Below are 253966 nucleotides of genomic sequence, written 5' to 3' on the forward strand. Positions count from 1 at the left end.
AATTCTCACGACGCAGCCATCGGCTGCTTGCGTTGTGGCCGAAACGTCGTGAGAATTTTATTATGTATCATGTCTATTATTTTATTATTTCCCTTCTACGTGACTTTACCGAAAGATCCAAAGAGTATGAGGCTGCAGCCGCCCGTAATTAAACCGTGATTTTTTTTTCCCGGCACAGAGAGTCGATGGTCTCAGTTTCGTCAACAATGAATGGACCGAAACACCAAAAAAATACATTCACATTTCAATTTGTGTCGATATCTCAGCCCCGAGTGCGACAATTTTTTTTGTTATACTATCAGTTTCACCGTCATACTGCCAAACAGTCTCACAGCAGAGTGTGTGGGGAAATCCACCTCGCCCTGTGCAAATGACAGCGAGGCCACAAATCAAGGAATGTTCTCCGACATCTGGACCAATATCGCTCCCGTGGGCCGTTCTCCAACACGCTCCGTGAGATTTCCGAACGACTTCCTCCATCTCCAGACACCACGTTGGTGATGTGCCCAATAACACGATTTGGGAGGAGGGGGGAGCGGGAGAGTGGGGGTGGGTAAAGTCCTAAACCATTTGTAGGGACAATGTGACGCTGCCCTTCCAGTGACATGGTGCAGAGTGCCTCTCCGAAGACCAACCACCCCCCCCCCCCCAATGTCATCTTTGTCATTTACATCAATCGTCATCATCAGCATTATCCCCCGCCGTAATTCTGTCCAAGGCATCGTGGAAACCGCATGAGTCCATTTTCAAAAGGCTGTGAGCGCATTTGAATTGATGCTCTTCGAAGAGGAATTCACGTCCTTGTGTGCATCCTCCAAGCGTTACAACCACACGCATGCCACTGGTAAAAGAGGTCTCATAGTGTAAATGCTTACCCCGAGCTCTCAATACTCTGATAGTGCGCTGTTTTTAAGTTGTACGCCTTTTGGCGTCATCTGGTCCAACACCAATGGAGACTAGGCTCTAAGAAAAGCTGTCTCGGGTGTGGACCAATCAACTTCAAGGACAGTGCATATCATTATCATTATCAGAGTTGTTTCTTTTTGTTTGCATTTTGACTGCTTGTGTTGTGGTTATTGCAAACATGATGCCTTGTATAAAGGTGTCAGTTTTTGTACCAGTTTAAAGGGCAAAAACCTATTACTAGATAGGGTGCTTAAAAATGTTTTAACACTTATATGGGACTATCGTTTTTAATGGTAAAAGAACGTATAATAATTTACACTGTGACATGATAACAAATGTAACGTTAATAGCTTCAAAAAGTCAAAGAGTCTCCACTCTGATGGTGCATTGCCTTTGAGTTGTGCGCCTTTTGGCGTCATCTGGTCCAACCCATGTGAGACTAGGTTCTAAGGAAAGCTGTCTCGGGTGTGGACCAATCAACTTCAAGGACAGTGCCTATATTATCAGAGTTATGTTTTTTTGTTTGCATTATGACTGCAGGTCTTGTGGTCTATGCAAACATGACTCCTTGTAAAACAAAGGTGTCAGTTTTGTTTCCAGATAGAAGGGTAAAAAAACAATTATCAGTCTCCACTTGTTCGCCATCATTGTCAACACGTGGCCTGGAATCTTCTCCAGGTGGTCTCCAGAGCCCGGAGTCACGTGTCTCGTGGTGTTGTTGCAAATTCTCAGAAGTGTTAACATTTTTTGAAGCACCCTGTAGACACAATCGGGTGGCCCTTGTAAACCGTGGTCCTTATTTAAATAATGACGCTTAAATAAGGGCCACTGTAGCGACCCCTAAGTATCCTTCGATTTGGGTAAAAGGTCACGGTTGTGCATAATTATACGGCAAGAAACAAACGAAAACCATGAAGCGTATTTTAGAAAAATAACAATCGCCAGAAATGTATTTGTACAGTCTTTTGGTCTCAATGCTTTGCATACGTCAATGCCCATAATAGCGAATTGTTTGTGTGCACACGTTGTGCTCACCGCGGTGCGTGAAACATTGCGAGACACGCAGGCAGATGAAGCTGGGGGGGGGGGGGGTTAGAACGTCTCAGGAACATTGCCGGGTGACTCAACAACTTTGGCCTCCCCTGACCAAATGCTCCCAAGTCGACGCCACGTGCTCGCGCACCCCAACACCTGCTCGCACAAAGCTCCGTGAGCCCCAACACCTGGGCATCTGTCACGCATGCATCTTTCAAAGCCCGGGGCACGCGTCCGCGCTTGGCATGTGCTAGTGATGGATACTCTCAGTGCAAGAAAATGGGGGGATGCATTTGTATAATTTAATGACCCACACACTCCTACACCACCGTGACACACGACCCAGACACTTGTTTTCGAACCTACCTCTGACCCCCAATCACTCATACCCTCTCTCACAAACCAGGCATTACCATTAGCCATGATCAAGCCACTGCTGCATGAAGACCTCCCCTTTCTCCCCAAACCGATAGAAATCTCGCGTGGTCCTGCGATGCAACAAAAACCGGTACCAAAGTAATCATGCTGGGGCCGTGCTTCTTAAAAGCTTCGCCGATGAACAGATCGTGACTTGTACATTGTTATCTTCTTGGTTCTTTCGGTAAAGTCACGTAGAATTGAAATAATAAAATAATAAAAAGAACACATTTTTTTTTATTATTTCCATTCTACGTGACCGAAAGAACCAAGAAGATGAATGCCTGCAGTCACGAAAGCTTTAAATCGACATTTGTACATTGTTACTTTGTCGTCTGCGAGCGCTGGCTCATCATCGTCCTCCCTCTATTACCCACGGAAGCTGCCAGGAGCTGTCACTTCTCTTTTCAAAAGATCATACCCAGTAGCGTGTCAGTCCACCTCTGTGATGTTCAGCCGCTGGTATTTTAGGCGATTCAACCGGGAAGCTTGAACCATTTTTTTCTTTTGCAGACGTCACATAATGCTTTTCCAGCCAAAGGCATCGAACAGACGGAACGTGTTTCATGAAAGTGACCCTGGCAGATGCTGAGGCTGCAAACGGCTCAGAGAGAGCTACGCCACCTTTTTTTTTCGTTCCCAATTTCAAGCACATTGCAGAAGGCAGCGAAACCCCGTTCCTTCAGGGGCCTCGATGCGGCTCGGCGTTCCATGCCGGCGGAGCTTTTCCACTTGTGCTCGGGCTACGCGGTCCACGTGAAACAGCTGCCGGCACGCTTGGGGAAGGACGGTGAGCGCTCGGACCTCGGCACGCCAAGTGTCACATGCCTCGAATGTCCATCAAGCACACGAGGAGGGGCTCGTTCCGAATTTTCAACGTGAATGGCAAACACAAAGCGGACGGAATCTTCTCCCCACCCCACCCACCCACGAACAGCTGTGTTATATGGTACCCATGTCATGTTAATTAAATGATTTATAGGTTCTCATACCTTTCACATTAATTGGACACAGCTGACAAGGGCTCTCTCTCTCCAAGCACCCCGGGCTGCGTAACATCTCCGACTGGACGAGAAGATGAAACTGCCCTTCTACCGGCCGACTGCTGGGTGAGAGCCTCTCCACACATCGATGGCCGTGTGGGGGTTATTTGACCACATTTCACCGCGCTGGTGGGATGCAGGATGCTTCAAGGCAGCGAGCATAGACTTGGGTTCAAAGAAACTACAGTGAGACCATGGATTTGGATGTAATGCCCTCTGCTCCCCGCCGCACAGCAGCCTATAACAACCTGCTGTTCACAGCGGTCACCCATTCAAGCACCAGCCATGCTCAACACTGCTTATCTTCTGAGATCTTATGAGATCGTGCGCATTCCGTGTGACCTGGACGTAGGCAAAGGAAACGATATTCATCTCATTCAAACAAGCGTTCAGATTATTTCGATTATGTTGGTGCTATAAATGTCCAAATGATGGGCCACTTTGTTGAGATGTCATTTGTGACCAAGTTGCTTCTGAAAAATAAGCGAAGACCTACAGTGGGCTTTGCTTGGTAGGATGGGGATGGTTTAATGTTGGATTTGTTTGTGTTTGGGTGATTTGTTTACCTTTGCACTACTGTCGTGTTTTTGTACAGTTTGTTGTTGTAACGTTCTTACCCGCCTCTACTGAACACCAATGAATACAAGCTTTATAGCTCATCGGATTGCTCCAGTGCAAATACATATTCTGATTGTGATTCTGATTCTGCTCAACTGCATTATTCAGACCATTTATGCAAGCACGGCAGGCAACGGCTCTGCGTTGATATTAATCCATGGGAAACAGCTTGCAGCTCAGCCAGACTTTTGAGTTCGTTCTCGATTAAAAGTACAACAGCCTTTAGTGTTCCGAGTGTGCGAATGTGTGGAATTGTCTCTTTGGGAACCCTGCTGTCATATTCCTGGCTACGTTGTGGATTTTTCTCGCTACGTGCGGAACGTGTGGAATAGGACATGCCCTGCCGGTGCATTTTAATGAGACGCTGCCAACGCAGAATTTCCCCGGTGTTTTAACCTGAGTGCACATCACAAACAGCAACACAATTCCCACCTCGTACATTCCACTCGCACATTGCTTTCCGCGAGAATCGTCTGAGAGTTGCCGCTCTTACCGCGGTGTGAAAAGTGACAAGGGGATGTACGAAAGGTCACGTGAAAATGTCCAATATGTTCCAATTGAACAAATGGTGCTGGGCTTATTTTGTTTACTTTTTAAGGATTCCAATATACCCAAGGCAATGTTGACACCCAGCATCATGCACTACAACGTGCGATGATGGTTCCGCTGTACTGATAAGTCCCAACAAGGTTAGAAAAATTGCATCGATGACACGCCGCGCAGTTTTAGTTCGTGGTGCGGGAAACCATAAACCCAGGGAGATGGCAGCCAGAGCCAGCGGCAGCATTTGCCAAAGCTCTGCAAGTCCTCTACATATATATAAATACATTTTCAGTCGATTAACCAGTGTGATACATCTCAGAGGAAACCGGAGCACGAGTGACTACTCTATGAAATTTGGTTTTAAATTGAGCAAAACATAAGCTGGTATTTGAAAGGGAAAAAAAAACATTTCGCTTGCATGCTCAAATACATTAAAATATTTACCTGCCTCTTCCGAATACCTGAGTAGCTTCTTTTCTATCTTGGTTGCATACTGGCATTTTCTGAAAATGTCGGTATGTGCCAAGGACATCAAACCTGTAGTCGCAACTATGTGAGAGTCCATTGAGACACAAGGTTCCCTTAGCAAAGGGAAACCCGAAAAAATATATACAAGTAAACAAGATACAACCTTTGTACAAAAATGACAAAGTGGCTCAAAATGTCACGTCTCCTTTTACAAATGAAAAGCATGCCTTCCTTTACACTACTTACAGAAGCCAATCTCAGGATTCATCCATCTATTAATGTATTCAGAACAGTGTTTGTAACACCTATGGTTAGCACGTTGGCTACGTACGGTGCGAAAGAAGTTCAAATGCATACATTGCGTTTAATTGAAGTATAAAGAATTACACATATACACAACATACTTTACAGCCCTTTGTCAATCCAATACTGGATGATGGCCTCCTTGTGCGGTTTGCTTTACCAAACTTCAAGTTGGTGAAAATAAATGGGTGGGGGGGGGGTTTACCCAACATAGGGTTCAAGATATTATGAGTCACGGCCGATGTTATCTGTAGCCGGGAATTGAACTCAGGTCGCCGGTTTGCAGCAGAGTGTGCTAGCCCACTTGCACCAACACTCCACCACGGTATGACACTTGTGTCAAAAAGAGAACGTGCAGCATCTGCTCACTGGGGGGGGAGGGGGAAGAACTTTTATATTTTCTTTAGTTGTTTTGTTGATTTTTCTGGCATCCTGCGATCTGCATCAGCATTTTCTTATTTCCCTCGCAGCTACTGAAAAGTGCACTTTTTAGTTTCTCAGCCCCGTCTCTCCACCCCCTACCTCACGCCCATTAAAATATCTATCCGGTGCGACGCTTCACCACTCCGTCAGGCAGGCACAAAGCGTTCCGATATCGCACTCAACACGGCGGAAAATCCCTGCGTCGGCGCATTCACTTGCTTAGTTATTTACTTGCTGAACTCCGCGGTCGTCTTGTTTTCCTCTCCCCCCCCCCCCCCCCCCCCCGTTTCAAACTCAACGCCACAACCAGTGAATTCAATTCGAAGCCGCCAAAAGCTGATTAAATAACTCTATTCGCTGGTCCGGGGCATCCATCAGATGTCCCCGGCGCATACACTCACAGCAGCCGTGGCATACCCCGCAGGGTCGGTCCGGAGCATCTCTTGATTGCATTTATTACCTTGCGTGTCGCGAACATTGTTTCCTCGCTTGCAAATGAGCCAATTGCTCTGCGAGCGTAGCGTCAACAGCCTTGAGAATGAATGGGAGAAAAGGTGAATCAATTGCCAATTGCGCGGATATTAAGACGAAAGATTACACCCTTCCCAGCCTGCCGGGCTACGCACAGCCTCGTGTGTCGTTCGAGTGACGGCGGTGACACGAAGCGTAATTGGGTACCAGTTTTATGCCCAGTCGACTTAGAGGTGTTTCAGGCGGTGTTCAGCTGCCATTCACCGCTGCGCTATTGTGCACACCAGCGTTCACCACGCATGTACGGATACTACACACTATTGTACAGTCAATTCGAAGACAGTATTTGCATAGGCAAGCCATTGACCATGCGGTTCAGGTCCTCTGAAGCTAAGCAGGCTAGAGCCAAAATAGTAGTCGGATGTTGGGACCACGAATGCACCAACGGTTGGAATCGTCTGCCGGGCGACATGGCAGTGCAGATTAATCCATTGTTGTAACGTACTTTGTATGTTCCCGCATCCTATATACACCGACCACCTCATACCCGCACTGACCAGCGTGGTGAAGTATGGTCAAATAGCCCCCATGACGCCATCGTCCGGCAGATGATTTGGTGATACTGCATTGGCATTGGTTCAGGAGCACGAATAACAAACAAATACCAACAACAACAACAACAAAAACTCAACACATTCGCCAATAACGCTGTGACCTTGAAATGTAAAAAAAAAACATAATAGGCGACGTTTTGGGAAATGGTCCTTCTTCATAGCAGAGACGTAAGATTGGGTAAGAGTTTCAGACAGCACAATACAGAGTACATCCATGGAGCCTGATAATAAATACATTTTAAACATATTTTCTGATGAACAGTTTAAACACAAAAAAAAATTGGCATACGAACAATTCCCTATTGGTAGCTATTAAGCGCCCACCGCTCGTAGTACACGGAGCGGGCGATGATTGGTGCGCGTCACGACGAGGCGAGCGGGGAAACCACAGCAAGCGGATGCCGTTGGTTGTGAGCGGGCGAGAGGTTTCAGCACCACGGACAGCGATCAGCAGCACCACGGACAGCGCCCAGCAGCCGCGGCAACGAAAACAAAGCTCGAGATGACACGAATCTCGTTATTTCAGCCACTGGGCTTCCCATTGAGATATTCTGCTCCGATAGATGATGTTCATTTGATCATTTAAATATATATGGCAGATTTGTAAAAAAAAAAAATCGATTGGATATTTAATTTTTTTTTAAATACCTGTTTAAAGAAATAACGCATCCCATTTAATAGCAGGCCCTGTACACGTGTTTTTAATTCTTTACATATCTATATATCTTTAAATCAGCATAAATTCCGTGACTTGTGTGTGGTCACCTCCAATCTAAATGCCTCCCCTCTCCCCGCCTCCTGTCCCATACGGCGTCGAGGCCCTTATGCAGCCTCTTCCTCCCCATCCCTCATCTTTCCTGACCCTTTGGTCCCGTTTTTGCGATCCTTTCTCCCTTGTGTCCCACTCTTTATCTTCGCTCGTCCCCTCATCCATTTATTTTTCCACACATTATATTATTCGAATGTTCTCCCCTTCCTGTCACATCCCATTGATAAAGAGTTGCTCGTTTAATTATAATAAATGCATGTATTATACAATAAATTAGATTACATTTATTTTATATTCGAATGAGTACAGGACAGTTTTTCAAACTCCATTCCTTAGCGATGCATCACTGTACACATTTTCGAGTTTACCAATTTGGCTCCTTTGAAATATCGTACGAATTAAAACATACACACTGCGCATGCCAGACGATCGCTAAACATGTCTCAGGTACCGTACAGAGAGCCGATGCACATTTTAAATCCCAAGTCACATTTAAGAATAGCTGTTATCTTTTCCGGCAACAAAACAGGTGTTAAGATGTTAAAACACCAAACTGAAATCTTTTGCAAAGGAATCCTGTCTGCATTAACAACACGTACTTGTGGTGAACATGCCAAGAAAAAAAACATGCTCTGGTAATATATGCATTTTCTTTGAAATTGATTGGTCCACACCAGAGACATTTATTTACTAGTCTCGAACAGTGTTAGACCAGAGGACGCCAAAAGGCGAACAGCATTTTGGCATGTTTTTTGTTTGCATGTTCACCACAAGTATATGTAGTTAATGCAGACATGATTCCTTGGCAAAAGGTTTCAGTTTGGTGTTTTAACATCTTAACACCTGTTTTGTTGCCAGAAAGGGTAAAACCTATTCTTATATTTTGATACTGGCAAAGGAGGTCCCATGACCCAAGTCACATGCTTAAAAATAATAAGACACGTGCGGTGTGTCGTGACTTGATTTCAAATCGAGAAGATTGCTGAACATTAATCGACGAACTGTGGTGGGGTCGCGATGAATTTGGGAAACCGCCACGGATCTTGCAATTCGGAGGTGAGCTTTGGAGGCTAGCACATCTGTGAAACTCCAAAATCAGATGGGGATGCGAGGTGTTCACACGTGGTTTCAATACAGCGAGCGTGTTGAATCCATATGTGCGGAGTGTTATCTCTCGCTATGCGTCGTGGGCTTTCTCCACGAACTCAGGTTTCCTCCCACACGAAGCCAAACGCTTGTTCATGGTATTTGGCCAAGCATCTGTCAGTGCAGGGGCGCGTCAGTAAAAATAATAACAGTCTGGAGACTCGGCGAGGCCTTTCTGGGTCTTTAAAGGGCATTGCTGTTACAGTTCAAGGACACAGCATGTCCCGCACGGCGAGAGAGAGAGAGAGAAAGAACTGCAGGAGGTAATTTAATGTGGCCATCGACGCGTCTTGTGGAGTTTACTGCAGAAAACAAAATATATGACCACAGTTCGCGTTTTGCTTCCATTTTTCGCAGCCTAGCAATATATTATCTCAGGTGGGGGTGTTTTTTCTTCGCACGTACGTAATGGACAAAGCCTCTGATTGTGTTGAAAAATGGTATATCGTCTGCGGGGTGTCTGTCAAATCTCGCAGACGGGCCCGTTGCATATTGTATTACATGCAATGCAAAGGTTTATTGTGGCAGATATATTCACGACATTTAGATTGCAGCTCACTCCCGATATGGTTACTCTTAAACCTCTCCCGTGATTTCAAGCCATAAAACGGCAAACGCAGGCTGCTGTCTGAGAGCAAATTCCCAAGGCCTTCGGTGCGAGATGTTAACAACCTCGCCTCGTATACAGGATGTCGTGGGTTCGAGCCCCACCCTGACGCCTGCTACTGTATATTTTGAGTTTACATGTTCTCCGCGCGAACCTGTGGATTTTTCTACGGGTCCTCAGGATTTTCTCTCCACATTTAGAATCAATATGCGTTTAAAGTATTTGGCTGCTATACATTTCCACATGATAAGCTATCATTTGTGGCCAGTTCGCTTCTGAATAAGAACTACACAGTTCAGTGGGCCTTGCCTGGTGAAATAAAAATATATAGTTTCAGTTTTTAAAACGAACAATGGCATGAGTCACATGTAGTCGGTAGTGGCGTAGTTCGCGAGTGTACAGGCGGTGCAACTGCATCGGGGCTCCACGAGATGGGTGACCCAGGCGCCGGGATATGGAGAATGTGAGGAATGAGACAGGGGGCCTCATTTCATTATTTGCACCACCGTCAAATCCACCCACGGTATGCCACTGGGACAGGCTTCACGAGGGCCGATAGTGGTTCCAGCTGTTCATTAGGTCATTCCGATGCGGGCTGTGCTTGTTATTGAAGTTTTGCGTGACTGATGAGTGGCTTAAATCAATATTGAGTGCAACTAGAATAACAATATATATATATTTTTATCAATGTCTGTCTCTCCACATAAAATCAAATATTGTTTTAGTTCATCGGTCTATATTGAACTTCTGCACCAATATTATACAACAACAGTAGCAGCAGCATTTGTATAAGCGAGCAATCACAGGCTGGTTTAAACCTTTTTGTTCTCACCACCATTCAGGGCCTGTTAAACCAACATTAGACAAATACACAAAATATATTTCAAAGCTGACATTCTCCATTATCCATGACAAGTGTCCCCCTGGTGTGGTTGTTAGACCACATGCTCGAACCACCCACATGAATAAGGAAGCGGCACAGCAAGTAGGTTTCTGACCTATCTGTACGGGGGGTTTGAGTGTTTCTCACCCCCATCTAAGTGCGTTATCTCCGCGTGCGTTTCCTCCGACGCTTTACGAAATGCCCGTGGGAGAATTGGCTAACCATGCCAATTAAACCCTAACCCTGAGAAGAATTAAATAAGACATCAGTTGCCCAACGATAATGGGATTGGCGGAAGTGCTGCCTCTTCACGACGAGTAAAATCGTCCTGAATGCGCCCGTCCTGTCGAACGCTGAGCGGGGTTGAGTCTTGTTAAGTTGCCTACTGGGTGTGGATTTAAAAAAAAAAGTGATATTCGTATCACGGCACTTAGAACCTGGGTTCGAATCCAGGCTTCAACCGCACACGATTACGTTGGATTCTCAAGTATTGCGAGTCGATGATCTCAGTTCGCTGACGAATGATTGCACAACAGACAAACATGGGCTACACTGTCACGTGACGACATTTACGGGCAACCGGTCCTGGTGGGAAAGTCGTAGCGCCCTCTGGTGTGTCGATAAAAACAATCGAAGGGATCTCAGAATTAGTTCGGTTATATCTGCTTCCGCAGGTCATGGATTCCCTAATGAGGCAACGCACTCGCTCTGCGAGAGGTCCGAATGGGGCGCTGTGTCTAATTCCATGACGTCAATGGCGCAATTGAAATAAAATTGGAAGAGGGGTGAGAGAGGGGGGGGAGGGGAATAGGGGGGGGGGGGTGAGCAGGGGCTGGGGGGAAGCGGGAGGGAGGGAAGAGTGAAAAGAAGACTGCTCTCTCTCTCTGGTCTAGGCCAATCGGTGTCACAGACAACGCAAGTAAATCATGTCAGAGCGCGTTAGTTTGCATGTTCACCACGTGTCCCGTGTGTGGTTAATGCGGATGTGATTCCTCGCAAAAGGTATCCATTTGGTGTTTGCACATCCTAACAACCTGTGTTATTGCCAGAAAGGGTAAAAAACCCCTATTCTTATTTTCCCATAAGAGTGAAGAGCAAATCGACAACAGGACGAAATCAAAGCCGCTCGTTGTGTATGTGTGTGTATGTGTGTGTGTGTATGTGTGTGTATGTGTGTGTATGTGTGTGTGTGTATGTGTGTGTGTGTATGTGTATGTGTGTTTGTGTGTGTGTGTATGTGTGTATGTGTGTGTATGTATGTGTGTGTATGTGTGTGTGTGTATGTGTGTGTATGTGTGTGTATGTGTGTGTATGTATGTGTATGTGTGTTTGTGTGTGTGTGTATGTGTGTATGTGTGTGTGTGTATGTGTGTGTATGTGTGTGTGTGTATGTGTGTGTATGTGTGTGTATTTGTGTGTATGTGTGTGTATGTATGTGTGTGTATGTGTATGTGTGTATGTGTGTGTATGGTTGGGCGGTGAACACAAAGCGACTGTTCGTCGCGTGTCTCGAACAAATACAATCCCCTTCGTGAAGCGAACGCTCCGGTGGCTGATGAAAGGGGGGCCCCCTCCAGCGAGACAAAGGCGGCGGATGGAGGCGGCAGTCGATTCGCTGCGGTGATCAACACGGAACCAGACGCCGGGAGACGCAGAGCGCGCGTTCTCGCCACGCCAGCGCCGCCTCTAGAACGCGGCCACGGAGAAAGCTGACATCGCCCCTGTTCATAACATTGTCCCGTCAATAAGAGATGTGTATATGTGCGTGTGTGGGTGTGTAAACAAATACCGTATGCCCTAGATTATAAGACGCACTTTCGCCCCTTAGGGGCGTATCATGATCCGGTAGGTGTGTGTGTAAAAGTGTGATCAGATTTGGCCGTGCCTACGATTTGCGCGGTTGGTCACGTACGGTTCGAAAGAAGTTCAACATACGCGTACATACATTGGGATAACGACGCTGACACTCCCACGCAGCTCTGGGACGCGTCTTACTTTCCGGAGCGTCGAATTATCCGGAGACTCCGCCGAGCGTGCCTCATCGGCGTGTGTCGGCTACCCCCAGCGGAGCAGAGGAAACCCGGCAAGTGTCGTTGTTTTCGTTCGGAACCGAGGAATGATCAGAGCAGGACGCTGGCCCCAAGAGGTCGTGCACCGCGCTTTGCTGGGGAGGTTCAATGAGCTCCTGTGCGTCTTCTCGATACCGATTGCCAACATCGGAAGAGGACGAGGGAGGGTTTGATGATGCTAGATTTGAAGCTTTTTGCGTGACTGCAAGGATCCATACTCTTAGTTTTTTCGGTAAAGTCACGTAGGTAAAAAATGAAATTAAAAGTAATAAATAAATAAATAAAATCACGACATTTCGGAGGCAACACAAGTCTCCGTCATCATTACCTCATTACCTGATGACGGAGACTTGTGTTGCCTCCGAAACGTCGTGATTTTTTATTATATTATTTTTATTAATTTTTATTTAGTTTTTTACCTACGTGACTTTACCGAAAAAACTAAGAGTATGGTTTGATAATGGTGGCGATGGTAATGATGCTGCTGGGGACACCTTCATCCAGCAATGGATTTGTCACAGCTGATGATGATGATGATGATCCAGGCCAGGATCCGCGTCTCCTGTTAAACGTGGTCGGGAATTGAGCTCAGATTTTTGGGTTCCTAGCCCAGGGCTCTAACCAGTGTGCCACCACTCCTCGATCAAGACTCTTCCTATTGCGTTAATTAATCGTGTCTATCGGTAACACATTGCAACCTGCATCTCATCACTGAACAGCGCCGTCAGCACTGAACAACAAGAACCTGATGTGATCGTCGCTTGCAGTCACTCGTCGCTGCTTACATAATCTGAGCTGTTGTGTTGCCAGATCGACAAGATCACTCCCGTCTATGACGAGGAAACGATCGGACAGGAGAGGGAGTGCGCAGGCTGGACACAAGTTCGAGTCACGATACACTCTGCGGGCTGAATAACAGCCACGATGTCGCCTTGAGTAAGTGGTCTAAAACAGGGCTGTGCGTGTTACCCATCTCAGGACGGTGATGTCAAGTGACAATGCCAGGCACGATGGTGGGAGGCCCCCGATCCTCCGGTCACAATGAAACAAATTATTTGGTGATGCTGCTGCTGCTGCTGCTGTGTTGGCAGTTGCGCACACAGACGCAGTGAACAACAACAACAACAACACTCACATTCGTCAATAATACTGCCTTAAATGGAAAGAAAAAAACAATGTTTGACGTTTCGGGCAATAGCCCTTCTTCACAGCGCAGGGCAGCATCACCACAGCCACACGGATGTGAAAGCGCACCATGTTGTTGATTATCCAAGGGTCCTCGCGATGCGCACATCTAATGTATACTCCAATAAATAATTACTCTCGGCGCATTTGATACTTTGAACATGCTCCGCTAACGACGGCGGATTATAATTAATTCTCAAAATCCATCGTGTCGGGCCCAAGTCAAACACTTTGGACTTTAATTTGTGCACAACTCGCATCGCGTGCACGAGCACCCCACTCGCACTTCAGTCGTGGCCATTTCTCGAGACGGTCCAGTCGACGTAAGTTCGTTTGTTTGGTGAACACCAATCCGGATGTTGGTGGTGGTGGTGATGGTGGTATTGCTGCTACTGCTGCTTTTGATTCAATCGCGGACCAAGAGCGGTGGTGTAGCAGTCAGCGCGCTGCCCAACGAGCCTGGCGACCCGGGTTCAAATTCCCGCTCACGGCCAACACCCTGTGACGATTATTTCAACCGGTCCTGGGCCTCTTCTAGGTCGACTCAGCCTCCAATGAGCACCTGGTGCGATGTGTAAACATCGCCACTGGAGAGACAAAGGCGGCCGGGCGTGGTGCTGGCCACCCCCACCCCCTTCGTGTGCTGTGACGGCCTTCATAGGTGCTCGCTAACAGCACTTGCCTCTACAGTCTGTGTAGGCTATACGGGGGATCTTTGTCTTTTATTGCTGCTACTGCTACTTTTGATTCAATTGCGGACCACGAGCTCAGATGCTGACTCGCAAAAGCCATGGGCAGGAATGGTCAATTTGCTGATGTACACTTTACCGCATCCTACTCTATCCTACTCCGTAAAATCCTCCAAACATTGGCCAATAATACCGCCTTATATATAAATAAAAAAAAGTTATCAATCTATACAAGGCGACGCTTTGGGCAATGGCCCTTCAAACAAAAATTGCTCTTCGCCTTAACTTCTTGTGTGCGTTAAGCCTCGTGGTGAAACCTATGTATATTTTTTCCAATTCTAACATGCAGAGCATTTACTCAGTCTCGGAGAGAGAGAGAGAGGGGTAGGAACCACAGACAAGCAGGAACGCAGCCCAGGCGATAACAGGAGCAAACAATTTACCCAAGTATTATTCTTTGGGTCTTTCGGTCACAAAAAAACTACGACGTTTCGATCGCAACACAAGCGGTCGTCATCAGGAAGAGCCTCTTGTGCTGCGATCGAAACGTCGTCGTTTTTTGCTATTTTATTTGAGCCTATCTACGTGACTTTACCGAAAGACCCGAAGAATATGAATTCCTGCAGTCACGAAAGCTTTAAGTCAAAATGTACCCAAGCTCTGCGCTCCTCTACATATCAATGTGTCCTCGGCCAATTCTAATGAGCCCTTTACACGTGGGAGTGAAACCGGAGCCCCCAGAGAAAACCCACGCGCGCGAGGAGGAAGCTCTCCCTCTCTGGGACGGACGGAGAGCGGGTGGAGGCCACGTGTTTGCTGTACTGCATCCTGCTGGTGAGCCAGCGGTATGGCTACTCGCTGACATGTTCGCTACCACCACAGCAGCTTGGGTCAGAGGCGTGCGCCAACACCACCACCACCCCCAGCAGCAGCATCGCCCGCCGGTTAAGACACTGCGAAATGCCCGGACCTGATCTCCCACCCACCAGTTAGTCAATAACTTCGCCTTCCGCAGACTGTGACGCTGTAAGTCAGCGGAAAGATACCAACGCCACTTGCCATCGTATACAGCTCTATGAAGCAACTTCTGCAATGGATTTACATTGCAGAAGATTGCGGCGTGACGCTCATTGTATATTTGCACACGTTATACGTTATGGGTATTCAAATGTTTGCATGCAGGTGTCAATCATTACGTGGGTGCCACGCGCGCGCGCGTGTGTGTGTCACTTGAGATCTTGGACGACCATTCAGTCATAATTTGTTTTCACTCGAAATGCGAGCGAGCTCCTGTGAACAACTTGAGGATGCTGGGACGTCGTTTCCAGCGAAACGTCGTCACTACAACACCGGTGGTGCTACTGAAGCGGAAATACATTGAGCCACGTTTGATTCACGTAACACTTCTATCCCTTGATTTGTAACGCAGTGCGCTAACCACTGCACCACGGCACCTTCGTGCATGTATTTGTGTGATATAAACAGCCACACAAACGCAGCGTGCAGAAAACGCGTACACACGAAAAATACAAACACACGCAAAGACAAATATCACATGTAAAGCCTTAACGGACTGGGAGGACAAGTGCTATTAGCGATGATCTATGAAGGTCGGAACGCCACGCAAGGGGGTGTGTAGCCAGCACCACACTCGGCCGCCTTTGTCTCCCCAGTGGCGATGTTTACACATCGTACCAGATACTCATTTGAGGCTGAGTCGACCTAGAGGAGACCCAGGACCGGTTCAGATAATCGTCACTGGTGTTGGCCGTGAGCGAAAATCGAACTCGGGACGCCGGGTTCCTAGCGCAGTGCGCGTTAAGGCTACAAAACCGCATCCCCACACAAAAAGACAAAGATCCCCCGTGTAGCCTCAACAGACTGTTGGGACAAGTGCTGTTAGCAAGCACCTATGAAGGCCGGCACGGCACACAAGGGGGTGGGTGGCCAGCACCACGCCCGGCCGCCTTTGTCTCCCTCGTGGCGACATTTACGCATCGCACCAGGTACTTATTTGGGGCTGAGTTGACCTAGGGGAGGCCCAGGACCGGTTCAGACATTCGTCACCGGTGTTGGCCATGAGCAGGAATCTAACTCGGGTCGCAGGGTTCATAGTGCAGCGCGCTAACCGCCACACTACCGCTCCCCACGCACACACACACACACAAGACACGCTTAGTAGAGATCACACGGGCACACGAGGCGTAAGCTTGGCTGCGTTAAATGTCATCAGGAGTTACATTTGAAGGGGGGGGGGGGCGACCTCGCAGCATCGAAGCTCGTCAAGTTGGCCCTTGAAACACACATCCGGAGCGGCCGGAGATGAGCAAGCCACGCGCATCTTTTTTGTTGTTATCGGTGTCGGGATTGTGTGGGGATTACCGCTGACACTTGTCTGGGCTAAAGCGGCGCAGCAACAACAACAACAAACCCCAAACGCTATCGCTGTGAACGCCTTCGTGTAGAGTATCGAGAGAAATTCATCATAACCCCAGACCCAGGTCCCTACATCCCTTTAGCCCAGCCGAAACCTCAAGCCACATTAGCCCCTGACGCCTAACTAGACCCCTCACGGGATTCGTGCGGGTATTACCCCTTAACCAGAGTCGCGTTTAACCTCCTCCTCCTCCTCCTGCGGTACAACACGCCGTGCCTTGCGCTCTCCGCCGACCGCGGACGAGCCGAGGTGACGCCGCTCAAGAGGAGCGCCGCGCTTGGAGCGCACCGAGCGCTGACGGCTGTCTGCGGGGTGACATTTGGGTGGCTGGCGGGCACCAAAGTGACGCCTACGCGCAACGGGCACGCGCGTTTGACCAGCCGCGAATGCGCGCGGCTCGCGCTCGGCCGTCTGTCGTCTCCCCGGCGCTGAGATTCACACAGCAAACAAACGAGCAAAAAAACACCGTCGCGGGTTTTTTGTTGTTGTTTCGCTGAGTTGGCTTACAAGAGATGGTCGCGGGAGGTGTGGGGGTTAATTCGGATGTGACTTGCCCACGGGTGATGATGATGATGATGTTGTTGTATCGAGTCCGCGAGGTTTTGCCGATGGTGGGTAAGCGCAGTGAGCGAACCGCAAGGGTACACACACGATGCACACACACACGATACACACACACGATATACACACACACACGATGCACACACACACACGATGCACACACACACACGATGCACACACACACACAATGCACACACACACACACGATACACACACATACACGATGCACACACACACACATGATGCACACACACACGATGCACACACACACACACGATACACATACACGCGCGCGGGCGCAGGACAAACGGGTAAGCTCATGCCACAAAATGTGTATTTTAAAAAAAATGTGTTCGCATATTTAGCCAATTAAACAGCCCGACGTTTAGCGGAATATTTTGGCGGGCGAGTTGCAAAGTCCCCTTTAATCGCGACACGCTAATTGCGGGGTTTTTTTCCGAGTAGTTGGCTTGAAAAAAATGTCAGTTTAAAATCCACAAATGCCATTTCGAGATGTCGCGTCGGCATTGATTACGTTGGCACAGCACGGTAGCATTGACGCCACCCAAAGCAGATGCAATGATGCTGGCTGCAATGATCATTGTTACGGATGAGTTGTTTTTTTCGTTACGTATAAAACAAAGGGGGTGACAAAGGAGATGACAAATATGATTAAGGATGGGTGGGTGGCGGGGGGGGGTTAGTTTATGGCAGCTGCTACTCATCAAGATCTCTCACTAACAACGCCAGCGCCACAATCCACCCGTTCACCGTATCCACGATCGTTCGCTCGCTCTCTCACCCACTCGTCCACTCGCTCGCTCGCTCGCTCACCCACTCGTCGACTCACTCTCACGCACTCACTCTTGGCTCTGATGCGACCCGGCCAGTTTCCCGATGGCACCGCTGGGCGTGAGAGGGCACGGTGGCCCCTGCAGGAGCCGTTGCTGCTGCTCCCGGAGCGCCGCGTTCTCCTTGTTCAGCTGAGCCACCTGTCCCTCCAGCTCTTCGATGCGTCTCCTCTGCCTCTCGATCAGCTCTTGCTGGGTCTCGATGATGCGGTTCAGCTCTTTGAGGTACGCTACGGCTTTGGCTGGCTCTTCGGGGCTGCGGGCCATGCTGCTGCTGCTGTTGCTGCTGCTACTGATGATGCTGCTGCTGCTGCTGATGATGATGATGCTGCTGCTGCAGGGAGCGATTCGGCGAGAATTGGTTTCGGACGATAGAACGGAGCCGATGCGGCCATCACCGGAGCAAAGGAATTGTGCGCTCGCTTGCGAGAGGCGCCCGCCCCTTGCCCGCCCCTCCCCGGCACCCCCTCCTCTTCAACCCCATCCCTACCACACCAACCACCACCACCTCCTCCTCCCTACCATCTCCTCCCCCTCTGGCTCTCCCTCCCTCCCTCCCTCTCTCTCGCTCTCTTTCTCTCTCGCTCTCATCCAAATTGCAAACCGCACCCCCTCCCATCCCCTCCCCCCCTACATCTATCTCTCTTCCTCCATCCTCTCGCTCGCTCTCTCTCTCTCTCGATCCCTCCCCGCCTCCTCTCTGCCCGCATCATCTCTGCCCGCCCACCCCTCCCGCATTGCTTTTGCCCACAGACCGCGTGCACACGCGCGCACGTCCACACACAATGGGAGAGGGGGGGGGGCTATAGCGTCGTCGTGTTTTGAGTAGTCCAAAGTCGCCTCCAGGCGGTGGTACACGTGCGAGTACTGTGTACATATACTGAGAGCTGGTGGCTGGCGCCGCGGTGGCTAGGAGATGTCAACTACCTCGCCTGGTATACAGGAGGTTCGTGGGTTCGATCCCGATCCCGACCCTGACGCCTGCTGCTGTATATTTGGAGTTCGCGTGTCTCTACGGGTCCTCCGGGGTTTCTCTCCACATTTAGAAACATGTGTTTAGAAAATTTGGTTGCTATAAGTTTACACATGATAAGCCACTTCGTTGAGCTATCATTTGTGGCCAGGTCGCTTCTGAAAAATAGCTACATATCCCAAACAAAAAACGTACTCTGATAATATATGCATTGTCTTTTACACTGATTGGTCCACACCAGAGACAGCTTTCTTTTGAGCCTCGTCTCAAAACGGTGTTAGACCAGAGGACGCCTTTTGGTAAATGCAGACATGATTCCTTATAAAAGGTTTCAGTTTGGTGTTTTAACATCTTAACACAGCTGTTTTGTTGCCATAAAAAAGGGGAAACCCTATTCTCATATTTTGGCACTGGCAGAGGAGGTCCCATGATGAAACAATGACGTAGTTGTAGTTTAGTTTCATACAGCCATGTAGACATATATTTTAAACCACCTACGAGTGCCTTGAGACCAGAACATCTATCGGCTTTAGAGTTGCATACCGCGGGAGAAAAATTACATGGTTCACTTACAATGAGCGTCATTTTGTCTTTAAATCGTGACTCTGGGTTGACAGTGGTGAAATATATCACGTGCGACGCTTCAGGAAAATGTCCTTAGAATGTTTTTTAAGCAATTGGCATGATGGTGAGACTTGGAGCAATGGAGTATTTTAGAGACTCACCCTTTGTCAACCCTATGCTAATCCACTGCTGGATGATGGCCCACCCAAGCCACGTCGGTCGTGGGGGTTGTTTGGCCATAAGTCGCCACCTAATTCCGTGCGAGTTGGTGGAGGACGCAGGCCCAAGAGGACCGAGTGTCACTCGCGGCCGATGTGAATCGTCCCCAGGAATCGAATTCGGGTGGAGTGAAGTTCACAGCGCTTAATCTAAGTTGTCTTGTGGTTGTTGTTGGTTGTTTGACTTGCATCCCATTGGGATTTTTGCGCACAGCGTTGGTGTACGGTGATTTCTTTCCTGCAATATTTTGCTGTCTTTTCTTGGATCTTCTGTTTGCGCTTAGTCACATATTCACTTTAACATGTTTTTTGTTCATGTTTTTGTTTTTTGTTTGTTGCGGTTGCACCCGATTCAAGAACTGAATGGCTCACAGGGCTATACCTAATAAATGAACTTGAACTTGAACAGCGCTGCACTAACGCGCACTGGATTTACTGAATTAGTAACAGAACGGAATAATATTGACAATTGCCCACGCCTAACCGCGATTAACTCACTGACGAATCGCATAGGGCCTCCTTATAGAAAGTGAAATTATTAATCTCGATGGGTTATCTCCAGCAACCAATATTTACCGACAATCCCCTCCATGCCCCCGAGCTATTTTATAATCTACCACTCCTGAGTCCAAATCTACACATGGTTATCATTACGCTTGTGTTTGAAGAGTGGCCGATGTGGCAGAGAGATGCACTGCGTGTTCGAGCCTTTAAACCCCGCAGGGAAGCGCTGAGAAGAACTCCTGGTGCATCCATCTATCGATCAATATCGATTGCTCAGGCTCACGATGCGTGCGCTGAATGGGTCACGTGGTTGCCGACCCCCCCCCCCCCTGGCCAGGGAAGTCCAGTTTACCATGGAAATCCAGTTCACCATGGGAGTCCAGTTTACCATAGGAGTCCAGTTTACCATAGGAGTCTATTTGAACATGGGGTTCAAGTGTACCATGGAATTCTAGTTTACCATGGGATTCCAGTGTACCATGGAATTCTAGTGGTTCCAGTTTACCATGGAATTCTAGTTTACCATGGGAGTGCAGTTTCAGCACGGGCAGAGGTCGGCAACCTACGGCTCCGTAACAGCAAGCGGCTCATCAAGGACTGCTTCGTGGCCGTCATTTATTAGGACCATCATCTCGTATTCACATTGCATTGCGATTCTTGAAAGATCGAGTCTTTTTTTTATACCGAATTCGAAATAAATGTCTCTTCTTGTTGTTTTGGTTGCCGACCCCTGCTGTAGGTTAATGGAGCAGACAAAAGAGGATACACGACAAAATAAGAAACAATACAAACGAGACGGGAAAATTAGATACTACAAACTCGATTGTCATTTTTATTTCGCAGACCTTAATCCGCAAATGGTCGTGGTGGGGTGGATAAATCGTTCCACCTCCAATGTTTTGAGTCATCATCGTGAGCCATGATCAATCCACTGCTGGATAAAGACCTCCCCAACCCATCGCCATCTCTCGCAGTCCTGTAATGTAACAATAATAGACCAAGCACCTGCACATGAGCTGATTTCATTACAAAAATTGCTTGCTACAAATTGACCACCATGCCTCGCTGATCTCGTCAAGAAGCATAAACCATCACGCGACACTCCGCTCATCCTCGCAGCAGCAGCTTTTGGCTGGTCATCGAACAAAAACGGTCGCTACATCGCGTGCTTTCAGATGTGTTTCTGCGGCCGTCTGGAATGCTCTTCATTCCGATGTTAGGTAGCCACTGGATCTATGCACTTTTAAACCGAGATTGAACCCTAATCTATAACTGATTTTTGTGTTTAGTTTGTTGTCCTATCGCACCTCCAATTAGCACGGTGGGCTACGTACGGTGCAAAAGAAGTTCAACATAATACATTGCCCTATATCTGTGGTGAACGTGCTTTCGGGCGTTTCCGTGCTTTGGCTGCCACTCCGTTGTTATTCTCATCGTCCCTCCTAGCCACACCGCGTCGCGTTCAAGTCATCAGATGAAGTGTTGCTGATGAAATATCAAAGAGCAATTTGTTCCGGTGCTAGCGTAGACTCGACCAGCCGGGATGAATTGACCCTTACTGAACAATTTAACCCAAAACCCATTTATATTTTTCCCCACTTTTGTATACCATCTGCTTGCTAAGCGCTCCAAAAAAAAATCACATAGCCCGTGCATACAGGAGCGTGGACGCGATGTGACACCTAATCAATTGAGCCCGGCACTGGATTTTAAATGGCACTGTAGCAATCCCAGCATCGCTTTCTACATTCTAAAACGGCATCGACTCAACAACGCACCGCCCTTTGGCAATCCACCGCTGGATGAAGGCCTCGCAATGAAATGGTGGATGTTTGACCATACTTCGTCACGATGGTCAGTGGCGGTTTGGTGAAGGGGGCAGCTGCTGGCAGCCAGAAAGAGGTTTCAGATATCAGTTGGCACCGATGGTAGCCACGGCGAGGAATCTGTGAATTGCACTCAGGACGTGGGTTTCAGAGCGAGGTGTGCGCCAACGACTGCGCCACCGCTCCCCCCAGCATCGTCCTCTACATTGTAAAGCGGCATTTCCATCTCAAGCCGATCTTCTCTATCACCGCCGCAGTGTGTGTTCACGTAGCTGTCTGCTGTGATACCAAATAATAGGATTCATTGGTCGAGCGCATAGCATATAATCCCAGCTAGCAATAATAGTATCTGTCTATCGACGCAATCTCACATATATATATAAATGCCGCCTTACATTACGGACGGGAATCTTTGTATCGCCACTGTCTGGCATAGAATGTCAGAGCAGTCACGGTGAGTCTTGGCAAGGGGTCGTGGCATTCACACTGAGCAAAGCGGATCAACGTATCTCAGATTGGCAGGCAATTAAACTATTGCACCGCTAACAATAATAACGTGGAGTGCGCTGTCGAAGCGGTTAGCGCACCGCACTATGAACCCAACGAGACGAGTTCGATTCCTGGTGTTCATCCAACTCTGGAGAGTACGTGCAAATCGTAGTAGGGGAGTGGTGGCGCGGTGGTTAACGTACTGCCCTATGAAGCCAACAATATGAGTTTAATTCCCGGTCTTCATCCAGCAGTTGATATAACATGATGATAATGTAGGTGAGCGGTGACACTGTAGTTAATGCTTTGTGCTAAGAAGCCAACAACATGAGTTCGATTCCCGGCCTTCATCCAGCAATAGAGGGAGCATGGCTGATAATGATGATTGATGATCACCAAATCACGATGGATTTGCCCATTCATGCCAGCTCTCGGTCACTAAGCGGGGTTTAATTTGGCTGTTGCTTGAATGGGTGACCACCGGGGCTTGTCAGGTGTTGTAGGTATGGGGCAGCAGCGAGGTGTCCAGGAGATGGCAGGGCTGGGCTTTCTCTCTTGTCCAACATTTGTGGCATTTTGCCAACTTTCTCAACACGGGTCTTTTTTTCTGAGCAAGGGTCTTGACATTAGGCGAGGTTTCCCTGAGTAACACATTCCTGCCGAGGGAGCTGGTAGAAACGTTGGGTTGCTCGGTCAATGGTCAGGGTCAATGGCGGCGTGGTGTATTATGCAAATATGCCCGACTGTGAGGGCGGGTACAAGCCGGCGTGAGTAGGTTAAACGTTGAGTTTTATAAGGGCACCACGGGGTGACCAGCCCCTCGCCACCCAGCGCCACCCCTCCCACCCCCCACCCAGCCCCACCCTCCCCACCCAGCCCCTCCCCACCCAGCCCCTTCCTCCCCACCCTGCCCCTCCCTGCACGACGGGCACAATAATCCCCTGTGGGTTGGTGTAACCAGGAGGTTCCTACCAGTATAATATGAACTATTGTCATTACTAAGTTACGTTGAATATTATACGACGATAGTTCTTCTTACGGAATGCAGAGTTCTGCAATACTGTCAGAGATAATGGCAACTTGGGGGGAGGCCTTCAACCAACAGTGGATTGACCATGGCCGATGATGTTGATGATGATGATAGGGAGTCTATAAGATTAGAGTTCCTTCATCAGCACCCATCAGGACACGCTCACTGTGACGCGCACACGCCTCGAACCCCACGCTCCCCAACACGGACACGCACAGCACGGCGAGGATAATTCAGCGAGACAGGTGCCCACGTGATCACACTTTGATGATGATGATGATGTCACATCCAACACAAACTTTGTTATAGGAGAGGGGGGAGGGCGAGGTTCTTGTCTGCTTTGTTTCAAGCAATTCTACTCGGGCTGACATTTCAATGGATAAACCGCACATTGGAGATGGCCGGGCAACCCGGGGCAAACGCTGTACTAAAGTGGCGATTCTGAAATCCCGGACGCGAATTCAGGTTTTGGGCACACGTGATCACACCGGTGTCGCTGGCGAATAATTGGTTTCTCGGCCCAATAGGCTCGTTCATTTGAATTGGCCAACCATCTCAACGGAGGACATGCCTGAAATAATAGTATCGAGACTCAACGTGACTGTCACATGACCGACTCAGATCTCAGGAGCTAAGCAGGCTGGAGCCTGGATTAGCAGTTGCATGGATGTCAACCACGCATTAAAGAAGCGATGGAGGTTGCTGCACGGCTCTGTTGTTTTCAGCGCTGAAAAAAATGCATTGTTGTACTGTAGTATGCAGCAAACGTCTACGCTCCTTGCCTTCACCAACTTGCACTTGACCAGCTTGGCGAAGTATGTGTCGAATAGCCTCCACGACCTGCAAGGCATTAGGAGTGGATTGACGTAAGGCATGTACATTTATAGCACACGCAAATATATATTACTGTACTAGTATGAGATGTGTTGTATGTAGTGGTTAGCGCGCTGCACTACGGACCTTGCGACCCGGGTTCGATTCCCGCTCACTGCAAACACCAGTGACGATTATTTGAACCGGTCCTGGGCCTCCCCTAGGTCGACTCAGCCTCAAATGAGTACTTGTTGCGGTGTGCCAACATCGCCACTAGGGAGACAAAGGCGGTCGGGCGTGGTGCTGGCCACCTACCCCCTCGTGTGCCGTTCCGGCCTTCATAGGTGCTCGCTAACAGCACTTGCCCCTACAGTCTGTCAAGGCTATACGGGGGATCTTTATCTTTATATACACCCCCGCAGTAGACCGGGCGCTGGGTTTGCAGTAAGCGAGGGGTTATGCATATGACTGATATTGAGGGAGCTCCACGGCACGGCGATTTGTTGGGGGTCGTGTGGGTGGGATAACGACCATTATACATCGAACATACAACGGCTCATAAACTTGCCAAGTGCACCGATAGATCTTACTCAATCGTACGATTTGATTTTTTTTTTGCAATGGCCGTCGTTTCGCTAAGCCTATTCATTTCCCGTCGACGAGTCTGCTTTGGCATAGCGCATGTTTGACAGTCGAACGTTCGACGCTCAGTGTTTGGGAGTTTGCGTTACATTTGCTTTTTGCATGCGTGGCTTTGTGTAGTTCTTACTAAATGGTGTCGGTTTTGTTAACGCGTATTTTTGTAGTTGGGTTTTTTTCCCCCACTGTGTGTTTTCGTGTGGGCTGTCTTTGCGTTCTGCTGTGATATTTGCAATGTACGAACGTTTGTATTTCTGTGGGATCTCATTTTGGGGCAGATATTTTTTAACAAAATTGTTTCTCCAATTCTATCTGGATAGTGCTACTGACGTCCTATTGCGAGATTAAGTATCCCCCATTCAGACCTCTCACAGATCTGTGCAACCGTTCATGTTAGAGAACAGACAACTCTAAGATTCCTTCAAGTGACATCTTTTCTGCTCAGTATGGTTCAGCACTTTCCCACCCCACTGCACCAACGAGAGTATTGTATCAAATATTTGTAAATCTTAGAGTTTGGAATTTAGCCAAATTAAATGGAGAACTACATTTTAGGCGATTGTTTTTCTTTTGTCCAGTCACTGGCTGAGGTCATAAAACTCATTGGACTTGAGAAGTCGGTGTTATCAAAGGATGCTGCCTGGATTCGAACCAATCTTTTCAGCAGTGTCAGCTTAGCACTCTGAATCTGCGCAGATTATAATAAAGCAACGACGATGATGATGATGCTAACGATGACACCGCACCTTGCTATGATCAGTGATTAAATAAACATAAACTGGCCACTTACCTACCACGTGTGATTGTAAGAACGCATTTTGCAAGAATGTATTGAAAAGCGTGAAACTCTGTTGATTTTTATTTATTATAAAGTATCAAATTAAATTGTTCTACAAAAACCTCTTCATAAGGTCAAACCTTGCACAGTGACATTCCCAAGAAACTTTAGGAGCCATATTCGCACGTCGACGGAACGGCCCAAAACACATCGCACTGGCGATTTGCCCAACGACTGGTAACAACAAAAATGGTCGAAAGGTCACATTAGCGAGCACGCAAACCGGGCCCTGAAACTTCAAAGGTCCATGTTTGAACATGTATAATAGATCTAAGAACACGGGCTACAAGCCACTACAACGTATTCGAAGCTGGCAGGCTGATCCAGACAGGCAATATCATGTGCATTATGTACATTTAATGTGTATGTTATGACGCCGTACAACTTGGGCAAAAAAGAGTTTCGCAAGCGAGACTGGTTGAAGGCCGCATTCAAAAACACTTTTGCCGCTCGCTCGCGGCGTGCTTACAATGGAGTCGGCGCAGCACAAAAAGGAGCTCAGAATATTATTCGCGCCATCCGTCCGTCCATTCATTCGTGAGAAATGTTGATGGAAAGAGGTGGCGTTGTTGCCAGAGGAGGCGGTGTTTGGGACAGAAAAAAAAGCCCCACCGTAGCTTTAAAAATTTGCCACGCGTTTTGCCTTTGCCGCACGGACTTACGATACGAGGCCAGCACAGCCCAGGAACAGCCGCGGATTGGACCCGCCGCGCATTTTTATACATTTCGAATCCGTGCAATGGGTGAGCTTTGATACGGTTTGTATAATTCAGGCAACGCTCCCAACGTGCCTTTGCAGTCATAAATAATGGATGACATCCCACGGGGACCACGGCACGCGTTGTTCGACTCCATCCTCTGAAGCCAGCGGCTTCGCTTCCACTACAGCCAGGCAACCCGTGTCCCCCCTTCGTACCCGTGCGCACTGATACCCCGTAAAGCATTCACGTTGATATCGTCGCTTTTGTTTTTAGATTCTGGCGCGACCGTAACTTAATTCTGTGCCGAGCAGAAGCGTTGCGGCGACAGTCAATGCGGGAACACCCCGTGCTCCGGGTCTGTCATTACGCAGATGAAAACTGCCGTGTCGGCACGAGCTGTATCGCAATATTTTCAGAACGCGACTTGGCCACAATTGATAGCTCAGCGAGGTTGGCTTATCACGTGGGAATTTATAGCGGCAGTACGTTGATTCTAAATGTGGAGGGGAAAACCGGAAGCCCCGGGACAAAAATCCACGCGACCACGAGGAAAACATGCAAAATCCAAACATAAAGCAGGCGTCAGGGTCGGCATCGAACCCACGGCTCCCTGTATACCTGGCGAGGGAGTTAACATCTCCTCTCCACCGCGGCACCCTGCGTGGGCGAACATTCGGTCCCCCCCCCCCATCCAGGGCGACGCCACATCAAGGCCTCATTTCAAGTCGCTCTGAGAACGGCCCCCGATTCGTAGGAATTGGTGGAAATGCCTAGAAAAGCTCCAGGGGCCAACCTAAGGCAGTTAGCAGAAGGAATAAAAGGTTTAACCAGGAGAGCCTCAATGGGGTGTAAGGAATATTTGATTGTATTGAGAGTCACGTTCCTTAACGCCACCCTTTTTTTGTTACTGAAATAAACCCAAAGCAAACGATTCTGTTGAAAAGGACCTGAGAAAATAATTGAGGATTTTATTTACCAAATGAAAAAGAGTTAAATGTGTAAGGGCTCACACTTGTAAAAAAAAGGCATCACATCAGGTGTGTAACGTTTAATAATTTGTAGGTTTCGGAATAAATGGCGTCGGTAATCGTCTGGAAAAATTATTAAACAAATACAGGAGTCCAACCTTAGCGTCTGAGCAAGCTAGCTCAGAAGTGGAATGATGATAAAGATGGTGGGAGTAGTAGTGGTGATGGTGGCAGAATTTATTAAACAGATGCAGGAGTCCAACTTTAGCGTCTGAGCAAGCTAGCTCAGAAGTGGAATGATGATAAAGATGGTGGGAGTAGTAGTGGTGATGGTGGCAGAATAATTTTTATATAGCTATTGACCCTTAAATGAAATCGTCACTTGCTTGCACCTGTACGTGTGGCTTTTCTTTTTTTAAATCACAGTTGTTGAGCCCAGGAATGATGGCCTCTATAACCCAACGCACCCAAAAACAGGGAAAACTAATGGCAGCAACAGCAGATAAGAATATTATTTCGTGACTTGTGCAAGGTTATACAGTTTGAACTTTGGGGAAAGGGGCACAAATGCGATGGGGAGGGGGGGGGGGGTGTTCAAAGCCACCAACAAAAGAGAACGAGTGATGGTGCGCCAGATAAGGACTCACGACATTTCCAAGAACCGAGCAAGGTTATAGGAACTTTGGTAAAAAAATATATAATTCATTTATATTTAAAAAACTCAACTACAGAGAGTTCCACAGTCGAAGAGTTCGCTGATAGCAGGAGGAAGACATATTTCGGCATGCACCTTGGTAGTTGAACGCAGTGTGGACGAGAGGTAACGTTCAATCTGGCACAATATAATTACGCATGCAGGAATCGCACACAACGTGATGTTGTGCAAGCAGCATTACGGTGCCTCACTTATTTCTCGAGCGAGAGAGAGAGCAGTCGATCACCACTGACGAGATGAGTTGCACGTCCGGATTGATTGATTAAGTCTTTAATGCATCCGCAAGTGTGCCCCCTGCAAGCGTAACATCAGCACAAGATGTCACGTTAATTGCTCCATTTCATTTTGCGGTAACCCCGAGAATTATTGTAATTATGTTTTTTTTCTCTCTCTCTCCCTAAGCGTGATAATGAACCGCCATCAACGCGGCACGGTATAATTTGACTCAGGAAATGGCAGTCATGGTATACGGTGATTGAGTCCTGTAACCTACCTACGTTCTGTTCTCTGCCGCCTTCACGGACGCTGCCGAGCAAGCGCAGTCATCGTCATTATCGTGTCGACGCACGTTCCTCCCCCCCCCCTTTTCCGTACGGCATCTTGAGATGTCGTTTCAAATGCGTCGACAATCCAAATTGAATTGCATCATCGTCAGAATGTAACACGTGTTGCAATCCAGCGCTTCAGAAGCAACGGTTGGCAGATCGTGCAGAATTTTTTTTTAAACTACCGACTAGGAGACTTTAACGCGTACGCTTTCGCGACACCATAATAAAGGTTTAAGATTAGATCGCGAAAATATAAATGTGTCGTTAACTCACCACGCGCCGACGCAGCCAATTTAGTAAGGTTTGTCACGTGAACAAAACGTGGCAATTAGCTGTTACTTCACACACATCGGTGTGATGGCGAGTAAACCCACAACATCTACAATTGACACATTTATATTTACGCGATCTAACCCCCCTCAAAATAAAAACTTTATTACGAACGACTGGGAGACGACAGTACCGTCAATAGATTATTGAATGCATCTGTGCAGAGCTAAGAATGCCATGCCATCACGTGCATGGCTATTCTCCATGTACTCCGGTTTCCGTCCACGTGGAATTGGTCAACATCGTCCCTCCTGAAGAACAGCCCTGAGATTTTCCTGGATATACAAAAGCCATTCTTGTTATTATTATTACTACCCTGCCCTGGGGCGATGCGGCCTCGGCAATTCATCACGTGGTCACTGCAGCTGCCCGTCCACTGATGTGCAATCCGCCAAGAAGCGAAACGCTCTGAAACCTGATTAGATATCCAGCCTGAAAGGAAACCCATCAGCCGTTTCATAAGAACATAAAACATACAACCCCCCCCACTCCCTGTAGAGTTAAATACTAACGTCAGTTGCGTCACGTGAGTGATATTTCTGTATTGCATCGCCCAGCGTTGTGTGCTACAGTCTCCATCCACCGTGTATTTTGGACGCGCATTGTACAATCCACTGATCATATCGTCCCGTTGGAGCGTCCCTGCCAGGTGGTTCAGCAGCACAGCGAGCGGCTCGCAATCGAAACGTAAGTTGTGATGCCCTGTTGTTGGTTGACTCAGCCCATCATTCCTTTCTGAGATCGATAAAACGAGTACAACTTCGTCGGCAAGACAGCAATGGTTCAACACGAAGCGCCTCGTCATAGTAATGTGGAACTTTCACCACTGACTCAAGGCTGTAAACAGGACGTGGGTGCCACCTCAATGCTCATATGGGCCGGAAAGCACTTTGACTTGACTATAGCATCGAAGACTTGTAGCAGGAAAAGACTCCATAATAAAGGTTTTTGGGTTAGATCGCGTAAAAATAGATGTGTCGTTAAACCTGCCACCACCCGACACAGCCAATTAGTAAGGTTTGTCACGTAAACAGAACGTGCCAATTCGTTACTAGTGTTTTGGAGAGCAAACCCACAATATTTACAATTCGAGTACGACGTTTCGCTGGTAATTAAAACCAGCATCATCAGGCGACAGCCAGAGTTGTGGAGAAATCCTCCTGCTATTTGTGTTACTGTCATTAAAATAGCACGGGCGTCAAGTAGACACATTACATCATAGAGGAACATAGGATGTCGTTATTCTGACAATGCACGCATGAGGCCGTACTTGAAAAGTGTCTCATGATGCACATTCTGAGCAGGACAATCGATAATGGGCCATCCCTTTTCTTTGGTAAATTACAAAATCTATGTCGTTGACCTAGTATGTGCATTTATAGGAGTCGGCTATAACAGAATTACAATCGCTTTCAGATGCGCTTCTGCGGGCGTCTGGAACGTTCTTCCTTCCTATACTAGGAAACCACTGGAGCTATGCACTTTGAAACCATCTAGAGTGAAAACTAATTTCTCTAGAAAGGCTTTTTGTGTTTAGTTTGTTGTCCTTTACCCCCCCCCCCCCCGCACCTCCGATTAGCGAGGTTGGCTACGTACAGTGCAAAATAAGTTCACCATACACACATAATTATTAAAACAACAATAAATAATTTTAAAAACTATGTCAGTCCGCTGCTGGAGGGGAGGGGGGGGCACCCAGGACCGGTTCAGATATCTGATGCTAAGCGAGGCTCATCAGAAACCTCGGTTCTCCTTTTTTTATTTAAAAAAATAAAACTCGGTTCTCCGCATTCATACCTCGGTGCGACATCGCTTAACCCCCCACCCCCCCTCAATTTCTTTCGAACTGCTTATTTGTTTAGTTTATTCTATCTGGATTTGAAGCTTTCGTGACTGCGGGAATCCATACTCTTTGGTTCTTTCGGTAAAGTTACGTAGGTAGAACATAAAATAAATCACGACGTTTAGATTGCAACAAAAGCAATCATCATCAGGTGGGAAAATCACGCCAAGAAAAAAAAAATGCTGAATATTATTTTTTTCAGAGAGTATGTTTAGTTTATTGTTTTTCAACCCCGCGCCTCCAATTAGCACGGGTAGCTATCTATGTACGGGGTGAAAGACGATCAACAAACAAACAAACATCAGATGAGGGCCCTCGGGCACTGGATCCCAGAGCATCGTCGCTTGAGTGGCTTTTAAAAATACGGAGACATTTCGACAACCGCGCAACGCAGCGCGAGTGAAATTGACAAACCCTGGGCTGGAGACCACTTCGTGGCGGTGCTGCGGGTGTGAAAAAAAATAGAGTGCGTTGAGGATGAGGATATTATTTTCAGTTGAATCGTAGCGTGGGCTTTTCTTTACACCGTGGCCAACAGAACGTCAAGAGCGCGTAATTGGGTTTACACCCAATCGGATTGGGGAACTTTTTCCAGTGAGCCATTGCCTCTTTAACAACATTTTTGTTGTTAAATCATCGATCAAATTGTGCTGACGGGAACGGCGAATGCAACTCGTCCTCGTTTTAAACAAAACAAAAAAATGGTGGCAACGATCACAGCCCTTAATTTGGAGCTTTCGTGGCCTTAAATAGAGAGAGGGCCTCGTCACAGAGACGATCTCTCTCTTTGTGCCAATACGTGTTCTCTCTCTGTGTATCTTTGTGATATCTGTCTGCTTATATGTCTGTCTATAGTTTTCTGGTTAGATTTTTGTTGCTATTTATTTTATACCTGATGACGATTGCTTGTGTTGCAATCGAAACGTCGTAGTATGCTATTATTTAATTTATTATTTTATCTTTATACGTGACTTTACCGAAAGAACCAAAGAGTGATCACAGCACTGCCACGTGCGCCACGCCGGCTTTAATGGGAGCTGGCTCACAGCCCTGGCTCGTTTGCTGCGCCGCGTAGCGTGCGCTGCGTCGTGCCCCCATGCACGTCTCGTCCCTTGTCTACGTCGTCCCGCGAACACGTCGTCACGTGATGATTAACCACCTCTGCCCGGTGTGCGTCGCCCCAACCCCGCACTCACGTCGCTGGGAAAGCGGCGTCGTCGTCGTCATCGTCGTCCGTTCTTTCTCGTTGTCCGTCGCCTCTCAGACTTCGCCTCCAACCCGCCCACCGCTCTAAATCGCTTCGACTTACGTCGTTTCGATATCCGTCGTCGCAACTTTCAGGAGCTCGTTTCCGACGTAATCCGAGGTATTGCTGTATACAGGGTTAGTTCACAATAAAAATAAAACGTACGTTCATTTTCAAAATAAAACGTACTTTTATTTTTAAGAACAATTTAGGCTCTTGTTTTGGATTTCTGCACAGTTTACGTTGTGCAAATTAAAAAAATATCTTCGTGCTAACAATAGTGACATCACTTACGGTGGGACAAGCACGAAAGTGACGTCATATTAGTGACGTGACTATCTTTAATTCTAGATTTGAAGCTTTCGTGACTGCAAGGATTCATACTCTTAGGATTTTTTCGGTGAAGTCACGTGGGTAAAAAAAGAATGAAAATAACATAATAATAAATGAAAACAAATCAATTAAATTACGACGTTTTGGAGGCACTTAGCTGTGACGGTCCCACCTGAAGACGGAGACTTGTGTTGCTCCCGAAACGTCGTGATTTCATTGATTTCTTTTCATTTATTATTATTTTATTTTATTATTTTTTACCAACGTGACTTTACCGAAAAAACCTAAGAGTATTGTATGACTATTTTTAGTTCTTTTTAGATAAATTCAAAACTCAAAATGAGTTTTTAGCCTATCTGAAATATTGTATCTGGGCCTGATTTTCCGATTAATCCAAAAATTGGAGCACGTCCCTTGAGTGTGTGTGTGTGCGCCCCACGTTCGTGTAATGGCCCGACTTTAAATGTAAAAAAAGGCAACCTACCCCAAAAAAATCCACTCAACCCTTCTTGCTGCGCGGATGCCCCACCACCACGTCGGCTTTGTCTGTGCCCTGAGCTGTCCCGCCACGAGTTGGATGCTCCATCAATGAGAGAGACCTTGAAATGGCCATCGAGCGTGCTCCGTCGTTGCGCTCCGGTGACCTCGCTGCGTCGATGGTTGTTCTAACAGGCAGGAGGGACGATGTCCGGAAATGCGAGGACAATGTCCACGAAGACGCATTTGGCCTTAATATTAAAAGGATTTTTTGTTTGTTTGTTTGTTCCTCATTAACGAAGCATCAAGCCCATGTCAGACCATTCCGGCTCAAAGAGCTTACGGGCGTGAAGCTACAAGGGGACACTGTATTTGCTTTTACGGATTGCCTTCTAATGGACGCTCACTCACAGCTCTTGTCCCAAGTCTGCAACAGACTAAAGCAACTGACGTATATCGATGTGTTTTTTTCCCCTATTCTGTTCTCCTACCACGCGGAAGTAGCGTTCCTGAAGAACACAACGCTGGTGAAAAATAGCGTTTAAATAAATTAAATAGAATACAGGGTAAAGCACAGCCCGCGATAATAACACGTGGGGTGCGTACGCAGGCCGAACAAACACTGAGGCGCGTGGATAGCATCTAGAAGCATCCAGCAGTATCCCAGTGCCGTGTGTAACGACGCTACGCCGAGGCAGCCGTACGAGCGCTTAGTTCCGACTCGCGCGACGCAGTTCTGTTCGCTCGATCGCGTTATATCAGAACAGACCGCGTTTGTTACGTGGATTGTCTTGTTTTAATTGGCGCTCTCGAACAACACCTGCCAGAGAGTCTACACCAAACTTGTGCATGTGTGCATTTAATGGTGTGGGGAGCGGTGGTGCAGCGGTTAGCACGTTGTGCTACAAACCACGCCACCCGAGTTCGATTCCCGCTCACGGCCAACGCCAATGACGATTATCTGAACCGGTCCTGGGTCTCCCGTAAGTCCACTCAACCTCAAATGAGTACCTCGTGCGGTGTGCAAACATCACCACATGGTGTTGGCCACCCACCCCCTTGCGTGCGGTGCCTGCCTTCGTAGGTGTTCGCTCCCAGCACTTGCCCCAAGAGGCTGCTGAGGCTATACGGGGAACCTTTGCCTTTGTCTGTATTTAGTGAAGCTATAATGCGAGTACGCCCGCAAAAAATAAAATAAAGTATCTGGTACGCCTTTTATCGACGCGTTTACATTTAATAGCGCATCGATCGGTGGTGTGCCAGTGTTTTCTATTCATTATTCTCACTCGTAGTCTCCTTTTACGAGATGACCGCCGCAGAGAGCTGATTTCATTCAACACCAGCAGCGCCTTGTCCGGGAATGCGCCCGCGCATCCTTAGCATGGGACGCGCTTCATAAATAATGCAGCATTCATTCGCCTCCGAACGTCTCACGTGGGATAAAGACCTTTTTTTTCAGGCTGGTCCTGCGTGACGATGTCCGTCGGACAGTCGCTCTTTCTACCTCCGGAATTCGTGAACGCGTGGAGAGGGTAGAAGACCCGGAGAAACAAAATTCAAGACTCGTCGATGCAAGGGACAGTTGTTTATTCAAGGAATTGTCCAAAAATCCACAAGCAGAAAATCATCTTAAACAATAACTTGAAACACAATAACTTATTTACCGGGTGGTTAGCACTGGATTCACATTTTTTCCATGAGAGAGGAGTAATGATGGCCAATGGAACATTCATCCTCCAAATGAAGTATTGGCTCTGCATATAAGCGGAGACATGGCCGGGAGGAATCGACTTCGCCGAGGACATTCATTCCAGCCGCCACCCTGGTTAATACTGACGGGTAAATTGACCATAACATGTGCCGCCTCTATGTATGTGTGTTGAACTTCTTTCGCACCGTACGTAACCAACTCTGCTCATCGGAGATGCTGGCAAAGGACAACACACTAACCACAATACGAAGTTTCATTACAAATGAGTTTTCAATCTAGACTTAAAAGTGCATAGCTCCCGTAGCTTCCCAATATCGGATGGAAGAGTGTTCCAGGCGGTCGCAGAAACGCATCTGAAAGTGCGCATTGCAGTGGCCGTCTTTACATGCTCGAGGCTTTTTAACACCTTGCAACTAAGGTTGGAAACATGTATGCATTAGCTCTGCCCATCTGTCTGTTCGTCTATCCATCCATCTGTCCATCCATCGGCAATCGTGGCAGCGTTGCACATCTGCACGTGAGAAGAGCAGCGAGCTGCTGTCGTGTCCTTTGAGATTATTCACTTTAAAAACGTATATATTTACTGAAGGGTGAAGTTTAAATGCAATGACAACCGCATGCATCACGGCAATGTGTATACATTGGTGGAATGTCAACATTCAGGACATCGGCCGGTTTGTGATGTTGACAAAAGCGGTGGGCCAAATGTACTGCATGCTTCACTTCTAGCCAAGGGCATTTGTGTTTGAGACGTTGCCTTTTTTGGGTGACAAGTGAACAGGAATTAAGGACAAAGCAGTGATCAAAGGGACACGTGTTGGACACAGTTTCTCTGAATAATTCATGGCAAACAGAATTTCTGAAAAGTGTGCTCAATTCGGTGCCAAAAATGTTCACGGAAGACCATACAACATACACGATGCATTTGTGTACCACGCCTTATTGGCGAGATCCCAACATGAATAATGCAAAGAATTGCATTCTCGTCTCAATGCAGCCTTTCGGCTCATTTGTAAATGAGGCCGCAATTCATGTAAAAGGTAAAAATGAAATCCTGCAATTTCCTGCTCACAGAAAAACGGCCTCCACTGCAGTAAGCTCCAGAGGGCATTTTGGCCTACTCTTCCCCACTTGGTGGAGGTGGGACTAGTCACACTTTACCCCACCACACGTGACCTGCTGTTCGAGTAACTCTGGTGAAGCCTAATCACACCACTGGGTGGAGAGACGCGCGAGTATTTAACTTGCACCGCTCTTCCAAATGCCGTGCCAGGAGATCAAACCCCAGTGACTCTCTGGATTGCAAGTCCAGTGTGCTAACCATCACACCGTGGCAACTTCCGTACAATTAATATAGAGTCCGTGAGCCCAGACCATATATTTTCAGCTATTGATATCGCCTTTAGGTGGCGTAACTTTAATGGTTCCAATGTCTGTATGTGGCCAATAATGATGCGATAACAAATTCAAATGAGCGGGTCATATCACGTGGTTGGCTCTTATTAGCCACAAAATGAAATGTGTACGACTAAAGACGTGGTACCAATTTCTTCTCTGGACTAAAACAGTTGTCACCAATATCGTGGCCTCATTCCGCGACAAATTTCATTTGTCTCTATAACCCCAGAGGCCAAAACTATAAACAATATCTCCCGCTCCTCGTCTAATGTGGAGGTGTCCTTGAGTGTTGCCATGTTTTATAACACGAAACGTCTGCCACCTCGCAGCAAACATCTCAAAGAAGTAAAAAAAAAAAGTCACGAGCATCATGCCTTATTCACCGAGCGCCGCGTACCAATCTCGCACTGGCACGTCAACAGAATAATAAAAAATTACTTTACATATTTAACCACCCGTCTATTAAATGTCAATGAGGGGGTGGGGGGGACGTTCAGTCACGCTGCAGTGGTGATGAAGTGCACGCACCGCTCTCCCGTGTGATTTCAGGGTTGTACCGCGTGTGACAAAGGACGCTTCATAGCTTATTGGATTCCTCCAGCAGTTAATACTCATTCTGCTTCTGTCCGGCACGATGTACGACGTTTCGCTCCGCGTGTTTCAGGCGCTTCTTCAATTCTGTACGGAGCTCCGAGCGAACTGCAGAGGCCCTTCGGGAACAACTGAACGACTGAAGATGCTCCCAGCACGTGGAGCAAAACGTCGGACACCGTGCCGAACAACGCGCGGCGTGACCCGAAAAAACACCCAGCGGAGAGCCCCGCAGCGCGCTAACCGCCTACGAGGCCCTGTGAGATTTGGTGCAATTTTGACCACCTGCTGTGGACAAAATGTCGTGGCACCCCATCCCCCGTGCGAGCACTGCAAGTACAGTGCCAGACACCCACGCTGGTGCATCGTAGACGTCTGGGTCTACCCCAGAACCCTCCCCCCCCCCCAGGCTCCCCCCCCCCCCTCAGTTTAACGATTACCATGATCACATGTTAAATGGAAAGTAGGCAATGTGCTCTGGGGTAGTATCGGCTTTCTCAAGACTCGAACAGACCAAGTGCCCCTGAAGCTGCATAAATATGCCTGGTGTTGAGGGAATTTTCATAATCATAATCAGCATCCTCGTCATTTACATGGCATAGCAATGCTTGTTTCAGCAAGAGAGCCGTGTACATTATCATTGCCATCATCTGCATAATCATAATCATCATTCTCATCATAGAAATGCCTGCTTCAGCAAGAGAGCCGTATACATTATGATTGCCATCATCCGCATAAATAATCATAATCATCATCATTCTCATCATTTACATGGCATAGAAATGCCTGCTTCAGCAGCTGAGCCGTTTCATTGCCATCATCAGCGTAATAAGAATAATAATCATCGTCGTCATCCAAATGACCAGACAGTTATCGCGATAGGCACTCGTCGTTCGAGGCAGTCTTCCAAGAACAAAATGAGTGCGAGCGTCCCCCGTGTTGTGTGGCCTCCGTCTCCCTCCTGGGTGCCGACCTCTGACCCGGTCTGGCGACGCTCCGATTCTAGATTTGAAGCTTTCGTGACTGCAAGGATTCATATTCTTAGGTTTTTTCGGTAAAGTCACGTAGGTAAAAAAATTTAATTAATAAAAATAAAATAAAAATCACGACGTTTCGGAGACAACACAAGCTTCCGTCTTCAAATGGAACTGTCACAGCACGATAGCTGTATCACTTGATATCATTTGATACAGATATCGTGATGTGACGGTTCCACCTGAAGACGGAAGCTTGTGTTGCCTCCGAAACGTCGTGATTTTTATTTTATTTTTATTTTACTTTTATTAATTAAATTTTTTTCCCTACGTGACTTTACCGAAAAAACTTAAGAATACGACGCTCCGATGTCTGCCCGTGGCCCTGTTCTCGGCGCCCGTGGGGACAGCAGCAGCGATCGACTTCGACGACTTCATGTTTCGTGCGGCGGGGTGTTGATGGGCAACGTCGTTTTCTGTGCTCATGTCGAGGTTTGGTGGGAGGAGGGGGGGCAGTTGACGGCTTCAGGAGTAACTTGGTGAACGGCGCGGATTAAACTATTAAAAAAGTTTTATTCATATTCTTGGTTCTTTCTCACGACGTTTCGAGAATTTGTATTGTTTTATATTTATATTATTTTATTATCTCCCTTCTACGTGACTTTACCGAAAGAACCAAGAATATGAAAACAACTTTTGTAATAGTTTAATATAAAACAATAAAAATTCTCGAAACGTCGTGAGAATTTTTATTGTTTTATATTTTTATTATTTTATTATCTCCCTTCTACGTGACTTTACCGAAAGAACCAAGAATATGAAAACAACTTTTGTAATAGCTTAATATAAAACAATAAAAATTCTCGAAACGTCGTGAGAATTTTTATTTTTTTATATTTATATTATTTTATTATCTCCCTTCTACGTGACTTTACCGAAAGAACCAAGAATATGAATCCCTGCAGTCACGAAAGCTTTAAATCAAAAAGTAGTTTTATTATTTTACCAGATAATTGCCCACTGAGCTATGCAGCTCTTTTTCAGAAGTGACCTGGTCACAAATGACAGCTCAACGAAGTGGCTTATCGCGTGTAAATGTTATAGTTGCAGCCAAACACTATAAACGCGTGTTTCTAAATGCGGAGGGAACCCCCGGACCACGTGGAGAACACGCAAGCTCCAAATATATAACGGGCGTCCTCGGGGTCGGGATCGATCCCACGACCCTCCTGCACACCAGACGAGGTAATTAACATCTCGCCACCGTGACTCAATTGTCTTTGCGTTTTATTTTAGCCTGCGATGTTTTGATAGCCCCCATCGAGTGGCGGTGATATTGCATTTAAAATAAATACGGCGTAATGTTGGGTTCGTCAGCAAGTCCACCCTTAAGTCTTCAACTTACTTACCGCCTCAGCCGTTGACGAGTTATTTCCCTCGACCCAGAGTAATCTCCCCCAATGTCTTCATCACCGCCCTTTTCACTACGCGTCCAAATTGTCACCCTCCCCCTCTTCCCGTGACTATTGGTTGCAGTCTCGAACTATGACCGTCTCCTCTGGTCTACAAGACCGCCGTACAGTTCTGTACCTAAAGTAAAATGTTATCGAGGAGGTGCGTCTAATAATGTCGTCTGGTGGGGCGTCTCATTAGTCCGCAGAACGCGCTCGTGCACATTGCAAGGGCAGCCAGTGCGTTCATCGTGAGCGTGTGTGGGGGGGGGGGTTGCGACGTTTTAAGGTTGTGGCAGCGTTGTCAGGCCGTGGGCTCCATCTGCCAAAACAACTCACGTTCTTTGCTATTCGCCGTATTAATGCCGCCCGTGCAGTTGCTTAATGTTTGCTGCTGTTCACGTCTCCTGTTTCCTTTTATGCGGGTGCCTTGCACAGCGTGCCGTTGTCGAGAGGCACTTGTGTTCAGATGTTCTATACGTTCATAATAACACATTCCTCCTGCGGAGGGAGCTGGTAGGAACGTTGGGTTGCTCGGTCAATGGCCAGGGTCAACGGCGGCGTGGTGTATTCCGCAAATATGCCCGACTGTGAGGGCGGGCACAAGCCGGCGTGAGTAGGTTAAACGTTGAGTTTTATAAGGGCACCACGGGGTGAACAGCCCCTCCCCACCCAGCCCTACCACTCCCACCCCCACCCTCCCCACCCAGCCCCTCCCCACCCATCCCCTCCCCACCCAGCTCCACCCTGCCCACCCTCCCCTCCCCACCCAGCCCCTCCCTCTTCACCCAGCCCCTCCCTGCACGACGGACACAATAATCCCCTGTGGGCTGGTGTAACCAGGAGGTTCCTACCAATATCATCATCATATGGTAGCATCAGCGTGAGCTCATTTCAGCCACTTTCGCTTCAGTTTGACGATTGCACGCGGACACACAGGTCCACCCGAACCATGTGCATTATCACGTTGCAGACAACAACCCAAGCCCCCCCGGATAACAAAAGACGATTGATTATCAGGAATCGATGCCCGAGTACATTCCTCGCTTGCCGTGTTTACTAATCGGCGCGTTATGAATCTCAACGTCTCGGGCGATGTGCAAAAAAAGCTGCGTTGGGAGCCGCAACGCTCACGACGCATGCTTGTGGTGTCAATGGGGTGGGGCGGGGGGGTGATGTTGTCGTTTGCTCGGTCATAAACAGCAAGTTGTGATTGATTGATAGAACGGACACGCGTAATGCGCGCTATCTTATCCGATAGACAGGCGCGGGACAGGGGAGAATTTGTCGCAATCCGAAGACCGACCGCTCGCTCGCTCGCCGTGGTGCTGTTTCGTAGGAATGTTGATGATTTAAAAGCCACACGCTTTAAACGTCCGTGCTGCTACCGTGAGTGTTTTGGAGGAATGGGACAGAATTGTAAAATGTTAACGGGCAATGTCTATCGAAGCTGATTTATTTTTAAAGTAAACGCAAAAATGATATCTGTGCTCGTGAGATGACACTGAGCACTAGGGATGTAACGACGCGTCACGTCATTGATCGATCTTGATTCTTCAGTTCATCGAACATGCATCAAATCAGTAAGAATCAAATGCGTAAGAATCAATGCGTTTCGAGTCGTGTGTATACGCTGCATGCAATGGATTCACGTGACCCCTCCACTCTTCACCAACATGTTAAATGAGATTCCATACTTTCATCGAATCGTGATTTCTAAACCAAAATTGATTAACATTTTTAGAGAAGCGAATTGTTGCATCCCTACAAACCACATCGAATCCCAGCCATCACGTCCCACTCGCGCCGGTATCGATAAAAAACAAACGAAAAGCAGCTCGTGACAATTTGCCATCAGGAAAAAGAAGACTAAATTTGGCAATCAAGCCATCTTATCTGCCATGAGGCATGGATCAGACACACAGACAGTGACGATGAAAACGAAACATTCTAAAAAGTGCCCAAGGAAACGTGGAGAGTTACATGCACAAGATTAATCTAAGAGACCGGAAGGGAAACACGTGGATCAGGGAACAAAATGCAAGTCAGATAAATCGCATTTGAATAATAAGTGGTCTTGGGAAGGGCATGTGAACTAAACTAGTATTTATGTTACCAGGTAAGGTCCACTGAGCTATAAAGCTATGTTATAGAAGCCACTTGGCCACAAATGACAGCCCAATGAAGTTGCTTATATCATGTACAAATGTATAGCAGCCAAATTCTCTGAACGCGTGTTTCTAAACGTGGAGGGGAAAACCGGAGGTCCCAGAGAAAAATTCACGCGACCACGGGGAGAGAGAACACGCTAACTCCAAATATACTAGGCATCAAGAGGGTCGGGATCGAACCCACGACCTCCTGTATACCAGGACCAGGGAGTTGACATTTCGCCACCACGGCGCTAGCAGAGCGCCGGTGGTCGAGGCTAATGATAGAGCGGCAGCCAAGAGGGCATCCACTGGGTGAGATGGAGCGATAAAATCATCTCACACGCAGGCGCTGGGTACATTGTTACATCGCACGACCATAGGAGATGGCTACAGCTTGGGGAGGGAGGCCTTCATCCAGCAGTGGATGTATCATGGCTGATAATAACGATAATAAAGCATTCAACGATAATCCCACGAGCATTTTCATCACCAGCGATACTCAAGGTCGCATCACCTAAACTCGGGCAGCTATCTTTATCCAGGAGATCAGTGTGCTGCTGTTACTTTGAAGCATCTTGAGGTGCTGCTGCGTCTAGACACTCTACGAATACAACCGTATAACCCATGTGCAGACCTATACTGGTGCGGCGTGGTGACATCCTCGCGTGCGTACGCATGCACCGTCAGGATCGGAAGTATTGGCGTTTGCTTCAAAGTGCTACTCAAAGCATCACCTGGACGTCACACGTCTCTACTTAAACCATTCCAATTCCCTTGCCGCCAGAGTCTCCAAGGGCACCCCCAGAGGCAAGCTGCCCCCCACGTCGTAAGCACGCGAAGGTGCGCGCATCAAAGCACCGATCAACCCCTTTGTAAACGCGTCTGTTGGAGCCGCTCCCACGAGCAAGCCCTGTTCAATTGCGTCCGCTCGCTTTGAGCGCTTTGAATTATTAACGCTTTGAGACCCGCCCGGCAGACCCCCCCCCCCCCCCGATTCGAGACAAAAGGGGGAGGTTTCTAAATGTACCAAGGCGCTAGCAGATGGCACAGCAGTGAATAATGCAGTACATGCGAGCGGACAAAAGGCAGTCTGCGAAGGACTGACTAAGGGTGCCTCTGGGGCAGTGTGCTGAACCGTTACCGTTGAGTTCTTGGATTTGAATTTGGTCACCCACCTGTGATTAAACCGGCTTCTGAAGTCGACGATGATAGCAAGAACGGAGCGGCAGTGAAAGGTCTCGTTCTGGTCACCGGTCATTGGCGAAAACTCACCGTCGCATGAAATTTGCTTCCGCCCTCAATTCGACTAAATTCCAACGCTGAGAATTAAAAATGTTGGTTGTGAAAGTGTCAACTTTTTGGGTCTCATCAGCAAGAGTTTGGCCTGTTAAACAAATAATAATTTACATACTCTTTGTTTGTTTTTTCGGTAAAGTCACGTAGGTAAAAAAGAAAATACAAATGTTTTTTTTTTTACCTACGTGACTTTACCGAAAAAACCAAAGAGTATGGACCCTTGCAGTCACGAAAACTTCAAATCTAGAAATATTTTACATGTACAAGGGGCAATTCATCCAGGGGTGTCAGTTGCCGAGTTCGCGAATGCTACTGGTTGGAACTCAATGCAAACACCGCGGGATTCAATGAATCCAGTGGCGCAACATTGTGCAAGTCAAATGATCTGTCATAGTCGATTGTTTATTATAACACAATAATAAACAAACCACCGTCTGCTTTACCGCGCATACATGAAATAACAATGCGGTCCCGTATGCCCGAGCGTCCTGTGAACAAAATGTTCCCCAACTAATAAGCTACCTTATGTACGAGCCGACAATACCAATAATGCTACCCCGCGCAATAAATATAACCAACTAGAGGTTGCCCTCTTTGTGTGTGTTGTTTGTTTGCTTTGTTTCAACGCGGCATGAAAAGCATGCTGTCGCCCGTGCAACTTTCTCGACTCGCTGCCATGCGGGGGGGAGGGGGGGGGGCTTTGATGTCACCTGGAGCACGGGAAACGCAGCGTTCGCATTGCAGGTGACACACTGGGCGCGTTTAAAGCAAAGGTGCAGACGAACGGTAAAGAACATAGCTCTTAAATTTCGATTTAAAGCCGCAGTGCAGCAAACAAGCAACAGACACAAAAAGGGCAATCTCCAGTTGTTTGTTAATATTTTTATTATTTTATTATTTCCCTTCTACGTGACTTTACCGAAAAAACCAAGAATACAAATATCTCTTGTTAGTGGTGTACCGATGTCCTCCCTCTCTTCCTTTGGCCATTCCACTGTCGCAAGGCACTGCGTGTGTGTGTGTGATATCGTCGTCTTCGTTTGGTTTCTGGAAAAAAAAAATCTATTTTTTAAAACCGCAGTGCAGCAAACAAAGACAGAGGGAGAGAAAAAAACTTCAACTCTGCATACAAAGCATCGCATCCATTTGGAGGCCAAATACATCAAGACAACTGGCCCACAACTCACCGCTTTTGTGAACACGTGTAATAAATATATGACATCATTTGTGACGTCACATATGTTACATGCTCTTTTCTTTTTTAAACCAGTATCCACGAGTCCCAGTTACAATGGGTACATTTCTTAACATCCCCCACATTTTTTTTAAAACCTTTGGCAAAATAAAACTTTAAATCTGGAGGTTTTAATCCAAACGTAAACGAACGTTTTCGATCATTATGTCGTTCGCCTTTTTTTAAAGCCCATAGAAAACGGGCAAATTCACATGAGCGGTCAGGAGGTACAGGGGCAAGCCCTGCAACGTCTCGCTTACACCACTGCTCGATGGATGAAAGGGCCTTCATCATAGGGAACTCTACAGAGCTCCTCTCGAGGGGCAGGTGAATGCAACGCCCCGCATAAACTGGAAACCTTTATTAACCTTTATTTTCATTATCCATAAGATAGGTATTTTTGGGTTAGATTGTGTAAATATAAATATTGTGTCGTTAAACCCGCCGCCACCCGACACATGCCAATTCGTCACAAATCTGACTGTCGCCTGATGATGCTAGTTACAATTACAGGCGAAACGTCGTACTCGAGTTGTAAATATTGTGGCTTTACTCTCCAACACACAAGCGGTGTGCTGTACTAGTCACGAATTGGCATGTTTTGTTTCCGTGACAAACCTTACTAATTTGCTATGTCGGGTGGTGGCGGGTTTAACGGCACAATATTTATATTTACACAATCTAACCCAAAAATACCTATCTTATGGATAATGAAAATAAAGGTTAAAAAAAAGTTTCCAGTTTATGCGGGTTCGTTGCATTCACCTGCCCCTCGAGAGGAGCTCTGTAGAGTTCCCCATGATGAAGGCCCTTTCATCCATCGAGCAGTGGTGTAAGCGAGACGTTGCAGGGCTTGCCCCTGTACCTCCTGACCGCTCATGTGAATTTGCCCGTTTTCTATGGGGCTTTAAAAAAACGCGAACGACATAATGATCGAAAATGTTCGTTTACGTTTGGATTAAAACCTCCATATTTAAAGTTTTATTTTGCCAAAGGTTATAAAAATTTTTTTTAACAAACAAACATTTGGAGCGGACTAAATTATGTATATATTTTAAAATGTTTAATTTTTAACTCAGATGTACATTTTGGATGCAGCACCTCTTCAAATCGCTCCAGCCACAGATATACAAATAAAAGTAAACTATACAGAAACTTTACTTTTATTTTAGGATTATTGTAATAGTGAAAAGCATACACTCGGCTATTTCACCCAATCTCATCTCCTTGGCTATTCTCGGAACTTAATTGGAATTCACATTAGTCCACTCAGGCGCAATGTCCTACACGTTTGAGATGTGTAATCACATGTATTAGATGGCACTCGCCATCTGGGAAACTGCAATCTCCAGGTTAGTTGCTGTGCTCTCACCACTGTTCCATCGTGTCTGGAGTTACGATGGTGATTCGATTATGCGTGTAAACAGCACTTTACGTAAACAAGGGACATCCAGTCATGTATGCTGACATTTTCAGAACACGGGTGTTTTTTTCTCTTAATTGTCGAACCTTATAGTTTGAAACGAGTTTCCTTGCGATTAATCCCGCAATTACGATTACTGTCATTGCGCAATTAGATTTGCGATGCTAATTGCTTCGTCATTTGAATTACGCGTGCAAAAAAACATTGCTTGGTCGAGCAGAAGCTCTCATAATTTCTAGTTTGTGTGTGTGTCTGTCTTTGTGTCTGTGTGTCTTTGTGTGTGTGTGTGTCTTTGTGTGTGTGTGTCTTTGTGTGTGTGTGTGTCTTTGTGTGTGTGTGTGTCTTTGTGTGTGTGTCTTTGTGTGTGTGTCTTTGTGTGTGTGTGTATTTGTGTGTGTGTGTCTTTGTGTGTGTGTGTCTTTGTGTGTGTGTGTCTTTGTGTGTGGGTGTCTTTGTGTGTGTGTGTCTTTGTGTGTGTGTTCGATTCCCGCTCACGGCCAACACCAGTGACGATTATCTGAATCGGTCCTGGGCCTCCCCTAGGTCGACTCAGCCTCAAATGAGTACCTGGTGCGATGTGTAAACATCGCCTCTAGGGAGACAAAGGCGGCCGGGCGCGGTGTTGGCCACCCACCCCCTCGTGTGCCGTGCCGGCCTTTATAGGTGCTCGCTAACAGCACTTGCCCCTACAGTCTGTGAAGGCTATACGGGGGGATCTTTATCTTTGTCTTTGTGTGTGTCTTTGTCTTTGTGGGCAGCTGCAGTAGTGCGCCACGAACCCGGCGACCCGAATTGAATTCCCGCCCACGGCCAACACCAGTGGCGAATTATCATCTACACCGGTCATGGGCCTCCCCTAGGTCGACTCAGCCTCAAGTGAGTGCTTGGTGCGGCGCGTACACATCGTCACCGGGGAGACAAAGGCGGTGGGATGTGTTGCTGGTCACACACCCCCCCCCCTCGTGTACTTGAAAGGTGCTCGCTAATAGAACCTGGCCAAACAAGACTGTTAAAGCCAGACGGGGGATCTTTGTCTTTGTGTGCAGAGTGTACAGCATAATCCGAGTTATTTCCACTCACCTGCATCTAACTGAATCGAATACAATGAGAGAGAGAGAGAGAGTGCACACCGATTAGAGCCTGAAGGCCCTTCGTAGGCAGACGCGTTTCCCATGCGGGACGCTGTGAATTTCCAACACCCAGATCGGAGAATGATAATGTACCAAGACGGGGGGTGTTATTAGTTTTAAATGGTAATGCGGTAATTGAATTAACCGCGTGCAATTTCTCGCACTGCACCACCGCCCCCCCCCCCCCGATGTCCTCGCCATTGGAGGTCTCACGCAGCGCAATAAATTGGGACACGTTTCTGAAACGTGGACTCACGGAGGGATAACACGTGTGTGTGCGCACACGTGTTAAGTAAATAAAAGGTACCGCTTCGTGCGTTCCAGATCACGTGCGTGTTGCACGATGCACGGTTAAAAATGTCTCATGTCATTGGGGGTTTCAAGACACTATGTGTAAACTTGACATTTGTGTGATTGTACTACTGAACGAAAAATAAAAATAATAATAATGTTATGGGGGGAGCGGTGGCGCACGCGGTTAGCACTTCCAGCACGATGAAGTCGGCGACCTGAGTTCGATACCCGGTAGCGAGGGAGTGCCACGCGATTGGGGCGTAATGCTTGAGCCGGTCCTGCCCCCCAGGAACCCAACATTTGCTGACATTCGTTTTGATCGTCACCAAAGAAAATGCTGATGTGTGTTTTTTTCTTCTCCTAGTTTTTACATATACGCATAAATAGCTGTGTACTCTTGGTGATTTTCGAAAAGTTTTTCGGTTTGGCCATGGTTGTTTGTTGTAGTACAGAGTTAGACTGATGGCCTTAATCTAAGTTGTCTTGTGGTTGTTGTTATTTGACTTGCATCCCACTGAGATTTTTGCACACAGTGTTGGTGTACGGTGCTTTTTCTGCAATATTTTGCTGTTTTTCTTGGATTTTCTGTTTGCACTTAGTCACTTTAAGATGTTTTCTTGTTCATGTTTTAGTTTTTTGGTTTGTTGCGGTTGCATCCGATTCAAGAGCAGAATGGCTCACAGGGCTATACCTAATAAATGAAACTTGAAAACTTGAAACTCGACTTTGACATCGCAACTCGCGAACTTTGCGAAGATCCGTACGTGCGCCCATCGGAGATGCACGCTCGCAGGGCGAATGGGGCATCGCTTCCCGCGGGCAATCACGGCGGACAAGCGTCTTCGGCGGCGTCCTCTTCCGCCTATTAATCAAGCTGATGGGGCTCGCGAGCGTGGGCAGGCACATGATGATGCTCCTATCCTCGACGCAACAAATTTGCACGTGGATTTATGGATTTTTTTTAGCTGTACATACACAGAGTGCTTATATAGGACTATCGTTTTTAATGGGAAGAGAACGGATAATACACTGTGTATGTAACGCGATGACAAATGTATGTTAATTCTAGACTTGAAGTTTTCGTGACTGCAAGGATCCATATTCTTTGGGTTTTTTTGCGGTTAAGTCACGTAGGTAAAAAATATAAAATAAATTAAAATGAAAAAAATAAATGTTTAATTTATTTTACATTTTTTATATAAAATTAATCAAGCTGATGGGGCTCGCGAGCGTGGGCAGGCAAAAAATATAAAATAAATTAAAATGAAAAAAAAATGCTTTTTTATTTATTTTATATTTTTTACCTACGTGACCTAACCGAAAAAAACAAAGAGAAATGTGATGTTAATAGCTTCAAAAAGCCAGTCTCCACTTGTTCGCCATCGTTGTCAACACATGTCCTGGAATCTTCTCCAGGTGGTCTCCAGAGCCCGGAGGAGGCACATTTCTCCTGGTAATGTTGCAAATTCTCAGAAGTGTTAACATTCTTTTGAAGCATCCTGTATAGAGGTGTGCTTATATCCGATGTGTGCTCGTATCAGAATGTGCCGTTAGGCTCCCCCCCCCCGACTTGTGTAATTAAATAATATGTCGCTTATATCAGAACCGTGCTTATACCCAGTATATACTGGGTATACATGATCACATAGGCAAGTGATGTGTGAAACCAGTGCAAGCAACTCTACCCACCTTCACTGACTCGTACTGACCAGGATGGTGAAGTATGTCCAAACGACACCCGTTACCGACGAGGCATAGGGGAGGCCTTCATGCAGCAGTGGATAAAACTAAGGGCTCCAAATGATCACAATTATCGTGAGTTTGTGTTTGCATTGCCTTGCGACGAAAAGTGGTAATAATATCGCAATAGATACTGGGGTCAGCGTTACGAGAGCAATATTTAATCTCAATTGCCGTTCACCCGGTTTATTAAATGGGACATTGATGCATACGCGTGCAAACCCGATCACGCGCGCCCACCACACATATAGGTTACGTATACATTTACATATAAATACGCTCCCATTTATTATCAACAGATGGTAAATTGTGCTGAGGGAGGTCATCCATTTGGACATAATGGTCCACTCGTTTGCTGTAATGGGGACCGCGTATTAATCATTCCGCACAGCACATTCGTGCGACGTAAAGTGCTGGATAGTCAAGGGAAAAAAACATTTTATATTTATTGTGCCAGCTGACTTTCAAGGTGTCACTCGCTCGCCCGCTCGCAGTGCGCGTGCAGCGAGCGGGATCCTCCGCCGCCCCGATTTATTTCAACGGCTAACCACATAAAAATACGGCTCCGGGGAATTTAAATATTGGGCGGAAATCTTCATTGGCCCAGGAAAATAACAACAAAAAATGTTGGTGGTCAAATTTGCGCTGAAATGGCCCATTTTTTTTATGTTAAACAAAGAAAACACCAGTGCTGATAATGCATTGGTGACGTTTCAGAAAATGTCCCTTATTCATAGCAGAGAGATGACGACGGACCATTGCCTGAAACGACGACGATTTTATATATTTCCTTTTACGGCCAGACAGCAGTTGACAAATGTGTTTTCATTCTGCAATAAAATGTCGCATTATTCTACACGCGCACCAAGATGTATTTCTTTTGAAACACCTTCATCCGCAACGGGAATGAAATCCACGGATATTCGAGCAGGTAGTGAGAAATAAAATGATATATTACAAATGCGAATTAAGGCCACTGGAAACCCGACACACATAGAAATGCGCCATCCACGTACCACTGGGTAGGGGCAGCACAGCGGTTAGTGCACGGCGCTATGAACCCTGGGTAACCTGCGTTTCAATCCCAGCCCGAGCCAACGTCAGCGGCGGAGGGAATGTTTGAAGCGGTATCTGGGCACACCCTTTCACCAAGCTGAACGAACTCCTTCTTTCGCGTGGCTGTCGTAGACGCAGGGTGACAATTACAATTTCACCAACACGAAGTGACCAGTGTGGAGAGGTATATGCTTCAACAACCGCCGTGACTGACATGGCTTGGGGAGGCCTTCGTCCAATTTTGAGTTGACAAAGCGACTGTAAGCTATGTTCTTGGTTCTTTCGGTAAAGTCACGTAGAAGGGAAATAATCAAATAATGAAATATTTAAAGAATATTATTTATATAATTTTATTATTTCCCTTCTACGTGACTTTACCGAACGAACCAAGAATATGAATCCCTGCAGTCACGAAAGCTTTAAAATAAAAGCATAAAAAAATCTAAACTGTACATCATCTCACCTTATTTAAATGTTTACAGCGCCTTGACTAAAGTGCTGAACAAACAAATAATTAACTGTGCAGGAGAAGAGTGTGAGGAGATGAGTTGATGCGAAGGATGGTAGTACGTGATGGGTATGACGATGTGTGAAATAAACGACGACGAGAGTGGCAATGGGTGGTTCATGATGAGCGAGTGTGATGGATGGGGTCGGGGAGTTGGGAAGAGAGATGGAATTAGCGACGGGGAAGTTTAGTTCCGCAAGGAGATGGAGCGACGAACTAGGTTCATGTGCAGGCGCTAGGTGGATCATTACATCGCATGATTAAGTGGCAAATTCGAGGGGAGGCCTTCATCTAGCAGCGGACTGACCATGGCTGATGATAATGATACATCTTAATGGGCAGTCGATTTGCTTCATGGCGAGCATGATCAACTGTGTTCCATAATCTGTGGGCTTCGCCCCAGCAGTCGCTTGACTTGAATGGAGAATCACCGGACCATGTAGGCATGACGGTCGTCGTTCTGTGATAATAAGGCACTTCAAATAACCCGCGTATGAGATTCAAATGTATTTTTAAGGGAGGGGGGGGAGCTGGCAAAAACTACTGTCACATCTCCCTCTTGAGGTTCCGTGCGTCTGCGCAGCGGTGACGATTTCTCTGACTGGGGTCCCTCCCTTGTCGTCCACTGCCCATCCAAATCCACAGCTTGCTTTCATCGCCAATAACCCCCTCCACTCTACGGTCCATCGGTTGCACGTAATCTTCCCGAAATCGGCAGACGTAAACCGGTGAATGTTGCACACCAGAGTAAATATTTATCACATTTTGACGTCGTAAACATGAGACGCTACAATAAATATATTACACTTAACATAAAATCGGTACACTGTATGTAACGAAGATGTATCAACTTTTTAGAAGATTATAAGGGCACATCAATGCCAAGCCAATAATGTTGACACCACCACACTTTTCCATCGCTGCCTACCTTATGCTAGATCCAGGAATTGTAGTAAAGTTGATAGAAGTGCCACGTGCTAAACAAGGGCACTCTTCATCAGAGTGGTAATACACTTGAAAGTCACGAGCCAGGGTTCATCAGTCTTGAATAAAACTGCCTTAGTCACTAGGCAAAGGCAGGTTGAGGTGCAGCCCTGAAATTGCTTGCTCACGCCACTGCTGGCAGAAGGGTCCCCACTCGAGCGAGCTCTATAGAGCCCCCTCGATCGAGGATTTTGGCCTACTCTTCCACGCTGGCGAGACGTCGTGTGAAGAGGCTGTCGTCGGCACACTTTACCCCACCAAAGACCACAACTGTTGTGGACACTTCCACCTTGTGGGCTCAAATCAAACGAACGAAACCCTGAATTGCAAGTCCAGTGCGCTGACGATAAAACCACGGTGCCATCCGTGGCGTGAGCCTATAGCTGCATCTCACAAGAATGTTGGTAAAATATTCTCCTGTACCCCCCACCACCACCACCCCTCCCCACCTGCCGAAGAGATAATGCATCTCAGCGGGCTTGCCACCTGGTTGCCATAACAGACGTTGATCGATTGGTTCACGTTGGATGCAAGTGTAGCGCACCTCCGGGGGTTGCACAGACGCGGAGACGGCGCTGCGATTTGTTTGCCAAGCTCCTGCTGGGGCGCGCGATGGGCCAGAACGGACGTCTGAGCAGCGTGTAGAGGGCCCACGACTCATCGTCCCCCAATCAGCATCGCGAGCCCCCCCCCCCCCCCTCTGAGGTTCTGCGATGTTGCGGCCAACATTCTCCCCCCCCACCTCCGGCCCACACCCTCTACGTATGTATGTTGAACTTGCTTGACACCGTACGTGGCCAACCGTGCTGCATGGAGGTGCGGGGGAAGGACAACAAACTAAACACAAAAAGCAGCTCGAAAGAAATGAGCTTGTCAATCGAGATGATGATTTAACAGTGCGCAGCTCCAGTGGCTTCCTAATATCGGCAGGAAGGAGCGTTCCAGACGGCCGCGGAGGCGCATCTGAACCGTCTTTGTTCGATGGCTTAGCCCAGGGGTGTCCAAACTTTTTGCAAAGAGGGCTACATTTGATAAAGTGAAGATGCCCGGGGGCCAATAGATCGTTTGACATTGTTTTAACCACTAAATTTACGTGGAAATACACACTGTTATAAAACAATTTTCATTGTCACAATTACCTTTATTTTTCAAATGACAATGTAACCAAATATAAGCCACTCAGTCAGACGGGAACAACTCTAAAAACGCAATTTTGCCTTTCATTCAGTCAGATAACATTGAACAAACTGTATAGAATACCTTAAATTTCCATAAGTTTTATGATGTATTTATTCTGACAGAGCTAGCGAGCCATAAATAACACGTAAGACCGAAGCTGCGGGCCGTATGAAATCTGACCGCGGGCCGTGATTGGCCCGCGGGCCGGACTTTGGACATGCCTGGCTTAGCCAAAAGCCACTGCGATGATGACCGCAGCTCGCGCGATGATGGTTCGTGCTCCTTGACGAGCCGAGCAAGGTATGGTGGCTCATCTGTGGCAAGCACTTTGTGTGTGCGTGCAATGAGTGCGACCTCGTAACGCATTCGTTCGGCAACCGGACGCCAATGCAGCTTGCCAAGCACTGGACGGACCACGGTCGGACCTTGCAGTGCCCCGTCGCGACACGTGCCACAGAATTGTGTCGAGCTCGAGAGCTTCAGGTCTACAAAGCAAGTTCCTCCGACACTCAAGCCTCGAATCCCCCCCCCCCTTCCTCCTCCTCCTCCTCTCCCTGGTCTACACTCCTACACTTGCAAGGGATGGACACGGAGGGGGTTAATTTTGACTACGGATTTTTGTGCTGTGAATCTGACAACCTGAGTTTGAGTCGTGGCAAAGCACATCCGAGTGGGGGAGGGGGGTGAAATATCATGGGCAATCCCCGTGATGGACCTGCACTGACCACCATTGTAATCAGTGGCAGGTTGCTCAAGGGAGGTTTTGCAGACTTGATTTTAAATATCAAGTGTTTTAAGATGGATGGACAAAGGCCCAAGACACTCCGCACCCTCAAAATGCAGGACTAATTCAAGGATGTAGTGGTGCTCCGGTATATACACTTAGTAAATGTTTAAATAAATAGCATAAAACAAAAGTTTTAAAAACATCATAAGCCAATTCTAGGAAAGCACGATGCAATGCTACATGAGTCAGTGTCTGATCGTACATTGGGACTGCCTGGCATGTGATGTTGGAGATGCAACTAACACCACAGAGGCATTGTTGTCAACGCTTTCAATTAATGGGATTTCCAGAACTAGATTCAAACAAAACGTGGATCCCAAAAAACCTCAGTGGACCATGATTATTATTCCATCTGTTGACGCGAGTAAGAAACATTCAGCCTGAAGCTGTTTTACAAGAATGACTCACGCGAGGGCCTTGGTGAGACAAAAGGAAGTTACAGCTGCGCATATATCATAACCCTGCAGACACTGAGAAGCGAACACAATCAAGGAAAACACCATTCAAGTCATGCACCATCCAAGCAGCCCTGGCAGCAGGCAGCACAAAAATGTAACAGCAACTCGCGCGGAGTGTCGCTCACCACGTGTGCAAGACAAGGGAGGTCTCAAATTAAGCGAGGACTTTAAAAGGCCAGGAAGGGAAATAGATTTGGTACATTCACTCACATCATTTTGATGACTCACTGTTATTAAACTCATCATGTAGCTGCTCACTCCGAGCTCTCATTACTCTGGTAGTGCGTTGTCTTTGAACTGTGCGCCTTTTGGCGTCATCTGGTCGAACACCATATGAGACTAGGCTCTAAAGAAAGCTGTCTCTGGTGTGGACCAATCAGTTTCAAAGACAATGCATAAATTATCAGAGTATTGTTTTTTGTTTGCATTTGACTGCAAGTATCATGGTTAATGTAAGCATGATTCCTTGCTAAAGGTGTCAGTTTTGCTGCCAAAAAAGGGGGAAACCCCTATTAGTATGTTATTAAACTGTAAAATATTTTTAAAATTGTATTTGACGAGGTAAGGCCCACTGAACTATAAGTCCTCTTTCAGAAGCGACCAGGCCACAAATAATAGCTCAACGAAGTGGCTTATCATGCGGACATGTATTGCAACCAAATACTCTAAACACATGTTTCTAAATGTGGAGGGAAAACCCGGAGGACTCGGAGAAAAATCCACTCGACCACGGGGAGAGAGGCACGCAAACTCCAAATATACATGCGTCTTGGGTTGGGATCGAACCAATGCCCTCCTGCATACAAGGTGAGGTAGTTGGCGTCTCGCCAACGTGGCACCGTGTGCGAGTGGCGATGCGGTACTTCGTGCACTGTGCTACGAACCCAGCAAACGGAGTTAAACTCCTGGCCACGGCTGACAATCCACGCACGAGCGTGAAAATATCGTGAAACAAATATCCGTGCCTGCCACAGTGTGTGGGGAGGCCTTCATCCAGCAGTCGAGTGACGAAGGGCTCTGAAAATAAATGAGTATGCTCTTCTGCAACTCTTCTGCAAATGAAAACACTGGCATGCATGAACATAGGCATCAGGAGGGAAGTAAAGGTTGGCATTGCGAAGTTTCGAGTTCATGAATTGTGGCAATGCTGAAGGTTTGCAGACCTTCGGACTTGGAATACGATGAAGAAAACATTTTTTACTCTTTGGTTTTTTCGGTAAAGTCACGTAGGTAAAAAAGAAAATAAATGAAAACAACTAAATTAAATCACGACGTTTCGGAGCCAACACAAGCTTCCGTCTTCAGGTGGAACCGTTACAGCCAATCGACTTTTGCTGTAACGGTTCCACCTGAAGACGGAAGCTTGTGTTGCCTCCGAAACGTCGTGATTGAATTTAGTTGTTTTCATTTATTTTCTTTTATTTTTTACCTACGTGACTTAAAAAAAACAAAGAGCATGAATCCTTGCAGTCACGAAAGCTTCAAATCTAAAAAAAAATTTGACTAGAGAGTTTGAAAAAAAACCAGCATCTCATTGTGACGGTGCAGAATCCTGACAGCGGCAGAAGACAACGTGGTGCAATTCAAGGCCTCCTCACGAAAGGAAACACCGCAAAGGACTCTGACTACTCACAGAATTTGCGGAGTAAATAAGCAACAACAACAAAAAACATCCTTATGTAACTTCCACGATGATAGCAGTGAACGAAACAACAACACAACTCAATCCGTCTATCCAGAAAGAAAAGCATGCGACAAATGTCAAATGCTGCCATTTCGGAGGAGCGGTGCTGTCCACCCTGACAATTTCAACCGAGAGAGGTGACTCAAAATAAAAAGGTCGCCTTTTTTCTGGCAGCCATAGCTTTTACAATCGAGTGCCGGTTGCCTCTGCTGGCTGGTCCTCTCCCGCTTGGAATAAAGAGACGGAGAGAAGACAGCGTGAGTCATCGTCACATCTCCCGGTGTTTGCCCCCCCGCCTGCCACCACCACCGCTAGTCACGGCCACACGTGGCATCCTTCTTCAGGAACGATCAGCCGGAATAGTTATTAGTCGCGCCGCTGTGAGCACCACTAAGAGGGTGCTTAAAGGAGATATAGAAAAAAATGACTTCCACCAACGAGCGAACTTAGCGGGAAGACAAACGGTGCAAATCGTCGAAGATTGCGCCCCTACGTAAAATAAAATCGCCGCCGGGTAGTTCTTAATAAACGCGCGGATAACTCAGCAACAAAGTCCGCATACTAATGCACTGTACGAAGGCAGGTGAAAGCTCATGGGGTATAATTGGAAATGCAGCCAGTGAAGTCGCGCGCGCAAATTTTTTTTAATATATCGCTGTGTTACTTGAGCCAATGATGCGGACACGATTCTAATTTTGCGTGTCTGTTTTTCTTTTTTCTTGCGGCCTCCTAATTTATAGGGCGATTCGTTTATGGCGAGGCACTCCCGTCTTGTGCGGGCAGAGGACAAGCTGGCGTCGATTCAATACAGCCTCCCACGTGACACGGCCTTCTGGACTTTTTACAATAATGAAGCCATTAAGATGGTTCAGGTGTGGTGCTGAATACAACCCACAAGTGTGTGTCCTCGTCTGACCTCAATAATAAGCTTCTGGCATCTCCATTGCAGGCCTATATTTTTACACATGTCGTTAATAACACTGTGTAACACGATTCTTGTCCCTGGCGAGTAAGTCTTATTTTTTAATTGCTCGTGCCTCAAAAGTATAGAAAATGGCTATTATTCCCCACAAACTTTGCTTTTGTGACCAGGACTTTACGTGAAGGAATGACACAAATGCACACCACGTTTTCTCATTGAAAATAAGTACATTTCAAAATATGACTGTCCTGGTCACAAAAGCAAAGTTTGTGGGGAATAATAGCCATTTTCTGTACTTTTGAGGCATAAGCAATTAGGAAATAACACTTACTACCCAGGAATTTTTTTTTTTTACAGTGTTATTAATGGAGTGGATTATTAACTGTGCTTTTGTGTCCCGGTCACAAGAGCAAAGTTTGTGGGGAATCATAGCCATTTTCTGTACTTTTGAGGCATACGCAATTAAGAAATAACACTTACTACCCAGGGACACATCCAAATTTGTTACACAGCGTAATTAGGCCACGGTCGCGTTTTTTTTAAAGGGATATAAAAGCTAGCGTTGAAATAATTATAAAGTGGCAAATGAAATGATTGAGTGAATGTTTTGTGCAGAATGAAGATAAATGGTTGCATATTTAATTTCATTGACATTTCTGGGTTTGATCGATGTTCAATCTGTGCTTAGAGATCATATGTTAATTGGAAAAAATGCGTGCTATAATGACGAACTATTATGAATGAAAATGGTATATCCTGTGAGGGGATTTCCTCCTTGTTGCTGTGAAGCTATAATCCCAAAACAATAAAGATAATTACATTTGCATAAAAAAACAACTTGGCTGTAATCAACATCTGGAAAAAGAGCACTAAATATCTGGAGACAGTGAATATACACCAGATGTGATCAGGAAAACCAGAATGGGTTTTAGGAATAAATGCTACCAATATTCCGATACACAGAGACCTTTAAAACACACACAAAAAATATATAATTAGCCATGGGGACTTCATAAGACTCGATTTCTATAAATAACGAAATCAAATGAAAGCTGACCTTTAGATGTCACTTAAACATAGGCAAACACACGCGCATGGATTTACAAAAGTGAAACATCGATTTGTAAGATGGTTTCTTTGATATTGACAAAAAAAACTCTTTTAACTGTTGCCACCACCGATCATCATCCATGATCAATCCACCGCGATGCAACAGCCCACCGAAAACCCGCATAACGAGCTGATTTTACAACTCCGTATATTTTTTGTCAAAAGAATGCAAATTTTGTCGCAGCTTCAAGGAAACGCGGGAGGACTAGGCACGTTAAACCCGTGAGCGAATCAAAAATCAAACCATCACAAACCGCAACATCAATCACGATGGGGATTTAATTCTAACCCGATACAATCAAGTGACAAAATAATTTACAAAAATGCTTCGTTTTATGAAAAGAAAAAATAGGAACATTGATTTCGATAACAGCAATAATTTGATTCTGCTCTGCACACAGAAATAAACCCACGCACTGTGCTGGGGAACTATCGTTAACCGTCTGTACCCCCCACCCTCTCTCCTCCTCCGCAACCTTTTAAAAAATAAAACCGAAGAGCAAATCGTCGGTGTGGAGAATGACGTAGAAAGCCGACAGCCCCCACCCCACCCACAAGTCACTGTTCATAATCATGCGGGATAATGCACAACCCACCCATCGCTGTTATTTTTAATTATACCCACGCATACGGAGGCAAGATTAATACAAAATGCTTTATTATGCAAAATCCGCGTGTGTAAAAAAACAAAATTACAGTTACATCTATCTTTCACCCCCACCCCTCCGAAAGTAATAAGCACAAAACGCACAACCCATGGATTTACATTTTCATTCATCCATCATTTAAAAACCCTCTTTGGTATGCAGGCACATAATCATCGGCCGCAATGGACATCGCAGTCGTGCAACTATTTCCCAGCCGATGTTAAAAGTTCGACGTTTTAAATAATGTTTCGAGCATTTAAGTGTGGAGTCCCAACGCGGTTCACAGCTGCCACACTACACCGCCCCCCCCCACCAACGTTGCTGCTTGGGCAGCATCAATGCGTTGTGCAGCATCAATGCGTTGTGCAGCAAACGTTTTAGTGTTTTTTTTTCTATTCGCCGAAAGCGGCAGGTTAGCGCAGCGGTAAGAGTTGGCTCGCAACCAGAAGTACCAGGAGTTCAAATCCCAGTCGGAGGTTGACTCGGACCCTTCATCGCTCCAGGGTCTATAAAATGGATTACCACCGAATATAGACTTAATCCTTGCAAACATTTCCCCACCCAACAACCCCTTCCAAATTGTGCAATCGGCATCATTTCACGAGACGAAGAATCTATTCGGATTTTACGCAGAGCAGTGGAGTCCTTCGTATCGGAGAAGAATGAGTGGCACTTTCTGGGGAAGTCAAATGTGTGGATGTGGAATTTCCACCACTTCCTCGGGGTTCACAACTGGAGATGAATGCCACTCGACGCCCAAGTGAGCAGGAAAACACGATGTATTCTTATGTTGTTACATACAGTAAATTCTTCTTGGTTCTTTCGGTAAAGTCACGTAGAAGGGAAGTACTTCCCTTCTACGTGACTTTACCAAAAGAACCAAGATGAATCCCTGCAGTCACGAAAGCTTTAAATCGAAATACAGTAAATTGTTTATTTAAAACCTCACCACGTGTGTATAACTAGACCTGCATGCTACCTGTTCATGCCAGCTTTGTGTACCTCACAAAGCTGGTATTTGTGTACCTCACAAAGCTGGTCTTGTGATGAGAGTGGAATCAAAAGGAGGAACACAAAGGTTGTGGATGGATTATTTCTAATTTCCCACCTTGAATTTGCCCATTACATTCACCGCCCATAAACAATGGCACAGCAACAAATAAACGTACATCTTGTGGGCCACAAACTGATGCACACTGTTTAAGACGCAGCCAAATCACTGCTCCATTCAAATTCATTTTCAGGTTAGCTCAAGCAAAACGTTTGGGAAATACAAGGAACAGCTCCGTTTAATCGAGGACATACTGAGAATTATAAGTAATGCTCTCCTCGCCATGAATTTCACACGCCCCATGATTCATCTTCACTAAACACTAAAAATGTAATTTTCCAACAGCCCAAACGGAAGACGATATGAAATATGTGGTTGTCTTATCACTCCACGCACAGAAACGTTCTGCAACTGCTGAGAAGTTCAGGTTTGAACGGGAAGAGTGGTATAAGCTCTCCGACATGTTTTTAGGTTGCACCACGTGTTGTTCAGCATGTCCGACGTTTCACTCTACACGGTGCAACCCGAAAATACGTCAGAGCTGTACAGCAAAACCGTGAAAAACCTACGCAATTGTATGGTATAGCACAATTATATATATGGCTATCAGAACTACTGCATACCACATATACATAATTATGATTAACACCACCTTAAGGATACCAATACCCGCTATTCACCACTCTGTCCCGTGACCTTCCCGCTGACGGGAAGGTCACGGGACAGACCCAGGCACCATGGGTTGAGTGAGATGACTGGCAGATACACCAACTGTGCTTCCAGCTGTGCCGACTGTGCCACTTGGCACTTCTTCGACAAAGCACCACGGTGGAAAACCAGAAATTGGCTTAAGGATACAGAGGTTATAGGGCAGCCTAACGTGACGGTTCAATTTCCTTTCTTTCGACCCCTCCGTTTGATTTAAATTTACAAAATCGACCTTTGTATATTGAGTCTGGTTAGGTTGGACAGTAAGAGGGTGACATTGTCACATTAACATGTCCCTGAGCACAAAGTTACAGCATTCCTGCCAGTTCCGCAACAATTAGATAATGGAAAAAAGACATGTAGAGGACATATCTAATTTTAAAAATTTGATTCGCTGAAACGTAATTTATAGCGTTTAACAAATTACCATGCGAGTTCGTGGTAACAAGATTTTACAGGGGTGCGGACATACGATTCAGACACAAACTGGATTATACTGCAAGCGGAAAGTCGGGACCACAAAAAGGCATACCACGTGGATAACATGCAAGCCCAAAATTAGACTGGAAGGTTTATTGACATAATCATAATTTGTTTGGTCGGCTCACTTTAAGCAGGCATTAAAACAATCTCAGTTTGAATTCCCTCAATTACTGATCTTGATTACCCTGGAAAGTAAAGTGCACATTAATGGCGGGCAATCAAAGTGAAAGACCCCTAAACACACACACGCATTTTGTTATATCAATAATGACACAATGAAAGGTCATCTTTCTGTTTTAATATAATAAAAAAAAGTTATACATCGCAACATTTTAGTAAAAAAAAAGTATTTAATCTTGAAAAGCTCAAGTTGATCTCAACAGTAATAGACCAAACTTGTTCTGCTCATTGGGCCTGTAATGATTCTGCCCCCCACAACCCCCCAAACAGCCCCCCACCCCCCACATCACAGTTTACAAAAAAAAGAATTCGTTTTGCGAGCGGTCATGAATACATTTAACTTTGTTTGTATTTAGGTGAATACAGCTGCCTCTAGTGAAAGCAGGGGGTCACGTGAATCTAATAAAAGGTATAAAGTATCAAAATATTCTTATACACGTCATTCAATGCAATTAATGTGAGCATAATAAATAATTTTTAATCAATTGATGCATGGTGACACGCTTACTAAATAGCATCCCTTTTTTTAGATCAAATCAACTGGACCATTTTTTCCAAAAAAGCGCTGATTAAAATATTAAAATCGATTAGACTATTCCTCGGTACGTACGTTAATTTGCAAGGTTTTATATAAATAAATCATGTTAAGTCTTCCCTTAGGTACATTTGCCATTAAAACAAAACGAATTTCACAAGACCTGTGAATGTTCATTCATATAAAAAGACTGAGTGCTGTAAATACATACGCAGTTGTTCCAGCTATGATGTTTGCCTATTTCACAACAAACAATTGTTAATACTGAGCAAAAATCACACCGTTCACCGTCTCTCATGGGATTCATATCCCAAGTAAAGTACCGATTTACAAATACCACGCACATTTTAGCATACATTTCGTGGTTTCTAAAACAGGCTAGAGTTCTTCCGAAGGTTCGGGCGACTTGGGGTTTGACTCCGGGTCATCGGCAGCGCACCTGAAGCCGAGGTTCGAGGCAGAACTGTCGGGTGTGTTCTGACTTCGCGCCGCACAGCGGTACCTGTGGCAGTACGACTGCAGATAGGGTGGGGGCACGTGGAGACACGCGGGGCGACGGTCAGAGTAATGCCGCCGAGCGGCAGCATGTTTGTCTTCTTGGTTCTTTCGGTAAAGTCACGTAGAATGGAAATAATAAAATAAAACATTCTAAAATTATTCTCACGACGTTTCGGCCACAACGCAAGCAGCCGTCCTCAGGTGAAGAACAGGTCTGTCGCTCGTTGCAAAGGTTCGTGGCCCGAGCCAGGTTACTACACCCGCAGCATTAACCAACAAATACAAACCACGTGCTTCTCAGTTAATGTTGAAGAGCACGCCGTGTGCGCCGGCGTTACGGACCAAATTAGAAAATTGCACGCAAATTTCTTAATGGGGTAAAACCACATAGCAATATCGCCCCCTACTGGCAGAATATATCCGTCTGAGAAACATAGCGCCTTCATGAGAGCATTGTACGATAAGAAAGTTGCAAACACCAGTCTAATGTTAATAATTAAACCAGTAAAGCCTCCTGGAGTCTCAAGGAACAAAGGTTCCTGATTTTTATAGGGAGTCCCTCCCTGATTGTCCAATTTTACGAATGTTTAACATGTGGAAGGAAAACTGTAGCAGCCGGGGAAAACACACGTGTACGAAAGCCGACACTCAGCACTGCCACCTCCTGGCCAACTTGCAGCCCCACGTCTTCTGCCCCTGGTGGTCACCCATCCAAGTGTAATGACAGCAGAGTCTACATGCGGTGTGAGTGGACTAGTGGCTACGGGAGGTAATGACACGGGAGCCAGCTTACAGTGGGAATGCATTAGTGGTCACGGGAGGTAATGGCAGCAGGGCTATCAGTTGTGAGTACAAAGGGACTGGTGGCTACGAGATGTAATGATGGGGCTATCAGTTGTGAGTACAAAGGGACTGGTGGCTACGGGAATGATTGAGAAGGGAGCGTGGTCAAGTGACGGAAGAGGACGGTAGAGTCTGCTGGTGGAGCGAGCGTCCAGTCAGCGAGATGCGCTGGAGACTCGGGGCTGTTGCAGTCTCCGCCTGTGTCAAGTGAACGTGTCTTCAATAAAGTGCCATCTCAAGATAAGTGTGTCAAGTCGTCATTACACAAAGACTAACCAAGGCTCAACCTGCACAGCTCCCAGATCTCACGAGGTCGGACACATTTTTAAATCCTTTATATTAAGTTCGCTTGCTTGCTTAGGACCGTGCAAATCTTTCGGTCGTTTTTTAACCCACTTCCCGTGATCCAATCGAGCTGACATTTTCCACAGACTTGTTGTGCGTGACAATTAATGTTCGTGAAAATTGTTTTCCAAAATTTTACACTTTTTAGGACAAAAATATTATATTTAATTACCAATTGCTTAATGTTGCCATGCAATCATCTGACCCATAGGTGGCAGCCATCTCAAGCCAGAGGACGAGAGGACTCTAGCCGCCACGCATATAAAGGATTTATAGTGAGAAACTTTGTTTTTACGGGTTATACTTATTATGGCGATTTGTTTCGAGAATGCAGCAGAGATGAGTCATCCACAGCTATCACCAGCCATCTACGGCAACTGTAGTGGCTGCACAACCCATTTACTCATGGCGCTCGGTGGCTTTTGTCTAGCCATCAAAGGCGGTCACTGCATCGCCCGCTTTCAGCCACGCTTCTGCTGCCATCTGGAACGCTCTTCCTTCCGACATTAGACAGCCACTAGAGCCATGCACTATTAAATCAATCCTGCTAGTCGGAGGTGCGGGGGACGCAAAACAAAATAAACACAAAAGGCAGATCTAAAGAAAGCTAGATTTTAAAGTAATTTCTGTAGATCTGCTTTTTGTGTTTAGTTCGTTGTGCTTCCCCTGCGCCTCCAATAAGCAGGGTTGGCTTACGTGGTGACATTGTCCTAAAAAAGCAGCACGTTTAAAGAAAATGCACACAGCTCACGAAGAAATGTCAATAACTTAGGAGCAAAGCAGTGCACTAAAACTATTTCAAGACATATTAATAACACGCATTATTTTAGGTAGTTACAATTGTTATAATAGTATTTTTTTATGTATCTGCTGATGAGTTAACTGGTACTTCTGAAGTAGTTAAATTCTACAAAAGTGGCTTCGCAAAGTCCACATTTCAAAGTTTATTCTTTTTATTCTTCTATTACATCAAAAGGGAAAGGTCTCACACGATGCAACGCGAGCATGTCATGAAAATACTTCACCGTAATGATATACGTGGGAGAAATGTAAAGAGGTTTCAGGAATTGCCCATGCTAGAAAGATAGCAGTAACCCTGCACAGCTGATATAGAACAATGATATGACAGTTCTGCTATATGGTGCAGAGATGTGCGCACTAAGAAATGAAGACAGTGGCTGAGAAGACAGAGCTGAGAATGCTACGATGGATGTTGGTAATATTTCTCGGGGAAATTAGGTACAATAACGAAGTTGAAGCCTTAGCGGAGGTTACGATGAATTTTGAGAAGGTAAGGGAGGCAAGACTTAGGACGGTTTGGTGGAGATGTGTTGAGAAGAAACAAAGAAGATATCGATTGAAATCGCTATGGAGATGCAGGGCAGCAGGAACAGGGGGAGACTGAGGGTTAGGTGGGAGAATGCCATGGAGTGAAACACGAGGACAATGGATGTGACGAGAGAAGTGGTGAGGAATAGAAATGAACGGAGAAAGCAAATCCGAGCAATAATGGAATCTTTGGATTTGGGGAAAAAAAGGGCACACTAGGCCACATGTTTTTGTAAAATATAATAAGCAATGTAAGTACAGCAATATGCTAGTGATGTGTGGCCTGTTGTTACCTTATGACACATGTAAGAACCGCCCTTCTTCACTTTGTCCGAGCCAGTTTGAGGCCCCGTCTAAAATAAAATAACACAAACACATGAGAGGCCCTCGAAGGTGACTCGTGGCTTAAAATGAATCCATAATAGGATTTTTTTCTTTAATACATTTTTTTAAATATATATACTGGTCACGAAAGCCTACGTATTAAACTGTAAATTAATCACCGGAACAAAAGATGTTTTGGTTGAGGAGTCACATAGCGTCGGAATGCAACCGCATCCCAATAAGTTCTACAAAACGGTGGACACGTGTGCACCACAGGGGAATAAATAAGGCGTATATAAAAACATTCAAGAGAAATGGAGAATCATCGGCAATGGAGAAAAGGGTCTTGAGCCTGGACTTACACAATGGGCAGGGAGTCGACAGTGTAAATGGCCAGTGGAATTAATTAAAGATGATGGGAACAGCAGTAGAGAGGGAGAGACCTCCCAGACAACCACAAGCACTTGGAAGAAATCTCTAGGTTTTCCAGCCTTTGCAGCAAGAAACTTGCTGCTTGAGGCGCTGGCAACTAAACTTAATTGAGTGCAGATTCTAAGAATTAATGCAAGCAGTACTTGTCATGTGATCGATTTAGATTATCAACAAGAGACCGCCATACATGTGGCTGCATAAAACCAAAATACGATATCTAAATGTAAGTCACATAAAATATACGGAACGCAAACACAGCCATTGCTTTCCTCGTACATAATTATACAATTAACCGTCGTTTTCAAGATGAACATAATGCTGAATTATTTAAAAACCCTCAATCGAATTTATTGTACAACTGTGCCATTTTTTTTACCCTTCAATACAATTTACATTTATCAGCCTAATGCGTGTGTGGTGGATGGCGATAATAGCGCCTGAAAGCCGTCCGATGTGCACATGAAATAATGATGAGCCACATTGATGAGTGTGACATTGTAACTCAATGATTTAAATAACCTGGGCCAAGGCAATAATTTCAAGTCGGGGGGGAAGGGGGGGAGTGCAAAAGATGCATAAAGAAGCCAAATATTTCCTGGAAATAATATCTATCTGGCAATAATGCCCTTAGCAGGAATAATATTGGACTATAGTTTGGTTCCTATTGCCAGAGGCGCAGCGGGGTTGGCATCTGGCCCTGGGAGAAGAAATGAAATGGGGACCCCCCCTGTCCAATTACCTCCCCCCCCACCCAATCTACACAGTCTCAGTGCCTGGGCCCCCCCCCCCCCCTCTGGCCCATGGGCCTCGGTGCAGTTGCACTGCCTGCACTCAATAGCTACGCCGCCTCTGTCTGCTGCTACACAACAATTTCTGCAGCAAATTTCCAGAATGTGCCATCTGTTGGACGGGGAATGCTAAATATCTTGCAGAGTAGCGCGTTACGTGCTGTTCCTAAACCAACGCTCAACATTTAAGAACAGTTTGCAACTAAGTTGTAAATATTTAGTGACTCTCCCTGCGTGCCTATGTACCAGGCCTCTTTGCCAGGTACTGCATGTGAAGTGGCTCTCGCGTAATATATACGATTTCTCTTTTTTAATCTCACAAGGCTACAAAAATGCATATATTCATTGGAATGTCAACCGTTTTCAAACAGCCTGAGATATTTAAATACTTTCCAGACAAACTCTTGCGTGGCGAGTCAGGTATAGGTAAATGTACAGCCCTTTGGTCAATGTGCAGTTTGGGTCGTGGGGCCTGGTTGACCATATTTCAACAGGCTGGGAATAAAGGAAAAGCTTCAATCGGAATTAATTTTTAGGATAGGCCTTGTAAACATCTGGTAACATTTCTGTCATAAGACCCTCCACCACCTCACATAGGCAAACAAATGTTAATTGTTACGTGGATAAGCATTTAACACACCAAATATTATTATTTCAGCTCATCGGTAAGGTCAAGAACAACCCGGCCTGTTGCCTGTCGGGTGGAGGAGGGTCTTAGGCCAGGGTTCTGGCCAAGGTCATTACGTGGCCGAACCCAAAAACCTATTCTGTCCGCGAGCGCCTAACACGCGTTAAGTGAAAGAGACGACTGGACAGGCAAGGCATACGGGGTTGCTCTGCTCCTCGGCTGTGTGATGGACCGTCCACCAGTCCGACGTCCACTCCCACACGTTCCCGACCATGTTGTGAAGGCCGTACGCATTTGGAGGAAAAGCCTTCACCTTCGGACACAAAGCGACAGCCAAAGGAATCGACACAGACAAGACGGTTATACAGAATGTGTGTCTTCGGTTTGATCAGTAACTGTTACTGTAGTAGCAAAAGAATTAAAAGCTTATACATGTTTTTTTGTAAGTATACAAGTTTTATTTTAGTTTTCGTCTCCCTATTACATTTCAATTGTGCTGTTGGCATCATGTCATGAAGCAGAAATTTCAAAAAGGAACTTTCACAGACAGTGTTGCCAATCCCTTTAAGGTTATAGGCTTTAATTAAAACTTCGGTAAAACGTTCGAAAAGCAATTTATTATTTTTCAATAAAAATTTTAAGGTCATTTTCAATTGTTTTGCTAATAACAGGCACATAGTGTGTTCGTCTTCACTACCAAATATACCTACACAGTGCATATACTGTATAAAGATAATTTTGCAGCTCTTTGTCAATCCACTGCTGGATAAAGGCCTCGTCACACTGTTTTCAGTCATGAGGGCTACTTGACCATAATTCACCATGCTGGTCAGTGCGGGTAGATGCACGTATGGAAGTATTTATATTGATGTACGAGTTCGTAGCGACTGTGCAATTGCGTGCACGTGTGCGCGCGAGGGCATGCGTGTGCGTGCATGTGCGTGCGTGTGTGCGTGCGAGGGCATGTGTGTGCGTGCGAGGGCATGCGTGTGCGTGCATGTGCGTGCGTGCGAGGGCATGTGTGTGCGTGTGCGTACGAGGGCATGTGTGTGCGTGTGCGTGCAAGGGCATGTGTGTGAGTGTGCGTGCGAGGGCATGTGCGTGCGGGGGCATGTGTGTGCGCGCACGTGTGCTGCATATACATGCGCGGTCACGCACAGGTGCCGTGCCCGGGTACCCATCCTCCCCCGTGTCGCGAGTCGGGAAGTCTCCCTGCCACACGTTCATGTAGTGCTGCCCTCGCGGAGTCATCTTGTTCCCCCAGGGGAACAGCCTGTGCAACAATAAGCCACGGGGAAATAGAGAGAGAGAAAGTAGCTTTTCATGGCAAAGAAAGGAAACACTCCCTTGAATCTCTCTCTGTCCACTTTGGCAGCAGCAGTTTCCTGCATAATAATGCAACCATCCAGGGCACAAGTGTTTTCACGTCATATCTCTACCTCGGATGACAAAAAACTCCCGGTGTCTCATGGCAACAGGTTATGTTAACGGCAGTTCATAAATACTGCAAGACCATCAAATATTGCGATAAAACAGCTGTCACTTTCCGCATACCATTGCCATGCTTAATGCCTTTATAAGCCCCCGTAAAAATAAGCCCTAAAAGATTGTCCCTAAAGGATTTTAATTCCATGAACATTTCTTGTACTGCTATGATTTTTATAACATTTATTCCATGACGACGTACACAGCTATGGATGACTCATCCCTGCTACATTCTCAGACCATAGTACATATTATGACAACGATGTTGGGATGTATTGTGCCAATTACATTTCACAATTTACCACTTTCTCCAGGCCTCAATTACTCCCCCATTCAATTCAATTCACTTAACTCGTGTTGCATCTCACGACGATTGGCATCCTCACCTGTTCTCCAAGCCGCCCCTGCACGCATACTCCCACTCGGCCTCAGTTGGCAGGCGGCTGCCAGCCCACTTGCAGAAGGTGCTGGCGTCATTCCACGACACGTGCACCACAGGGTGGTCCATCCTGCAGCAGAGACAACACAGGAAGAAGCTTCAGCAGTGGCACGGTGACAAGCGTGGCTCATATCGACGCATTCCAACATTACCGCGTACTATATTTTCGAGGTTGTGCTGGATCGCTCTCCGATGTGTTATCAGGTTGTAAAAGCATGTTGTTTTGGCATTATGTCCGACATCATGTCTAACAACACTGTGTACAACCCGACAATACATCACGGAGCAAATGCCAATTTCTTAACATGTGCTGAACATGCAACAACCACCGCGGATTTTTGCTGTCACATTTCCTCTCGTGCCATGTACGGACCACAGTAATGCTTTTTGCATTCCGAAGGTTTTTTTCCACTGGCATGGAAAAGGAAAGGTTATAACCGAAAATATAAGCGCCATATTTCCACACACATATATTACACGTGGAGGTGTGGGAGTGTTGGAGCGGTGGTGCAGTGTTCCGTACACTGAGCTATAAACTCGGTGACCAGTGTTAGATTCTCGGCCACCGCAAACTTTCTTAGGTTTTTTCGGTAAAGTCACGTAAGTAAAAATTTTATAACAAAAATAAATAATAATAAATAGAAGAAATAATAGAAATAAAATAATAAATCACGATGTTTCGGAGGCAACACAAGCTTCCGTCTTCAGGTGGAACCGTCACAGCACGATAGCTGTATCAAGTAAAGAGAAATCCCAAGAGACCCGACCTTATATATACTGGTTAAGGGGGGAGGAGCCAGGATGGGCCGCGGGAGAGGAGTTGTTGTGAGATGGTTAGTACGGCTGCTGCTGCTGGGACTGAGCCTTTGTCATGTAGATGGAAGAAGCAGAAAAGCAAGTCAGGACAAAGCAGCCCCTTGCTAACATTATTAGCGAGTGATATAACTGAACCAGTCCTGGGTGCCCCCAACATGACCAACTAGCACTGACCACCATGATGATGTATGGTCAATAAATTAAAAGACACAGATCCTCCATATAGCCTAAAAACAGACTGTTGGGGACAGTGCTGTTTGCGAGCAGCACCGATGAAGGCCAGCACGTCATGCGAGGCAATGGGTTGCCTGAACCATGCCTGGCCGCCTTCATCTCCCTCGTGACGATATTCACGCACACCACCGTTTGAGGTTGAGTCAATCGAGGGGAGGCCCAGGACCAGGTAAGATAATCGTCACTGGTGTTGGCCGTTGAGAGGGAATCGAACTCGGGCCGCTGGGTTCGTAGCGCAGCGCGCTAACCATTGCACTACCACTCCCCACGGTTAAACAACTCCCCGCCCCCCCCTCCAACACAGCCTTCATCCAGCATTGGAATGACAGATGGGTAAAAATGTGTTTTAATTCATTCTACGTAACTACTGATCCATATGCTGAGGTATACGAGCAGGCTTTGAAGTGATGAAATTATTTTCATTTGTACATCTCGTTTACAAGGTACAACGAAAAACAACGATGACAAATTGTGTGGCTCCAGTGGAATCTAAAACCCCATGACCCCAACCCCTCCCTGGTTGCAGCTCAACCCACTGCCCCATTTCACACAGTATTAAAGTTGTGCCATGTGCCGAGATGTTGGGATTGTGGCAGTGTCACAGTCTAGCCCATTGGTTTAACGCTTCAAAACATCATGAAGGTCACTAACGAGAGGGGACACATTTGGGTCCATCCAGCTCATTAGGGCAGGAAACCGAACAAGCAGGAAGGCATCCAGAAACTGGCACCGACAATTGCCCAAGAGATGTGGTCTACCAGTAGGGGGGGGGGGGGGGAAATATTTGTGATAAACCCAATTGAGCAATTTCCAGACAATATTTCAAATCAGGCACATTTGGCCCATAACGCCGGCACACAATGATGGCTTAAACTTTCTAAAGATGTCACAGGATCTTTGAACGTCCACTGTGAAGCAGACGGTGCGTATCATATACGGACGATACACCTCCGGTATTAATCAGGGTGGCAGCTGGATTAGAACCGTGAACTTCTGCAACAAGTGACCGAACGTGCCACCGCTAGGCCACGTCACTTCACCCTCGAGTTAAACAGTGGTGGAAATTGTGTTTTGGTAAAACGGGCTTAACATATGAGAACCAGAAAAAGAAGTACAATGGTAACGGTGCAGAGAAATACAAATGTAAATTGTCAGTGGTTTTTTTTCATTTTCCACTACCTGATTAATACTACTCTTTGGGTCTTTCGGTAAAGTCACGTAGATAGAAAAATAATAAATAAAAATCACGACGTTTCGATGGCAACACAAGCAAGCGTCTACAGGTGACAACATACAGCAGGAGAACTGCTGAGGCAGGAGAAATATAGCCGATTATTCATCATCATATTTAAGTAACACTGTCTATAGAGAATACTGCTTTTCCATTATACAATGTAATTGAACTCACTTAAGAGTAAAATAGCCTATCTGGGCCACTTTGGCTGAGACACATTACTTTGCAAAGTATAATTTATTTTATTAATGAGTGCGGTTAATAATTATGTAAGGCCTTCGGTAAATTAAGCTTTACAAAAGTTGCAATTTGTAAGAAATCCTGATGCTTGGCATGAACATTTCATTTCAAATATTTCAATTCTAAACAAATCCATATTTTTCTTTCCTTAATATCATTACACAAGGACATTAGACAGTGTGTTTTGTACATTAAGTACTCTTAGGGCTGCAGGTCAAAGATACTCATTAATCAGGGAGAAAACTAAGGGGAGGACATGTCAACCCTCATAAAATGTCTACACACCTTACACACACAAAACTCAAGAGGTAGCCCCGAGGGTTTCAGCTACACAATTGGAACCTCATTTGCCAGCAAAAAATATAACATTTTTTTACCCTTCTATCTGGCAACAAAACTGACACCTTTTTTACAAGGAGTCATGTTTGCATAGACCACAATACCTGCAGCCATAATGCAAACAAAAAACATAACTCTGATAATGTTTGCATTATGGCTGCAGGTATTGTGGTCTATGCAAACATGATTCCTTGTAAAAAAAAAAGGTGTCAGTTTTGTTTCCAGATAGAAGGGTAAAAAAACAATTATCATATTTTTTACTGGCAAATGAGGTTCCAATGGTGTAAATGCTTCACCCGAGCTCTCATACTCAGATGGTGCATTGTCTTTGATTTGTGCGCCTTTTGCGTCATATGGTCCAACCCATGTGAGACTAGGCTCTAAGGAAAGCTGTCTTGGGTGTGGACCAATCAACTTCAAGGACAGTGCATATATTATCAGAGTTATGTTTTTTGTTTGCATTATGGCTGCAGGTATTGTGGTCTATGCAAACATGACTCCTTGTAAAAAAAAGGTGTCAGTTTTGTTGCCAGATAGAAGGGTAAAAAAACAATTATCAGGGTTTCAGCTCTCGCGAATTTAGCGAGATACTGGATGTCCCAGCGTTGCACGGCTCATGTGCGAGATAAGATTGTTAAAGTGAGAGATGGCATTGCCGAGGGGGGGGGGGGAAGGCCTTCACTCAGCAGTGGAGAGACCACGGCTTATGAGGATGCCAGTGATGTCACGGTCGTTACCGGCCGGTGATGTTGGAGTCGGGTCCCTCTGGATGTCTCCAGTTGGCACCTTTCACTGGGAGCCACCAGGGAGCAGCAGCCACCTGAAAACATGGCAATGACTCATCACAGTGGCCCCCGTGTTGTCCCTTGTAATGTGCTGTCCCTTGTAATCGGCACCCAAACTGCCGCATCGCATACGCACAATGGTTAAATACAACGCCTATTCATCTGCTTTGTTTACGTAATGTATGAAAATTGTCTGTCTACTCAGCATTTGACAATACGTTGATTCGTCGCTTAAAATCAGTTGTAATGATCGCGATACATGCATAGATCGGTTATTTTTCATTCGTATAGCATGTAATAGATTCATGTCATCCATGCCTTCACCACAATGTGAAACAAATAATATATTCTTGAATCCATTCGTGACCTCAAATCGTGACAATTCACCAAATAGCAGAAGGGACACATATTCACATGCCTAATTTCTGTCATGTGACGATCATGAATAGAAATGGCCAAACATCCCAGCATAGGACCCTTGAGAAAAAAACTTGAGATTCCTGCATTAAAAGGGGCATTATCATCAATGGGCAGTGGCTTGTTGCAGGAAATACCTAAGGCCATGTTTCAATGTCGGCCTCCCCAAGCCGTGTTGGTCATAGGGGTAATTTGACAATACATTATCATGCTGGTTGATGAAGAGTGGATCCAGAACCGGTTGAATATCAGACATCACTTGCTACTCAAGTTAGCTTTGGCTGGGAATCGAACTCAGGTCACCGGGTTCACAGCGCTGTACTGCAGTCACCACTGCAACCCCCACTGAAACCTTCCCTTATCTTATGGTTTAAATGACCAAGGATGAATGTTGCCTTGTATTGTTTCACGCAACTTTCAAAGAATCACAGGTCAAAAGCTCGTAGCCCTAATTATCTGCATACATATTACGTAATGCATTACGTAACTGGATAAAACCTCGATGTACAACTTTTCTTCCATGTAATTTACAGCACACTCTATTACCGGAAGGGGCCTTTGGATAAGTGCGAATTCATGCATCTGGCGTACTGAGATAAGCAGAGGTTAGCTGCGTTTTGGTTATTTATTTCATTCTTATCTTTGCACTGGTTCACCGCTTTATTATACTGCTTTGCAGCCAGCTGCAAAAACTAAACCACTCCAGGTAGAGAACAAGGTTTATCAAAGACATTATAATCGTATATTTTTCCTCAATGACAAGTTCATAACAGCTTTCTGCCACAGGATAACATTGATAAAGGTGAGTGCAGTAAGCGGTAAAATAATTGACATGCACAATATATGTTTGGCAGTTTAATGCAGAATTGTTATTGTGTTATATCTGGAAAATGCAGAGCACCACAAAAATGATATACATGCAGCAGCAAGGCATTTAAAGACACGTTGATGAAAATGTATTGTTACACTCACCCCAAGTAAATCGGATTGTGCGTATGAGAACCAATTTTTTTACAGATACTTTATTTTTAAGCTGATGAGTGAATGAAAAAAGAATATGCACAAAAGACAAACGATACAGAATAAAAGCGAGCCAGACTTTACGAATGAAACAAATCATATTTACGCTATTGACAATGAGACAGAGTACACACACGCACAGTATAAACTAGACACACTGCAAACAAAACAGGCAATACCAGACAGACAGAACAAATGAGACGGATGACACGTACAAGACAACACAAACTAGACACAATACAACAAAGGACAGACAGCACAATCAAGACAGACAACATCAACAAAACAAGGATATGAGAGGAGACAGACAAAACAGTACAGGCAGTGAAAACAAGGAAATGTGATTTTAAAAACATTAAATTCTTTACTCCAAACCCGAATTGCAACAAGTCATCGAATCACCGGGGTCGTGAATCGTTACACGCGTAGGAGCAACTTACCGCTTGCGTGATTTCGTCTCGAACAGTGTCGCTCAGCTTTCCCGACAGAACAAACGAGTCGCCGAAGCTCTCTGCCTGGCCATCCACAGTCAGACGAAGCAGAAGAGGCAATAACGTAAACCATTCATCACTGGGAGCTTGCAACAGTTTCCAACAACACACACAAAACACGTGTACAAAGCTCTCCGCCTTAGTGCCTGAAGCAAAACACCACGAGTAGTGACCCGAACAAGTGCATTGTCTTAGATCACCATCAAAATGTATTGTGTGACTAACTGATAGGCAACAGTGATGCAGAGACAGACAACCGTAGACTGGTTTCAATATTATTAGGACTCAGCATTACAGCAGTCACCATAGCTTACTGCTGCAAAGAACACCTCTGGGACCCATAGAGCTGTATGTGGAGTACCCATTTATACACTCTGGTGCTCATTAGCTTGGATAAGGTCAACAATATGTATGTTGAACTTCTTTCGCACCGTACGTAGCCAACAGTGCTAATTGGAGGTGCGGAGGAAGGACAACAAACTAAAAACACGAAAAGCAATCTTATACATCCGCCGTGCAGCATGCAGCACTGTGTACAATAAAGGCCACTGCGGGCAGCAATTATGGTTGAATATAGCGAGTAAGTGTAGCATCACCATGTACAATAAAGTTCACTGAAGATTACGAGTTCCACTGTGTGTGGCCAGTATCATGGCGACTAACAACGACCGCTATGTGTAGCAGTAGCAATAGCTGTGTGCAGAGAGCAGTACCTCCGTAACGTGCCCCGTTGCGGTCACAAATCTCTCAAAGTCAGCGTTGCTGACCTCGTGTGTGTGAGCGCGGAAGGCGCCCACTCGTACACGCCGAGCAGGGCCCTCGCCGTCCGGCACGATGATGGGTTCGTCTGTGCCCATGGTGAACGTCCCGCCGGGCACAGCCTTCATCTGGCACAACGAGCGAGACGAAAGATCTTCCTTGCTTAACCTGGCCCAAAGGCATATTGCATGTGGAACTGTGACATTGCGAGGCCATATCGACCAAGCACCTCCAATGAGCACGGCTGGCTACGTACGGTGCGAAAGAATTTCAACATGCATACAAGCATCGAAAAATATATACAAGCATTGTGTTTTTCTTTTCTTGTAATTTCCCTACAATGTGATCCCAACTGTGCTATCAGCATTACGTCACAAGACAACGTATCTATTCAGGTTTCTCGCAGCGTGGTGCAACCCTTCCTGTTAGAGAATGGCCCACAGAGGATGTCACAGAGCTCCCCCTCCTCGATCCCTTTAAGTGACCTCTGGTAAAAACAGCAGAGGGCAACATTTCCTCACCCACTCTGCATATGACAGTCCTATTCATTGCATGGCAGCAATATAAAACATTTAATTCTCAGTTTTAATGTAGCCAAATTGAGAGCAGAACAAAATGAAATGTAATATCAAGTCTTGTTCAAGTAGACATCACAACACCACTGCTGTGATCGCTTCAAGTGACCTCTGCTTGACACAGCAAAGGGCAAAACTTTCCCATCCACTGAGAATAATAATTCTCATATGGCAATGAAAATGATATATTTTTGTATTCCTAAAACTGGAATATAGCCAAAATTAACGAGAGAGACAAATTTCTCGCGTTTATTTTTTGTGCAGTGAACAAGCAAAGTCCATCAACTGACAACACCGGAGAACCCAGTTTAATCAGAAGCAGCTGTCAATATTCGAACACAGGGATCTCAGAGAAGCCAACTCGGTTCTCTAACCTCTGAGCCGCCCAGCCACTTTACGGTCCAACAAGTAAAATTTCCCCAAAGTACTTTTACAATTATAAACAACGGAAAGGGACCCAAAGTGGGCAGGAAGGGCAGCAGCCTTCCCCTCCACAAACGTTTGGACACTGTGGGCAAACCGTATGCCTCACCTCCTTAGTTAATAGACTTCATGTCCTCCCATGGCTAATTGACATGGCCTCCATGGTTACTTGTCCACGAAACTCCAACATCATTCCCATGCACCTGTATTTGGGTAGGTTGACCTGGTTTCATGAATGTTTACGTAAGCTCATGATGCAAACATCTGAAGTACTATTTTCCCAGCAGATGCTAGGTATGGACAGCGGCCTCCCTTGGTCCCACCAGACACCCAAATGTATTACTCAAGCGATGTGATGATTAAGAAAATCAGTGCTCATTTAATGCAGCTCCATATTGATGACGGGCTGTAATTTATTAGGCTAATGGGTCTATAATTCTCCGAGTAATTATGTCCATTTTGAATAGAAGAATTATTGCGGCATCTTTCCGTAATTGAAGTACTGTACATTGCTGTGTTTATACTCTCTGAATAGGTAGACTCATTTTATTCCAACAATTATCGTATCACAGGACTGCGACAGACAGCAGCAGCTTCGGGAGATCCTCATCCAGCAGTAGATTATGATGGTGTTGTAGCTGGTGTACAAAATGCATCACTATCAAGCCTAATTAGGACGGTATTGTATTGTGTTATTTGGCTATAACTTTGTTTAATGAGCGTTTAGCATGTGAGAGGAAACCGGAGGACTGAAGTGAAACCAACCGTGCATGAGGATGTAACGCTCAAAAGGTGCGCAGACGTGTATCTGTATACAATAAATTAGTGGCGTGACCTCTTTTGGTCAATTTACTAATTTTATTCCAATTATGCTAAATATTATGTCACAGGATTAAACATCTACTTAGAACGGTCAGATCACCTCATGTTAGAAAATGTTAACTTCTGAGATACCTTCAAGTGAGCTATTATCCTAAAACTAGGGGGCACTACACACTCCTACATGTCCTGCAATAGAGGCACATTTGTTACCTGTTAGTGAAATATAACTTTTCCATCTCAGAACTGCAATATTTCCAATTTAAGCGATAATCCAAGATTGATGTTATGTATTTTTGTGCAGTTCTTACTCACTGGACACAGACCAAGCTCTGTAAATTATGGTATCACTATTTGTGAAGTGCCTTTTGGTATGTTTTTCTCCATTGTCGTCTCAATAGCAGGATCAATGTTAAACCACGAAATGAAGAACCATTCCGACCTTGGGCAGAGCAGCTCAACTCCCGTGTTTGAAAACTGCCCACGGAAGTGGAAATCAGTTACCTACAAGATTGTTTCAAGTGACCTGGTCAAACTGGTATTTTAATTTACATCATTAGACCTCATTTGCCAGTACCAAAATATAATAATAGGGGCTTTTCCCCTTTTTTCTAGCAACAAAACTGAAACCTTTTTACACGGAATCATGTGTGCATTAACCACACTACTTGTGGTCAAAATGCAAACAAAAACACACTGATAATACTGTATATGCATTGTCCTTGAAACTGATTGGTCCACACCAGAGATGGCTTTTTTTTGCCTCGTCTCAATTGGTGCTAGACCAGAGGACGCCAAAAGGCGTACAGCTCAAAGACAATGCCACTATCAAAGTAATGAGGGCTCGGGGTAAGCATCTACATCATTAGACCTCCTTTGCCAGTACCAAAATATAATAATAGGGGTTTTTCCCTTTTATTCTGGCAACAAAACTGAAACCTTTTTACAAGGAATCATGTCTGCATTAACCACAATACTTGTGCTTAAAATGCAAACAAAAAACACACTGATAATATATGCATTGTCCTTGAAACTGATTGATCCACACCAGCGACAGCTTTCTTTTGAGCCTTAGTTGTTTACATTTAAATTATCGGGAAGAAACCATCACCTATCTTTTAAATCTATATTAAAAAAAATCATTTATGTATAACTTATTTTTGCATGCAGCTTGTTGTCCTTCCCTCGATTAGCATGGTTGGTTACATACGGTGCGTGAAACAAAGTCAACGTACATCCATAACCATACTTGATAATCCTGTTTAAAGCATCGGCAGAAGCGTGGATTCAAACGCAGGATCTCGGCGTTGCCAGCTCAGGAATGTAACCTGTTTAGCCACTCAGCCACCTCTGTGCAGCGATTCAACATTAACCGTATGAACACAAGAGCGGGCATCTTGGTCACGTACGGCGCTCTGGTCATAAGCTGTGTTGGCGCTCTCAGAGTACTTGAACACCGCATCCTTTGCCCCATCCAGGTTGGATTCCGGGTACCCTGGGTCCCTGAGCATGGGGTCCACGGAGGACACAGGATCTGGCAAGAGACACAGGGACGAGAGAAGACGCGGGGGTCTGGGTGAGACACGGTTGTTCCAGATGAGACATTCGGTTACGAGACACGCGGTCTGGAAATGCGAGGGGGGTTATGAGAAGACACGGGGTCGTCAGGATATGAGACACTGACTGAAATGCAGGTGGGACAGTGGGGGGGGGGGGGTCTTGAAGAAGAAACGGAGTCTGGTGCACTGGGTCAGAGACACGTGGGGGTCTGAGACACGTGGGGGTCTGAGACACGTGGGGGTCTGAGACACGTGGGGGTCTGAGACACGTGGGGGTCTGAGACACGTGGGGGTCTGAGACACGTGGTGGTCTGAGACACGTGGGGGTCTGAGACACGTGGGGGTCTGAGACACGTGGGGGTCTGAGACACGTGGGGGTCTGAGACACGTGGGGGTCTGAGACACGTGGGGGTCTGAGACACGTGGGGGTCTGAGACACGTGGGGGTCTGAGACACGTGGGGGTCTGAGACACGGGGGGTCTGAGACACGGGGGGTCTGAGACACTGGGGGTCTGAGACACTGGGGGTCTGAGACACGTGGGGGTCTGAGACACGTGGGGGTCTGAGACACGGGGGGTCTGAGACACTGGGGGTCTGAGACACTGGGGGTCTGAGACACTGGGGGTCTGAGACACGTGGGGGTCTGAGACACGTGGGGGTCTGAGACACGTGGGGGTCTGAGACACGTGGGGGTCTGAGACACTGGGGGTCTGAGACACTGGGGGTCTGAGACACTGGGGGTCTGAGACACGTGGGGGTCTGAGACACGTGGGGGTCTGAGACACTGGGGGTCTGAGACACTGGGGGTCTGAGACACTGGGGGTCTGAGACACTGGGGGTCTGAGACACTGGGGGTCTGAGACACGGGGTCAGAGACACGGGGGGTCTGAGACACTGGGGGTCAGAGACACTGGGGGTCAGAGACACGGGGTCAGAGGGAGACACGCTGAGAGACGGCGTTTGGAACACTCACGGGGGTGATGGGGAGACACGGAAACTTGAGCGACGGCACTGGGCAACACATGGGGTCAGAAGGGGACACGGGTTTCAAATAACACTCAAAACTGTGAAAAGCAGTCTCTGAGCATACGCAAATAAACCTCCAGCAGTTCCAGAAGAAGTTCATGGTGGGTCCTTTCGTCTTGGGCAGGTTTTTCGGGGCCCTGCACGATTATCCTGTCGTGTTGGCTCCTGTATTTCTATAATCTTTCGCATCATTCCCCCTCCTCCCTCCCTTCACCTGCCGCACTTGCCGCTCGGCTCTGAGCTCCGCATCCGCAGCCTGGGCCCGGCTCCTCTGCCTGGGCAGTCGTCGTCCCCGTCTCTAGCAGCAGCAGCAACAGCAGCAAGCGACTGAAGCAGGAACGCCAGCGGCGGCTGCGACGACGGCCGTCGTCGTCGGAGACGCACGCCGCCATGGCTCCTGACGAAGCCCAAGAAGCCGAAACGTTGTTCGGCCGCAACCCCACGTGACCCCGGCCCCCGCCGTGGAAGCCCAAGAAACCGGCTGTGCCGAGCGCGACGCCACGTGACCCGTCAGCTGATCGGCGCACGCGCGCGCGCGCGACCGCGTGGAATGCGGAACGCGCACGCGCGCACGCCCCCATTGCAGTGGTCCGCACCGAGCGTCGAATGCGAACGCACTGTGCGTGATAGGGTTTTGTTTAAAGGGGGGCGTCCATAAATGACGTCACGCGATTTTGGACGGTTTTTGACCACCCCCCCTTCTTGTCGTCACACGGCGTCACAAAAGTCAGACCCCCCCCTCTTCAAATATGACGTCACAAAGCTCTGCCCCCCCCCCCCCCAAAACCATATTTTCATTTTTTTAATTAAACATGCTTCGAATCGCTTTAAACTATTGCCATTGTAGTGCGTATTTAATGTGGCGCTGCACTCTGATGTTGTAGGAGTGTTGTTATAACAATTAGTGCTGTTATAACAATTCTATATTTATTTAAAGTTGCGCATTTTGATGTGACGTCACATTTCTCATCCCCCCCTCCCCTCGTCACACATCGTCACAAATGTCTGACCCCCCCCCACCCCCCTAGGTGCGTGACGTCATTTATGGACGGCCCCCAAAATGTGTATGCATTGCTCATTTGTGCATTTTTGATGCATGTATGTTGCGTGTTTTTTTGTTGTTGTGATTAAAAATATATATATAATTTGCTAAACAACTGCAGTTTTGAGCAATCAGCAGATCATGAGTGATAGGTACTACAGTACTGTATTCTCTCTACGGATCTACTTTGCACTTGGAATGAAACGATGAATCGATTGTTGGGAACGTATTAACACCGAATACAGAATTATACAATAACGAATCGTTTTCATAAGCCTTCGTAAATATACTGCAGGATGAAGACATCGCCAAACCGCCTACATCTCCTGATTGTGCGATTTCATTAATCCACCTAACGTGCACATCAGCTGATTTCATCGCTCCATCTCATCTGTGAATGTACTTTCGGACACGTTCCGTTCCTCGGCAGCCACTCCGTTATTATTCTTGACCATCTATCATCCCTTCAAGTGATGTGGCTTGCCCAATCACAACAACTTCTGTATCGTCTACACATAAAAGAGAGGGAAAAAAACAAGTCGAATACATTTTTACGACCACATTGCATAGAATCTCGCGTGCAAATCACGACAATTGTATCTTCTTGTATGCAAATGTCATGCAAATCAAAAACACGTGTCACAATTAAGGCAAATGCAACAGAACAAGAAACGATACACTCATAGACTAGACGAGATATTGCAATAATCGATCATCGAATCGAATGTTGACATCGAATCGTGAATAACCGGTGGCTTGGGGGTGTGGTGCATGCCATAGCTGCTACAACATTCTTAGCACAATCAACATGTGTCTGAATTGCGTCATGTGAATCCATCACTGCAACGTTTGACATTTACAGTGTAGGGTATGACATTTCGCCTAACCTTAGGGGCCGTCCATAAATGACGTCACGCACCTGGGGGGGGGGGGGTCAGACATTTGTGACGATGTGTGACGAGGGGGGGGTGAGAAATGTGTTGTCACATCAAAATGCGGAACTTTAAATAAATATAGACAACACGTTCTACTTAATTGAATATACTTTTTAATAAATGTTTCCTCCTACAACATCAGAGTGCAGCGCCACATTAAATACGCACTACAATGACAATAGTTTAAAGCGATTTCAAGCATTTTTTATTTGTGGGGGGGGGGGGGGCAGAGCTTTGTGACGTCATATTTGAGAGGGGGGGGTCTGACTTTTTGTGACGCCGTGTGGCGAGGGGGAGGGGGTCAAAAATCGTCCAAAATCGCGTGACGTCATTTATGGACGGTCCCTTATGCTCTTAACGTGGCTGTTTTCTCCATACGGCATATTTATCATGACCAGATAATATTATTTATAGAATAGAAGCCGTAGCGAGGAATCAAACTCATATTCTTAGGTTTTTTCGGTAAAGTGTGACTTTACCGAAAAAACCTAAGAATACGATTCCTTGCAGTCACGAAAGCTTCAAATCTAGAATCAAACTCAGGTGGCCGGATTCAAAGTGCAATGAGATCACCATTGCCCACCACCGCTCACACCCTGAGGCTCGAATACTAACGCCACCGGTTTTAAATTAAAGACCGCTTTGTCTAATTCTGTTCCTTTATTATTTGGTTCTTTCGGTTAAGTCACGTCTAAAGATAAAATAATAAATGAAATTAAATAATAGAATACAACGTTTCGATTGCAACACAAGCAATCATCAGAGGTGTGGACTCGAGTCATGTGACTTGGACTCGAGTCAGACTCGAGTCATGAATTTGATGACTTGCGACTCGACTTGGACTTGCATAACAATGACTTTGTCCCACCTATGAGGTGTGGACTCGAGTCATGTGACTTGGACTCGAGTCAGACTCGAGTCATGAATTTGCTGACTTGCGACTCGACTTGGACTTGCATAACAATGACTTTGTCCCACCTCTGGCAATCATCATCAGGTATAATGAAATAGCGACATAAAATCTAACCAGAAAACTATAGACAGACATATTAGCAGACAGATATCACCAAGATACATAGCGAGAGCAACACAGGTAACAGAGAGAGGTGGTCGTCTCTGTAGGGTGGCCTTAAATAGACAGAGGGGGGGGCGGAGGCAGAGAGAGGGAGGGGGGTTAGAGAAAAAAAACCCCACAGAGACGATCACCCCTCTCTGTTACCTGTGTTGCTCTCGCTATGTATCTTGGTGATATCTGTCTGCTAATATGTCTGTCTATAGTTTTCTGGTTAGATTTTATGTCGCTATTTCATTATACCTGATGATGATTGCTTGTGTTGCAATCGAAACGTCGTATTCTATTATTTACTTTAATTTATTATTTTATCTTTAGACGTGACTTAACCGAAAGAACCAAATAATAATTCCTGCAGTCACGAAAGTTCTAAAATAAAGATTCTGTTCCTTTACTGCTATTAAATTGCACATATATAGGTGGTATGCGACATCTAGACACCCCATTATAATATAATAGAATTATACAGATTTTTTATTTTATTTTAAAGACTCCACACGTCTTCAACCTATCTAAACGTACCTATTAAACATTGTAATAATTTCCTCTGTAAAATATGAAGCCATCGTTTCCACAATATCCAGGCACCTGTTTGGGAAGACGTGGTCATTAGGAATCAGCGATGTGATTATGCAGAATAGCGATAGATTTGTGTATTTCACATACGTGTCATCTCATTACCCACACACACACACGCCGTGTTTTAATCTCAGCCACACCCGCAATACCCGGGTGCCTTCACAATCATCACACAACACAGCTGACAGCTGATTCCAAATCAGCTGATGCCCCCCCCTCCACACCTCCCCCCACCTGATCCCCATTCATTGCTTCCACAAGAACCATCCGCGCCGCTGTGAAGTGGCTCTTGGAGCGCGGAAGGACACCGGTCCAGAGTTGGAAGCGGCGCTGCGGCCCCCGTGCGTTGATATTGGGGGCAGGCTGCGCTAGGGAGGCGTGCACGTGTGGACCTATTTTTCGTAAAAAAAGGCAAACTTTCTTTCCGGCAGTATTTGATTGCGCCGGTGTATATAGATAGATAGATGGTGAACGTGGCCTTTTGTCCGTGATACGTCCGTGCATGGGCGTCTCCTGCTTCTGGCCGCGATGTGAGTGTTACTTTACCACTCGGTTTGGATGCGGGTTTCGTACGTTGCGTTTGTGTGCTTCGGCTTGACAGGCATCGCACTTGAGCGTGTGAAACGGGTAATGCGTGAACGCGGCACTGTATGTGTCGTGGTGAGTACGAGTGCAGGGGTTGAATGTGTACGTACGAGTGGTAATTAAGTGTGTGTACAATATAGTGTGACATGTGATTTAATACGCGAGTCTGTACACACGTTAATATACGGTGTGTGTGTCCTATAACGTGTACGTGTCAACTTTTAATAGGTGTAAATCATATGTGTGCCCGAGTCCGTATACAAGTTAATAACAAGGTGGGTGTTGTTGAAAGTTGTATCGTGTTCATCAGGTGCGTATGGCGGTGTTTAAAGTTGTATGGAGCGGTGGTGCAGCGGTTAGCGCGCTGCGCTACGAACCCATCAACCCGAGTTTTTAAAAAAATGCTCGCAGCCAACACCAGTGACGGATATCTGAACTTCCCCTAGGTCGACTCGGCCTTAAATGAGTACGTGCTGTGTTGTGTAAAACATCGCCTTCTCGTGTGCTGTTCCGGCCTGCATGTGTGCTCGCTGGTCTTGGGCTATACGGGGCAATCTTTGTACGAGTTGGTGTGTGTGGGTGGCTATGTGTGTGTGTGTGCTGATGAATGTACTGTCAGGATATAGGCATGTACAGTACGCGTGTGTGTGTGTGTGTAGAATATCCTCTTTGTGTGTGGGTGTCTTTGTATAGGGGTCTATGAATGTGCTAGGTATGTGTTTTTTTTTGTTTAGTGGGTTGTGCAAGTTATGGCTGTGCAGTGCAGTCGTTAACGTGGTGTGTGTGTGTGTACACGTTCTATATGTGCCAGTATTGATGAGGTTTTCTCCTCTTTTTCTAACAATAAAACAGTTGTGTTAAGATGTTAAAACACCAAACTGAAACCTTTTACAAGGAATCATGTCTGCATTAACCACAATACTTGTGGTCAGAATGCAAACAAAAAACATACTCTGATAATATATGCATTGTCCTTCAAACTGATTGGTCCACACCAGAGACAGCTTTCTTTTGAGCCTCGTCTCAATTGGTGCTAGACCAGAGGACGCTAAAAGGCGAACGGCACAAAGACAATGCACTATCAGAGTAATGAGGGCTCGGGGTGAGTATCTACATCATGGGACCTACTTTGCCAGTACCAAAAATATGATAATAGGTTTTTTCCTTTTTTTTTACAACAAAACAGGTGTTAAAATATTAAAACGCCAAACTGAAACCTTTTACAAGGCCTCATGTCTGCATTAACCATAATACTTGTGGTCAGAATGCAAACAAAAAACACTGTTTCCAGAAAAAAATGGGTAAACCTATTACTGGCAAAGGAGGTCCCATGATGTAGATGATTACTCTGATAGTGGCATTGTCTTTGGGCTGTACGCCTTTTGGCGTCCTCTGGTTTAACACCGTTTTGAGACGAGGCTCAAAAGAAAGCTGTCTCTGGTGTGGACCAATCAGTTTCAACGACGATGCATATATTATCAGAGTACGTTTTTTATTTGCATTCTGACCAATATTGTGATTAATGCAGCCATGATTCCTTGTTAAAGGTTTCAGTTTGGTGTTTTAACATCTTGACACCTGTACTCTTTGGTTCTTTAGGTAAAGTTCCCCCCCCCCCCCCCCCCTGCAGCTGATCTCTCCAATGCTACTGCGGGGTCAACTTTCTGCTCCCCCCCCCCTTTCTCCTTCCCTACTGCTGAGGCCTATATAACCTCGTGCCACGGGAGATCTCTCGTCTACTTCTACCTACGTGACTTTACCGAAAGAACCAAAAAGTATGGATTCTCGCAGTCACGAAAGCTTCAAACCAATCTCAACACCTGTTTTATTGCCAGGAAAAAAAGGGGAAAGCCTATTCTCATATTTTGGGACTTGCAAGGGAGGTCCCATGATGCCAGAATTGATGTTCATAATGTGTGCGTGCCTAAATGTGTACTTTTTTGTGGGTGTGTAATCGGGTATGTAAATGTGTCTCGTTTACTTGGCGTCCAAGTTCAACGTCTCATTGTCTTGATGCGGATCTACGTCTGTGTACTGGCAAGTGTTGTTTGTAAGTTTCACGTTGTTTCGTTGTGTCGTGAGGTTTCTCAACGGCGTGGGTTCGTCCTAAATGATGTCCTTTCATATCACCCAACACCCGAGTCTGCCCCCTCCCATCGTGCCAGCAATCACCCTTTGACACTCTACGTGGCCTCCAAAGTGCACCTAGCCTGGCACGAACTCGTCTGCCGTGTACACGTTAACAGGCGTCTCTGTGTGTGTGTGTGTGGGGAGCGGTAGTGTAGTAGCGGTTAACGCTGCGCTCGGGGCAAACGCCGGTGACGATTATCTGAAGACAAATGCGGCCGGGCGTGGTGTTGGCACCCACCCCCTCGTGTGCTGTTACCGGCCTTAATAGGTGCTCTCTAACAGCACTTGCCCCTACAGTCTGTTAAGGCTATACGGGGGGGGGGGATCTTTATCTTTGTGACTTGGGATCGGTGGCACAGTGGTTAGCGCACTTCGCTGTGAACCCGGTGACCGAAATACGATATCTGACCACGGGTAACGTCGCTGGCGAGTGCTTGGGCCTCCCCCTAGGTTGACTCGGCCGTAAACGAAATTGTTTTAATGGGAAGACAAAGGCGGCCGTGGGTGGGTAGACCACTCCTCGTGCGCCATGCACCGGCGTTAATTGGGTGCCTGCTAACAGCACTTGCCCCAACAAGCTATGTAGGTCACACGGGAGATCACCTATTGGCTGAGAATGTGTTAGGTTTTTTTATTAAGGGGGGCGTGTATGTGTACGTGTAGAGCAGATTTCTGTGCACCCTTTTGTTGGCTTTTAATAAAACTATATAAAAGAAATTCGCGCAATGTATGCAGTAAACTTACGGTACTCTAATTTACTACAAAGCGATGTGTGATGGTTCGGTGTTGGTCATTGACACCGCACGTTCGATTCCTAACCACCAGCGGCAACTTACACCTTGCACACCTGGACCGCGCCTAGGTCGACTCGGCCTAAAATGAGTTGCCACCCAGCGCCCTCTTAACGGGCATCCTCATCGGGGATATGAAAGCGTCCGTGTGTGCGACCGGTCTAAACAAGCATTCGCCAACAGCATTTGCCCCAATAGTGTATCCATGCGGCCAGTGTGGTGCTGTGTTTTTGCTGCGCTGCCTTTGACCACTTGTCTCAACACACCCCGTGAAGGGCTACACGAGGAATCCTTTAAACTTTGTCTTCTGCCCCCCCCCCCCCCCCCCCTTGTGCAGTTTCTCTCCGTGTATGCACCAAGGCGACAACGAGATGACGGCAAGCTTCCTGCACATAGGGGATGTGGTCTCCCTGTATGCAGAGGGGCCTGTGCATGGCTTCATCAGCACGCTGGGGTGAGATGGTGGTGGGGGGGGATGAAGCTTGTTATTCTAAGGTTTTCGGTAAAGTCGCGTAGGTAAAAAATTTAAATTAATAAAAGTAAAATAAATAAAAATTTCAGGGCCTGCCTTGGCTCCTCCCACCCTCAACCAGTGTATATATACAAGGACTGTTTTCTTGGAATTTCTCTTACTTGATACAGCTATCGTGCTGTGACGGTTCCACCTGAAGACGGAAGCTTGTGTTGCCTCCGAAACGTCGTGATTTTTATTTTATTTTTATTTTACTTTATTTTAATTTTTTACCTACGTGACTTTACCGAAAAAAACCTAAGAATATGAATCCTTGCAGTCACGAAAGCTTCAAATCTAGGATGAAGCTTGTGTTCATAATTACTACTACCGTTGCAGCCCTAATAATGCATCGGTTTCGTGCAAGCATGACAACTAATTTTGGTTGTTATAATAGTCGTGCAACTTGATTTAACGTGCGTTTTCATTGTGTAATTGCAGTATTGCAGACGTAATTTCCAGTTCTGTATGTTTCGCTGTCGTTGGTTTATTACAGCATAATCATAACACTTCGGTGAGAGCATTTACACTTTCATGAAACTACATTTTAAGAACGATAATTTGACTACATGTCACGTTAATGGTTACGCAGCGTTGCCTACTCTTGGTCGGCGTTTGCATGACTCTACATGAGGGCAGATTACTTGGTTCGCTAATCATACGGCTCCTATATGTATTTGTAAGCGTTTTAACATGGGGGGGGGGAAGGAATGAGTCTGAACGATACGCTGATTGTGCGCTGTGACCGAATCCTGTAAATTATCTGCCCATCATTTTTGGGGGATCCAAATTTTTAATTTTAGTCTTTTAATTTGTTTCTACGTTGTAGGCACATTGCAGTTTTATCACTTTTGAAAAGGCCAGTTAGAACATGCTTAAAATCCACATCGGTCACAATTGTCTGTTCTACGAGCCCAAGGCTGAGTCAGCTAGTGAGCCTTTGGCTGACAGGGTCTCTAAATAATCAATAACTCTGCAGGACGGGGTCGGTCTGTCACCTTTTGACCCGTAAGATTTGGATGAGTAGCTGCACAATGCAAGGCCCAAAAATAGGCTTATGTACTTTGAGATGCAAGTGCTATCTAATTAGAGGTATTGATTCTTAATCTCACGATATATGTATTGAACCGGGTGTGCAGGAATAATCTCTTTGCAATTTCGTGTGTGCAAATGAGTTTATGCGAACCTTTTTTAGCTGCTTGTCATCATTTGGATGTAGGCCTTTCAAAGCCTTCCGCCATCTCTCGAGCTTCTTCCACCTCGCCAATTTCCCTGCTCATTTCCCGTGGTGGATGTCCTCGAAGTCGGGGTGACATCTTCAACCTATCGTCACAATGTAAAAATATTCGATTCTTTAATCTGAATTGCGAAAATGTAATTGCCAACGGAGTGAATTGTAACACCCCCACCTGGTTATTGGTCCTGTGGCCTAACAATAAATGTGCGAAGGTTGAATGCAAAATAAATAGGTTCACTTTCAGTTTGAGGGCATTTCAATATCCTGTTTTGTGACAATAAACATGTGTATTGCTCAATTAAGTCATGAATTTTCTCCCATTTTAGAATTTGTAAAAATGTACACTAAAAATGTTACTTGGTGATCGTGTAATTTCCCAATCTGCTATAAATATGATTTATTCAAGGAGAGCTTCTGCTGGTGATGTACAGTGGCACCATGCCTTCCAGCGTTAGATTCCAATAAGTATCGGTCCCCCTCACCAACTGTACAAAGTGAGTAAGCAAACACGTGGGAAATTGAGCATGAAAACAAATCGTGTGGCGCCGATGCGTGGCCAAGATTGATTTGTGGCGAACAAGCTTAGTGAAAATGGCCACGATGCCTTGAAAATGCCTCATTGACACGGCGATTGGGCATATCTTGTTTGCGTTTCTAAATTGTTCACAAAAAGGCATTTATGTTCTGAAAGAATCTGCAATCTTTCTGGGTTTGCCTCGTTTTTTCATTTTTATTTATGAATGTGTGGTATATTGCACAGTGGCTGTAAAAAAATAATATTGCTGCAGCTCCACATAATGAAAACATTTTATTCAACTACATTTTGATTCCACAAGTTAAATAGCTTACCATTTTCCCCAAACTGAATTGTTTCTATTCAACATTTGCGACTTGTGTCATGCGCTGTGATTTAAGCATTGTTTTCACAGCATTTTTATTTAATTTCAAATGGATACTTATTCACTGATTCCTAAATGTATTTAAGAAAAATGTAAAGGACATGCATCTGTAATCTTTCGGTTTAACAAAGGCTTTCTACCAATATAATTCAGAAGAGTTTTTTTTGGGTTAGATCGCATAAATATAAATGTGGTGTTAAACCCGCCACCAGACACACAAGACTGAAACAGGAGGATTTCTCCACAACGCTGTCTGTCGCCTGATGATGCTTGTTGTAATTATTGGCTAAACGTCAAGGTACTGGCAGGTTTAACGTGACATTTATATTTATGTGATCGTAGCCAACAACCTGGACCTGTAATCCTGTTCAATTAGGTTTTTTTTTTGGAAGGATGCATAGATTTTGGAATAAATACCACTTGAACATCCATGTAAAAAAGAAACTAATAAAGATTTTTTTTTTCCCTAATGAATGCATAATGGGAAAATAATTTGCATAGAAAATGGATTTTGATAGGTTTGTATGACATTTTGTGGTGTACACATGAACGGGTCGATAAGCTGTGGCTTAAAGATGATGGATGAAAGCCGATGTGGTGTTTTTAAAGTAGGCTGGATGAAAGTGATGTCTCAATCGAAGAATGATACATTTATCTGTACCTTCTACATCTCCTTTGGGGAAAATGGGAACTTTGGTTGCAGTCTCCAATAACGGTTAACTTATTTACAGCTTCTTTTGCAGAATGAGGCCTACATGGCTGCCATATATGGGGAATTTTGTTGTTGTTTAATAAAACCCCGTGGCTTATCACCGTCCTCTTTGGCAAGGTGTGTGCACAGTCTGACGTGGCAAAGTCGTGCCGTGGTAGTAAAGTGTGGTGCGCCAAAACCAAAAACCAGTCCTTGCTCTGCTTTTTATGAATGTCATTAACATTTCCAGAAATGGTGCTGTTGGTTTTGCCACCGTTGTTTATAAGTAGTTGTTGGTTCATGAAGGTTTATGACCCGAGTACGTATTGCTTGGTAGGATTTGACTCGCATGCTGTTTTGTTTATTCGGTTTATTACAAAGGCCCTTCGTTCTTTATGCAACAGTCACTACTCTGTAGCTAGCACGTGCTTTGCCCCCATGTGTCTTGTCCATGCTAATGTAATACTCGTAGCTTGCAACTAAACTAACACAATTTTTTTACTTTTTGGTTCTTTCGGTAAAGTCACGTAGAAGGGAAATAATAAAATAATAAAAAGAAAGCATAATTACATTTTATATTTTTATTATTTCCCTTCTACGTGACTTTACCGAAAGAACCAAGAAGATGAATCGCTGCAGTCACGAAAGCTTTCAATTGAAATTTAACAATTTTTTTTTAATGAAATGAAATTTTCGATGATATAATTTAGCATTGCCATTTGGCGACCATGAAAAGCCACTTTGAGCTTTTATCTCTGGCCAGGTTGCCTCTTTAAAAAGAGCCAATAGCTGGTGAGCTTTACCTGGTAAATGATTAGCTCGTAAACTCTTCCCATTCGTCTAATTGTTCGAGTCAACAGGTGGGGAATAGTTTTTATATGGAATGAAGATAAATCCATGAAACGTCTGGGACAAATTGAGGCAGAGGGGTGACTCCCTTAAACTGTAAAGTTTCACAGGTTTTTTCTAGCATAAAACATGAAACGGATGTGTGCTCTTAATCGTGATATTTTTTTTAGGGCAGTGGTATTCTTGCACGCGTCTTTTATATATTTAAAAAAGTAATTCCAGCCATTCTCAATCCACATGCCATATTGTCATTTTTTTTTTTACACTGCCACACTTATCCGTACAGGCTGGCTAAGGAGTGGGGTGGCAGAAGGCCCAGACCAGTTGTGATCTCACCTTATTCTGATGTTGGTCATAATCAGAAATCAAACTCTGGTTGCTGGGTTCATAGTGCAGCGTGTTCAGCACTGTACCACCACTCCAACACCTTGTATGTGCAGCTGTAATGCTCTGTGGGGTGGTTCATCAGGATATTTGCTACTTTATTACTGCAGCTGCATTTTAATCCCACCAGTGCATTGTTGAACTTAAAATATTAACAAAGCTTAATCATCCTAGGTTGGTGTGTTCTCCAAGCCTTTTGGGGGGAAATAGGTAATGAAACTAGCTTAATGAATGGGGCACTTACTGTGATGTACAATATGGCTTTATATCTAATTGGGCTTGAGACTTATTGACCTTAAATATCACCGATTATGAAATATAAGAATAGGTTATACCCTTTTCTGACAATAAAACAGGTGTCAAGATGTTTGCCAAATGGATACATTTAGCAAGGAATCAAGTCTGCATTAACCACACTTTGTGAAGATGCAAACAAACATGTATATGCATTGTACTCTTTGGTTCTTTCGGTAAAGTCACGTAGGTTTTAAATCACGACGTTTTGATTGCAACACAAGCGACCGTCATCAAGTGGAACAGATACAGCAGGAGGACTGCTGCGATCGAAACGTCGTGATTTCATTTGTTTTATTTTCTACCTACGTGACTTAAAATAATATAAAATACAAATCATTATCATTAAATTTTAATTTCATTTTTTACCTACGTGACTTTACCGAAAGAACTAAGAGTATGAATCCTTGCAGTCACGAAAGCTTCAAATCTAGAATTTGCCGAAAGAACCAAAGAGTATGGATCCCTGCAGTCACGAACACTTCAGATCTAGATTATATGCATTGTGTTTGAAGCTGATTGGCCTACACCAGAGACGGCCATTTTAAAATCTTTTATATTAAGTTCGCTTGCTTGCTTGCGACCGTGCAAATATTTCGGTCGTTTTTTAACCCACTTCCCGTGATCCAATCGAGCTGACATTTTCCACACAGACTCGTTGTGCGTGACAATTAATGTTCGTGAAAATTTTTTTCCTAAATTTTACACTTTTTAGGACAAAAATATATTTCATTACCAATTGCTTAATGCTGCCATGCAATCATCTGACCCATAGGTGGCAGCCATCTCAAGCCAGAGGACGAGAGGACTCTAGCCGCCACGCATATAAAGGATTTATAGTGAAAAACTTTGTTTTTACGGGTTATACTTGTTGTGGCCTAGTCTCCTCAGTGTCAGACCATGGGGACTGCTCGACATCTTATCTGTGCAATTTGTGCTCTAAAACAAATACAGCATCTGGTGTTTGGGTTGTGAATTCATTTTGACCTCGTACTGCAAACGTCCGCACGTGGGATGCAATTCGTTTTCTCGTATAACCATTCTAAGTATTCAAATTGCACACCCAATTTGAATCTCGGAAGTTTTTTTTTTACTTTAAAATTGTTTCAACTAAAATATGAAATATGATTAGTATTTTATCAAATGTTTCCTAATGTATTTGCAGGGAAGTACAGACGTGGTATTTAAAGTTCAAATTGATAATGCTGCAGCACTTGTGGAAAGAAATTTACTTGCTTTGTACAATGAATCAGTTTAACAAATCGAGCCGTCCACGATGTGACACTGCAATGGTTGATGTGGCCAATATATTCCAGACGAATGGCATAGAAATCCATCCATCATTAATCTGAGGTGGACACTCTCCATTTATGGTATTTGAATGCAAGAATCTCCTTTCATTGGAAACTGTTATGCCGTTTACAGTAATAAAAAAAATAGCAGTATAGTCAAACTTCTTCTTTATCATCTTTATCGGTGGTGATTTGGGTGGCCCAATTTGACTATCTGTTTTTGCGTGTTTACTCCTGTTTTATATGTGTGGGCCATTGGCAGTTAATATGATGATATTGGTGCTTTCTTAGAGATCACCTCTGGATGACTGCTGTGGTATCTGTGGATAATCATCATTTCTATCTTTACTGCACCCCCTCACGAAGTATTATGTCTTGAGGCGCCAGAACTAAGGGCTATTTATGATATAATTGCTCGGCAAGGGAATGCTTGTACAACCAAATATGATGTTCGAAACCATAAATTATACACAATGCACACAACAAACGAGGAATAAACGGCATTGAAAAGCTAAGTTGTCGAGACTTCCTAAGATAATTGGATGAGTGTGCTTACATTTCTGGGTGACCCTTTTATTTGTGCATAAGCACAGATGATGTGAAATTCATTGCTTCTAGGAGACCTGTTTCTAAGTCACTTTGCCCATGGTTAAGTCTAGGCCAGGGGTCGGCAACCTACGGCTCCGGAGCCGCATGCGGCTCTTTACGGGCTGCTTCTTGACGATATGTACGTATGTACAGTATGTACTCAGATGCATTGCGGCTCTTGAAATACTGAATTTTGTACCGAATTGGAAAGAAATTGCTCTTCTTGTTATTTTGGTTGCTGACCCCTGGTCTAGGCGATGGTGATTTACTACCACTTTTAGGTTCCCCCTGTTATTTGTGGATTGGTATGGGGAAAATGGGAAGAATAATGCACAGATAATAGGAATTTTCATGGAATGTTCAGGAAGAACAATGTTATAAAGGCTTTTTTTTGTGCATTTCACCGTCTAAATAGTATTAATGTGCACGTCCGCCATATTGCTGTTGCAATTTCCCCTCGCCTGGTAGGATCCTGGCCTTGCCTGCTTTCAACCACAACAACAACAAAAAACTGCTCCACACACTCAAGTTGGGCATATTTCCAACATTTTCTTTCCTTTTTAATATGCGGTCAAATTTTAGTTTGGTTTTCTGAACCAAATCGATATGAATGCTTAACCCACAAGTCCGTTTTTGAAAGTTTGCTTTGAGGTAGGTAGATTAATTAAATGAGAAGCGACTGCATTAAGTTTACTTGTGGCCAACTGTGGAGATGATCTAATAGAACTATTGTGAAAGGTGCCTGTTTTATAGTTCAATGAATCTCGTGTATCTTCTTGGTTCTTTCGGTAAAGTCGCGTAGAATGGAAATAATAAAATAATAAAAATAAAACATAATAAAATAATTCTCACGACGTTTCAGCCACAACGCAAGCAGCCGCCCTCAGGTGAAGAACAGCCGTCCTCAGGTGAAGAACAGGTCTGTCGAGAAGACAGTCTGACCTGTTCTTCACCTGAGGACGGCTGCTTGCGTTGTGGCCGAAACGTCGTGAATTATTTTATTATGTTTTATTTTTATTATTTTATTATTTCCATTCTACGTGACTTTACCGAGAGAACCAAGAAGATTAATCCCTGCAGTCACGAAAGCTTTAAATCGAAATTGAAGCTCGTGTATATCCACCAAAGAAGAAGGGTGAATATATGACCCGTGTTTTTTTTTTTAAGGAAATCTCTCAAATATCATGAGTGGGATCTAATGGGGGCATGGTTAAACCTAGAGTTTCGCTGTATGAGGTTTTTGTGGATTACGCGTCCTAACAACAACGACGATGTTGTGCGTGCGCAGGCTTGTGGACGACCGCTGTGTGGTTCAGCCAGATGTTGGGGACCTCGGCAACCCACCTAAGAAATTCCGCGGTAAGAACATTTTTTGTGGCATTTGTTTAATCTTTTAAATAAAAACGTGAAATGAAAGGCGCTTCTTGACACAACCCCCGCCGGCCCCACTGCGCCACTGGCCGTGTAGAGCCAAACACAAATATGGTATATGAATAAAGGGCCCTTTTTTGCTGCACTGGTTCACTGAAGCCGCCAGTGTATATATTTCACTCCCATGCAAAAAAACAAATGATTGAAGTTTAAATGCTTCTCAGCCATGCCGCCTTGCCAGCAGAGCACGGCAGTGTCGATTCCACCTCCCTTTATTATTTTGTGAAGAATGGCCATTGGCCGAAACCTTACCGATTGTGTGTGTGTGTGTGTATATATTATTTTATTGCTTGTGCACCACTGCAAAAGCAATATCACCAAATTATGAGTTTCATTCGGCATTTATTGGTGTCAATTTGCTGTGCTTGCCATAAATGGGAGCTTTGTTTGTTTTTGTGTGGCCGATGGAAACGCCAAGCAGACTGAACGTTTTACTGCGTTGCTTCATTTTGGTTCGGTATGAAGAGAAGCCATGGTTGTAGCGAATGAGTCAATATAAAATTGATGCTTCAGCAAACTTGTTTTGAAAAATGGCTAAACTTAAAAATAAATTTTATTTGTTTTCACAGATAGTAAAATAGCCCAGCCTGACTGACCACACAATTAACCAACCCCCGCACCCATTCCCTTCCGTCTAGGACATAAAGTAATCGTGCATCATTGTGGCAATTTATAAGTAATACAACAGAAGGCAGAATTTTTGTCTTCGTGTATGTGTATATATCGGTCTATCCACACAACTCATCGCCCCTTCGGGCACATGCGAGTGCATTATTTGAATAGAATTTGTTTCGAGCTAGCCTGACTGCTGATGAGATGCTGGGTGTCAGAGCGGGGTCCAGTTGGCTTGGTATTTTAATCGATGCTGCTGAAATTATGCACTCTCAGAAGGCTGTACGGCTGATGGGTTCTGTAATGAATACCCGTTCGTATCATTAAGCCCTGAAGTAAACATAAATATTCCATCACACATTAAAACATTTCTCGGTGATAGCAAAAAAACTTGTTTGTAGTGACATAATTTCTGGTGTTTGTTTTGAAAGTTTGCTTCAAGGATACATCACGAAAATTCAGTTGGATTTTTTTTTGCATTTACATTTTCCTTGAAGTTTTGTTACATGATGTGTGAACTATTTTCCTGTGTCATTAAACTGTTATGTGCTTGTCTTTGCTATGGCACATGAATTTCATACGCTTATATTAAATTGGCGTTTTGCTTTGATAAGTTTAAGTGCCCAAGTAAATGTTCTTGCAAGTCTATGAAAGCCGCTTCTGAGAGAGTACAGTACATAGTGTGGCATTAAATGTGGTGCCTAATACACCAAGTGGCGCACGGAGAGTTTAGGTCAAAAGTTACCTTCCCATCTTAACACGGCAGCATGAAGCCCCAACAGTAAGTGGTCAAGGAATCAATGGTTTAACTCAATGTTGCTCATCCTGCCATGGTATCGCCAAAAGGTGACCTATTGTGTAAGATGCATCCATTTAAAACGTGAAGATTGCAGTGGTGCCTGTTGCCACAATTATCACAAGGCAGAGATTTAAATTGAACCAATAACCCTGAGCCTAAGGGGCTCTGACATTCTACATTGCCCAATATGTAAAACAAAGCACATCCATTTGTGCATATGCAAAAATAACCATCTGCATTTCCTAAACAAATTCACTGTGGTCCTCTCATCTTAGATCACCATTTTTAAAAAAGCTGAACAAATGTCACCAACTGACAGCAGCAGTGATGGACAACTGAACTAGTTTCATTTGTCATAAGGACTCATCGTCACAGTATATTCAACAATGCTCACTGCTGCTACGTCTGCGTCCTGAGAACCATATGTGGCGTACCCACATCTGCGTTGTTGGGCCCGTATGCATCCACACTACAGGACCCATGTACACAAGTGGCTGATTTTTGTGCTTTCTGTAGAAAAATGTGGGCAACCCTTGTCCTGTTGTGTACTTGATTTATTTAGATATTAACAGGCAGTTTTGGCCCACTGTTTATAGGGAATTGTGGTGATGCGTTATTTTAAGTCGCTTAAGGGCAACGTGGCAGTTGCTGCACTTGAGGTTGCATTACAGTAGATATTGGGGCAAGTGGTCTTTTCATTCAATCTGTGCCTGTGTTATAGGGGAACACGTTTTTACTTTGGTTTCATAGTGTGCTTTTCCAGTTATTCCATTAATGTTGTTTGTACAATTTCATGATGATGACAGTTTACATTATCACCTTTTTGTAAAGTTTGGAATGGGAAAACTACTTATGAGAGAGTTGCCTTCTGATCAAACTGAAGTGGGCACCCCACTGACAAGTGTTCATTGCAAGTCGGTCTCGCATCGGGAATGTTTCTCCTAGAGCTGTGAATTCAAAGCAGCATTAAATAAAAATCAAAGTTCTTCTTTTTTGTGCCATTTGTGTTCATGATCACTGCTGAAAATATCAACTTGCTGCACTTGAACTTCAGGTACATTAAATCCTCTTTTTAAGATTTCTCGTAACTTTACAAAAGCCCAATATGCGAACACCAATTCGCTCGGCTGCATGAAATCTTACCACAAGGCCACAACTTATGACAATGCTCTGACGTCGAAACGCGTTCCGTACTTTGGCCTTCTGGTTTAATCGTGTGATTTGTTGTTGGTCGATCTCGGTGGTGGCCACCACCACACAGAGTTCTGACAATGCCAACCTTGAGCTACTCCCCGGCCACTGTAATTATATTTTAACTGCAATGTGTAGCTGTCACTTTGTGGTGGTTCTGAAATTGAAAAATGAGCGGCCGTTTTATTCTGAGGTTTGATTACGGCTTCGTCTTGAGCCCAACATAAGATTTTGTTCCAAAATGCTGCTTCCAATCGCATTGTTGGACGCTTCTAAAATATAACATGCCAGCCAGCTGGTAATAACTTGCACCATTTGAGATATTGGAAGAGATGTAACTAATAAAGATATTGATTACAATTCTGTGCGAAAACATTTCAGTGCCAACAAGGAACATGCATTATGTATATGCATTTGAATGTAACGTTTTCAAACGTTCAGTTGTTCTACAGAATTATTTAATTTGCAACAACAATTGTGCCCTTGCCAACCAGGTATGCGAGAAACAATATGCCCATAGGCCGTTTGTACAAAATAATACATTTCAAGATTCGCGGCGAGATGGCGCATGGTGTGTGACGTCTGGACATGACATCACCGAGAGGGACTCGGAGCCACTGTCACTGCTGCTCGGCATGCTGTGATGCCGAGCCAATTTCTTTTTTAGAGCTGTCTCTGTCTCCAGTTTTTGGCCAACCACGACATTATGCAAAAGTTTGCTCCCATTGGATTATTTTTGTTGGTTATCTTGCACACCCCCCCCTCCCCCATACTGCCATTGACAAATGTACAGAGCTAATTAATGCGTTTTTAAAAAAAGAGCTATGCTGCACAAGAATCGGCGCAAGATGTAAATGTACCGCATTATTTTTTTTGAAAGTCTCCTAATGTTTTTTTTGCACAGAAACATAACTCGTACCTTTTGTTTTAGCCGCTCTAAATTTGAACGCAAATTAAACCTGTAAAATGGTGCAAAGGCCAACAACCCAAGTAGATCTCGTCACATTGCCGAGCCCCCCCCCCCCGTGAGATCTGCTCATGGGGCGGTTTAAGGGTATGGCGGGAAATGCTTTTGTCCCAAGCTCTTCCAGAGTTACCGCGCGATTATAAAAAAAATAAGGAGATTTATTTTGGGAAATGCTCCTTTTTTTATCAAAGCAGGGAGAAAGAGATTAAATGTTCTTTCTTTCGTACAGCTTCTGTAGATGCAAAACAACAACTACAATCTCGCGTTCAGGTGGTCAAGCCAGATAACTGCGTCAGGAGCAGCGTTGTGTATCGCTGGTTTTAAATAACTTTCATTTTGAGATAGTTATTTTAAACTGGGACACTAATCCCTTTGAATTGTTATCAATGACTTAAAATTAACGGTTTTGAATCGGCCTACTCTGTTTTACGTTGGGAAGATGTTAGGTATCGAAGAAGATGCTTAACAAGTATAACCCGTAAAAACTAAGTTTTTCACTATAAATCCTTTATATGCGTGGCGGCTAGAGTCCTCTCGTCCTCTGGCTTGAGATGGCTGCCACCTATGGGTCACATGATTGCCTGCCACCATTAAGCAATTGGAAATTAAATACAATTTTTTTTCTTCTAAAAAGTGTAAAATTTTGGAAACATTTTTTCACGAAAATAAATTGTCACGCACAACGAGTGTGTGGAAAATGTCAGCTCGATTGGATCACGGGAAGTGCGTTAAAAAACGACCGAAAGATTTGCACGGTCCTAAACAAGCAAGTGAACTTAATATAAAGGATTTAAAAATGAAATGTATTCATAAACTTGTTCAGGGTAACACGATCATCGTAGAAAGTGCTCCACTTTTCACGTATTTGCATTCATTGCACATTCCTTGTGAACAAAAAGTATAAAATGAGGTGGTACGTTGAGTGCTGTACGTAGTTTCCATTTCAGTCTGGACTAATCTAGCCGCCTTTTTATCAAGACCAGTACAAACCTGATGTCCAACTGAATGCTGCTGGTGCCTGCCACTGATTTAATTATCATCCCGTATAAGAGTCTGTCTCGTGTTACACACGAGACGTCTCGTGTTTCGCTAACGGTGTCGTCATGTTTGCAGCAATAGCTACATAATGCAGCGTTATTAGATAAATGTTTCTCTCAAGTCTCTAATGTGCTAATTTAATTTGGCATATCAGGCCTTGTGAGTGTTAAGAGCACTTGACACGTTTTTTTCTGCAGTAATTCGATTTTTTTTGTGTTGCTAAAGTTGCACATTTACAAATTAGCTTTTAGAAATGAGCAAACATAATTGCGTACCGAGGTGCTGTGTAATTCGGTGAGGGACACGGGATGAGCTAACGGGGAAGGGAAACGAATGTCAATTATAATGCTCGCATTTTCCAATTTTAGTTATTGGCTGATATGCGCTCAGAAACAAGTGTTGAGAATTCCATTCTTTTCTATGGCTAACGGAAAGTGGCAACAATCTGATCCTTCCCAATTCTTGTCGACTAACATGGTTAAGTATGGTCAAGCAAATATGAGCAACATTATTGTTACATTTTTATTATTTTATTATTTCCATTCTACGTGACGTTACTGAAAGAACCAATAATATGACCGACATGGCAAGAGGAGGCCTTCATTTAAGCAGTGGGATTTACAGGGCTGATTTTTTTCCCGTTGGCTTTCAGGCAGCTATCTTTGACCTCTTGCTGCGTAACACAGACCACAAGGAAAGCGTAATACTCTGCATGGCCTTCAACTCAATTTCTGCTTGGCGTGCCTCCGTTGCAAGTGCCATACGTTCCCCTGGCCAGTAACGGTCACCTCCCTTGAAGTGGCTCGCTTGCTCTCGGTGTCCGATCATCGAGCCCAGCACTTGATCCTGGGTAACAAATCTCGGTTTCTGACACTGCCCGTGATTTAAAATCGCATTCTCAAGTGTAGGTGAGTTTAACACACGGGCTTTAGAGACCAATATCATCCATAATAGAGGGGTTTTTTTTTGGGGGGGGGGGGGGGTGGATCGCCTAAATATATAAATGTGGTGTTAAATATTCTTAGGTTTTTTCGGTAAAGTCACATAGGTAAAACATCAAAATTAATAAAAATAAACCCGCCACCACCAGACACAGCCAACTCGTAAGGGTTGTCACGTAAACAGAACATGCCAATTCGTCACTAATACAGCACTAACCAGTGTGTTGAAGAGTCGCTACACGTATATTTGTGCGATCTAACCCAAAAAAACCTCTGGAAGTGTAGGTGAGTTAATGACTCCAACAAAATAAGCTCGTCGCAATTTGTGTTTATGTAATTAATTCAGATAATTCTAAGCTCTTCGAATTTGAAAACAAATTGGTTTGACATGCGGCAAAACATGCTCTGCAGGACTTATTAAAAGTATTTTTTGTCTGCCTCCTGGCTTATGTGAACAACTCACTGCTGCATGTGTTTTGTGCATTGTACATCTATTTTGTTATCCCTAATTTGAAGTTACTTCAGATGTTGTGACATTAGCTGATGTCATCCAATACAACGTGTTCCGCTGCGAGTGTGAAATTAACATTCCATCATGTGATTGGGCTAACGAGCAATAAAATACATTATTTTTTAGTTATTGCAGCCACAAAATAACATCATTGTGTAAATGGTAACCAAAACTGCCTTCACCAGTCGGGCATTGCAAACGCAGTGTTTTAAATATAACTTCGTCTGCAAATGTAGTTCTCAAATTTCAGAAAAAAAGCAGAATTTAAATTTACCGTGCGGTATTTGTGCAGTGGTTTGTATTCATGTATTCGTAGTTGCTCGTTCACTCGCCACTCCGAGACTAGTGACACAAAACAATCTACCGAGCAATGGCTCGGAACGACCGGCGAAAACAATGGAATAACATCCAGGTAGTAGTTTTGCTTCTGCAGGTGCTTTTTTGCGTAAAAACAAAGATGCCCACGAGGGGAAAATGAAAAGGCACGCTAGGAGGGCTTTTATAAGCACAATTGAAGTGACCAAAGCACGCGCCGGTGGCCTGCAGGCACATTTTATTGGGTATGTTTCTGTCACGTGGGCACATTTATGTCACGCTTGTAGTTGGTAGCTGCCCAGAGGTTCCCAACCTCTGGTCCGTGGACCGCTGGTGATCTGCAAGGCTGTGGGAAGAGGTCGACAGGGCTGATGCAGATTTAACTTTGTTCACAAAGCAAAACAAATGGTTCTTTACTGTCCTTTTGTTAAACTCCCTAGATTATTTAATGAAATGCAATTCGCAATGTTTTTATGGTTTCTGTTTCTATATTGTACAACACTTTTCAGAGTACAGTAGCTTAATTTGTTTTATATTATTTGTGCACAGTGTTGGGGGGTGATGTTTTTTGAGATTTGACGGTGGACCGCAGGGTCATAAAGGTCGGGAACCACCACCACCCATCCTCAGCCTTCTCTGATGCTCGTCATCCTGCTCCCTGTTCCCCTCTGTGCAGACTGCCTCTTTAGGATGTGCCCCATGAACAGATACTCGGCTCAGAAGCAGTTCCTGAAGGCGGCCAAGCCAGCGATCCATAGCTCGACGGACAGTCTGCTTCTCAAGAAACTTCAAGTACGGTTATTCATTTTATTTTGTCTGTCTCGTCCCATATCCCTCCTCCCCTGCCCTCGCCCTGCTCCATTCCCTGTAATAACAGTGGTTTTGCAGAAACCCTTATCTGGCCTGCAACCAGGCAGGCTGTGCTCCCCTCATATCCAACCGTGCTGAGGGCGTGGTGTGTTTTTACAAGGAATGACTTTCGATTTTCCCGTGTGTGTGCGTGTGTGGTGCGATTTTCTGCATATACACAGCGCGCCTCTTAAACACTATTAGAATTCCTTAAGAATATTAGTTCATAATTTATATTTATTTTTATAATATACTTCCGTTTAACACACAGGCTTGCGTGACCAATATTAACCATGTATGTTTTTTTGGGTTAGATCGCGTGAATATAAATGTATCCTTTTTAAAACCACCACCACTGTCAGGTGGTAGCGGTTTTAACAACACATCTATATTTTTCTTCTTGGTTCTTTTGGTAAAGTCATGTAGAAGGGAAATAATAAAATAATAAAAATAATAATAAAACATAATAAAATAATATTTTTATATTTACACGATCTTTAAGCCTCTGGATAATATACATTGCAACTCCTTTACAGTGTAGCCACACCAAACGGTTAAACAATTATAATTCTTGGCCCTTTTCAGTCCACTGCTGGATGAAGATCATGCCATGCTGGTTGTGGGGGGTGTTTTACCATACTTCACCTCGCTGAGATTAGCCATGGCTGGAACTTGAACTCTGGTCGCACGGTGAATAGAACAGCGCGCTCACCGCTGCTCTCCCGCCTTGTAAAGAAAGTGTATACAAACATAATAAATAGTAAAATAGATATAATAAACAAATATAACGCGATTTATGGCAGAATTGTTAGTGGCATGAGGTCATGCACAACCCACCTTTTGAAGAACTTTGTACCGAATAAAAAAAATTAAATGCATGCTCATGCATACCTGTTTTCACGCACATGGATGCTTGTTCGTTTATATAAATGGATATTTAAAAGTGGGAAACGCCCATAGAAGAATTGTGATATCTGGTGGAATTGTCCAGGGTGGAATCTTTTAGTCGCGTAAGAGTCATGCACAAATCTCACAGCTCGATCCGCAGGTATTTTGTTGAACGGGTGGCATGCGGCTACTACTGTAATCTGAAGTGCGCAATGCTGGCACTTAAGCCCGGCTACGTGCATAGATACTGGTGGTGGGGGCCCTGAACTCGGGGTACAATATCCCTTGACTGCAGACTTCCTCTGGTGTGTGCCACGACAGTATTTCCTGTGAGTTTATGTAGCTCTGCAAGATGGCTTGGTCAGCCCCTTTTTTTTTCTTCTTTTGGCAAAACAACAAAGGATTGTGGTGCAGCCACCAGTGACCTCGTGGTGTGTACAGTCTTTCTTGAACCGAGCCGTGCTCTCGGTTGAATCGCAGTTCAGGCACGCCAGGGCGGCTTTCGTAAAGCAACGGCACGAAGCGTCACGAGGCGTTGACCCTGAGCTCGAAAGAATAAATTGCACAATAATGGTCCATCCATGATAATGCGAACTCTTAAATTGTCTGCAATAAACCACGTGTGCTGACTAGGGTTGCCACCTATTCTGGTTTCCTCGGGATTGTCCAGTTTGTTGAAGCAGCAGTCCTGAGAAATCTACATTTTCCCAAGATATTAAATGTCCTGTTTTTATCAGTTGTGGGATGATAATAATAATAGCGGTCCACCACTCAAGACGGTGTTTTTACATGTAGTTCTCCCCTATGATGTTGTAAGATAATACTTCCCATGATGCATCCTGTTTTTTTCGTACCTTTTTTTTAAGGTTGTTGCAACCATAATGCGCGTGCAGTTGGGCCACTCGCAGAAGGGGGGGGGGGGGGGTAACGTAGGCGAGCGGTGATGGAGCAGTGTGACCTCGCTCGCCAATATTGATGAGGCTGCCGTCCTTGGCAAAGCCTTGGCCGTCTGCCTGCCCTGGGGCCTGCCGCTGAGCGTATTAGGCGCCGCCGGACATGCCCGAGGGCTGCGGCAGAAAACACCTTGGCCCATCGCTCACTGTCCGAGGGATAATGGGTCGTCGGAAATTCTCGTGAAGCCGTGCGTGACCGGACTTTCGGCCCAAGTGTTGGAGAGATGATGAGAAAAGGGGGAAGGGGGGGAATTTGCCGGTTTGTTTTACTGGGCAATGAGGGTTTTAATTGCCATTTGATTTTGGATTTATCAAGTTTTGTGGTCAAAGGTATAGGTGAAGAACTGCACTGATTTACATTGTATACGGTTAGGTGACGATGGTTGGTGCGCTGAACAGGCAACCTGAGTTCGATTCCCAGCCCTACGGCTAACATTTAGCGGCGAGCGTTGCCTAGACCGTTCACGGTTCTTCAAACCCTTTGATAACCTGTGCCGACCAGCGTGGTGAAGTGGTATGGTCCCACCTACAACTCGCCCCCCCCCCCCCCCCTTGAACTAGGCAGCACAGAGTCCTTTATCCAAAAATAGATTGATGGTGCTCAAAATGCGTTGCGTTTTAATAGTCATGAATGGAGAAGAGCTCACTCATTGGCACACGTAACAATGAACTGGTTAGCCCGGAAGTGGCTGGTTAAATTGCCACAGTGGCCAGGTAATTGGGCTGGGGGGTTCTTAAGGCAACGAGTGTCCACTCTGAACATTGTGTGTGCAAGCCATTCCTGTCCACTTTTGTAGTTTAGACCAAAAACTCAAGTCCCTTTTTAAGCTTAATTATAACCAAAAAACACAAGCGGCCTTTAAAAACAATTAAGTTTTAATTTCACCATCCTGATGTAATGGGGTATCTCAAAAACGCACTTTGCTGGATTTTTATTGCAACAAGCAACCATCATCAGGTACAAATGAATGAGAAAACAAACAGTAAACTTGGAAATCTAATGCAATACAACAGTCGGCCAATACAACAGTCAACACCCCACCTGGTTGATTACGTTCTTCCAAAGATTGCTAAATTTGAGAAAGACCAAACATAGACACGGAGACACACAGGCAGACACACAAGCAGAGAGAGACGCGCACATCCTGTGTGCCTCTCAACATCCGTGGAAATATGCAACTGCGTCAACAACAAAAAATGCTTCATCATGGGACCTCCTTTGCCAGTACCAAAATATGATAATAGGGTTTTCCCCTTTTTTCTGGCAACAAAACAGGTGTTAAGATGTTAAAACGCCAAACCGAAACCTTTTACAACCACGAAATTATGCTGCCCATAAATTCTAAATTGTGCCCTGGAATATATTTGTTTCATGTTCTGTGCAATGTGCTTTTCATTATTCATTTATATTCCAATGGGGCTATCGGCATTCTGTTATAAGATGAAGAATATCCATCCGGAAGTCTTTCGGCGAGTGGAATACCACCCTGTGGCACAACGGTGCCGGTCACGCCGGGACTACTTCCATTCACTTAGCCCTCCTATATCTCACTCGTTAGGGCATGTAAAAAGTTGTTCCACATTGTTTGCTGCATTGCAGAAGAACCCATAACACACTATTTAATTTTTCAGAGCTAGAATGTGGCAAGTAACATTTACAAAATATCCTAGAAATGTTTTTTAATATACCCTTGTTAATGATGGTGCAGAAGCAAACTCTGCTTGACCTTTGAACCCTGTTTTAATAACAGACGGCTAAACCCGGATTCAAACCCAGGCTCTGGGCGCTGTCGGCTTGCCGTTCTGACCCTTGAACCACCCGGCCATAGCAGCTCAATTGAATTGAAAGTTGCTCATTAATTAAGGGACTCGTTGGCAGGCCCAAACAACTCTCGCTAATCCCATTGCAGCTTCGACAAACCGGCAGAGCTCAGCAGCTCCCGTTTCACCTGGGGAAGCATGGCTTGTTTGAGTTGGGCTTACGAAGCAGAAGCTGCTGCTGCTGCTGCTGCCTGCTGCAGCATCGTCGCAAACATGCAGCAATGCCCGCAGGGGCGAAATACGCACCGACGAATGTCGTGTTAAGTTATGGAATGGTGCTGCTTGAGTTATCTTGTTTTCAACACGATCGCTTTACAAGTTTAAACCGCGCTTGAAAAACCTGCACGTTGTCATAATAAATGTGGGGTCTACATGCGTATGTTTATTTTTAAGCTAAAGCCTTGAACACATTGTTTGGGACACTTTTCTCCAACTTCTGTTAACGCTCTAGCTCTAAAGTTTGTGCTGTGGTGTCATGCCACTGGACGGGCGTGGTGGTGCTGGTGTTGAAGTGGCATAGCGGATCATGCACTGCGCTGTGAACCCAGCGATCCAGGTTCAATTCCCGTTCCGTCGACAGTGACGATTATTGGAAACGGTTCTGGGCCTCCCCTACGTCTACTGTGCCTCGAATGAGTACCTCATGTGGTGTGTAAAACATCAGCACAAGGGAGAAAAATGGTGGCCGGACGTGGTGCTGGCCACCCACCCAGACGTGTGTTTAGGCTATTTTGGGGATCTTTGAATGTCTAATCCAGTGTCTGACATATAGGGTTGGTGGATCGCACGCGGATGGAGCACGGTGTGTTGTGAGCTGCCCATCGGCAGGGCAACGGTGCGCTTGAGTGACTGAAGGAAGTGGGTTTCGGGTCACCTGTGTGGTAGTGTTCTCCCTTCTCCATGAGTAGATTTTTCAGTTCACTCATGTTTATTCCATCACCAAAAATAATCAAAGGCATTGGCCCACCTTCCCATACATCTTAAAGATTTGTCAATTTTAAAACAAACATTTATCCTTGTGCTCACAATATGGCCATTGAATTGTGCTTATATGATAATTTGTTTACATTCATAAAAGGTGTTTTTTTTTGTAAAGCACAGGCAAGGCAGTAACCAACGGTGTCCTCTACAAGAGGATCGATTCTTGACGTTTGATTGTGACCCCTGCTTCCATGATGATTCCTCAATTCGAGAGGGGGGCCGATTTCATTGGGAACCTAACCAAGTTGTAATGCGGTTTTTGAATCGAACAAATCTGGTACTTCATTGGCGTCAGTGCACAAGCACAAAGAATAACTCTACGCATTCATCAATAACACTACCCTAAAGAGGAGCTATCTATATATGTAGCTATGGTGGTGAGATGTTAACTGCCTCGCCTAGTATACAGGAGGTTGTGGGTTCAATCCCAACCCTGATGCCTATATATGGAGTTTGCATGTTCTCGCCGTGGTCGTGTGGATTTTTCTCCTTTTTTCCTCCACATTTATAAACGTGCTCTTTAGATGATTTGGCTGCTATAAATTTCCACATGATAAACCACTTCATTGAATTATCATTTGTGGCCAGGTCGCTTCTGAAAGAGCCATATCGCTCGGTGGGCTTTACCTGGTAAATTTTTTTTTTAAGTTTCGTTTTATATTTGGTAACGTTTCGGGCAATGGCCCATTCAGACGCTGTCTTTCCGACAGCCCTGTTCTTCACCCGAGGACGGCTGCTTGTGTTGTGGCCGAAATGTCGTGAGAAATATTTAATAATGTTTTATTTTTATTATTTTATTATTTCCCTTCTACGTGACTTTACCGAAAGAACCAAGAAAAAAAATGGCCCATTTTGTCGCATTTTCACACAGTGGAAATTCTTAAGAGCATTTGCCTTGCATGTGTGGTGGACTTTCGCACCGTACATAGCCAATCTGTGCTAATTTTCCAGCTAAAGGGCCTTCGCCCAAAATGTCACCTTGTCATATGCGCTTTGCCTTTTTCTTACAAAACTAATTAATGAATGAATGCGTGTTTATGTTGTCTGGTTGGATCGCGCTGTTAAGTCGGCGACGGTGCAGCCCTACAGTCTGAGATCTGTCACTCACGAGTCTACCACGGGGGTGGGGGTGGGGTTGGGGGTGGGGGTGGAGAAACGCTGCAGGAATCCCAGGATATGTCATTGCCTTCTCATTATGACCTTGGCTGACATGGGCGCATGCTATCACCCTTTTGACGTAAAGCAGACGAAACTCTTAGTGTACCATTTTGCGAAAGGGCAATATCGATGCTAGAGAGAACGCGAGTGTGCGAGGTTAACAGATGAACAGGGGCAGGCAAAACAAAAAAACTAAATCAATTTTTAGACCTTTTTTATATAAGAACACTCAATTATTATCACGCCCTTCCGCCAGCTGATTTTTATCGAGGCGCCAAGAAAGCCAGACCGTGGTGCGGCTCTGGGAATTCTCTCATTTGCTCGGCGGTAGATGCCGGGCGCCGCGAGTGATCGTCGCGGCATCGATCCGGCGCTCACTGTGGGCAGCGGCCAGGCGAACTCCTCTGGTGCGCGGCCGCAGGTCCGGGCAGTGGATCAGAGCGACACGACGCACGGAAACGGGGGGTGGTATCGACGCGCGGTTGATTTTGGTCACCCCGGCGTGGCGAGTTTGATGGATGTTTATTCTTGGGTTTTTTCGGTAAAGTCACGTTAGGTAAAAAATGTAAATTAATAAAAGTAAAATTAAATAAAATCACGACGTTTTGGAGGCAACACAAGCTTCCGTCTTCAGGTGGAACCATCACAACACGCTTGCTGTATCAAGTTTCCGTCTTCAGGTCCACCTGAAGACAGACGCTTGTGTTGCCTCCGAAACGTCGTGATTTTTATTTTATTTTTATTTTATTTAACTTTTATTAATTTAAATTTTTTTACCTACGTGACTTTACCGAAAAAACCCAAGAATATGAATCCTTGCAGTCACGAAAGCTTCAAATCTAGAATTGATGGATGTTGTACGTAGAGCCCCCCCCGGGGACCTGGGGAGGGGGGGAGCCCAGGTGCGCTCTGTGCACCAGCTTGTTTTGCTCGCCGTGCCAGCCTGAAACTCCGGAGCTTAATCCGTCTTAACAACAGGCGTCATGGGCCGTACCATGCCGGCATGCAGAACGGCAGTAACGCTCGCGTGACGAACCCTTAATCTACCTGTGCAGGGAGGGAGATGGTTGTGTAGCTAAATGTAGTTTGCACCGTGTTTTTTGCGCGAGTTTTTTTCTGTTTATACCTTATCTTCACACACTTGCTTACACAAATGTTTAAGGCTGTTGGTGCTTTACTGATTTTTTTTTATTGCCCTGAATCTCGGTTGCTTTGTCCATTTCTGTTGCTAAACAATGGTGTGTGCATTAGAGTATACCTATCCTGTGAGTGTCATCATTATCTTGGCTTTTATAGTTTTTTGCATGCATTCTATCAATGTTGTGAATTGTCATTCGCTTTTATTGTATTGTTATAATCTCTTGTATTGTTATAATCTCTTGTTCATCATGATGTCCTTTTTACTTATGTCTCAATAGCGTTACGGAGATCGCGTGACGTGAGGGTTCTGCCTTTGTAGTGAGGCTTGTAAGTTGACGCCGAGGAGGGGGGAGGAGGCGCCTTGCCCCCCCCCCCCCCATGTGGAGTGACGTCACCCGCTAATTATTATCAATGGTGGATTGTCCATTTGGAAGACGTCACCTGGTCGTGATTATTAATGTGGGGGGCTGGTCGACGTGGAGTGACGTCACGCGCGGGACGCACAGACATTCTTGGCTCATAGTAGTCGTAAGTGGTGTAAATGGTCGGCACACTAGAATTTCAACGCAAGGATCACCTGCTCTTTCTCCCGGCATGGCAGCTGAAACAATTGCCAAGTTTCCTAAATTCCCACCCACCCACCTCCCCCACCACCACTGTCCAACCGGCAGTATAAATCTCTTCACCTCAGTTCGGCGATCAACTGGTTTCGTGTAGTGGTGGTGTAAAGTGTGGGTATAAACCTACCTCCTTCCAAGATGGAGGCCAAATGCCCTCGAATATGTTTTCGAGAACTCCCTCCAGTAGGGCCTTTTTATCCAGCAGTGGTGTGCGCAAGGACACCACTGCAGGTTCAATTGCAGGGTTGCAATTGAACCTTTTCAGGGTTGGTTGCTCTATAATAAAAACAAGTATAACCCGTAAAAACAAAGTTTTTCACTATAAAACCTTTATGTGTGGCGGCTAGAGTCCTCTCGTCCTCTGGCTTGAGATAGATGCCACCTATGGGTCAGATGATTGCATTGCACCATTAAGCAATTGGTAATTAAATATAATATTTTTGTCCTAAAAAGTGTAAAATTTTGGAAAAAAATTTCACGAACATTAATTGTCACGCACAACGAGTCTGTGTGGAAAATGTCAGCTCGATTGGATCACGGGAAGTGGGTTCAAAAACGACCGAAAGATTTGCACGGTCGTAAGCAAGCAAGTGAACTTAATATAAAGGATTTAAAAAAATCCACCATCACACACAATCCTCCTTCCTCCTCGACCTTGCATCCGCCGTCAATCGAGCCATTACATTCGATGTGGCCGCTGTCGGCCTCCCGAGCACCAAATCGTGGCGCCGCGATGTGGCTCGTTTTGCGAGCGGCGCTGCAACGTCACCGCGGGTCGCTCGTCACAATTGGAATGGGTCCGTAAAGCAGCGCCAAATACATTTCGCGGCCCGCTTTGGGAATCGCCTAATGACCAGCGGATGGGCAGCCGGCCAATTAAACGGGCTTCTCGAATTGATGCCCGTTCTTGCGCGACATTTAGCCTTGGGAAAGAAGAGGGGGAAAAACAGTAGTGGTGCATGCGGTGCGGTTTTTTTATAGTTTTGGCAAAAAAATGATTGTTGTGGTTTTGTGGCTTGTGAGCGGAAGGAAGTTAGCGCGGTGGTTGTGTTGGTAAAATAAACGAGTCGTGGGCATCAATTATATCTGGCAACGCAGAATTTCCACTTGTAACAATGACATTGGAATGTTTATGTGCGTACACAACAGATGTGTGAATCTGCGCGTGAATTGTGCTGCACCGCGACATTGCGCGTGTACTTTTTTTACATTATTGCATTACGAGCAAGTCGCTCAAGATTTTAATCGATGCTGGTGATATGCATGCATGCATGTGCAACCAGTGCTTTAAGGTTTGCGAGTTGTAATCCCACGTGGGTCTTAAAGTTTGTAACCCTTGCAGCCGATGACTTGACCTGCCTCTGTCAACACAGCATGCTGCGGACCTTGAGAAGAAACAGAATGAGTCTGAAAACAAGAAACTGCTTGGAACTGTAATCCAGTATGGCAACGTGGTTCAGGTCAGTGCACTGCTCACAATTTATAAGCCCCTTTGCATTTGGTTAAATCGCGCTGCACGGCATATTTATACACCTAGAACAAAGTAAGTCTATGTGCACGCGCGTACCTGTGTGTGTAATCGTATTATTCTTTAAGAATTTGAAACAAATCTCGAAGGAGCTTCAAAATACTACCAAATCTCAAAGGCCCAATTCCCCACTTTTCCCTTTTTATTAATTCTGGAGGATTATTGTTCTGTGAGTGACTTCCCATTCCTTTGGGTGCTAGACTCCAAAAGACATCTCCCCCGGTGGGGTCTACTCATTAAATGGAGTACGATTTCACATCTCATGCATATGCGAGTGGGTAGAATTTTTGGAACATGATGTACAGTGGAACCGCAGGGCCTTGCAGGTTCAAAACCCCCAAGCTATTAAACACTAAACCCGTGCTATTTAAGCATTATAACCCTGTGTTCTTATATCCCATGCTATTGAACATTGTTGGAATTGTTTTTTGTTATTATTTTTGCCTTGCAAATAACAGCCAGGCCTTTTGCACACTGCGCGAGACAGATGGCAATCATACGGGGCACTTTGCCCGTCACTGTTTGAATAAACAGCGTATGGTTTACTGTGTATATTTGCATTTGACTACATTTTTTTGGTTAATTAAATCCTGTACGAATACCTAAAATATATATTATTTTAATGCACCAGGTAGTGTTTATAAGTGAATACATTTACAGCTGGTGACTTTGTAAAGTGTAGCTTTATCTTCATTTGGGAAGAAATGTTTTGCTTGGAAGATATTCCCATAAGACAAAGAAACCCACCTCATCTAAAAAGCTTTATTATTTATTGTAGTTGTAGGATAGGCTCAGCGTTACCATGTTCTTATTTTATAGGCGCACTCTCGGGTACAACCGAAAACACAGATGGTGATTTTTTTTTATCTAAAGAGAAATCCATAGTTCGAAACGCCCTTTTGACGGCGATGCTGCATTATTTCCAATGCTTTTTTTTATCGTCTTCAGATCCGCTTTCTGTGTCCTAATAATATTTTTGAAAACGGTTCGTATATCATTTTAAAGCCTCTTATCCATCCACTGCCGCATAAAGGCTTGCCCATGCTGTGTCCATCCGTAGGGATTGTTTGAACCGTACTTCATCACACCGGTCAGTACACGATGGCGAACACAAAGGAAGGCCTCGAACCATGGCCAGGAATTGAACTCTGACCACTGAGTTGTTTATAGCGCTGTGTTTTAACCACACCAGCGCCTTGAGAATGTCTGTGAAAAGTGCATTTTTTTTATAGGTACAGTACAAAATTATTAGGAGCGTCTAAATATATGAATATTAAAATGTATAATTGAATTACAAACAGGCACATGCATGTTTTTTTCCATTGTTCCTGTATAATCCCTTGACATGAAACCTCTCGTTTCCATTGGTTTTCGGGGTGTCATGTGACCCACGCCTCGGTTGACTTGTTATCCAGCAGAATTTGTTTAAACAGACAAACTCGAGACCAGTTTTGACCTTTCTGGGTTGCCTAATATAATGACGAAAAGAGCACTCCATTGTACACTATCTGCAGCTCGATAGTGGATACGAGTTTTAGTCAAATTGCAGATTTTCAGTCTGTCTTTTTGTCTGTCTGGCTGAAAGGGGGCAATCGATTTTGCCACAGTGACAAATGCATGGCATGGTTACCGAAAGTCCCGATAAGTTTAATTTGCACAAACAAAGCCTAAACTTTACTGGTTTTAATTAAGGGAGAAAAAAATAAATCGTTTTAATAAAAAAAAACTAAATTCTTAATTGGAGGAGAAAGTGATGTTGTGATGATGATGCTTATGTAGATGCGAAATGTCTTTGCTGGGATGGATAGGGTGACCAAAAAGTGGACACTTGCAAATTTCAACATTCGATTTCTCCCCAATCCTAATTAGTAATGTAACGATTCACCCCACCCTCCACTCTCCCCTTGAAGTTAAATAAATGATCATGATTTGTTAGATTCAGTTCACACGAGCTTTTCATTTATATTTTTGTACTATTTTATTAACAGTATATAATTTACATTCACTGTAATTTGCATACATTGCAAATTTTTGCACTCGCGATTCTGTGCGTGTATGGTACGATGCTATTTTTAGTCGCCAAGTCGATGAATTCTTTAATCTACTGTCAATCCTAATGGCAAATTACAAAAATATACCACGGTAACTGTTCATGCATCTAAACGTTCACAATCTTGCACGTTTCATGTGGTGCACGCCGAAAAGAGCACTGCAACTCTATCACCCCAGCTGCTCGTACTTTGGGTTGTTAACAGGTTCCCAGAAGCCTTGCAGGAGGGCGGGTGGCACAGTGTGGCGCCAGGTGTCCTAGAGTGCGGTCGTGTCACTACGCTTCTTTGCAGCGAGTAAAATATCCTGGCGAACGGGCGACCTCTTGATCGCACTTCCAGCATGCTTACCGTTGCACCTCCACACTCTCTGCTTAACGAGTGTTTCCCCTGCGTGTCTGCGCCGTTCGCTTTGCGCAGCTGCTGCACATGAAGAGCAACAAGTACATGACGGTGAACAAGCGACTGCCCGCGCTGCTGGAGAAGAACGCGATGCGCGTGGTGCTGAACGGCTCCGGCAATGAGGGATCCTGGTTCTACGTCCAGCCTTTCTACAAGCTCCGCTCCATGGGCGACAGCGTGAGTCCCATCGTGCACGCGTTCCCTGTAATCCCGAGGAGGCGTAGTCATTCATTTGTACCTTGTCAATCGTGCTGACGGTCGGCGTCGTTGACGACCGTTTTGTGGGCACAGGCCCGCGCGCGGTTTGGTTGACACTGGAGCAGAAGAGCGAGGCGCACGTCTGCACCTCGCCACAGATGCCATTTTAGTGTTTTTGGTCAGCATTTGTGTGTGTGTGTGTGTGTGAACTTCTTTAGCACCGTACATAGCCAACCGCGTTTAATCGGAGGTGCGGATGTGTACCAAATAAATGTCCATTGCATTAGTCAAATAACAAAATTGTTTTATTTGTCAGAGCGAGAATTTCTGTGAAAAAAAAGTTAATTTACTGTTAACTGAGATAAGGCCATCAACTCTACCTGAGAAACATGGCTTAGTATCAAGTGGCTGAGACATGGATTGAAACCCAGAATGTCAGTGGTGCTGGCTCTGCTCGGACTTGAGCCACCCAGCCACCTGTGTGTATATGCAAATGTGAAAAAGATTCACCCTTTTGCGTTCCAATTGTATCTTTTGAAATGCAAATAATTATCTTAATTTGTATTCGCATTTCTTACCAGGTTGTGGTTGGAGACAAGGTGGTTCTGAACCCTGTGAATGCTGGGCAGCCACTACATGCCAGCAATTATGAACTGGTAGATAATCCAGGCTGCAAGGAGGTAAGGCCCCTAACACCTCAACGAAAACGAAGGCAGCGTGTCTGTTATTCCCCCCACACTTGCGATCAGCGTGGTTGGCTACGCATGATGCTAAATAAGTTTTCTACATACGTACGTACAAACAGCTTCCTCCACTGCACCTGCTGCCCATGCTTTCGGCCATCTACATCTACCTCGCATGCAAGATGCACAGCGAACGTGAATGCATGCGTCACGATGTCCCCATCTCGAGAGATTATCCACGTCAAACATGAAAAGAATAATTTAAAAAAAATGTTCGCCGCTCAATGTTTACCTATCCAATTTCTTTAAAGTAACCGTCTCGTGCGTAGGCATGTAAGTAGCTCGGTAACTATTTGCCCCCTTTGAGATTTTTCAAGAATTCTTAAGATTCGGTACTGCCATTCAATGGAAATATCTTCTTTCTAATGTAATGGCTACAATGTTGATCAACTTTTCATTTATATGGTGCTTTTAAATGCGTTGCCAATTCAAAGGTGCTTACAGCACATCTCCTCTCAAACATTATTTTGGGGTTGGCTCACCACTAACGACTATGTAGGTATGTTGAATTTCTTTCGCACCGTACGTAGCCAACTGTGTTTAATTCGAACTAAACACAAAAAGCAGTTCTAAGGAAATTAGTTTTTAATCGATGATTTAAAAGTGCATAGCTCCTGTAGCTTCCTAATATAGGAAAGAAGAACGTTCCAGATGGCTACAAAAGCGCATCTGAAAGCGTGTGATGCAGTGACCGTCTTTATTCCATTGTTAGCCCAAAGCTGCCACTGCTGCTGTGAGGATGACCGGAGTTAGCGCGATGGTTTATGCGCCTTCACGAGATTAGCAAGGCATTGTGATTCATTTGTGGCAAGCACTTTGTGTGTTTAACGAGTGCGACCTTGTAATGCATGCCTTCAACAACCTGAAGCCAATGCAGACGATTGGCCAAACGCCCATGTTACCTGCTTGCCGTGCTCCGTTTCAGTGTTAAGTTGCCACCGATGTTAAACTTGGCCTGTAGTTGAACTTTATGTTGCAGGTTCTCATAGCGAAGTGCTTAAACCATTGCCCAAATTCTTCTACCACTTCCCCCGCCCCCTGCCAACCTTGCATAATGGTTTTGATTAACTATTCATACATCTCTGTGCATGAAAGTCTGTTGACTTGTGGCTGTTTTCCAAGGGAATATTAATCTTTTACAAATGTCATCATAAATATATTGAAGGTGTTTTTTTTTTCACCATTGCCATGACGTTGACTCTCTCTCCTGGCACTGTTGGGGGTCTGTGGTGTAGCTGACGTGCAAGACGTTTCTTTTTTAATAGACTCTCTTCAAGTTTTGCTTGTCAAACCAGATTATCTGCCTTCTCAAAATTCACTCGCAAGCCATTTCATCACAGCTACATCTGAAATATAAATACTTCAGTACTTGCATTAGTATTTCAATCATGAAAAGTTTGTGTCAGAACGTTAATGAAGTGCATTGTTTATTATTTTCTGGAGTGTGAAATTGTGTTTTTGGCCTAATAGCCCAAATCATTGTGTGAAATGTCATTCTTTCAAACCCATCCTTGATCTAGCTAATGCGTAGCAGTTGACGATCTCACGATCGTGTATATTTACCCAGTAAAGCCTCGCCGAGTGTCAGGACTCCACTTCAAGAGGTTCTGCATTTGGAGGCCTAGCATTTATTTTCTGAGCGTGTTGGCATCATGTGGGAGAAAGGCAAGGGTGTCTGGCGAAAACCAATGCCGCATACAAGAATAACACTCAAAGCCCTGCTGCATGGCTGTTTGCTGTTGTGCTGCATAGCTCTCCAAGTTTCAAGGTTGTTTTCTACACCACTTTCCAACGTTTAGCTCCACATGCCAGAAGCTTCTGGAGTTCCGTATGTTTTGTTGAACTTCTTTCGCGCTGTACGTAGCCAACCGTGCTCATCTGAGGTGCGGGGGAAGGACAACAAACCAAACGCACAAAGCGGTTCTAAAAGAAATTCGTTTTTTAAATCGAGATTTAAAAGTGCGCAGGAGAGGCACGCCGGATATTTTGCCAAACAACACGCGGTACGACCCGGAAACACCATCTGAGAGCGACTCAAAGCTCCGCTCGCATGCGTTTAGTTTTTCTGCCATCTCCTGGCCACCAAATGCAGCCTTGGCCTTACAACGCTCGGTCTCTCTCCCATCCAAGTACTCTTCAGACTCAACCCCATGTTTGGCTTCCAAGTTCTGAGTTTCCACATGTTTGAGATCTTTTGGGTCGCAAGCCTTCATGGACTGAGGAATTGTTTCGCATGACTTAGAAAAACAGATGCTTGTAAAATGACCAGCATTTTTTTGTAACATGCTTAAATTGTAGCGTTTGTTAAGACGCACTGCCGACGCACTCGGAGAACAAAGGAAAAACGGAGGTTGTTTCTGATGCCTGCTCTCTGCATCAATGGCACTAGTTTTCCATGCTCTACCAGAATGCATCCAGAATCCGACTCTCTATACTGGGAGATTAATCCGATGTGCTACAAAGCTCTTTTTTTCACAGATGTCCAGATTTAAAACCGTTACAACAAACAATACGAAAACACGATAGAGTGCAAACTATAGGAAATCACTTAAACATAAATAACACGCAACTATTTTTTATTCTACCAGGTAAAGGCCAGTGAGTGTGTTGGCTTCTTTTTCAGAAGCGACCTGGCCAGAAATGATCACTCAACGAAGTGGCGGCAATGACATTTATAGCAGCCAAATCCTCTAAACACACGATCCTAAATGTGGAGGGATAAACTGGAGGACCCGGAGGGAAAGCAAATCCACGTGACCATGGGGAGAACATGCAAACTCCAAACCAGAGGAGTAGTGGTGTAGCTCTTGAGTTGAGCTATCATCTGTAATCAGGTCGCTTCTGAAAATAATTTAATACCTCCGTGGGCTTTGCCTGTCTGGATGGATGGTTTAGTTTAATTTGTGTGTTTTTGGGCGATTTGCTATCCTTGTGCTTAGCCCGTGCCCCGACTGGATGGACATCTGTTAAAAAAAGAGCTTTATAGCTCACCGTATTCCTCCTCCAGTATCAATAATCATTTTGATTCTGAGTGTGCAGGCGGTGCAACTGGACCCCACGGGCCAGTGCGAGCCCAGTTGCTGGACAAGGGAGCCGGAAGGGTTGAAGTCGTCTAAGTTGTAAAAGTTATTTATTCTTCCCATTTCTTCGCAAGGTCAACTCCGTGAACTGCAGCACAAGCTGGAAAATCTCTCTGTTCATGACATGGAGTGAAAACAAGGAGGACATCCTGAAAGGGGTTCGTTCCACCTGCGTTTGAACGTCTGCATGCTCGCATTTGGGAGCATTCCTGAACTGTGTAACAACAACAACAACAATGATGGGTTTTTTTCTTACTCCATGAAAGCCTTACTGAGATGTTTGGCTAACTCCTAAGAAGGCTTCTCTGTTTCGATGTTGGAATTTCATTTTGAGCATTTTACAAAGCCATGTGTGGTGGCACAGTGGTTAATGCACTGCGCTTCGATACCCACCCATGGACCTCTCCTGACATCCACTTCGCCTTGAATGTGTACCTGGTGTTTAAATTTCGATTTAAAGCTTTCGTGACTGCAGGGATTCATCTTCTTGGTTCTTTCGGTAAAGTCACGTAGAAGGGTAATAACAAAATAAAATAAATAAAAATAAATTCAGGCGCTGTCTTTCTGACAGACCTGTTCTTCACCTGAGGACGGCTGCTTGCGTTGTGGCCGAAACGTCGTGAGAATTATTTTATTATGTTTTATTTTATTATTTTATTATTTCCCTTCTACGTGACTTTACCGAAAGAACCGAGAAGATGTACCTGGTGTGTTGTGTAAGCATTACGCTGGGAAGAGACAAAGGTGGCCAGGCATAGTGCTCGCCACACCCCACCCCCTTGTGTGCCGGGCCATCCTTTTAATAGTTGCTCGCAAACAGCACTCTCCCAAAAAGTTGGGTTTGTGTACGTACTGTGTACGGTTTATTGAATTGACGAAAACATTTTCCCATTTTCGGTGGTGAGTGATGCTGATAGAATAAGAGCTTTGCTCTTTTTACGTAGCACTCGGGCTGCTTTTGTGCCTTGACCACTTCCCTCGCTAAATTATCTCACCCCCCCCCCCCCCACCACATACAACTCCTCTTTGCCCCATCTGCTGCAGCTGCTCTGTGATCTCCTCGAAGCAATTTCTGAACTTTCCAAATCCGCTGCATTCACTGTGCCCTTAGGGATTCTCGGGGCCGAGCCCATAGTCTCTGCGGCACGAGCCGCCTTGCAAATGAATGTAAGCTCGCAGCTCTATCCGATGGCGGGTTTTTCTGGTTGTGCCGCGTGCTTTTCGGCACGTTGTCCCCGACTGTTTCGCTCCACGCGCTTCGGGAACCCAATTGGGCATAGTGGCTTCCTCCCCCAGCTTGTTGAGCGATGACTTCGGGACATCGAGCCGAAGAACACGCAAGGGGTGCTGCCCCCACAACCGCAACGGAGGGCTTGTATGAATTTAATGTCGCTTGCTATATCGCAGAAGGAGATGTCACAACTCCTGCTAAGATCCCCTTTTTTTACATGATATATATACTTTTTAATGAAATTGTAAATGTTGTGGGTTTACTCTCCAACACCGGTGTGCTGAAGTTGTAACTAATTTAGCAGGTTTTGTTTTACGTGACAAACCTTACTATAATTGGCTGCGGTCGGGAGGCGGCGGGTTAAACGGCACTTTTATATTTCTGCGATCTAACTCCCCCCCCCCCCTCCCCCCCCCCAAAAAAAAAACGTATGCATAGTGTGTTTATACATTTGTTTATTTCCTGGCAGGGCGACGTTGTGCGACTGTTCCATGCGGAGCAAGAGAAGTTCCTGACGAGTGACGAGTACCGCAAGAAGCGTCACGTGTTCCTGCGAACCACGGGCCGCCAGTCGGCGACCTCCGCCACCAGTTCCAAGGCCCTCTGGGAGATTGAGGTTTGGACTTCTGTTCGTTGGTTTTCGTAGGGGGCCTGAAAGAAAGACGGTTCGAGTTCAAAAAAAATTAACCCGTAAAAAAAAGTTCTTCACTATACATCCTTTATATGCGTGGCGGCTGCAGTCCTCTCGTCCTCTGGCTTGAGATCTCTGCCACCTATGGGTCAGATGATTGTCTGCCACCATTAAGCAATTGGTAATTAAATGTTTTAAAAAAATTCCCTAAACAATGTTACATTTTGGAAAAAAAATTTCACGAAAATTAATTGTCACGCACAACGAGTGTGCAAAATGTCAGCTCGATTGGATCACGGGAAGTGGGTTAAAAACGACCGAAAGATTTGCACGGTCGCAAGCATGCAAGCAAGTGAACTTAACATAAAGGATGCGACCGAGAGATGCGCGCGTATAGTCTCCTCACGAAGCCATTTCCATTCTCATGTTCGTAAGTGCTCGTTCAGAAAATCTTGAGCCGAGCCAGCAACAAAATCGATACCATGTGAGCAAACGTACCGCAGAAAGAGATGTCACAACTACTGCTAACAAGTGATATTTAAAAACAAATCTAACTCTTAAGGGGGAAACTTTCCAGTGTGTTCTGTTAGGGAATGCTTCATTGCACGATAAACTGATATTTATTTATTCGTAGAGCTGAAACGTTATCAAATGAAATGGAGAAAATAATATTTTTGGTGTGTTTTTGCAGCTTAACTGACCATCGACTCGCCACAACTGTTTAATCACAGGTGACCTGAGGAAACCTGTGGTTAGAATCCAGGATCTCATTTGTACCATCTCCGTGCTTGGACCCCCCTCAACATCCTTACCCCCCTCCATTCTAACTCGAATGGAATTTGCCAAATGGAATGGAAGATGTGATATTTTTTTGGTAATGTTAAGAACACCTCCGGAGCCTCAAGCCTCTACAATAACAGTCTCCCATCCTCCGATTAGCACAGTTGGCTCTGTGCGAAAGAAGCTCACAATTGGAATAGGAAATATTTATACTGCACGAATCTGATGAGCTATTAAGCTCTTTTTCAGAATGTCCAGTAGGGGTGAGTCAGAATGTTACAACGACAAACAAAATACAAAAATACAATAGCAGTGCAAAGTATGGGAAAGATAAGCAAATCACTAAAATAAACTATTTTATTTTACCGTGTAAAACCCACTGAGCTTATTGGCTTTTTAAAAACGGCCTGACCACAAATGATAGCTCAACAAAGTGGCTTTATCACTTGCAAATTTACGAGCCAAATAATCTAAACTCACGTTTCAAAAATGTGGAGGGGAAAACTGGAGGACCTGGAGAAAAAAAAAATTATCTACGTGACAACGGAGAGAACTCCAAATATACAGGCGTCAGGGTCGGGATCGAACCCCTGATCTCCTGCATACCTTGCGAGGAAGATCACGTTACACCATAGTGGCGCCCATTAAGTACATGATCAATAACGTATGTAAGTTAATTTTCATAAGCACATAAATTCCCAAGCTTGGGGAAAGGCAGTAAAACAACAGCATAAACTGTCCCAGGCAACACAGTCCCTCCGAAAAAATAGTAAATTCAAATTGAACTACCGATACATGGGTATGGATCAAAGTTCCAACCATATTGGCAAATGTGCCTGTATTCAGCTCTAATCTTCTGCTTCAGAATGTTTTTCAAGGAAGATTTACGATGTTAAGGGAGTGAACAAGGTTTGTCCAAAACGTTGGTGCTGCAACGGCAAAAAACTTTGTCACCCATTCTTGTTCTTGAGATAGTTACAAGGCAATTAGATGGACGTCTTGGGTTTCTTGGATTTGACCAATGAGTTGACTGAATGTGCCAAGTATAGTGCAGATTTGCCAGTCAGGTTTCTTACGGATGAACAGGGCTCAATGAAGATTTCTTCTTGCATCAAGTGAGATCACGATGGTGGGGTCCTGTATGGTACATCCAGTGCAAATAGAAGAGCAGAACGATAAAGCGGGTTTAGTCTTTAATGATTCAATAGTAGCTGGTCTGTAAGCAGCGTCACAGTCATCAAACGGTGGTAGAATGATAGCATCAACAATTTGAAGGTGTAATCGAATTGGGGGAAACGATGTTTGTTTCAATGTAAAGACCCTTTTTTTTTCTTTAAGATGTGCTCAATATGGGGTTTAATTTCAGCTTTTAATCCATTTGATAAACCCAAGTATTTGAAGTACTCCGTTTGTTCAATGATGCTGTTTCTGATATCTGTAATAGGTGAAAAGAATAAAGCTGTGTTTTTATTGGAAGATGCCATGATTTTCGGGAAGGGGGGGGGGTGAATTTGAGAGATTTCAGTGTGACATTTCATGTTTTGAAGAATTACCTGATAAGAGCATGACAGTGCCATCGGCAAAAATATTTAATTCTGAGTGATTTAAATTTAGTCCAAGATAGCGTAAATATAATGAACAGAATTGGACCCGGCATGGAACCTTGTTGTTTTAATAATAAAAACGGACTGTACCGTGCTTATCTTGAGAGTTCTGGCACATGACAGAAGATTCGGTAAAGACCTCCATTAATTTACCTTTTTATTTAATTTGGGCTTTTCATACGAAATAAAATTACAAATAAATGACTGAGAGGTGATAGTCCCCCAAACTGTTTGCTCAGATTTGCATCTTTCATGGAGATGGGCGGGCGGGGGGTGAACCAGATCGTTTTTATCACCTTTTCAGAAATGTTCTGCTATTGGCTATGGTTTGCTGCATTCGGTAGCTCTCCACCGTGAGGTTGTTTGGCGAGACGTCACACGCAGGACCTGCAAACTTGGTGCAGAGTCGGAAACGCGTGGCGTGCATTAAAATGAGCTTTAATTACCACTGCGCTTTAAATAATTTCCACCATTGATTTTTGTTTGGCCTGTTTGTTTCCTAATTAAGGGCCTACTATTTATTGCGCCGACACGCTGTGCACGGTCGTTTGCTGTAAACCAGCGCAGACGAGTCTTTGAGGCAGTCCTCCCGCAGTGTTCAACGTTGATTATTGAACAAACCCGTTCCTAATTATTACATTGTATGTACCCTTACCAGTGGGGGGTGGGGGGCGGTGGAAAGGGATGGTTTAAGGGCGCAGTAGTTTGGTGTACTGCGCCATGAACTTGGTGACCCGTGTTCGATTCCCTGCCACAGCTTACGGCAATGGTGTGTGATGTCTGAATCAGTTCAGGGCCCCAATTCCCCCGCTCACCCCCCCCCCCCCCCCCACTGCAGCAATCTTCAGTGACCCAACACGGTGGTGTATTTTCAAACAACCCACATTACCTCCTGTGGTCCTGCTACACTATACACTACATCTAGCAGTCAATTGGCAAAGCACCTGCACCTTTAACAATATTTTATGCAGTATATGGTACAGCCATTGCATTTTAAACCTATGCTGTCTCAGACTTCATTCAGAGTAAGGTTAGGTATGTATTTAGTGCTTAAATACAACATCTTTATCATGTTTTTTTTACATATTATACATCGCATAGAACTGCTGGAGGGAAATAATTCCACGATAAGTTTGGCACAGTAAGTTAAAATAAATTTATATTCTCCTGAACTGTTGCCGCAAGTAACATTTTTCAAGTTCTAGATTTAAGCTGTGAAATGCTTTGTACAGATTAATACATTCCTTGGGGGCTAAGTGATATTATTTTTTAATCGCACTTATTTAAATATGCACAGTTGCAAAGGGGGGGGGGAAATATGTGTTTGGCCCTTCCCAAATGCTCGCAAGATTTCGGATGGCTCCTTTGCCAATGTGTGACGCGTAGTTCAAGTTCAGTTCAAGTTCTAAAGGTGTACAAGGCAATGCATGCCGAGCTGAAGATGTTGATGCCTGTGCTATTGGTGGAGACTGCGGTGACGACGACGACGATGATGATGATGGTAGTAGTGGTGGTAGTGGGGACTTTGTGTGGACTCGCGTACCGTGTCGTCTTCACCCTTGCGCAGGTCGTTCAGCACGACCCTTGCCGAGAAGGCGCCGGCCACTGGAACAGCCTCTTCCGATTCAAGCATCTCTCCACCGGGGATCATCTGGCTGCGGAGGTATGCCACACCATGTCCCAGCCGCACGTCACTGCACTGCAAACTAAAATTGACCAGGTAAGGCCCACTGAGCTCGTATCGCTCTTTTTTTTTCAGAAGTGACCTGGCCACAAATGATAGCTCGGTGAGATGTGGCTTATGTGGAGATTTACAACAGCCACTTACTCTAAATGCATGTTGCTTCTCTAAATGTGGAGGTAAACACCGGAGGACCCGACCAAAAAATCCACGCGACCACAGGGAGAACATGCAAAACTCTAAATAGACAGACGCCATGGTCGGAATTGAACCCACGACCTCCTTCATACTAGGCGAGGTAGTTAACATCTCAGCAGAAGAAGATGGCAGATGAGAGGGTAACAGCAAGACCAAAGGGGTTGGAGGCCACATGGACAGCAGAAACTAAGAATAGGAAGAGATTGAGGAATTTCGGCAAGACCACTGTCCCAGCAGTGGGAAGGTACCGGCTGACAACAGTGGCTTGTCAGCCGGTAGCCCAGTGTGCCAACCACTGCATCACCACTGCCCCCCACCACCCCACCATGATGGGATGGCATGGATGAAATTGTGAATATGGTGATTGTGAATGTTTATTTGTGTTTTTTTAAAGGTAAACCCTGATTACAAGGAACAGCCGCAAGAGATGGCTGTAGGAGCTTCGGTACGTCTACAATGTTGCTGTATTTTATAGATTGAGAGTTGCACTTTTTACCTTCTCTAATTTTAACATAAACGTTGGATGCATCTAATAGTCTGACCCGTCCCAGAATTGTTCAACTTTGACACTGTGCACAAGTTTGGAGTGCGATTTTTTTTTTTTTTTCCCCCCAGAACATCTTTATAATCGGAGGGCAATGGAGCACGAGTCAATGTTGATGAAATTATTTTAATTAGTGTTTCCGTTATTAGAATCGCTATCATTTGAATGTAGTTTAATTACAATTATTGGTAACCAGGCGAGAGTTCATCGAACACAATCTCTTTTGCTTGTTCCCCTCCTGCTGCCCGCTAACAAAGTGCGAGCACGGCACAGGCATGACGGGTGGGGGGGGGGGGGGGGAGACGGCGGGGTGGGGCAGCCCCGATAGTTCGGCGCGCGGAGCATCCCTCCGTTTCGGTTACGGCGTGGGCACCCCGAAATGTCGGTTGACGCCGGTGCCCCGCACCACCCCCTCGGCGATCGCAGGTGGACGCCGAACCGGCAAGCAGCGCCGCGCGGCGCAAGCGCGACCGCATGATGTTCACGCTGGTGCCCGTTGACCACGGCAGTGACATCGCCTCCATCTTCGAGCTGGACCCTACCACCATGCAGAGGGGAGACTCGCTCGTGCCCCGGTAATGCCCTGCGGCAGTGTTCTTCACTCATTTTCAGAGCGCCGATTTTAAGACATTGGTGTGGGGGCCACCACACTATTTAAAACGACTGTTTGACAGCACAATTTCACATTTGTGTATTATAGGTGGGGCCTGCACTATAGGCCACGAGTGGCCATCCAGTGGCCCACAGCCCTTGCAATGAAGAACACTGCCCTACGGGGTTGTTGGCCGCTTTGTGAGGCCCACACGGTCGAGAGTTTGCCGTTCTCGAGGGCTATTGGTGTTTCCACCTCCGCACGCGAGGTGTTATTCCTCACAACGCTTTCATCTCTGCTGATGATGAATGCTTCAGCGATGAAATGGGCCCCGCTGGAGTTGTGGCATGAGACGGTGCATTTTCCCAAGCCTGTACGCAGCTTCATAATGCGCACCGATTCGCCCAATTATTCTGCATTTTCCTTTTGTGCTAAGTGGTAATTTTCTTCATAAGATGAGCCCTTCATCCAAATTGATTGTATTTAATGAGGTTGGATTTAAATTACATATTTTTCTTCAAAGCTGGATGTATGCAAAATTTTGAAAAAAATTGTTTTATTCCAGACAGCAGCTGAGCTTTTAAATCCCAATGGGGTTTTTTTCCTTCTTCTCCTTTCTCCCTCCAGTTACATTAAATTGCTCTTTTAAAAAACCTTTAATGCACGTTTATTAAAGGTGATTTGGAATATGGTTACGTCCAATACAATATGTTTATTTTAACTTTACCCTTCACCTCACATGCCCTTCCATATCCAGTTACTTCTGGGTGCTATCATATGGCCTGCGAGGTGGCCAGATGCCAGTACAGCAAGGGATTCTTGAAACCATCTGTGCAACGCTTTGTGTTTGTGTTAGCCTCGTGTGTGTATGGGTATTCTCAGGGTTCTCTGGTTTCTTTCTTACTGCTAAATGCTCGTTGATGGAATGTGACAAAGTCCAATGTGGAGAATCCTCCTGAATAAGTCTTGAGAAATTCGTGAGGCATTCTTGGGTAAATATAGCAAATTTGTCGTATTGCCTCAGACCATCTTACACCGAATGAATCCTATCTCATGAGATCTTAGAATCTAAGCATGACTCGGAGCCCACCAAGGGCCTGAACATGTGACCGCCATGCACTAAACAGGTGTTGTAGTCTGCTGCAGGGCCTACTTTGTCAACAGAAGGCAGTACATGAGAAAAAAAAAAACCCTTGGTGCCCTGTACGATGCCCAAACATCATCTGTGCTCCCCAACCCTCGCCGACCCATGCTGACCAGCAAGATGAGGTTATGGTCAAATAACCCCCTTGATCCACGTGCCATGCAGAGGTGTCTTGCATCCAGCAGTGGATTGACAGATAGTAAAGGTGCAACATTGCCACCTTTCGCCCGCGCCAGTGCTGGCAGCAGGCCCGCCACTAACGTGTGCTCCCAGAGGGCCTTGCTTGAGGGTATTTGGCCTCCCGTTCTAAACTGTTCAGGCACATTGAAGTGAGAGGTTACCCCCCCCCACCCCCGGCACTTTAACCAACCGCGCGTGACCTGCCGATCGGCTGTATTACCGATCACGTTCGTCACTTGTTGTTTTAACGCCTGTGTTTTTAGGAACTCGTACGTGAGGCTGCGTCACCTGTGCACCAACACGTGGGTCCACAGCACCACGTCTCCCATCGACACGGAGGAGGAGAAGCCGGTGATGCTTAAAGTGAGTGCCCCCTATACTTTATCGCGGTTGACCATGACGTCGCTTTGGATTTACGCAGTGGTGTAATGATCGGCACACTGATTTCAAGTTCATTTATTAGGTATAGCCCTGTGAGCCACTCGGCTCTTGAATCGGGTGCAACCGCAACAAACAAAAAACTAAAACATGAACAAAAAAAACATCTTAAAGTGAATATGTGACTGAGTGCAAACAGAAAATCCAATTAAAGACAGCAAAATATTGCAGAAAAAACACCGTACACCAACGCTGTGTGCAAAAATCCCAGTGGGATGCAAGTCAAACAACCAACAACAACCACAAGACAACTTAGATTAAGGCCATCAGTCTAACTCTGTACTACAACAAACAAACATGGCTAAACCAATACACTTTTCGAAATCGCCAAAATAAAGCCATGAAAGCAATGAAACAGTCATCATAGGAACTGTGACCTCCAGGTGCGGCAGTTAATACAGCAAATCTGGCTGTGACGGTCCCACCTGATGACGGAGACTTGTGTTGCCTCCGAAACGTCGTGATTTTATTATATTATTTTTATTAATTTTAATTTTTTACCTACGTGACTTTACCGAAAGAACTAAGAGTGTGAATCCTTGCAGTCACGAAAGCTTCAAATCTAGAGTTGAAATGAGGCCAAGTTTCTTCAATTCCGCACACCCTTTTCTCCCCCCACCCCACCCCACCTCTGTCAACCCAGCGTTGCAAATACGCTCACCACAGTTAATCGATCAACGGGTCGTGTATGGTAGGGTAAAGTGCGGGCACTTCCACCTTTCCAAATGCCCTCTACTAGATCTCCTCCTGAGTGAAGACCCTTCTGCCAGCAGTGATGTAAGCTAGCCATTGCTGGGCTGCACCTATGCCATGAGCAGCTGCGAAAAAGGGCTTTGCGTGTGTCGTAAGGGTCTCCAGTACAACAGATGGCTTTCTATTACTGGAAAACAGATTTCCCGTAAAGTGTAATTTCATTATTACGCTGCAAGATACACGGAAAGGAGAGACCACAGATTGAGATAAAAGAGAACAGGCTGGTGGCGGGGTGCGCAAGCACGACTTTGCCTTGCCCACATCGGTCTAGAATCCTCGCGGAGTAATAATTGCACTGGTCAACAAAAAAACACATTTTTTCTGGCCTGGACTTTTGCAGCTGTTTTAGACTAATTTTAGGGTGCCGATTCCAATCTGATCTCAGGTTTGCTCTATCACATCTCATTTTTATGCTATCGGCATACCCCATTTTCATTGATTTTTACCCGAAATTAACTCTGTCACTTATGATTGCAAGTTGTTGCGATTCAGTGATTGCTTTAGTGTTAAAATATGGTGCTGTATTTTTTAGGATAGTGTGTTTTTATAATATCATTTTATGTAGATATCCACATTTATTTAATATTTTTCTTCAGCAGTTTTTATTGAAAATGCAATATTTGACATCTCAATGTGATAGACAAAAACTGATGCCAGATTTGGAATCGGCACCCCAAAATTACCTTAAAACCGTTGGAATACCTTATGCCAGAAAAAGTGTGGTGACCAGTGTAATCAAAGCATTTCTACAGCCACTTTGCACTTCCAACCCTGGATGAGAGGGCCTCTGCATGCCAGTGGCAGTGAATGGAAATTGTTTGCTCGTCGCCTCGCCCCCACGCCGGTTGATGCAGTTCCGTGGGGTGTTGGTGGCCCCAGGACTGCTTGGAACATCGCCTGCCACTGTTAGCCGTGGTGATCTCATGATTTACACCACCGTGTGCTTTCCATTGTCACCACTCCCCTTGCTATATAGTGTAGCCTACTCCACGTTTATACTTTTTTTCAGTTATTATAAGGGGGTTCTTATTTCGATTTAAAGCTTTCGTGACTGCAGGGATTCATCTTCTTGGTTCTTTCGGTAAAGTCACGTAGAAGGGAAATAATAAAATAATAAAAAATATTCTATTATTATTTTATTCATATTATTATTTCATTTTTATTTTATTATGTTTTATTTTTATTATTTTATTATTTCCCTTCTACGTGACTTTACCGAAAGAACCAAGAAGAACGGGTTCTTAATTAAACATTTTGGTGGGTGTGTGTGGGCGTGTGTTTTTGCCACTGGGGGGCTATATATCAATTAAAGTAATATTGTACGTTGCATCTGAGCATTGTGATCTAGAATGTGCAAATAATAATTAAAATAATGATGCCTGTTCACACACTGGCGACCGTGCCTGTGAATCCCCCACAGTGCCTATCCCCACCCTCTACTTGCTTAATCTGTCGCTTCCTTTAATGTGCAGTTTAATTTAGCTTCACGTCAGAATCGTTATGAGAATATTTATACTGGAGGAATCCGATGTGTGTGAGTGTTAAGCTCTTTTTTTTCCACCACCTCGTGTGTGTCCATGCTACACGGTCCCCCCCCCCCCCACCGCCCGCCTCCCCTACCACCAGATCGGCACGTGTGCAGTGAAGGAGGACAAGGAGGCGTTCGCAATCGTCCCCGTGTCTCCCTTGGAGGTCCGAGACCTGGACTTTGCAAACGATGCCAGCAAGGTCCTGGCCTCGATCGCTGTGAAGCTGGAGAAGGGGACCATCACCCAGAACGAGAGGAGGTGTGGAGCCAAAGGCGGCGGTTGTGGTTGTCGTCTTATCCTTCGCCAAATGAACCGCGGAGTTTTTTCATCATCGGCTAAATTGAAAGCAAATTTCTTGAACTGCTTTTTGTTTTAGTTTGTCCTTCCGCCACACCTCCGATTTAGCACTGTTGGCTACGTACAGTGCGAAAGAAGTTAAACATACTTGTAATCAACCGACTGCTAAATGATGGCCTGTGTTTATATGTATGAACTTCTTTCGCACCATACGTAGCCAACCCATGCTAACGCCTGCCCAACTCATGACCTAATCCATCAATCCTGCGACGTAATAATCTATCTAGCTCGTCGATGTGTCCTTACGGTGGTTTGGCACGATGTCCACATGTTGTGAGTGAAATGTCGGCTGTAATTTGAACAACCCGCTGTACAACCGAAAACGCATCGACGGCTTCTTCCAGCGTGTGGCAAGTACGCGTAAATACTACATCGTAGGTTTGAAGTTCGCGAGCCATGTGATAACTTCAGGAGTAGCGCGACTAATACTTTGCAGTCTGTTCAGCACAAACGCAGAAGCCTCCCCCCAGTAATCCATCTAGCTCCTGCTAAAAGGGCGGATTTCATGGCTTCATCTTGCTTGATGGACACGCATGCCCTCAGGCACGTTCCATCCCTTGCGCTGCCACTCTGTCATTATTCTTGACCAGCGTCCCTTCAAGCGACGTGTCCTTCTCGAGCCCACTTATTACTTAACATTTCGAATGATATCTCGAAGCCTGCGTGTCTTTGCGTGCCTCGAATTTTATCTCCACTGTGCAAGCGTTTATTTATACGGCACCGCATGGGCTGATCATTTTTAAATATCATTGCTCCATCTCTGTCCTGCATGTCGTCTCGGGCTCAGCTGTTGTCGTCCAATTTCTTCAATTCCTTCCGATCCTTAGTTTATTTTGCCCAGTTGTAGCCTCCGACCTCTTTAATATCGTCCAGCTACTACCGTCTAATCCGCTGTCTGCCTTTGGTTCTGTCGATGTTAACTACCTTTTATACGGGAGATCACGAGTTTGATCTAGACCCCTGACGCCTGCTGTATATTTGGAGGTTGCGTGGAGTTTTCTCTAGGTCCTCTGGTTTTTCCGTCCGCGTTTGGAAACAAACGTGCGTTTAGAGTAATTTCGCTGCTATAAATTTCCACACGATTGGCCACTTTGGGCTATCATTTGTGGCCAGGATGCTTCTGAAAAATAGCTATATGGATCATTTGTCCTTGCCTGCTAAAATAAAAAAAAAATGTAAATAGTTTAGTTTCTCTCAGGCTCCACTCCGTAGTTAGTTTTGTTTCTCGTCTCTCATCGGCCGTTCTCGTGACGGGGTCCAGCCCCATTGCCATTCACGCTGTTGCTACACGGAATGCGGCTGTGACGTTGGATGTTTCCTGGCCCGTAGGTTTGTGACGAAGCTGCTGGAGGACCTGGTGTTCTTCATCGCGGAGATCCCTAACACGGGACAGGAGGCGCTGGACGTTGTCGTCGCCAAACCCAACCGCGAGCGGCAGAAGCTGATGCGCGAGCAGAACATCCTGAAGCAGGTGAGGGCCCCCCCCCCCGCCCGTTCCACGCGACCCTTCTCTCAAAGGTCGCTGCCCATCGTGTGGTGAAAGGTGTGCCGTCGGCGCCTCCCCACGACCGTCGTGACATGGGGAAAAGGGCCTTAATCCAGCAGTGGGATTGACAAAAGTGGTTGTGAAAAATGTTACGCACAAAAGCCTTGCTCACCTCCCCCCCCCCCCCCCCCCCCCCAGTCTCTTTGGACGCTCATTCAAGAGGCTGCATTGCGAAGTTTGCCCCGCCCCCCGATTTTCCTTTTTAAGGAATTGCTCAAATCATAGTTTCGTAGATGTCGGGTGGAGCAGGCGTTGCAACTGCGGTCGGGCCTACGGGCTGCAGTGGCCCAGGCGCTGGCTACAGAGAGCAGGGGGTGGGGGGGGGGATTTTGACAGTTGGCGCCATTTTTAAATCCTTTCTATTAAGTTCGCTTGCTTGCTTGCGCGCTTACGACCGTGCAAATATTTCGATCGTTTTTTAACCCACTTCCCGTGATCCAATCGAGCTGACAGTTTGCACACAGACTCGTTGTGCGTGACAATTTATTTTCGTGAAAAAAAAATCCTAAATTTTCCACTTTTTAGGAAAAAAAAAAATCATATTTAATTTAAAATACCAATGTGATAAAAATGAAACTCTTACTCAAGAAAAACAGAAATGAATAATAAAATAAAACCGATGCCACGCATATAAAGGATTTATAGTGAAAAACTTTGTTTTTACGGGTTAATTTTTAAATTTCTATCCGTGTATCCCAACCACACTATCCCAGTGTGTAAACAAACAAAATTCTGTTTTTACTAATCAAACACCAAACAACCTTTCATCCTTGTGTAGTGAGTCCAACTGAGTCGCAGACGTTGTCTTGGGAGCAACACTATTTATTACATCCACTCAACACACAACATAACGTGACCTACACTCGGGCGTTGAACGCCCATCTAACCACGCTACGGCAGAACTAGACACGGTCCCGCTATCTCGGTCTGGACCACGAGCTGGGTCCCGGACCGCGTGGCTAGAGGCTTCTTCAACCCGACGCGGATCTTCACTCACCGACAGTCAAGAACCCCGAGCCCCACACGGGGGCCCCGTTATATCAGCCTGGGCCGGGGCTGGCTCCGCCTCTCGCCCCGCCCACCTTCTAGATCTTTATAGCTCTTTCCCTAAGGCTCCCGAGAGCTCCTCTATACCACGTGACCACCCAGCGGCCCCCGTCAACCGGTGGCCCCCCCTCCAATATCATCCGGTCACGTGTCGGCAGGTCAACCAGCGTATCATGCCCCAACGTAACCCTGGCTGGCTGACACACTCGCTCCCTCACCGGGAGCCCACACCGTGCGTGGTGCTTTTGCGCTAACCAATGCTCGCCCAAGCCCCGTTAGGGCTGGTACTACGCCCAGTAACTGGGCTGCACATAATGACAACATTATATCTGCCGTGGCCTCACAGGCCCGGCACCACGGTGACATTCACAGTCTAGTACTACACTTGTACTAATCTTAAGCATTTAAATTTGAGTCTCCAGCGTTTGCATTTTGTTTTATGCAATTATGAAAAGTTAGCTTTTTTGTAGATCATCATTCTGTTATTTGTACAGTAATTAAGAGTAAAACTAATCAGCTTCTGCCTTGTTTACAGTGCAATCTGTGAATGTTGCTGCCTCGTGCGGCGAAACTGCATTGGTAACAATGGCAGAAACTATTTTGTGTATTTAATTAAATGCGAATTAAAATGTTTAAAACGTGAAGCTGGCCAGGATGGGTTAATCCTTGCTCGGTATGCATGTACAGCCACCGTGGAGGTGTTTTCTCTCGTAATTAGTCATATACAGTAAATATGAATAATTATTAAATAATGTTCACCATATTCTCTGGAGTTACAGAATGCACTTCTGTACTTTAATGAAAAAGTCGGGGCTGCGATTTATAATCTGATTAATCTTAATTTCCCATACGTATGTCAACAAGTCGCTCTTTTGTAAACGTTTGACATTGTAAAAGATGACGACTTGCTTTTAACTGTTTACACCTGCTTCGTGTCTTTCACAGTTTATACAAGCTGTAAAAGCTCGTAATATAACGCCAAAAATTCAACATTTCGTCTGACACCCATCTGTATATTTTTTTTATTCCCTTCCAAAACCGTAACAGAAAAATGGCTGTGAGTACAGTACAAATGGTGGTCGTCCACCCAAAGTGGGGTTGAAACCTGCGGTGTGCAACCATCGCGCATGGCAGGATGCTGTAGGCCTGCATTGTGAGCAGCAAGGGGGTGGTGCGGCAAAATCTGTTGTGCTGTACTTCTATGCTCCCACTCTTGTCATATGCCTTCACCCACCCGCACTGACTAGCGTGTTCAGTAGCGTTGGTCATATGGGAGGAGAGCCTCTATCAGTGGATTGACAAGCGTGCTTAACATTTAGATGTTTGGAGCTTGGACTTAATTGATGAAGTCAATTAATGGTACTAATTTGTAATTAACTTTTTTTTCTGAATTGCTCCAGCCCAATTTAAAAAAAAATGCTCACTGCCCCAACCAACTTCCTGCCCTCCCCGAAGGCAGGAAACTCCCAAAAAGCCATGCCCAGCAAGACGGATGCAGCTGATGATTTTGATGCCACCAATCCCCGCCCCTCTCGCTTCCTGTCAAGTGACACACGCGAGACTGGGTGACAGTTTGTTTTCCAACAATTTTTGTGTTATTCTAATTAGGCACATTGGTTTTGATAATCATCTATAGAGTAATTAGTTCATTAATCAGAGCCCAGCTCCGTATTGGTTGAAATAAGCGACCAGCGGTGTCGTGTTGGCGTTTGTGACACCTGGCTACGGCCGTCCATTGGTGTACCGGTGGCATAAGCGGTCGTGACTGTGGGTGGGCGCGCGTAGATTTTCAAGCTGCTGCAGGCACCCTTCGTGGACGGAGGCGACGGGCCGATGCTGCAGATGGAGGATCTGTCCGACCAGCGGCACGCCCCCTTCCGCCACATCTGCCGCCTGTGCTACCGCGTGTTGCGCCACTCGCAGCACGGATACCGCAAAAACCAGGTGTGATTGCTGCCCCCCTCCCCCCCCATGCTACTCGTCTTGTGTTCAATAACGGCCGTGCAGGCTTTAGCAGTGCAATGACCCTTGCCTGCAAAGATGTGAGTGGGTGCATTTCAGGGTCACGATTATGATGCAATTCAAATTTGTGGTGATGAATGGTAGGCCCTCGGTGCCTGGTGAAAGGGTGGTGTGAATCCATTGCGTAATATATGAATGAACGGATAGATGCGTGTGCATTGAGTATAATAATCGCTGTACATGTATATCAATCGATAAATTGATACATTCACATAACACACTCTCGTAAAAATCGCCCCTCTTAATTCGATTGCCACGATTCGGTGTCACAATTTATTTGATTTAAATAATCTATTGCTATTTTTAAGTGGCTAATTTAGCGACCTCGTGACTGGATTGACCTCCATTAACCCATTGCGAATAAAGTATACAGATCAGGAGAATGCCATTATTACGTGCACACTTTGCATGTCTTGTGCATGCAAATATAACATTTACATGAATTCATCATTAGATTCCGAACCAACAATATTTGTAAGTGGACAGCACAGCTTTCCAAGCCTTGGAAATTGCATTTGTGATATTTTTATATGTGGAAATGTCACAGTGAGTAGGGGGAAATGAACAAAATCGGTAAAATTAGTCTGGTAAATTCTGATGCGAGTGGATTGAGTGATGGGTCGGTGAGTTTAATTGAAATTATTTGTTCAGTGAAACCCAGGAAAACAAAAAATGAACACGTTACGATTCTAGATTTGAAGCTTTCGTGACTGCAAGGATTCGTATTCTTAGGTTTTTTCGGTAAAGTCGCGTAGATAAAAAAAATTTCACTTAATAAAAGTTGAATAATAATAATAAAAAATCACGACATTTCGGAGGCATCACAAGCTTCTGTCTCCACCTGAAGACGGAAGCTTGTGTTGCCTCCGAAACGTCGTGATTTTTATTATAATTCTATTTTACTTTTATTAATTTAAATTTTATTTTTTTATCTATGTGACTTTACCGAAAAACCTAAAAATATGAACCGTTACGATCATCCAAGTTGGTTCTGATATTCGATGCTATTTATCAATGTTTGTAATTGCGAACACAACATCAATGCTGCTGACTGGCCATGAAGGAAGCCACGGGGTGCATGGGTGAGGCAACATTTTACATCTAATTGTAGGTGACACTGTCATATTTTCCAAACCATAATTCACATCATGGTTGACGGTGCTGTAGGTAAACTCTGGACTGGGAGCAACCCACACTGCTTGGCCCATGTGGTGATGTCCTATCGCCCCCTGCTGTGTTGTTTTAAACCGTAAAAACCGTTCAAACTTGTGCCATTGCCCCAAATGGAATGGACAAGGCACGATTCGGCACCATTGAGTGTCTGCTTTAAAACTCTTTCAAAGCATTGCATTACGCCGCAATGGACAACCGGCAGCAGAACGCCAAATGTCACAAGTTGCCTCCTGCAAATGCTTTTAAGCGACCTATTTGACCGCACTCGAGGGTTGCTGCAATTTTCCGCATAGCAGAGATGTGTGTCACATCACCGTCAAACCAAAACGTTCTCACGGCTTTTAATGTCGTGCTAAGTGAAAAAATAAAACAAATGTCACGTTTTTCTTGTTCGGTCCAATTCTGACTCAACTGTCACCATAAACTTGGTACTCAAAAACCCGGTTTAATGACAGTCGTTGCTGGATTTTAATTTTATTGGTGCCGGTTCCCTGCTGTAATCCCCCAAGCCCACCCTGCCCACACTGCTGCTGCTGCATTACCTTGTGTGCGTGTGTATATACAGTGATCCCTCGTTTATCGCGGTTAATGGGGACCGGAACCCCTCGCGATAGGTGAAAATCCGCGAAGTAGGATTGCCCCCTAGGAATTTCCGTATATGTGTGTGTGGGTACCAGAATGTTTAAAATATGTATATTTATACTTTATATATATATATTTTACTTAAATCTATTTAATTATAAAACCTTAATATTATACATTCACTCTCTCTCTCATACGATACGTATTATGGTGTTCTACACTCACCAATGACAGTAGTATCTTGAGACTTGACTCCAGTAATGACGACGATGACAATGACGACGATGACAGACCTGTGCAGTTCGATGAATGTAATGATGAATGATGGTGTTACTGCACAGGTATAATGAGGCCTTTAAATCAGTTCGAAAAATCTGCGATGCACTGAGGCCGCGAAACTTGAACCGCGAAGTAGCGAGGGATTACTGCATATATATTATTAACATCTTTGTATCCCTCCCTGCCACGACCCAATTGCCGCAGGAGTACATTGCCAAGCAGTTCGGCTTCATGCAAAAGCAGATTGGCTACGACGTGCTGGCGGAGGACACCATCACCGCTCTGCTGCACAACAACCGCAAGCTGCTGGAGAAGCACATCACGGCCGCCGAGATCGAGACGTTCGTGTCCCTCGTGCGCAAGAGCCGAGAGCCGCGGTGTGTGGCACTCGCTGGCCGTCGCGCTGCGAACGCCGCCATGTCAATGTGGGGGGGGGGGGCGCGGGGGGAATGCTGTGGCTGGTTACGTGAAACTTTTTTGTGCATTACGATTTGTTACTAGTAAAAAAAAATTACTTTTAAAAACTGAAATCTTCTTCTTGGTTCTTTCGGTAAAGTGACTTTACCGAAAGAACCAAGAAGATGAATCCCTGCAGTCACGAAAGCTTTAAATCGAAATAAAAACTGAAATATTGAACTATTTTGACAGTTAAGGCCCACTGAGCTCTCTAGCACATTTTCAGAAGCGACCTGGCCACAAATTATAGCTCTACAAAGTGGCTTATGTGGAAATTTACAGCAGCCAAATACTCTAAACGCATGTTGATTTATGAATGTGGAGGGTCAAATTGGAGGACCCAGAGAAAAGTGCACCCGACCACCGATGGGGAGAGAAACATTCAAACTCCATATACACAGGTGAGGTAGTTGGCGTCTCACCACCATGGATCGCATGTTGTAAAGTGCGAGGACTTTGCGCTGCAGGGAAGTTAAACTCCATGTGGTGCCAAAGTTCGGACAACGTGCTAAACAGCAACGTTGCCCAGCGGTAGTGGTTTCGCCGCTTGTTTGCAGAGGTTCCTGGTTCAAATCTGGCAGGCTGCCCTGGTTATTCCTGCGGGGTGTGTATTACCCATAAAATGTGCCGTCTGCTTCGGTGACCGTTAAATATCCCGTGATGCTATTCGAAAAGAGTAGGCCAATTGTGTCGGTGTCGTGTTCTAATTTGCCATGTTAGAAAATGTGCCCGCCAAAATACTGCTGAGGCAATGGTTTGATTTTAATGTTGGGGAGTCGTTAATGTGCTGCAGGTTCCTGGACTACCTGTCGGACCTCTGCGTGTCCAACCAAACGGCCATCCCCATCACCCAGGAGCTCATCTGCAAGGCCGTGCTGAACCCAGCCAACGCCGACCTGCTAATAGAAACAAAGTGAGTGAGTCCTCTTGGTTCTTTCGGTAAAGTCACGTAGAATGGAAATGATAAAATAACAAAATAAAACATAATAAAATAATTCTCACGACGTTTCGGCCACAACGCAAGCAGCCGTCCTCAGGTGAAGACCTGGTCTTCACGATGAATCCCTGCAGTCACGAAAGCTTTAAATCGAAAAGTGAGTGAGCTCACTCATAACGGCAGCCACAAGATCGCGTGCGGCTTGATGCTGTGTGTGTGCAGTTTTGCCTTGTAGATTATGTTTTTCGATTTAAAGCTTTCGTGACTGCAGGGATTCATCTTCTTGGTTCTTTCGGTAAAGTCACGTAGAAGACGTCTGCTTGCGTTGTGGCTGAAACGTCGTGAGAATTATTTTATTATGTTTTATTATTTTATTATTTTCCTTCTACGTGACTTTACCGAAAGAACCAAGAAGATTATGTTTTTGTTTTACAATACGTAATTAATAATTTTCAGATGAGCAGAGATGTACTTCGCGCAACTTGAGCACTTGCAAGATAAGTTTTAAAGTGTGTCATCTTCGTACTGAAATGAGAATTGGCTGGTGCTCTTCTACATTTGAAGACCCGAGTTGTAGTGGAAATGCCCACTTGCGATGATGGGGACAACAGTTTTTTTTTTCTTCTCAGTGGTCTAGATAGAATGCATATTACTAATCCCAAATGGATGATGGAACTTGGTGGCGAGGTGCTGGATTCATGATCGATGGTGCTCGATAATAGAAGACTGGTGATGATGGTGAAGATGGGTGAATGACGATTTGATAATAGGAAATCAGTTGTGATTATTGATTTCATAGATTTATTTGAAAAACCGGTGACTATAATAATTATTTTGTAGGTTTTGATCGAATAATTGGTAACAATTGACGACTGATCTTTATTAAGCTTTGAACTCGCGACTCCAGTCTCCTGCCATACCAACCAAACCCCTCCCCCTGGCCGTGCCATTCACTGCACTCGCACTCATTGCGCACCTTTAATTTTTTTTAACGAGTCGCTGAGCACCTGCTCAGAACGTCGAGCTGCAAGCAACAAACGGCACTTGAAGTTGTAATCGAGTAGAAAGCTTTCTCAACTATAAGCAAGATTATAAGAGCTTCAGAATCCGAAATCTCTATTTCGTTTGGAGGAATCTGATTAGTTATGAAGCTTTTTTTTCAGATGTCCAGTATGGGTGGGTGAGCTTCGCTGGAGGAGGGTGGGGGGAAGCGATGTGTATGTTGAACTTCTTTTGCACCCTACGTCGTCAAACCACCCTGATGGGAGGTACAGGGGGAAGGAGAAAAAATTCGACACAAAATCAGTTTTAAAGAAATGAGATTTCAATCTAAGTATCCGCTATACACTGCAACATCTTGCGCCCCACCGATCCTAGGCTGCTGCTGCCTCCGCGTGGTGATCCGGACGCCGACCTGTGCGGAGACAGCCACCTGTCTGTCGGCGAGGAGGAAGAGGAGGAGGGGGAGGAGGTTTGGCTCATGTGGTTCGACGCCGAGAAGTTGTCGCGCTGCAAGAGTATCCGCGAGCTGGCGCAGGAGGCGAGGGAGGGCTCTGAGGACGACCAAGCGGTGCTCACCTACTTCCGGTGAGCGGCAGAGGTCGCAAACGGGTTTTGATTCTTTACCCGTACCCGGCCGCACCAGGGTCGCAAACGGGTACCCGTACCCGGCCGGGTATCGGGTAGGGTACGGGTATCGGGTACCCGGTTGCGACCTCTGGTGAGCGGCGGCCGGCGTGACTGCAGTTGGTGCATCTGTGTGTTCGTGTGTGTCACGTGTCTACCCATGCATGGTGTCTGTGTGCATACTCTGAATAGAATCTGTGCATGTTTGGGGGAGTGTCTGTCTCTGTGATTGTGGTGCTGGCCACCACCACCCCCTCGTGTGCCATGCTAGCTTTCATAGGTGTTCGTGTATTACACTTGCCCCCAACAGTCTGTTAAGACTATACAGGGGATCTTTGCATTTGTCTTTTTTTATTGTAGCACGAGAGTTTTCCAGCAGCTATGCGTGCCCCTCCTTGATACCGGATTTTGGAGTCTCGGCTGTGAATGTTGAACCTCACAAATCCTGACACACTCTCGATCTCTGCATCGTGCACAGGTACCAGTTAAACCTCTTCTCGCGGATGTGCCTGGACCGCCAGTACCTGGCAATCAACGCCGTGTCTGGCCAGCTGGACGTGGGCCTCCTGCAACGCTGCATGGCCGACGAGTCTTTGCCCTTTGACCTGCGTGCCTCCTTCTGCCGCCTCATGCTGCACATGCACGTGGACCGCGACCCCCAAGAGCCCGTGACCCCGGTCAAGTACGCGCGGCTCTGGTCGGAGATCCCCTCCAAGGTCACGGTGGACGAGTGAGTTCCGCGCCCCCCCGCCCCCTACCCCCCGTGCACACCGGCATGGACGTGCGCAGCCTTCGTTAAGGGGAACGTTAACGCCAGACGTTTTTGTCGTACGCACCGCACACGAGCGAACGTCCCCCCCATCCCTCCTTTCCCCGGCTGTTAATAAATGCCGTCGTGCACACCAGGGGTGAAAGATGCCAACCGGAAATGCGCTCGCATAAAAGGTTGTCGGGTCGCGCAGCTGTTAAAGGTCGTCACTGAGATGGGATGTGACCTTTTTGTTTGTTAGGCCTCTGTCGGTTCACTTATTCCTCCTGTGGAAGCTGCGCATTTTTGTTAGGACGCTCCCGACGTCACCGTTGTTGTGGAATGACATTATACAGGTGATGTCATTGGGATGCAAAGCCAGGGTTATACATCGGCAAATATTAGGTGGCCTCAGTTTGGGATTTTGCTCGGCTGAAAATCGAATGTACTCTGTGAATTGCTCGGTATGTGCTCCCTGGATGCTTGAACCATTGTTTGCCAAAAAAGCCTCGTCGCTACCAAATAGGGTGGTAAGTGATAACAATTCATTTCTTGAAGCATATCATCTCTACATCACCAATATGCATCCAAGCAAAATAAACTGAAAAAGATCTTCATAGCTCATCGGATTTCTCCAGGATAAAGATTCTGATTCGTTTGATAGAGAAAATTGTTTTGTCTTCTTGGTTCTTTCGGTAAAGTCACTTCTACGTGACTTTACCGAAAGAACCAAGAAGATGAATCCCTGCAGTCACGAAAGCTTTAAATCGAAATAAAATTGTTTTGGTTAAAAAATCTTCTAATCGGATACTTAAATGCATCCAAACCGCAAACAAAACATATGTATGCTGGACCTTTCTGCCCATGGTGGATGCTACCCATGATGGATTCTGACAGAATTTGCCACCGAAAGTTGTACTGACAACCCCCCCTCCCCCGGCTCATGTGCCAAGTAGAGCTCTGCCTTGCATTCATCTAAGAATACAAAAGTGTTGCAGACTGAAGAGCAAACGGATAGAACATTGCATCGAGCTGCTTCCATTACCATTCTTATTTTATCACTTGCAAACCTGCACATTTATCAATGACCGGAGTGTGTAACGCTGGCCGTATTTTGTTGTCAACGTTTAAAATAGCCCTTGCATGCGGAGAAGTTGCCCTTGGTGTAAAATAGACCGTTTACATTTTTAGTTTAGTTTTGCCCATGCTGCTGCTTCAGTCTGCTGCCGATATGGCCATCCTCCCTCTGTTCTACCCATACTGGGGTTTGTCCAGGTGTCCTCAGTTGCCTCGCACATGAAGCCACATTCTCAGGAATAGAATTGACAAAACATCACAATGCAGATCCCCTCCTGAGAGGCCCATTTCCTGGATATACAAGTGGCCTAATTATTATTAATCGCTTCGCCCCTTGCTTATCATCATTATTATTATTATTTGACGGTCATTGCATCGCGTCCTTTCAGATGTACCTCCTGTGGCCGTCTAGCACAATCTTCCTTCTGATATTAGCCACTGGGGCTGCGCAGTTTAAAATCTAGATTGAAAACGAATTTATTTAAAACTGCTTTTTGTGCCTAGTTTGTCCTTCCCCCGCACCTACGATTAGCATGTTTGGCTACGTATGGTGCGAAAGAAGTTCTACTTGCATTGTACAGAATATAAAAATAATTATATTCAGATGCTATATGAATAAAATATAGCACGGGGTTCTAATATTTCGCGGTGAACTTGTGGTGGTGGTGTTTTATTTGAACCGCACTCTTGGACAATGTTGGTGTGAAGAAATGGGGCTTTTACTGGAAACCCAATTGCAGGAGTGCAAAATTTGTCACTTTCAGGAAACAAGAAAAGTCCCGTCAGTGTTCATTGTGCTTGACAGTGCTGACACAAGCACCAAATGTTTCTCGCTGTGAAGGATGATTTGAATAAACGTTTAACTTTATACTGCCAGTTGACCGTTTTACCTCGGCAGAAAGCTGAGAAGTCCTATTTATATGTTGTCAGTATCGAAATTGCACGAAGTCACCCATGTGCTAGATTGGGAGGTGCTTGTGTTGTGGATTTTTATTCTCGAGAGGTTTCTTTCCCAGGGTGTGCCTCCTTCCTTGATGGCAGTGTACCTGTTTGCAAAGACTCGATTTGCCCCCCACGGTTCCCACATTATGTCTATATAAAAAAAAAAATGGTTTCCAACCCTTGGCTGAAAAAAAAATCTGAATTGTTGTTTTGGAGAGAAACATTTGCCTTTTTTTTCACCAAGGTCCTAGATAATCGGCTTCTTACTATGCTGACCATAATCTGGAGAATATGGCAGTTGTAGCAGCAGGCAGCAATAGTAGTAGTTGCAATATGTTGTGGTACCAATTGTGAACATTATTATGGTAGCTGCTTCTGTTGTAGTAACATTGCAGTTGTTTACCCGAATCATGTTGCAGTTGTAGCAACGTACATTGCAGCAGTCGTTCACCTGAATCGCACTGTTGTGGTAACTTCTGTGCATCAGATGTTCACCTCCGCCGCGTTGCTCCCCACGTCCACGCAGTTATGACTCGGGCAGCGGTTCGGTGCACGACGACGCGAAGCCCAAGTTTGCTCGCACCATCGCCTTCGTGGACGAGTTTCTGCGCGAGGTCCTGGGGCAGGTGCTGCCCTTCGCCGACCAGGAGAAGAACAAGCTCACCTTCGAGGTGCCTCTCGGGTTTCAACGTGGACGTCGCTCGTCCTTGGGACATCGTTTCTCTTCGCTGTGTGGTGCTTTGAGCACAAACTGATTTTTTTTTTTTTCTCTCTACAAAAACATTTTCTTTTACTCTGAGGCCAACTGAGCTATATACAGCTTCCTTTTCTGAAGTGACTTGACCACAAATGATAGCTCAACAAAGTGGATTATTTGGAAATGGCAGCCAAATATTCCAAAAGCATCATTCTAAATGAAGGGAAAACTGGAGGAGCCGGTGAAAAATCCACGTGAGCACAGGGAGAAGATGCAAACTCCACATGTACAGGCATCGTGGTCAGGATCGAATCCACGACCTCCTGTATACCAGGCGAGGGATTTATCATCTTGCTGCCACGGCATCCCATATTAGTGGGTCCTGTGGTATTTAAAATGCTCACGTATACATAGATTTTTGCATTGTAATGTGAAAACACTTGTTTTTTCTTTTCTGGATTTGAAGTTGTATTTTGGTTTGTGAAAGGTTTTGAAGATGCATTGGGGCTGTAGGTACTTTTTGAATCCTCTCCCCATTGCAGTGTTTAAAACTGCAGATGTATTTGCACCACTTGATCAATCCACTGCTTCATGAAGGCCTCCCTACAGCGTGACATTTATGGGGCTTTTGTTAATCGTACTTTGCCACGTCGCTCAATGTGGGTCGGCATTGGGGGGTTGTGCCCAGGACCAGTTTAGATATCGCTCGTCACCTGATGCTAGCCACGGCGAGGAACGGAACTCAAGTCGCTAGTTTTGTAGCACAGTGTTCAAACCACTGTGCCAGCATTCCACGTTGAAATTGACATTTAAAAACGCGCTCTTTTTCACAACAAGAGAATTGAATCCAAGTGTAAAAAAAAAAAAGTTGTAACATATCTTTGTGTACGGTGGTGGATTGAGAACGGCTCTTTTTTTTCTTCCTGCAGGTCATGACGCCGCTGATTGTTTTCATTGCACGTGCTAAACGAACGGCCGTCTCTCACCCAGCCATTGAGAAATGTCGTTGTGCGCGCTCGGGTGACAAATGTCGACCGTGTGCTCGGGTGAAAGGGGTTGTTGGGTCGCAACCGATGAAGGTCTTCGCTGAGATTGGGATCTTGTGACTTGGCTTTGAAGCCTCTATGTTTTCCCCTGTGGGGGAGCCCCTCACGTTTCCGTCAGGACGCCCAGCGGGACACCATTGCTGTTGTGGAATGATGTTATGCTAAAATTATCCCATCTCTAACGCGAGTCTCAAAGTACAGCATTCCCTCATTATTCGTAAGAGATGCATTCCGGAGATGCTCGTGAGGTAGCGAATGTTGCGGCCTACGATAATAGTGTGTGGCAACGTCTGCAGATATTTTGAATGCTTACAGAAGTCTTCTTGGTTCGGTAAAGTCACATAGAAGGGAAATAATGAAATAATAAAACATAATAAAATACAATTCTCACGACGTTTCGGCCACAAGGCAAGCAGCCGTCCTCAGGCGAAGAATCCCTGCAGTCACGAAAGCTCTCATCACTTTCATATCATCACTTCATCTCATAATTTTCTCACAAAGCATTTTTTCTCATCACTTTATCTCTTCGCTTTCTCTCTCTCTCTTGATGCAGTCGTGTAGTGTTCCAGATGCGATTTGCGGATTGCCAAAATCGTGAAAGTGAGGGAATACTGTATACAGTGCCATTTATACAGATGGCCTGAGGTGAAGATCTTTTTTTGCTCGGTAAAAAAAATACACGAAATTGGCCTGCACGGTCGATGTTGTCTCCATCCGTAGGTGCCGTGTAACCCTTGGTCCTTGAGCATTTGGCCCAACGTGGTTCATTGTTGCCAACCAGGATAGTATTTTATTTAGACTGCAGGGGTCGGCAACCTACGGCTCCGGAGCCGCATGCGGCTCTTTACGGGCTGCTTCTTGACAATATGTACGTATGTACAGTATGTACTCAGATGCATTGCGGCTCTTGAAATACTGAATTTTGTACCGAATTGGAAAGAAATGGCTCTTCTTGTTATTTTGGTTGCCGACCCCTGCCCTAAGAGCTTATGAAGCTCTTTCACAGATGTGTGGTGTTTCCCTAATATATATATTTACGAAATCTTAATTTCAATTGCAATTAGACGCTACTTAACTTTGTGTGTTGTGGTGGCTGTGCAGGTCGTGAGCCTGGCTCGGCAGCTGATCTACTTTGGCTTCTACAGCTTCAGCGACCTGCTGCGGCTCACCAGGACCCTGCTGGCCATCCTCGACTCCGTGCCGGCGCCGCGGCAGGCGTCCTGTGCGCCAGTGGACGCGGCGGCTGCCGGCCACTCGGGTAGGCGCTTTCAAGTCGAGGTTGCACGCTCTCTCTGCTCTCTGTATACGTGTTTTTGGATACGTACCCGGCCCGTCATTGTTTACCCGTTGGATGAATAAGGTACCACGTTTTGGGGGGGGGGGGAATCGACAGTGGTTGTCCGATGGAGGGCACGCACCGACGCCAACAAAAATGTGTTCTACCACCACTGACTCAAGGCCGTAAACAGGAGATAGACACCACCTCCAATGTTAGTTTGAGAAATATTTAACTTTGACTGTGTACGTGTTCATAATATATTATGAATAATATTGGTCGCGAAAGCCTACGTGTGTGTATGTGTGTTTGTGTGTATATATACCCTTGCCTTCTGTGCACTGTCCTCTGGAATACAATTTGTATAGGAATATATTTTAAAAAATGTGTGGCATGTCTATATATATATAGATGTATGTGTGTGCATATGTCCTCGTATATGCTTGTGAGGAGCGGTAGTGTAGTAGTTACCACACTGTGCTACGTACATGGCCACCCGAGTGTGATTCCCGCTTGTGGCTAACATTCGTGACGAATATCAGAACCGGTTCTGTGTGCCCTCCCACAGTTTGACTGCGCGTCAAATGAGTACCTGGTGCGGTGTGTGTGCATATCTATCAGCACTGGGGAGACCAAGTTGGTCGGGCGTGGCGCTGGCCACATCAACCTCTGGTGAGGTTTAATAGGGTACTCTCTTCACCGTACCACGTCTTGGTTCTTTGTGTCACGAATCCCCTACGGCTGCCCCACAGCCAGCAGCAGCAGCAGCAGCCGGGTGATGCGCTCGATCCACGAGGTGGGGGAGATGATGTCCCAGGTGGTGATGGGCGGGGAGGTGGTGTTCTCCGCCGGATCGGACACGCCGGACGTGGAAAGCAAGGCGGCGGGCGCGGCCGGAGAGCTTCACTCGGAGAGCCTCATCGTGATGGACACCAAACGCAAGGTCATCGAGATCCTGCAGGTACCGGTCGTTCTTCCCCCCCCCTCCTCCTCCCCTGCTGCTTTCCTCCCATAGCTAATAACATGCAATGTAGTAGTAGATTTTTACCCTTTAAACTGGTAGAAAACTGACACCTTTTATACAAGGCATCATGTTTGCAATAACCGCAACACAAACTGCTTGTGTTGCGGTTATTGCAAACATGATGCCTTGTATAAAGGTGTCAGTTTTGTACCAGTTTAAAGGGTAAAAACTTACTACTATATTTTGCCACTGGTAAAGGAGGTCTCATAGTGTAAACATACAATGTAGTCTGTGTTGGCCCAAACATCTCCATTGTATAGGACCCTCCTGAAAAAGTCTGTGTGGCTTTCTGCCGGTTTAAACGAGTCGTTATTAGCGAGTGCTGCTGTTGGGTTTAGTGCAGAGCACTGGGCATGTAACGAATCATCATTTCAATTCTTGATGGCGCTCTTAAGGATAACAATGTGCTTTGTTGTGTCATGCGAGTGTGAAACTCGATCAATTACGCTTTGCGGTTTACTCTTGGTTATCTGTGCGTAAGTTGTGTGGATTAAAGTGTTCTTGATGAAACAAAATAAGTGTTCTATTTCGATTTAAAGCTTTCGTGACTGCAGGGATTCATCGTCTTGGTTCTTTCGGTAAAGTCACGTAGAAGGGAAATAATAAAATAATAAAAATAAAACGTTATAAAATAATATAATAAAAAAATATTATTAAGTTACATTTTTATTATTATTTCCCTTCTACGTGACGTCACGTAGAACGGAAATAAAATAATATTAATAAAGTATTATTTTATTATGTTTTAATATAATAAAATTATATTTTATTATATTATTTAGCTTTATTTTCATTATTTTATTATTTCCCGAAAGAACCAAGAAGATGAAGTGTTCTATTATCTGAATTTCTGTGCGTACACATATGCACGCTGCCCCCCCCCCCCCATCCAGTTCATCCTGAACGTGCGTCTCGACTATCGGATCTCGTGTCTCCTCTCCATCTTCAAGCAAGAGTTTGACGAGAGCAGCACGAGAGTAGCGAGCACTGACAGTGGCCAGAGAGCCCCTGCTGCACGTAAGTCAACGCCGCCCCCGGATCTGTCCCCCGCCCGGCCCACCCGATGGGAATCCCATCACGACGCCTCCATTAATACCAGAAAGCAATGGATGCAGCTCTGAAAGAATAAATAAATGGCATAATTAATATTCTTAGGTTTTTTTTTGGTAAAGTCACGTATCGCCTACCTAAAGTCACGTATCACCTGCGTGACTTTACCGAAAAAACCTAAGAATATGAATCCTTGCAGTCACGAAAGCTTCAAATCTGGCATAATTAATCCTTGAGTTTATGAACAGAGGGGTGGAGGGAGGCGACAGTCTTCCATGTGAAGCCACGTGTTTTATTTTATGAGAATACTTGGGGTCATCCTACAAATGCAGTGCATCTCACAACACCAGAACAAAAGGGGAATTTGAGATAATCGCTCTTGTGCAGTGATTGATAACCAAAAACGTTATATAAACAATAGAATCTAAAACGGTGGTTTCGAGGCTGTGGGAAGTGGTCTACAGAACTGGCACAGATACTGTGATTCCACGGAAAATAAAAAAAATTCCGAGATGGTAATTTTCCATAAATGTTGGGTGTTGGCTGTGGCCTATAGGTCCAGAAAGGTGTTGGGAACCATTGGTATATACAATTATACACACCAAATTAGAGGGCTACATTTTAAAACTAAGCTTTGCTTGAGGGTACTTTTGTATGTCTGCTTCATTGGAGTTAATTTCACACGCTGTCTGAAAATACATCTTTAATTTTGGTCTTAAAATTGGTGATTCCCAGGTGAAATGGCCCATGACTTTGGTGCCAATTTAAGGCACGGTTGCTTGATGATTGATCCAATTCACAGCGAGATGTGCCGTCGAGCAAAGGCTTAACGACGCATCAAGTCGTTAATTTTTATTGATATATTCACCGAAGTGTGTACATTTTTTGTGCAAATGTTGTTTGTAATGTGCTCATCTCACAACTCCATTCACTATTTGCCACTTGCATTAACCAGTGTAAAATATAAAAAATTGTAATTGCTTAATGCCAGGTGAGGTCGACTAATGGTTAAAACTACTAATACAGCCAAAACGTCATCAAGCTATGATTCGTGAATTAGCCATTTGGTTTGGCCATGCAATGATCTGCACTGTCCTTGAAGTTGATTGTTTTTGAGTTGTACGCCTTTTGGCGTCATCTGGTCCAACACCAATGGAGACTAGGCTCTAAGGAAAGCTGTCTCAGGTGTGGGCCAATCAACTTCAAAGACAGTGCATATCATTATCAGAGTTGTTTCTTTTTGTTTGCATTTTGACTGCTTGTGTTGTGGTTATTGCAAACATGATCCCTTGTATTAAGGTGTCAGTTTTGTACCAGTTGAAAGGGTAAAAACCCTATTACTAAACCACGTTTTAGCAATTGGATTTTGACGTTTCGATTGAAACCGCACCAAGCATCTATCTTTAATTGTTCTGCAGCTTATCGGTGAGCTGAAGTGCTAATAATTGGCACGTGAAATTGTAAAGCTAGTGCAGGAATGCAATTGTTTTAAAATAATCGTTCTAAAAAATGTTTAATTAGGTGAATAGCGTCTACAACAAGTGTGTGCTTAATTAAACATTTCAGAAGTTAATTTTCTGTTACGTTCCTAGACGCACAAAGGGATTTATACGTGGGATGTAAAATATGGGAACATATTAAATCAACAATTACCAGCTGCTGCTGCTCAAGTGTTTACATTATTTTCTCTCTGGGTAGTAACTTTCATGCTTGAGAGACATGTTGATGATTATTGTTGATTTTTAAATGCAATTTCCCCCCCCCCCCCTCCTCCACAGCTGTTTTGGATTTCGAAAGCATCAGTGACCAAGCGGAAGCCATGTTTAATGGGGTGTAAGTATACACGAGTATACTGCTCCTTCAGCAAATGAGCGCATCGGTGTAAATCGGTGGTGGGTAACCCTGCGCCCCTTTGGAGCCCCTCATTGTGGCCTGGTCTAAGTGTGTCTATGGGTGAAGCCTGGTATCTTGACGAGTGCACAAGCATGATGCCAAGCTTGCGGCCTATTGAGCTGAAGGGGAGGGCTGCACGTGTGGCCCACAAACTAGTCTAGGTTGCCCGTCACATTTGAAAAGGCCCAAGACTTTTATACCAGAGTAGTGCACTTAACGAAATTAAGAAATAGTTTAATGGAGGGGGTAATGCCATGGCATAAAGGTTGGTTCTGTGATCTCTTTCCTGTGGACGAAGATTGCAGAACTACTTCTAAGATTCGTCTGACCTTTTCAGCCATACACATGGTGGGGGGGTAGGGCGAATTTTATTAGATTTTTGTACATAGTCGCTTGTGATGCGGCGAAGACCAGTGCCCTTGACACACGCGCGAGAAGCCGGTTAAAATCACCAGCAGCTGTGAATACTGGATTCGAACTCTGCATCGGTGGCACCGGCTCTGTACCGAGTCACCTCCACGTGGAGATTCTATCACATTTATCAAACAATTTTCTGCAATTGTAAATGCACGTGCGGTTCGTGTCGTCACCTCGGTGGTGTCGTGGGGGTTGGCAGGGAGGAGAACGCGGCTCTGGACCTGGACGAGGAGGGTGGCCGCATGTTCCTGCGGGTGCTGCTGCACCTCACACTACACAACTACCCCCCCCTCGTCTCGGGGGCCCTTCACCTCCTCTTCAAGCACTTCAGCCAGCGGCAGGAGGTGCTGCAGGCCTTCAAGCAGGTGATTTCACCCCCCCCCCCCACCACCCACCTGCTTCAGATTGAATGAAGCCCTTGTAATGTTTGGACACTTTGGGGGTTGCACAGGAAGAAATAAAAACTTCCTATAATGCGCCTTTTATTTTTCCAGAAGAGGCTCAAACCAAGACAGAGCATTGTACATTAAATGTGCTGGTCACATGACATGCGTGCAAGGCACACAGCGCCCATCGTGCTCTGCGTGACATTCATGCACGGCATAATGGGAGTTGTGCCTTCCTGCTGTTTGTGAGCGCACCTTTTGTGTGGCTCTATAGGAAAGTGTTTGGGGAATGGGATTGAATCGTGCCGGAAGATTATTATTTTTTTTTTTACCAAGACGTGTTGGATTTGAATTTGCATCGTCCCCCTCTCGCTCTCTTTCCTCGTGCTTGGGCAGGTCCAACTGCTGGTGACGAGCCAGGACGTGGAGAACTACAAGCAGATCAAGACCGACCTGGACCAGCTGCGCCTTCTGGTGGAGAAGTCGGAGTTGTGGGTCCACAAGGGGCGGCAGGAGGACGAGGAGGGCGGCGGGGGTGGCGTGGACCTGGGGGGCCCGTCTGGACTGGGCACCGATGGGGACACCTCGCAGGTGAGTGAGTGAGTGCAGAGTTGGCAATCTGATTTCAGAATCCTCCAACCCAGAACCGGCTAAAACGAGTATTTGTGGAGGGCTAACTCTCCAGCGCACGTAACATCAATGGACCCTGCTCGGGACGTGGAGCTTCAAATATTTAAGTCGATGCCCTTCCGTAAGTGTCCGGCTGACCTCCATTGACCTTGGTAATTGAACAATGGACATGGTCAGCGGGCAATTATAAAGACTCGCGACTTCATTAATTTGCTTTCACGAATATGTAGTGGGAATCTATTTTTTTTTAGTTATTTACGTGATGTGTTCCATGATGTGCCTGTAACATCTGGCAACCCAACAGTAATTGTTAAATGCATAATTGCATGCTGCTAATTTAACGTGCTCGAATCTGTTTTTTTTGACTGCCTTGATTATTGTAAGAGTAATTGTATTCTGTTCAATAACATATTGCCATTAAATAAAAAATAATTAAGCGATGATGAAGTGAGTTTCTTAAGCTCTGATGCAATTGATGAAGACTCACAAATGCAATCCAAATAAAAAAAAAATATCTCTTTATATTTTGTAGGCTGCAGACAAATCTTCACATACGAAGTCGGCTAACATCAAAAACTACACCACGATCCAAGAGGTAAGACTTAGTCATTTCAAAGTCCACCGGAATATTTAATATTTCTGCTCCCTGCCCCATGAGCTTTGTGGTTGGGGGGGGCTCCTCTCGCAGTAGATTGACAAAAGGGTTGTTTATGTGAATCGCGTCTTGTGGTGGCACTGCAGATCTTGGCACTGTGGAAGGGTTTTGCCATAGAAGCCCCACACATGGGCAAGTGGAAAAAAATACAAAAGGACACCTAAGAATGGACAACATAGAGCGTAACCTACACTTTGCGACCAATATTATCCATAATAACGTTTTTTTTTTTTTACTACATCTAACACCGAAAAAAACCCTTTACTTAACGAAGCCAAAGAGAAATGTTGACGCTGCGTCGGCACAGACAACAGACAACTCCACACGTGCGTCAATAACCCTACCTGTTTAAAAAAAAAAAAATCTGTAGCGGGCAATGAGGGCCCCCCCCCCCATCCTTTCATAGCAGAGAGACGAACCGAAGACGAACGTCGCTCGACCCCAGTGGTGTGAATTTTTTCGATTTAAAGCTTTCGTGACTGCAGGGATTCATCTTCTTGGTTCTTTCGGTAAAGTCACGTAGAAGGGAAGTAATAAAATAATAAAAATAAAACATAATAATAAACTAATTCTCACGACGTTTCGGCCACAACGCAAGCAGCCGTCCTCAGGTGAAGAATGAAACACCACCAAGCTTGGAGTGTATATTTAAGCTGGGTTGGAGGGGGGGGAAGAAGAGCGCCTTGACAAAATAATTTGCATATCAAGAGGAATTTAGCACATTAATGGCAAATGCGTAGGAGGTTGGTCGGGGGGGGGGGGGTTTCAAAGTCATTATGTCCCCAGCGGTGTGCGTGTACACGAGTCTTGCGCGCGCCCTTGCCGCCCGCACGCCCCACAGGTGCTGCAGCGGCTGAGCAAGCTGTGCATGCAGGACGGCTCGAGTGGGCGGCGCAACCGCAAGCAGCAGCAGCGGCTCCTCCGCAACATGGGGGCGCACAGCGTCGTGCTGGAGCTGCTGGAGATACCCTACTCCAAGGTTGGCGATGCCCTCCATTTGCGTTTGTTGTCTCTTTGTCGGCTACATATTATTAACATTCCTTCCCTTTGATAATTGTTTTTTTTTACCCTTCTATCTGGCAACAAAACTGACATCTTTTTTACAAGGAGTCATGTTTACATAGACCACAATACCTGCAGTCATAATGCAAACAAAAAACATAACTCTGATAATATATGCACTGTCCTTGAAGTTGATTGGTCCACACCCGAGACAGCTTTTCTTAGAGCCTAGTCTCACATGGGTTGGACCAGATGACGCTACCCCCATCCCCTCCCTTTGATGCTGCTAATCCTGCATAATGCACGGGCATAATATGACTTTGAAACCCCCCGCCCACCTCCTACGCATTTCCCATAAATATGCTAAATTCCTCTTGATATGCAAATTCTTTTGTCAAGGCACTCTTCTTCCCCCCTCCAACCCAGCTTAAATATACGCTCCAAGCTTGGTGGTGTTTCATTCTTCACCTGAGGACGGCTGCTTGCGTTGTGGCCGAAACGTCGTGAGAATTATTTTATTTTGATTTATTTTTATTATTTTATTACTTCCTTTCTACGTGACTTTACCGAAAGAACCAAGAAGATGAGTTGTTGTCTGTTGTCGGGTTGCTTTTTTTGCAAGGCCTCTTGACGATCGGGCCTGCCCTTCATGTCCATCGTGCAATTCGATCAATTGTCGATTTGGGGTGGGGGCGGGGGGGGGGGTGCAGTCAGAGGGGGGTGATGATTTTATTTGTGACTATTAACATTGTGGTCTTCAGTGGCTGGAGGTTGTTCATGCGAACCCGTTCACATGTAACGGGAGAATTGAAAATATTTGGTTTCTTCACTCGAGATTCGACTAATGCTTCTTGAGCTTATTAATCCGTTTAATTTTTATTAATTGTTTTTGTTAAAAGCCAGACGAGGTTACTTCATCACAGCTTCCTCTGCCTGTTTGGTCTTGCGCAGAGAATTTATCTGGCAACAGACAATCCACATAAATGTGGGGCTTGACACTGGAACCTCCAGGCAGAGTTACTGATTTTCTATCGAAAGAAACCATTAAAATAGTCGCGTAAGGTGCGGTTAAGAACCATTCCCACGTCTTCCGAGACATCTGGTCAGTGTGGAGGAAGAGGCCCAAAATAGCCTCGATAGGGGGGAGAGTGGTGGGTTTCAGAACCCTCCCAAGAACAGAGGGCGCTCATGCCAGCAGTGGAGTAAGCTCGTGATGTCAGGGCAGTTCCATTTACCACCTTTACCATCTCTCTACATACACGCACACAAAAAAACACAGGCAGAAGACTTCCGAATGAATGACATCATGAGGCTGGCCCACGAGTTCCTGCAAAACTTCTGCAGTGGAAACCAACAGAACCAGGCACTGCTCTACAAACACCTGCATCTCTTCCTGAGCCCCGGGGTGAGTTTGGCGCAGTGCGTCTAAGTTTATTTCGTTATATTTTAAACCAGGTAAGACCTCAAGAGACCAAGTCTGTCTCGTTGGCAGAATGTCACCTCCTAGGGCATTTGTCTGCCAGTAGGGGGGGGGAGGGATTTAGGAGGCGATGTTTGCTAATTGTAAAATCCCAATTGAGTGATTTGCGGGTTATTTTCGAATTCGACAATCGTGGATCGTGATGCCGGCACACAAACGAGCCTGCTCTTGTGAATGATGTCAAGGGGATATTTTTAATTTCCACTGAAGCAGATGGCGAGTAGTAGCACCATTATCGTTTTGTTGTATTTTCCCCCACACCTCCGATTTAGCATGGTTGGCTATGTACGGTGCGAAAATAAGTTCTACAAACATCCATTAAACCTGCAGTAGTAACCAGGGCGGCCACTGGATTCGAACCACGAACCTAGCAAACGTGCTGCGGCTGGGCCGTGTCATAGGCCAGTTGGGAACTTCCAACCAGGTGGGGGGGTGGGTGGGTGGGGGGGAGGGAGGAATGGAGGGGGACGACGACATCATGAACATTTCCATATTGTTCACGTCATGGCTCAAGTTTTCTACTGCATGCGCTTCGGAAGTACGTTTTGGCCAGTCAAGCGGTGTGGCAATAACAATTAACGTCACCAAGAAATGAATGACAATTAATACTAAAAGTACCTTTCGGACGCTGTGCAGAAACGACTTTCTATCGCGCAATGCGGGGGAGACGGTGTCGTAGAGACGAGCCGCAATGAGCAATTACATAACTTTAAACCATAAAATTACATAACTCTAAACCATAAAATGAAAGATCGGGTTCAAATTGGGTAATTGATTTAATACCGGAATGTCCCATACAGCCAGGACTGTTCTCTCAGCTCATCATTGTCAAATTAATCATCTGTTCCACGTCGAGACCATAATTAATGTTCGCCCAAAAATAATTCAAAACCCGAGACCCTCCCTTGTAATCAAGTGCTAAGCAGGTTAATGGAACGAGGGACTCCCTTGGGTAAGCGTCGTCCAGGCTTCTCCTTGTCCACACCGGAACGCAAATGTGCCACGGCGTTCCCCGTGGTTTGTAAATAACTGACTGCCCCTCCCTCTCCCCCCACACCCTGTGCGAGTACAACTCCAAACTGGGTTGTTGATTAAATTGGCCTCGTCCCCGCTGTTACATCCAGCAATGCAGACCTGCCATGTCGTAAATGTATACATAATCACGTTTCTCCTTTTTGCAAACGGTCGTAACCAATTGCACTTCAAATGTATACCGAATCGCATACGTTTTCGTGGTTAAAGAAAGACTAGGACGTGGGGTGAAAGTTCAGATGTTGGTGAAATGTAAGACATCTTTTTTTTCCAGACTTGTGGGGATCATGGAACGGTTTGGACCACTTTTGGCAAACTGGTTTCCGTTTGGAATATTCGGTCCAGGCCAGATCCACATGACTAGAATTATCATTCTATTCAAGCAGTTGTGAAGATGATGTTTTTTTTTATGCAGTGGTTGTCATTAGTATGCTATTAACCTGGGTGACCTGAGTTCAATTCCATGCCATGGATAACAGCAATGGTGACTGATTATCTGAACCAGTCCTGGACCCCTCACACTCCACTGTAACCATCAAGCACAGGCCAGCCTGGACTGACACGATGTGGGGGAAGGCCTTCATTCAGCAGTGGGATTGACAAAGGGGACCCTTTAAAAATGTATCCTAAACTTTTACTCCGTTTTAAGGCACTCTTCCAGGAGGTTACTGAATTTGAATAATTACTTAAAAAGAGATTCGGCCAAACAATTCAATTACATTTTGAACACGTGCGCACGCTCTGTCTGCACAAAATGAAGCATCCATTCCGAACCCTTTGGCGATCTTCTTTGTCACCATTATCATCCTCTATATTGAAAACGAGTTTGTCAGAAGTTTTTTTTTGTATTTAGTTTGTTTGTTCTTCCCCCACACCTCCCTGATTTTATCACGGTCGACTACGTACGATGCAAGCCCACTCTCCCCCCCACCCTGCTTTAAACCCAGCTGCAGAGTGTTCAGGAATGAGATCCATAGAGTTTCTGTACCCCCCCCCCCCTCCCCACGCATCTTGATTTGTGCTCTGTACCGGGCTCCTTTTTGTAAAAAAATATATGTATTTCCTCTTCCCTTTTGCCTCTGGCCCTCATTGCAGCTTTTGGAGGCGTGCACGATGCAGGCCATCTTCCTGAACAACACGCAGCTGTGCGGCGAGGTGACGGACCGCGTGGTGCAGCACTTTGTGCGCAGCATCGAGACGCACGGCCGCCACGTGCAGTACCTGCGCTTCCTGCAGACCGTTGTGCGCTCCGAGGGCAAGTTCAACAAGAAGTGCCAAGACCTGGTGATGGCTGAGGTGAGGGGGAGTAGGGGAGATGGGTTGTGTGGGTGGGTGCCCCCAGCCCATCTCTCCTAGCCCACCCGTGCCCTGCATCTCGGTGTGTGTTGGGAATTTCAGAAATTGACGTGATTCAAAAGTGCTTGGTCAAGGGCGAAGCGCCACTCCCGCCGCCTGGCTCTGTCCCAGATCGTGTTTCGGTGTCGTCGTAATCTGCAGCATTGAAAGCGTGATGTTAAAGGGAGTGGCACGTCGCTGCTGGTGGAAGCGCCTCCACCTGCTAGAGGGAAGCTCGAGCGAGAACTTGGTCTGCTCTTCCATGCTGTATGTATGCTGAACTTTTTCGCAACGTGCTAATCGTAAGTGCGGGGGGGGGGGGCAGTGGAAGGACGACAAACTAAACGCAAAAAAGCCGTTCTAAAGAAATAGTTTTTAAATCCTTTATATTAAGTTTGCTTGCTTACGACCGTGCAAATCTTTCGGTCGTTTTAACCCACTTCCCGTGATCCAATCGAGCTGACATTTTCCACACAGACTCGTTGTGCGTGACAATTAATGTTCGTGAAAATTTTTTTCCAAAATTTTACACTTTTTAGGACAAAAATATTATATTTAATTACCAATTGCTTAATGGTGCAATGCAATCATCTGACCCATAGGTGGCAGCCATCTCAAGCCAGAGGACGAGAGGACTCTAGCCGCCACGCGTATAAAGGATTTATAGTGGAAAAACTTAGTTTTTACGGGTTATACTCGTTTCGACCTCTAAAACGCCGCTTGTTGTGTCGCGCGCTGTGGAACCCCGCAGTTGGCGAGCGCCGGCGAGGAGGTGCTGGTCTTCTACAACGACCGCACGTCCTTCCAGACGCTGCTGGGGCTCATGTGCTCGGAGCGCGAGCGCGAGGACCGCGCCGGAGCTCTGGCGTACCACATCACGCTCGTCGAGCTGCTCGCCTCCTGCACCGAGGGCAAGAACGTCTACACGGAGATCAAGTGCAACTCTCTGCTCCCGCTGGAGGACGTCGTCCGTGTGGTCGTGCACGAGGACTGCATCCCTGAGGTGCTGCAGGGTTTTTGGTGGTGCTTGTTTGTTTGTGTCGTTTTTTGTGAAAATTCCGTCACGGTTCCTATGATCACTGTTTGATTGCTTTCATGGCTTTATTTTGGTGATTTCGATGAGTTTATTGGTTTAGCCATGTTTGTTTGTTGTATGGAGTAAGACTGATGGTCTTAATCTAAATTGACTTGTGGTTGTTGTTGTTGTTTGACTTGCATCCCACTGGGATTTTTGCACACAGCATTGGTGTACGGTGTTTTTTCTGCAATATTTTGCTGTCTTTTCTTGGATTTTCTGTTTGCACTTAGTCACATATTCACTTTAAGATGTTTTCTTGTTCATGTTTTTGTTTGTTGCAGTTGCACCCGATTTCAAGAGCCGAATGGCTCACAGGGCTAGGGCTACGCCTAATAAATGAACTTGAACTTGATCTGCCCTGCACTGCCCACCTCCCCACCCCCTGGCCATCCTGCCACAGTTTCAAGCGCACGTAGCCTGGCACAAGCGCCGTGGTGATGCCCACCGCCACTTGGTGGCGAGCGGCGGTTGTTGTTGTTGTAAATTACAAAATAATGCGCGGCGGGTGTGCGTGGCAGATCAAAATCGCGTACGTCAACTTCTTGAACCACTGCTACGTGGACACGGAGGTGGAGATGAAGGAGATCTACAACAGCAACCACATGTGGAACCTCTTTGAAAGCTTCCTCGCCGACATCGCCACGGTAAGAACCTCGCGGTGACGCGCGCCGGGGTGGGAACGCTCCGTCGGCTCGGTGCTCGTGAGAATCTGAATATTTATTCTTACTGGAGGAATCCAATGTTAGCTAATGAAAGCTGTGTTTTTTCTTCACAGATTCTATTTGTGATTTCTGATGGGGGGTGGGGGGGGTGGGGGGGGGGTGGGGGGGGTGGTTTGAATGTAGTGCCGGCATATTTATATGGCTAATTTCAGAATTGCATCATAACCCATTCGTTTTAGAATGGTTGTCACGTAATTCGGAGTTATTGGCCACCTAAAGGAACTGCTCAAGCTAGGCCTACCGACAGGTGACGTATCTGATCCGAGCCCGTGGACTACAACCAACAACATTAGCATGCAAGCTGGCAGACCAATGCATTAAGGGTGCATATATTTTTGATAGGGGGATTCGAGCGCACGAAGAAAATGTGTTTTGCAGAAAACAAATTGCGACTCTCATTGTATCCACTCAATGCGGGGACCTGCAGGCTCGTGTAGAGGTCCGTTCCAGGCTTTGTAGGTACTCTCTTGACAGCAATTCCCCCTCCAAGCAGTCTGGCATGCCTATGTAGGGCATACTCTTAGGTTTTTCGGTAAAGTCACGTAGGTAAAAAAGAAATAGTAAAAATATAATTGAAGTAATAATAATAATAGAAATATCCCCCTTCCCCTCCCCCCTTAAACTTGTATTTAAGAGCTTGACTCTTGGAATTTTGCCTCACTTGAGACAGTAAATTTAGCTGTGACGGTTCCCACCTGATGACGGAGACTTGTGTTGCCTCCGAAACGTCGTGATTTATTCTTTTAATTCTATTATTATTTCAATTATATTTTTTATTATTTTTTTTTACCTACGTGATTTTACCGAAAAACCTAAGCGTATGAATCCTTGCAGTCACGAAAGCTTCAAATCTAGAATCGTATAGGGCATCTTCATCTTTCGCTTTTGAAATGTCCGTCATAGGTGTGCAGCCCCAAGAAGCAGCGGACGCATGGCGACATCGCGCTGGAGACGTACGTCTCGGAGACGATGATGAGCATCGTCTCCTCGTTCTTCAGCTCCCCCTTCTCCGACCAGAGCACAAGTCTGCAGGTCTGACGGCTCGCCACGCTATCGCACCGCAGCGGGGTTGGCATGGGCTCTCTGGTACAAGAAGTACAATGGGCTCAGGTTTCCCGCCGTGCACTATCTCCGTCGGCTCTCGCCTCGCAATTTCCACGTGTCGATGGCTTTGAATTTTGAATTCGCACTTCTGGTACAATGCAGGTCCGGGTGGGGAGGGGGCAGGGCACGCACACGTGCAAATCGCAGCCACCTGACTACGAAACTTTTCTTTTGACTGCGACTCAACACGAGCCCAGTACAAAGCAACCGGTCACAGTACGCGGGAGGAACAGAAACTCCGCGAGCGAAAAACACGAGATGGGTGTGCCAGCGCTTAACGAGGGGGAACATTTCAGGTTCTCTGCCCCGCCCAAGCGGGGACATGAAAGCTCGTATGGGGGGAGGCAAGGATGAGGGGGAAGATGACTACCATAATGGGGGTGTAGAGAGGGGACCTGACTTTGCCACCCCAACAGTCGCCGCCCTGGGCAAACTGCTCCGTTGCCCATGTCTCAAAGCTGGCAGTGCCAGGGCCCCCCCAGCCCAAACAACAGTGCTTAACACCCCCCACCCTTCACCGCTGCCTGTCTGTGGCTTGCCACCTTGACCCCAGTGCAGTTTCAACGCCTGGACATGCAATCGCTATGCCACTGCTTGCACAGTGGGACGTGTGTGACTACCTTGCAAAAGATTGCCTGGTGGCTCTGGGGTAAGGACCCTGAGCCAGTACCACCTGAGATCTTGAGTCTAAATATGTGATTCATCAATGTGAGATTTAACAGCTTTCTAGTGTCCTTGGGTTGATGTTCTCAGCCCAGTTGCAAATTATCGCACGCAAAAAGTCAAGGTAATTTTTCCACTTAATTAGGCAAATTTCTAGCTGTGAGAATGTAAATGTTACTTTTGCTACGTGACGAACGGTCCTCCTTGCTCCACGTCTCATCAGGTGTGCACGCACGGGGGGGTGAGAGCCGTCGGTTTTAGCTCGTGTCATTAATCCGCATTCGCTTGCATCTCTTGGCCCAGCACGCGCTCTACAGCCAAACGGGGGGGGGGGGTGGGGCCCGAGTCGTCGTAATGCTCTTTGTCTTCGTTACGCGTCCCGCAGGCACGGCAGCCGGTGTTTGTGCAGCTCCTGCAGGGCGCGTTCCGCGTCTACCACAGCCAGTGGCCGACCCTGATGCAGAAGGCCAGCGTGGAGGGCTGCATACGCTGCTTGGCAGAAGTCGGTCGGTACTCCGCTGAGACCACGATTCATTTCTCGGCTTTATTCGGACGTGACTGCGTGCGCCACGGTTTCCTGCACCCGTCACACCCTGTTTGATTTGAAAACAACTAATTTTCTATGTTGACAATTTATTTTTTTGGAACCACTTCTTGTGTTTAGTTTGTCTTTTCCCCCCCGCACCCCCGATTTGTAGCATGGTTGGCTGCGTACGGTGTTTAATAATAAGTTCTACACACAATATTCTTCTTGTCTTGCCAGGTTATTCAAATTACATGAAGGTTTCTCCACTCTTCTCGGCCTTTCTTGCCACAACTTCCCTCCATCTCATCCGTGGCTGTGCTCTTTATCTCTTGTCTGTCATTTGAACCCGGCCGATCAATTTTTCCCTTTTCCATCCGTCTCGTGCGATCAAACCGTCGCAATGTCGTTTGGATTTCTACACTCCCGTGGTTGGTAAAATTGGGGGGGGGGGGGGAAATTTACAAAATTCTCATCATCCATAATCAATGCGTGATTTTAATTGTGACGAACCACTCGGTGCCTCCAGGTGAGCCAATCTACATTGCTCCATATCTGGCATGGATGTCTTATCTTGGCAGATTTCCTCCTTTCGTGACTGCAGGGATTCATCTTCTTGGTTCTTTCGGTAAAGTCACGTAGAAGGGAAGTAATAAAATAATAAAAATAAAACCTAATAAAATAATTCTCACAACGTTTCGGCCACAACGCAAGCAGCTTCCCTTCTACGTGACTTTACCGAAAGAACCAAGAAGATTTACTCCTCTTTGCTATCGTCTCTTCTCGCAACATGTCCCCTGCCTAAGCTTGCTCACTTTTTTTTTGACCAATGAAAATTACGTATTTTTTTTTTACATAATGTCTTCCCCCAGTCCAAAACTTACATTTTTGCAAATTATTTTAATAAAATTGTCTTTTCGCACAGCGAAAAGCCGCACCATAGCGATCCCCGTGGACCTGGACAGCCAGGTGAACTCGCTGTTCCTCAAGCCGACGCACCTGGTGCAGAAGACGGCGTTGAACTGGAAGATCAACGCACGGGCGTGCGCAAGGGGGGCACGGGAATCCATCAGCTCTGCCTCCTGGGACTACCGCAACATCATCGAGCGCCTGCAGGTGCGAGGGCTGGCGTGTTGCCGGTGGGGGAGGGGGGAGGGTGTTGGTGTTGGTGGATCCGGGCCCAATGAGTGGAAAAAGACAAAACAACCTTGTTAAAATCTTAACTGGGGGAGGGTGGTTATTATTGTGAGGTTCGGTGTGGCTGAAGCACGCTGCTAGCAATGAGCCTTTGTTGTGTAGACTGGTTGAACTGGGAGGTTCCAAGAGTTGTTAAGGTTGCGGCTGATGTAAAGGTGCGTGTAAATGGGACGCAAGCTTCCTTGTGTTGCCTCCGAAACGTCGTGATTTTTATTTTATTTTTTATTTTACTTTCATTAATTTTAAAATTTTACCAACGTGACTTTACCGAAAAACCTAAGAATATGAATCCTTGCAGTCACGAAAGCTTCAAATCTAGAATTGGGGGGAGGGTGGTTGAGAATGGTAGTCGAGGAAGAGGTCATGGATATTGGAGGAGGAGGTCAGAGGTGGGATTTACTGCGGGGCACGGCTTGAGCCCCGCCGCGTGCATCTCTGCTCGCAGGACATCGTGTCGGGCCTGGAAGTTCAGCTGAGGCCGCTGGTGCTGGCTGAGCTCTCGGTGCTGGTGGACGTGCTGCACTTTCCCGAGCAGCTGTTCCCCGAGGGCTCGGAGGGACGCGACAAATGCCAGAGCGGAGGCTTCATCTGCAAGTAAAGCTCCGGCCGCAACTGGCGAACGTTCCTCCGGCCCAGCTCTCCCCGGCGTGTTTTCGGGTCATGCCCCCCCCCCCTTCCGCGGTTCGCATCACATCCCTGGTGGGGCTGACCTGGTTGCAGGCTCTTACTTATCGAAGTGAGGAATCTCATCATGAGACCTCCTTTGCCAGTACCAAAATATACTAATAGGGGTTTTTCCCCTTTTTTTTCTGGCAACAAAACTGACACCTTTTGCAAGGAATCATGTTTACATTAACCACAATACTTGCAGTCAAATGCAAACAAAAAACAATACTCTGATAATTTATGCATTGTATTTGAAACTGATTGGTCCACACCAGAGACAGCTTTCTTTAGAGCCTAGTCTCATATGGTGTTCGACCAGATGACGCCGAAAGGCGCACGGTTCAAAGACAACGCACTGCCAGAGTAATGAGAGCTCGGGGTGAGCAGCTACATCATGGGACCTCCTTTGCCAGTACCAAAATATTAGAAGTGAGGAATGTTGCGCGAACGTGAAATCCAAAAGTATAGAAATTCTGTTGAGACCTTAACGCGAGTGTGGAACCTAGACCAGCAACACAGTGTGGGTCGGGCTGCATGTGGCGATGTTGTGGCTCGAAATGTGGTGGTGGCCACGGTGGGTTGGTGGCATAGGAGTTGGCACGACCCGCACACCCCACCCCAAATGGGGGCGATGTTGACTACCTTGCCTGGTATACAGGAGGTTGTGGATTTTATCCTGATCCTGGCACCTGTTTGGAGGGAGTTTGCGTGTCCCTCTCCCCTTGGTCGTGTAGATGTATATCTGGGTCCTTCGCTTTTTCTCCCTCCACATTTTAGATGCATGCGTTTTAGAGTATTTGGCTGCTATTAGATATCCACATGATAAGCCACTTTGTTTCGAGCTATCATTTGTGGCCAGGTCACTTCTGAAAAAGAGCTGTATAGCTCGGTGTGCCTTGCCTGGTAAAATTACAATTGTTTAATAGTTTAGCTTAATAGATCCTGGGTTTTAACCATTGAAGCCAACTGTTAATTCCACTCTCTTGAAATGTAGGGTAGTGGTCATGACATGACTGTTAAACTAATATTTTCATTTCTCAGAGCTGGAATTTAGCCATGAAGAGCTTCGCTTAACCAAATAATGTGGCTGGTCTTTTAACCTCGGATCTCAACGGTGTCAAAACGATTTTACTACTCCATGAAGGCAACGGAGGGGGGTAGCACATCTTGTTTCCTCCTCCCTGTTCCAAGGCTCATCAAGCACACAAAGCAGCTGATGGAGGAGAACGAGGAGAAGCTGTGCATCAAGGTGCTCCACACGCTGCGGGAGATGACCCAACAGGACCTGGACTTCAAGGAAAAGGTGGGTGGGGGGATGTTAGGTGTGTCGGTTAAAGGAGAGGGGTGGTGTGTTTTTGGAGAGTGAGGTGAGAGTGGTGGTGGTGTACGAGTTTGTTGGGTTGGTACGAGAGAGTCACCCATGCTTCCATCACCCGGAGTAGTTTGTGTGGTGTTCATTCGGCTGGGTGTGGTGGGTGGGTGAGGTGTTGGCATAGTGGTCGTAATTCCAGGTGGGTGGTTTCGGAGTGTGCATGGGTTGATTGTTTCGGAATGTTGGCGAGGTGATGAGTTTTCCGCAATTGCCAAGTTTATAATCAAACAATTGTCCATTTCACGAAACTTGGTACGCTTACCGAATAGTTACTATTTAGTTCTATGAAGATGCGGGTGGGTAGATGAGTGAATAAGTGATTTTAAGAGTGGATTGATTCCTCTGGTGGGTGGATGGGCAGGTGTGTGTCTGTGCACCACAACGAGCAGAGCGCCGGGCGGCTAAAACACAGCAGGTAGTCGGGGGCACAGGTGATGCATCTGCCAGTCATTTCAGTTGGTCAACCCATGGGAAGTGGGTCTGTCCCGTGACGTCCTGCAAAACGGCCTTAACGTGCACATAGCCTGGCACAAATGCCACGGTGACGTCACCGTCACTTGGTGCCCAGTGGTTGCTGCTGCTAGAATGTGAGTGTAGTAGACACGAGTGGAGGCCAACTCGGGGTTAGTGGAGTGAGCCGTCACCTTTTGCACAACGTTTATGAAAAATGTAGCTCAGCTGAAACTGACGTGTGACCAAGTCCCCTCCCTGATCACCCCCCCCCACCCAGCCTGTGCTCTCTGCCTTTCCACTTCTGCCGTTCTTCTCCGTCTCGTATGGTGATTGGTTGATTTGTTAAACCCTAGCTTGTGAATGGTGAGAACCAAGAAGCGGTGTTGGGGTGGGGGGGGTTTGAAAATCAAAGCGTTGATTGTGTTGCCGATCTCCGGCGTCTTTTGAGGGGTACACCCTTGGCATCGCTCGAACACTTGGCAAAGATAAAAACGATCCACAGAGGGCAGCCTTGTCAAGCACACGTGCTTGCGTTAGGACCACGTTTTGAATTTATGCGTGGGGAGCGGTGGCGCAGCAGCGAGCGCACTGCACTACGAACCCGGCGACCAAAGTTCGATTGCAGCCAACATCGGTAACGAATATCCGAACCGGGTCGAAGGGCTTCCCTAGGTTGACTCGGCCTCAAATGAGTTACCTAGTGTGGTGTGTAAACATCAGCACGAGTGAGATGACAAAGGTGGCTCGGCATGGTGCTGGCCACCCACCCCCTCGTGTGTTGTACGGTCCTTAATAGGTGCTCACGAGAACAGTACTTGCCCCAACAGTCTTTTTTAAATGCTATAAGGTGGCATTTTTATAAATGTGATTGTGTAATTTACACACGAACATTTTTGTGTTGTGAAATTATGTGCTCATCACCTATGATAATGCATTACCGTTTGTCCGCTTTTTTCCAATGCAAACTGGCTATGTTTGTCTGTCGGTGATAAAGAATATTCCAGGCATAACTGGCCTGGTCTAGTGGTGCTATAGTGTGCACATCGTGAGCGTTGTTATACGTGTGCACTTAATGAATGTGAACAATATGGGGCACACTTTTTTTTTATTACGCTTTTTACTTATTTACAAGTAATGTTGAAAGTGTAAGTAATGCATTGACTCTGGCTATCTCCATCCTCTCAGTCTGACATTCAGTCATGCTAACTGCCATGAAGATGATCCAATATATATGTAACATTTTCATGTTAACGTGTTTGCAACTAGGCACTTGCTATATGGCAAATCAATCATTGATGAAGCTCACTCGTGGCCTATGTGGCTTTCATCCTAATAGATAAAAAAAAAAACTTTCCATTAAATTATGGCACCCAATTGATGCGCTGTCAGCTTTAAAACGGTCTCTCTGCTAATCGTCATCACTACTACATTATCTATTTTACCAGGTAAGACCCACTGATCGATATAGCTCTTTCAGAAGCGACCTGGCCACACATGATCGTGGACATTCAGGGCAGCAAAAATACTCTAAAATGCATGTTTCTAAACCATGCTCAGTAAATTGCTGGATGAAAGCCCCTCCCCCCTGAGCTTGTGGTTACTGTTGCACGTATCGTTATTTTGCCACTAGATGGCAGATGCATCACACTTATCAAAAAAGATGGCAGGAGCCCGTGGGCAACCGCACGAGAAGTGTCCAAGGTGTAGAGGCCTCTTCGTGCGGACGACTGCTGTATGGACTGAACTGTGGCACTTTACGAGTGGGCAGAACGACAACGGCCAGTTGATGCGTTGACTCAAGGCCCCCCCCCCCCCCATCTCTCATGCTGGGCGGTTGATTTTTAAATCGGCGTTAAGTAGGAATTGACTGGGGTGCCGTCGTGGCGAGATGTTAACTACCTCGCCCGTTATACAGGACGTAGTGGGTTCGATCCCGACCGTGATGATGCTTGTATATTTAGAGTTTGCATGTCTCTTTCCGGTTTCGTGTGACTTTTTCGCCGTGTCCTCTGGGTTTTCCCTCCACGTTTAGAAACATGCGTTTTAAATTTCCACGTAATGAGCTACTTCGTTCAGCTATCATTTGTGTCCAAGTCTCTTCTAGAAAAGAGCTATATAGCTCTTATCTGTTAAAATACAAAATTAGTTCAGATTTTAGAGTTGAGCATGTATTTGTGGACATTGGGGATAAATGTGGCAACTGTTGAGTTAAATAACCCGTGACAAGTCTCATCCGAAATGCCTGTGCCTGTCTGGTGCCAAAAGTGCTGATGTAAGATCATAAAGCAATGTGTGTGGCCTTATTTACCACATGCTTAAGTGAAAGCAATAGATTTTTGTCATGCTCTGGAGCATCCGGCGTCTTGCGCAGACCTAGCTCCTTCAGCCTTCCATCCATTTGGAAGTTCTGAAAGAAGCTCCACTTTTAAAAGTGGTTCGACATTGACGGGGGTTGTGAAAGCGGTGGTTCCGTCATGGCTCAACAACCATCCGAAAGACTTCTACGCCGCTGGCATTGAGAATCCTATCGCTCACTGGAACAAGTGTTTTTTTCTTCCACCTCCAACTCAGCTTATATATAAGCTCCTAGCTTGGCAGTGTCTCATTCTTCACCTGAAGACGGCTGCTTGCGTTGTGGCCGAAACGTCGTGAGAATAGTATTTTATTATGTTTTATTTTTATTATTTTATTACTTCCCTTCTACGTGACTTTACCGAAAGAACCAGGAAGAACAAGTGTTTTTGTTAATATATTGTGATGCGCAGAGAAACGATCTGTTTTGATCGTAGTAAGTGTTCTGGAACTGTCATCTCCGCTTATTGAAAAATGCTCCCACTGAGGTGGTGGCACTTGCACCTAACATTTCCTTTTTGAGTTCTCACGATTTTAGACGTCGATTTTCATCGTAATCGGCTACCTTGTTCGTGGTCGGGAACCCCTATTTAAAAACAGCGGCCGCACCCGCGCACCCACATCCTGACTCCCCTGAAGGCCGAAAACCCCTGTCCAAGTCACGCCCGGCATTACAAAGCTGACGTCAGTTACATCACCCAGCCCCGCCCATCTCCTCCCATCCAGTGACACGTGGGAACACGGGTGAGGAAAAACATTTTCCTCGGCAACAGTTTTTGTAATCGCCAATTTTATTTATTTAAATTTCGATTTAAAGCTTTCGTGACTGCAGGGATTCATCTTCTTGGTTCTTTCGGTAAAGTCACGTAGAAGGGAAATAATAAAATAATACAAATAAAACATAATAAAATACTATTCTCACGACGTTTCGGCCACAACGCAAGCAGCCGTACTCGGGTGAAGAACAGGTGACCTGCTTCAGCCAGACGGAACCACAGGTCTGTTCTTCACCTGAGGACGGCTGCTTGCGTTGTGGCCGAAACGTCATAAGAATTGTATTTTATTATGTTTGTTTTTTTTACCCATGAGAGCGGTATTCTAATTCATAACTTACATAATCTACTATCCCAGCGCTGCTTTCCATTGACCTGCAGTCGTGCTGCACCAGCAGGAGCTGCGTGCGCGCGACTGCTGATGGCTCGGCACGCGATTGGCTCGGAGACTCGCAAATCTAGGACGCGCTCTGGGTGGGACCCCGTTTTTTTTGCCGGCACTGTTGCATAACCTCTCCCCCTCGTGTGTCCCCCCCCCACACACCGAGCCAGGCACGGCCAAGCGCCGTCACACGCGGTTCGATTGTTAAAATGTAAAAGCCTGCACTTTGGCGTGACCTGCTTCAGCCAGACGGAACCGCTCTCTGAAAGGCGACTGTTTTGCCAACCTGGGATTTTGTGACCTTTATAGTTTATCCTCGGCAATTAAAATATCCTATCGCCACTGCCAGATTGTGTGCGCGTGTGGAGCGGTGTTGGGCATGCTGCACTACAAACCAAATGACAATGTTTTTTAAAATTACCAGGCATAGATTTCACCAGGTAGGTAAGTTGTCAGAACCTGTCCTTGGCCTCCGCTAGGATGATTTGGCCTCATGAGTACCTGCTGCGGTGTGTACAAATATTAGCAATGTGGTAAGGGACATCCAGGCGTGGTAAATGGTCCACACCAGCCTCGTGCGCTGTATCGACCGCCAGTGCTTGTGAACGGCACTTGCCCCCCCCCCCTCAACAGCCTGTTTGGCTATTTGGGAATCCTTGTGTTTCCCTCGTAAATCGTTGATGTAACAATGGCAGGGTGATTTTATTTCCCCCCGGTGAACTGAATGAAAATTCGGGCCCATGCTGCATGATTGAAATTCGATCTTAAAACATTGCTTCTTTCGCATTTTTACAATGGTATTACCAGCCGTGCAAACGGGCAAGCTGAGCGTTGTACTAATCGCACAAACCGTTGTGTGCTGTGCCAGCCTTTGGCTAAGAGCACTTGCATCTGCATTCTTTGCAGACCGAATTGGGAGAAACCTCGTGTCCTGAAGAAAATCATCAAAGTCTTGTAAATAACAATCATCCAATGTGTGCAGTTTTCATAGTGATTCACGTAAGATGCAATGCAGTTACTCACGAGTTCACCTGGCCTCATCTCAAACAAGTTTTAAAACTGTCTAAGTCCCCCCGACCCCCTCTTCACTGAGCGTTTAAGTCTTCAGAGTTTCATACCCAAGAAGGCACGGTCACAAATCCGCCGTTGACGGGAAGAAACTCAACTCGGGCACGGTCGGTCCAGTTAGTCAGTTTGACGACTTTTTTTTTGTTTTTGCCACCTTGAGCGGCGGCGGCGAACCTCGATTCTGTTGTGTTTTCACCTAGCAGGGGATGATAGAAACCCTCACACGCGGTGGCGTAGAAAATTGTCAGATCGACCCACCGGCCGTGTCTCCCACCTCCCACGCTCCGTTAATGTGTAACGCGACGATTGCCTGCGAGCTCTCGCCGAGACCCTGGCGGTGTCAGTCTCCGACGTTTTATTGCCGTGCGGATATTTCTGGAGGATGCGTGTCTCTCTCTCTCTCTTTCTTTATCGGGGCGGCCCCGCTCCGTGGGTCGGGGGAGACGCGCTCCCGTGGCCGGTTTCGTTTGTGTGGGGTGTTTCTTTTATTGCCGTGTCGGGCGTTTTGGGCTAACTGTGTGTGTGTGTGTTCATTGTCGCAAGAGACGTCTCTTGTTGGCACGTCCGCCTACGATGCGCGGCGTGGGCGCAATCGCCGGATTTCAGACCCTCCACTGTCTATAAACACCCCAGGGAATTGCTGCTCTGCGTGACAGAGGACAATTAATTTGGTTGCTCCTCGGCAACGCTCTCGTGTAGATTACACCGTCGTCATCCGTGGCGGCAGCAGCAGCAGCGATTGCCTATCCACTTCTGGATGGAAGCCCCTGCATGCAGGGCACCGTCTCTCATGGTCTTTTGATGCACCAATTCGTATAGCTCCTGCACATTAGCTGAGTTCATCGCTCCATCTCTTGCCGTGGTCGTGCTTTTTAGACGCATTTGCTCCCTTTGGCTGCCCATTTGGTCAGCCGTCTCAATTGTCTTTTCGGTCGTCATTATGTCCAGATGTGTGTCCTGCCCCAAGACCATTTGCTTTTTCTTAATTGGTAATAAAAGCAGATTACTGTGAGCTTATAAAAATATAAGTTTCATAAAGCCGTCTGAGCATTTAATTGAATACATAAACCAGTCATGCGAACTGTTCAGTCAAATGCGCTGAAGTTTTTGAAAATCGGCTTTTGCAAGTGGTGGTCACGACGGTGTTGAAGTTCCCACTGAACAGATGGCATTCAATCATAGCTCCGAAATGATGCGAAATTATGGTTAACTTATAAGTGTACTTTCTGTTTTTTAGTTAAATGAGTTAAGAGGCAAGGTAGTCTCTCATTAGGCAAATGGGCTGCTCCTAGGGTGTTTTCGAAGCAGCAATAAATCGGGCAGTTGTCGAGACTTGTGATCGGCTAATTGCTGTTCATAGTCGAGGTTTCGTTCGCGAGCGTGCTCTTCTGCTCTCGCATTCCCCTTTGACCGACGCAGTTATACTACCAACGGGTGAAGCGGAGGGGGGGAAGGGGGTTACGTCATCCCCTGAGAATGAAACCGTGGGTGGTGGTGGTGCAGCCCCTGGGACTTTCCTCTCCTGGGTAACCTTCAATGTCACAAAAAACAAGGTCCCACGCATGACCGCGCGAGCAAATCTTCTAACTGAACAACCCCCCCACACATCCGCCCAATAAAGCAAACCTCATTTTGTTTATGGGCAAACGTGCAGAGCCGCGTCACTCCACCCGCCACCTGAATTCTCACCGTTTTTTTTTACGGATTTTAATGGCACGTTGCAATACGCCGCTCGGTTGGCTTTACATTTTGGCATTAAACCCATTTAAAGATTTTGGAAGCACAATTATGAATGATGTTGTTATTATTATGCCTCTTTAACGCTTTAGTTTAGTTGCCTGTTAAGATGCGAGCTGTCATCTTGTGGGGCAGTTTGGTCTTCGGGGGGTCAATTTGCAAGCCTGAGCTCAGAAGGGCCTTACGCTAAAGGGAGCTCAACAAGATGTTGTTTATTTGGACTGCCCTGACGTGCTTGCCAAAGCATCTTTACAAGAAGTAGGATTACATTCTAAAACCATAGCGGGAATTCTTATTGAAGGACAATCTGGTCTAATAACTTCATTCAAATTCTTAATTATTAGCCCAACTGTTGTGCAAACGGCGAACATGCTTGGAAAACGACACACTTTGTTTTGACCTCTGTGCACAAGGTATTATGCATCGAATGTATTTAATTACACGTGCATACTACGATGCTGTCGTTTTGATTCCTAGCAGCCAACCAACACTGAAACCCCGGAGGTGTGAATCGGTTTTTTTAAAACTGCAATAAAAAGTTAATTTGTGGTGGTGGTAGTTGGAGTGAACTCAAAGCCATTAAATCCAAGTTCAAGCCCCCCACCCCCCCTTTGAGCTGAATGTTGTTGCGATCCCACGCAACTCGTGACTCACACTTGCCTCATTGTGCCGAGGCACCCACGGCTTCTCTCCCCACCGCTGCTCTTCTCTTCCATCTCTCTCTTTTTTTTAGTGTTCTTCGTTTCTGGCTTTGCTTGTTCTTTTTTTCTGGAGCACGGCCTTGCTTTATTTTTTTTGTAAAGTGCAAAAGCTTCCCCATGAAACATTTGTTATCTAATTTTTTTGGCACGTGTTTTCCACCTCCTGCTGGTGCCTCTCCCCCGGTGCCGAGGTTCGCTTTGCGTCACGGCGTAAATGCTTTGGCATAATGCCGGTCTCGCGCCGTGCTGCGAGCGTATTGTTTGTGCCCTTTTGTGTCTTTGTTTGCCTTTATAAATTACTTAATTTGCACGTGCAATGGCGTGCTTATTCCCTCCCCCTCCGTTCCCATTTACTTCCCCACTCCTGTGTCTCCGAAATCTCACAGATTGGGTATCGCCACTAATTAGGAGCGCGACACATTTTAAGGGCTGCCAGCAAAATCAATAACAACAATAATAACGGTAGTGATTTATAGATTCGGCGCAAATGAGTGTCTGGGCCGTGATGCAGGGCGACTGTGCCCGCGTGGGCGAATTCGCGCCTGCCAGCGGGGGAGAAGGGGGGCAAAGGGGGCAACGGTTGGGGGGGCGGCGGGGGCTGTGATGGTCTCTCTCGTTAGGCAGAGCTCGTTAACGTCGTGCTCATTAAAGTGCCCCCTCGCCCGGTGGGTAGGTGTGGAGTCAGCGTGCGGGGGGGGGGCTTTGGCGGTCTCGCAGGACGCCTCGCTGGGGCTGGTGCCGGCATCCCTTTGTTTGCACTAATTCGGTGACGAATCGTTGCGGCGCTGTTTACTAATAAGTGCAAAGCTGTATAACGAGCGGATAATCAGAGTGTTTGTGCGTCTGTGTGCGATTTTTTTAATTCTTTTTTTTCTGGAGATCCCTCCTTCTGAAACAACTTGTTTTTGTGCGAGTGTCCGAATTGGGGGGTTTGTAATCCTGAAACCTTTTTCTAGTGATAAAAATCTGCTGTTGTAACTTGCGGTGTACGTAGGCTGCAGGGTCCCGTGAACTCCATATGAACAGTATACCTACACAAATGCCTAAAACATTGATCTTTGACGTGATTTAAAGTGTGGATTGCGAGCCAAGAATCCGAGAGATTGAGATCTCTCCGTCCGAATTGATGCATTGTTTCGCAAAGTTTTGGCCACTTTTATTTTTAAGAATATTTTGGTGACCTGGGAGGGAACCCCAGGGTCCCCTGCCAGAGTGTAATGCTCGGACGTCCACACTGGAAGCCTCCGGAACCCCGCTTGCTCTACTGGCCATCTCTTGGGGCCTTGTAGGAGTTATAGTTTCACAAACTATGATCTTCCCGCATTGTCAACCATTGATCTGTCTACCTGCTTTTGATGTAGGGCCTCAATGCGCTGTATCGCGCACGCATCTAGCACTGGGCTCGCCAAATTTGCAGAAGAATATTAACTTGCTCGTACACTCGTTGCATCTGCTTACTGCTGCTCGCAACAACAAATACCCTCCGGTGTGGCAGCCAAAGGCCTGTTGAGCCGCCCCATGTCTGGTGAATCTCATTAATAGCTTCGTGCAGGAGAGACATTTGAGAAATGGCTTTTACGTAATTGTTTCGGTTGCGTAAAGATCCCTGGGAAGTATTCGCATATTGAGCGAGATTAGAGGAATTAGTGGGGGGTTTTTTTTCCTTGCAAAACACGATTGATATTAAATGGACTGCCGCAAATCCGAAGCCAGCCTACAGATGTAAGGTTCCACTGAATGGTTGTGGGGTTTGAGTTTTGAATGTTGATTATAAAAGATGTTGACACAACCAGATTTTAATCCGTTAGCTGTTTGTGTTCAAGTCCCCTGGAAAATAGCTTTATTATTTAATTTAAGGAGCAATGATGGTAGATTTGAAGTCTCCGTGCCATCCTGTAATGATGTCTTAATTACACACTGGAATGGAATCGGTTTTGCCACGTGTTTCTTGACCATGCGGTGGACATTAGGGCCGCAACGATCCACCTCTGAGCTATCCCCCACTCCTCTTTACCCACCCAGATAATTTAAGTAATCCTTATGATTCGGTCACGATTCCATTCGAGAAAAGTTGTTATTTGACAGCGCTGATATGATTTGTATTTATTTTAACAACATATATAGTAAAAGTAATATTCATCTCATACACACATGATTTGATGCATGTTGCCGTGAGCTTTATGTAGTCGTGAATTTCTTGACAAACCCCAATTTGGCATGCTTGAAGATCAATGTGTTACTTCATATTTGTTTCTCAACCTGAAAGTTCACAAATGTACAACTTATAATTTGCCCCAACTTTATTTCTTGTGCTGCATCCATGGTGAATCTTCCGCTTGTGATTAATCTTCGTTTAACTACCAAGCAACAGCGTGGACGTGGTGAACACAAGAGGATTCGCAAATTGAACCTGCAACTTTTGTTACATGTAAGACAGGGCTTTGGGAACCCTTCGGCCCATGTTGCAGGCTTCATTTAGTACTACAATCGCGAGGCCTGAAATGGCCTGCAAAATTATATTTTTCTATCTCTGCAAGCATCTTAGCCGCACTAATCGGGTACTAGAGGAATATATTTAATATGGTTTTTCATCTAGTTTTTCTTCCGGGTTCCGTTCTGATGGCGTACACGAACAGACCCGGATGAATAACGGATGATTATGTACGCGTACGTCATCGGAACGGCGAAAGGGTTCAGAAGTTTCGCAGCGCTTACAGCGTTGACGCCGGACAGCATTCCGAACGGTGCGCTTGCACAACCCCGAGCTGTACGTAAATGACTAGAAAAACTTGGAACCGTCTGAATAATAAGACCCTTCCCCACTCCGTACTGCACGCTCCGTCTCCGGTACAGGGCGAGGCGTTGCGGCAGAACCTGCTGCTGCGTTACTATGGAGCCTCCATGGTGCAGACGGGACATCGCGACGGTGGGGGGGGCCCGCACCTGGGGAGCGGCGGCGGAGGAGGAGCGGCGTCACGCCCAGTCGGAACGTCCGCGGGGAGCGGTGAGGACACTGCACGTGGACACAGCACGTGTCGAGCAGCGTGGGACGATGATGATGATGCTGCTGGAGGCCGTGTGGGATTTAATGAGGGGGCGGGAAAAAAAACCAACCGTTTTCGCTTGCATTAACAGCCGCGTGTCTTTGTGTATTTTGAGGCTGGATCTCTTTTGAATTGCAGCGTCGGATTGACTGACGGCTGCAGATAGCTCCTGGCGCAAAGTCTTGCCGCGGTCTTTCATAAGAGTTCCGGCATAACCACAATGAATGTGAAAGAATTAAGTTATTAACTGCTAAGCCAGTAGAGAGTGTGCGTGGTGGGGAGTCGTGACGGTGGTTAGCTTGCTGTGCTCTGAACCCAATAACCTGAAATTTGTATTCTTTGGGTCTTTCGGTAAAGTCATATAGATGGTTCAAAATATAAAAACATGAATTCCTGCAGTCACGAAAGCTTTCGGTCAACATTTAACCTGAAATTTGATTCCTGAATGTTGGCTAACATCGGTGGCAGGGTGATATCTGAGCCGGGTCAGACTTGGTGCTGTGGCCACACACCGCCACCTCCTTCATAAGTTGTGGCCGCCTAAATAGGCGCTTGCTAACAGCACTTTCCCCAACGGTCTATAATGCTGCATAGTTTTTTTTGCGTGGTATTGTGTGTGCGTTTCATATGTCTAACAATGTAGTAGGTACACACCACCACCTCGTGCCAGCCCTCGTCGCTACTCGCTAAAAGTATTTGCGCCAACAGTCTCTAATCCTATGCAGGGGGATAATCGTGTGTGGGTTTATTTTTTTTTTAGCGTGTGTGTGTATAGTATAATTTGCGAGCGTGTAGATGCACGCCTGCTGTGACAATGTTAGGTGCTCGTGTGCACTCGCGTGCGTGCGTGCGTGTGGCGCGAGAGGGTAGGGCCATGCGGAGCTTCCGCTCACTTTGGCGGCGTTGCCGCACCTGCCCCGAGGGCACGTGGACCAAGCACATGGTGCCGCATGTGCGTCTCTCCCCCCCCCCCGCCGCTCCCATGAGGTCGACGCGGTCGCTTTTAATTGGGGCATTATTTTCACTTGGCAACAAGACTCCAGCGCTGGCTCCAAGAAGAATTTGTTGTATGCTTCGGTCATGAATGGATGGATGGATGGTGGAATGAAACGGCGGGGGTGTAGGTTAAGGAGTGAAACCTGCTGGCTGGTAAACACGTGGGTTTGGAATTCGAGTTCAAACTTTTAGATTTTTTTTGTGAAAGGCGTCATCTCGTTGGATGTGAAGTTAAGTAATGTTTCTAATGACTTGGCAGGGACGAAGCCTGATTGGAATTGATCTTTTCACTTTTTCTATTTGATCATTTGTGTTTTTGTGTTGCTAACTGAGTTATGGGAAGGGGGGCTCTCTGATTTGTATTATTAGCCCCGGGCACTGCTCATTCACTCTACAATTTACATTGCCTGGCAAATGTCATGAGCCCCATTTTTTTTCTAAATCGTACAACCAAGTTGTTACCAAATGCGAGATTTTGCTCAAAACATTCTCGAATGTACTCTCCCTAACCTGCTTCCTGATGGCGTTCACACATGATGCCCTTATCGTGTCGACACGGCAGAGGAAGAGAATTTGTCGAAAGGATGGAACGCAGCAAAATTGACATTACACCGGATCACCGGGTCATGTGGGGCAGATTTTTGAAGCAAAATGGTGCTTTTGTTGGGTCGGGCTAAAGGAAAGATGACCTGGAGGGAGTGACAAGCAACACAGGTGGTTTGAGAAACACTCTTTGCGAGCAGAGGTCAGAGCTGGAGCTTTGATGGTTGTAGAGAAGCTGCAGTTGTACAAAGCCGTGGAGAGAATTTGTCCACCACTTAGACATTCATGATTCGCCCACCTCGCATGAGACGTTCATCTGTCGCTTATTGGCGGTCACTCCTTCCTTTGTAAAAATCTATTGTTTTCGGTATTTGTAGCGATCGCAACATCTCGTAGCTGCCTCATTGTGTCCAAATAAGAAACGAAACAATCTTGCACGCACCATTTGCTGCCCGTGTCATGAATGCATAAACATGTTTTTTTCTAAATTGATGCATCCATTACATGCCAACTAACCAACCATCTCCGACCATTTCACGGACACGCGCCGATGATGTTTAGGGTAAGGACCGTGGGGGCAGCGATGGAGCACTAGCAACAGAAGTTAACTCCCGATCTGGCCAACATTGGTACCGAGTTATGGCCGCCAATCTGGTCCTAGGCTCCCCTCCCTCACACCACCAACTTGAACTGACTGGCGTGATAAAGTGTGTGGTCCAAGTGGCCTCGATCTTAACAGTGGATTGACAAAGGCCTGGAAATTATTGTTATTATTAATTATTGTGCGTGCGTGCGCGCGCATTTGTCGGCATTACTTTGACATCCAGGCCAGGCCTCCGTGACCCCGGCATTACTCAACCGCTCCGAGATGACCCTCGCCAGCATCCAATGCCACCTGGACCAGGAGGGGGCCTCCGACCTCGTGATCGACCTCGTCGTGAGCACGACGAGCGATCGCATCTTCCATGACAGCGTCTTGCTGGGGATTGCCCTGCTGGAGGGGGGGAACACCACCATACAGGTGAGTCGCCAAATGATGAGATGAGAGGAAAAATCCATCGCAATGCAAGCCGGAAATCCTCTGTTTTATTCAAGAGCGGTAATGCAGCGGTTAGCGCACTGCGCTACGAAACCGGCGATCAGAGTTCGATTCCTGCTCGCGACCAACACCAGTGACGATTAGCTGAATCGTTCCTGGGCCTCCCCTAGGTCCACTCGGCCTCAAATGAGTACCTGGTCGCGGTGTGTAAACATCGCCAAAGGGGAGACGAAGGCGGCCGACCATACGTGGTGCTGGCCACCCACCCCCCCCTCCCCTCGTGTGCAGTGCCGGCCTTCATAGGTGCTCGCTAACAGCACTTGCCCCAACAGTCTAAGGCTGTTGTCTTTGTTTGACATCCAGGTGAGTGTTTATCTCTGTTGCGCAAGGTCTCCTGCAGTTGTTATCCGTGTGCTTGAAGATGGTACGGAATTCTCTGCTGGCTCGCTTTGTATTGTACGATGTTGCGTGCACACGTGTGCAGCCCCTTGTTTGTCATTCTACTGCCGGGCAAGGGCCTATCGACACCGTGCCGGGCCGAAGACCGCATTTCACCAGGCTGGTCAATAAGGGACCGTAGAGTCGGGGGGCAGCATGGATGCGGTAACATTGACGTACAGACACGGTGAACATAGACTTGGAAGCATGTAAGCCTATGACAACCTGTTTGTCTATGGTGGTCACCCTAGTTTTACGATTTTTATTTAACCAGGTTAAGGCGCACTGAGCATATACGTCTTATTCAGAAGCGATCTGACCACAGCTCAGTGAAGTGACCTATCCTGTTGAAATTTCTAGCAGCAAAATACTCTAAATGCACTTTTCTAAATGTGGCGAAGAACCGGGGGAGACGCAGAAAAATCCACGCAACCACATGGAGAGCATGCACACTCTAAAAATACAGACGTCAGGATCGGGATCAAACCCACGACATCCTGCATACTAGGCGAGTGAGTTAACATCACACCACCATGGCACCCAATCCAGACACTATCCAGGCACCAGCCCTGCTTAGCTCCTGAACTCTGAGATCGGAGGCATTTCTCGTCATTGGTTCGTAGGCAGGATAACGGAGTGGTAAAAACATGAATGCGTGTGCACATCCTGTTGATGTCGTTTGTAATGTGTTTTTCTGCATTGCTTTTTTCTGTCGGTGGCATCGTTGTAATCACATCTAACTGGACAATAGCGAGCTGTTCCAATGGAAGTGATTATGTAAATCCAATAGTCAATGATTAAAGCAATATTCAATTGGGATGTATGATTTTTTTTTCCCATTTTGAGAAGTGGCTATACAGGACTGAAAGTGGTCCCTCTTATTATCACTTGATGCAAATTGGATTCCCATTTTAATGAAATGATGCGAGGCATGCATTGATAATAATGTAATTAATTTGCCCACGACAGTCTCTCGTTGTATTGGGTCTCCAAATTAATTTTCAGGAGGGTCCTACAAATCAGATGCTTGGATAATTCCATTAATGAGTCTTTGGCGTGTGGGAGGAAACTGTGGGGGGGGGGCGGGGTGTGGTGGAAACCCATACGTGCAAGGTGATAACCGAAAGGTTTGCAAAGACTCTTTGAAACAAATTCACTTGCCGGTAGCATGACACCCATGCACACATGTATTATCTCGTGAAAAAGGGAATTTGATTAAATACCCCTTCGGTGATGCGCACTCTGCATTAATGCATCGTCGCCGGCCTTTAGCGGGTTCTTCAACACCGTGTTGGGGTGTTGACCTACAGTGGGCTGCGCACGGCACATTTCAAACACCGACACGGCTCGCTTTGGGTTGATCCGGAGTGGAGTTATTTACAGACCCGCCCCTCCCCCCCCCTGTAATGACTGGCACCGTTACCCCACGCCCGCTGGGCCAACCCTTTTCCTCACCCTTGGCCTGTTATTCATAATCTCTGCCCGAGCCACCACTGCCTGCATAAATAAGGTTGTGCGTGACTTAAATAATTTATTTTTGGCCCTGGGACGTGCCGACCCAGCGCCGCTCCACGCCGCCAAGTGGGAGGAGGTCGCCGTAAATGTCGGCGCCCAGCGGTGTCGTTCTGCCAGCAGGATCCCTCCCCGAGCGGGGGGAGGGCGGGGGTTGATTGACGCAGGCAGCCCCCGCCGAGCCGTCGCCGTGAAATTGGCCAAATTGTTGGAAGGGGGTTGCGGTGCTCCGCTCCTGTGTGCTCTCGCTTTTTTTGTTCATTTAAATTTTCGCGGTGCACAGGTTCTGCGATTTTTTTTATTTATTTTTTTCGGCGGATTTCCGTACGCGTTAGGCACGTACATTGTGGCCGTGACGGATGGTTTGCAAGTGCAGTTAGCCGGTGGGCTGGAACAATTCGTGGCACTGACCACACCAATGTCGCCACATCCGTGTGCCTAAGGAATGCGAGGCACTGCTTGGCGTGCTGTGACAGTGGCTCGCGCACTGCCCCAACGCTCCCCGTGACCCGAGTGCCATTCCCATCCGTAGCTAAAATCTGTTCCAAGAAGGAAAAAAGTTCCATGTGATATCCCAACCTGACCTTGACCTCCCTTCAGTCAAATTTGTCCTCGCGTGCTATGCCAGCCTAAATAGATGCTCGCTAACAGCAGCCTTAGTCTGTGAGGGTAAAATGGCGGTATGTTTCTGTGTGGTGTGTGTGTATATTTACACAACAACGAGCGGCGTGCCGGGTGGCTAAAGCACAGCAAGTTGGCACAGTAGGGGGCACAGGTGGTGCATCAGCCAGTCATCTCGGTCGTCTCAGTCAGTCGACCCGTGGCACCTGGGTCTGCCCCGTGACCTCCTGCCAGCGGGCGTTCGACACTTCACGTGGCCTCAAGGTGCACATGGCCTGGCACAAGCGTCGTGGTGACGTCACCGCCACTTAGTGGCGAATGGCGGTTGTTGTTTTATATATATATACACATATATATCTATATATATATATTTTCTTGCGTGTAACTCAGCAACAGACCAGAGAGTACGTTACCAGCTCTTGACTGCATATCCCCCGAGTTACCTCTGGCTGAAACGCATTGGTGCTCTGCACATATTGGCGCACGGGGGAGGGAATGCTTGGTGCTAGGCATGTAACAATTTACCCCCTACAGCTTGCGTGATTTTGCCGCTGTTCAATACCTGGTCAAGGCTAACATCGATTTTTATGGATGGAGGTTAATATTGAAAAATGTCCCAGGGCATCCACATTGACCAATCTGCAGACCAGCATGGTGACGTATGTTCAAGCATCCCCTCGCAACTAATGCAGTGTGTCGAGTTCTTTACTCCCATACGGTGATTGACTAAATAATAGTGCGTTTTCATAGTTAAAGCAAAGGTGTATCTATCTGAAATCTTAAAGCCAGTTGACATGCAAACCTTGTCCCGTTTTCATATAATTTGTCAGGTGTAGTTGGTGTTCTGTGGAGAAGATGGCTTGAAGGGTCCGTATAATTTATTTTTTATGTATTTAGAAATGTGGCAGTTGGCCAAAGCTCTATTCGGCAATTTGCAAACCCTGCAAGAGGTCAGCCAACCGGTCTCCACCACCCGGGTGTAGAATGACGGCGGATAATCCCCACGGAAGCTGCGATTTCCATGGTGTGACTGCTGGGAGAGGTGAGGGTGGCCCATTGCCAACTTCTCATGACAATCACCAGTACAGTACCGTGCTACTTACAATAGCCTAAATTGGAACGGACGTACGGATTCTTAGAATTTTGGATTTTCTCCCCAGTGCGCGTGTTTTTGTTTTTTTTGGTTCTATTCGTCCGAAATCTAATTCCAATTTTGTCTGGTGTCGTCGCCGTCCTGAGATGAAGACGTTTTTCCTTTCCAACGTCGGACGGTGAGCAAGCGCGCACGACGCTGTGTCGGAGGATGTTACAGAGCGATGACGTGTGAATGAAAAGCGCAAGAATCTTTACAATCCAGAGCAATGGATCGCTGCTCTGATTATAGTTGTTGGCCCCCTCGCAATAGTTTACGCTTCTCAAATGAAGTTTAAAGCAGAATCAGAATATTTAAACTGGAGGAATTTGAGCTATAAAGCTCTTTGTCACAGATGTTGGATGTCGAGTAGGGGCACGGGGTCAGAAAGTTGTGACAAGACACACCCATAGGATGTAAAGTATAGGAAAGAAAAAATAATTGAAAAAATATACACACAAAACTAACCTCGAACATATATTACCAGGTAAAGCCCACTGAGCTATTAACTCATTTTTCAGAAGTGACCTGGCCACAAATGAGAGTACCACAGTGACCCATCACGTGGACATTTACAGCAGGGATGGGGGGGGGAGGAAATAAACACATTCCTGCGGAGGGAGCGGGTAGGAACGTTGGGTTGCTCGGTCAATGACCAGGGTCAACGGCGGCGTGGTGTATTTTGAAAATATGCCCGACTGTGAGGGCGGGCACAAGCCGGCGTGAGTAGGTTAAACGTTGAGTTTTATAAGGGCACCACGGGGTGACCAGCCCCTCCCCAGCCCCTCTCTGCATAATGGACGGACGGACACAATAATCCCCTGTGGGCTGGTGTGACCAGGACGTTCCTACCAGTAAAATCTATGTATACATTGGCTCTGTCCATCCGTCCGTCCCTCCTATAATGGGAGGTACTGTGACGCCCGTAACGATGATCCAATACGAATGAACTTGTGGTATGAAGGTGTGTTGCTCACGGCGACCGGCCAAATTGATAAAACGGTTGTCTAAAACTTGGAAGCAAAAAAACAAGTTTGGCAAATATGCAAAGACATTTCGCTCTGACAACGATGCGCCGGTACCTTGCACCGCTAGTTAAATACTTCCGTAGACAAACACGTGTGGGAAAGCACGAAATAATCCATGCAAAAGCATCATTTTTCCAAACCTGTTTATTTGAAAAAGAAAAGTGGTGCCATCCACTGTACAAGTTGGATGCTCCGGGTGGTATAATGGTTTGCACGCTATATGGGCATCCAAACCGAAGGTCGCGTTCTATTCGATCTTTCGGCACAACGGCTGAAACGATGGGCAACTTTCTTTAAAGCTGTGTACCCAGGAAACTGATAAACACAGTCCATGCATGTGCTTGATTTTTCTTCCTTCTTCCCGACCTGTTCATTGAAGCGTTTTTTTTTTACTCTCCTCCAGCACTCGTTTTACCGTCGACTCACCGAGGACAAGAAATCTGAGAAGTTCTTCAGGGTTTTCTATGAGCGCATGAAGGCGGCGCAGCAGGAGATCAAGGCGACGGTGACTGTGAACACCGCAGAGCTGGGGGGCGAGAACAAGGAGGACGATGGCACCGAGAAGGATCTGCCCTCCGTCAGCCACAGGAGAGGTGACCACGCTATTTAATAAGCCGCTAATCTGTGTGTGTGTAGGGAGCGGTAATGTAGCGGTTAGCACGCTGCGCTACGAACCCGGCGACCCAGAGTTTGATTCCCGCTCGCCGCCAACACCAGTGATTTATCTGAACCGGTCCTGGGCCTCCCCCTAGGTTTATTCAGCCTTAAATTAGTACCTGCTCTGTAAACGTTGGCACTGACGAGACACTAAGGTGTTGCGGTGTTGGACACTCATCCCCTTCGTGGTACCGGCCCTTAAATAGGTGCTCTCTCACAACTTTTGCCCCAAACAGTCTGTTAAAGGCTGTATTAACGGATCTTTGTTATTGTATAGACCTGAGACCATAGTTGATCAAATCGACTTAATCAATTAAAGTTTAACACTTGTCACAAAAACCTCTTATGGATGATCAACTAAAGATCCAACTTCTGTGATCCACCATCCCTTCCCCCTCCGCAGCTGTGCGGCGATGCTCGACGTTATCCTTGAGCGAGGACACGAAACGTTACCGGCGCGACGGTGATGCGGACACGGAGGATGGTGGTGGTGGTGGCAGCAGCGGTGGCATCACACAGGCTGGAGGGAGTAGCTCAACAGCATCTGGATCCGGAGAAGGCGGAGGAGGAGAGAGAGCAACCTATGTGGAGTCGGATGAGATCAGCCCACTCATCTCCATCATGGAACCGATCCTGCGCTTCCTGCAGTTGCTCTGCGAAAACCACAACCCAGCGCTGCAGGTCGGCTTGGAGGTCTTGAGGTGGTCCGTGACCTCACCGGGATGTGGGAGGGAGGCCGGCAAGCCAGGCTTGTAAATTAACGTCGAGTTCATTCTTAGGATTCGAATTGATTATTTTAACTTTCGTGATTTCGTCTTCAAATTGCGCGCGCGCGTGAGAATTAGCTTGCGACGATTTGTCTTTACAAATTGCGTGCTAATGGAGAGAATTTTAATTGTACGGCCTATTCAAAGAATGTAAAATGACAAATGACATTGCAAAAACAAAACGAGTAATTTATTGAATTTTCTCAATTGTGACTTCCCATGGGGTGCATTAATACGGTGCCGTTCGACAGCTGTAAATTTAGTTTTTATTTTACTTTCCTTAAACTATCCTTACTATACTGTCATCGTCACGATGAGGGTTCATTCATAACGCTCAGAAAGCAAATCCTAACTCGGCCTTGCAGAGAACGAACTTATTGAAATTATTCCCCATTGTGCCGTTGGATTACACCCATGACATGAAGACATTTTTCATAATTATTTCGGGGTTTTGTCAAGAAATGACCGCCAGAAGATATCGCAAAAACTCCTACTAAGATCCCTGTAAAGTGCCCTCACGAGAGTTACCCGCGCAGTCTTGCTTGCCAGAAACGCTCGTCGCACGACCAATAAATCCGGACTTTGGTGCGAACCTCCAACGCTGGCAGTGACTTCAATTGAATGAAAACCAAATTTTACTTGATCGGGGTTTGTTTTTGTTGTGCCGTCATCAGTTATCGGGCTGAGAACCGTCAAACTCTGCTACGCTTGAGCATCTGGAATATTGGGCAAATGCCTATCGATTTTTAAACACTCGAGATTTTCATCGGTGGCGGGCTCTGTGCTTTGACACAGTAATAGCTGTCTGAGCCACCCAACCACATTGGGTTTCTTAACCTCTTGTGATGAACTCCTGAAATAATTTGGATGGATTCCTGAAATAATTTATACTTGGTGATCTAGTTTGGAAGACGCGCACAAGCAATAAAACATTTAATCACGAAAGGTATGACCAAATTTAATCATCTTATGCAGGAACATATTCAAAGGAACATCCTGCTGAAATGAGAACATTGGGGCGGTGCAAGTCCTGTTTTTATATCCCCTTGGTCACTGGTGGAAATTCCACATTCCCAATGGCAGGGGCAAATATATCCATAGGAAAAAATCACTCCTGACCCCAGAAGGGATGATGGGCTAAGCAATCCGAGATCGCAGGCTGCTTGCTGTACCACTGGGCCACCTGCCCTGATCACCGACATATTAAATGTCTTGTTACGAGGTCATGCAAGAGCCTGTAATGTGTTACCCAATCGCATTATGCCAGCTCTCTTGGACCCAGGATTGCAACTTAAGGTACATGGGCAGCAGATTGCTGGCCTTGCAGTTGGCGAGCTCCTATTAAACACACAGGATTGTCGAATTGGAGTTAATAGTGGCAATTAATGTTCAAATTACTGCACGTGGGGAGAAATCCTCATTGGTTGCACTTTTTTGACGTGGCAAAGACGCGGAGGAGAAATCTTTAGCCTCGGATGTGTTTAGTTTATCTTGGGTCTTAACACTTTTTTTTTTGCTGCAAAGTGCAAATTACGAATGGGGGGGGGTCAATATTATTATCACCACCAAGGTGTTGTGAACTTTGCTTTCTGACACAATTAGGTCTCCAATTGCATGATAACGCACATCATGTTTATTTATATATATAATGTAAAAGACTTGAGCCGCATTTATTTTAACGATTCCCACGCACGCAATCTTTTAAGTCTGTTATTTACATTCCATGCAAATTATATGCAAATAGATTGATCATGTTTAGACGTAGCAAACTCGTGATCATTTGCTGTAGAGCATTGTGGCTGAAAGAAAATGTAAAATATAAGCAGAAACTCTCTTCTGTCTCCAGACGCAAGTAAAATGTGTTTAGTCCCGTCAACAACCCATTGCATTTCAAAATCAATGTCAATCGGCTTGTGTTCACGCAAGCAAAACCCTGGACCGGTCTCTGACTTGTTCGACGAGTACTGTTATTGGCGAGCACGCTCATGTAAATCGTGGGGCTTTGTTGGATGCAAAAAGCAATGCCATTCACAAACTCGTGTTTTTGTGTGGAAATTGAGAACGGATCGTGGAGGCAAGAGCAGCGAAAACAACAACGCACCAAAATGTGGCGAAACAAATGAGACGACGCAGCGTGTGAACGTGGCTGTAACAAAACTGAGACCTCAGAATGAATTTCTCGGTGACAATTCATGACATCGCTGCTGTGGGGTTGAATCATTCAATGCCTAGTGTTTTACATGCCGTGGATGCAGTTGCAAAGCAAATACAAACCCGAAGTTTTTTATTTTGTCCTAGAAATGTGTTTTTTTCATTTATGGTTAATGTGCGGTTTGATAAAATCTTTGTATAACCTAGATTTTTGTTGTTGTTTATTTTGGCCAGTTGGTGTCATGGTTAGAGCACATGACTCCCAAATTGGAAGGTTGAGTTTTTTTAAATATAGCTGTGGAATCTGCTCATCCCATCATCATCTGTCTCGTGGTCAATAAATGAACCACCAGCAGTGAGTGTACCCCTCGGGATAAAGTTAAGTCCACGATACGAACACGGAAATTCCACCACCATCTCTGGACCGCAAAACAGTAGTTGAGCACTGCCAACGAAATACCAACTTTGACCATCGCCTCCGATTTTCACGCGCCTTTTTATTTTCGTCCATCCATTCCCAACATTTGGCAGAACTTCCTGCGCTGCCAGAACAACAAGACCAACTACAACCTGGTGTGCGAGACGCTGCAGTTCCTCGACTGCATCTGCGGTAGCACCACGGGCGGCCTGGGCTTGCTGGGCCTCTACATCAACGAGCGCAACGTAGGCCTCATCAACCAGACACTTGAGAGCCTCACCGAGTACTGCCAGGGGCCCTGCCACGAGAACCAGGTACGACGCTGCTCTAGAGATGCCATTTTGCCGCTGGTGGGAATTTGGTATGTTGTTTTGATTATCACTCAACATGGGCCCAGTACAAAGCACTGCAAGGGGTGGGGGGGGGGGGTGGGACAAACTCCATGAACAAAAGCCTAGGCTCGGTGTGTAGCAATTAATAGTCCGCTCGCTGTGCCATGAACCCGATTTTTAACCCGAGGGTTCGATTCCCGCTCATGGCCAACACCAGCGACCATTATCTGTACCGGTCCTGGGCCTCAACTGAGTGCCTGGTGCAGTGTGTAAACATCGCCGGAAGAGAGATAAAGGTTGCCGGGCGTGGTGCTAGCCACCCACCCCCTCCATGTGCTATGCCAGCCTTCATAGGTGCTCGCTTAACAGTACTTGCCCCAACAGTCTACGAAGGCTATGCAGGGGATCTTTTGTCTTTGACCCTGGGGTGCAAAATGTTGTCGTTCTTTAGGTGTTCGGACACCCACTGTGGCTGCGGCCCTGCCACTAATGTGCCATTTTTTAAATAATCGCAAAACGGTGGAAAACAACCTGGCAGTTGAGGCACCCTAGAGTGGCGACGTGCTTGTAATTCTGATGATGATGCCGATCTTCGCTAGAACTGCATCGCTACGCACGAGTCCAACGGCATCGACATCATCATCGCGCTGATTCTCAACGACATCAACCCCCTCGGCAAGGATCGCATGGAGCTTGTGCTGGAGCTTAAGGTAAAGGGACACGTGGGCAGCGGGCAGCCCCCCCCTCCCTCTGTCAGCCCCGCCCCCTTTTACATGACCATGAAGACAAAGATCCCCTGTATAGCCTTAACAGACTGTTGGGGCAAGTGCTGTTGTTTAGAAAGCACCTGTGAAGGCCGGCACGGCACACGAGGGGATGGGAGGGTCATCACCACAGCCGACTGCCTTTGTTTCCCGAGTGACGATGTACTCATTTGAGGCTGAGTCGACCTAGGGGAGGCCCAGGACCAGTGACGATTATCGGAACCGGTTTTGGCCGTGAGCGGAATCGAACTCGGGTCACCGGGTTCGTAGCGCTGCGCGCTAACCGCTACATCACCGCTCCCGACCATCCCCACCTTGTCACTAGCACCACCCCCCTTTCTGCCACTAGTTCTGGCCACTCTGCCAACTCCACTCAATCCTCTGGTAGAGCCCCCCCCCCCCCACCTTTTGCCTGCTTTGGGACGAATCGTCCCAGCCAAATGCTGATGTTTGGAAGGTTTAGCTGATGGTAACTGGCTCCCAGCCACTGCTGACCGTGAGAGGGAGCCGCCTTCACTCGACACCTTCGTTAACTTGGTCCAAACCCATGCCCCGTTTTGGGGCTCGCAAACTTATTCAAATTGGCCAAATTCTCGAATAACTGACCAAATCGCCATGGTCTTGTCGGATGAAAGTGGACTCTTTAGTAGGGTTGAGGCTGGCTCTGACTTATTTGTGACCTTCTTTGGGAATACCAGAAGCTTTCCCACCTGATGACAGACGCTTGTGTTGCGCCCGAAACGTCGTGATTTATTTGATTTTATACCTACGTGACTTTACCGAAAGAACCAAAGAGTATGGAATACCAGATGTTGTGAGCCTTGCACTGCAATATGGTCAGGAGGGGATTGTAATAAATCAATGGATTCTTGAATCTATCTGTACGTGATTTCGTTTCCCCCCCCCTCTTCCCATATTGTGTGTTTCTGGAGTTATCCCAGTTTCCTACCACATGTTTCGTCTTTTCTGGGTAAATACATGGCATTATTATTATTTTTCTGGTGGCAATGCCAACATGGTTGGGCCATGTCAGCTCTGGACCTGGCTTTAGATAAGAGACCGGTTTGCGCCACGAACAAGAGCTGTAATTCTTTCCACATCCTCGCCTCGCCCTGATGTGCTTCTTATTAAAACTGCCGTCCTACAAATATCTCGTGCAGGACAACGCCTCCAAGCTGCTGCTGGCGATCATGGAGAGTCGCCACGACAGTGAAAACGCGGAGCGGATCCTCTACAACATGCGGCCCAAGGAGCTGGTACGGCCACCACCGGCTCCACGCTCCGCCTAAGCCCAGCTCGAGAGTTTACGACTTTGGAGATGTCCGATTTTTGTTTAATTTCATTGCGCCGAATTCTTTTTTAAATCCTTTATATTAAGTTCGCTTGCTTGCTTACAACCGTGCAAATCTTTCGGTCGTTTATTAACCCACTTCCCGTGATCCAATCGAGCTGACATTTTGCACACAGACTCGTTGTGCGTGACAATGCATTTTCGTGAAAAAAAAATTCCAAAATTTTACACTTTTTAGGGGAATTTTTTAAAATATTTAATTACCAATTGCTTAATGCTGCCAGACAATCATCTGACCCATAGGTGGCAGCCATCTCAAGCCAGAGGACGAGAGAACTCTAGCCGCCCCGATGCCACGCATATAAAGGATTTATAGTGAAAAACTTTGTTTTTACAGGTTAATTTTTTTTGTGTTGCCTCGGCATCTAACGATGCATCGATTGGAAGCAACTGTTTACGATGTTTGTGAATTATATGCTCGTGTTACATCTGTGCCAGTGAAAAGAGAAACTCGACAAATAATACATACAAACAAGACGGTAATTACAAATCGCGACTTTTGATTCGAGCATTGGAGTCGGCGGGAGGGGGGGGGGGGAGTGACCCGTGCAATGCCTCCTAACCGTTGCCATTTGCTTCTGGACCACACTTGCTGATGAGGTAACAACTCTTAAGCAGTGAGCCAAACCTTTTTGTTGGTGGAGAATTGATGAGCCCAAAGATTTGGACGATTACAAGTCATTATGTGATTTTTTTTTCCAACCTGTGCATGGCCAATTTTCCACTTACAGATGAATGGATGCGCGGGAAAATTAGACATTGACTGATTTATTTTAAGGAACGGTGTGGGAAGGAATGCATCAGGTTTTTATTTCCACAAAAAAATGAGGTTCCTGCAATTCAAGGCATCATGATTGTGAGCCCAAACTCTTGAGCCATGGTTTTTATGACAGTTTTGTGACCACAGATCCAAGACCAGTTGCGCCGAGCAGCAGCCAGCAAACGGAGCACGAATGACAGTGCACCAGATCAGAAAACGTTTGTTGAACAGAAGTCTGGTTGTGGGAACTTGGAAAGAGAGAAGAATGGAGAAAGTGCCCAAGCTAGCAACTACGAGCACGAATGGTGATACAGCAGATGAGGAACGAAAGCTTTTTTTTTTCTTGAGAGATTCTATGAACTTGGGGGGGGGGGAAAGTTCATGGGAGGGAATTCCCAAACTGAGCGGTGCGAGGAAAGAAGGAAGAGAGTCCTGCAAATGTGGTGGCTGAACGCGGCATGAATCGTAAGGGAACGGGTGACTTGGTGAAGTCTCGAGGTGTAATATGACTTTTGGGGGAAAAGATGACCTGTAAGAGGAGTGACAAGAAAGTGAGCAAAACTAAAGTGAGTGGCTTTTCTGAGTGCCGGATCTTCAATAGACCGAAATGCTTTTCACGTTTGTTTCTATCGCACTACTGCGTCGGCTACAAACTCTCTCTAAACTACGCCAAACATTCGGTCCATCTCAGGAATGTGGCTCTCTTTCAAACCGCTGGACACAGTCTCCATTTCCATTGCTCGACGTATGGCCTCTCGCTCCCCTTTTCCCGCACGACCCCTCGGCGTTGCCCGCCCTCCCAGGTGGCCGTCATCAAGAAGGCCTACCGCCAGGAGGAGCAGGAGGATGGCGAGGATGGCGTGGTGGAGGAGCAGCAGAGCACCTCTCCGAAGGAAGTGGGACACAACATCTACATTCTGGCTCACCAGGTGGGCACTGGAGAGGTCGACTCTGCTCGCTGTCTGTCGGAGGGGAGCGCATGGGTCCCCCAAGCTCTTGTGTGTGTGTGCGTGTGCCTTTGTTTCGACTTGGTTTTTTAAATAACTTCACTCGTGCAAATGGATGGTAAGCATTCCATGTGGGCCCTTTTGCGTTTTTTCATCATTTTCTTATTGTGTTATTGACCTAAAGTATGCCAAGGCCAACCTTTTTTTATAGAAGGTGGATCAGAAATTAAAATTGTAACAATAAAAGTTGCCTGTTTTTGATAGTACATCCCTTTTTTTAAATCATGAATGTTCCTGCCCTCCCCTCCTCCCGACTCTTGCACACCTTACCGGCCTTTACAAGCGCTCACGAGCAGAGCAGCCCTGGCCCCAACTGTCTGTTAAATGCTTTGTGGGGGGTGGGGTGGAATCTTTGCCTTTTGTTCTCACCTCTGTGCCCCCCCCCCCCCCGACTTGTGAACGTCCCTGGCCACGCAGTTGGCTCGGCACAACAAGGAGCTTGACCAAATGCTGCATCTCTCGTCGAGCCCAGGCGAAGAGGGCAGCGAGGCTCTGGACTACTACACCAAGCACACGTCGCAGATAGAGGTACCCTGGGCTGCACCGATCGCCATCCGCCAGACCCCCGCCCTGTCCATTGCATAGCTGCTTTTTTTTTTTCCCACAAACACTCAGAATCGGTGACGTTGACTCTCACTCCTGGAAACTCGGTGCCGCGAACGGGGAAAAAAATGCCGTCCCCCCCGTTGACCGCCACGTGTGCCGAGGTAGCCGAGGGGATGCTGGGGTTTGAATTATTGCGACTCTTCCCTTGTTGAGGATCGAACCGGCGTATTACGTTGAAATCATTCGTGGTCACTAACTCCCCCTGCCAAGCCACTTGCATGACTCAAATAAACAAGTGCTGCGATTGACAGACGGGGTCTCAGGCAAGACGCATGACGTTTCTAAAATGTAGGTGGTCGATGCTGCCCTGTTGCGCAGCGTGAAGGGGCAGGCATGTGTTGTGCGGTAGATAAAACTGCTTCACCTGAGGCTATGAAATGCGTTGGCGTTTGCATTGCCCTTGTACTGTTCCCCTTATTGGCGCCCTCTGGTCTGACACTGGTGAGGCTCGGCCCTATAGCGGGGCTTGTCTCTTATGTATACCAAACAGTTTGAAAGACAATGCTATATATTATCAGAAGAACATGTTTTTTCTTGCATGTTCACCACAAGTGTGTGTGTTTAATGCAGACATGATTCCTTGCAAAAGGTTTCTATTTGGTGTTTGAACAGCTGAACACCTGCTTTTTTTGCCTTAAAGGGTAAAACCTATTTTTTATTTTGTCACACTTTGATACTGGGGAAAAAGGTCCCATGTTATAGCTCCGTTTTTGTTATCTAGTATTGTTCCCATCTCGACTTTGTGGGGAGCGTTTTGTGCTGCTGCAGATGAAACGTCACCTATTTTCCAAGAGACATTTTCTGTCACCAATTTCCCGATTTAAAGCTATGAGTGAGGGTTCACGAACCCGGTTCGGGCACTGAGGTGGTTTTAAAATTCATATCCCGGCCAAGGTTGGCTTGGCTCTGAAAATAACCAAGCCTCCTTCTTTATGTAAAATAAAAAACAGTGTTGTGTGACGCCACTGTTCAGAATCAATTGAATGAGTACAATAGAGTACAATTTCCATTTATGTAGCGTCAAAATACAAGCACATCTCCAAACTCTTTACAAAAAATGTAATGCATCAGTACTTGGGTATAGACAGGGTGGTGGACATGAGATATTAAATACAATCAATGAAATGTAAAAAAAATGTAAATACAAAACACGAAAACAAGTCTTGTCTTGAGTACGGAACAGTCTCAAATGCACGATGTTCAAGTGGCAGAGAATTCCAGAAAGCCGAGAAAACTGCAAGCTCCATTGGAACGGAGTTTGACCAAGACGGAAAATTTAATTTCCCACCACTCGTTTCAGGAAAATAAACTAATTGCCGTACAATCCACGTGTGAAGTTTCCAGTTCTCCCAGTGCAGGATGTTCCTGAAAAAAGCTTTGGGATTCTTATGCCTTTTTTTAATAGATATAGGTCGTAAAAATAAACGGTTGAAAACCACCTTTTCAGATGGTAATCTTAACAATGGACACAAAATTTGAAATTATTGTTCTGGTCACGCTGGGACAGATGTTCAGGAAGATGCAAAATCTGATTAAGTCCAAAATTCACCGAAACGAATAAAAGGAAATTGGAGATTTATAATTCTTGTAATCTCTTGTTTAGCAGCAATATGATGTTACCAAGGTGACGTGGGCGTGCGTATATGGTGCTTCAGGTGGCGGTCCGATAATGATTATAATAATAACGTGTTAATCTTCAACTTTAATTGCCTGGCGCGGCAAATTGAGGCACTGAACTGCGTCAATGGCAGATTACGTAAGACGCACGCGCGGGGACGGGAGAGCAGCATGAATCGAGCACGCACCGAGCGTTTTAAGTCCTCGCCGTGTGTGAGGTGGCCGCGGGGTTCAGAGGTCGGCGCTGTCGACACACTGCTGGCACTGCTATCATTACTATCATTATTGGTATCATTACACCGCTTGTTTACCCAGGAAAGCCTCGCTTGGTCTCGTCACTCAGTTTTCCGGAGGGACCTGTAAAAAAAAAAAGCAGTGTGTGGGTGTGGGCAACGATCGCTATGTATTTTCCAGTCGAGTCTTTTGCAGGTAATATTGAAAAATCTTGAACGCGTCGCCAGCAAAAAATGGCATGCTCTTGCGAACGACGTCACGGGATCTTGAGCGATCCGCTGAAGCGGGGACTGCACGTGGTTTTATGGTTGATATACCCACAGTAGTAGCCAGCAGGGGTGGCTGCTCAATGTAAACCATGAACCACAACAATCTGCGATCACTACTGCTAGACCGTGTCACTCCCTTGGTGAAAAATCTAGGTGGCCACATGTGATTGATATATTTTTTTGATTCTCAAGTATATTGAGTTGATAATAACTAGACAAGCGAACGTAATATTAAATTTCATTCTGCACACTTTGGCTAAATTCAAGCTCGGAATGAAAAAATAAATATTGGTTTGACTCTCTCGTGACGAGCGTTACGCAGCACCCGACCCTGTCACAAAGTGCTGCCCCCTGAATGAAGACCAAGGGGTCCCCATGGAGGGATCGCTGAAAGTAGTTCCGATCGCTGAAAGTAGTTCCGTCCACTTACACGGGCCGTTCTCCAACAAGAAGGGCACCTCTGCTGCAAGAGAGATCTGAATGAATGCCTATGACGCATCGATGGTACAATTTTGAATAACTCTGCCTTTTAAAAAGCAAACCTTTTAAATAAATATTTTCTCCAGTGAAACGCAACGGATGCACATTGAAGCAATGGAGCGCGTGCGTGTAAATTTTACGTGACATCGCGTGTTGGCACAACATCTCTGTGCAGCTTGTGATGGCACAATAAAATTATCTAGTAGCCAAAGACCGTGAATTGGGATGTGTAAATAAGGTGAAGGTCACACACACGTGGGTTGCAAGCGTGGATTTTAATTGTTGCTAACGGCCGTTCGGTGGACATTATAAACACGAAAAGGGGCGCAAAATAATTGACCAGCATGCGAAACAACAACACCTCCCAATAAGCCGGCCTGATCTGCACGTCTCGTGTGCGACCCAGAGGGATGGAGCCTTCGCGCGAACTTTCTTGGCGGCATCGTCAAGGGCAGCGTCGCGCGAGCACTGGCACGTTTTCGTCGAAGCCGTGCTGTTGACTGTCCTGAGACTTTACGACGCCGCAGCCGAGGTTATTTGGGCACATGCTAAGCATCGCGTGCGGGCTGGGTGTGCACGCCCAGAGCTCGTAAAAGATAGCGGAGAGAATAAAAGTATCAGCACCGTCACGACAGAATCCGGCTCTTGATTGTGCGTGGTCATGACGACCTACGCTTTTTATAACGGGCAATAGGCCGAGCCACCTAGCTCCAAGCCTTGAAGGTTGTTTGTTGTAACGGAGTAACTGGCGAACCCGCGCGAGACCACTTGAACTTTATAACGTGTCCACTTTTGCCCTAATGCTTTCCTTCCGCGTAAACGTTTAAAAAGAAGCCTCTGCAGTGCGTTCGGAGGATTAGAAGTGGCTTCCAACAAAACTGTCAAGTTGGCGTCGGTTCAAATGTGCGAAAATAATGTTTTTAGAAGCTGTCCGGTGTAACGACTTCATAAAGAGATTGAGTGTATTAAAACCAACGGCTTGTATTATTTGCCAAAGCTTCTCCAAAAAAATGTGGTGATTTTGTTTTTCATTCCTTAGTACTTATGTTCTTGCCCGAGGGGACCAGGGGTTTGCAACCAAAATAAGAAGAGGAGCCATTTTTTTTCGAATTCGGTAAAAAAACAAAACCCTATTTCAAGAGCCGCAATGCGTTTTGAATGCGAGAGAGATGGCGCAGGAACCGAGGGTTTACCAACCCCTGCCACCAAGACCCCCAACCGCATGAATCGGCGACTCTTCAACTTGTACAGCAGTAGAGAACTCGGACACGCGTTGGTCGCGATCGTCTTCGGGTTCTTTAGGAATGTGCGAAGGCCTCGACAGGAAACGTTGCGAGGAGCGATGATGGCCGCCGCCGGGGGTCGTGACCTCACAACGAAGTGGCATCGCCATTGACGGGGGCAGCGCATCGTCACGTGACGCTTTCGGATGTGCGGCTGCCTGGAACGCTCTTACTTAAGATTGTATTACTCTTTGGTTCTTTCGGTAATGTCACGTAGGTGAAAAAATGAAATAAAAATGAAAAATAAAATAACCAAATTAAATCACGACGTTTTGGAAGCAACACAAGCTTCCGTCATCAGGTGGGACAACTACAGCAAAAGACAAAGAATTACTAAAACTTCAAATCTAGAATAAGATTTTATTAGGAAGCCACTCGTCCTAGATTGAAAACTAATTTCTTTTTAGAACTGCTTTTTGTGTTAATTTGTCCCCCCCCCCCCTCCACATCTCCCGTTTTTATCACGGTTGACGATGTATGGTGTGAAAGAACTTCAACATACATCTGAATAGAAAACCAAATTTATTTATTTTTTTCTACAAATACAGCAGCAAGCCTATAGTTCATGGCTGAATGTAATGTTAGCACGGCATTTTGCTCACCGGTCCCACATAAACCCTCCTTGATGTAACAGACCCTTACTCTCATCGGTCTTTGCGCCTACAGGCTGTAGAAAAAGGTCAAGTCCGAGAGGTTATCGCAGCCTATTCAGCTGTTTACCACCATCGCTTCTCTCGCCAGATTTCCAACCGCAACTTTTGTTATTGTCAAGTCGACACCTGACCTCGCAAGGTCCACTTTGGCAGTGTCGCGCTATCTGGTTTTGGTCATTGAACTCCCGAGTGCCATGCCAATGCCTGTCACGGTAACCTGCAGCTCCTCCATCCTACGCACGTGACCCACCCATCGCAAGCCTTGCTTCCTGTTTGCACCTGCAAACACTTTCTTTACCCTCTGCTGTTGCAAAGTTACACGTTGCTTACCCTATACTTGTGACATTCCAAGCATCCTGCATTCAAAGGACAGAAACTTATTCTCTCGTTCCTTTGTTAAAGTCTAGCTCTGACCTGAACCTTGACAGCCAATTCCCCCTACTACCTCGTGTATGTGTGTACATACATGCATGTATATACATGTGTATGCGTGTACATACATGTGTATGCATTTTAACACGTAGGCTTTCGCGACCAATGTTATTCATGATCAACGATTTTTGGGTTTAGATCGCGTTATTTATGAATGTGTAACCCTCCACCACCCGACACGGCCAATCAGTAAAAATGTGTCACGTTGACAAAAGACAAATAGTTCACTGCTTTAGCCCACCAGTGTGTTGAAGCCACAACATTTACAATTTGAGTACGACGTTTCGCTGGTAATTGCATCCAGCATCATCAGGCAATTCGCCAGAATGGTGAGGCTCTGCTGTGTATAAGAGCGGGAGACACAGCAGAGCCTCACCATTCTGGCGAATTGCCCGATGATGCTGGATGCAATTACCAGCGAAACGTCGTACTCAAATTGTAAATGTTGTGGCTTCAACACACTGGTGGGCTAAAGCAGTGAACTATTTGTCTTTTGTCAACGTGACACATTTTTACTGATTGGCCGTGTCGGGTGGTGGAGGGTTACGACACATTTATAAATAACGCGATCTAAACCCAAAAATCGTTGATTATGAATGTGTATGCATGTGCAGCAGTAGTGTAGTGGTTGGCACACTGCTACGAACCCGGTGACCCAAGTTCGATTCCCGCTCGTGGCCAACACCGGTGACGATTATCTGAACCGGTGCCAAGCCTCCCTTGGGTCGACTCGGCCTCGAATGAGTACCTGGTGCAGTGTGTAAACATCACCACGAGGGAGACAAAGGTGGCCGGGCGTGGTGCTACTCGCTTACAGCACTTGCCCCCAACTTATGCGACAGACAGGCAGGGTAAAGAGTTGTCCAACTCTGCTCTTCCAAAGGTGGTTGTGCGCGTGCAACAAAAGATTAGAAACGATTCTTCTCGTAGCCACGTCAATACACAGATGATGTTGAAGGGAGTGCCCGTGTAAATTATAACGATGTTCTCTTGAGAGAGCAAGTGACAGGTTTTATTTATTCTGATGTTCCGGAAGTGCTGTAAAAGTGAAATTTTTCACGTTTTAATCGTAGAAATCCAGAACCAAATGCATTTATTTTTCTCCCCAAAATACTATTGCTCGGAGACTGATTGCTTTTGCTCATCAGAGGGTCCGGGTCAAGCTCAGGTATAGCATCGTTTCAACTCTCGAATTGAAAAACTTGCTGTCCACATCGAAATGTACTTGTCCCTAATCATTGCTGAACCAAGTAATTGGCCTCGTACTTTTTAGAATGAGAAGTGAATAGCACGCTCACCGGAAATGGAGGTCTGTGGCCTGAACTATAATTAAAAATGTCACTGGGTAGCACTCACACTTCCAAGGCATGGTCAAGGACTGTCTGTTTGATCGTCTGTGTATCTGTTGCCCCGAATCGGATCGCTGCAAAGAGATAATTTGGCCAGTCCATCAGATTTTTTTCCTGGCCAACCGTTTGCTTATTCACCCATCTCCCGTTTGCTCGTCGCTCTCAGTACGTTAAACTTCCATCGCACCGTACGTAGCCGACCAGTGCTAATCGGACATGCATCTGTGTGGCTCTGTTGGCGCTTGGGCCCCTTCTCTTCAGCCACAGGCTGTGACCACTCGGTTTCCCTCGCTCCTCTCACCTGTAATTCCCTATTCTGATACCCCCCCCCCCCCCACCTCTCTACTACCTTAATGTTTTACACCTTCATAAGTGTATTGAGAGGCAGTTATATTGGGACGCTAAATCAATTCAAATGATGGTCAGTGCATCTGTGCCCCTCTCTTGTCTCTCCATCCAACCAGCTGCCCGTATGTTCCGCCGCCCTTCGTGCCTTTTTCAGATCGTGCGGCATGACCGCGTGATGGAGGAGATTGTGTTCCCGGTGCCGAACGTGTGCGAGTTCCTCACGAGCCAGTCAAAGTCGCGCGTCTACCTCACCACGGAGCGTGACGACCAGGGCAGCAAGATCAGCGACTTCTTCCAGAGCTCTCACGAGCTCTTCTCTGAGATGGTCTGGCAGAAGCAGCTGAGAGGTGGGGCCCTCTTGTTCCTCGCCGTGGCGTTGCCCGTCGTTAGGAAACCGCGCGTCTGGAATATGCGCCGTCCTCCATGCCATGCGTTTGCGTTCAGAATAATTTTATTGGCCATCTCGCAAACCTTACCTGGCTGTGTGCAAGTCCAGAACTGCGCTCCCCTCCAAATCCGTGTTCCGTTGCCGTGTGTGCCCAAGTGCCTGTCCACAACAATGCCATTGTCGTTTTTGAAATTTGCTCATCTCTCATGCATAACACAGCGTATCCATTCGCGTCGTTATAGACAACGTAACTAACGCACTGAATTAACATACAGTGCGTCCACAAACCCATCTGCCCGTTTGTGCAATTAATGAGAACCACACACCAAATCCGGATTGTAAATTAACAATTCTAAACGAAACTGTTGTAATTATCTGCATTGTTTCGTGTTTATATTTTCTTGCCATTTGCTATGACACATTTCCATCCAGGTTTAAACGGCATTTAAATAAATGTTACTCAGGCATGAAGTATGCAATGGAGCGAGTCCACTGGTGGTGGCAGTGTCGCGGTTACCGTGCTGCGCTTCAAACCCGGCAACCCGAGTTAGATTCCTGCTCACGGCCAACACCAGTAAAGATCTGAATCGGTTCTGGGCCTCCACTCGGTTAACTCGGCCTTAAATGAAGTCCCTGTTATGATGTGTAAACATTGCCACTGGGGAGATATCAGTCGGGAGTGGTGCTGACCTCCCCCTCATGTACCATGCTGACCTTCAAAGGTGCTCGCTAACAATACTTGCCCAAACAGTTTCTTAAGGCTATACGGGGGATTTTTGGTGGAGGGCGGTGGTAATAGTTACGGTGGCGTTACTCCACTCCGCAGTGCGCCCGATGCTCTACTGGTGCTCCCGAAACATCACCCTGTGGGGAACCATCTCCTCCAACCTGACCGTCTTCATGAACCTCCTGGTCGCCTTCTTCTACCCGTTCAACTCCAGCAGCGGAGGTAGGATCCACCGTGCCTCCCCCAACAGGCGCTCGCCATGGGCATCATTAGCCCATCGTCAGTCTTTTGTGGGTTGTGAAGTGGCGGGCGGGTAGGGGGGGAGGGGGTGCCGGGCCCCCCGGTGCTGATGTCACTCGGCCATCGACGTTAGCCTTGGGCCGGGAATTCGAACAGCGGTGCCTTGTTTTGAGCAGCAGTGCCGCCGTTCCGCCATCAGGCTGGATGGATCCGGAATATAAACGGCGGAGGTTTGGCGACCCTTTGCTGTCAACTCTGCGTGATGCAATTAATGACGTACGGTGAGATGTCTCGGATTTTTTGCACCCAGGAAAAAACTATTTTTTTTACTTCTGCCTCCCCTTGCGTTGTATTTGTGCGATTTTTTTTGTTATATATATATATTGCTAATGATTGTAAGTTAAACTCTTGTCTACGGATTTCCTCAAGCTTGTTCATACTCTAATCTCATTATTTGAAGAAGGCATCATTAGTGCGAGCGCTTCGGAGAGCACGGCATGAAAATATTTGTATTTAACTTGTGGCAATAAGCAGTTGCAAACAGCAATCGGTGGTGGAGCAACGAATCTAATTATTTTCAGAGGTGGAAAATTGTCATCAAATGAGTTCCACAGCGACGAAGGGCTTCTTTGCTCGAGTTGGAAATATCCATTTTGCAGGTCTTTAGTGTGAACGCTTACTTTTAGAAACGTGTGAAATGGCCAGCTTTGCGTGCTTCAAATCACGCAGCACTCCTCCTCCGCATCACGACCACAATCGTGGGCGATTTTGTTTTTTGTTTTTAGCGAAAAACACAAATCGACAGAGCGGCTGAGGGAGAAATGCCGGGCAGCCGGATTCACCCTTTTAAATAACGCCCCTCTCAAGGCCTTTTTGAAAAATACCGTCTTTGTTGTATTGCATTAAAAAATGTGAACCTCCGTGTTTCCCACGAGTAACCTTCATCAAGCGAGGTGGTGAAGGGGGGGGGGGAGCCGGTCCCACCCCCCCCTTCCCCCGCTGCGTGGGGGGCATCCGTTGGTGACGTGGAAACCCCCCCCCCCCCCGCCGCCGTGATACCGAGTGGCGCAAACCCGCCCACCACCCGCAGACACAGACGTCACGCGCTCCGGCGCTCGACGGTTCAACCTTGAATCCTTTATCACGGCCTGTGGCGCTCGTGTCAAGGCGATCGGTGCACCTGTGTACCTGGCGATGTCTTTTATCTATTTGTTTTCTACCCCCCCCCACCACCCCACAACTCGCCTGTCAGCTTTGGCCATCGTCTCACTCGGAATGAGAGCCGGTGGAAGTGCGTGCGTGCGTGTGTTGGCGGGTTCGTATCTCAATCTCTTAATTGGTCCGGTTGTGGGCGCCACTATCTCCACACTTGTGTTTGTGGTTGGTGTCGCCCTCGAGCAGGTTTTGCACTTTGATTACTGTGGTCGGTGTGTGTGTGCGCATGTGTGCAAATCGGAGGGCAATACACCAGGCCCATTTGTAAAGGCTTGCACTTGAACAACGCCGTTTTTAGAACCTGTAGTGACATGGTTAGAGCATTAGGTCTTGCTGGGAATGAATGGTTCTCTCTCAGGGAGACTCCCTCGTCTTCGTTCTGTTTCGGGGTCTAGGCTTGAGATTTTGGTTTGCTCGTTCTTCACCTTTGAGCGGGAGGTTATTTTTGATGGCCTGTTTTTCAGATCGCACGCCCATTATCCTTAATTGTCATACCATGTACTAAATTCTTCCACGGAATGTTGTTCCTACTACGGTGGCTCATTGCGTGCACACTTTAATCTGCTTTAACGTATAGTTACGTGAAAGTTTAACCCTCTTCAATTAAATCCGATTTTGTTTATTTTAAGCTCGCGACACGTGCGTCGATTCGTCCGTGCTGCTCATTGATTATTTACAAATTGCGCTGATGTTGCATGTCAGCAATTTTATTTGACGCTGCGTTGGCAGTGACGCAGACGCGCACATGATAAATAAATAAAAACTATACACATTAGTCAAACACTGGCCCTAAAAGGAAATGTATATAATAGGCGACCTTATCGGGCAATTGGTCCTTAATGTTACATCTCGGCTAACGGAGCAAACAAAATGTTACAAAGGAGCCAATAAATGAGAAATAATACGAATGAGAAGATAAATATGAGACGAAATGAATTGTTGCATTTCAGAGCTCACGACCCTCCTTTGGCAAGTGGTGGAATGACCTGGAGAGCGAATCGTCACAGGCCTCGTTATTATCGATTTTTCTGTATTATTGATTTTGCTGTAATAATGCTCGTCAATTGCAATTTCTGTGAAGGCTCTCGTTCCTTCCCTGTTCTTGTGCAGCTCCCTTATCATGCAGCAGCGCATGAGTAGAGATGTCGCGACGCGGAGATGTCACCACGAGTTGACGAATCGTCATAATTCGGCGCCACGATTCCATTCGCAAAGCAATTGCATGTTTTGTGCCGTTGCGCAATGTGTAAATCTATACTGCTGCGAAATTGTAGAATGGGTTTTATTGCTGGGGTAAATCTAATGTAGTGTGGTGTGAATCTATACAAATCTATCTTTTTTTTTACCAAAAGAGAAATAGAATCTCATCAAAAATGAGCGATTTTTGGACGTGGTTTGACGCGAGACGCAAGCATAAGAATCCATTTTAATTGAACGGCCAAATCCCCAGTTTTCACATTCTCTTTCTACATCAATGTACCAGTAAACTATGGCTTGCACCCAGCAGCGGCCCACAACTCCATGCCTCAAACCCCCCCCCCCCCCCACCATGGGTGAGCACTTTCTCTGATCACCAACCATCAGGGTGCTTGCAGCGTGTGCCGAGGCCTTAATTTTTGTTGTCGTTTCCCCCCCCACCCACCGCATCTCCGATTGTGCATGGTTGGCTGCGTACAGTGAGAAAGAAGTTCAACATACAGACAGAACTTATTTCGCACCGTACATGGCCGATCGTGCTAATCGGAGGTGCGGGGGCAGCTCAACATCCATACAAACACAAGTAAAATGTATGTAATGTAGAACTTCGTAATCAACCTTGTGTAGGGGTGTTACAGAGAGCCCGTTATGCATGGCAGCCTATGGTAAACAAGCACAGTGGGCGGGGCTACGTCAGTGCACGGGCAGGTGGCCTCTACGACGTCCGCGCTTCGGACGTTACGATCCCCCGGGGCCCCACCCCTCAGGGAGGGGGGTGTATAAAAGGGGAATGTATCGGGGGGCTCGGGAGTGATGTGTGAGCTAAGAAGAGAAGACGGAAGACGTCCTAGATAGAGCCCTGGTCTCCCCCTGGTACGCCGTCCTTGTCAGGACCGCGCAGGCTCGAGCCAGTGGCGTGGTACCAGAGCCAGAGCCAGTGCTGGTCTGGACTCTGAGTACCGGGCCCGACTGACCAGTGTCGGGCCAAGATAGCCTCCCCTAGTCCACGAGAGGAGGACTCTGAGGCAGGCTAGGGTTAGCTAGGAGGTGTGTCCTCAGATAGACGGGTGAGGGGGCCGATACCCCCTCAAGTGTGTATGTCACAACGTATGGTGTTAATAAACCAGTGTGCCTCCAACTATCCGGTGTGAACGAGTCGTGAGCGTTACTACACTTGCTAGTTGAAGGTGCGGGGAAGAGAATGGATTGGCAATCGTCAGAACATGGACCGAGATGATTGGGGTTGTTGAGAATTGGCGTTGATAAGCACCGTGTGTTTGCACGACGTGTAAAGGTGAAACACCACGTGGCCACTATGCATGCCTGCCATTGTGGAACACTGCAGAGTCGTGCACAGTTTGTGTAGCAAGCTAAAGCACTCGCCCACTCGGATCCCCCTGTCCTACAAGCACAGTGCAATTCTAATACTCAGAAAAAAATACTTGCCTTTTATTCAACGCTCGCTCCACCTACCTGAGACTTGGGATCCTCTTTCAAGAAGGTCCTGCATTGCGAAGTTTCGGCCAGTTTCATTTGAAGAGTTTGGCATGTAGGAGGAAATGCCGGTACCTGGAGAAAACCCACCATACTTCCCGGGGGGATGAACACACAAAGGTCGCCAAAGATAGATTCACGAATCCGTTGCTGTGCTGGCCGCCTCCACAACCCGAGTATTAAAATACCTGGAATTCCTAGGCAGTCACTCGTCCATTTAAAATATAACCAGGCATTGCCCGACTTGCTTGTCAAGAGTCTAATGTACATGTGAACTTCTTTCGCACCGTACGTAGCTAACCGCGCTAATCGGAGGTTGTGGTGGGTAGGACAACAAACTAAACACAAAACGCGTGCGTTCAGTGTGACATGGTCATAACGCTTGGCGTGGTGGCTGTGTGGCTTGGAGGTCGGATGAACGGAGCTGGCACCGTGTAAAGGTCCTGGGTTCGAATCCAGACCGCTGCCACCTATGAGTAAGTGTATACATTGATGATGATCTCTGCCTGGTCGCCAATGACTGCACGGAGGGAAAAAGAAACATCCGGTAAAATGCTATAATTTGGCTAAATCTCATCTGAGGATGAAAAATATAAATTTGACCGTAATGTGGCCCAGACTGCTTGAAGGGATCGGAGGTAACTCCGTGTGATCTGCGCCGCTCTGTGCCGCTCTGCGCCGCTTCGTCAGACGATCCGAACTGACGACTCGTCTCTTGACACGAGGCTGTAACAATGGCTGGACATCTGTCGAGCTTCAGAGCTCATTGGGTTTCTCCCAGGATAAATAAACCTGATAAGTGGAAGTTAAACGTGGAGGTGTAAACGCTCATTGTTATATATTAAGAGCTGCCCCTCTGTGTGTGGTAGTGGAAGTGTCACGGTTAGCGCACTGTGCTACGAACCCCTGTGACCCGAGTTCGATTCCCAGTCACGGTCAAAACCAGTGGCGATTCTCTTAGCCAGTCCTGGGCCTCCCCTAGGTCGACTCGTCCTCAAATGAGTACCTGGTGCAGTGTGTAAAACATCGCCACTGGGGAGACAAAGGTGGTCGAGCGTGGTGCTGGCCACCCACCCCCTCGTGTGCTGTGCCGGCCTTCATACAGCGAGGGGAAAAAAGTATTTGATCCCCTGCTGATTTTGTACGTTTGCCAACTTCACCGCATGAAAGGGACGATGGACGGGGCCATGTACCGTCAAATCTTGGGTGAGAACCTCCTTCCCTCAGCCAGGGCATTGAAAATGGGTCGTGGATGGGTATACCAGCATGACAATGACCCAAAACACACGGCCAAGGCAACAAAGGAGTGGCTCAAGAAGAAGCACATTAAGGTCCTGGAGTGGCCTAGCCAGTCTCCAGACCTTAATCCCATAGAAAATCTGTGGAGGGAGCTGAAGGTTCGAGTTGCCAAACGTCAGCCTCGAAACCTTAATGACTTGGACAAGATCTGCAAAGAGGAGTGGGACAAAAAAATACCTCCTGAGATGTGTGCAGACCTGGTGGCCAACTACAAGAAACGTCTGACCTCTGTGATTGCCAACAAGGGTTTTGCCACCAAGTACCAAGTCATGTTTTGCAGAGGGGTCCAATACTTATTTCCCTCATAAAAATGCAAATCAATTTACAACATTTTTGACATGCGTTTTTCTGTATTTTTTGTTGTTATTCTGTCTCTCGCTACCATTAAAATAATAGACTGATCATTTCTTTATCAGTGTGGGCAAACGTACAAAATCATCAGGAGATCAAAAACGTTTTTCCCCTCGCTGTATAGGTGCTTGCCCCAACAGTCTAAGGCTATACGGGGCAATCTTTCTCTTTGGTGAAGGTACTTTGCCATTGAGCCTGTCCAGGCTGCTGTGGCTGGCCGTGCTGGTTGTGCTGGCGCTCGTGGTCCTCCTGCCAAGGCCTCACTCCGTCCGCGCCTTGGTCGTCGTCGTCATCCTCCGCCTGATCTTCTCCGTCGGCTGCCAGCCCATTCTCATCCTGCTGGGCACCGCCAACGTGAGCACGGCCAGGGCCCCCCGCCGCGTGAGCGGCCGCTGGGAAGTGGATCGCGACGCTGAATTCGGAAACCGCGGTCGACTAACGTTTACGTTGGCGATTTTCTATGGAAGGGGATGGACGTATGTATGTTGAACTTCTTTAGCACCGTACATGGCCAACAGCGATAACACTGGTCAACACACTTTTTCTGGCATAAGGTATTCCAACGTTTTTAATGTAATTTTGAGGTGCTGATTCCAAATCTGGCATCAGTTTTTGTCTATCACATCAGGTTTTTGAGATCTCAAATATTGCATTTTCAATCAAAACTGCAGAATAAAAATATTAAGTAAATGTGGATATCTACATCAAATTATATTCTAAACACACTATACTAAAAATACAGCACCATATTTTAACACTAAAGCAGTCACTGACTCGCAACAACTTGCAATCATAAGAAGTGACCATGTTAATTTCGGGTAAAATCAATGAAAATGGGGTATGCAGATAGCATAAAAAATGATGCGATAGCAAATCTGAGATCACATTTGGAATCGGCACCCTGAAATTAGTCTAAAACAGCTGCAAAAGGCCAGGCCAGAAAAAAAAAAAATTGACCAGTTGTAATCGGAGGTGTGGACGTGATGCTGCGAGGTGAATGACTACTTGATGATGCCATGTTAATTTATTGTAACGATATTTTTTTACCTCCCCATCGATTCAATTACTTTTTGAGATTTGCAGTCACAAATGTGGTGCAATAATATTTTAGTTATTTTACATTGCAGTGCATCATCGTGCCTCTAGTGACTGTAGAGGTCGTGGGAAGCACTTCGTGTTTTTGGCATGGATTTTGTGGTCCGTACCCTTAGTTCTTTCGGTAAAGTCACGTAGGTAAAAAATGAAATTAAAATTAATAAAATAAAACAATAAAATCATGACGTTTCGGAGGCAACACAAGCTTCCGTCTTCAGGTTTCAATGCTGGGAGGCCACGTGGCCTCCAAGCATTGAAACAGATATTTTGCTGTGACAGTTTCACCTGAAGACGGAAGCTTGTGTTGCCTCCGAAACGTCGTGATTTTATTGTTTTATTTTATTAATTTTAATTTCACTTTTTACCTACGTGACTTTACCGAAAGAACTAAGAGTATGAATCCTTGCAGTCACGAAAGCTTCAAATCTAGAATTTGTGGTCCGTGTTGAGAGCTGGGAGGTGATTAGATTCAGAACAGCATTTGGCAACGATGAGGACTTGAGATGCGGGCTTCCCTACATTACTAAATCGCCTTGTGCTGGCTATTGCCATGTTAATGTATGAGCAGCCCCAAAGATTTACACAGCCCCGCTCATAATTTATTTTAGAGCGTGCCACGTTGAACTTCGACAGGTTATCGAGATGAAGATTGCAGTATTCCGTGTGACGCACAAATGTCATGCCCTGTCAGGGTTCGCCATAGCTAATGTCGGTATTGAGTGGTATCAAAACTTGTTCTGGCCTTTTGCCCCCTAGGTATATTTCGATTTAAAGCTTTCGTGACTGCAGGGATTCATCTTCTTGGTTCTTTCGGTAAAGTCACGTAGAAGGGAAATAAAAAAATAATAAAAATAAAACATAATAAAATAATTCTCACGATGTTTCGGCCACAACGCAAGCAGCCATCCTCAGGTGAAGAACAGGTCTGTCGGAGAGACAGCGTCTGAATGAACACCACCAGGCTTGGCAGCGTATATTTAAGCTGAGTTGGAGGGGGAAAAGCGCCTTGACAAAGGAATTTGCATATCAAGAGGAATTTAGCATATTTATGGGAAATGCAGATATGGGATTAGTCACTGCTTGTGGAATGCGTAGGAGGTGGGCGGGGGGTTTCAAAGTCCTATTATGCCCGTGCATTATGCAGGATTAGCAGCATCAAAGGGAAGGGAGTAGGGTTAGCATTAATAAAGGGAAGGAATGTTAATAGTATGGAGCTGCAGCAACTAAACCACCACGTAAAAAACTAAAATATAAACTACATCAGTATCATCAGTATACTAAATATACTCTCCAATAAGCTGAGCTACTAACAGTAATTCATACATTACAATTGTATGAGTGCCGAGTGCAACGCATAAACATTAACGCTGGGGATCCAAAGGCGGCCAGGCACTGGTGCTGGCCGCATCTGCCATAAGATGTGCTTTGCCAGTCTTAATAGGTGTCCAACAGTCTGTATGACATAATAGAGGTTTTTTGGGGGTTAGATCACGATCTAACCCCGAACAAACCTCTATGGATGATATTGGTCGCGAAAGCCTACGCGTTAAGTCTGTATGGCTATACGGTGGAATATTTGCGCGTGTGTGTGCTCAGGTTCTGAACAAGGTCGTGTTCCTCGTGAGCTTCGTGGGAAACAAGGGAACCTTCACCCACGGTTACCAGGCGATGGTGATGGACGTGGAGTTCCTCTTTCACCTCTCCTACCTCATCATCTGCGCCCTGGGGCTCGTCATGCACGAGTTCTTCTACAGCCTGCTGGTCAGCCCACCGTCTCCCTGCCCACGGCTTTCTCGCATTCCTTCCACGCGTGCTCCTCGCACCCTCTCATCTCGCTCGTCTCTAGCTCGCATTCCAATTCCTTCAAATGCGAGCTCGGTGCGAGGTGCAGGGTCGCCGCCGCTAGCCGAGTGCGCGGTAGACCGATGGAAAACGGGGGAAGCTCTTCCCTTTGGTTGTCAGTGCGAGTGGCAACTTTGCACTCAATTTTTTTACATTAATGTTCTTCGTATGTTGAAAAAAAATGAGTTCGTACATTTAAAAATACATTTTAGGCTCTTCACATGTGACGATCAAATCTCGCTAACTGCACGGAGGCACTTTTAATGGACTGGCTTGCTAGTTTGTTTTAGTTTTGTGCATGCTTCGTGGTGGTTGTAGGTGAGCATGCCCGACTTGTGCAACGAGGGCACTGCACGGCAGACTGCAGTGTAGGCTGGTACGAGCATTTTGTGAGATCTCTACTGCCCTAGGGAACTGTTGGTGGCATGCAGTTTTATATTCATAATTGTTTGTCCATTTTTATAAACAATCGCGGTACTACAGTAGGTTTTTTTTAAAATCTAGCTTGGCAATTGGCGGTTAACGCAGAAGAACAATCCGTAACGTAAATGAATGCGCCATTTCGTGTTTTCGACAAGTTGCACGACCATTGGAAATTCGCGTCAATGCGATCGGAATTCCGCACCTTGTTGTGGGGGGTGCGGCGGTTGGCTCTGCGTCACGGAAATAACGGGGTCGGGGGGGGGGGCATTGGGGGACTCAACTGTGCGCTTAAAGGAAAATGGACTGGTGCTTTGAGATGGGGTTTTGATTTTTTGAGAGTCGGTACACCTTTAGAAATGCATTTGACATTTATAATGAGCAGCAATCGCGGCGACTTTTTTTTGTTTTTCTACGGCTTGATTCCCAGCCACGGCTAGAATCGGTGGCACGCGATACCTGAATCTGTCCTGGCCACCTTTCTTCATGGTGAAGTTTGGTGGGCAAACAACCCACATCCTCATGACCAGCACAATACGGGGGAGGCTTTCATCCATCCAGCAGTGGATTGTCAAAGTGCTTGACCTTGGCTTCATTATGGAGTCCCTGAAGGGAGAGGATGTTGAAAAAGGTTTGAGAGGGGTGACCCTTTCTTGGAGGAAGTTTGAACTCTGGCAGGGGGCAGCACTTGGTCACGGTTAGCCACTTGAGTTTTCCACCCAGGTTCAGCGTGCCACCTGATGACGAATGTTTGTTTACCATGGCGAGTTGAAGCCTTTCAACGATATGACTTGGCGCACGCTTGCGTTGCCATTTAGCGGGCACGTGACTTTCGCATTGGTGCCCGCACGAATGCTCCGAAGTGACACGGTGTACTCTGTTGTTTTTCATTGAATGCTCGTCTTGCGCTGGTGCTAATCCTACGTCACCACCTTAGAATTCTGATTAGTTTCAAATGAAAGGAGTAAACGTTGCACGCGGTGTTTCGTGACTTCCCAAACCAATGTTCTTGTGAAATCATTACGGAAGCAATTTATCTGGGAACATTAACTGTCGCTTGTTGAACGAACCTGAAATCATCTTGGCCTGCCAAAAGAGCGAAAAAAAAAACATTTAAACACCTGAATTTTTTTGTTTGACTTAAAAGTTACACGATTGACTTGTATAATAAGCAATGTTCTGGGTACGGTGCTGGTAGTTGGTGATTGTTTTATATCAGGAGTGGACAAACGAATCCTTTAAAAAAAACATCTACATAGATTTTGCCACAACTGGAGATTGCAAAATATAATTCCGTTCATAAAGCGGGCAAAGGGACATTGAATCCAAATGTACAATTATTAAAGTTCACGGCTGACAAAATGATTTTGTTCCTCCTTGAATGGTTGAGTAAACGTAAATCAAAAATCTCGCACATTAATTCATGGGAGCCCAATGTCAATCCACTGCTGAAATGAAGGCCTCCACAATACCGCGTCTGATTTGGTGGGGGTTGTTTGAGCAGCTTGAAAAAGCTGAGGCCAAGGACCCACCAATTCTCGGGTATCGATCTGCCTCTGATGTTAGCCGTGCACAGGAATCGTCAAACTCGCAAAATCGCTGCTGCTGCACCACCACGCCATCTCCATTTTTACGTAGCATTTTGCCATCCTATAAATATTCGTGCAATTGTTTGACGACATGACGCTGAAGTGAAAATGTTTCTTCGCTTGCCATTAGGCATGAAGTTGTTCACCCTCTCCTCCAATAGCGATTCCATAAGATTTGTATAGGAAGCGGTATATGTGTTTTTATGAGCGCATGTCTGTGTAGAACATTTTAAGTTCCCTCTCCAGTTGTGTGTGTAGGTGTTCCCCAGGTAATCCAGTTTCCTCCCACACGCAAACAAAAACCTAGAAAATTGGATCTAGATCGTGAATTGAGGCTCTTGTAATAAAAAATGTCTCTGCCCTTCATGGACTCTTCCTGGGTAAGCGGACAATCGTCATTTATCGTTGTGGGGATTAAACTCGACAATTCACCTCGGCTCCTGCCATTTTTGAAAGTTCTATTCAAGAGTTCATTTCCTGTTGCTCCATTCGGCTCCCCTTGTCATTGTCTCCCTGATTAGCCCACAAGTAAAATTTACATAAACGATAAGACAAATCGATTCTCATCCACCCCACAATTTAGCAGTGGCGTGGTTGGCATTTCCACTGGTGCGGAGAATGACATGGGGAGGGGGGGGGGACCCCCCCCAGTTTATGGGTGCCGAAGCAGTTGCACCGCCTACACGCTCGAATATCTACGCTGCTCCTTTGCCACAATTAACAGTGCGCATGACACATCTTATTTTTTTTCACTGACAACACTGAGCGATTCCTTCCCCCCCCCCCCTCCCCCCTTTCTGTTATTAAATCGCCCCTTGCCGCGGGCAGCTCTTTGACCTGGTGTACCGCGAGGAGACGCTGCTCAACGTGATCAAGAGCGTGACGCGCAACGGCCGCTCCATCGTGCTCACCGCCGTGCTCGCGCTCATCCTCGTCTACCTCTTCTCCATCGTCGGCTTCCTCTTCCTCAAGGACGACTTTGTCATGGAGGTCGACCGCCTGCCGGCGCTGACTGTCGACTCTCGGGGTACGCGACACTCCGCCGTCTCCCCCCAGACGTCTGCGCAAAAAAATGTTCTCTCCCTCGCCCCCCGCAGCGTGCCAGGATCGGGACGGAGTAATTGGAGAAGGTCGCCATCATGTTATTGCTCGCGGCCCACCCCCTCCCACCTATGACCTAATTCTCACCTGGCAGCAGCAGCAGTGGCAGGTTGCGGTGAGAATTAACATTAAATTAATGGCCGTGTCTGTGTGTGTGTGTGTGTTGGGTTTCACTTGACCATGGCTCTCGCTTTTCCTGCTCGCCCACAGCTATCGCTATTCTATTTATTTTACCTTGCGCACGTGGATTTTCCAGTGTCGTCTTGGACAAATAAGGCTGCTGCTTCTGCTGCTGTTCTCCATGGTGATGCGAGCGTGCCTCCCAACTATAGGCTGCAGTGCATTGTGGGTGTTTAGGCCTGATTTCTGCCGTTCCAGAGGATTTAACTGTGGTGCTTTGACCAGGGACGTGCGGTCAGGGGAGGCAGAGCCTCACCTGCCATACTCCAATGAAAATAGCTGTTACGAAAAGTAAAAAAGTAATAAATAAGATATTAAGATTTTTCACTTATCTTTGTTATAAATGTATTTTCTGTATGATTCCAATGATTGTATAGTGAAAATGTCACCAATGTGACCATGTATGTAATCATTACATTGGTGACATACCGCGAGAGATGGTAACAGGCACGTGCTTATTGCCCACGCTCCATCCAGTTTCTGAGGGGTTGCGCAATTGGAGGGGAGGCTGAGCTCGTCGCTGCCTCACCTCTCGTCTCTCCCTGTACTTGCAGCGGAGCTCCGCAGATTTGGCGATTTTGACTATCAAAATTATTGGAATCGTACAGAACTTATATTTATAACACGGATCACTGGAAAAATCTTAATTTTTATTTTAATATATTTTTCCTTTTCGTAACAGCTATTTTTATTGGAGTATGACAGGGTGAGGCTCTGCCTCCCCTGACCGCACGTCCCTGGCTTTGACCAACAGTTTCAAAAGTTAGTGGGGATTTCAGGCTTGTTTAATATTTACAACGTCAATCGTAACACCTGTGTAATGTGGTGCTTTTTAACGATTAACTAGGATTTACCATGCTTGTAAGAAAGCTGTGGGAGATGACTAAATTTGCTATTCGACTTGAATGAGGGATGCACAGAATGAATGGCGTTTGAGCCAAAGACGACACTGCCATTTGATGCCAAGTGCAATTTTAAGCATCGGTGGTGAAATATTATTATTATTTTTTTCTGAACCGGTTAAAGTTTTTTTCACCTTCACCGTCCCTCCACGAGCGTAGTGAAGTATGGTCAAACGACCTCCGTGGCTGACACGGCGTGGAGAGGCCTTCGACCAGCAGTGAATTGACCAAAGCAATGTATATTATCATACATTTTGATGATGGGTAAGAAAGCTAAAAGGATAGCCCTGTCACTGCTCGCTCACCCCCCTGGCGGTGGAAGAGCCTCCACTAGAGGGAGGTCCACAGAGCCCCTCGAGAGTGATAATGTAATAAAGGTCGTTGAGGTGACTTCTGGAATCCGTCTTTTATTCAACTTGTATTACAGCTTTCCTTCACGCTGCTGACAGGCAGCATGAGAGGGACAGATAGAGAGAGACACGCACGTAGCCACGTGGCAACCCGGAGCCCCGCTCCCGCGTGGCCCCCTTTCCTGCATTCGTTCCCGTTCTGACCCCCGTGTCGTTCGTCTCCACCCCTATTTAATACCCGGGTCACGTGGTACGTTTCCACCAATCCTGGTTAGCCTCCATGGAATATTCCAGGCTCCCTCGTCAGCTCCCGGGACCACGCCCCTGACTCATCTCCCCATTGGCTGTGGCCAAAGCCAGCAGAACCAATCCTCTACTTACAGCTGTCAACCTTTCCATTACGTCAGGGCCACGCCCCTAGGCTTCCCCCCATTGGCTATAGACCAGGACCGGCAGAGCCAATAATCATGACGAGTTGTGATATGTCAGTGAGCCGTATATATCCTCACATTACACTAAGAATGTTCATTAAATAAAAATTGTCCTTGGGTGACCCAAAATACTTGCGGCTACAAAGGCCTTTATCTTCTTGGTTCTTTCGGTAAAGTCGCGTAGAAGGGAAATAATAAAATAATTATTTCCCTTCTACATGACTTTACCGAAAGAACCAAGAAGATGAATCCCTGCAGTCACGAAAGCTTTAAATCGAAATTTACAAAGGCCTTGTTATTGTTTTTGTTTGCTGGAGTGGAGCGAATGAATTGTTTGTCCTGTTTCATCCCCCCCTTTCCACTGTATTATCTCCAGAGAGTGACTTCTGTGACTCGGACAGCGGTAACTGTTCGGACACGACCCGAGACAATCTCTACGGTGATCCGCTGCACGGGGGTAACGTCCAACACCACCCACCAAAGCCGTTGTTTACACCAACCGGGGGGGTGGCTATAGGAATATATAAGTGTATTGAGCTTTAAGCATTCCTGCGGAAGCAATACGTAATCCTGGATATCCTCTGCGCATTGTCTTGACCCGTCAAGTGCAATCCGAGCTTAAACGCATACCGACATCGCTGAAGCCACATCCCTGCAGGACATTTTTTCTCATGGATATATTTTTTTAAAATATATTATTTGTGGTAGTAGCGTTATTGGAGTTGTCACGAGGAAGGAGGGCCTGTGGCCAAATTACCAGGAATGCGCTCGATCTCGTCGGATATCGGACGCCCAAGCAAAATTTGAGCCTTGGTTTTAGCACCCCTTGCTGTAACTGCCAGCTTCCCAGTCACATTCCAGCCTTTAACTACATTAAAACACCCTGGTATTCCCAGGCAGCTTACCATCCAGGCAATGGGGCTCAATCCTGTTTAGCTTTTTAAGATCTTATGAGAATGGGCACTGTTCAGGGAGATTTTGTTTCTAGGAAAATGTTTGTAGGCTAGCGCTTACTGATGAGCTAGGCTGGGGAAATGTTGTTTTATTTGGTTGTTGGCTTCAATTGTTAACGGGGCTGATGGACTCTGTATGCAATGCATGAGAACACGTTTGCCATTCTAGGGACGGTTTTTGGCACAAGCCGCCAGATGTCACGGTGTGGGCATCGCGTCATTTGGTACTGATTAATGAAGTTGCACGAGAACATTTTGTTGCTTTGCATCTTAACTGATAGCACACTTGGCTTATGATTTAAATATATATGAAAACAAAATACAAATCTCACCCCAGCGTAAACAAGTCTTGAGAGTATGGTAAGAAAAAATAGCCAAAGGTATGATATTGGGCCAGACCACAAGTTTGATCTGGCGTGTTATGTGTTCACGCAATCCGGATGGAGTGGTTGGTGGTGCACTGGTCATCACGATGCGCTACAATTCCAGTCACCCGAGCTGAATTCTCGTTCGTAGCCGAGTGATTTTTTAAGAACCGGTTCTGGGCCTGTACTAAGCCGTCTCGACCTTTTTTAAACGAGTACTTGATGTGGGGAGGGGGGGGGACACAAATGCGGCCAGGCATGATACTTTGACCTGGCCACACCACCCACCCACCCACCCCCTCGTAACTCCGTGCCAGCCTCTATTGGTGCCCGCTTACGGCATTTGCCCCCAACGGCCCAATGAAGGCTTCGTGTATCTTGTCTCCTCTCAGCGAAAGAGGACAAGAGGAGCGACGACACTGCCGTGGAGCGGACGTGCGACACGCTGCTCATGTGCATCGTGACGGTGCTGAACCAGGGCCTACGCAATGGCGGCGGCGTCGGAGACGTCCTGCGGCAACCGTCGAAGCAGGCACGCTCGCGACGCGCACGCGCGCGACGCGCACGCGCGCGATTTTTACAAACGCGCACGTGGGCACGTGCACGTCGTCATCGCCGTCAGCCGTGATCAATCGTCTTCTTTTTTTAGGAACGCGCAACGCTTTGTACGCGCGTGTCGTCTCAGCTGGCGTGCGCGATAGAGCTGCGTGTTCGCAATCGTGTCGGGGTTTGACCTTGGGGGGGGTTTGTGGTTGCGCTTCTGGTTCCCCCACCGCCTTGCGTGTCCCTGTTGGCCGTGAGGTGACCACGTGGCCACGTTTGACTGGGCACGTTTTACCCCACACTGCTTTGCGGTGTCCTACTTCTGCCGTGGCCACACACGATGTAGGGGGGGGGGTGTGATGTAAGTAAAAACAGTCCTTCACGGGGAGGGGGTTACGGTCGGGCCGCGGCCGTCGCGCGTTCTCAATTTATATTTTTTCTTTCCTCTCTCTCTCTCTCTTCTGAACAACGTCAGATGCGATAGATGGGGTTGGGGCAAGCGTGCGGCTAGAAGCGATGAGCACGTGTCAGGCGGGGGTGGGGGGGGGCGGCGTGTGTTTTCACAGATGTGCGACAATATTGGCACTGACCTGTGGGAACACTGAGTACGGGCGCCGCTGCCGCCGCAAAAATCTCAAATAAAATTGTTTCGATTTCCACGCCTGAAAAATGCACACGGCTGCTGCTGCTGCAGATCTTGGCATGCGTGTTGCACATTCGCACTTTTGGAAGGTGTGGTGGTGGTGGTGGTGGGGGAGATTCCATTTTTGCTCGTACTCCTTTGTGGCGAGCAAATTGTTTGTACACACCATAGATCGTTGGAGGGGGTGGGGGGGAAAGACATTTCTCAATGATGAATGGGACTCATAGGTTTTACCGAAGCGTTGTTACGCTGTGATTTAGTGGAGTGTTTACGATTTGGCAAAAATGGACCGGCCTTGAGTGTGTGCCTGTAGTTTTAATATTTTTAATTCTTCCTGCACCGCACTTTCCAAGATATATGTCAAAGGGTAAAGGTGCAGCCCTGCAATTGCTCGCTTGCGCCACTGCTGATGGAAGGGCCTCCACTGAATGGAGCTCTCGAGCTCCCCCAGAGTATTTTGTTCCACGCTGCCTGCCCTGGACGCCCTGGACTTGCGATATTTTTGTGTGGTTTTTGAAATAATTTCGGCCCTTGTAGGTGTCTGTGGCATAGCTCAGAGTTGGCACGGTTGCCTACGTAAGCCACAAGAATTTCAACATCCGTACAAGTCCACAAGAACCGCTTTCCAAAATATACATGCGGTGTCCTCGTATTATTGTGGGCGGGTGTATTGACAGACGAACCCTTTAACCAAGCCTACGTGTTAAACTGAAAGCAGCGTTGGTCGTTCATTCTGAGATTATTTTTTTTTGCAAAGAATGGGGAGTGAGACGCACCTGCTTGAACGACTTTAAAGCCAGCTGCAGCAGGTGGGACTCCGTGGCATCTTTGACCCAAATCTACGTGCCTACCTCCGTGCGTGCGGGGATTCTCATTTTCTCAGGCAAGTTGACGAAGCGTTATTCGGCCACACTGGCACCCGTTAAGCGTCTTGAGACTTTGAGAGTCCCTTGCGAATAAATACTTAACTGTTGTTTAGCTTGCGCTGATTTGCAACGTACGTTTTGTGGATGTAGTTGATGGAAATCCTTATTCAAACACGTTTCGGCAATAACGACGGGAAGTAATAGTTGGCAGAAATATTCCACCTTCCATTTTTAAATAACTACTCAAAGGCAAATTTCGATTTAAAGCTTTCGTGACTGCAGGGATTCATCTTCTTGGTTCTTTCGATAAAGTCACGTGACGCTGTCTCCCCGACAGACCTGGTCTTCACCTGAGGACGGCTGCTTGCGTTGTGGCCGAAACGTCGTGAGAATTATTTTAGAATGTTTTATTTTATTATTTCCATTCTACGTGACTTTACCAAAAGAACCAAGAAGATACTCCAAGGCACCTTGCAATGAGTCTACACTTATGCCATGCTCGCAATGTATTCTTCAGTCAATATGCATGCACTTGTCGCACGCACCCACGTCTCGTGAGCCTCACAATAAGCTTATACTTGACATCATCATAAAGTGTCGGTCCACTGCTGGATTAAAACCTTCCCCGCACCATGTCGGGTTGTGAGAGGTGGGTCGCCATTCTTGACCACGTTTCTCATTGTGGTTTGGTGGTGGGAGCGTAGACTTTGCAGCACACACAGTAGAGAACTGCATTGTGTGTTTTTCGTTTGTCCTTCCCCCCCCCCGCACCTCCCGATTTATCGCGGTTGTCTTTGTGTACGGTGCCATCGAAGTTCAACATCCATACGATGCAAAGGCTCTTGGGTACTCTCCCCTTGAAGACCGTGCGGCTGCGAGTCTCGACCGGAGCATCGCGTAACGACGTGCGCTCGTGTCCCCCCCGGTTTGCGCACATGTGCCGCCTTGCCGTCTAGGAGCCGCTGTTCGTCGCGAGAGTCATCTACGACCTCCTCTTCTTCTTCATCGTCATCATCATCGTCCTGAACCTCATCTTTGGGGTCATCATCGACACGTTCGCCGACCTCAGGAGCGAGAAGCAGAAGAAGGAGGAGGTGCTCAAGACCACCTGCTTCATCTGCGGTAACCATCGCCCCGCGGCATCCGCAGGCGGAGAGCGGCGGTGCAGCGGCCGGCACGCGCTCGCACTGTGACACTCGGCGACCCTCGGTAATGTCGTCCAAATCAACCGGCAGGCAGCAGAAAGCCGGATTGAGATGCCGCTTGGAATGGAAGACGAATTGGTTTCGCGCTCTGCATTAACGGTGCAACGGCACTCCCCGCTTGCCACTACTATGGAGCCATTCGTGGAAATTGCACATTGCTATGGTGGGGGGGGGGGGGGCGAGACGCTCCACATCAGAGCGAATATAGATAAGCCCACACTTTATTTTGCTCATGCTGGGGAGATGGAGCAGATTCGACCTCCTACCGGGATTTTAATTGGCAACCTTCGGCCAAAGTCCTATCGTGTTTCCACTGAGCCATCGGGTCAGCCGGCGGCGATGCCGAGCCCCAACTTATTTTTATAGGGAGATGCAGTGCCAATGGAAACCAATAGCTTTTGACGAGATTTGGGTGTACTGTGCGCTTGGGGCTGTTTTGAAGCGAGTGTGAAGCTTAATTATCGAATAAATAAAATATATTTTTTATGAAGGTCAGGGGCACTCGTAACGTGACCGCATTCTTGTATTAAAATGCATGGCAGCTACCTTGCAGTGATGTGTGTGTGTGTGTGAACTTCTTTCGCGCACTATACCTAACCTACCGCGCTAATCGGAGGTGCGGTGATATCACGAGCGAGCAATAATCACGTGCTGGAGGGGAATCGAGGGAGAGTGTTTGGGGGAGTGTGGAGTGGATTGGAGCGAGACGAGAGGGGGAGAGAGAGAGAGAGCAGTGATGGGCTGGAGGAAGTGTAGTGGTCTAAAAGTGGAAGAGGTAGGCTGGGGCGAGTCCACGATGATTTGCATGATCCACCAATCCCACCCAGCAAAAGCTTTGCTTCACAAGTTGAACTCCCTACCCCCCCCCCACCTCTTTTTGACCGCAGGCCTGGAGAGGGACAAGTTCGACAACAAGACGGTGTCGTTCGAGGAGCACATCAAGGTGGAGCACAACATGTGGAATTACCTCTACTTCATCGTGCTCATCAAGGTGAAGGACCCTACCGAGTACACGGGGCCCGAGAGCTACGTCGCACAGATGATCCGGGTGAGTCTGGCCATGTGCCCCTCCCCCTCCTCCACCCACCTCGGCACGATCGAGGTCTCGCTCTCTCTCTCTCTCAGCGGAGAGAAATCGACAACTCTGCGTTCGTGTGCATTTTTCCAGCCGCCCCCCCCCCCCCCCCGTTTCCTACTGATCGTGGTGCCCAAAAACTTGGTTGCTGCACAGGGGTGTCTGTGGGGTGTCCCCTACGATACGAAGGGGGTAAACACATGGATTGTCTTTTAAACTTCAGTTTTTGTGTGCGTAGTGTACAGCCGTTTTGTCAGTCCACTGTTGCGCGAGTTATTCGATCGCTACTTCGCCGTACTGGTCAGCGTGCGGGTCTTTTTGTAAAGACGCGGAGCGCACTAGTCCCGCGGTTAGCGGTTTTCCGTTAACGTTTCGTCTCCCATAGGGGGACCCCCCCATGGTTTCGACGAACGTTAACATTTGAACGATATGTTTACGTTACGCACGCGGTTGCCAATTTCAACCAATCGGAGTGCTTGTAAGTGGCACTGGGCATGTCTTGGCCAATCGGCGATGTCCATTTATTAGTGTTTAGATCTCAACTGGCTTGGTTTACATTGTTTTCTGTTTTGGCAGTGGAACATTTAGCGTCCGTGGATCAGATTAAACACGTTAACCCGAGGGGACTACTGTGTAAGACGTGGGAGGAGCGTACAAGTGCAGTACGACAATGGATTTTGCTGCACTGACATCTGCTGCTCGCAGCCTATAACACCTGGGGTTTACATGGCGGTCGGTGATGCAAGCACCATCCTGGCTCGGCCTCGCTTGGCTTCTGAGATCAGACAATGGGGGGTATATTGTGAGTCTCAGGTTAGCACTGCGGGTGTCTTTTGTGTGTGCCGAGCGTCACCTTCCAGCGACGGTTCGAAGGCAGTGGCGGCGCAGTGTCTCCGTCGCATGCAGCCAGCGTGCGTGCGGCGAGTGTCGGTGCCGAGTTGGCGATTGCCAGTTTTAATATGAATAACTGGTGGAAGGGGGTCGCGACCTCCGTGGTGCGGAGGCCTGCCAAGCGTTGCGTGCTGCGGGCGGCGGCGCTGTGGATGTTTGCGAGGTGCGGCCGTGCGTGCGGTGGCGGCTGGCACGCTGCGCGTGATGGGTCCCCCGTGGGCAGGCATGGGACGGGCGTCTAGACCGAGGAGAGGCGCGCACTTTTTATAATGCGGCTCGCGTCAATAGACTTTTCTTATCAGCCTATTGGCATTTCAGGCCAATGATTCAAAGTGTCGGTGTTGTCATCGCCTAAAGCATCGCCACCGCAATTAAATTAATTACAAAACTATTTTATTTCACACGGGCAAGGCCCGCTGAGCCATGTAGCTCGCTTTCAATAGAGACCTGGCTACAAGTCGTAGCTCAACGAAGTGGCTTATCATGTAGAAATTTATAGCAGCCAAATCCTCTTGATAAACGTGTACCGTTTCTAATTGTGGAGGGGAATAAACTGCAGGACCTGGAGAAAAATCCACATGACCCCGGAAAAAAAAAACTTGCGAACTTCAAATCTACAAGTGTCAGGATCGGGATCAAACCCACAACCTCCTGTATACCAGGCGAGGCAGTTAACATCTCCTAGCCACCGCGCCACCTCGCATACCCTCGCCCAACACGGCACTTTCTCACTCTGATACTGGGGGTGATGCTCACCACGTGACGGGTGAACTGCTTGCTATCCCACCTGCGCATTCGGTCCCGTGGGCAGGCGGGCGACCATAAAAGCCATTTTGAATCTCGCTGCTCGCTGCTCGCAAAACGAAGCCACAAGCCCCCTCCAGATAGTGCCTCGGTCTGACCGGGCAACTTGCATCAAGGAACTTTGCTTTTCGCTCCCAACACAGAGCGGCTCCCAACACAGAGCGGCGCCAACCTCCTAAAGTGTTGTTCTGCAGCTGCGTAAGTTTCGACCGTCGTGCCGTCTGGCTGTACCGATTTTAATGTTTTGCGGGTTGTGTAAAATCGTTCCGAGCACGTGGGGGTGGTGACCGTCTTTTGTTGGATGGTTTATGCACCTTGACGAGATCGGCAAGGTATTGTGGTTCATTTGTGACTCCCGTAAGCTTGTGTGTGTGCTCTGTAGACCAAATCAATGTTGGTGAAAACGGTCTGATTTTCATTGACTAGACAGAACTACCTCGAGCCTTTTGCTGGTGCTATGTGAGTGCTATAGCTGATGCTCATAACTGCATTGCAGGTGATGATTATGGATGGCACCGATGTTCCAAAGTTTTCCACTTGTATTGTTGCCTTTAGCCGGGTTGACACGAACGATCTGTGAGGCACACAAATCGCTCTCAATCACGTTCCTTATTTTCTTGCTTTATGTGGATGTTCTCCGGTTGCATACGGTCAAATGTTTTGCTTGTTACACTTGCATGCCAGCGATTGTGGTTGTATTTACTTCGATGTTGTACTTGGTTTTGACGTGATTTTCTTTTAATTTTTGGTGATTAAGGGGACCCACTCTTGCAATTAGACTCGTCCTTGTCGCCCGAGTCCTCTCTCCAAGAAAATAAAAAAATCCACCCGAAACACTCGGGTGTGCGTGGTCCCGCATTTAAGGAGAGAGTCGCAAGCCCTGAAGAGCCGTCGCTATGGAAGCGGCGTCGACGCACAGATGGTGGTGGCATGATTCTCTGACGGTGGAGCGCAGTGACCCAGTAAACGTAGAATGTTGGGCCAACATTGGTCCAACGGTTTCAGCCACATGCCAGTGTTGGCCCAAAATTGCATGTTTAGTCGTGGGGGTCGGGAGGGGGGGCTGGAGATTATGACAATCTCTGTCAAAGTCCAGGCTAAAGAGCTTCGTCCTCCACCATATGTTTCCATCTTTACAATCAGCTTTTTTAGTAAAGAAATCCTCCACTCTCATAACCTCCTTTCTAACTCTCCTACTTCACCCTTTAGACTCCCCCCCCCCCTCCTCCTCTTCCCCAAAATTTTTTAACGCATTCGTCTTTTCATGCACAGCTTTTGAGATGCGGTCGTATTTTTTTTTTTACGTTACGAATTACAATTGTGGTGTCTCTCGTAGGAAGCCCATTTTGTTTTGTATCAAGATACACCGAGTGTTGAACGGATTATGAAATAGATTGTAAATATTTGGTCTGGCCAGAGAATACGACCGAAATGAAGTGGGCCTAGCGTGTGATAGACATAGGCCCTGGGTGCAAGGAATGAAATGAGGCCTTGTCTGCCCCCCCCCCCCCCTCTCTGTCGTCCTGCGACTAGGCCCCTGTGTAGTTGCACTGCCTGCACACTCGATAGTTACGCCACCGACTTCTCCGTGCGACTTTTTAGTGACAACTTTAAATTTTGAGCAGCGCGTAACATTTTGCTCTGTTGCGACACTCACCTCGACGCCAAATCCTAATTCATGCCGAATCCATGAGACTGAACTTTTGCGTCATCCCCAGAAGGTTTCGTGTGAGGCTGATGGTTACATCACGGCTACATTACTCCCAACTAAGGGGTGGCCACGGTGGTGGGATGTTAACTACCTCGCCTGGTATACAGGAGGGCGCAGGTTCAATCCCGATCCTAACGCGTGTGTATATTTGGAGTTTGCATGTTCTCTCCCCGTGGTCGCATAGGTTTTCCTCTGGACCCTCCGTTGTTTTTACCCTTCCACATTTTGAATCCGCGTCCGTTTAGTGTATTTGGCTGCTTTTTTTATGTTCGCACGATAAGCCACATTGTTGAGCTGTCATTTGTGGCCAGGTCACTTTAAAAAAAGAAGCTATTTAGCTCAGTGGGCCTTACGTGGAAAAATAAAAGATTGTAAAAATAGTTTTGAGCTCAAATGGTTTTCTGCTCAACGGCACAGTCACAGTCTGTCCTTGAAACCTCGCCATGGCGAGGGATGAACTCTGCAAGGCGGGCAAATCCTCTTACCGTGGTTGACCCCATTGGGTTTTTTTTACACGTCGCCCCCAAACAGAATCCCTCTCGCGCGCTTTTCTGCAGGAGAAGGCTCTGGGGTGTCATTGTAATTAATGTGCGTGCTCTACGTCTATTCTTAGATTTTTGAGTTTTATTTTTAATTTTGTGTTACGCTGGGATGATCCCGTTTTTCGGCAAATTTGCCCGGCTGGGTTTTTTCTTTGTTTTTCCAAGACCGAGATCCGCGGTGCTGCGCGAGCACGACAGCAAACGGATAAAACAAAGACGAACAAAAAAACGTAAATGTTCAGAATCGTAATCTTTATTTAGACTGGGAGGAGGAATCAGCGCTTGTATATGAAGCTCTTTTTCAAGAATGTCCAGGTGTGGGCAGTTTCGGCAAGTTGCAACGGCAAGCAAGACAAAAACAACACTATAGGAGTGCAAAATATAGAACGTGAGCAAGTCACAAAATAAAAAAGTAATGAATTAATTCTAAATTGTGATTGTCAAGCTTTGGGCAAGGCAGCAAAAGTGCCAGACCACCGTAGCCCCTCAATAAAATGGCACGTTAACAACGCTGAAGAGAATGAGCACGGGGGGGTACTTGAGGATATTTCACAACTGACAAACGAGGCGGTTTAATGGTCGTAAACGAGACGCGCGCCAATTAAAAAGAAAACGGTGAAAATATAACGCGAGAGCAAAAGGTGCCAGAAAAAATGGTAGATTTAAAATATGGAGCTTACTTGCTGCACACGGACCTAAACCGGTAACATAAACGCACGTGAATTCACACAAAGAAAACACTGCCGAAGCAGTGTTTGTGGCAGCAGGCGTATTCACTTGGTGTCGTAACACGTTAAAAAGTGTCTCTATCATTCCCATGTGAATGTTTTGCGTATTTTTTTTACACAAGCCAGAATGTCTAGACCCAAATTTGTAAAATCGAGTCTTGAAAAGCCAAAAGCGGTTTCCCGGTCCAATGACAATGGGGGCACAGTGCTCCTACCCAATTGCAACACTGAGCCAGGTGATTTTTAATCCACAGGACAACTGCTGTTGCCATTTTAAAGTGGATGTTGATTTGTATACTTTTATCGTTGGCTATCCACTGCTAGATGAAGGCCCCCCCCCATGTGATCGCAGCCTGACATGGTCCTGCGTTGCCACAATCCATCGCGCTCCTCCTCCTGCAACACTAATTGGTTCTCACGGCTTCCACATCGAGCGAGCGATCGTCAAACGAGAGGCACGTGGGTCTCTCTTTCGGCTTCTTCCGCCCGTCTCGTTCATGGGCAACGATCCATTCCAGAAATGTACGCGGCTTGAATACATTGCTTGATAAAAAATAATTGTTATATTTTTTTAAATGTTACTTTATATCATATCTCGCAGTATCTGGGTGATTCTCAATTGAAAGCGTCACGCTGTGGGCTATGAACAAACAAACCGATCCATAATTATCCCATTTTATTGCTTGTCAAGATAAAATATACAAAGATCAGGAGCTGTAATCCTTGTCACGTGCATTCCGGTCACATTCAGTGACGTGCTTTTGTGTTGTTTTTTTCCGCTACGCTGCGTTTTTTCTATCTCGTCTTCGTTTTGATTTTCAAACGCGCACACGTGCCATGGCTCCCTACTCTCCCACCAACTGCCCCCCCCCCCGCTGCTGCCACTGCCATGCAAACACAGCTTCTGGAGTTCTCGCTGCCGGACGTGTTTGAGCACGAGTACGCATTGTTAGTTGCGTGCCTGACGGCTGCCAAAGAACATTACCTCACTCGGGGCGAGCGCCCAGTTCTTCGCTTCAAATCACAGCCTGCGTGATTAGTGTTGATGCTTTACCGCGTTCCTGAATGTCAAGGGCTTTAGCCCGCTCTCACTTGCTCTGCCCCCCCCCCCCACTCGTCTTCCCTGTGCCTTCCCGTGCATGGGTACAGCGCGACGCCACCTTGCAACCAAATCCTAGTAGCCGCCAGTCGGCGGGGAGGAGGAGGGGGCAAAATAGGAGAGCGATGGAGAAAGCCCCCTTCAATAAAGCAAATTCCCCGTCGAGTGCCCACGTGCGATTTGTGAAGAGCTCTCGGGGTCGAACCCGTGCGTTGTTCCGCACTGTTCGACGTTTCGCTCCACATGCTGCGTGTGTGGTAGGGGAACCTTATACTCTTAGTTTTATTGGTAAAGTCACGTAGGTAAAAGAATTAAATTAAAATTAATAAAAATAAATTAATATTATTCTTTTATTTTATTTTATTAATTTTAATTTCATTTTTTTACCTACGTGACTTTACCGAAAGAACTAAGAGTACGAATCCTTGCGGTCACGAAAGCTTCAAATCTAGAAGTAGGGAACCTTGTTCTTCACCTGACGTCGGTTTTATTTCTGGGCACGAACTTTCTAGCTTCCTGAAGAAGCCCCCAGCTTGCAGGTATGCCGAAATGTCGTACATCGTGCCGAATGGCACGCGGTTACCACCGGGCAACATGCGATAGCCGCATGGCGCAACCGCAAAATGAAGAAAAATCCCAACGCAGTAATACAATTGAGTAATGCTTACAGCATAATCGCTCCCCCTGCTTTGCGCCTAACGCGTACCCATGGGGTTGCATGGAGGATTACTTCTCCCTCGATCCCCCGACAGCCCCCCCCCCACCTCCTTGGCTTAAGCCACCGTCGGATCCAAAGTCTCCAAATTCATCACCAAATTAAACCGCGCGCGAAGGCGGCGTAATAACCAGGCCCGCCCCGAGTGCGGTTACCGGAGAAGACTCGCTTTGCAACGCACGAGGTGCGGCCGTGAATGTTAACGGACTCGCACCTCCTTAAGTAAGGGGGGGGGGGGGGGGGTGGGCCGTGATTGATTTCTGTTCCAGGTTAGTTCGCACGTCCCATGCCCCGCCACCCTACTCCCGCCCGCCACTCCGTGCCAGCACTCGCACATTGTTTGGGGAACGAACTGTACTGTGCCTCTGCCATTGCTTCGTGCGGCGTCGTTAAAGTGTCAATCGTCGCCGCGCGCAAAGGGACGCCGACACAATAGCGGCGGTGTCCATCTTCTTTTTGGTTGTATGTTGAACGAAAAAAAATAACCCCGTTTTTGGCATCACCTACACTCTGCCGTAATTTATATTTTTTTTCTCTCTCTCTCGTCTCTCTCTCTCTTTCTCACCGCTGTCGTCGCTGGGGCTTGTTGATCGTATTCCGACGGCGCCCACTTATGTAAGTGCGGGGATATTTTCTGGCGCGTCGTCGTGACCCCCGGAGGCAGCGTCTCTGTGCGTGCGCTCGCGCGAAGCTCTTTACGTAACGGCCGTGAAGAATTGCATTGTGGACACGGCTGTCGGCGGTGATGTCTGGGACGGTGCGATACATCCCGGCGTCGACCACATTTACTCAATTTACATCGCACCTTAATCCGTCCGTCTGGAAAGTGGAGGTCGTGACGGAAAGAGCTTAAAAACACCCCCACCCCGCCCCCCTCAGCCCAGCTATCTCGACCATAACACCTGCCTGCATCCCAAGCATCTCTCTCTCTCTCTCTACCAGCAGCGTTAATTTAATGAACGCTAAATCCTGCCCATCGCTGGAATTCACGGAGACGGGGATAATACTTGTGAGCGGATTTTAATCTTATCCCGCACCACCGCGGCACACTGGATGTAATGAAGGCGCACTGCAAATTGGAACGCCGCGGTGCGTTTCGTTACATGCAGGCACATTGAAAAATATGTGCTGCTGCATCAGTCATCGACTCCGATGGCAGGTCGTTGGCCCGAACTCACTCGGTCTCGTTCAAACTTGAGCTTTCTTCACTTTCTTCGAGGTCGCGAGAACTATTGGTCTCTTACCTGTCTCGTGGCCTCCATCCCGTCATCCTACCGAAATTATATTTTTCATCCAACCGTTGCTTCTGAGAACCGTGTCCAATCTAAATCTTTGGCCTTGTCCAAGTTTCTACACTATGGGAACCTCATTTGCCAGTAAAAATATGATAATTGTTTTTTTACCCTTCTATCTGACAACAAAACTGACACCTTTTTACAAGGAGTCATGTTTGCATAGACCGCAATACCTGCAGTCATAATACAAACAAAATAACATAACTCTGATAATGTGCACTGTCCTTGAAGTTGATTGGTCCACACCCGAGACAGCTTTCTTTTGAGCCTAGTCTCACATGGGTTGGACCAGATGACGCTAGATGGCCACGGTCGCACACTACTGGAGAGCTTTTAATTGTGCACCGTCCTGAATTAGAATTTAGACAATTGAGCAATGCAGACTGCTATGATATCATCAGGGTCACGGGAATCCAGAAACTTCTATGTCTATGCTCGTTGAAGGAAAACGAGGGAGAGGATGACAGAGATCGACTGATAGAGTAAAAAAAGGAGCCACAAGAACGGATAAACAAAAATAGTCCAGCTTTGTGTGCTTTAAGCGATGAGTTTACCTGTCCTATACTTCGCACTTCGATTGTGTTTTTTGTATTGTTTGTTATAACGTTCTGACCTGCTCCTCCTAGACATCTGTAAACAAAAACAAATTAACCCGTAAAAACAAAGTTTTTCACTAAATCCTTTATATGCTTGGCGGCTAGAGTCCTCTCGTCCTCTGGCTTGAGATGGCTGCCACCTATGGGTCAGATGATTGCCTGCCACCATTAAGCAATTGGTAATTAAATATTTTAAAAAAATTCCTAAAAAGTGTAAAGTTATGGAACAAAAATTTTCACGAAAATAAATTGTCACGCACAACGAGTCTGTGTGCAAAATGTCAGCTCGATTGGATCACGGGAAGTGGGTTAAAAAACGACCGAAAGATTTGCACGGTCGTAAGCGCGCAAGCAGGTGAACTTAATATAAAGGATTTAAAAAAGGGCTTTATCGCTAATCGTATTCCTCCAGTAGAAATAATTATTCTGAGATGGGAAATGACGGTGATGATTGCCAACGGTTGCAGGACTGTTGCTGCTGTCAGAAGTTCGTGCACCCATCGGCCTCCTGGGAGAAGGGGCTGGAGAGGAGAAATTACGATACAAATGTTTAATGTTTGTCCTCTTTCCGTGCTCAATCCAGTGCTGGTCATGTACATAGTCGTATTTGAATTTCTGGAAGCGTGAATGGGAATTCCCCCATGATGCCGTCCAAAGGGGTCCTTTTTTTTCCCCCCCCAAACACGTGATGAGCCAGTCGGGAAAAAACGTATTCTGCGTAAATGTGTTTTTTTTTCCTTTTATCGGCATGGTGAGAATTTGAGCTCTGGGTATTGATTGCGCGCCCGAGAATTTGGTGCAATCGTTTTGTACGCCGCGCCGTGAACCTGTCGACCTTGCGTGTTCGATTCCCAGCCCGCAGCGAACATCGCTGGCGAGGAATGATTTATCCTCTGAACCCCATCACCAACCCACAATGATCAGCGTGGAAAAGTATTATCAAACAACCCCCATGACCAATATGGCATTTGGAGACCTTCATCCAACATTGGATGAGCAAAGGCATGTACATTTAATATTCTTTTTTGATAAGCAGAGTGTAAATAAATTGGTCAACGTAAAAAAAAAATGTTATTTGATAGCATCTCACCCTTGTGCACACGTGTGCATGCCTGCAATCTTCACTGTTCATCCACGTGTGCGTGCGTTTTGTGTACGGTGACATCATGGGTCGCCGACTGACCAAAGGGGGTGGCTCTTGCCGCTGCGTGTCTGTCTGTGTGGTGCTGTCCACCCACCCCCTCGTTCGTCACGTCAGCCGTCAGAGGTGCTCTCTAACAGCATTTGCCCCAACAGTCAGTCTGTTAGCGGCTGTATAGGAGGAGAAATAATAACGATAATGCTTTTTTCTTTTTTGCCCCGGAACTCCTCCCTCTGTCTCGAGATGCCATTTTTCTTCGGGGAGGGGTCCTGCATGGGGATGTTTGGCCATTTCCATTCGTGAGTGTTTTGGCATGCGCGGGAGAGAACCGGATGTCCCAGAGAAACCCCAAGCATACAAGGGGATAGCGCTCCAAGCTCTACACACATTCAAGAAACCATTTATTGTACTTTCACCATCTGTGGGATGCGTGCCTGACACAATAGTGCTTGTGGTTCATTCCTTGCCTACGTGATTGGCACATGCTCTCTGAGCCTGTCCTGGGCCTCCGCCCCGGCAACTCCACAATCGCCTGATGGGGGTATCGGCACTGGGGAGACGAAGGTGACCTCACTGCCCTTTCACGTGATGTGCCAGCTGTGATCGGCGCTCGCGAAGAGCACTTTCCCCTGCGGTCTGCAAGGCTAATAGAGAGATCTTTGTCTTGCGTGTGTGTGTGCATGTGTGTATGCATGCGTTTTTATCTGTTTTTGTGGGGAGCGGTGATGCAGAAGTTACCGCACTGCGTTATGAACCACGATGCCTGGGTTCGATTCCTGCCCATGATTGATATCAGGAGCTTGGTGGTATCGGACTTACTTTCTAGGTACTGGGCCTCAAGTAGGTCTACCCAACGTAATATAGACACCATCTTCCAGATTATAGGAAACACTTATTCCCCCTGTATTTTAAAAAAAATGGGATACGTCTAATATATCCGGTAGGCATGTATGTGCGTGAGAAACCAGATTTGTATAATCTTATTGATGGGGGGCACAGGTTTGGTATGTCTTATAATCTGGAGAATATGGTAACTGTTAGATTATTTGGCTGCTATAAATCTCCACGTGATAAGCCATTTGGTTTAACTATAATTTGTGGCAGGGTCGCTTCTGAAAAATAAGCTAATAGCTCAGTGGCTTTTACCTGCGAAAATGTAATTTTTTTTTTCAATTCATTAATGGTTTGCTTACTTTTCCTATACTTTGCACTCCTTTCGTGGATTTGTATTGTATGTTGTAACTTTCTGACCTGCCCCCCCCCCCCATCCTACACCACACTAGCATTATGCCAATAAACAGCACTTGCCCAAGCAGAACTGTCTAGGCCACATGTTTGTGGGTTGTGTGGGGGGGGGGGGTTATCGTCGTTGTGTGCATGTGTACGCATCAGACCTGGTGGGGTGAATTGCAATTGTGCCATTCGATTTGAATTACAATCGCAGTGTAATTCTACGCGGCTAACTGCTGCTGCTGTGATTGTAGCTAACTGTAATTGACCCCGGGGTCTGGCGCGTGCTCCCTCTTCCCCCCCGCCACCTTGCGCAACGCACACGGCAGGAGGAGAACGTGGATTGGTTCCCGCGCATGCGCGCCATGTCGCTGGTGAGCTCCGAGGGCGAGGGCGAGCAGAACGAGATGCGCGTGCTGCAGGAGAAGCTGGAGATGACGGCGCGACTCGTCTCGGGGCTCTGCAGCCAACTCTCCGAGCTCAAGGAACAGGTGTTTTTATTTTTTTTGTTATCGCGGTTTTATCAATTTTCATTGGCCACCGTCGTTATCGTGAACCTATGTTCCGTTCCGACGCCAGGACCGTCACCATTTGCTCGCGATCCAACGGTCCGCACGTGGCTTCTGCACACGAGCCGGCTCCATCACCTTGGTGGACGGCCGAAATAATTCGCAATCGTGGTTATGGGCGATGATCGACCGACTGCCGAAACGAAGGCCGCCTCTGCGAGCCACCGCAATCTGTCGCGGTCCATGCGATACGTAGCAATCCACCCAGCACATGCACGGGAGCAGATGTCATCGCTCCATCTCCACATTTCGCGTAAATTTTGGTGGGTGCCCTTCAGTCTTTCGGCTGCCCCCTTGCAATGTTAGACTTGACCACCAGCCATCATTCCCTCTCGTGGCACGTCCCTGCCCCAACCCACTTACGCCAGTATGTGACATCCAACTTGGTAATTTATCTAATCCATACATTTATGTTTCTATATCGCTCCAAGAATGAATCTCTCAATGCCAACTAAAAAATAGTTTAATATTATAGCAATCGTATAACAACTAAATTATAGACCCATTGTATTTTAACCTCGTATTCCAATTGTGCCACTGGAGTCGTGTTTTTGAGTGCCACATGCAGATGTCTACTTCACTGCACAGTAATCAGTGTTGCGAAGACAGACCCTGGAATATAACCCCAATGGCAAGCGTCCTTCTGAAGTCTCTTCAATAGGCCTCATCCACGGTGGATGGCAATTGTTTTTTTATATGGCCTGCCCAGAATATTCATGACAAGATGGGCCAAATAATTTGGTCCTCAGAGCTGGAATTTTGCCAAATTTAAGTGGAGGGTGGGGGGGGAAGTTCTATGATTGAGTCTTTGTTGTCTCATTCCAGGTTGAGATTGTACACGCTCTACAGTCGAGAAACATGTTTAATTAAACAGCTGAAACCTGGATTCAAACCCAGGATCTCTGCTAACCTGGCCCTGCTCTCGGTGTTAACTCGTCACATAACGCATCGATTTAAAATTATGGTCACGGAACATGCATCAAGATGTGCTGAACCAAAACTTTTTGAGTCGTGCAAATATTTGTTTTTCCTCGAGGGGTAATAGTCGGAATGAATGAGACCGCATAGAAAAAACGATGTAGAAAAATACAAATGTAATTCATACAGTACAACTGAGATGAACGACACCAATTAAACCTGTGCAAATCATACAGATCATGTATGCAGCACAAACGAGAGAGAACAAACAAAAATCGTACGGTACAAATTAGCAGAGGTGGGACAAAGTCATTGTTATGCAAGTCCAAGTCGAGTCGCAAGTCATCAAATTCATGACTCGAGTCTGACTCGAGTCCAAGTCACATGACTCGAGTCCACATCTCATAGGTGGGACAAAGTCATTGTTATGCAAGTCCAAGTCGAGTCGCAAGTCATCAAATTCATGACTCGAGTCTGACTCGAGTCCAAGTCACATGACTCGAGTCCACACCTCTGCAAATTAGACTGCAACAGAGATGGACAGTACAGATAACAAATCAAATCCACGAGACAGACGGTACACACATGGCAACAACAAAAAACATTTTTTTGCATCCGGTAGTGACCCTGAATTATGGAGGGGTGATTTCTTTGACATGCTGTCATCCTGTTGAACCGGTCTAATTTCTTAAATTGTTGCAAATCAGAATAAGGGCGAGCGTGGTGGGGAGGAGAGGGGGGCATAAGGTAGAGGAGGGGTTGATGGTGAGGAGGAGGGGGGGGGGGGACCGTTTTGTGCGTACACTTTGCTGCACGGTTTCTGGACGAGGCAGCAGCACAGCTGTCGAGTACGCAGCGGTGCAACTGCACAGAGGCCTACGGACCAGAGGGGAGGACCCCAGGGCACACTAGACTCCAAAGAGGGAGAATTGAACTGCGGGGGGGCTGCACCATTATTTAATTCCTTGCACAAGGGGCTCATGCCAACCAAGCTAGGCCACTGGGATGAGCGCCACCGTGATTTACTTTGGCGGCATGAGAGTTTTTCTGCTCCACCACTAGGCACTCCTCTTTTCCCTCTCAATCCTGTCTCTCTCCTCCTTCCCCCCCCTCCCTAGTTTTTGTCTGCTTCTGGCTATGTTCGCACTTGTCGATCCTGATGCGTTTCTCACGTCAAAGGATGTCGACAAAACCAACAACAATAGCCACTTTTGGCTTCCATAAACACTGAGCTTGTGTGTGCGTCTGTCCGATGTAATTGGTTACCATAGAGCCACGCGAATGTCAAGACTTTGGCTCTGCGTTTTGAGCAGGACTGACTAAGATGACTCGTTGTTTTTGCTACTGACGTGGTGCGTGTAAACGCACTGTTTGTAAAGGCAGCTGGGCTTGAGCAATGCCATGAGGTTAATGTGCCTGTCACCAAGTTACTTTTCTTTCGCATGGCCTTGACATGTAAAATTTGACCGTTCAAATTGTGCTCCCGCACGATGTAATGCTCCTGTGGCGTTTGTACCAAACCATGCTATTGCCCGGTGCTGGCCCTATACCGACTGCAACCCATCCCGGTCAAAACCCATCGTGTAGCCGAGCCTCCATGCCACCAACATCTGTGCTACTGCTGTTTCGGCAATGAGCAAACCCCATGAACTTTGCCACAATGGCATCCCGATGGAATACTGGTTGGTGACATAAAGATGGGTTTGAACAGTACATTGATCTACAGAATACCTAATCTGGGGTAATCATGTGACCAGTTTGAACTGATTGGAAGTTGCCATGGCTGTTGCCCACTAGCAGACACCGCGGTCAGATTTGGCCATATTTTTGTAACAAATTTATTTATTTTACAATGGAAAATGTCGTTGATGATGATGCCTTAATGCCATCGTGCCCTCCAAGAAGCTAGGCTGACCACGGAACAACTTTGTAACATCGTTGGAAGTTCCGCAATTTTTGGATGCATGTCGGACACGAGGTGTGGGTGACCCATTCGTGTGATTGCGAAGTGGTAATGCCAGCGATCCGTGCACACTTTCATCGTCATACTCTCTGCAGGATTATCGGTCGCGTCCTGAATGTCTCCATCTGCGCACAAGGTCTCTAACGTCCAAAACAGAGGGACACTCCACAGTGGAATTGAATGTGAACAAGTTAAAACAGTGGGACATCTGAGTTGACAACCATCCACTGTTACTCTTCATTCCCTGCCAAAAACGTATTTATTTTAAAACTACTTTTTTTTCTTCTTGGTTCTTTCGGTAAAGTCACGTAGAAGGGAAATAATAAAATAATAACAATAAAACATAATAAAATACAATTCTCACAACGCTGCTTGCGTTGTGGCCGAAACGTCGTGGGAATTGTATTTAATTATGTTTTATTGTTACTATTTTATTATTTCCCTTCTACGTGACTTTACTGAAAGAACCAAGAAGATGAATCCCTGCAGTCACGAAAGCTTTAAATCGAAATTAACTTTTTTTTCCATTTAGTAAGTTGGTGGATTCCCCGCACCTCTGATTTTAGCACTTGGCTACGCATGGTGCAAAGACGTTCAACATAGCGCGCGTTTCGTCGCCCTTGGATGAAATGGCTTTTCATCCGTGCCGGTGTTGGTGGTGCTGCTGCTGCTGGTGTTGGTGGTGCTGCTGCTGCTGCTGCTGCTGCTGCTGCTGGTGTTGGTGGTGCTGCTGCTGGTGTTGGTGGTGCTGGTGTTGGTGGTGCTGGTGTTGGTGGTGCTGGTGTTGGTGGTGCTGCTGCGTTTCAGTTTTGTGGACGTGCCAAACTCTCGACTCTTTCCGCAAATCGGCCTTTATTATTATTCTATTTTCTACACAATTGGCAATTTCCTTGAAAGTGATGCGCCCAATGTGTATTTTTAGGTTTTTGACATTTTGGCAACGGTTGCCTACTTTGTGGAACTTGCCCCCCTTGGGGGTAAACGCAGAAGCGAGGCTCGGCGCTGTGACGTCACTCTCTTTGCTTGACAGCCCAGCCGTGTCTGTTTTTCCCGTGTGTGGCTGAGAATAGCGATGATTTTTTTTTTATTTTAATAAGCCATGCTAAAACTTCCGTGCCTTTTTTGTGACCCGCCACGGTAAGATTTAAGACCTCCAAGTTCCGCCGACTTGTTTTCAAGTGAGAATTAAGTGGTTTCGAGATGTACACCCACCTGATTTCAGGACACATTCCACGCGATTGTAGGAGACTTTTAATTTAAATGGAGACTGAGAGATTACTGCGTGCGTATGTGTCTTGTGACCTGGTGTATTGATCGGTCAGTCATCTCACTCGGTCAACCCACGGCACCAGGGTCTGTCCCGTGACCTCCTTCCTGCCAGCGGGCGTTTGACACTTCATATGTTGCCTTCAAGTGCCGTGGTGACGTCACCGCCACTTAGTGGCGAATGGCGGTGTTGTTGTTGTGACCTGCAAGAGAGCCGACCCTGAAACTGCGATGGAGGTTATGGAGCGGACGTGCATTTTCAGTGACCTAGACCGCATTGATTCGGTAGCGTCCTGCACGTCACATGTTTAGCAATAATCAGGTGCGTGCAGTTTGTAACAAAGGTTCGATTTGTATTTTAATGGAGAAGATGGTTAAACATCGAACTTTCAGTTCAGTTTCAAAGGGTGGGCAGTGGTGGAGCGTGAGGGACTGGTGTTTGAGAAGCCCTGAAAGAAATAGCGCAACCGATTCCGTGGTGTACAAAATTCCAGAATATGCCACAGGGGGCAACAAAAATATCCCAAAATACTGGGGAAATGGGGAAAACTATGCAGGTAAAAAATGAAATAAAAATTAATAAAAGTAAAATAATAAAAATCACGACGTTTCGGAGGCAACACAAATCTCTGTCATCAGGTGGGACCGTCACAGCCAGATTTGCTGCATCAATTTTTATTTCATTTTTTACCTACGTGACTTTACCGAAAGAACTAAGAGTATGGATCCTTGCAGTCATGAAAGCTTCAAATCTAGAAAGAACTATGCAGATTGCATTGTCTGGAGTGGTGTCCCTTTTACCTAATGGAGAATATCTGGGACTTTTTTATTTCCTGGGAAGACTTTATAATTTTTTTGGGAAGGAAAAGAACAGAAATGTGACCAGGAGGAAAATCTAACCGAAAAGAAACCTCCACCTTTTTTTTTTTCCTCACACGCCTCTCCGACCCAGATCCGTAACGTCACCATCACCTTTTTGAAGCAAGTCCTTTTTGGGGTGCCTCCGTTGACGGTGTCTCAGGCAAAAGAGAATCTTCTACAGTTGGTTGTCCTGTGTCTGAGAAAATAAAAATCTCCGTTGCAGTAGTGAAACCCTGTGGGAACCGACCCCATCCCACACCTCTGCTTTTAGCACAGTTGGCTACTTACGGAGCGAAAGAAGTTCTATATATGTACGTACAACGTAAGAATAACAATTTGGTAATGCCAGCGATCCGTGCGCACTTTCATCGTCACACTCTCTGCAGGATTATCGGTCGCGTCCTGAATGTCTCCATCTGTGCACAAAGTCTCTAACGTCCACAGTGGAAATGAATGTGAACAAGTTTAAACAGTGGGACATCTCAGTTTGACAACCATCCTCTGTTATTCTTCATTCCCTGCCAAAAACGTATTTTAAAGTTTGCGCCAAATCCTTAAGCCCTTGGGATTGGATGTCAAAACGTCACGCTGCACCGTAGAATGTTGATATTCTTCCATACGGCAGCATCATCGTCATTATAAATACGCTGAACACTTCACTCCGTGCCTGACCTGAGGTGGGCCGAGGCTGAGTAACATTTTTTTTTTACTCTGTCCACAAAGTTCAAACCTGTTGTGCAGTTTTCATTCGGTGTAATTACTCCTTAGACCAACTAAAAAAAAAATTCCCGTATATTTTTTGCGTGTGCGGGGGAAGATAACATTGTGAATCGTTTTTAGACCAACATTTTCATGTGGGGATGGAGGCTTCACAAAGTACTTTGCCAGCGCCAAATGAAACAAATGCTACAATGTGAGGATGTGGGGCCTGTACCGATGAAAAGAGGATTAAGGGTTTTTTTTTAAACAGTTATTTTGTTTTAATCTCTTTCTTAGTGTGTGTGTGTGTGCGTAAGCATTTTCATTATAGTTCACTGCTGTGTAATAGATAAGAGTCGCTTGTTTTTAAATAAAATTACTCATTTAGGGAGGGGTGGGGTGGAGAAGGAGGTGGTGATATTTTACGAAGCGGGAAAATGAGGCTGTGATATTTTTGGTGACTGGCCTCGACTCTTATTGCCAGGTAAGTGAAACTATCCAACGTTCTTTTATCTCCGTGCAAGAGGAAAAACAACGTTTTTACTTCAAGTTATGCACGTGTAAGATTGCTTGTTAAGCGGCGACGATGCAATTGCTGTTCCACAAACAAACTGCAGATTTCTCCTTTTTCGTGTCTGTACACCTAAGTTGTCCTTTACATTGCTGATGGATTTACCAGTGACGGTGAGATTTGGGATATGTAAAGCATTTTCACGTGACCCACATCCATTTATCATTGAGTGTGCGCCTCACAAGGGGATGATGAGAAGAGGTTTACGTGGGTGAGAGTTGAGGGACTGGGATATAAACTGAGACCTCCTTTACCAGTGGCAAAATATAGTGATAGGTTTTTACCCTTTCAACTGGTACAAAACTGACACCTTTATACAAGGCATCATGTTTGCAATAACCACAACACAAGCAGTGAAAATGCAAACAAAAAGAAACAACTCTGATAATGATAATGATATGCACTGTCCTTGAAGTTGATTGGTCCACACCCGAGACAGGTTTCCTTAAAGCATAGTCTCACATGGTGTTGGACCAAATGACGCCAAAAGGCGTTATGTTTTTTGTTTGCATTATGACTGCAGGTATTGTGGTCTATGCGAACATGAGGTATCTGTTTTGTTGCCAGATAGAAGGGTAAAAAAACCAATTATCATATTTTTTACTGGCAAATGAGGTTCCAATGGTGTAATCGCCATCTGTTTCCATCTGTGTGGAGATGGTGTTGCCCCCCCCACCCCCCTCGTGCTTGCGTGGGTTTTCTCAGGGTGCTCCGGTTTCCTTCCACTTGTGTAATGGAGACGTCACGGAAGGAAAAAAATAATTCTAAAGCCGAGACAACGGAGGGCGGCGGGCGGGGGGGGGGGAAATGGATTCAGCGGTGCAGAGGAGCCAGATGGGGTGAGGGTGTTTTCGACCAGAGGGGCAGCAACAGAGAAGCTTTGAGCTCGCTGAGCAGTAGTTGACGAGGCTCTGGTTGCTGGGACACCCACAGAGAGAGAGCACAGCAGTGCAAGACGAGGATGGAGAGCGAGGGTCCGTGGAGGGTCTTGCGGACGGCGATGATTGGCTTGGGGGGTCGGCCCCTGCAGTCGATCCTTCGGGACTGGTGGCGCGAGAGACTAACGGCGTCGCTCGCCGCTTCCCCGTGTGACCCCCCCCTCCTCCTCTGCCCGCCCGACCCCCGCACGCAGATGACGGAACAAAGGAAAAACAAGCAGAGGCAGGGCCTCCTCTCCAGCAGCCCCCCCCACGGCAACGTCGTGCCGCATCAGGCCGCCACGTGACACTGCACTCGCCCCCACCGCTCCCTCGGCTCTCACCTGCACTCCGCACCCCCCCCCACCCCCTATTCGCCCACCCACCTATCTACCAACTTAGCTACCTATCCACCTGCCCATGTGTTCACCGACAAACCCTCTCGCCTATTTGGCAACTAACCTACCTATCTGCCAACCCGGGTGTCCACCGACCCACCTACTCGTGCGCCTACCCCCAACCCTTCTCAAACACCTTTTCCTTCGTTTCAAAATCTCCCTGCTCACATCAGCGCGCCACTTTTATTCAAACGGCGGCAGTTTCTTTTGGTGTCGTGCCCCCGGAGGTGGCGTTTTTGGTTTCCGTTTTGTTTTTCATCGTCTGCCACATCTAGTTGGAATAATAATATTTATCCATTGTTATTATTCATCCGTGCGGTGTGCTTTTTGGTTTAGTTGCACAGTCTGGGAGCTGTGTTTTGTAGACGTGGTGACAGAAGTGGTTGGCGATTCGTGTGGGACCACCTGAAGGTCAGTGGCTTAGCACCAGGTTGTAATGCATGTTGATGATTATTTATAAACCGGGCCCTCTGCCTCCTGCCCCCCTCTCCCTGTTTATTCCCCCCCAACAACTTTCTTGCCACCCACCCCCAACCATATGCAACCACCACCCACGAGCCATATCCCCTTTCCTTCCAGACAGCTACCCCTCCCGCCTCACCCACCCCCACCACAGCCCATGCCAGACATCTGACTACCCCCAACTACCCCGAAAATAAATTTCCCTCCTCTTGCCCACACCCCCCCCCCTTGCCTCCCTCATCCTGCAGTCGTCACGCAGTTCAATCACGTCCCATCCACCCTGCCCATGGCCACCTCCTCCCCACCTCCCAAAAAAAAACGAAACTAAAAAAAAACCCCACTCGGCTTTCGCCCACAACAGTGAGTCACGCCGCCGCTGCACGTAGGCCCCGCGGGGCGCAGTGGTGGGGAACAAAAAAAAATCGTAGGAAGTCCCCGCTGTAGAAATTACTGCCGCTCGATAGATTTTTTTTTTCTCAAGTCATTTTCGGCAATCTTCGGCAAAATTGGGGCCTGCCGGGCTGGCTTCGTGACGTACGCGAGCTGCCACTCCGCGCAACCAATCGCAACAACATCATCATCATAACTACCGAGTGCCTCTTGTATCCTTGCCGTTGGTTGTTAACAGTGGGCGTTTTCGTTTTCCATAGCCGCAGATTTATGTCCCTGGACTTTCCGTTTTTGCGGCGGTGGATCCCCGATTGGGTCACCGGATACACTCCACCGGTTGTGGGTGCGCGTGGGCTCGCGTGACCTGCGTACGTACATATGGTATGCTGATACTTCTTTCGCACCGTACGTAGGCAACCGCACTTATCGGAAGGCCTGCGGGGGGGAGGGGGGTGACAACAACCAACAAAGTGGTTGAAGGAAATGGGGTTTTCAATCTAGATTCTAAAGACATATTTACCCCCACGACGGCTGTGTGCAGTAAAATGGCTTCATTTACTTTTGAAGCAAGCGGCGGGGGGGGGGGGAGTTTAGAATAATCCAAAGATCTGCACTTTAATACTTTATTGTGCCGCGTTGTGCCGCAACTGCCAGTCCCAACCAAACCGTGTGCTTGCGGGGTTGCTTTTATTTACAATCTGGTGGCCTTTGTTTTAAGCCCATGCTTAATTTTTTGACAGCCGAATTCAAATGCTGTTTAGACGTTGACAGTTACTGTACATATAGACGTCACCAGCTGTGGGTTAGCAATTGGGCTGCACATGTTGCTGCCTCCATGTGTAAATTATATATTTATACGTGAAATGTCCACGGGCGAGATTAATCGTTGAGAAATGTCGGTGGTGCCTTTTTTGTGAGTTAGACTCGTGTAGAATATATTGGTTTATTTCAGGTCTGTAAATTATGCCATTCTTATGTCAATGTTGGTCTCTGGTATCTCTGCCTTTTATTATTTTGACGGTTCATGGGTTGGGCTTGCTCGTCTTTGTGTGCCAAAGAGATTAAGACAACTGGACTTTCGTCTAAAAAACAGGAACCGCTCAATCGAGTAACCATAATAATAAGGGTCGTCCATCTACAATACAGCACCCGCACGGCTACACCCAGATGCATGGGCAGGATGCGCAGATGGCTCTAATTCCCAGCAGCACCACTCATCCATTACCGCACGCGTCGCCGCACGTGACAGACGACCATCGCTTTGATGCACCGTCACTGGCCGGGCGCGACAGGATGGCGAGGTGGTCCATCTCATGATTTTTTTAAAGGGGGGGGGGGGGGGCAGTGGGTTGGTTAGCAGTGGCGTGCATGCGCGGCACGCATGGACACGTGACCGCACGGACCTTTTTCTCCACCCGCCCGCCCACCCCACGTCCCTCCCCTCCACACCCCCCCCGCTTCCAATGTCGCAATTGCTGCCGTACAGCAATGATAGCCTTTTGGGCAATCGCTGCCCGCTAGAATTTCTCGACGACCCCGTGACCCCAGAATGGCAGCGACGTCGATCGTGCGGTGACTGGAGGGGAGGTGGGGGTGGGGGTGGGGGTGGGGGTGGGGGTGGGGGTGGGGGTGGGGGTGGTTGCGCGACGAGTTATCGAGCTGTCGGTCTCGCGGCACGGTGGCTGAAATCCCACGGCCAAAAAAAAATTGCAACACCCACCAATTTGATTCTGGAATATGAACAAACAAAAACTTTTAACCAATCGGACGATTGATCTTGGGTTTTTGGTTTCCAGATTTTTTTTTTTTCGAAATGAACAAATGTGAACCGCTTTTGTTGAAGAAAAGGGAACGAAACTTTTGGAGGGCATGCCACATGCAGTGGCTTGTAGATTATGCGTGTGTTTGTCATTGACAAGGCCATGTGTTTTTTTCACATTGCAGGCTCAAAACGGGGTTGTGTGTTAATGTAAGAGACCTTGACTTTTCTAAGCACGGCTCATAATTTATGCAACGAGCAACGCCCCCTCCTATTGACGGTGTGCAGCATTTCTCTGTGTGCGGTGTGTAGCTGTATAAGCATTTGGAACTGGGGTGGGTGGATGTGGGTGGGTGGGGAGATAGGAATGTAATCCGTGCAATATTTAACATTGCAGTAATTTATGCAGCCTGGCTTGTTTACCGGGAGAAACTTTTTTTCGTAGCTCGGACCCAGCAGTCCCAGTTACGTGGTCAACGGTGCGTTGCCAAGCGCTTCGGGATCTTGTGAACAGTGCCGCCAGCATGTGACACTTAAGGGTGTGATGCGGTTGATCTTCACTCATTTTCAGATGGGGCACCACTTTCGCCAAATACGACATCGGAGTGAGGGCCGCCACACATTTGAACCGTTGGGGTTTGACAGCGCGATGATGGTGTTTTCCACACTTGTGTTTGTCGCGGGCTGCACTAAAGGCCACCGGCGGGCCTTGCAATGAAGAACACTGGTGTAACGGATTCGTCGCTCTATAAAATCGATTCTCAAGCCCTAAGATGTTTCGTCGAATCGTGCTCGTTAGAATCGATTGTTTTTATATTTTCCATTCGTATACCAGTACGTTTTATATGTAATCGGTTCCCATTACCCCCGCTGCTGCTGATGCCTCTACATTCGCAATGTTATATTTACAACAATAACAAAAAAGCCGCTCTTGAAATGTATTGTGACCCGCCGAACCGTGACAATTCATGGCGTCGCAATGTTGTTGCGTGTTTAGTAGTTACAGGGCCACTGGCTCCATCTTCCAAGTCCCCAATGCCTGATTTATGTGGCACTTAACGTGCGTGATAATAGTAATATATTTGTACTCGCGGGTCTGTCCACTCTACGGAGAGAGCACGGTGTAACACTGGTGAGGTATCGAAACGGCAGAAACGCCAAATAAATGAAATGTATATTTTCCGAAATGCCCTTTTTGTTTGTTTTGCTTCTTGCTAACGTCTTTTTTTATTTCTCAATCAATGTTAGAACCAGGTGAAAAACCCCTGGGAGGTGAAATGGATTTCGTTAGCACTGTAAGGTGCAATTATTGGCACGGTGAAAAGGATTGGCAATATTCCTTTTTTTAGGAAGTTGAGATTGCGTTTTTAAATTGCTCGCCTGCTTAAAATAGTTCTCTGCCGCGGTGTTGTGCAAAAAATGTCAGGCCGGGCATTCCAGTGGCACACTAATGTATTTACAGCCTCCTTTCTTCCTCTCCCAACACCTTTTTATGGGAGATGGCCAAATCCACAAACTTCCGGTAGCTGCCATCCATCATTGGTGGTTGCTCATCTTCATGTGCCTGTCTGGTGCTGGTGTCGCTGTGTCATTCCCCCTCCCGAGCGCTGCCTCCATCCACCCGTCCATGTTTTTGTTCCTCATTTGCCCTCTGCCCTCTCTCTTACCTTCCACCAGCATTTCCGTTGCCTTGCTGGGGTTCCTGTTTTCGAGACATTCTTCTCATGTCAACGCACGAGGCCGATGCTTTACAAACTAAATTTGAGGTTTATTTTGATCAAATGGGCACCGTAAAAGCAGTGGCCGTGCGGATGGCAATTCTTAAATTATCCAGTGATGGTACACATTTGACCCAACTGCTTTTTGGCATAGAAGAGGTTTATGCCTGAAACGAATAATATTTTACAGCTCTTTGTCAATCCACTGCTGAACGAAGGCCCTTCCCCCATGCCATGTTGACAAGTGGCATTTAACCATACTTCACCGTGCGAGTCGGTGCGATTTGGTGGAGTGGGTGCCAAGAACCATTTCAGATATCACCGCTGATGGTTAGCCGGTGTCAGGAGTTAAACTCGAAGTTGTGCCGAGCTCAAAGCGCAAGTGTCTCTTATGGGCTTCGTAATAATACTAATCTGCCTGCATTGGTCACGCTGGGAATGGCAGACACGGCATAGAAAATTATCCCGGTATGTTGGGGGCCTTTCTAGGGATGACTTTAGCAGCCTTGCGTGCACTAAATGACCGTAATATAAATACTCACGCATCATTTCGGAGAATCCGAACCTTTTCAGCATCGGTGAGTACCCAGGTGCCAGGGAGAATTTCCGGTGCTCTGTTTTGGGTTGGCAACACCAAAGAAGTGGCGATTACTGCTTGGCGTTACCGCAGCAGCGCCTACTCTCGACCCACCGCATGACACCACACCCTCCATCACCTACGAAATGCAAACATTGCCCTGTGACGGAGATTGTAATGCCCGGCATGTGGCTGCACCCTGGATACTGTTTTTGTTTTGTTCAAAGAGATTTTTACAATACAATATGGATTTATAAAGTGAACTTTTTTTTTACTTTACTTTTTTACGTTACCAAGTAAGGCCCCCACTGAGCCATATTGCTCGCTTTCAAAAGAGAGACCTGGCCACACATAGCTACAACGAAGTGGCTTATCACGTGGAAATTTATAGCAGCCAAATGCTCTTCAGCGCGTGCTGTTGCTAAATGTGGAGGGGAAAACCGGAGGACATGGAGAAAAATCCACGCGACCACGGGAACATGCAAACTCAAACTATACAGGCGTCGGGGTCGAGATTGAACCCACGACCTGTATACCATGCGAGGTAGTTTAACATCTCGCCGTCATCCATGATCGATCCACTGCTCGATGAAGGGCTCTCCAAGTCCGTTGACTTGCCTCTCTCACGGTCCCCGCGATCTAACAGCCTAAAAAATGCACCAAACTGCCTACGCCCATCGTGGGTCTGTGGCATCAAAATGCACCTGCACATCGAGACGCACTATGCAACCGCAACTATTTGGCTGATTTTTTTTTTCTATCGGGCAGCTCAACACGAAAGTTTCATTTTGTGGTGGATCTGCTTTTTCACGGGGGTTTTCGTCACCCAATGGTGGTGGCTATGCACGTGGCTCTGTAATCGATCACTGTGGAGACAGCGGGGGGGCGGGGGCGTTGGGGGGGGGGTGTGGACCCGCCACTTGGCTCCACACGCCTGCGGTGGAGCAACATATTGAGGAAATTGCATGACTCCGCGACAGCCACTTTGCATTTCGCGTTGAGCCTTGCGGCGATCAGCTGATCGGTCGGTCTGTGCTTCGCTTTTGGCAGGAAATATTCTGCCCACCGCCACGAACCCACCCAAATCCTCCGCAGGGCATCCCGTGGCTTTTACCCCCCCCGCACCTCCCACGAACTTTTGCCGGCCTGGGTAAAGCCGCCCCTCCGTTGCTGGAGGCCCATGGCAGAAGCCCTCGAGTCGTGGCTCCTGACGTGTGTGTCTGGTTTTCTTTTTCAAAGGAATGTTTAGTGAAACTGCCACAAGTAAAAATAACAAGCAAACCAAAAAAAATAAGACATTTTCATCAATGGTATTGTGGGCTTAACAGGAAAAGTGTATAATAGGTGACGTTTTGGGGCACTGAGCCCTTCCTCATAGCAAGGCCATTGGGAGTTGTTCTTATGTTGTGTATTTAAAGATTCTCTTATCGGCATCATCGGAATGTCACCTTTGTTTAAATTGAGAAAAAAAAGGCAGACTCAAAAAATACCAGGATTTTTTTGTTATCTCTGAAATTTTAGCCGGTGTCTGGGCGATTATGTATAACAAACACAGCGGATGTGCCTCTGGTTTAAGCCCATAACTAAATACAATATGCTACGTTTTATACGTCACCTGATTTGAATGTCTGCATGCCATTTTAGGCTGATCTACCAGTAAAAAAAAAAGTTGCTGCCAGTGTTCGCTTTTGGCAGCCCGCGAGAATGTGAACATGGCGCAGCCATACGTTTCTATCGCGTAAATTCCACAACCCAAACACTGGCAGGCTATATGGGTGGCAACTGCTTATAAAAAGTGGGATGTTTCCCAGTGGCTCCTGATGATCATTAAGGTAATGCGGAACACTTGTGGACATGTGCTCGTACCCACCCCGTCGCCACCGTGTACAGTCTGACAAATCAATGAGTCCTGATCGCTTCGTCGGACATTAGACCCCGTGGTATCGTTGTCAAGAGCAGAACGAGCAGCCTATACTGTGCTTGTGGCACGGCCTCAATATGAAATATTACAATTGTCCACAAACTGTAAAGGCTTGAAATACGACTGAGTTTGTTTTTTTCCCCTCCTGTAAATACTTTTACAGTTTCTGCCCGCATGTGGGATTTCTAAACCTAACGGGCCCAGCTTTTTTAATTCACCCCTAATTCATGATGTTCTGTTGTCCACTCCCACGAGTTCACTCTATGTTACAAAAACAAAACAAACTTCTTCGTAAAGTGATATTGTAATCAAATTTAATGAGAGCCCAAGTCCAAAATGTACGTTTTGGTAATTCTCTTGTGATTGTCTTGCGAGACCAATTGAGAACTCCATAGCGATGCCCCATGCAAAATTGGCCTCAATGTTCCTGATGAATTGGCCGGTCTGATGGAAGGTTTCAAATCCTCGTTGAGGTTGACTCAGCCCATCGTTCCTCGGGCGGTCAATTAAATAAGTACGGACAGCCCTTGACTTAAGAACATTATTCGTTTCTGGGACCCTGTTCGTAAGTCCGAACAGGAAACTACTGTATATGTAACTGCCCACACGTGCACAAGCACGAGGCAGATTCATTACATCTCGCGGTTCAATTTGCAAGTGAAAGTTTGCGTTTTAAGTCAATGTTTAAAAACAAATCCTTCATGGAAGCTGGTTCGTAAGTGCGGGTGTTCGTAAGTCGCGGACTACCTGGACCCTCGTTGTGGGGGAATGCCAGGAGTGGTTGTGCTCTGGATAAACTCGCCCCCTGCCATAGGAATGTGTAATTTCCACCGCAGGCTCAAGGCCGTAAACAGGAGATGAGCACGAATGCCTGAATGCTCATTTGAGTAGGAAATAACCTTTCGTCCTTGATAATTATCAATGTGCGTGATGCGGTAGATGAGACGCATTGCAGAAGCTGATTTTCCCCTTGGACAAGAGCCCGCTTCCGTCATGTGCCAAACTGCCGTGGGGTAACCACTTGGCACAGACGTATAGCGACGAGCTCATCGGCGTTTAACGAAGCTATTATTATTATTAACGATGCCCGCCCATTGTTATTTCCTTTGCTTAACATCAAGAAAGGGCGCTTTACACGCATAATCCATCGTTGCGTAACGTTAACACGCGCACAGCATCGACATCACTGCGCCCGTGTCAGGCGAAGGGTTGTCATTTGACGTCGCGTAGTTTGTGCGGGTAGGGGGATGTCCATAGATTACACTGGTCAACACACGTTTTCTGGCATAAGATATTCCAACGGTTATAAGGTAATTGCGGGGTGCTGATTCCAAATCTGGCATCAGTTTTTGTCTATCACATTAGGTTTTTGAGATCAAATATTGCATTTTCAATCAAAACTGCAGAAGAAAAATATTTAATAGATGTGGATATCTACATAAAATTATATTATAAACACACTATCCTAAAAATACAGCACCATATTTTAACACTAAAGCAGTCACTGACTGGCAACAACTTGCAATCATAAGTGACAGAGTTAATTTCGGGTAAAATCAATGAAAATGGGGTATGCCGATAGAATAAAAATGAGATGTGATAGAGAAAATCTGAGATCAGATTTGGAATCAGCACCCTGAAATTAGTCTAAAACAGCTGCAAAAGTCCAGGCCAGAAAAACATGTTTTTTTGTTGACCAGTGTTATCAGCCGTGGTGGCGTAGCTGCCGAGTGTGCAGGATGTGCAACTGCGCCAGGACCCATGGGGAGGGGGGTGGTGGTGGATTTGGGGGGGGGGGGGAGGAGGGCCTCAGGTGCCGGGTTGTAAAATTGGATCAGGAGCCCCTTCCAGTTAATTCGTTGCACTAGGGGGGCCTGTGCCAGCCACGCCACTGATAATTATCGGACGAAGATGACTGTCACATCCATCGCTCTCCCACAACGCCCCCCCCCCCCATTAGCCGAATGTACAGCAGGGTTAAGTGCTGTTAGCGGGACATCTGTTTGTGTTGAGCATGACACGCGGATGGAGTGTCGTGGCCTATCTCGGTCTCTCCGGTGTTTACACGCCGCAATCGGTTGCTAACTTAAAGGTTGAGTCGACCTAGGGGAAGCCCAGGACCGGTTCAGATATAGGGCGCCGCCACGGTGGCGAATTGTCAACTACCTCGCCTTGTGTACAGGAGAACATGGGTTCGATCCCGACCTTGACGCCTGATGTATATTTGGAGTTTGCGTGTTCACCCCGTGGTCTCCGTCTGCGACAACAACAACTTCTCACAGCCGCTCGCATCAGACTCTGTCTTCTCGACAGACCTGTTCTCCACCTGAGGACGGCTGCTTGCGTTGTGGCCGAAACGTCGTGAGAATTATTTTATTATGTTTTATTTTTATTATTTTATTATTTCCATTCTACGTGACTTTACCGAAAGAACCAAGAAGACGCATCCAATGTGTTTTCAAACGATGCAAAATCTGTTGGGGGGGGGGGGGGGGTTACGACAAACGACAACAAAATTCAACACATTCGTCAATACCGCGCTGTCTCGGCATAACAAAAATATACACGAGGCAACGTTTCGAGAAATGTCCCTGCTTAAGGGCGCCACGGTGGTGAGATGTTAACTACCTCGCCTGGTGTGCAGGAGGGGCCTGGGTTCGATCCCGACCCTGACGCCTGCTGCTGTATATTTGGAGTTTGCGTGTCTCGCTCTCTCTCCCCGTGGTCGCGTGGATTTTTCTCTGGGCCCACCGGTTTTTTTCCTCCACATTTAGAATCAACATCGCGCGTTTAGAGTTCAGGCTTTTGGCTGAATTTTGATTTAACTTTTGTGACCGCAGGAATAAATATTCTTTGGTTCTTTGGGTAAAGTCACGTAGATAAAAAAATAATAATACTCAATAAAGTGAATACAAAAATAATACAAATAAAAAATATAAGACTAAAAAAACACTAATGTAAACTGTCGCCTGGTTCTTAATCGGATTGAGTGTACTGGCAGTCTATAATGTAAACTGTAGCAATGGCTATTAAGCTGGGTGAGTGTACTGGCTGCAGTCTACATTACTGTTTATTTGTATGATTTTTATTCACTTTTTTTTACTTTATTTTCACTTTATTTTGTATTATTATTTTTCTGTATACGTGACTTTGCCGAAAGAAGCAAAGAATAGGCGTTGGCTGCTATGAATGTCCACGTGACGATAAGCCACTTCGTTGAGCTATCATTTGTGGCCAGGTTGAAGACGAGCTATATATACTTCCGTAGGCCGTACCTGGTAAAAATAAAAAATAAAAAATACAAATTTTAGTTTAGACATAACGCGCCACTGACATTAGCCGTGGCCGAAAATCTTACTCAACCACACGCACGCAACACCACACTCACGCACACACAGATCCCCCTGTACAATGTCAACAGACTGTTGGGGCAAGTGCTGTTAGCGAGTTCCTAATGAAGCAACCCACCCGGATGCCTTTGTCTTCCCAGTGCTGATGTTTACACACCACATTGGGTACGTATTTAAAGCTGAGTCGACCTAGGGGAGGCCCACCAGGACCGATTGAGATATTCCTCGTCGATATTGGGAAAATCGAGCTCGGGTTACTGGGTTAGTAGCGTGCTAACCACTGCGCCACCGCTCTCCGTACACAAACGCGCACTCCCTGAACACACTGACACGCACACCAACATCTGACACGGTCGCGCAAGCACGCATTCACACACGCGCCCCCACATAGCTTCACTCGCACGCTAAGAACACACACTGGCACGCTTCTCACACAATAACACAGACAAAGATCCCCCGTATAGACTTCAACGCACTGTTGGGACAAGTGCTGTTCGCGAGCACCTTTTAGCGAGCACCCGGCCGCCTTTGTCTCCCTGAGTGGCGATGTTTAACACGTAGCACCGGGTACTCATTTAAGGCTGAGTCGACCTAGGAGGAGGCCCAGGTACCGGTTCAAATAATCGTCACTGGTGGTGGCCGTGGGTGAGATTCGAACTCGGGTCGCCGGGTTTGCAGAGCAGCGCGTTAACCGCTACACCACCGCTCCAAACACAGACACAAACACCCACACACAGACATACACACATACACCCACACACAGACATACCCACACATAGACACCCACACACAGACACTCACACAGACACCCACACATAGACACCCACGCACAGACACACAGACACACAAACACAGACACCCACACACAAACACAGACACCCACACAGGCACACAGACGCTCACATATAGACACCCACACACAGACACAGAGACACACAGACACACAAACACCCACACAGGCACACAGACACTCACACCCACACCCACACAGACACCCACCCACACACACATACACCCACACATACATCCACACACCCACACACACCCGCACACACCCGCACACAGACGCGCACACAGACGCACACACGCACACAGAGGCACACAGGCACACAGACACAGACACAGACACTCACACAGACACAGACACTCACACAGACACTCACACAGACACAGACACACACACAGACACACACACAGGCACAGACACACACACAGGCACAGACACACACAGGCACAGGCACACACAGGCACAGGCACACAGACACACACAGACACACACAGACACTCAGACACACCGACACAGACACACAGACACCCACACCCACACACACAGACACGCGCACCGCAATTCTAATTATCGACAGTTCCCCTCTGCGCTGCGCGGTGAAGTCCCTATGACGTCACCGCTCGTGTGATCTCGCTGCGGGATGAGAGCGGGGGCGTCGGTTCTGAATCCCCCCCCCGCCCCACCCCCAATCCGTCGGTCCCCCTCCCCTCATCCCCCCCACCCCTCCTCATGCCTGAGCATTCATCCTCCACATCATCCTCCCCATCCTCCCATCATCATCATCATGCCCCGCCCCCCTCTGCCCAGGGGTAATCATCACCGGGGGGGGTGGGGGGGGTAATGAGTCTCGTCCACGTGGAGTCCCTCCCCGCATCGACCCCGCGTGCCACGTCCTGTGCGTGTCTGCTACGCGGTGTGTGTGTGTTACACGGTGTGTGTCTGTGTGTGTTACACGGTGTGTGTCTGTGTGTGTGTTACACGGTGTGTGTCTGTGTGTGTGTTACACGGTGTGTGTCTGTGTGTGTTACACGGTGTGTGTGTGTGTTACACGGTGTGTTACGCGGTGTGTCTGTCTGTGTGTGTGTTACACGGTGTGTCTGTCTGTGTGTGTGTTACACGGTGTGTGTGTCTGTTACACGGTGTGTCTGTGTGTGTTACGCGGTGTGTCTGTCTGTGTGTGTGTTACACGGTGTGTGGAGCTGTTAGCGCGTATCGCTACTCACCCGACCACCCCAGTTCGATTCCCGCTCACGACCAACACCGGTGACGAATATATGAATCGGGCTTGGGCCTCCACTAGGTTGACTCGGCCTCAAATGAGTACGTGGCGCCACGGTGGGGAGATGTTTACTACCTTGCCTGGTATACAGGAGGTCGTGGGTTCGACCCCGACCCTGATGCCTGCTGTATATTTGGAGTTTGCGTGTCTCTCTCCCCGTGGTCGCGTGGATTTATCTCCCTGGTGCTCCGTGGTTTTCCTTTCGCATACAGAATCAACATCACGCGTTTAGAAAATGTATCTGCTATACATTTCTACATCACGATAAGCCACTGCGTTGAGATATTATTTGTGGCCAGGTTGCTTCAAAAAAGAAACGCTACATAGCTCATTGCGCCTTCCCTGGTAAAATAAAATAAAAACATTTTGGTTGATTGGCCCCACGATCACAAATCACGCTGGCATACCACCACACGGGCAACTTGCAGTGCAACACCCCGATTCACCACCCTCGCGGTGTTCTTGGAAACGACGTTTTTTTTTTGACCGTCGTAAACCAAGAACCTTAAGCCGATGGTGGTGGTGGTGGCTCGTGTCACCTTCCAAGAAGCTCGATCGAGCAGGTGGAAAGGAAACTTCCTCCGATAGCCTCTCGACTTTGACCCGTGACCCCGTCTCCCCCCCCCCCCCCGCCCACGTGAGGCTCAAACGGCGGAGAGAAAAGATCGACTCCGTCTCATCTCGGGGATGGTGTCGTCTTTGTCGGAGTCTCGAGAGAGCGAGAGAGGCGAGAATTCCTTACCGCTGTCGCAGACCCACACCCCGGGGTGCAATGAGGCGACCAGGGGCCCGACCCGCTCCGGCAAATGCCTGCCGACTTCGCCCCCCCCCCCACACCCCCTTACACCCCCCCCCCCCCACACTTTGTCTACTATTTTTTTTGCCAGGTAAGGCCCAACCGAGCTTACGTAGCTCTTTCAGAAGCCTGGCTGTCACAAATGATGTTGTTGCTGCTTTTGTTGTTGCTGCTGCTGTTGGTTTCTAAACGTGGAGGGATGAAATAAAACCAGAGGACCCGGAGAAAAAAAAACCACACGACCACGGGGAGAGAGACACCGCAAACTCCAAGTATACAGCAGGCGTCAGGGTCTAGATCGAACCCACGACCTCCTGTAGACCAGGCGAGGTAGTTGTGTTTGTTTTGCTGCCCAGACCCCTGCACGCGTGGCGCTGTGATAGGTAAGGTGGTGTTGGGTTTTGACGGGGTTACGTGGGGTGTTGGTAGCAGTGTTGGTTGTTTTTTTTGTTTGGTGGTGGTGGTAAGTGCTCTTCAACAGCAGGAGCTGGTGTTGGTGATGAGGTGTTCATAGGCGTGGTGTTGTGGTAGATGGTGGCGAGAGGTGTTCGTGTTCGCGGTGGGTGTTTCTGTTTGCTCATCGTAAGAGTCGGCGTTACGTTTTGATGCTTGACGTTGGACGTTGATGGTTGTGGTGGGTGTTGTTTCGAGGTGCTGGTGTTCGAAATTGGTGCTAGTTGCTGAAGCTAGGTTGATGGCGTTGGTGGTGTTAGAGGCGAGGTCATGTCAGGTTGCTGAGGCAAGGTGGTGTACCGGCGGTAGAGGTGAGTGTTGGAGCTGCTACAGGGGTCGATGTTTGTATTACTAACTCGCTCCCTGGTCTCTCAGCCCACACGCATAGCTCTGCTCAACTTCCTCCCACTCGTGCTATAGAAAGTAAGGTCGGATTTTGACCCACTTTTTTTTTTAATCTGCCACCACAATAACCTCCACGCGCCAAACATTGTGACGATAACTCCAGGCCAGATCCAGCCGCGTGCAACTTGTCAGCAAGGGCACTTGACTCAAGATTACAAAGGCTAATGGGTCAAGTCACTCTAAACGGCACCAAATCATAACGGATGTCAGAAGCTTAAGCAGATGTTGAACCTGGTTAACCACTTGTATGGGAGACTGCCTTAGAAGACCCCAGTCTTGTAAATGCGGGCTGTGAGTTGGCTCGCAGATTAGAGCGTCACGATTGATTCTTAAATCTTTCTGTGCGGAGCTTTGACTGTTATCCCCGTCTATGTATGGGTTTTCTCGGGGTACTTTGCCCCCCCCCCCCCCCATACCAAGCCAAAAGCGTCTTCATGGAATTGGCCAAACAGCCCCACCGCGGGACCCTCCTGAATGCGGCTCGAGACTCACTGAGACTTGCCTGGGTTAAAGTTGTGAACTCCCCATCGGGAGTTCACTCAGCACCACCAGCCCAATGGAGGTCCGTAACAAGATACGCGCTTTGTGCTCTAGGTAAAGCGTGCTTGCGCTATGGAGAAACTGGGCCCCGTCGTGGCAATGTGGAATTCCCACCATTGACTTCAGAGCTTCCAATGGAGATGAGCAGAGGCGCTTCTAGGACACAGGAGAGATGGGGTTGGAGGGGCTTTTAAAAGCCTCCGTTGAAAAATGCAAACAGTGGGAAGGGATTTCGATTTAAAGCTTTCGTAACTGCAGGGATTCATCTTTTTGGTTCTTTCGGTAAAGTCACGTAGAAGGGAAATAATAAAATAATAAAAATAAAACATTTAATAATTCTCACGACGTTTCGGCCACAACGCAAGCAGCCGCCCTCTGGTGAAGACCCGGTCTGTCGGGGAGACAGCGTGAGAATTATTTTATTATGTTTGTTTTTATTATTTTATTATTTCCCTTCTACGTGACTTTACCGATAGAACCAAGAAGAAAAAAACAGTAGGAAGGGATTTAAAGAGCGGGCGTGGGAGGGCAGTGGCGTTAAGTGTGCAGCTCCTGGAACATCTGGCTGAAGGAAAGGAGCGATGGGGATGTGTGGCCTCATCACCGGCGTTGTTGACTTGAATGACCTCTATACTCTTAGTTCTTTCGGTAAAGTCACGTAGGTAAAAAATTTTATTAAAATAAAAAAAAACAATAAAATCACGACGTTTCAGAGGCAACACAAGTCTCCGTCATCAGGTGGGACTTGTGTTGCCTCCGACACGTCGTGATTTTATTGTTTTATTTTTATTACTTTTAATTTCATTTTTTACCCACGTGACTTTACCGAAAGAACTAAGAGTATGAATCCTTGCAGTCACGAAAGCTTCAAATCTAGAATTGAATGACCTCTTACAATTGAACTCGGCTGTCTCCCCAACCACCTCAAGGAGCTGCCTTTTGAATGGGGGGGGGGGCACTGTTATTCAAGGAGTAGTAGGGAAGGCACGGCCACTAAACTTCCTTACCGCTGTCGCAAACCTCTCTCCCTTCCACCAACACTCCCTCTCCTCCCCTGCTCGAATGTCCCATGGTCTCTCAGTGATGTGCCCTGGATAGCTTCCGTTAGTCCCAGGATGGGAGGTGGGTTGTTGAGTGAGTGAGTGAATCAGTGGGTTGGTGGGTGGGTACTGAGTGTCCCGGAATGAAAGACAACAGCAGCAGCAGCAGAGCAAAGCCGTCGGCTAAGCCGAGCTGAGCTGGCGGCGGGGTGGAGAGACACAGGGCAGAGGCAGGGCCAGGAGAGGACAAGGGGAAATGAGCTGCAGGGATAAGCAGGGTAGAGAGACAAACGAGTGGAAAAGGCAGTGGAGAGTCGAGGCAGGTGAAAGGAAAAGAGGGCGATGAGTAAGCATGACACTATAGATAGGAACGGGAGTCGGGGAGAGGGGCAGAGTGGGAGGGAGGGAGGCAAGGCCAGGAGAGAGAGAGAAAAAGAGGTAAGGGCAGGGAAAACAAGGCATGGGTAGGAGGCGAGAGAAATGCGAGTGTGGGAGAGAGGCGAGGGCTCAGAGAGAGAGAGGCAGGGTAGCAGCGCTCCGGGTTGAGTGCGTGGGGGGGTGGGTGGGTTGGGGAGCCCACGCGCCGCCGACTCGTCGTAGTAGTAATAATGCGCGCGCACGTGCGCGGAACGTGATGCGTGCTCCGTGCTGTGCGGTCAGCAGGTGCAGCGGGCCTCTCCCCCCCCTCCACCCCCCCGGCGAATTCCGCACATTCTGTTCTCGTTGATCGTGAGCTGCTGGCACGCTGCGACGGCGGCGGCGGCTGCTGCGAGCAGCGTGATGACTGCCACTGCTGCACGGGCGCAATGCACGCGCGCTGCTGGGCTCATCTCTCATCTCTCTCCCTCTCTCTCTCTTTCTCTCTGTCTGTCTCTCTGCCTCTCTGTCTGTCTCTCTGTCTGTCTCTCTCTGCCTGCTGCGTTCGTCGTTGTCTTCACGACTTGCGCGGGCGATTGTTTCCTCGCCGAACGCTTTACGGGCGAATGCTCGTGGAGGGCACAGAGCAGGCAGGCGACGAGATATCGGTATACTGGATGTGGTGTGCCGGGTGCGTCAACATTAACCGGAGAAATTTCGATTTAAGGCTTTCGTGACTGCAGGGATTCATCTTCTTGGTTCTTTCGGTAAAGTCACGTAGAAGGGAAGTAATAAAATAATAAAAATAAAACATAATAAAATATTACTTCCCTTCTACGTGACTTTACCGAAAGAACCAAGAAGATTAACCGGATAGTTTGATGAGCTGGAGCAGACGGCTACCACTGGGCAACTACGCGTAGCCACAGCCACTGCGAGAGGAGGTTTACTGGATGTGGTGTGCCGGGTCACTGGTCGACTGGAGTAGTGACGCGCCTAGAGTAGCCGCAGCGATAACGAGAGAGGTCTGCTGGATGTGGTGTGCGAGACATGGAAATACGCTGCGCCGCCGTGCCTACGTGTTGATTGGGTTGCGGTTCTGTTTGTTTGCTTTTGAATCCAAGACCAAATTACCCTGAATGCTTAGATCGTCGTCATATCTCGGAAGCTAAGCAGGGGTGAGCCTGTTTGGTACTTGGATGAGCGATCACCAGGGACTCCCACGTGGGGTTGAGTTTGGCTGCGAGGTGCGCAGGAGATTTCAGTACAGCGGTGGATTTGCTGAATCTGTGAATGTCAAAGCTAGCTGCACCGATAACTTCAGTGTCATCCCCTCGCGTGTGTGGTGTGTGTGGTGTTTGGTGTGTGTGGTGTGTGTGGTGTGGTGCCTCCTGCCAGCGGGCGTTCGACACTTCACGTGGCTTCAAGGTGCACATGGCCTGGCACAAGCGTCGTGGTGACGTCACCGCCACTTAGTGGCGAATGGCGGTGGTTGTTGTGGTGTGTGGTGTGGTGTGTGTGGTGTGTCTTCTCCTGGAATTCTACTTTCCTCCCACACGAAGCCAAATGAAAGTCATCGGACAAACATCCCAACGTAGCAGGGCCATTCTCTCAAGGTCTCGAGACGCAGTTGGGAGGATTGACTGGGTAAAACAGCGGGGTGTAGTCATTACGAATCTCGCCTGTGTCCAACATCACACGGAATGCGCACGATCTCGGGGAAAACTTGGTGAGCTAAGTAGGGTTTGATCCTGGATAGTGCTTGGATGGGCGATCACCCACGCTTAAACCAGGTGCAGTGGGTGTCGGTGTCTCTGTCGTTCCTGCACCTTCACCACAAGCGTGGTGAAGTATGGTCAAACAACCCTCAAAGCCCCGCACAGCGGTAAGATGCCTCTCTTCCCCATCAGTGGATTGACAACAACAAAAAACAGGCCGTACATGTTTCCGATTAATATTCTTCCTAACTCGTTATTCTGTCAACATCATTATAATCATCTCCCATCATCAATCATCTTCAAAATCGTTAAACAGAGGGTAATAAATAACGATCTAGAGATAATCGTTTCGATCTCTAGTAGTTGAAAATATTCTGCAAGACTCCTCACTCACTGTAGTCTCTATCCACCCAGTGGTATGAATGGGCTCGCAATAGTTAGTCCATCAGCAGACAGATCGTGTGCGGTGGGGTAAATCGTGGGTGTACTGCCGCCTCTTTCAAGACCGCCTGTGCCGGCATGAAAGAGGAGACCAAAAAATATCCCTCTGGAAGAGGGAATTCCCTACAAGCTCCCTCCATCGGAGTCCCTCCCGTACACGATAAATTGCGCTAGCGAGAAAAAAAACACATTGCAGGCGCTGCGTCTTTTGCCTTGCTCTCGTATTTACCGCATTATATAACGACTGGCCGAAACCCTTTTCCAGCCGCGTGAGTCCTTTGGCCGAAGCCCCTCGTACAGTTTTCTGGGCGCAGTGAGCAGAGGGGAGAGGGGGGGAAGTGGAAAAGGGGGGAGCCTTGGGTCCACACGGTGGGAGTGGGTGGTACGGGGGCCCCCCACTCACTCGCAGCCGTCTCGCCTCCCCCAGAGCTCCCAATTAAACCCGGGCAATTACGGTCATTTGTGCCGCCAAGCAAGAACCGCCACGTGCCAAACTCGCGGCCCCCTGCCGCCAGAGATCTTCTCTCGAGTGCCTCGCGAGACGCGATTCCGTTCTGAGTCTGTTGTGCATCCACGTAGCGTACGTTTGACGCGTGCTAGGCTTTCGCGACCAATAGCATCCATAATAGAGGGTTGTTTTGGTTAGATCGCGTAAATATGTCCGCGATCAAACTCCAAAAAGCCTGTCTAACGTGTATACAGATCTAACCCCCCCCCCCCCCCCCAAAAAACCCTGTAATTATGAATGCCGCCGTATGTTGAACTTCTTTCGCACCGTACGTAGCCAACCGTGCTAATCGGAGGTGCGGCACCAGGAGGAGGCCTGTGGGTAGCAACAAGGGGAAGCGATGGTCACAGAAGGGGACCGCAGAAACAGAGTACAACAATTTACTGCGTACGGGGTTTTTTGCGGTTGTTGTGCCTCGTGTTGTTCGGTACCACGTTTGGGCTCCTCCACGCGATTGGGAGCTTCTCTCTTTTGAATTCGGTTCCTTCGAGAAGCACGCGGAGCGAAACGTCTGACATCATGCCGAACAACACTTGCTACGACCCGAAAACACATGGCAGAGAGAGAGAGGGCAGTACACCAATTCTAAAACCAAAACAAAATAATGTAAAATTTTGATTTAAAGCTTTCGTGACTGCAAAGATTCATATTCTTGGTTCTTTCGGTAAAGTCACGTAGAAGTGAAATAATAAAATAATAATAAAAAACGTCGAAACT

The 253966-nt window shown here is 46.6% G+C and overlaps 2 protein-coding genes across 6 annotated transcripts; one reads left to right on the forward strand and one right to left on the reverse strand.

Moving 5' to 3' along the window:
- Positions 1 to 60521: 60521 nt before the first annotated feature.
- Positions 60522 to 79184, reverse strand: SUMF1 (sulfatase modifying factor 1). Of its 4 annotated transcripts, none has more exons than XM_078609662.1 (10): positions 78843 to 79184; positions 77453 to 77577; positions 74181 to 74354; positions 73417 to 73491; positions 71492 to 71574; positions 67839 to 67961; positions 67110 to 67240; positions 66167 to 66280; positions 64089 to 64148; positions 60522 to 61296 (listed from the first exon to the last, which is right to left on the reverse strand). In XM_078609662.1, the coding sequence occupies exons 1-9, from the start codon at positions 79018 to 79020 to the stop codon at positions 64090 to 64092; spliced, it is 1062 nt and encodes a 353-aa protein (XP_078465788.1). In that variant the 5' UTR covers positions 79021 to 79184; the 3' UTR covers positions 60522 to 61296; position 64089. The 4 variants fall into 4 exon arrangements, with proteins under 4 accessions (XP_078465788.1, XP_078465787.1, XP_078465789.1 ...); XM_078609661.1 differs by having other exon boundaries at positions 67126 to 67240; positions 78843 to 79180; XM_078609663.1 differs by lacking the exon at positions 78843 to 79184 and adding an exon at positions 78703 to 78815 and having other exon boundaries at positions 67126 to 67240.
- Positions 79185 to 82581: 3397 nt separating this feature from the next.
- Positions 82582 to 237197, forward strand: LOC144729404 (inositol 1,4,5-trisphosphate-gated calcium channel ITPR1-like). 2 transcript variants are annotated; one of them, XM_078609666.1, is made up of 58 exons: positions 82582 to 82786; positions 86100 to 86216; positions 93796 to 93866; positions 100989 to 101104; positions 110096 to 110182; positions 112719 to 112877; positions 113480 to 113578; positions 116796 to 116879; positions 118422 to 118568; positions 122535 to 122630; positions 123241 to 123291; positions 123817 to 123965; positions 125570 to 125669; positions 128124 to 128284; positions 129713 to 129854; positions 132762 to 132920; positions 135237 to 135409; positions 136282 to 136401; positions 137803 to 138012; positions 138530 to 138781; positions 141345 to 141489; positions 143663 to 143819; positions 144590 to 144798; positions 145755 to 145878; positions 147690 to 147744; positions 148421 to 148586; positions 149004 to 149198; positions 149770 to 149832; positions 150734 to 150871; positions 152174 to 152299; positions 154502 to 154702; positions 155493 to 155744; positions 156338 to 156463; positions 157445 to 157573; positions 158694 to 158814; positions 159757 to 159947; positions 160474 to 160622; positions 161886 to 161997; positions 172386 to 172536; positions 174943 to 175136; positions 180289 to 180478; positions 180946 to 181223; positions 183992 to 184192; positions 184810 to 184920; positions 186135 to 186230; positions 187889 to 188014; positions 188510 to 188620; positions 195518 to 195710; positions 196578 to 196700; positions 202453 to 202628; positions 204966 to 205130; positions 208049 to 208247; positions 210561 to 210641; positions 211895 to 212034; positions 214511 to 214676; positions 215647 to 215807; positions 226916 to 227077; positions 234566 to 237197. In XM_078609666.1, exons 2-58 carry the CDS (start codon positions 86113 to 86115, stop codon positions 234656 to 234658), a joined length of 8256 nt encoding a protein of 2751 aa, XP_078465792.1. In that variant the 5' UTR covers positions 82582 to 82786; positions 86100 to 86112; the 3' UTR covers positions 234659 to 237197. The 2 variants fall into 2 exon arrangements, with proteins under 2 accessions (XP_078465792.1, XP_078465793.1); XM_078609667.1 differs by having other exon boundaries at positions 210561 to 210623.
- Positions 237198 to 253966: the final 16769 nt, after the last annotated feature.

This window comes from Lampetra planeri, chromosome 32 (genome assembly GCF_965212315.1).
Source record: "Lampetra planeri chromosome 32, kcLamPlan1.2.h2, whole genome shotgun sequence".
Lineage (NCBI taxonomy): Eukaryota > Metazoa > Chordata > Hyperoartia > Petromyzontiformes > Petromyzontidae > Lampetra > Lampetra planeri.

Bases quoted from the DNA above. Each gene is read 5' to 3' on its own strand.
- SUMF1 (XM_078609661.1), bottom strand. From the start codon at position 79,020: ATGGCGGCGTGCGTCTCCGACGACGACGGCCGTCGTCGCAGCCGCCGC. The intron at 73,492-74,180 runs GTACTGCTCTCT...GTGGATGGCCAG, and splicing joins CAACGGGGCACGTTACGGAG to GCAGAGAGCTTCGGCGACTC. The intron at 67,962-71,491 runs GTAACGACCGTG...TCTCTGCTGCAG, and splicing joins GACTCCAACATCACCGGCCG to GATGGACCACCCTGTGGTGC.
- LOC144729404 (XM_078609666.1), top strand. From the start codon at position 86,113: ATGCACCAAGGCGACAACGAGATGACGGCAAGCTTCCTGCACATAGGG. The intron at 132,921-135,236 runs GTGTGATTGCTG...CAATTGCCGCAG, and splicing joins ACGGATACCGCAAAAACCAG to GAGTACATTGCCAAGCAGTT. The intron at 135,410-136,281 runs GTGTGTGGCACT...AATGTGCTGCAG, and splicing joins CGCAAGAGCCGAGAGCCGCG to GTTCCTGGACTACCTGTCGG.